General features: G+C 45.8%; 1 protein-coding gene across 2 annotated transcripts; it reads left to right on the forward strand.

Annotated features, from left to right (window-relative positions):
• Positions 1 to 62,999: 62,999 nt before the first annotated feature.
• PHYHIPL (phytanoyl-CoA 2-hydroxylase interacting protein like) lies at positions 63,000 to 211,414 on the forward strand. Of its 2 annotated transcripts, none has more exons than XM_048505817.1 (5): positions 63,000 to 63,080; positions 187,464 to 187,660; positions 203,586 to 203,760; positions 205,606 to 205,723; positions 209,816 to 211,414. In XM_048505817.1, exons 2-5 carry the CDS (start codon positions 187,496 to 187,498, stop codon positions 210,348 to 210,350), a joined length of 993 nt encoding a protein of 330 aa, XP_048361774.1. In that variant the 5' UTR covers positions 63,000 to 63,080; positions 187,464 to 187,495; the 3' UTR covers positions 210,351 to 211,414. The 2 variants fall into 2 exon arrangements, with proteins under 2 accessions (XP_048361774.1, XP_048361773.1); XM_048505816.1 differs by lacking the exon at positions 63,000 to 63,080 and adding an exon at positions 124,322 to 124,717.
• Positions 211,415 to 217,972: the final 6,558 nt, after the last annotated feature.

Below are 217,972 nucleotides of genomic sequence, written 5' to 3' on the forward strand. Positions count from 1 at the left end.
AGCTAGCAAGGTCAATAGGTGAATGGATCTGAATAGAAGTATCCTGGCCTTTGTTCCCTTTGAGTGCTATAGTCTATAGTTGTCCTGTGTTTGTGTGGAGCTGATCAGTCACTGTCTTGATTCCCACATTGAAACAAACAGCTGCAGGGTAAGTAGCACATGCATAAATGGTCTTTGTTACTGAACTCGGAATCTGTAACCCTGCTCTGCTCTTCTGGTCACATCCTGGCCTGGCTACTGCCCCTGCCAGTTGGGTATGGGTTGCCTTAGCCAAGGAGAATTGCCCGGCCAGTCTGGAGCAGATCCTGTCACCAGAAATTGGCATTTGCCAGAGGCCTGCTTCCCTTCCCTTCCTCCTCTGCTTCATGTCTGCCTTGCCCCACTTCATTTTTGCTTCATTTCTCTTGGCCTCTGCTCCATCATAGCCAGTCTTGCCCATGATTAGATCTTTGCCACATGACATGACAGGAGCCAGGTCTGGAACTCCCCAGATGGTCCGGGGGAACACACGAACCCTCATCTTTGAATCCAGAATAGCAAACTCCACCAAGGCAGGAAACAATGCCAGGCTACTACTGGGAATGTAAAATGGATGCATGTGATAAGGGTTGACTAGTCTGTACTCCAAGCACCTTTACTCACCTGCCAAGCTCAGGTGGTGACTGGAGGTCTCCAGGGATTACAGCTCCAGGCATCAGACAACAACTCACCTGGAGAAAATGACTGCTTTTGGAAGGCGGCATTGTTCACCTCTGAAGTCCCTCCCCTTCCCAAACACTTCAGGCTTCCCCTCCAGTCTGAAATTGGCAACTCTACTCAAGGCAAAACTTTGTATACCTCAACACTTCCCAACAAGCTTTTATACATCTCTCTGTTTTAATCCCTTGATCAAAGAACGGTACACTCCTTCTATCTGGGATGGTCCTCCTCTTCCCCGAGCACGCAGCTTCGGGAGGGACGCACATGGAGTGGTGAGAGAGGTAGGGGACACCCGCCTAGCCAACCAGATCAGCCAAATCAACCCTGGCAATCAATGGGGTGACAGATGCCGCAGCCAGATTGCCTTCACATCCCTCTGTTTTAATCACCCTTGGAACTGTTGTTTGGAAAGCGAAGCAGCTCCAAAGAATACTAACATTGGCGATTCCTAGTAGAAAGAATCTTCCACTCACTAGGCAAGGGATATTTCCTTCACCCAAATACAACCTGCAGATCAGACCAAGAGTTCATCGGTTCCAGCATCCTGTTTCCCACAGAGCCCAGCCCAGACAGTTGTTTTAAGTGCACAGTTCTAAGCAGTTCTACTCAGAAGTAAGTCCGATGTCATTCAGTGGGGCTTCCTGTCAAGAAAGTATCAGGATTGTAGCCATAATGCGTTTTTATCTCTTCCTCCAAGGAGTTCAGGGAAGCATACATTGTTTTATCATCACACCAACCCTGTGAGGAAGGGTTAAGCTGAGAAAGAGGGAGAGTGATTTGCCCAAATGGGGTTTCATGGTCTGTGGGGTTTCTACCTGGGTCTCTCGGGCCCTAGTCCAGTGCCCTAACCTCTGCACTACATATTTATTTATTTATTTATTTATTTATTTATTTATTTATTTATTTATTTATTTATTTATTTATTTATTTATTTATATTTTAGGCTTTTATACCGCCCCATCCCCGAAAGGCTCCGGGCCGTGTAGGGACATATGTGGTAATATTGGCTAGTCCTACGAAGATCCTGAGGGTCCCAGAACTGCTGTAAGGCCTTATCAAGCTTTCACCAACACCTTGGCCACTGGCCATGCCGGTAAGGGCTCTACTGGAAGCCATTGTAGCTGGCGGAGCACAGGCTGGATGTGATCCCATATGGTGCTGCCTGTGAGTGATTTGTGACATAGAAGGCAAACAGGCCTCCCAGGCAATTGATGTTCACCCTCAAATAAATATGTCCTTTAATTATTGCTGCCCCTGTAATGCAATAATATTCAGTCTAGACTAACAGGTTTTCTTGAACTACGGAAGCAAAAACAAAAAAACCCTCCCTTAAATTTATGACCTAGAAAATATGGTTGAATGCTCCACTAGTGTTCCTTTAAAGCTAGATGCCGGATATATCATTGTTTTTCCCGTGAACCCTGTTCACATAAACTATCCATTTGATTATTTTTATGTATCAAAACTAGGTTATGTTTTGTTCATATAAGGCTTGAATAACAGCATTTTCATGTGCTTTCCCCCACTTTTTACAAAAAATGCAAATCACATCTCCTGCTTTCCTTTCCACCCTTTCTGGTATGCAGCTTTATAAATGTTGCATAAGGTGTCAATATCTTTCTTTATTGGTGCTTTTAATGAGTTCAGCTAGGCAGCCCCATCACACAGAGAGTCAATTTATTTTATCATGCTGAATTTTCCGCCTCAGAAACTTCGTTCCCATTTGCGGTCTTGACATATCTGACCTATTAGGGTGGTTTGGGGGGCGGGCCCCTTTCCATGCCTCTGACATTCCATAATGCCTGCAGTTTCTCCTCCTCTATCTTAGAGGATCTGTTACCTGATTTGCACAAGAGCTTTCCCCACTGAGTAAAATCTATCTATTTTGGAAAGCTTTCCAGTAAGAAACAAACAATTCCACGGGTGGACAGTCCTTTCTTGCACATTAACCCCTTTTTAAGCATCTACTTTTATTTATTTACATTTCATATTCCTCCCCCGTTGGGATTCAAAGCGGTTTAGAATACCATTCTCTCCTAACAACCATCCAGTGAGGTGAACCAGGCTGAGATTTTGTGACAGGTCCAGAGTCACTAACAAACTTCCATGGTAGAAATGGAGATTTGAATCTGGGTCGCCCAGGGTCCTAGTCCTGATGATACCCTGAAATTTTGGTGCCGATATGTCTAAAAATGTGCCCCCTGCAGGCCAAAACGTGAAAAAACACCAAAAAAGCATCTGAAATTCTCGGACGTTCCCACAGATTCGGCGCAGTCCGAATCTGCAAGGTTCAGAATTCGGCCAATCCGAGCCCATTGATCTGAATCTGGTCTGAATCCGAATTGGAATGAATCTGGGTGGTATCAAACAACTCTATACTAGCACACTATTTAAAATGATACCCCTTATTTAACCTATAGGTTTTGCACCACACCACACTGGGATCTATCCCTTCATCAGTAGACTGACAGATTTAACAGGTACAGATTTCCTAGTGTAGTGCCTAGTGGTACATGTTCTACAGTTAACTGTTGCTAGCATATTATAGATTTGTGTGTGTATTTCTGCTACATATATAGCAAATCCTCTGGCTGTGCAGTAAAAGCAGAAAAGTTTTAAATCTGTGCAGTAAAAGTAGAAAAGCACTTTCTTCAGAGAATTATAGTTGGAGAGAAGGGAAGGTCTTTAAAGGTTCGAAGGTGGTTCTTTGATGAGATTATATAATGGCATAATCTTAGAGGTTCGTTTCACAAATGGGAGACTGCACCCAAGAAATCAGAAGGATATTGCAACTAGAAGTCATGAAGAGTTAGAAAAGATTCTTAAATGTAAGAATGTGCCACTGGTAGCCAAGATCGAGTTGATTCATGCTGTAGTGTTTCCTGTTATGGGTGTGAAAGGTGGACAATGAAAAAAGCTGGCAGGATCCTTTGAAATGTGGTGTTGGAAGAGAGTGTTGCAGATACTGTGGACCGCCCCCCACCCCTCCCAAAAAAGTGAGTTCTAGATCAAATTAAACCTGAACTATCCCGAGAAGCTAAAATGGCTAAACTGAGGCTGCCGTGCTTTGGTCACATAATGACAGGATGAAAGTCACTGGAAAAGACAACAGTGCTTGAAAAACTTAAATGCAGCAGGAAAAGAGGAAGACCCACATGAGATAGCCACCACCCTCCCTTTGTAAGGTGGTTAACCATAGGATGTTTTGGAGGACATCGATTCATAGGGTTACCATTCATTTCATTCATTTATTTGTTGGATTTATAACCTACTCTTCCTGCCAAGCCGGCTTGGAGAGACTTACAACATAATCATATAAATATAATACAATTTAAAACTTCATAAGCACAGTAAAACAGTAGAGAAATCATCATCAACAACAACAAAACCCACGTAGTACATAAACAACCACCAGGGTAGAACAACTGAAATAATAGGAGAGAAGGGCAGGGGAAGCAAATCCTGTACTTAATAAATAATCTTTGCATCCACAATGTATGGCAGTGCATTTGTGTTTAGGGTTGCCAACTCCATGTTGAGAATTTCGATAAGATTTAGGGGTGGAGTCTGGAGCCAATGGGGTATCAGCCCTCTAAATCCACCATTTTCTCCAGAGGAACTAATCTCTGCCATCTGGAGCATAGGTGTCAAACTTGCGGCCCTCCAGATGGTATGGACTACAGTTCCCATCATCCCCTGCCAGCATGCTACAGTTATGGACTACAGTTCCCATCATCCCCTGCCAGTCCATAACATCTGGAAGGCCGCAAGTTTTATACCTGTGATCTAGAGGGTGATAGATCACTGTGAATAAAAAACCTAAAAGTATTAAGTACCTGATGCTTTATATTTTTAACTATACGTTTTAGAAGTTAAATGATACTGTGCAAGATATATGTTTAAGAAGATATAGGAGCTGATATGTAATGAGGGTTGTTTGTATAAGAAATCAGTATTTGCTCGCACCAACAGCGTTGGCTAAATATTTCCTGATCCTTTTACAATAGTGCTGTAAAAAAAAAACCCACCTGACCCTGGTTGTCTGATAGGAGGAATATCTTGTCAGCCTGCCAAGATCTTGCCAGGCGTCATCTTGTTTTTGACACTTCAAGGAACATCTGGCCTGTGTGGTCACCCTTGTGCCTTCCCAAGAGACATTGTTCTCTCCCCTTAGCTTCTGCAGCTGGAGAAGTTGGCCTAGCATAAATGTAGAGCTAATTTAAACATTAAAATCTCCCCCATGGGAGGGAATACTTCACCTTTTTGAGATTGTACGTTGTACCTCTAAAACAGCGGTTCTCAACCTTCCTAATGCTGTGACTCTTTAATACAGTTCCTCATGTTGTGGTGACCCCCAACCATAAAATTATTCGTGTCTCGGTTCCTAAGACCATCGGAAATATGTGTTTTCCGATGGTCTTAGGCGACCCCTGTGAAAGGGTCGTTCGACCCCCCAAAGGGGTCGCGACCCACAGGTTGAGAACCGCTGCTCTAAAAGAATGGATTAAGAGGATGCCAGCTATCATGTGATAATGATGTAATGATGATTGACAGGTGTAACTTACGAAAGGCAAACGCCTCTGCTCAGTGCTCGCCCTTCCCTTGGAGCCAGATGCCTATTTGTTTCGACTTGAGCTCAAATAAATATCTATACCTCTCATCTCTTGAGCTTCTGATTAGTTTTTGAGTCTCTAGGGACTTGTTCCTGATTCGTATATTGCACTATCAAGAGCAGTGGGAATAACAGATCTCTAGGCTTCAACTGGATGCACTGCCAAACGTATAACGTGCACCACCGGTCACCCATGGTACTCATCTTAACCGCGACTCTTTCTTTTGAAGGAAGTGGTCTTATGGATCAATTCAAGATCCTTTCTTCAACACTGTTAAAATAGGCTCCAGAGCATTAAAGACGTCATGAAGTCCCTGCAAAATCAAAAGTGCATTCAAAACACAGACAGATAAACTGTATCTAGCATTGGACGTTACTTAGAAAATTCTGTCACTTGTAAAAGAAATTTTGCTACTTTTTCCAAGAGCATGGCTGTGTTATTTAACAAAAGCTTCACAACAGAGTTGTCAGAGTCTCTTTCAGATTTGTCTAAGACCTGCCCAGGAGAGAAATTCCTAATACCCACATATCTCGGACAGTCAAGTATAATGTGAGCAAGAATCTCCACTTGGTTTTTACAGTGTGGACAGACCCGATCCTGGAGAGGAATGGATAGGTAGCGACCCTTTGTAATGGCCGATGGAAAAGTATTGCATCTGGCCCTTGTCATAATCCATCTCTGTTGGGGTTCAGTTAATAGTTCAAGATATTTGGCTATGTGCCCCTGTTCTGGTACTATTCCGACAGAAAGGGGTGAGCACAATTTATTCGCTTGGCCCAACAAGATATGGTATTCCTGTTCTCGAAGTCTGCTTTTTAAGGTTTTCAGAATCACTCTGGGTGACAGCATACAGAGATCTTCAAGTATTAAGCCTAGAGAGTAGATTTTTAATTTAAGAAGTTGATACCATTCGGAGGCAAATAGGTCTGGGCGCACAATATATGTTAAACTGCGCTCATCAGAGTCCTAGTCCAGCAACCAAAGCAGAAGAGAATCAGGTAGATTTCCCAAATCAAACTGGAGAGTGGGACATGTGTTAACTTTAGTTCAATGACCCCGATGCGGTTCACGTAAGCATCAGGGTGCCCACCAACACCTTTTCTGGTGCCCGCCAAGTGTTTTTAGGAAATAGGTGGAGCCAAGCAGGACTTTTGCTTAGCATCTGATTGACTATTGCAGATTGGATTGGCTGTGCACATTTTTAAGAATGCCGTGTTGGCCGCAGCTGCCACCACAGCACTAGGACATGGACTAATGACTTGAAATGGGGACCTTTCAGGTTATTCGTCCCTTTTTCTTAAGACTGCACCGTATGTTTAATTCTCAAAACCTGTTTTCTGTTGCTGAGAAGGTAAAACAACAATGCTTTCAGGAGACAGCTGATGCACAAAGTCAATCCTGATGAGTTATATAATTTTGCAGTGATCTCCCGCAAGCAATGTCATGCCGTTATCTGCTAACTGTGGTGCTCCTCCCTTGTTTGGGCCTTCGGGGCATTTGTAATCAGCCAGATAATAGAGGCTGGAAAATAATCTATACATTTTTACAGATCCCCGAGCAATAATATTTCTCTCCCGTTGGTGTCTGTGAGGGAAAAAGACAGAGAGAATCTATATTTTAAAAACAAAGGGGCATTTGGAAAAAAAACCCTCTTTCATAGTTAGGATTTGTTGTCGTAAAAAGGGAAATCAGGTAGTTTCCTAGCCTGAGGAGATCCCGAATCTTTCACCCTTATTTACACAGCTAGTGATTTCCACAGTGGTATATCCACGGCCCTTTACGCAGTGGCTTGGGTTACTGAAGTGCATTCTGTATTTGTTCCAGTTCTCTGAAACGGAAAGAGGCTGCTATGGTGGTAGCAGAGCTGTACATCTCAAGGTGAAAAATCCTATTGGGGCAAGAGCCCCTGACCTTGACCAGTACCACCCCCTTCCCCATGTCCGGAACCAGAGTCGTGCTGGGTGATGGAGGGTGGAGGGACCTAGAGCACACCACTTTGTGGTGGCTTTGAATGGCCACTGCGAGCAGCCCCAGCCCCAGCCCATTTCCCCAGCTGAGGAGACCAGCGGGGACTTTTGGAAGAGCATGTGAGTGGGGTCAAGGCTTCACAAGAGACAGAGTTGCATTTCTCAGGAGTGGGGAAGAAAGGTGTTTCAGTGATGTTATTAAAGCAAAGGATTGTGGGAGGTGTAGTCCAGTTGCTCCCTTTTTGTCCAGGAAACGACACCCTCTGGACTACATCTCCCTTCACTTTAAGGAATGAGTCATTGGGAATACAGCTTGTCTTTTATATAGTAGGATATAATCGCTCAACTTGAGCAATGCTGTCCCCATATACCCAGTCTTGTTTTGCTTCACTGCCCTAAACATAACCATTTTAGATCTGACCTGGTTGCATTATTTCCTGCAGGATTTGCTATTCTTCCAGACAAAATAAAGATGATTAAGCTGTTGAATAATCCTGAGGTAGAAATATCTGAGGCTGTAGCTGCATTCTTAATAGATGTTGTGCATGTTTTGTAATAATGCTCTTTTAACTGTAACCTTTTCTAGTTTTAATTGTTTTGGTGGTTGTTGTTTTTTAATGCCTATTAAAGGACTGTGAAATCTGAAATCTAGTAGGATATAAATAATATGCGTGTGTGTGTGTGCGCACGCGCACATGTGTATAAAGTAAAACTCAATAACAGTCCTTAAAGGCACTAGCTGGTTTTCCCTGCCTATCTGGCAAGAGTTGCCAGGGAGCAGCAGTGGCGTAGGAGGTTAAGAGCAGGTGCACTCTAATCTGGAGGAACCGGGTTTGATTCCCAGCTCTGCCGATGTAGTAATGCACTGCTGACCCAGCAGCACCGTGGTAGAACGTTGGCACACCAGCGGACCTACGGCCTTCTGGTCGCACCGCACCCCCACTCCTCATCCCCCTATGAGTCACGGGTCATGAACTATCTGGCTCACAGTCACTAGGTGTCTCAGACAAAGGGACAATGGGCCCCTGCCCCCAGGTGAGGATTAGACCCAGACGCTGATGCTCCTCTCCGCACGTAGCAGCCAGGTGAGATCATGCATCACATGATGATCTCCAGGTCTCCCGGTCTCCCGCTCATCTCCCTACCCACCTCCTTTACACGCCCACAAGGAAACCCTAATAAAAGGTGCGAGAGACCAGCACAGGAGAGAGTGGTCAGGATCACGAAATCCCGCGCTTCCTGTTGCTGACGCTCTCCGCCAGATGAAACCTCCTCCGCGTCTCGCCTATTCCTTAGCGACGACCCTGCGGGGATGACTACAGCCGCCTGAGCTGTGGAGGCTTATCTGGGGAATTCAGATTAGTCTGTACACTCCCACACACGCCAGCTGGGCGACCTTGGGCTAGTCACAGCTTCTTGGAGCTCTCTCAGGTCCACCTACCTCACAGGGTGTTTGTTGTGAGTGGGGAAGGGCAAGGAGATTGTAAGCCCCTTTGAGTCTCCTGCAGGAGAGAAAGGGGGGATATAAATCCAAACTCTTCTTCTTCTTCTATTTTTTTTGTAGCAAAGAAAGAGACAAACCCCATCTCTTATTGGAGCATCAATACAAATCCATGCAAATATTGAAACTGCAAAAGACGAGTTTACCACGTAGCGACTGGAGCCTTTTTGTTCAAGAAATTTTATTCTGAAAGACCACCAACAAAGGAAGCAGCAAATGTGAATGGTGTAGGTACTGATTACTCTGAGAACTTGGATGAGAATGTCTAATTTCAAGGAAGCCATCAAAACAGGCAGCAGATGGTGAGAACTTCTAATAGCTCCAACATCGGTTGGATATGGTACAACAAATGTACGGTTCACAAACCTGCTATCCACTTACAGTCGTCTAGTTCCCAATGGAGCACCCACTCATTGAAGGAAATATTTAGATTGTTATTGGATAGTCTTGGCAATAGCCTCAAGTCCCATTTAAAAGGGCTTGTTTTCTTCCAGGGAACGAAAATACAAGCTCCTTTTTGTACGAAGACATCGAGGCATGATTTGCCAAAAATTCATCCAGTCCAAAGCCTAGAGCCCAAATGCTCCATCCCATAGAAACAAAAAGAAACTACTAGAGGGGCAAAAGCTGACCTTTGGAGAGGATCTAGCCTTCTGGACTTCCCCAGGAGGATAAGTCCAAGCTTGTGCAGCTTTCAAAAACAATGTTGTTGTTGTTTTTAATCCCTACTGACATTTGGTGACCACGCATGAGGACAGAAATCATAAAAGAATTAACACTACCCTCCCTGAACAAATTATGTGAAATTAAAGATTTAAGTGGTACTTACAAGCAAGCCCCCCCCCCCCCGGATAATGAGAATCAGTGTGGTGTTACTGATAGATGATCAGACTAGGATTGGAAAGATCAAATCCCCACTCAGGCATGAAATTTACTCAGATTAACCTTACGCTAGTCGCTTTCTCTGAGACTATCTTAACTCACAGAATTGAGAATAAAATGGAAGAGGGAAGAATCATCTGGGTTGCTCTGAACCAGTTCCTAGAACACACACACACACTAGACAAAGGGCCCCCAACTGTGACCCCCGTAGACATCATGCTGCCCAACACCTTTCCTGGAGTCCACTAAGTATTTCTGGAAACTGGGGGGTCAGATAGGGCTTTTGCCTAGAAAAGCTTCTGATTGGCCACTGGAGATCCAATGGACTATGCAGATTAAAGCATCCTGTAAAAGAGAACTTCTGCCTGAAATGTTGACACTATGCATAATGTCATTCCTTGATGTTTTATGCTTGGCTCCACCTCTTGCAGTAGCCATTTTGTGCTTGGCTCCACCTCCTGCGGTAGCCATTTTGTGCTTGGCTCCACCTCCTGCGGTAGCCATTTTGTGCTTGGCTCCACCTCCTGCGGTAGCCATTTTGTGCTTGGCTCCACCTCCTGCGGTAGCCATTTTGTGCTTGGCTCCACCTCCTGCGGTAGTCATTTTGTGCTTGGCTCCACCTCCAACAGTAGCTGTTTTGTTGTTGCACCCACCGCTCTGTGTGTTAAGTCCATAACCTTAAGCCAGTAAACAGACTGTGTTGTTGATCAGCAGCGTTTATAGATAAGCTCAGAGCACCAAAGCCTTGCTAAGCCAGTTCTGGCGAATCTGGTCTTTGCCATCCCCTTCATCCCCATTGCCAGTCCCCCCTCCTGTTTTCCCAAGAAGTTTGAAAGAAAGAGTTTGCAGAGCCAAGATGCCCCAAGGTTGACGACTGATAGTGACAGAGAGCCACCTGGCATCCTGCCCCCATAGAACAATGGAAACAACACTATATCCTCTGAAACCAGGGTGTTAGGGGAAGCCTAATTATCTACAGAGCCATGAAGTAAAGATCAAGGAAATAATGCTCCAGATGGCAGTGGTAACATAAAGCAGGCTGGTTACATATATCTTGTAGCAGCATTGATATATAGTTGCAAGCAGTTACACTGAGATAGGAATGTAGTCATCTAGATACCATCCCCCTGACACTGTGTCAAAAATCCAAAGATGCTTGCGGCCTCCAAAGTGTTAGAGACTCCTCTCCTAGACCTCTTCCACTAGCCCGTGGAAGTGCTGCAGCTGGGCAGTAGCCTTGTTGTTGGAATTTCATTTTACAACCTGCTTTTGCATCTGTTCAGTAGCTGAAATCAGTTCTCTTCCATGTTTATGGGTCTTCTGGTATGATCTACTGCAAAGAAATACTACAAATCCCATAATGCTCTGAGTTAATGTGCGTGGATGAAAAGAACCTTGATGATAACATGAACAGAAAGGAGCAACAAACAGTGCAAATTCTTTTTTTTTAAAGTGTTTATCATCACTGGCTGAATGTTTGATTTTTTTCAGTAAATGCCTGGCTGCTGAACAGTATGAAATGACATCAGGTCTGGGGTGGGAAGGAGATGCAGAATTGCATCTGTCTGTGGAAAGATTAATGTGAGTGAAATGCTGCCCATTGCACGGCACTGTAGTGTATAGCTTGGATATGGGGGAAACCAACCCACCAAGCAGGCTCAAGCTGCTCATGAACAAACTGCTCAAGGAAAAAATAATCGCCCTGCACATGACTGGTAAGCAAAACATGAGCTGAAATAGCAGTTATTTAGTCATTTTAATATTTCGTTTCTCTAGCAAAACACGTTTGTTTGGGGTTTGGGTTTTTTTTGCTAATGTCTTAGGGATCAGTAAAATTCCTATTCTTCCTTCTCCTAATCCAGGTTTCCCATTAGTTCCACCCCCGTTCTTTGAGATTATAATTTGGCCCCACCCCCAACCCATTAAAACTCCTCCTGGCTCTGCCTCTAAAATATCGGATTACTTCAAACTCCACCCCAAATCTGCCCAATTTCTCACTGCTTGGTTCTCCTTGCTCCACTATTTTATTTATATTGATTTATTTAAAACTAGCAGACCCAGCCACGCTTCGCTGTGGCTCAGCCGATCTTCGCAGTTCTTGATAAGGGGGTGGGGTGGCTGGCTCCCTCCTTCTGCCCCTCCATTGGCAGTGTTCTCCAGTGTTCCCCACTGTGCTTGGTGGCAGGACAGCACAATTGGCTGGCCATCCCCGTGTTTCGGCGGCTTCCGGCTGGCTTCATTGTTCAGGCCCTCCGCTCACGCCGTCCTCCTGCGCCGGTGCATGGGTTGTGTGCAACGGCTATGAGGTGATGCGCATGCACCCCGGATTGCAGCCCTGTCATTCGTGTTTACCTGGCTCAGGTGTGTTCCCTGAGCCTTTTTGGGGGGGGGAAACATGCTGGAACAGCTGAGCAGCATTTCCTGTAAATTTCAGGGCGTTTGCTCCAGCAGTTTGTGAGTTATATGTATACATATTGCTGTGGCAATTGCTGTGGCAATTGTCCTTCTCATCACAGTCCGCAACCCACACAGGTCCAATGATCCCCAGCATAGCCTTTTGGGAGCAGCATTGGCATAGTGGCTAAGAGCAGGTGCACTCTGATCTGGAGGAACCGGGTTTGATTCCCAGCTCTGCCGCTTGAGTTGTGGAGGCTTATCTGGGGAATTCAGATTAGCCTGTGCACTCCCACACACACCAGCTGTGTGACCTTGGGTTAGTCACAGCTTTTCGGAGCTCTCTCAGCCCCATCCACCTCACAGGGTGTTTGTTGTGAGGGGTGAAGGGCATGGAGGTTGTAAGCCCCTTTAAGTCTCCTACAGGAGAGAAAGGGGGATATAAATCCAAACTCCTCCTCCTCCTCCTCCTCCTCCTCCTCCTCCTCCTCCTCTTCTTCTTCTTCCCTTTTTAATTCACATTATTATATGGTGCTGTTTTGTTGTTTAGTATAAAGTAACCCTTTCCATTCCACAACGGAACTATCCAGAGTGCGAATCCCGCTGTCCATGAGGCTGGTTGACACGCACGGTCCTGGCTTGGGTAAGGCAGAACTGGGGCAAGGAGGCTATCCCAGTCAGGCAGCAGAGGCAGGGTGGTGAGGCGGTCAGATCGAGGCCAGCTCCCTGGGTTCGTAAAGGGCCACGTGCAAAAGAAGTGGAGCCAGTAGTGTTGGTTTGCCCCCACCCCACGGATTTTCTTAAAAGAAAAAGGCAAACTCCAGCTTGCTTTTAGTAAAAGAGAGCTGTGGAGAATATGGGTGAGGAAGTGGGTAAGTGGTGGTTGGATGTGAGGGAGGGCAGAGTGAGGTGTGTGAGGATGAGCTGGATGTGTGTGAGAGTATGTGTGTTATGTGGTAGTAGTGGGTGAGGCACAGAGAGTGAAAGTTACCTGCATATGTGTGTAGGGGGGCACCTGACATCTCACACGGCAACGTGTGTATGTGTTTCACTTCCACTTGTATTACCTACCAGTATTACCTATTTACTGTTTTCAGTGCTCATCTCTGACCATCTCTGCAAACATTCTAAGGGCATACCAAGCCCTCAGGCCACAGACAGGCTGCACGAACATTCTAAGGGTGACAGTTAAACAGAGCCAGCTTCATGGCCTGGTGCGCCAGGAAAAAGACGTTTTACCTGGCTCAGGTATGGACTTTTGGCGATTTGAAGGTCTGATTACCTGCCTGCAACAGGGAGGGACATCATGTGAAAATTTGGGGGTGATCCGTCCAGCCGTTTCGGTGTTAGGGCATTGCCAACAAACGAATGGGTAGCTTTTTATATATATAGATTGTGAGACCCTCCCTCTCTATTTAAAATGCCTGATCTACTTTACAACCATTTCAAAACACAGAACAATCCAATAAAGATTAACAAAGGTGAAAGCAATGTTGCTATCATTCTGAAAATCATCTATCACGTATCTTGAACACCATTCACATCCCCCTCCCCCCAAACCAGGAAAAGCCACTCTTTTTAAAAGAGACATTGGCCACATGTTTACTTTTTCCTCACTTGAGTCATTTCTATGTTCTCGTTCCATTGTTTGTTGAGCTCCTCTTCAACCATAGAGGTTGGCAAGGAACATATGTTCCTGTTACTAATGAAAGCAGGGATTATTAGAATTTTAAGATGCTTAAAAAGGGTGTGGGGAGACAAAGAAAAAAAGCCTTTGTCCTGAAAGATCCCTGGAGATATAATTTGGGTATTGACATAAAATTAGTAAAATAGAATGTGACTGCAAAGAGGCTACTCTGCATTTTCTAGAAAAAGGATAATGATGAACATACATCTTCATTAGCATATCAAGGTTTATGTTAGAAGTAATCATCTGGCACTAAAGAAAATAAATAGTACGCTTTTGAGGATAGCCTAGCAAATAAAATTAATGATTTTTTTTAAAAAAGAGCCATTTCAATGAATTGCAGAACTTCAGTATGTTAAGGATGTGATCAAGGCTGTATTTTATTTTTATGTAGAAATAGCAGACTCGTTTAAGAAAGGCAAAGACACCCCGGGCATGTGATTTTAATTAAGTCCCAGTATTCTGCCAAAAGGGCAAATATTTACGGTACATGAGTGTTGCTAATATTCAGGAATTCCCAGGAAAAAGTAATAAAAATGAAAACGAAAAGAAATAAAGAATCTTGTCCTCTTTCTTGCCTCTCAACCAAGAGTCCTCCCAACCAAAATCATTCATTAATTCCATCACTCAAATCGTACAAGGGATTTCAGCCTCCAGTTGGGACTTGGGGATCCTCCGGAAATATATCTTATTTCCAGACGACAGTGGTGAGTGATCAGTTCCTTTGGAGCAGGGGTAGGGGACCTGCGCCTCTCCAGATGTTCAGGAACTACAATTCCCATCAGCCCCTATCAGAATGGCCAATTGGCCATGCTGGCAGGGGCTGATGGGAATTGTAGTTCCTGAACATCTGGAGAGCCGCAGGTTCCCTACCCCTGCTTTGGAGGAATGGATGGTTTGGAGGGTGGACTCTATGGTATTTTACCCCACTGATGTCCCTGTCTTTTTCAGGCTCCACCCCCACACCTCTAGGAGTTTTCCAACTGGGAACTGACAACCCAACCCCGCTCCCACCAGCTGGGAGCCATAGAGGACCTAACAACCCTAAATCATATAAAATCCCTCCTCAAGTTCCTGCGTCGATTACACACACCCTTCACTACCCAGCACAAACTCCTTGTCCCTTTCTTTAGTCCGTCTGTCTTTATGGTGTCTCTGTCTTTCTGGCCATTTCCACATAGGTTGTATGGCCAGGGTTTGATGCTGTTGGGAATGGGGGGGGGGAGGGGGAGGTTTGCTCCTTTGCAACAGCATTGTGGTGCATCTGTGCGCTTCTGGGGGGGCGTGGCTTTTCTTCAATCTTTCTGAACCCTCCTTCTTTGCAAAGTTTTGGGAAAGAATGTAATAAAGCTTGGATAGCTGCCATGTGGGGTTGAAAGTTTGGGTTTTTCCTGGATCCACCATTTTCTTTGCACCTTTCGCTTCAGCGGCCACTTTTTCTTGCCATGAGGAGGTTTTTTGTTTTGTTACTAAAAGGGCTGTTGTATATAATTGTATCGTTATCATGATGCAACTGTCTCAAGTTCTCTGAATTTCCAGTTGTCATTGTTTTTTTTAAAAAAATGGGTCTACTCTAGACCCTTTTGTTTTGGAGCTACAAGACAAAGGTTATTAGAATAGAAGCAACCAGAGACCCTGCTTCTTTAAAAATGAAAGCTGGGGATTCAAACAACCTGATTCACAGATTGCTATTTGATTATGATACCATTGCTGAGTTAAAAATACCCTGAAAAATCCCTGTTGGCATGTTAGTTGTGGGGGGTGGGGGAGGTGGCTGCTGCAAGGGGACTTGGCAGGGACACGTGCCACATGGCAGCTACCCTCCTGCTGTGCTGTATTGGCAGCCACAACAGCACATAAAGGCAATGATTTCCCTCATCCCACTGCAGACTCTGACCTGAGGAACTGCTACATCCCAGGAACAAAGTTTAAGGAAGGGCAAGGTGGCTCTGTGAACTGCAGCGAGAAGCAATTATCACCCTCTCTTAAGAAAACTTAGTGCCCTTCAGGCGTATAGTGTTGCCAGATCAGAAGCCTCCTGTTCCAGTTTCTTGGAGCAGAAGGAGACAAATAAAAAATAAAAATGCTACCAGCCACTGTGCTGGTATGTAATGTTTGGCTACAAACTGGAAACCATAATAGGTATGACAGAGATCGTGGTATCAATCTGTCCATAAAATGCAAATGGCAGTGACTCTTGTAGCCTCAGTTCGTCTCTTGTGGCCATGCAGGAAAGGGAAGACAGGGGCTTAACCTTTCAACTTCCATTCTGTTTTGCTGTCCTGAAACTGGCCTCCCAGCTTTGTTAGTAGTGTTGAAATGTGGGTTCAAGATCTCAAAATGTATAATGAGCAAATTTGGTGAAAGCATCAATCTTTCATTAAGATACATCCTTGCAAGCAATGCTGGCTGTCTTCTTAGGCAGGCATGCAGGAAGGCAGGCAGGCAGGCGCACCTAAGGAAGTGTGCAGCATGGTTTTCTTTTCCCCAGATATTTTCTCCTCCTCCATCTCTGATTGGGTTACAGGGACATTTGGGAGTTGCAAACCACCCTATTCCACCTTCTATATACTACACATTATAGGACTTCACTAAGGTTTTAAAACCCACTCCCAAAGCATGATCATTATCTCTACACTTATGCCTCCCAGGGGTACCAGTAAACATACACTAGCTCACACAGCGCAGTCTAGATTACCTTTGTGGCCTTTTACATCTCTGTAGTACAGACTGAACTGATACTTCTCCCTCCCTTGCAGCTGCTGTAGCCAGGTAGGTGGGTTTTTCCGGCCTCTTGAGACATCTGCTCAGCCTGTTTTTCTGTTAGATTCCCATGCTTTTTTTTGCAAGCAACCTTTCCACATATAAGTTTTGCTAAACGAGCCTTATTTTCTGGTTTAGTCTTATGTCTCCTTAGCCTTGAGCCAACCATTTTTTCTAAACTAAAACCTCAGTATTCAGGTTAAATTGCCAAGTGTTGGCACTTTGCACAAATAAGTGGGTTTGGAGTTGCAATCTGCACTCAGTCTCAAAAAAGGTTCACCTACCGTACCATATAATTCTTTTGGCTGAAAAGTTGTTGTGAATCCTGTCCCATAAAAGAACTCAGATTGATATGTGGTACAGTCCCTGCTTCAATGTCTCGAGAGGTTCAATGAAAAGCTAAAAATGTGCAAACCCGGGCCACCTCCAAATTTTCTTCTTGGAATAATTTCCCAAAAAATGATGGATTGAGCAAAATATGTCTTTCGGAAGATAATACTACATCATTTAAAAAAAGCAAAACCCCAACAAAATGCATCAATGCCCTCTAATCTAACTTATAAATAATTTGAAGGTGAACAAATTATTTTCCTATCAATATTTTAGAACTGGGAAGAGCCAGCCATGCTGCAAATTCCCTTCAACTTGACCTCATTTCAAGCATCCAATTCCAAAGCCTTTATTGCATTATAAATTACAGAGTTAGTAGAGGGCATTTATCTACTAACTGAGACATTAAACATTTCAAGCATCCCTAAACTGTAATATGTTTGAATTATTCACTTTGACTTTCAAACGCTCTAAGGAGAGGGATGAAAGTAGAAAGAGTCCCCTGGTTGGTGGGGAAGAGAAGGGCTGTTCTTAATCCCCCCCCCCAATCCATTCTCTGCATGAGGTTCCGCTCAGGTAGCCCAGGCCATCACATTTTAACAAAAAAAATTTTGAAAATGGCACCTGAATACCTGAGAAATCTTGGCAACTTATGATCCATCAGGCAGCTTTATTCTGCATTGGCATCCAGCTACCCATCACTCTGCAATTACAAGCACATCTCTTTACTTCTGAGAAAGACATCGGGTCAATCCAGCCCCAGTCACCTGGCATCCACATGTATCCAGTAGAGCTTCTACACACAGAATTCCTGTGTATCTTCAGCTACCCAGTTATCTGGCTACTTGCTCTAAATCAACATACAGCCCCTTCCTCCCGCCTCCCTCCTTGCCCCATCTGCTGGCATTCCTTCTCTAGCTTTTCTATATTTTCCTTCCAGTACCAGAGCAGGCACCCCATTCGTCACCCAGGGCAGACACAAAGTGTCCTGGCCCCACGCCTGCAGTCTCAAAATGAATAATTCATGATTAGCATATGCATATGCTGTTCTTTATTGAAGCATTGTAGCAGGATATTGTAACTGTCCATAATAAAATAGATCTGAAAAGTTATGGTAGGCAGAGGCATGAATCACCACAAGGACAAGTGGTGTCACATGTCCCTGAGCACACGCCACCTACTCACGTGCATGTTAGCTGGTCCCAGTCTCGCCTCTCCTGCAGCAAGGTGCCTCACAAGCTTCAAGTGGTTAACCCTTCTGGGATCATGGTATACAAATTCAAATAAATAAATAAATAAATAAATAAAATAAAATAAATAATAATAATAATAATAATAATAATAATAATAATAATAATACACACACAATAATAATAATAATAATAATAATATTAATAATAACCTGGGCACCCTGGCTGGTTTCAGGCAGTAGACCTGGGCACCATCACCAACCTGGCACTCCCTCTCTGTGAGATCAGCAGATGGCTCCAATCAGCTTCCTCTGCTGCCCTGTATCTAGGAAAATGGATGGGGGGGCACTCAGGCTCCATTTCCATACAGGCTCCATTTCCCTAGGGTACCTGATGGCAGTATGTACTGATATGTTCCAGAAGAAGAAGAAGAAGAAGAAGAGGAGGAGGAGGAGGAGGAGGAGGAGGAGGAGGAGGAGGAGGAAGAGGAAGAGGAAGAGGAAGAGGAAGAGGAAGAGGAAGAAGAAGAAGAAGAAGAAGAAGAAGAAGAAGAAGAAGAAGAAGAAGAAGAAGAAGAAGAAGAAGAAGAAGAAGAAGAAGAAGAAGAAGAAGAAGAAGAAGAAGAAGAAGAAGAAGAAGAAGAAGAAGAAGAGTTGGATTTATATTCCCTCTCTGTAACGAGACCCAAAGGGACTTACAATCTCCTTCCTGCTCACAACAAACACCCATGAGGTGGGTGGGCTGAGAGAGTCTTCAAGAACTGTGTCTTACTGTGACAAGGTCACCTAGTTGGCATGTGTTGGCATGCACAAGCTAATCTGTTTCCAGATAAGCCTCCACAGCTCAAATGGCGAGCTGGGAATCAAACCCAGTTCTCCAACCACTGCACCACACTGGCTCTATTGAATGTTCTATTGATATTTTATTGCTATATTGTTATCAATTGCTGTTGTGTTGCTCTGAGTCTCATATGGGGAAGGGTGACCTATGTTGAATAAAATAAAATAACATGAAGATCCTGTCGGCCAGCTCAGCCTCCTATATGTAAGAATCAGCTTGTGATTCTGTGCTGCTTTTCTGTAATTGTGCTAATACTGTTTTATTAATTCATACAGCAATGGGAATTGTGAGCTGAAACATTATTCTTATGTCAGGGATGCCCTATCCCCAAGTCACTTTTGGCACTGAAATGTAATTCTGTGTTCCAAATCAACAACGCTTTGTAGTCCGGGTTGGGGACAACTTCACCGCATTCAACAACTGTCCTCGCTGATCACCCCAATTCCCCAGCCACCATTCATTGTCTAGAAACTGTCCCATACAGTTATTTATTTGTTTATTTAATTTAATTGAAGGAGGGTAAGAGGAAAGGCTTCCTCATTATCACATTTGGTGATAAACACAGAGTTTTTCTGGATTAGTTCTTGCATAATTTTTACTTAACGGTGCATTATTTATCATGTTTTAGTTTAACACAAAGCTAGCTGCATTTTGATGTTGAGCCATACAAAGGATATTTGGGCTGAAGAAATTAAAAGGGGAGGCCCCAAATGCTGACTTAACAGTCATTACTTATTTGCCTCAAACTACTTTGTGGTAGAAGCTGCCGCTTTTACCACTGGAGCACAATCCAACCCAAAGATACACACCCAGCCCATTGAAAACAACAGATTTGGACACTACTTTAGACATTGGGCTATTGCCCATGTATTGACTCAGTCAAGGAAGCCATGGCTCTCTCTCTGCATGACCTAAACAAGGCTCTGACTGTGAGGACATTCTGAGGGCACTTATTTGGTTGGTATTTGGCAAGTGCCAGTCACACAATCCAGTAATGAAGGAGTTAATTTTGTGCATGCTAATTAGTCAGTGAGGTCAGAAGTCAGTGTCCAGATAATTGACCCCTCTTGGTCAAGCAGACCTGGCAGGCCTGCATGTAGACAATGGGTATATAGTCTTTGTTGCCTCCTTGCACGTGCTCAGTGTGTGTAGTAGCCATTAGCCATGATAGTCAAGCTGAGGGCTAGTTGGATGAAGCAACTCAGCTAGAAATATATTTTCTGTTTTGCATCCAAGTTCCCAACCTATCTTGTAGTTAGTAAACTTTGTTTACAGTAAGCAACTGCCTCTGTCTCTGCTATTGCAAAGTTCAAGTAAGGAGTGTGATAGCCATATCACAATAAAAAAAATACATCACTTATTCATAGGGGTTGCCATGTCGAAGTGACTTAATGGCTTACACACACACACACACACACACACACACACACACACACACACACACACTTCTATCCCACTTCTGTCCAAAACTGGCTTACTGCAATGACTCAGCCAATAGAACTATCACAACAAATGTCATTTAAAAAGACTCTTGAGAAAGGTCCAAGTCCAGGTCGGATGGAAGTTCTGCTATTGCCTCTTCTCCCTCTGCCCTCATTTATGTCATTTGGTGCTTGAAACAGAGAAGCTTTCAGCAATAGCTGGATCCAGTCATGGGTGGGAGGCTAAATACTGTCTCTCTTCTCCATCTAGCCTCTAGGCTCATCACTTTTGTGCCCTGAACCTTTTCACAGCTGATCTTACTGGCTGTTATAGTCCAGGATTAGCAGTCAATCATACAAACACAAACTGCCCCCCGCATGTTTTCCACCAATTCAATCTCCTTTTTTCATTTGAGCCTCCAATGGAATCTCTCCTACTATTTTGGTAAACAAACTCTTTAGGACTGGATGTAATACTGATAGCTTAAACTCGTATAAACTCGTGATGCTCAGCAGGGTCCCTGCATTATCACTTTATAGCACGTCTCCATCAGTTCCAGACAGCCCCATAGAGCAGTCTTTGTGTTGCCAAGCTGTGGCTAGATGCAGACCCACCTTCACCTGCCAAACAAAGACTGATGGATTTCCAAATCAAACTGGAAACAAAGGGGTGAATTTGCACATTATACTCCACACACCTTGTGTCTGGGGGTCCCTACTCTCTTCAATCAGACCTTGAGTTGGTACTTCCTGCCCTGTATGGTGCCTAGTTCAAATTAGAACCATGGTATGGAAAGATGGAGAGATTCCACATACACATACCCATACACATCTATAGTGGTGCCAGGTTGCCCACTCAAGTGGGGCAAACTACCCTCCTCGGTCTGATGCTTTTGCTGCCCCTCCCTGTGGAATCAAAATGGGATCAACTATGGCCTCACTCTGTTCTTGGAAACAGAGATGGCCTCAGGGGGTCACACAACTGTGGTTTCTTGAAGTCTCATCCCCTCATTACTCACAAGAGCTGCTAGATTGTTTCCTCCCTCCCTCCCTCCTCCCTCCCTCCCTCCCACACACAAACACATACAACATTTTCTCCTGACCTGAAATAACCTTGGTGTTATTTGGTTCCATTGGGAAAGCTACATATAGTGCAGGATAGCAAAGGATTAATTCTATGAATGGGTGCTGCAGTGGAGAGTGAGTGAACCAGGGACAGAGGGTCATTCTTTAGATCCAAGCATCCCTTAAAATCTTTGAGATCTATATAGGGAACTTCTTCTGAAGTGACTTTTATTGACTTTTGAAATAAAGACAAGGGAATGAGCCCTGTACCCACCAAGGAATGTTAGAGTTTCAGCATAATACATTTTAATTATTAGCATAAAAGTGCAAGTCATGAAAGGTGATTCTAGGGAACACAGTTATAATCCCTGCTATGTTTTAGAATAAACCCATTTTGTTCTGAGTGCAGACATTAAATAATGACAGGGTGTCACCTCAAGATTAATGTAGACAATTAACTGCAAGGGTGGACACTTGAGAATGTAAATCTAAGGATAAATGCAGGTGAGAGTGTGGAGAGAGGGAGAGAACGTCCAAAGGTTTCACAAGCTGCGCCAAGAAAGAATGTAGAACTCTCTCTGGCAGGTTCTCGAACCTTCAGGAGGAAATTTGCCAACCAGGAATCATCATCCCTCCAGCCTCTTCATCAACAAAGCAGTTGACTGGCCTCCCTCAGAAAGATAATCAAGCATCCCCTGGTCCCTTTGTGTGGCATCTATTTTTAATATGCTGGTTCCTTCTCGCATTGTGCCCATATTAGCTACTCTCTAGAAGAGGCTACAGCGCCATTGGTGAGAGGCACCCTGTTTTGTGGCTTCCCACCTCTTTGAAGGAATGTCTACGAGGGAAGTGGTTCAGTTCACTGAGAGGCACCGAAGGCCAAACTACATGATACACCAGACAAGTGCCAGTGACAAGTGTGCAGCTGACTCCTGTCAGACAAACATTGGAGGAACTTGCCTTAAAATGCTCGCAAAGCACTGCCCCCCATTGCTGTGACTGAACATGTGACATTCTTGGGGAAATGGAGGTGGTGGTTAGAAACGGTTGTGAACAAACCTCCGGTTAAAGTGATTTAGTGTTTTCAGTTATTGTTCCGTGTGTTCTTATATTACAAAAAATCCAAAAAAAAAATTCAACCTGCCATTCTGATTAGGTAACATTTGCTCAGTTCCATAAATATTATGAGAAATGTGGTGAAAGTTTCCCCTGCTACAGTTTCACAGGAAACTGGGCGAGAAGGGAACCAGAAACTCCAGCCCTTCACAGTCGTCTTTGCAATGTCAAGCAAATAAGCAATTTTGGGGAAGTAGGTTCTGATGTAACCTCTTGACTTCAAAACTAGTCACACATCTATTGTACAAGTGGGATAGTTGGTGAGCAGACCTCAAAAGTACTCAGTACCAGGGGCGTGATTCTGCCAGAGGGACATGGGGAATACATGTCCCCAGGCGCACACCATCTAATCACACCGGGGTGCTGACCAGGCCGCGGCTTACCGGGTTGCAGGTGGTAGATCTCAGCACCGGCCTGGCTCTAAAGTGGTAGACCTGGGTGTTGGTGGTGGGGTGGGGGGGCAGAAAATTAAGATTTTGGCTCCAGGGCTCCATTTTCCCACACCTCTGACTAGTACTCTCACCAAACAGCAGATCTTTCCAAAACAGAGTTAAGTTTTATTTAGGGGAATTATAGGAATACAGGAATTGAAAAAGTCAGAATATGAAGCGTTTCTTACAGAACCAAACCACTGATCCATCCAGGTCAATATGGTCACTCTGACTGGCACCTGCTCTCCAGGACCTCAGGAGGAGGCCTTCAGTCAAATTCTCTCTGCCTGGTCCTTTTAAGTGGAAATTCCAGGAATCTCTGCATGCCAAAAGCCCCTCCTCAGTGAAATGGCTCTCAGCAGCCCAAGGATTTCTGGGGTAGGAACAACCATGCAGTGGCGAACTAGGGTAAACTGGAGCCCTGGCAAAACCTGAGTTGGATACTCCCCAAGTGCATGCCCGTGTAACGTGCACCCCCCCCCGCCCCTTGTGGTGGTACACCATGGCATATCTAGGCAAACTGGAGTTTGGGGCCTCTACTGGCAGCTGCCCCTTCCCCACTTTGTCCAAGCACATTTTACACCAGGTCGGTTCAAAGTCACCATCACGTTATAGAACAGTGATGGCGAACCTTTTAGAGAATGAGAGCCAGGGGCAGAGCAGGGGAAAAGTGTAGCTGGGGCACGTGTGTGCCTTGTGCCCTGTCACTTCATCCCAAGCATGGAACGCCCCCTGAATGCCCCCCCCCAAACACCCCGCCATGCCCCGAACACCCCTCTAAACTTCATCGGGCATCGCAGACCCAGTGCTTTGCACACCCTTTACCCCTTATGCCATGCTGCCGCTGGCACCCAAACTGAGATGATGGCACACAGCTCACAAAGAGGGCTTTTCCTGAGTGCTGTTCCCCTGTCACACGCCATAGGTTCGGCCACCACCGTTATAAAACATGCCCCAACTCACAAATTTGAACACAAATAACAGGCCATGCCACATAGCAGAAATTATTTTGGAAAACATTTTCAAAATGTTTCAAAAAATGTTTTATTACTGCTATGAAAAAACATTTATGGTGTTCCCTCAATTGGGGAAACAGTATCACTTTCAATGTTATTTAAACTGGGAACCCAGATTTTCCTTTAAGGTGGATTTAAAGGAGAATCCAATTCCTAGTTTAAACAAGTGATGCTGGAATCCAATCCCCAAAAAAGCATCACTTCTCTCAATGGTGTTTAAACTAGGAGCTCCAGATTCTCCTTTAAATCCACCTTTAAAGGGAGCAGAATTCCATCCCTTGTTTAAATAACATTGAAAGTGATGCTATTTTGGGGCTGATTCCCCAACCTGAAACAGCATCAATTTCAATCTTTAAACTGGGGACCTCGATTCCAGAAGTATACAAATGCAGAAATAAATCCCAAGGGGATTTAAAAGGAAAATCTGGGAAATTTGGGGATGCCTGTCATTGGGTGTATTTCAGTAGTAGCATTCAAATGTCAGTATTTTAGAGACTCTCCTGATGATATTCTCTTCAGGTTTCCAGTGAAGTTTGGTTCAGGGAGCTTAAAGTATTGACCTCAAAGGTGTATCCCCATCTCCTATTAGCTGCCCCATTGGAAACAATGGGGATGGGGCACCTCCTTGGGAGTCTATAACTTTGGACTTCCTAAGCCAAACCTCACCAAACCTGGTGATAGCATCAGGAGAGTCTCCCACATTCCCGGACATTTTGGTGCTGCTAGCCTAAAACTGCACCCTTGCAGGCCAAAAAATGGAAAAAAAAAAAAAAAAACCCACTCAAAATACCTAAAAAAAACGGCCAACCAACCCCGCATTTTTACCGGGCAACTGCCCAGTTTGCCCAATGGGCATTACTCTGAAACCATGACATATAGCAGGAGTTGAGGGGGGCTTAATGACAGGCAAAAGAGAGACCGGAGAGAGTGTGAAAAGTCCAAGCTCCGTGAAAAAGGAGTTTCCTTTGCCTGTTCTCCGTCTGTTGTGCCCGCAGTTCAAATTTAAGAATAATTGTAAGGGTGGGGCTAGTTTCTGCTCTTCTGCCTGGCCTTGGCGCATTCCTCAGTCCTGGGCTTCGCGTCCGGGTGGTTATGGCCTTTAACCTGCTGTGATTATCTTGTGTGTTTGAAGCTTCTGTTTCTGTTCTGTCGGGAAAACTGCTGGACGCTTATGGAGGTGCTGAAGGTTCCGTGAAAAGCTTACTGAAGTCTGGAAAGTCAAACCCATCCCCGTATTAAGTAATTCATTGAAGTTTAAGTGAAATAAACGTACTGAACTCAGTTCCTTTGTTTCGAAGTCCCTTTGAGGTTCCCTACATTATGCGGATTCTGACTCTTCGAACTGCAACGTAGAGAACGGGATAGACTGCAGGGACGCATAGGAGGTTCCGGGAAGAGAATTGACCCTCCCAAAAGCTGTGCTGGGGAGGTGGAGACGGGTGACTGCTGGTACCGCCCCACCGCCCACGTAGCAGGTTCTACTGGTTGGTCGCGATGCCCGGCCAAGCGGGACACTTTGGATTTTGAAACGCTTCACCCAATTTAGAGGCAGTTTTGGTGGCGCACCACGCGCATGCGACATTGAGGCATACATAAAAGGGTGTCCATGTGCCAGAGGCTAAGGGATATCCCTAGTAAGCCGCAGACGATTACTAATGCCCATCCCCCCCTCATGCTCAGCCGCAAGGATTTATGGATTTCATCACAGATCTCCTCGAAAGCCATGGTGGTACAGTACTTTGGGTAGTGGTGGACCTCTTTCCAAACAGGCGACTTTGTTCCTTGTTCCACCATTCCCCGGGCCTAAATTGGCCAAATTGTTTATTCAACATATCTATCGCTTGGTATTCATCGGCCGAGAGGGTGATTCTAATAGGCCCATATATCTAAGTTTTGGAAAGGTTCCTGAAGTTGTTGGGAACGGCTCCTCGGCTGTGGCTGCCCTGCACTACGTGCAAAGTGACGCCAGGACCGAACGGACCAACAGAACGCTTTGAGCAGTACCTACATTGCTACACCAACTATCATCAGGATAACTGACGGAGCTTTTCCCTTCGGTATGTTTACAACAACGCCGGGTTCACAGCAGCACCAATAAACCCATTTGAAGTGGTCTCTGGTCGCGTTTGCTTTCCCCTGGGCAATTCAGCTCCTCGATCATGCGCTTCCAACCCCCCCTGACTTTGGTGACTGAGGTTGAAGGTTGAAATCCGCTTTCTTCCTCGCCTCGCAAGTTTAGGAAGCCCAAAAAAGACAAAGCGGACAAACATAGAATGGATTTTCCTCTGGCAAGTGGGGCGGGTTTATTTGTCTACCAAAACCTTAGGGATGTGCATAACATTCTAAGCTAGGCAAGAAGTTCATAGGCTCATTTAGGATCACCCAGGTGATCAACGATGTGACTGTTCGGTTAGAATTGCCCAATTTCTCTCAGTAATATTCACCTGTATTTCATTCTCTAGCTTACCTGCTGGCTCCAGATTCAGATGCTTGGCACGACCCAATGGAGGTTCCCCCCCCCCCGCCGGTGATCGCTGATGGCTACAAACACTACCAAATCGACGCTATTCTGGATTCTCGCTACATACGCAAACGCTTGCAATATTTGGTGTCCTGTGGATATCCCTCGGGCTATAATCACGGGTGTATAAGTTGAGGGACATTGACGCCTTTGATCGCTAAGGCTTCCCTCATAAACCAGGGGAGAGGCTTTCGCAAGGAGGCGGAGTGTAAGGGTGCGGGGTTACTTCGCTCTTCTGCCTGGCCTTGGCGCATTCCCTCGCCCCTGGGCTTCGTGTCCGTCAGTGGTTATGGCCCTAACCTTGCTGTGATTTTCATCTTGTGTGTTTGTTTGTTTCTGTTCTGTCGTGGGAAAACTGCTGGGACGCTTTGGGGAGGTGGCTGAAGGTTCCGGTGAAAGCCATCACTGAAGTCTGGAAAGTCAGAACTGCATCCCGTATTGCAATTCATTGAAGTTTATGAAATAAACGACTGAACTCAAAGTTCCTTGTTTCAGTCCTTGAGGTTCTCCTACAATAATGATCCAGAAATCCAGAGGGCTGCATCTTTCCCCAGGCCCAGGGGCCAATGGAATAGTGGGGAACTTAGGCAAAGTTCCAAAAGATCCCAGGATAATTGTCAGCAGAAGGAGGTTCCTTTGTGACAAGGAAACATCCCAACGCTTCAAAGGAAGAAAAATAGAGTTGGCTGCCCCTGACCAAATGGAGGGATAAGGTTATCACCACACTTGTTGGCTGATAGAGCAGCAACACTTAAAGAAGCCACACATAAAAAATGCAAAAATACAGAAAGACATGGAAATACAGAAATTTAGGGTGAGTCCCATGCTCCAGAGATCAGCAAGGAGTCATGGGTCTGCAGGAAAAGAGATCTACCTAAACTGCTAGGAGTGGAACTCCTGACTGTTAGGGCTGTTTGGAAGGGAATATGCCACCTTGGAGGGGGGGTGGAGTTTCTCTTGGAGGTTTTAAAATAGAGGCTGGATGCACACTGTTAAGTGCTTTGACTGTGTATTCCTGCATGGTGGTTGGGTGTGTGTTTGTGTGTGTGTTTGTGTCTAAACTGATGGCTATGGTGGTCTCTATGATTCTTTGCATGAGGCAATCCTATGTCAGCATCAATATGTTATGCCACCAATCAGGACATTCTGTGACAGCAGGTGTATTTGCTTCTCGGGGACAGGGGTATCCTTTGTCCCCAGGTGCCACTGATCTGAGCTCATGTGGGGCCCCCACAAAATTGGACCCCCATGTGATCAGGGAAGTTTTGTTGTCTCTGGCACCTCAGCCTCCTGCCCATGACTCTTCATCGACATGGGTAGCTACAAGGAAGCCAGAAGACCCCCCCCCAAGCTCTCACCCTCCTGGCTCCCCCCCCCCTCGGAGCCCCATTCTACCCCAGGCTGCTGGCTCTGAGCCACACCTCGAGCTAGCAGTCGGTAGTCCCTTCTGCTCCTCCTTAGCAGTCCCTCTGCCCTCCCATTAGGGGCATGGCCCCACCCCAAGCTTATAAAAAAGCAAAGGCCCCAAAGCAAAGAGCCTCCAGTTGCTTCCAGAGGGGAGGGCAGGGCAGAGGGGAGGGGCAGAAGGGACTGCCATCTGCCAGCTTGAGCTGGCAGCCAGGAGGGGCAGGGCCTCAGGGTGGGGTGGCCCCAGGCATAAGGGGGGCAACCGAGAATGGATGTCTCTGGGCACCATTCGGCATGTCTCTGTGTGGCAGTAAGCCTATGAAGTTGTGGCTGGGGTGATGGAATAAGGAAATCTGGCCTTTTATTTTTAAAAGGAGGGTGACTGCTAGAGCTTCATCTTGGCCACAGTCCCACGCAAGTGTAAATATTAAATTTGCAGTTGTTTTTAAAAACATACTTAATTTTAATACATTTAAGACTTAAGCCTTTTATTTTCCTTGGCCCCTGACTGGACAACTTCTTGGTGATGCTTAACCTTTGAGGTCTTACTGTGGTAGTCAGCAGGTGCTACCACAAAATGGCTGCCATGAGGAAAACATCATAGTCACAAAATGGTGGGAGGTTGCTTAGCCAAAGCATCCCAAGAACTGAGGCAGCTGTTCCTAAATTGTAAATGTTTGTAGACACAAATTTGATAATGGCTTTTAGATTCAAGTACCTCTACATCAATGAAGTATAAGAAATCCATAGGACTAGTTCTTCCCTTTGGAAGGCCTCAAGACAAGAAGATAGTAGGACAGCAAGGCAGAAAGGCTTAGGCCCTTTCCGCATTGGTGGTCAATAAACATGGGTGTGGGACAGTGAAAAAACTTGTTTTGGGAGGAACTTCACACAGATCCCTCCCTTAAAACAAGCCAGTTCTGTGCTATTTCCTAAACTGGTTTTTTGAGAATCAATGCTACTAACAGGTCTTTTCTAAAAAATCCCAGGTTCCCAACCCCTCGCCAGCGACCGAGCCAGGCAGGAGGCGCACTGCCTCCTTTCTTTTTTAAAACATTTTTGTGGAGTACATCTGCGTAACTACACACAGGTACAAATGGTCATATTGTGAGACATCAGCATGACTGTGTGTGGGGTCTTACTTGTGCTGAGCTACACATTGGTGGGAAGTTGTCAGAGGGATGCTAGCTGGGTGATTAAAGCACATTCCTAATCCTATGTTTGAAATAACAAACCAGTGGTGCTTTTGAGATATATGTAACCAGCCTGCTATATGTAACCACTGCTACCGGGTGTGCTGCTCTTTCTTGATCTTTACTTTATGGCTTCAGACACTTTGTGGTGGGAAACTAGGCTTCCCCCCCTGGTATCCTCTGTACCATGAGAAAAGAATTGCATCCGCTATCTCATTGGGGCAGGTCAGGAGGCTCTCTCTCACTCATCTGCTGCTGACTTTGGGGTCAGCTCCCAGCTCCAAGGACGGTATTCGGGAATTCCCTGGACAACGGAGGGGGGGACCTTCTGTAAGGGATAGTGTCCAAAATGCCAGCTTCGCCAGAACTGGCTTTCACTCAAGCATGGTGCTTCCAGGGCCTCCTCAATCACTGCTGACTGATACTTCAGAGTCTGCTTATTGACCGAGGTTCCAAGTCCCAACAGAAATAAATGAAGAGAGAGAGATGCTGCCTCTGTGTGAAGGCGCAACAGCAACCCGGATTGTTTCTGTGGGCTCCAGTCGCTGCCTGCGTGTGAACGCTGTGATGCACGTGAACGTCAAAACAGGAAAACGGATTACTTTATCCCAACTGCAAATAAGTTATACATCATCAATCAATTAAACACCTTTAATGGCATATAAATAAAAAAGAAGAAAAAAACACATGACATCACAACCTTCCAGTTAACACATACAGGTTAGAATGACTTAAAATTACACCATTTAAAAATTTGGCCACAGCTTCCAGCACCCTATAGCAAATGTCTGTTTAGAAGAAATATAGCCTTCTGTTTATCCGCTAGCCTCTTCACACAAGAGGGGGGTTATATATTTTTCCCATTCAGAACATAGAAGGGGACAGTATGAGTTATACATTTGCTGGCAGAGGGTCCTTAGAGGGTGGCTACCGTCAGGGTTGGGCGACCCGCCAGTAAGTTTCCATTCCTAGTAAGTTTCTGTTTCCAGTCATGCCTGTTCCCACCACCGGGTGGGACCGCCTCAACAACCCCAACATATACCTTCCTGGAATCCGAGGGCAAGAACCCTCAGTTCCAGCACCCTGTAACCTTAGAGCAACACAGCCAATAAAGTTTGCCTTTGCTACAAAGTTTTAATTTTGTCTGAGCTGTCCACCTTACAGGCTACTCTGACGGTGCTCCATGCTCCCAGAAAACACCTCAAAAAAAAAATGAAAACTGTGGCCATTGGCCAGCCAATGGCCACCCTCTGAAACTACCATATATACAAATATATTTCCCTGTAGGAAATGCATCAAAATTTGCTATAACATGTAGAAATACAATGTGTCAATACTCACAATCCAACAATCTTGCAAAAGCAATCATACATGGCTCGAGACATAATACAAAATCTTGTGGTACAGCAATCCCTCAGTCCTTAATAAATAAGCAATTTCAACTCCAGGGAATTGTAGCGCCCAACTTGAGAGACGCCGATTCATCTCAACATTTCTTGGGTCAGCTTTCTCTGATCTTGAAGTTGCCCAGATTATTTCTGGAGACTTGTGTGCTGTTCTATGCTCCTGTTTCTCCTTCGGGCTCAACAGCTCTGCAGTGATTCTCTAGAGCTGCATAATTTCACTTTTCAACACTTCTCATGATTCCTATTAACCTTGGAAAGATCAATGGCGGGGGAAAGAAGAAGAGTTTAGATTTATCCCCTCCTTTTCATAAGAACATAAGAACATAAGAAATAGCCTGCTGGATCAGACCAGAGTCCATCTAGTCCAGCATTCTGCTACTCGCAGTGGCCCACCAGGTGCCTTTGGGAGCTCATATGCAGGATGTGAAAGCAATGGCCTTCTGCTGCTGCTGCTCCTGAGCACCTGGTCTGCTAAGGCATTTGCAATCTGAGATCAAGGAGGATCAAGATTGGTAGCCATAGATTGACTTCTCCTCCATAAATCTGCCCAAGCCCTTTTTAAAGCTATCCAGGTTAGTGGCCATCACCACCTCCTCCTGTGGCAGCATATTCCAAACACCAATCACACGTTGTGTGAAGAAGTATTTCCTTTTATTAGTCCTAATTCTTCCCCCCAGCATTTTCAATGAATGCCTCCGGTTCTAGTATTGTGAGAAAGAGAGAAAAATTTCTCTCTGTCAACATTTTCTACCCCATGCATAATTTTTCCAGCGATAAGGAGTTTCAAATCGGCTTACAACCTCCTTCCCTTCCTCTCCCTACAACAGACATCTTGTGAGGGCTGAGAGAGTTCTGAAGAACTGTGACTAGCCCAAGGTCACCCAGCAAGTTTCATGTGTATGAGTGAGGAATCAAGCCCACTTCTCCAGATTATAGTCTGTCACTCTTAACCACTTCACCATGCTGGCGTTTTGTCAGTATATTTTTCATCCAAGTCCAATAGCAGAGGAAGGAGAGTAGTTTCAGTCCACTAAGCTGCATGAATGAATGGGAGGATGAAGTCTCTTCTCCTTTCCCCATGTGGCTGCAATTTTAGCTTTCAAAACTGCTGGAAGAATCTGATCATTGATCTCCCAGTTGCTGGTCTCTGTTAACCCTAATACCACCTACCGTACAGAGTTGTAAGACTTTCCAACCACGGACACTGGTTGAGAAGAGCTCGGACGGGTTGACCAGACTCTCCAGCGTGGCTGCCTATTCCTTGGTTAAGGAGAGAAGAAAAACTAGTTCTGAGGCAACCGGCCCTTTCCGCACAGCAAATTCAAGGTGCGTTGCAGGTGGGATAGATGAACCAATCCTCACCACAGGCTGTTTGCATGGCTGGCCATCCTGTGGACAGCCAGCGCATCAGCCAGGGCACGCGCCTTCACACAGAGGCATGTCTTTCTTTTTAACTTACCTCCCACTGAGGTGCAGCTGCGCAGACAGACACGCATGAACCCCCAGAGCCTTGCTGATGCCTCATGTCCCCGGAAGAGCCTGCATAGCTCCACAGATGGGACCTGGGAGTTAATCAAAAAGAGGAAAGTGCAGCTGCATAACACGCCTCCTGCCTGACCGATTGCTTGGCTGCAGCTGCGAGGCAAAAGAATTGCAAAAATTGTGATTCTTGAAAAATCCAGGAAAATGGGGAAAATGCAGAGTGGCGTTAGCAGAGGTGGGATCCAGCAGGTTCTCACAGGTTCCTGAGAGTAGGTTACTAATTATGTGTGTGTACCGAGAGGGGGTTACTAATTGGTGATTTTGCCACATGATTTTTGCCTTAGTTATGCCCCTCCTCTCAGCAGTAGCGCGCAGAACTTGAAGCAGTCTAGCAGGCGGTGCACCGGCGTGTGTGGCAGCCTGCGCCTGCGTGCATTCGTTTCCCACCCAAGGACCGGCACAGCAGCTGCATCCTTGCCACAGCCCCGCCCAGGAATGCCCCACCCCCAGAATGCCTGCCCACGCCCCCGTCGTGCCCCGCCCAGCCCCATTGGCGCTACGCCACCGTTTGAATCCCACCACCATGGGAACCTGTTACTAAAATTTTTGGATCCCACCACTGGGCGTTAGAAGCAAAATCCATGTGAAGTCCCCACCCACCGCGACACAGATTTCATCCTATCCTTAACCCTTGTTTATTGGCCTGTGCGGAAGGGGCCTCAGAGACACGTTTGCGCTGTTGTGCACACCAGAGTGGCATGCTTGGAGGCACATTTACCATAAAAAGCTGTCTGCTGCTGTACTGTTGTTAATATTGTTGGCAAGTGACGTGTGATACCAAAGCACTGTATAAATGCTGTGCGTTATCGTTCCCTGCTCCAAAATTATTTTCCTCTTGGACTACACTAGCCTATGCCTGTGGGTCGACACAAGCTGTTCCTACTTACGAACAACCAAATTCAGTCATCTGCATTCTTCTCCTTTCCCTGCTGGAACTCTTAATTGTCGAACTTTTGAACTGCTGAAGCAAACGGAAGCCTGGGAGTTTTCTGGAAACAAAATCGGCGTTTGTGCCGCATAAGAGGAGTGGTCCAAGTTCACTGCGGTTGGCTAGGGAGGCAAAACCAACACAGTAACATTGCCTTTGTTGACTACAGAGGCAGCAGCAAACAAAAGAGACTTTGGCAACCGCTCCTGGTTCCCTCCTGTGTGCTGCCGGCATTTAAGTTCATGAAAATTTCAAAGGTCTATCCAGGCTTTCTTTAAAGTAGTTGTCCTCCTGAGATATGCAGCTATGGAAATTGCTTACTCCAGAGTGGTTCTACTGAAGCCTATGAAACTGCTTATATGGTTGCAACCATGTGCAAATCTTGGGCAATATTATGGATTTGAGGAAAGGGGCCATGTATCCAAAACATAGATCATGGAAACCCCAACCAACCTAGTTCGATGTGTAGAAAAAGCATTAGCAGAAGCTCCTGATAATGGTTTAAACCAGAGGTGACCAACCTTAGCCCCACAAATGTTCATGGACTATAATTCACATCAACCCCTGGTAGGGCCTGATGGAAACTGTAGTCCATTAACATCTAGTGGATGAAGGTTGGGCACCCCAGTGGACTCCTTCTTTTCCAGTTCAAAGAGCCAGGATCACCTCTAATCCTAGGCAGCAGCGTGGGAGCTATTGAGGTACAAGCATATGATAGAAAGACCCCTCAGAAAACTGGACAAAAAGGTGGTGTGGAAAGCATACAGTTTCCACAAACCTAGCATGTGCTGATTTAAACATGATTCCTATAATTTAATCAGAAACTCACGGTATTGTCAACTTCTGCTGCTAACCCGGTGCTAGCTGTTGAAAAACCTTAGCTTAGCCCTTTAAAATGTTAAAGCCCAATCCCAGGCCAATGCAACTGCAGACTCACCAAGCACAGCCTACCCCCTCTTGTACTTTGGGTTCGTTTGATAACCCCCCTGTTTTTGCAATCCTGGACAAGCAGCAGATACAGAAGATGTATTAAGCCAGTGATGGCGAACCTACGGCACGGGTGCCAGAGGTGGCACTCGGGGCCCTCTCTGTGGGCACGCACACACAGAGTTTGTCATGTGGGGGTGGAAAATCACCCCCCACACACACACACACACATCTAGGCTGGCCTGCGCCACTGAGCACGATGTGCAAGCACCGCCGTGAGTAGGGAGGATTTGGCTGGCAGGTCTGGTGCCTGTGCTCTGGGTGGCTGCTGCCCGGGGGGGTGGGGGTGGGCAGAGGAGGCAGTGATGCTAGAGAGGTACAGAGCAACGTGCGCGGGACTTGCTGGAGGCTACAGCAGGCTGAGCCCTTCTCGTGCGGGTGGGGCAGAGGAAGAGGGAGCCAACCGGTTTTTTCTAAACTAAAACCTCAGCATTCAGGTTAAATTGCTGGGTTGGCACTTTGCGATAAATAAGTGGGGTTTGGGTTGCAATTTGGGCACTCGGTCTCAAAAGGGTTCGCCATCACTGTATGAAGCCCTGGTAGTCCCCATCCATGACTGGTGGCCTTCATGCTGCTTAGTTTAAAGCAAGATTTTTTTCTCTCTTAAGAGCCGTCCATTGGATATCCTGCACCACACAGTTTGCTGTGTGCATTTTTTAAATCACGTGGATACTTCCCCGCCGTCATCAGTTTCTGGGGCTGTTTATCACTGGTACAGTAGCAGCTCACCTGATCCAAAACAGCTGTGCCAGAAGCAGGTTACAATAGCTGCATAAAGATGAAGCGATGTTGTTTCAAATAATTTCTGTGGTGTACCTCTCGGCGGGGAGAAGGGATCCTTTCTGAAGGCTCAGGACAAAGTTCTGCTGATCAGACAAAGCAGATTTGGCACAGGCTTTGAGACTCCCGTATGAATGCCTCTCTGGAAATTGTACAGAATATAATCATGGGGTATTCGTTACTTTTCATATGTTTGTTGCTGTTGGCACCTATGACTGTTTCAAAAGGTCTGGAATGTGGATTCAGATGTTAACTTTCACAGGAATTGCATTTTTGGTTCTCTGTTCTTTCTAATGTCCAAAGTTTACCTGTCGAAACCGTTCATCAGGTTTCAGGTTTTTGTGACCTCTGTCTTCTCTCTTTTCACTGAACACATCTCTGTTTTAAAAAGGGAAAGAAAACACCTCCACACTCTTACTTAAGGTAATTGGCATATTTAAAGCCAATGCACCTCTTTCCTCCCAAGGAAACGGACCGAAAGTTAAAAGCAAATATAATTGCAGTTCATTGAAATGTAAAAAAGAAGCCGGCACTCATAAGCCTATCAAGAACGCACTGGAAAAATTTCACTTTATAGAGCCTCTGACATGTTTGTGAGGTCAGGGATTTTCTCTCATTCTCACTCCACAGCACAAAAGAACTTACCCAGTTCTGCATAAGAAATTTACAATGTTTTCAGGTTGGAAATAAAATGTTTCCTCTGTGGAGTTCCCCATTGTTTTTTCCCACCTTGGTTCCCAAAAACATTTCCAAGCCAGCTTTTTCTCCATCGTTTTTGAAAACCCTTTGACAATGATTTTTTCTGCTGAAATGTTTCAGAGCCAGCTTCCCTCCCAGTGCGTTCATATTTAAAATGTTTTATCTTTCCCGCTGCCATTTCCACCCCTCTGTGCCATCACCCAGCTTCCTGCGGCACCATTTTTTTCTCATCCTTGACTTTACTCCTTTCTCCCTCTCCTCCGTATTTTTGTCAAAAAATTATGTTTTGGCTATTTGGTTGAATCAATGAAGAATTGATTAAATATAGCTACAGAGAATCAAAGCAATGAATCAATGAAGCATCGTTTCAATGAATAAGCACCCCTTCCCCATAGTGGCCATGAAACATGTAGAGAAGGTAAGTGCAGACAAACATTATGGTAAAGCAGAGGGGTATCAAAAATATTCTGGAAGTGTTGTAGGTATCATGTGCAGAATGGGTCCAAGAAAGCCCAAACTGACACAGCAACCACAGATCTGAGTGAAGGAGCTACTAATCATTCCTGTTCTAGAGTTGCCAACTCACCAACAGAAATTGAACACTGGGAACAGGTCAGTGGTGGGATCCAAAAATTTTAGTAACAGGTTCCCATGGTGGTGGGAACTGTGGCGTAGCGCCAATGGGGCTGGGCACGATGGGGGCGTGGTGGGGCATTCCGGGGGCAGGACATTCCTGGGTGGGGCTGTGGCAAGGACGCAGCTGCTGCGCCGGTCCTTGGGCGGGAAACGAATGCATTCAGGCGCAGGCTGCCACGCACGCCGGTGCACCTCCTGCTAGACTGCTTCAAGTTCTGCGCGCTACTGCTGAGGAGGAGGTGGGGCATAACTAAGGCAAAAATCACGTGGCAAAATCACCAATTAGTAACCCCCTCTCGGCACACACAAATAATTAGTAACCTACTCTCGGGAACCTGTGAGAACCTGCTGGATCCCACCTCTGGAACAGGTGTGCTGTCAAAGTATGATGTCACTTCCAGTACAAAAACAGAATTGACATTATCACATTGGTGGGGTGATGCTAAATCCTGTAAATCTGGAGCGAAGTACCAAACGGGGAAATTGCTGGAAGGTTTCCTGCTAAAAGGAAAGACCTGGCCCCTCTATCCTGGTTCGATTTCTTGGAGCTGCCTTGTTGGTTCATGCCGATAGAGTCTTCTGATTAATTTGACTTGACATTGCCAGACATTTCCGAGATTGCTATTACTTTTAAGATTCTGAACACAGACTCGTTTATGACAGGCCTTCACCATCTGGGATTTGCCAAGCTGAGTGCAGCCACCGTCTCAGTAAGAGGGCCCACTAGAAGTTCCACACACCTCCTTTATTTTTGTCTGCCAGTTTCAGGTAGTCGGCTCAAGATTAGACTCGGCCTTCCATATTTCGGAGGTCAATAAAATGAGCCTGTTGAGGGTAGAGTATAAATGACTGGGGAAGGCAGTGGCAAACCACCCCAGCAGAAGAGACGGAGGAGAGGGAGAAGGAGGAGTTTGGATTTATACCCCGCCTTTCTCTCCAGTAAGGAGACTCACGGCAATTTACAAACTCCTTTCCCTCCCTCTCCCCACAACAGACACCTTGTGAGGGAGGGAGGTCTGAAAGAATTACAAAGCACTGTGAGTAGCCAAAGGTCACCCAGCAGTTCACCAGCTCCCCTCATGCGGAGGAGTGGAAAATCAAACCTGGTTCTCCAGATTGGAGTCTGCCTAGTAAACCACATGGTGGGATGTCACCCCATTGGTCAGTAATGACCCTGTGCTTGCATAGGATACTCGCTTTACCTTTACATCTGCAAACTGGGGGCAGCACAGCCTGTCAGGGCACAATTCTTGATCTTGTTAGTTCTTCAGGCCTGCCTTATCATCTGCCTTATCTCCCTTGCTACTGAAATGGGTAAGAACCATATGGCATTTGTGTTCTCATTGGAACATTAACTTCCTTTCCTCCCTCCTGCTTAAAATGGAATTCCCCCCCCCCACACACACACTAAATTTCAAAGCGCCTGGGAATGGTGTCATTTTCAATGCGGCTTGATCTATTTCCTCATATTAAGGTCTTTCCTCTTTCTCAGAACTACATTTAATGATTCATGGCAATGCCAGCAGCCAATGCAAGCAAACGCGCCCAAATTCAAAACACATATCCAGAGGTGGGATCCAGCAGGTTCTCACCAGTTCCCGAGAGTGGGTTACTAATTCTTTATTGTTGATGCCCGGTTACAATTGGTCTGCTTTTTCTGTTAGAATTCATTGGTCCCCAAATCATCAAGTCCTGTTGTTTCCTATGTGGCTGGTTAGCGAAGGTAGAAAACGGGATAATTCTCCCTGTTGGGCTGTTTTAGAAACATGTTTTAGAAATATGGTCAAGTTCGCCATTGGGAAAGTCTCCCTTCTTTTGATTTCTAGAAACAAAGTGGTATTTGAAAGGTATTAGAGGTATTTGACAGGCAGTCAGTGGGAATAGTTGTTTCTGTTGGCAGTAAACGATAGGACTTGCTATAATGAGTTTAAATTATGGAAGAAGGATACCAGCTGGAAATTAGGAACTTTTTTTACAGTAAGAGTTTTTACAGTAACAGAGAAATTATTAATGCCCCGCCCCTGGAATGCCTGGCCATGCCCCCGTCATGCCCTGCCCAGCCCCATTGGCGCTACGCCACTGTTTGAATCCCATCACCATGGGAACCTGTTACTAAAATTTTTGGATCCCACCACTGTACATATCATACGATATGTACCCTGAAATGTAAGGACGTGAAATGTTGAGTTTGGTTGACTGTTCTCGCTGAACAGTGGAAGGTTTGGGTTTTGAGTCAGCCAAAAGAGCTCTCACTGAGATGTCTAGGTGTGGCTCACAAAACAAGATGAATGAGACAGTCTCATGGTGTAGAGTGGTCAGGATCCCATCAGGTTTCATCTGAGACTCTGGGATTTTTTCAACATGAATGATATTCACCGCACAAAACTGGAAAGGGGGGCTTCAGTTTGGGTTTAGAGAATTTTATCCTAGATTTGGAGGGCAAGAAAAAGCTACAGTGGGCAATTCTCTTGCCCCACTGAGATCAAAAGGAACCTTGCAAAAGGCCTCTTGGTCTCTAACGGCATCCCAACAACTCTCCTTTCCCACCCGTTGCACACGGAGACCCATTCCTGGACAAATATCGTGTTTTCCCCAAAATAAGACAGTGTCTTATATTATTTTTTGCTCCCAAAGATGTGCTATGTCTTATTTTCAGGGGATGTCTTATTTTTTCGCTCCACAGCTGCATGCTCTGGTCGACAGGCATGCTTCCAAACAAAAACTTTGCTACATCTTACTTTTGGGGGATTCTTTAAACTTAACACTTCAGCAAAACCTCTACTATGTCTTATTTTCAGGGGATGTCTTTTAGGAAGCAGGTGGAATGCGACTACGCGTGCTACGAAAACCCACCTTTATTACTGGAGATTTTTGTCTAGTGTCATTATGGGAAGGGGAATTTCATTTTCCAAAATTCATTTTTATATATGTAGCCATTGATTCCTCTTATTCTACCAGGCCTACAGTTGAGGGCAGCAATGGCATTCCATCATAGATGGCCTTCTTTTCTTCCCTCCTCTCCCCTCTCTTTCCTTCCCCTACTCCATTAATTAATTGCCCTTAATTAGCAAGGGACTGTTTTTATAATGTATGGCCACTTATTTTAATCAGTTAATCTGGTGTTGTAAGCCACCCTGAGCCCATCAAGGGGAAGGGTGGTCTAGAAATCAAATTATAAATAAATCAATAAATTATCTTTTAAAAAGACGGAAAGAAATGAGTTGCTGGATTTCATAGAGAAGTTGGATAAAGAGGAATTGGGAAAATTTGTCAACGATGCTAATTGTAAGGCTGAACACACTCACACAAAGGCTGATTCCGCATGGGCCAAAAACAGCAGTGTGAAACCGGTGTGAAAATGGTGTAAAAGGGTTTAAAATGGTGTAAAAGGGTTTATACTGTTTTCACACCGTTTTCACACTGCTGTTTTTGGCCCATGCGGAATCAGCCAAAGCCAACTTTGGAAAAAGGAATGAACTTTATTGAATTGTGTAGCCCTGAATACAGGGTGCTGGAACTGAGGGTTCTTGCCCTCAGTCCCAGTATATATGGAGTATTTGAACAGGCGGTTCGTGGCTATGATTGGTTCTTTTTCCCGCCGCCGAGAATCGGCAGGGGCTGATGAATTCTGGGAAATGTAGTCCTGACACTAATCTTTATTCCTATGTCCCTTTGTGTCTACTCGACTCCTGGACAGTGGATTTTATGCTGTCAACTCCTTGTGAGTAGAGACATTTTGTTTCTTTCTTTTGAAATCCTGTGACGCATCACACAATCATGGCGTTCTCTTGTGACTTCCAATCACTTTGGAAGGATTTGTGTAGGCCTGTGGTGGCGAACCTTTGGCACTCCAGATGTTTTGGACTACAATTCCCATCAGCCCCTGCCAGCATGGCCAGGTAATGGCGGGGCACTGAAATTAACGAATCCACCTTCTGAGTTATAGATTTCAGTAGTCAAACACTAACTAATGGTTTAGGGTTACCAGGTCCTTCTGACTACTGGTGGGAGTCTCATGGTCAGGGAAATGGGGCAGGAACTGACATCACACGTTGTGACATCACTTTCAGTCATTCTGCCCAGCGTGGTGTAGTGGTTAAGAGCAGTGGACTCTAACCTGGAGAAAAGGGTTTGATTCCCCTCTCCTCCACATGAGTGGCAGAGGCTTATCTGGTGGACTGGATTTGTTTCACCACTCCTACACAGGAAGCCTGCTGGGTGACCTTGGGCTTGTCACGGTTCACTCAGAACTCTCTCAGCTCCACCTACTACACAAGGGGACAAAGGGAAGGAGTTCATAAACCCCTTTTGAGTCTCTTTACAGGAGAGAAAAGGGCAATATAAATCCAAACTCTCTTCTCTTCTTCACACAACACTGGAGCTTTTTTTAAAACTTTTTAAAGCAGGTTGCAGAGGTTGCTGGTAAAAGATCTCCCTCCATAGCAGGATCTAATCACCCTGGCTGGCAATTAGGCCCAATTGTTTAATTTGTACTCATACTGACTGAGGCTATCATACAAGAAACAAAGAATATTCGAGCAATGGGAAGCGATATATCTCCACAATTTTGTCCTGCTGGAGAGCAGAGTGGGCAAGGTGAAAAAATATCACTTTTTTTTTCAAAACCACATAACTTTTGAAGGCCTAGTTCAGGGGTCTGCAACTGGTGGTTCTCCAGATGCTCATGGACTACAATTCCCATCAGCCCCTGATTGGCCATGCTGGCAGGGGCTGATGGGAACTGTAGTCCATGAACATCTGGAGAGCCACAGGTTGCAGACCCCTGGCCTAGTTTCTCATTTTGCATATTTGGCATTCAGGATCCACAGCTGTCCAACACCATCTGTCTATAAGAGCATCAGATAGCAAAGAGGGACTTGGTCCCACCTGCTTGGGTTCCCTTTATATTTAAACAGACTTAGTACCAATTATGCTAATAGCGCATGACTAATATATGCAAAAGAGTTACATCTCTGTAGTTCACGCCATGTTTCCCCGGCAGTTCAGAATGCTGAACAGATTGTCCCTCGTACCTGGAATTCAGCAAATATCTGTTCTAATTCTACACCTCGATGCCATTGTGTGGATTCCAGAATCCAACCTTTTGTGATGTTTTATTTCTTCAAACTCTAGGTCATGTCTGTTTTAATGCCACATGACATGGACAATACCAAGGTAAAATTGATCAGTAAACTTTGCCCCAAAACTGGAGAATCACTCCCCAAGCACTGACCACACTTCTGGTGCACCCTGGAAATTACATTGCTGTTTTTCCAACCAGCTGATCAGCCACAGTGGTGGGAGTCAACAGTTGGGGGTTATTCCAGAGTCTCAGAACTGATTGACAAACATTTCAGATTTATTTTATTACCTTTTCTTAGCAGTGTGTGAGTTTTCTCTTATACTTCATCACCAAAATCGTTCTGTGTGTTTGAATCTGTATTTGATTTGTTTAAAAACAGGAAAAGGGAGCACACAATCAGATGGAGGCTGATTTTGAAGGCTGCCCCTCAGTACGAAACAGTTGCTAGCTTAACCTTTTTTGCGTGTTCCACTTTTGTTACGAAGATATTGGTTTTCTTGTTCCATATGTGAAGAAACTGGTTAAACAACCTGATGGTATTCTGTAGCAACTTTTAACAGGGAAAATATTAGTCAATCTTACCCTTGTGTGGATTAGTAGCACTCTAATTATGGGGAAGAAGGTGCGGGGGGGTTATAACTAGACCCTCAAATTCTGACCCTCCTTACTTTTGCATACAGCTAGAAAGCCAGGTGCTAGTGTAACCTCTAACTGTGGGTTCTGTGGGGCGGAACTTGGAAGAAGTTGCAAAGAACTAAATGTAAAACAAAATGGTTTACAATAAAACTTTTAACATTAACATTTTACATTAACAATTTACAGACCTTTAGGTTGCATTTCAAGTCCTTATATTTACAGTCTACTGATAATGCCAAGTCCAATTCTTCTTTGCTGGTGGGTGGATTATGAAGACTTCAGAGGTTTGGTGAACGGGATCCATGATGATGAAGGTCCCCAAAAGAACTCCCATCAACTACATACGTAGGAAGCCCTGAAACAATACATTCTAATGTCGAAGGCTTTCACGGCCGGAATCACTTGGGTGCTGTGTGGTTTCCGGGCTGTATGGCCGTGTTCTAGCAGCATTCTCTCCTGACGTTTCGCCTTCATTTGTGGCTGGCATGATCCTCTGAAGATGCCAGCCACAGATGAAAGCGATCGAAAATGCTGCTATTCTGTATTGCTTCTGCTCAATCTAACGTACAATACAGCAAAAACAAACAACTCCCTTCCCACTAGTTCCCAACAACTTTGAAGTTCCCTTAAACAAGGTGTTAAGAGTCTATAAAGAATTAAATCAAGGTCCCAGCCTCTCCAACTTCACCAGTTTTTGCTGCCTTCTGCTGCTTTGAGTCTCCACCCCTTTCTGGGTCAACCCATTCTGAACATTCTGCCAACTTGTACAAACAGTAGCTAAGGGGGGTGTCAGAAAAAATGGGGGTGTCCCCCAACCTCAACTACCCGATAATTCAAGCTCCATCATGTTCTTACATCAACAGCCTCTGCTAAATGCCCCCCATATTATTATACATTACAAGCAGAGGTGGGATCCAGCAGGTTCTCACAGGTTCCCGAGAGTAGGTTACTAATTATTTGTGTGTGCTGAGGGGTTATAGTGAGGTGATTTTGCCCGCGTGATTTTTTGCCTTAGTTGCAGCCCCTCGCTTTCAGCATTGGCAGCATGAGCGGCAGTCTAGCAGGAGGTGCTCCTTGCGTGGCAGCCTGCGCCTACGTGCATTCGTTCCTGGGACGGCGCGGTGGCTGCGTCCTTGCCACAATGCCAGAATGCCTGCCCGGATGCATGGCCAGCCCTGAATGCCCCGCCCATCCCCATTGGTGCTACGCCACAGTTTGTATCCCACCACCATGGGAATCTGTTACCAAAATTTTTGGATCCCACCACTGATTACAAGGATATGTCATTTGCGTTGTCTTTTTCATTGGTCTTTCAGTACAACTGATCGGCAGCTATGAAGAACGGAATTAGATGGTGCACTGCTCTGATCCAGCAGGGCACCTCTTATGTATTGGATATATGTTTAAAAAACTGTTTCAAATAAGCAAGAGAGGCAGCGGCAGGCAGGCAAAATGGTAGATTGGATCCTCTCGGCTGGGGATGCTTCACAGCAGGGTAATTAAATCAAAACAGAAAGCCACAGAGAAACTCCACTGCAAAGCAGGCGGCCATGCTGTAAACAGTAAATGCGCAAAGGACCAATTGTGAGAGATGGCAAAATGTTGCTTTTACACAAAGAAGGTATTATTAAGTGTTTTCCTAAAATGTAAGACTATAATAAGTATTTTCATAGAGAAACATATTTTAGTGCACAAATATAGGCTTTATTTAGAAGTCACAAAGAATATAGCCTTCACAGAAAATACAAAGGTTGTTAAACACTGACTATAATTTAGCTTTATAAGGGTTTATGTAGAGTTCATATAAAGAGTTCACTTTAAAGATGTTGAGATCAGTTGACTCCGGCTTTTGAGGATCACAGATCAGAGGAACATAGTGACCTTGGCAGCAGATAGAAGTCTTAAAAGTTTGTTTTGGCTAGTGGGATAAAACACACCTGCTCTGGTCATATCCCACCTGAGCGATACTAATTGGAACAGAAGGAGGAGAGATTAATGGCGACTGTCATATCCTTCTTTGAAGTCCATTAGTAGAAAAGGGAGATAATAGCGATAGCGTGTGCGTGTCGTATATACTGGTCTAAATGAGCTGGCGGAAAAAAGGGTTTAAGAAGTTTAGTGGAAAGTTCATAATACATTTTTATGTTTAAAATGCTTCTATATTGTAACTAAGTATGGAACTTAAAATTTACATGTATTTTGAGCATAACATGAAAATCTTTGTATAACTCTTTGATATAGCCAAAGAAAATGTCTTTCTCTCGGTTCATAAGGCAGTTTGCTCCTTTAGGGCCTAGATGCTAACTGGCCCTTAGAAACTCTATTAATCGATTAAGCCTTTTAGACCGATAACTACCAGTTTAATCAATATTTTGACTTAAATGTAAAGAAACATTTTAAGATGCTGCTGAAGCCAGTTCAATAATGGTTATAGGAAGGTGGGACAGGATCCAAGTTCAGTAGGGATGAGCCTGGGTCCTTGTGTTAAGAGGCACCTGCTGATAAGCAACACGGATGAACTTCTGATGTCTAACAGAAAGAAAATATAGCATGAAGATACTAACACGGATAACACTAAGTGCAGAATTGACCATATAAAGAAATATTAATAGAAGGAGATGCCACAATTTTATATGACATAATATGTTAGATGGTGTAATAGGCTAAACCCTCTTATCTCCTACTGTGGAGATGAGGGGATTGGTGGTCCTAAAATGGAAATATAAGCTGCTGCACAGCCGAGAACTATTATTGATACTCTGAGGAACACCGTGCAAGACCGAGAACCAATAAAAGCTTTGTTACCTGCTTCACCAACTTTGTCCAGATTGTTTCTTACAGATGGTGCGTTGGCCGGGAAACCGTCATCGTGGACATCGGAGACCAGCGACGGAGAGAGGAAGACGCGTCCTGCTGAGTTCAGCAGTCCTCGGCGCTGGGGCTCGATGCCACGCACTGACCAGATCCCTCAAGGGATCACTTGGTGAACCAGGCAGGGTGGTGGACATACCACCAGGTAATGTTGTGCACACTCCAAGGTAAGAAATTAGTGAAGCTATGAACACTGAGAACCAATAAAAGCTTTGTTACCTGCTTCACCAACTTTGTCCAGATTGTTTCTTACACCAATGACTTAAAAGACCTGGCTACCCAAATAATCCATCTGTTATGTACATTTTTATTCCACCCTTCTTCCAAAGATCTAAGAGCATGATACCTGACTCTCCCTTTATTAAATAATCTTTGTACCAATGCTGTGGAGATGAAAGGAGGCGTGGTTCCATCCAGTCTTGGAAGCTAAGCAGAGTCATTACGTGAATAGGAGACCATCAAGGAAAGCTTTTCTGAGGAAATCGATGGCGAGCCACCTCCGCTTCCCACTTGCCTGGAAAGCCCCTTGCTGGAGTCACCAGCCTTGTGGTGACTTCACAGTGACTTCATAGTGTTTATATATGTAACAATGCTGTGAGGTCGGTTAGGCTGACAGAGTTGTATCCAACTCAGATTTGCCCAATAGGCTTCGTGGCCAAGCAAGGGGGATTTGAACTTGCGTTTCCTGGATCTCAGCCCAACTAAAATAATCCCAAACTCTCCATTACAGCAACAACAAACAGATTTTTGTCATGTACTCTATGCTCCACTGACTCAGGACCGTCCTGGATAAATGAGGACCATCAAGAATGTAACTAACAAGAGTGGTAAGTGTACACGTAAATCTCTCAGTTAACTCCAGTGGGGGAGAAGTGCTTAATGTTGCTGTACTCTGCCTCAGAAAAAGATGGTAGTACTGTCAGTTCAGATGTAGCTATTGAAAAAAAAGTCATGCTTTCGCATTAAAAAAAGAAGAAGAGTTTGGATTTATATCCCCCCTTTCTCTCCTGTAGGAGACTCAAAGGGGCTGACAATCTCCTCGCCCTTCCCCCCTCACAACAAACACCCTGTGAGGTAGGTGGGGCTGAGAGAGCCCCGAGAAGCTGTGATTAGCCCAAGGTCACCCAGCTGGCATGTGTGGGAGTGTACAAGCTAATCTGAATTCCCCAGACAAGCCTCCACAGCATTAGAATATAATCCCATAAAATATGATAATTATCGCTCAGTTTTATGCGCTGCCTTTGTCAAAAACATCCCTTTGTGCCTTATTGAACATGAGTTGGGTGCCAGTGTAGTACAATCTTGTATAATTGAACGGAATGCCAAAATGTATTTTTTTACTTTCAAACTTTGAAATGGATGGGGAATGGGGGTGGGGAAGCAGGCCTCAGTGAGCACTAGACTCAGGCAGAGCATTCTGCAACCAAGAGGGCCCGACATGTTGAGTCCTGTGGCGGAGAAATATACAACCCTACTAACATCTTTTTTTCTGAGACAGATTATAAAACGATTCCCTGAAAAACCAGGATTTTAAGGATTGTCGCAAGTGACCTGGGTGGCTCAGGCTAGCCATTAGATCATGGAATTAGATCTTGGAAACCTAGTATTTGGACAGGAGACCACCAAGGAAGTTCAGGATGGCTATGCTAAAGCCAGCCAATGGCAAGCCACTTCTGTCTATCTCTTATCTTGAAAACCCTGTTGGGTCACTCTCGCCCTTTCGCGGGGCAAAATACTAGATCCCCCCAGGAGCGTTCACACGAAGCGGCACTGCTAAATGCAGCTTAGCGCTTCAACCCTGGCTCCCCTCCCTCCACCCCAGCAGAAATCCGAGGCATACTCCAAAAACCCCTCCCTGGATGAGGTTTTTTTTTTTGAAAACAGCATTCCTGGCGGCGGTGCAAGCGACGCCGGGGCTGCTGTTTTCCCGTCTCCACTCATCTCGTGCGCCTTCGTTAAGCCCTGCTGGCTCTAAGACCTCCCTTGCTGTCCTCCAAGACCCTGGGCGGGTGAGGTGGAGGGGCGGGGAGGTGAGATGGGGGGGCGAGGTGAGAGTGGGAGGAGGCGAGGCCGCCTCTCCAGCGTGGCCTCCCGAGGGCTGCTGCAGCTCCCGTCGCGAGCGGCCCACCCTCCATCAGCGATTCCTGCCAGTGCAGGCGCTCTTCTGCTGATAGCGAGGAGCACAAGTCAACCGGGATTGAACAACACTTTCCAGCGCCTTCCAATGACTGCAGTCAACTCAAATGAGCTCGGGTTGGGATGAGGCAGTCTCACATTACTTAAGTCTCAATTTATATAGAATAGAATAGAATAGAATCTTTATTGGCCAAGTGTGATTGGACACACAAGGAATTTGTCTCCGGTGCATATGCTCTCAGTGTACATAAAAGAAAAATACATTTGTCAAGAATCATAAGGTACAACACTTAATGATTGTATAGGTCTAGTAAGCAATCAAAAACAATCAGTAGTACTAAAAACCCACCCTCCAAGCTCTTCATACAATATCTGGCTTTTTCATGGTGTCTGAACTTACTGTCCAGATCTTTCCCTGTAACTCTGCTGTGCTCTTGAAAAGGAATGAATTGAGATCTGTTGAATGCCTTATGTAACCCATTGAGGGGACTGCGTTGTTCCAGGCTTTGTCCAAATTTCTTGGACTGCCTTATTTAACGGCAAAGAATAAAAGCTAGTTGGAAATCCTAGGTGACTTTAAACGCCGAGGCTCAATTGGTATTCCGAGATGAGAGAAGCTGTATGAAGGCCGCTCTTGTCCAGGGGACTTTGTATAGACGTCTGGCTCTGTTCATGTCTTTGCGACAGGAGCGTGGTTTTAATATGCATGCCCTTGGCTCATTCGAATGGAATCTTTTCTTCACACAGCACCTTTTAATTCTTTATCAGACTTAATTTAGGGGCCAGAATTTCCCAAACTGCCCTTTTCACACAAGAGAGATTCGAGAAATTACCTTTCTGTCTGAAAGCTGGCATGCTTTATAAAGATTTGTGCTGTCCACCGAAGACAGAAGCTGAGGTTCCTTTCAAAAGAATTTGGATTCAGTCCTCTAATTTTTTTAACAAAGACATTTGCTGTTCTGTTCTCTCTCAAATCCATTAAAAGCTCCTCGTTTTAAACAACCTGACTTCATAACACTCTCTCCAGTTCCATTTACCTCTCTAGGGAGCATGAACATGTGGCATTCCCTTTGCCCCTTCACTCAGTGGCGTACCTAGGCAAACTGGAGCCCTGGGCAAAATCTGAGTTTGATGCCACCCTCCCCCACCATGACCAAACAAAATTTTTTTTCCACCAGATCGTTTCAAAGTCACCATCACATTATAGAACATGCCCCAACTCACAAATCTGAACACAGCAGAAATATTTTTTGAAAACATTTTCAAAATGCTTTCAAAATAGTAATAATAACCTTTATTAGGCATTGAGAGAATAAAAGAAATAAAGAAAACAAGCATTGGCAGGAAGGGGGTGGATTTAAAAGGAAAATCTGGGGAAATGCCTGCTGTCAGGGGGTGCCTGCTGTCAGGGGTGAAATTATTAAGATAGCATCACCAAAATTTCCAAGTATCTTCATGAGACCCTACTCATGGTACCACCCAGGTTTGGTGAAGTTTGGTTCAGGGGGTCCAAAGTTATGGACCCTCAAAGGTGTAGCCCCCATCTCCTATTAGCTCCCATTGGAAACAATGGGGGATGAGGCACTCCCTTTGGGAGTCCATAACTTTGGACTCCCTGAACCAAACCTCACCAAACCTGGGTGATATCATCTGGATAGTCTCCCGGAAAATCCCTGAAATTTTGGTGCTGCTAGCGGCTAGTCTAAAAACTGCGCCATCTGCAGGTCAAAAATCCCACAGACGAACCTGCAGTTTTTGCGCCCCCCACAAGGCGGCGCCCAGGGCAACTGCCCACTTTGCCCAATGGGAGGAACGCCTCTGCCTTCACCAATTTAGTTCCCAAATCATGAGGCACAAATGATTTGGCAAAAATGGAGGGTCATTGAAAAACTGTTCATCCACAGAAGTGACCCCAGAGAACATATGATTTACAAGGGATCACTGGGTTCCTGGCAAATCACTGTCCCCGTTTTCTTTTAACATGTTGGTACTGCACCCGTAGGTTACAAAGTTTGCTAGCTTTCAGGTCTGAACGTTAAATCTCTGAGTTCCCACGCTAGCTGTTTAGTCTAGAATTGCCACTATAAATTCACTCTTTTTTTTTCAGTCAGTCCAGATGCCGCTGCAGTAAATTTGGTACATCACAGTATATTTTTTTTTGCTGAGGGTGGGTGGGGGGTGGAGTTTATTCAGACCTTATTTGAAGCAGTTTTTTTTAAACATAAGGCTCACTTGCAGAATGGCCTGTGCAGAGACAGTTTAAGTGTTATTTAGGGTTCCCAGAGCTACGGTACCTTTAAAATCTTTTTTCCATCCAACTAACTCACTGGCTTCCTATTCTTTCCCAGTCAGTAGTCTCTTTCTTAAAACTTCTGGGCAAATCAGCTCTTCTTAGAGAAGGAACATTTTTTAAAAAATTCTTCTCACTTTGTAGCCAGTCAACTCACTAATCTTATTTGTTTTCATTTTTAATTATCGTTTGGAATCCTTTTTTCAAGGCAAGAGACATTCAGGGGCAGTTTGCCATTGCCTGCCTCCATGTGAGCTCGCTGAGAGAGTTCTGAGAGAATGGTGACTGATTCTAGGTTTCCCAGCCGGGTTCGTGTGGAGCAGAGGGGAATCCAACCCGGTTCCCCACATTAGAGTCCACAACTCTTAACCATTTCATTATGCTGACTCACAGAAACACTCTGTAGCTATACAGAATAATTTTCTACCTAGGAAGAGAGAACAATCAGTTTCTGGTTGGCCCAACTGGGTACCAAAGCAGCTGGGTACTGAAGCATCAAATGAAATGATATCGGGGATTTGGGAGAAATGGAAAGGAAAATGGATGCCAGGGATTCTGGACACGGCACCATTAGGGAGCATGGTCGGCAAGGAGGGACGCCAAGTAATAAGATCTCTACATAGACAAGGAATACAAAAAGTAGCACATTTGTATAATGAAAGAGGAGATTATATAACGTTTCCACATCTTATGGAGAAAGGAGGTACAGAGAACTGGTTAGTTCTAAGAGGAATTTGGGAAAAGATAAAAGCCTCCAGGATAGAAGGAGATTGTATAATGAAAAATTGTATAAAAACATATGATGAAAGAAAAGGAAAAATGTTAGGAGTTTTATATAAATATATGATAGTAGATTAGAATTTATGGTAAGAGCTGTAATGGAAAAATGGCAACAAGATGGAGTAAAAGACACAGATTCTATAAAACAAATAATAGGCAATATAAATAAGATAAAAATAGAGAAATATGCGGAATTGAAGAAGAAACTAATATTAAAATGGTATGTAGGAACACCCGCCAAAACAGTTGGCATATATGATAAAGGGACTCAGCCCGAAATGTTGGCATTGTGGGGATAAAAATGCAATTTATATCCATATGTGGTTAGAATGTCCAGAGGTAAAACACCTGTGGGAAAACGTTATAATGTATATGGAAAAATATGTGAAGGTAAAAATAAAGATAAATATAGATCTATTATTTATGGGCATACTGGATTATACGATAATAGAACAAAGAAAGAGAATGCTATTCAAACTTATGATCAGAGTGGCCCATACAGTAATAGCATTAGGGTGGAAGGACAAAAAAATCTGGACAATACAGAAATGGTTGGAATATATATGGGAACAAATACAATTAGAAATTTTTGACATAATGTCAAGAAACCAAATATGGCAAGAAAAACAAAAAGATATGAAGTGGATTTGGACTGAATTCAAAGACTGGTTAAATAAAATTGGAATCACAGAAGAAAAATGGAAAAGAAGAATAGAAAGAATGGACCTGCTGCTGCACATTTAAAGAAGAAAAGAAGACGGGGGGAGGGGGAAAGGTGGGGGTAAAAGGATATGGAGGATGAAATATAAAGATGTATAATATAAATCTGTAACAATCCAAAATATCAATTAAAAATTATTTTAAAAAATGAAGCATTAAATGAAAACCATCTCTTCTCTGCAGCCCTTGGTTGGACTCAGCAAATTTGACCACAGTATAAAAGACAAGCTCAGAAGTTCAAATCTTGTTGTTTTAAATGTTTTATAGAGTTGGTGACATTGACCAACATAGCACTGTTTTGTTTTTTACTGAGCTTCAAACAGGGATAGTTTATAGTCAGCCAGATTTTGTAGAGAATGACTCAGTTGGCAGATTTGGGAAAGCAGCTTCACCGAGCTGTCCACAGCGTGGTCAAAAAGGCCCCCGTAGGTGGCCTTGAGAGGTGGCAGCTCATACAGTCAAAAGGGTGGAGGTTCATGACCCTTGGCCGTTAATATAACTTTGGGCGGTGTTGCCCAGTGCTTGTCATGCCCTCTTTGCACCTTTGGGCATCTTGCTCTGAGGGAAGAAAATCTGTAGGTCAGTTTCAGTGACAGAAGACCAGGGGGTGTCCTCTAAAGTGCTCTGAGTAATGCAGCTGGAAGGAGCCCTTTTCATTCTGCAGTAGAATTACACAGTCCATGGCTGGGGAAGAGATGTTCCAACTCCTAAGAAAGGCAGGCAAAACAATAGGATTAGTGCCGCTACCATTTCCGTGGCTGGCACGGCAATGGCATTTGCTCATTTGCAGGAACTCGATCCTTCAAACTTTAGCACGGGACAGAAAGGGTTTTTTTCTTATGTAAAACATCTTCAGTGTTCAAGGAGAAGCCAAAAGAGCTTCAATAAGCCAAGCAAACTTTCTCAACAGGGATTTGCATGCCCTTAATTTAAAGTTACAAACTGTTTGAGTTGTCCACTGATTGAGCATTCACTTTGGGTTAAAACGAAACAAAAAAAAATCCAGACTGGTGGTGGGCAATTCCCTCCTCCTTTCCCTTCCCCAGTTCATAACATAGCTTTTGAAACGAATTCATTCACAAGGCATCCAGCCAATGGCCTACATAAATGTTTTTAAAAATAGTTAATTTGAGACATCTGATGGATGTCATCTTAATTAATATTAAATGAATTCCTTGCAAAGTAGAGCTCCTGAACCCTGACGACATCCAAAAGGAGCACAGTGGAGACCAGGAACCTCCTGAAATCCCCCCTTCCCCCACCCTAGAATCTTTCACATTTCTTGGTGGTGGCAGACAGTATGAGTGTCAAGTCACAACCAACTTACGCTTGCCCACTCCTCCTCCTCTTTCCTGCCATTGCAGAATGACGTTGCCTCACAGCTGATTGCTTCCTTTTCCTGTCCACTTTCCCTCAAGGTGCTTTCTTTCTCTGCTTCCTTCTGTGCTTGCTTCCAAATGATCACAGGTGCTGCACCTCTTCTAGATGCTACGGGGGGTGAGAAAGCATCCTGCAATTTATGTACACAATGTGGCTGTGGTACAAACTTTTCCCATGTTGGGCAAACAGCTGCAGGGGACTTAATTCCCTGAATCGAGGAGAAGCATGAAAGAAGCCAACTAGTGGGGAAGGCAATCAAAATTTAGTTTGCAAACCTGCTGTAGCTGTGTTTGTGCGTGTGTGCGTGTGTGCGTGCGTGCGTGTGTGCGTGCGTGCGTGTGTGTAAAGGCAATCTTGTATCTCATTCAGTGCATCAAGGAACTTTTCCAAATATTTTTGATGGGCAAATGTCTTTATTCTGATTCATCCTTTGCATTGCAAAGAGCCTAGAGACGCTACCAGGGTCTCCTGAGCAGGAAGAATCAGACTGTTAGAAGCCTCCTTTTTTGCAGCTTAGAACAGCTGTGATCTGACATCCGAGAGAGGGCAAGTGAAGAGTTCTTCAGGCTGGCTGAGGGGAGTGGCAAAACCTTCTTGAATTAGGGGAGTTGTCACCAAGGTTAATAAGAGCCTCTTTCTCCTCTTTATTCCTGCTCAGTCAGATGTGGGGGGCTGTAATCATGCAAATAGATGTCGGAAGGAAAGTGCTGTTCTGGCTGTAGATGTGTCTGCTTGCATGTCATTTCCTAAACTAAATGGGACTTGTGCAGGCAGATCTCAGCCTGGTAAAAAGAGCACAAGTTTTCTCCTACCTCCTCTTCCTAGTTAGTGCTAACTCTCCTTTCCAGTGTAATTCAGGGAAAGAACAGAATCATAGGCACACTGACAAACATATGAAGAGATGTCTGGATTACAGATCTTCTCCATTAGGAGCTGCATGTGAAACTAGGAACTATTGGAAGAAACTCTGTAGGCCTGCATGTGGGCCAGTGATTGTTCAAAGCCGACAAAACATGACTTTTCAAGGGCAGCGGGCTTTGATGTATGAGTTTGTTCTCCACCTGGTAATGTATTCCCTTGAAGCACTTGAGCTGCAGCTTCAGGAGCTGGCAACGTGAGTCTCACGTCATCAGTCTGCTTAGACAGTGGCACAGGCTAGGAGAGGGCTTGGCCCCTACCCTTTGATGTGGAAGACTGTGTATTGCTCGGCAGGAATCCCTTCCAAGCAAGAAGTGACTGGGTCACGACGGAGCAACATCAATGCCTGTTCTCTGGAGGAAAGAACTGCTTTGAGACAAACTCGCTAAAAGGGAGAGGAAACGGCAAAGACTGCAGGAAGCATAACGTTGGAGACGAAGTTCAGTCCTTTTTCTACTCAGAGCAGCCGAGCTTTATGCTCAAAAGTCACGTCCGATTGATTCCCCACCTGTATGCTGATTGTCCAACTGTATATATTTCCAGACCATCGAGTCACTTCTGACTCATGATGACCCCATGAATCCATGTCCTCCAAAACATCCTGTCATTAACCGCCTGGCTCAGGTCTTGCAAACGGAGGGCCGTGGCTTCCTTTATGGAGTCCATCCATCTCATGGTGGGTCTTCCTCTTTTCATGCTGCCTTCAACCTTTCCTGCTGCCTTCAACCTGCCTTCAACATTATTGGTTTTTCCAGGGACTCTTGTCTTCTCATTATGTGACTAAAGAAAGACAGCTTCAGTTTAGACATTTTAGCTTCTCAGGATAGTTCAGGTTTGATTTGATCCAGAACCCTGTTTAGTTTTGCTGTGTTTTGTGGTCCAGGGACCTGCAACACTCTCTTCCATCCCCACATTTCAAAGGAATCTACTTTTCTCCTGTCAGCTTTCTTCACTGTCTAACTTTCACACCCATACATAGGTTGTTTTCCCACTTACCATCTTCTGCACCCTACTGTCGCCAAGTAGCACGGGGTCCCCCGGCACTCCCCACTACAGGGGCGGCGACAACGCAGCCGCCCTGACGCTGCCGCTCTCGCGCCCCCTCAGCACATGTCATTCCTGGCGCTCCTCAAAATGGCACCTTTTGATGACCCCATGCAGAGCACGGGGTCATGGGGAAGCCCAGGAGCGCGCCAGAAATGACACGTGCTGAAAGTAGCGCACAGCAAAGGGAGGTCATGGTAAGTGGGGAAACGACCATAGTTGTAGGGACTATTATGGCATGAATCAACTTGATTTTGGTTACCAGGGACACATCCTTAAACTTAAGGACATTTTCTAGTTCTTCCATGGCTGTCATTCTTAGTCTTGATCTCCTGATTTCTTGGTTGCAGACTCCCACTTGGTTGATGATGGAGCCAAGAAATAGAAATTTTTCAACAATTTCAATTTTCTCACTGTCCACTCTAAGGCTGAGCGATGGATGCTCCAACAATCATTACTTTTGTCTTTCTGGGGTTCAGCTGTAGTCCTGCTTTGGCACGCTCTCCTATAACTTTCAACAGTGAGCATTTGGGTTGCATTAGCAGCAAGTGCATGACCATATTGTGACTGGTACCCACAATCCAGACAGAAAACCTGCTTACAACTTTAGATAGTATCTCTGTATAAGTACATCAGATGCATGTAACTTGCAAATTCTATCTCTGCAGACAGCAGTTACCCTGTGCAAACCAAACGTGAGTGTGAAATTTGCTCAGAATTTGTCCTTATTGCCAGTTTGATTCCCCACCTGTAGCAGCTAGCATGGAGACACAGTTGGGTCGGAGAACTTGGTCCATTTCAGTGTTCTTTCTATTAACATGAGGCAGGAATGCTAATGTGCTTGTCACTATAATTAACATCGGGGCGATTCTTGCTGTAGGGACTGACACCAAGATTTGGAATGAGTAGCTGAAACTCAGCTCAAGGTTAGAGCTATAAGCTTTTCCTAAGGAGCAAGGATCTCAAAGTGTGGATAAAATAAGAAATGGGGAACCTCATCAACCCCCACAGAGGTTATATCATAGAATCCAAGAATCATCAGCCACACTTGAGGATACCAGCAAAATTGGTGGCTGAATGATTGCTAACCCAGAAGAATCACAATGCACAGAAATGCTGTTTTAACTAAAAAAAGATCTGACCTGTTTATGGAGGATGTCTACTGTTGGCTGTTGGCCATGATATCTCAGTGGAATCTCCATGTGCAGATGCAACATATTGCGCCCCTGGGACAAACATCTGGATGAGCACCATCTTCGTGACCTGCCTTCATTTCCACAGGTTTCCCTTTTAGTATTGATGGAAACCAAAGGCTGTGCTACATGGGCTTGGGTCTGATCCAGAAAGGCAATTCACTGGTTTCTCAGGTTAATCTAGTTGTTGTGAAGGTCAGAAGAAGAAGAGGTGTTTATTGTTCCCTGCTTTTCTCTACCTTCAAGGAGTCTCAAAGCAGCTTTCAATCGCTTTCCCTTCCCTTCTCCATAACAGACATCTTATGAGGTAGGTGGGGCTGTGACAGGTCTGAGAGAATTGTGCCTGGCCCAAGGTCATCCAGCAGGCTTCATGTAGAGGAATGAGTAAACAAACTTGGTTCACCAGGTTGGAGTCTTGCTGCTTATGTGGAAGAGGAGGAATCAAACCCAGTTCTCCAGGTTAGAGTCCACTGTTCTGAACCACTACATCAATACAATCTTGATCCTCCTTGCAAATGCCTTAGCAGACCAGGTGCTCAGGAGCAGCAGCAGCAGAAGGCCATTGCTTTCACATCCTGCATGTGAGCTCCCAAAGGCACCTGGTGGGCCACTGCGAGTAGCAGAGTGCTGGACTAGATGGACTCTGGTCTGATCCAGCAGGCTCTTTCTTATGTTCTTATGCTGACTGTCAGATGGGAAAGCTTTCTGTACTCTTGGAAGGGAGACATAAACACGCCATCCTTCAGCCTGCTTTCTTTACTCCACAGAATACAATGAGAGCCACTAAAGCCCCTTCTGCACATGCAGAATAGTGCACTTTCAATGCACTTTGCAGCTGGATTTTGCTGTGCGAAATGGCAAAATCCACTTGCAAACAATTGTGAAAATGGATTGAAGGCGCATTATTCTGCATGTGTGGAAGGGGCCCCAGATCCCAGCCACACTTTCTGTGCATAGCTTCATTCTGGCCTGGCTTTGGGTTTTGGAAGGCCCTAAGCAAAATATCCCTTTTTGGTTCCCGACAGTACCACCTGACCACTATGGCCTTATCTTCCTCCACCCCATTGGCCTCTTCCTCTTTCAGGCAGGGGTAGAAAGCAACAGGTGGCTGTGGCCATTTGGTGCCATCACTGGTGCTCATTTGTCCGTCAGGTGAGCACTGACGACTGTTGAGACAATAGCAGCCTCTTCTACACGGGCAAGCAGAATGGGGGAATGGGCAGAAATGCTGGTTAATCTGGTGTCAAGACTGACCTATCTTGGTCTGATAATCTTGCTTCCCTGCCTCAAACAGGGACTCTGGAACAAGATTCTCTGTGATTGCCGCAACCAAGTGTAAAACTGAGTAGGGTTCCGAAATCTCATCAGCTACACATACCATATCGCAAAAGAAAGCTTTATTAAAGAAAGGAATTTAAGAAAAGGTTGCTTCAGTGGCAGTTTAGTGACATTATTTCAGTGGCAGTTCAAATACTCACCCGCCTCCCTAAGAAAATTATACTCTGTTTCACGTAGGACCCTTCGCATGTGCAGAATACTGCGCTTTCAATTTGCAAGTGGATGTTGCTATTCCGCACAGTAAAATCCAGCTGCAAAGTGCATTGAAAGTGGAATGAAAGTGCGTTATTCTGCATGAGCAGAAAGGGCCATAAAGATGTTAGTTCAGTCAGTTGAGGTGCAGTGGCTAAGAACGTTGTGTGCTTCCGCATTAGAATATAGTCCTAAATGAATATGAGAATTATCAATCATTTTTACGCACTGCCTTTGTCAAAACCATTATTTTGTGCATTATTGAACATGGTACTTTGATGCCAAAATATATTTTTACTTTTAATCTTTCAAATAGATGTGCGGAGCAGGACTAGGAAGGTACTAGGATTCAGGTGGAGCATTCTACAACAAAGAAGGTCTGGCATGCTTTGTTCAGTGGTGGAGGAATGTACAATCTGCTAACATCTTTATGTAAAACAGAGTATATTATAGCATAGATGTTGGCTTCTCATAACTAAAACCAAAGGTATTCCAGAGCATACAACAAAAGCCCATAGGCAATATGGATGACATAAGGGGAAGAAAACACTAAGTGCAAAAAGGAAGATATTCCATCCCATCATAGATTATACTTTATAGAAATATCAGGCCATAACCTCCTGGCCTTCCCCAACCAATCAGAGGGCTGTCTCCAAGGAACATTCTGGGCATGAGCAGATTGCCCTCTCCCCTACTAGAATCAGCATGGATGTGTAAGCTAATTATCAGGCTTGGGAGATGGCCTTGGCTAGTACCTATCTAGATTGGCTATCAGAAGGGTGTCTAAAACCTGCTCCAGAACAGAGAAAAAAAAAGTTGGTTATTGGAACTTCCCTCTGAAGATGGCTTCTCTCTTGACATTTGGATCCAACCCCCCTATCACCACCATATAGCACAGTGGTTCTCAACCTGGGGGTCGGTACCCCTTTGGGGGTCGAATGACCCTTTCACAGGGGTCGCGCTTAGGACTTTCTGCATCAGTGTTCTCCATCTGTAAAATGGATAAATGTTAGGGTTGGGGGTCACCACAACATGAGGAACTGAATTAAAGGGTTGCGGCATTAGGAATTAGGAAGGTTGAGAACCACTGATATAGCAGAACAGAATGGGCACCCGTAAACAGAGGTGGGATCCAGCAGGTTCTCACCAGTTCCCAAGAGTGGGTTACTAATTATTCGTGTGTGCCAAGAGGGGGTTACTAATTGGGTCTGCTTTTCCATTAGAAATTCCATTAGGTCCAAAAATCATAAAATTCTGTTGTTTCCTATATGGCTGGTTAGCGAAGGTAGAAAACGGGATAATTCTCTCTGTTGGGCTGTTTTTAAAACATGTTTTAGAAATATGGTAAAGTTCCTTGTTTAAGGAAAGTATCCTTCTTTTGATTTCTAGAAACAAAATTAAGTATTTGAAAGTATTAAGTATTTGACAGGCAGTCAATTAGAGGAGAAGTAGTTGTTTCTGTTGGCAGTAGACGATAGGACTTGCTATAATGAGTTTAAATTATGGACAGAAAGATACCAGCTGGAAATTAGGAACTTTTTTTTACACTAAGAGTTTTTTACAGTAACAGAGAAATTATTAATGCCTCGCCCCCGGAATGCCTGGCCACGCCCCTGTTGTGCCCCACCCATCCCCACTGGTGCTACGCCACTGTTTGAATCCCACCACCATGTGAACCTGTTACTAAAAATTTTGGATCCCACCACTGCCCGTAAATATTGCTTCTGTGCCATGGTAGGACAAGGTCTCCCGATACCCTTTGTCTTCAGCAACTGCCTGATTGTCCTAGTCATTCATTGTTTCAACATTGTGCATGCAGGGGACTTATCACTAAACGGCAGGAGAAGAGTCCCCAAAATTTATATTTTTGGGGGAAAAATCCTGTCCAACCGTGCTCAAAAACCCTTGTCCGTCTTTCATTCCTTGATAAATCGCTACCAAGGAGATGCTCACCAGAGGAATCCTTGCACAAATCAATGCAATATTTTTGAATCCAAGTGTGAAGGGCATTCGCTCGCCGGCAACGTGTATTTGCATGCACAGCGCTCAGAACTTAATTTAAACCCGAAATCCGACATCTGTTTCCCTTGCCAGAGTTCAGCCCTGGAGGAATATGGAAAACTGTAAGCATGCCTTTTGATGAAGTGCAAAATGCCTTTCACTTATCGCTGGAGTGACCACAGCAGTTTCCTACGTTTCCGAAAGAAAAGAGACCCAGCAGTTCTTATTTTGAACATTGTCGGAATTTGAATCTTCTGTTGCGAGAGACCTCATGTAGCACTTCCCGGAAGGGCGGCAAAAGATTATTGCGCTCAGGATGGGGAATATCCTGGCCAGACAGAACAGCTGGCAGGGTGGAGGTTTCACCCATGCCTCAGGCAGGCTGGTAGGAGACATTCAGGCAAGGTCGGTAAAATTAATCAAGCCCACCTGGCTGCTTGATAGTAATTAGATTTTACACACCAGAGGACTTGCATTTGCTGACAAAATTATATTGATAGACTGAGTGGGACGCCAACTTTGAGAGCACTTACAGCAATAAGAAGGCATGCAAAGGTCCCATCTTTGAATCAGTCGCCTACCCAAGGTTTAGACTCCTCATGTTAATGTAGCCTGACTGAGGAGAGCCGTGTCCTCGCCTTCTCCCAAGTGAGGCATTGCTAGCTCCTAAAATGGCTGCCAAGGTGTGATTTAGTCAAAATGGAGTCAGGGCAGGCAAGGCATGTTTAGGAAGCACGTCCTTGGCAACTCTATATCGTTTTAGTGGACTTCTGAGGTAATCCGGACATTGAAACAAAATGTGTCAGTTGCACAGACAACTGAAGCGTCCTTCCACTACTGGACAGGAAAAGTATAAGGATTTCTCACACAAGCCAGTGTTTATGCTCACACAGTTCAATGTGTGCAGTGGCACAGAGTCCGCTCAGTATGTGTGCCAAACAATGACAACACAGGCCTTTTAATCAGCATGACATTCATGGAGGAAAAAATAACTGGGAGAAGCCAAACGGGTCTCAGCCTAGGGAGATGCCCGACATGAGATCTAGGCACAGTGTACCGAAGAGATTAACTTAAAGCAGTGATGAACATGTGATTGTGTGTGTATGGCAGGGAGCCCTTCCCAGTACTCTCTAAGGCTGCTGCCTCCAGCTCCCCACTGGTCCCAGAGGCCTCAGAAGTGAGGGAGGAGGACTCACTGGCTGCCTCTCCCTCATGGCTTGGCAAGTTCCCCAGCTCTGCATGGACTACCGGCCAACAGCTTCCTCCTCGCCCCTCTTCCTCTCTGCCTCTTATAAATTAGCGTGGCTAAGAGCACGTGGATTCTAATCTGGAGAACCGGGTTTGATTCCCCACTCCTCCATCTGAGTGGCAGAGGCTTATCTGGTGAACCAGATGTGTTTCCGCACTCCTACATTCCTGCTGGGTGACCTTGGGCTAGTCACAGTTTATCAGAACTCTCTCAGCCCCACCTATCCCACAAGGTGTCTGTTGTGGGAAGAGGAAGGGAAAGGAGCTTGTAAGCCACCTTGAGTCTCCTTACAGGAGAAAAAGGTGGGGTATAAATCCAAACTCCTCCTCCTTCTCCTCTCCCAGGGTCTTATCCCTTCAACCAGAGCCTCTGGGTCAGGGCTGGGCCCTTCCTTCCTTGGCCCTGTTGTCCACAGTCTTGGCTGTGCACTCCTCTAGACCACTCTTGAGCCTGCCCTGCTGGTTCTGGCAGACTCTGAGGCCTGTAGCTGCATTCTCCCCAGCCCCCTCTTAATGAGTGCTTTTGGAGGTCGGGTGCTGGAGGGAAGCTGGCATTACCCAGTTTTTATGCTCCCCAGGGGTGAAGGCGTGGCTCTGCACATCCAACCTAGGGCTTTCCCCCACTAGTTCTGGGGCTTCGGAGGAGCACTGGAGTAGCTACGAGTGGCCCAGGGGCTGCCCAGCTGTTCCCAAGTGCCGTAGCTTAAGGTTAGGCTGACCAGAAGTCCCGCTTTTGGCGGGACAGTCCTGCCTCAAAACAATTTGTCTCGTGTCCCGCGGGTTTTTTCAAGTGTCCCGGTTTTTTGAAGGCTGCCGCACTGCCTTCTGGGGCGCAAGGCAGTGCGGCAGCCTCCCGCGCGCGGCCGCAGGAGCGCACGGCCTTCTGGGGCACTCCCGTTTTCCACCCTGTCACAGCCCCAGAAACGGGTGCACCCCAGAAGGCAGTGCGCTCTTGCGGCTGCGCACGCATGCGCGCGCGGCCACCCGCCTGCCCATCCCAGTTCACAAAGGTGACCATCTTGTCACCTTACTTAAGGTAGACTGATTTGCTGTGGCTTGGGCGGCCATTCCAGGGCTCTGGGGGAGAAGGTGGCACGGGGATATCCCGTGCATAGGGGCTCACCGCCATCTTGCATCAATTAGCTTCAGGCTTGGCTCTTAGTGTTAGTGTAGCTGCATTCAGTCACTTTATCCTTCACATCATCATGGTGTTCCTGTTTGTCCCCCTTTCGACTGTGCATGTGCAATTCATTCTTGTGGGAAAATAGGGACATTTTCTTGAACCTGTATCCTGGGCGTCACTGACATGGATTTTGTAGGGCAGTGTCTTTCAGTACAGTACAATACTGTACTGCGAGACTGCCTCTCCCCATATCGCCCCATTAGGCCCCTCCGTTCATCGGAGGAGGACCTCTTGGTAATCCCTGGCCTGAAGGCTATCAGGCTGGTGGAACAGGCTTTCAAGGGAGATCAGGGCCCTGTGGGACCTGCAGAGTTTCCGCCTGGCCTATAAGACAGACCTGTTCCGCCAGGCATTTGGCCAGCCTGGTTAAATACATCGCTGCCATTTCATCTGGCCTCCCGTGGGCATAAAGGTGGGGAGGGGGGAGGGATGGAACGCCATCTGACAACATATGGTTCCTGTTTTTATTATGGCTAATTAGTTGTTTTATGTTATGTTTTAAGCTGTTTTTATATTGTTGTTACTGTTTATTACTGTTGTCCACTGCCCTGAGCCCCTAGGGGGAGGGCGGTTTAGAAATCCAATAAATAATAACAATACAGTACAGCACAGTACAGTAGAGGGAAGAGTCTTTGGTACAGACACTAAACAATGTAAAATACTGCATAGTCAGTTAACTAGAGATGCCAGCTACTAGGTGGGACCTGGAGATCCCATGGAATTACAGGTCTGCTCCAGATTAAAGGTGGCCCTTTCCCCACTTACCGTTTGCTGCGCGCTACTCTCCCCAAATAGCGCGTGGTCCAGCGGCGCTCCCCATGATTCCGGGCGGTGACAACGCAGCCACCCCAACTCTGCACTCTCACATCCCCTCAGCGCGCGTCATTTCTGATGCTGAAGAAACAGCACCTTCTGACTGCCCCGCGTAGAGTGCAGAGCGCAGGGCAGTGGGGAACACGACCCCACAGGGGAAATCGCTCGCGCTGAGAGTAGCGTGCTGCAAACCGTAAGTGGGGAAAGGCCCGGTGTCAGGTACCCTGGAGAAAATGGATGCTTTTGAGGGAATACTTTATGACATCATACCCACTGAGGTCCCTCTCCTCCTCAGGCTCCACCCCTAAATCTGCCTGGATACGGCAACCCAATATCCCAATCCCCTGCTAGTGGGGGATCTGGCAACCTCCAGTTAACACAAACATGCACATCAGAAAGCACACTCACACATGATGATAAATATAATACAGATAACATTAATCATGACGATTCACAATCAACCCACCGATGCGCCTTGTGGCTGGAAGAAAGCTACCAACTTGATGGGCAATATCAGGATTAGGCAAAGGGAGTCCCCTGTTCAAGCATTGGGTCGTGTCATGGGCTGACGCGCATCACGACATTAATTAGGCAGACTTGGTTTAGTGGGTGATTCGCCTCTGCCTTCCCCAGTTACCTCCACTTTATCCCCAGCAAGCTGGGTACTCATGTTACCAACCTCAGAAGGATGGAAGGCTGAGTCAACCTTGAACCAGCTACTGGAAACTGACTTCTGTCAGGACCGAACTCAAGTCGCGAACAGAGCTTTGACCGCAGCACTGCAGATTACCACTCTGTGCCATGGGGCCCATAAGGATTATAGTCAGATACAAGGTATATAGGGGGTGGCTCTCCATATGTGCCACAGATGCAACCTGGAACCCTCTAGTAAGTGAACCCTTATGCTGCCCGTTCCTCATAAGGATGGGCATGCTGCTGTTCCTACAGAAGAGCTGGACTCAGATGACCTTTTGTTGTGGAATGATGATTCCTTCAGTTGTCCTCTGAGTGTCTCTCTCAGACAAGGGTCTGTCTTTGCCTGGCTTGTCATTGGTGGCTTCTCTTCATGAGAGCCAACCAGGGTGCTTTTCTCATTTGGCCCCTGTTTTTCCCCCCTCTCTTTCTCTCTAGGAGAGCCATTGAGGCACAGAGGATTTAGCAGTTCACAAGAGGCTGAAGTGTGGGAGATCTATCCACCTTCAGGAGCAGGAGGACCAGTTGCCCAGACAGCTACCAATCTGTAAGTTGTTGCACCCGGGAGGGAAAACGGGTGTGAGGATTTAAGGGGAAAGAGAAGGATTGAAAGGCTGTTAAGAAAAGACTTGTGGGGAAACTAAGGGAAGCCAGAACGGACAGAGCAGGTTGGGGCCAGCGGAATGCAGGAAGTAAGCAAAGCCTTTTGTATTTTGATTTTGGAAGCATATAATGCCGGGTTTGTTATGGGGTTTTAATCCCCACATAAGATTGTAGTTGTCTTGAGAGAGGATGTTCGGAGCTCTGGAGAAGTAAATATTCTTAGTTGAGAGTTGCAGGGGGAAAAAAACAGCGCACGAATTGACCTGAAACTCTGAGGAGGGTTATATTTCATGCAGGGGTCCTTTGGTGGTATGCCTCCAGTGGTTGCTTGCTTTCCCACTTCCTGGCCGTTTTACACTTTTCCAAGGCAGCGGGCGGAAAGACAAGTCAGTCAAGTAAACAGCGCTGAAGTTAATTGAAAGTAACAGTTGCGTTCACTTTGACCTTGGCCCCAGGTCAAAACCACACTCAATAATGGAAACCTTTCAGCTGGAATCACGTACCTTTGAAGCGGTAGTGCACAGCCAAAATGTGTTTTTTCCCTCATCAAAAATCAACAGGAGGGATATTTTTGCTGAATCTCAGTTCATCAGCTTCCACAGCTGCTCCCAGAGAGAGAGAGGGAGAGAACGAAAGAAAGAGCGCTGTTTCTATGGAATGAGGTTTTTTTGCTTGGTTTTCTCCCTTTTGCTTCAAAAACTGCACTGTATTATGAAGAAAGACGGGTTCAGTGCCCTCAAATTTGCTGTAATCGAAGACTGATTTTCCCTTGAGGTGGAAAGCGACTATCTCCCTTGGTTATACCATTTTCGACAGTGAAAAAGAGCTCACTTAATAGAATCTTCCTCTGTGAAAAATAAATTATTTTTTAAAAAACCTGGATACCAGAGAGAAAGGCATGAGCCCAGCCTTGTTCCTGACCTGCTACTTTTCCATATGCATGGAGTTTTTTTTTCTTGGTACATAGGACCAGTCAGTCATTTGAATCCCTACCTCCATACTGACGTACTGTAGCCCCGAGATGGATTCACCATCTCAATGGGAACTCAATATAACGGGGAACTCAATATAATGGGAACTGAAAGATAAATATGTGTTTCTCTGGCTGCAGCTACAGTAGAAATGGCAGTCTGTGCTCAGGAATGTGTTTTCATGCAGGGTCATGGAAGGAAGATGATGACGATACAAGCCCCATGTGGGTTGCCAATCTCCAGGTACGGCCTGAAAGTCTCCTGAATTTGGGTATAAATTCCCATGCAGAAAATTTCAGTTTCAGAGATGTGTTCTCTTGCATCACATTGCTGCTGAGCTTCCAAATCTCCAGAAATTTCCCACCCTGGAGTTGCACGAGAAAGGAGGTGGAGGCTCAGACTGGTGACATGTTGTCTTTCTTGGAATCATTTATTAGTGAATCTGAGGTCAGGTTTGAAGCAAGAATATTGCTGCACATAGCTCATGTTCAGCCATGATTAGGGTTGCCAGCTCTAGGTTGGAAAACACATGGAGATGTTTAGGGTGGAGCCTGGGGGGGCAGGGTTTGGTGAGGGGAGGGACTTTCATGGGGAATATTTCCATAGAGTCTACCTTCCAAAGTGGAGCCAGCATGATGTAGTGGTTAAGAGCAGGTGCACTCTGATCTGGGGAACCGGGTTTGATTTTCCGCTCTGCCACTTGAGCTGTGGAAGCTTATCTGGTTAACTAGATTAGCTTGTGCACTCCAACATATGCCAGCTGGGTGACCTTGGGCTAGTCATAGTTCTTCAGAATTCTCACAGCTTCACCTACCTCACAGAGGGTGTTTGTTGTGAGGGGGGAAGGGAAAGGCGTTTGTAAGCCCCTTTGAGTCTCCTTCCAGGAGAGAAAGGGGGATATAAATCCAACTCCTTCTCCTTCTCCTTCTCCTTCTCCTTCTCCTTCTCCTTCTCCTTCTCCTTCTCCTCCTCCTCCTCCTCCTCCTCCTCCTCCTCCTCCTCCTCCTCCTCCTCCTCCTCCTCCTGCTTCTTCTTCGTGGCTATTTTGACCAGATGAACAGATCTCTGTTGCAATCCCAGGAGATCTTCAGCCACCACCGGGAGATTGGGAACCATACTCCCTTAGTTCTACTGAATTGTTTTACTATAATGAAATATTTCCACAAGTTTTTTGTTCTTTTGCTACAGTAAAATCCTGGGTGGCCACTAGTATGTTACAACATTCACAAATATTTGCAATATTTACTTACATTATTACCTCAAGGACCTTTGTGTATTTGAAAACTTTCAGTCAGTGACATGAGTCAGCTTGCATATATTTAGATTACTTTGCACTTGGTTCCCCATCGGGTTTACCACATTATAATGTTACTCATTTGTGGATTGATAGCACAGTAGCTTGACTGAAGCCTGGACCGAATTTTGACAGCAGCATAATTGGCAATATATATGTCATTTGCTCAATAGAAAATAGTAAGTGTTGAGTCTGAAACCAGTTCATGTTCAAATAAATGGAGTCCAAATGGGTTTTAATTCAGGCACCCTGCTGGAATCAACTGGGTCTGCAGATCACAGCCATGGCTTTTTGGGGTTTCATATTTGACTCTTGTTAAAGCCCTACAAATGGAAACCAGCAGTCTGCCACAGATGAGCTACTTGCTAAATTAACCTTCTAAAATCTGGCCTGTCCACTGCAAAGAATGGGGTCACCAAGATGACTTCTTTGGTTGCTGAGAGCACAGATCTTTGCTGAACCAAAAGCTTTTCATTGTTGACCATGTGGGATGCTATAACCCAGGGATGGGCAGAAGCTGGATCATGGCCAATAATAATCCATCTCCAATAGTTTTTGACCCTGGAGCCATAGTGAGTCCTCATTGCCCAGTGGTCCTTGGCTCCCATTCAGCCCTCTGGACAAGCCTCATCATCTCCCCTCCTTGTGTTTTCCAACAAGGGCTGGTTTCCATTCTGTGGCAATGAGTCTTAACATCCTATGCTACAGCAGTTCATTCATAGGTAAGAATGGAAATACAAATGACTATCTGGTTGTTCTGGGCTTTCCGGGCTGTCTGGCCATGGTCTGGTAGATCTTGTTTCTACCAGACCACGGCCGCACAGCCCGGAAAGCCCAGAACAACCAGTCGAGTCCGGCCGTGAAAGCCTTCGACAATACAACAAATGACTATCATTTAAGACTTGCAAGAAAAGGAGTCATCACTTACTACTCCCCCTTGGTATTTCCAATCTGTACGATCATAGTGTGCACTGTTTATTTGTGGCCAGGTCTGTGTTGCATCTTTAGAGTCTGAAAATGGAATTCCTGGGGTGCCATGGCTTAGAACTTGCATTTTAACAGGCAGATCCCACTGTGATTGCCAGCTTCAGGTTGGGAAATGGCTGGAGATTTGTGGGTGGAACGAGGGAGGGCAGGGCTTGGGGAGAGGAGAGATCTCATTGGGTGTAAAGCCACAGAGTCCGTTCTTCAAAGCACCCTTCTTCTCCACCGAACTGATCTCTGTTTGTGGAGATCAGTTGTAATTCTGGGAGATTCCCAGGCCTCACCCAATGGTTGGCACTGTTAAATCCCCCAGTTTATGACCTTTGTGGTGCTGTGGGTAATTGTGGTTGGCTCTGAGGGAGATGTTTTGCAGCTCGATCCAGCAGATGGATTCCAAAACTCTGGCTAAACAGTAGATCCCTCCAACTGAAGAGTTCTTCTATCTTGAGGAAACTGGTTACCCCCTCGCCCAGGGTCCCAGTTTGGATCCTCCACTTTGGGGGCGCAAGGTTCAGGGCCTGCCGGGATCTAATTGCACAACCGAATTATTTAAAAAATGGGATACCAACAATATTAGTAAATGGCTTTTAGAGAAGGCTGCATCTCATGATCTCAAACTGATTTGAACTTCAAAGTTCTCAATGTGGTATATACAACTTAAGCAAAATAAATCTCTTTCTTGGTATTTAACAAACTTCACAAATTGTGCTTTAAGGAAAGCCTTTACAAGTATAAGATTTGTATTTCTACAGGGAAGATTTAATAAAGTATTTATGGAATTGAGGTTTTGCCCACAATGTTCTAACCAGTCAAAGATTTTACTCTTTACATGTTCTGTCCATTATTTGACAATATTTGTGTGAAATTGCTTCCATATGTGGCAAATCTCCAAGGTACTGATGAAAATTGTATTAAGTTCCACCTAGTAGATGCTTCAATTACTTTTTAAGTTGCTACTTTTGCCTTTTTATCTCTGGCTATAAGAAAGAAATTTGTCTCATAAACATTTTAAAGAGATTTTAGGATAACATATTTTGGATGGGATTTTACGGTCATGTTTGGGTACTGTTCATTGTTCGAGGTTTCATTTGTACATTGTTATTATTTGTTGGGTCATTGTGTTATTACTCCATCAGATTTCATGATACGTGGTATGTTGTTTGCTGTTGTATGGGGTATGTTGTTGTGGTCTTTGGCTACCACACTGAATCCATTCATACTCCTATTCAACTGCACAAATTCCTTGCTGTTCACAAGTTTGGAGATATCAACCACAGATGTAGTTTTCTTACAAAGGGTCATTTTATCCCTCCATTTTCCTATGAGAAGACCAACTTATTTATTTATTTACAAAAAACTATCTTATGCAGACTTACAAACACAAGTTTTTTTTTACAAAAGCAAAAACCTTAAAAATTTTGATTGACTGATTTTCCCCAGACCAGTCAGACTGGCCAAGACCCCAGGTTAAAATCTGCAGCTGTAACCCAGTGCCTCGTTCTTGAAGAGTGTCCCAGTGGTGTTGCTGGTTTTGTGCTAGTTTGAGAATTTGTTTTCCACAGATTCCATTAAAATTCATCTTCATTAATGCTTGGAACAATTGTTTTCTGACTGCAAATAGTTGCATTAATTATACTCATTGAATACATATCACTGGGGTAATGCGCAAGCCCCAAGTCATTAAACATTCAGTAAGGATGTATAAATCATGAAACGATTAGATTTATGTTACTGCAATGTAAATGTCCAATTGGTGAATTCAAAGAACAACACAGAAATATCTAGGGTCAGGAACTTCTCAGATGGCGGCAAACTACTGGTATTCTATGTGACTCTAAAATACACTACAGTTGTTCGCCCAGTAGCCCTCTATGGGGCAGAGTGCTGGCAAGCAACAAAACCCTCAACACAATGGAAATGAAAATGCTGAGATGGACACTTGGCCTGACACTTCTTGACCACGTAATAGAACCGAACAACTCAAAAATTCAAAATTGGCACACTGACCTGGATTTGTATGTAGACATCATTTACAATAATTCAAAGCAACATTTACTCAAAGTTATTTTTTCATTGTTATTGCACACATGTAAATCCACTTACACTAATGCTAACCTTATTCTAATATACTATAATGAGAAAATTAAAGTGCATAATATATATAAAGTGCCAGTGTCAATAAATCATATCAAAATACAATTTCATAATTTTGTTCAAGATATAATGACAAGGTCCATATGAGACTTCAAACTAATGAGTTCCAAAAATTTCTTGATATGTCCATATTCTGTATGGTTTCAAAATGGAACTACACAAATTTTCACCAACTGTATTGACAAACAATCATTCACAAGTCCATATGAGACCACACTGTTCAATTCCAACGGAAATTTTATATCTCCATTTTTTTGTAATTCCCAAATTGAACTTCACAACAGAGCTGATATCTCGAGTCCATTCATAGATGGTACATGGAAAAATGAGAATCCTGTATAGAATCGCACCACGCGTCTGAATGCGTTTTCGAAGGTGTCTTCCTCAGTATACCGATTCTCAATAGCTTGATTTCATCCTGGGTTTAACATTCTTCTATAGTGTCATTTTTCCCCTAGAGAGGTAAAAAAAATTGGGAAAAATATTGTATATAGAGACACTTGTGAAGATTAAAATAGCTTTAAATAAAGGTTTGCTGTTTACACAAATAATTGAGGAGAATAAAATAGATTAAAAATATGGTTTAATGTATAAAAGGATGATAAGAGCTGCACATGCAGTAATAGCATTGGGATGGAAAGATAAGAAGAAATGGACTATTTTGAAATGGCTTGAGTATATATGGGAACAAATACAACTGGACACTTTTGAAATAATGGCAAGAAATAATTTATGGCAAGAGAAACAGAGAGACATTTTGAAGATCTGACACAATTTATGGACTGGATGAAAGACATTGGAGTCAAAGAAGAAATATGGGAGAAGAGAGTGCAAAGAATGAACTTACTGCTGCTTACTTAAATAAATGGGAAAGAAAACTGAGGGGGGGAGGGGAAAAGGGGGGAAAGTATGGTTTGGAATATGTCAACAAGAATGAATATAATGTATAAATGTACTGAAACTTCAAACTATACAATAAAAAAATTTTAAAAAAGAGAAGAGAACCAACATCAGTAGCTCAAACAGCACTACATTTGGAGACAGCAGGACGACGACCACGTGGACAGCCAACCAAAAGATGGATGGACAACATCACCCAAGACATGTGTGCTGCCAACCTGAGCCCTGCAGATGCACAAAACAGAGACCTGTGGAAACGGCAGTCACAGTGCTAACCCCTCCACTGGGAAAATAGCCTGGAAAGAAGAAGGAACTTCTCAGATGGAAAAACATGAGGAAGCAGGTTAACTGAGGTCATTTCTGCACAGCCAATTACAGCGTTGTGCTGTCAGTGTTATTGGCAACACTCACCAATGGAGCGTTCACATGGGCAGGCGCTCCGTAGACAGGCAGCGCATTGGTTGAAGCCTGGCACTTCGCACTTCTGTGCTTTGCAAACAGCGTTCTTTTTTCCCAGGGTAGACGTCACGGGCATTTGTTGTGGGGGGCAGGCTCTGCGGCACCAATTCCTCGGGTGCGCTTTGAATGACGCCGACTGCGGAGCGTTGTTTTTGAAAAGACGCACTCGGTGAGCAACTTTCGAATAAGCCTTTGTGGGCCTGCTGGCATATTGCCGCATCGCTGCAGTGTCATTTCTGCAGCGATGGCCGTGCGAACTCCCTGCCTATAATACCGACCTTTTACGGGCTTTTTTGGCCCATGCGGAAATGGCCTAAGCTAGGTATGTATCTGTTTATCATACTTTTAGCTCACCTTTCTTCCATGGAGCTCAGAGATGCATACATAATTCTTCCTTTTTCCTCACAAGAACTTTGTGAAGTAGGCTAGGCTGAGAGAGGGAAGGAGAGAGAGAAAGAATCTGCCAGTGAACTTCGGACATCTATGCACTTGGGTTTGCCCCACAGTTAGTATACATTCCCTGTGGATCAGATTCTTAGTTGCACACACATTTTTTCCCCTTCCAAAACTCACTGAACTGCAGATCAGAAAAGCCCTGGTGTTTTTGAAACCTGGCGAAATGTGAATCCCACCCCTAGCCCGCACTCCTCGCAAAGAACGTGAAGGAAATTAGCATGCGTTTTGCTTTCCTTGGGTTTCCTCACTCTTCCTGGCTTTCCTTGCCCACACAGCAACGGTTCCTCCCCATGCAGAGAGAACAAGGAAGTGGGGAGTACGAGAAAGGGCAGATTGGCTTGGCTGTGTTTACTTGGCAGCAGAAGAAACCCACCGAAAAAGAAAACTGGGAAAAACCCACTGCAAAGCACACAGCCACAAGGTAAACACTGCATACATAAATGGCCTTTGTGACTGAGCAGGAACTTGGACTTTGAAGACCTGGTCCTGTACTCTGAACACTACACAGCAGGAGCAGCAGTGGCGCAGTGGCTAAGAGCAGGTGCACTCTGATCTGGAGGAACCGGGTTTGATTCCCAGCTCTGCCGCCTGAGCTGTGGAGGCTTATCTGGGGAATTCAGATTAGCCTGTGGACTCCCACACACACCAGCTGGGTGACCTAGGGCTAGTCACAGCTTTTTGGAGCTCTCTCAGCCCCACCCACCTCACAGGGTGTTTGTTGTGAGGGGGGAAGGGCAAGGAGATTGTAAGCCCCTTTGAGTCTCCCACAGGAGAGAAAGGGGGGATATAAATCCAAACTCTTCTTCTTCTTCTCCTTCTTTGTAAGGGCAGGGATATTTTTTGGATTTATATCCCCCCCCTTTCTCTCCTGCAGGAGACTCAAAGGGGCTGACAATCTCCTTGCCCTTCCCCCGTCACAACAAACACCCTGTGAGGTGGGTGGGGCTGAGAGAGCTCCGAAGAGCTGTGACAAGCCCAAGGTCACCCAGCTGGCGTGTGTGGGAGTGTGCAGGCTAATCTGAATTCCCCAGATAAGCCTCCACAGCTCAGGCGGCAGAGCTGGGAATCAAACCTTATTCCTCCAGATTAGATACATGAGCTCTTAACCTCCTACGCCACTCCTACGCCACAGTTGCAATGAATTGGGGATAATCTGAGATCCTGAGCACACTTTTTTTGTCAGAAAGTCCCATTAAAATGAATGTGATTTATTCCTGACTACTCCAAATTCAGATAGGGATACAAATGTCAGACTCCAGACCGCCCAGTCCTAGGGTCTGCAGTGCAAATCAATTTGTGAAAAAAAGTCCATCTGTGCACATATTAAATATACCATACTTGGGTAGAAGAGAGCAGGTGAACTCACTGCAGTTCAAATCATAATGGAGTCATCAGTCGTGAGCAGCAACGGGGATAATTTGAAAGAAAGAACGGCTTTTTTTCATGAGTTCTGAAATGTCTGCGATCTCATTTTCCCCGTGCATGCATGTTCACACACTGCTGCTTGGGAACTGTGATGGGGAGGGGGAGGCAGTGTGTTACCTAGGCAACCATGCATCACTCCCTTTCCTACTGTGGACATGGTGCATCGTCATGGGGCCTTATCTCAGGCTACCAGCTTGGGCCTTCTCACAGTAGCTGTGGAAGAAGAAGTAGCAGGAGCTCTTGGTGGCATTCGCTGTTAACGTTTACAAAATCCCAAGCCACTTCCAACAGCCAAAGCCTAAAGACCAGCTAAGGGAATGAAGTTATCAACTTCTGAGCATGCGCCAACTGTGATAGTTGGCTTTGGCCGCCTAGGCTGATGAATGTGAACTGGGCCCACAGAAGAGTATAAACACAAAGCATGTCTCATTTTAAATTACAAAATAGTTACAGGGCGAGAACAGGGAGGACCAGCTCATAAGAAAAACAACTGCCACAAACAGAATAAATCTGCATTACCAGCCCTTTATTTCTCAGCTTCCCGGCATCACTGATACAGAAGAATGGGCAGGGCTTGGAACCAGAGTTAACGAAAGGTTGTTCTCTGTTGTGAATTATTTTCCACAAGCGTGTAGAGAGATTTTCCCCCCTTTTCTTAAACTAAGGTTCTGAGGGAAAAGTCTTTGTACTATGAAATTTATTATCAATAGGCTCAGAACAAGTATTTAACTCCACAACATAATGATATCCTTCTAAACCCACTATCCTCTGGAGATAGAAAGGTGTAACTCTATTTAAGACTGCGAAAAGAAGCACCATTTTACAAAACTCCCAATTAACTCAGCGAATCCACTCTCATGGGATATCGTAATAGCTGCTAGCCCAGATGGTTGTAAAAGGAAGAGTAAACCACATGGCTTGAAGATAAGAGCGGCTGCTTCTAATATGGAGAACCAGGATTGTTTCCCTGCTCCTCCACATGAAGCCTGTTGGGTAACTTTGGGCCAGTCACAGTCCTCACAGAACTCTTTCAACCCATGTGGAGACAGGCAATGGCAAACCTTGTCTGAAAATCTCTTACTCTGACAATCCTACAAGGTCAACATAAGTCAGCTGTGATTTGACAGCTCTTCACTCACACACACACACACACACACACACACACACACACACACACACACACACACAATTTCATGGAGGGTCTCATCAGTGCCTGCTGGCCATGATGTTTCAGTGGAACCATGTTCAGAGGCAGAAGGAAAAAGATGGGTGCAAATTCACTTCCCTCCTCAGCATATTACCAAGAGAAGAGGAAGAGGAAGAGGAGTAGTAGTTTGGATTTATATCCCCCCTTTCTCTCCTGTAGGAGACTCAAAGGGGCTTACTATCTCCTTGCCCTTCCCCCCTCACAACAAACACCCTGTGAGGTAGGTGGGGCTGAGAGAGCTCCGAAAAGCTGTGACTAGCCCAAGGTCACCCAGTTGGCATGTGTGGGAGTGCATAGGCTAATCTGAATTCCCCAGATAAGCCTCCACAGCTCAGGCGGCAGAGCAGGGAATCAAACCCGGTTCCTCCAGCATAGAATGCACCTGCTCTTAACCACTACGCCACTGCTGCTCTCCAGGAGCAACCCATGGAGGAGTTGTTTCCATTCTCCTGCTGGCAAAGATTAGGGCGAAATGCTGCAGTTGCATTGATAGCTATTGCCTACGTCGCTTCTAGAAGAAAAAAATCGATCGAACGTCAGTTCCATCAAGAATGCATTATTTACACAGATATATTTATTTATTTGTATCGATCACTTCTTTGCCTTTCCATTTAAGCAACCAACAAAACCAGCATGTCGTAAAAAGAATAGCGCTCAATCAATACAAAGGAGGAGAATGCAACTAAGACTCTTTTGATGATTTGTCATAAGGAAAAAAATGACAGAAAAGGAAGGACTCTCTCCTTCATCAGGATATTGATGGCAGGGAATAGCAAAGAATACCTGTCACATACCTGTCCTTTTGCCCCTGCTTGCTGATGTTCTTTAAAGAACGCAGGTGTCACTGGGGGCATATGTTTCTGCCTACGTCTCTGTTATTATAAAGCCTATCGATCTACAGCGCTCATTACATCCGCCTCCGTACCGTATTTCCCAGGTCGTAATTGACTTTCTGAAACTTATATTTCCCTGGTGAAAGTACAAAATAACGTTGTGGTCTTTGATTAAGGAGACTGAGCCCATGAGTCTTAAAAGTGGGGGGGAAAACCCACAATGCTGAATCAGTTTTGAACTGGTTACATTTGGGTTTTCCCACTTGTGGGAAGCAGAAACCAAAGGTTGAGATTTTGTATGGGACATTTCTCACAAGTGTGGATTTTCTCTTTCCCCCCACTGAGTAACTGATGTTATTAATTCCCGACGCTTCTAGAAAAAGAGAGAAAAGGCTTCAAGGCTGGGATTCTCAGTCAGGCTTGAGCTTCGCCATTTTTTTTACAAACGCAGCCACACGGTGAACAATGTCACATTTGAAAAGTTGAACGTATGAAACTTCCTTACAGAACAATCTTTTTACTGGTCCAACTCAGTGCCAACCTCTCTGCCTGCCAGCAGCCCTCCAGGGTGTCAAAATAGAGGCCCTTTCCGCACAAACCTTTTAAAACATTTTGAGGCAGAAAATAAAACATTTCCTCCATGGAGTCCTGCATTGTTTTTACCCCAAAACGTTTTTATTTCCAGCCTCAAAATATTTAAAACGAATCCCTTTTTAAAACGATTCTCTGGCTGCAACGTTTTGAAAATGCCTTCAGAGGTTGTGCAGTCTTCTCTGCTTCCTTGAACTTCCCCTTTGGTGCCATTTTCTGAGCTCACTCTTGTGTCCCCTCCCCTATTGATTTTGTAGCATTTCTCTGTTTGATCTTCTATTTTTGGAGGGCTAATCTTCAAAGCATTGAGAATACAAGGATTATAGAATGCAGCATGAGGCTGGGAAGCATCAATTCAACATAGGACTTTTTAAAAAGGGAAAAACCATGTAATGGTGGCCAGGAATCATTTTGAAGGCATGAGAGCAGACATACATCGTTGTAAAAATGCAACAGGCAGCTATGTGATTACGTAGGCATGGGGCGACATCGCTTTTAGAATGCACAAAACGCGACAGTTGAGACGTGTGCACAGGGCGAAGTTCCAACATTGCTTTTACTGTTCGAGCTCCACAGTTTTGCACCAGCCAATCACAGCAGAGTGCCGCTGAGCGCACGGTCTTGATTTTTAAAGTGAAAACAGGGTTGCGGGGAACATCAGCGGTGGAAAACGAAACTGATTTTCACGCCGTTCCCGGCGCCATTTTGATGACGTGTGCATGTGTCGAAAACCAAAAAAAAGGTCCGCAACGGTGCGCCAGCCAATCAAAATAGAGACCCCGCCCTCTGCTGGCCGCAAACCCTTTGCTCTTGGGGAACGCTGCAATTCTGACCCCGCATTTTTTCGTGAATGGCAAAATGATGTGGGAAACAACTTCTCCGTGCTCAAAAGCTGCAGAGTTCAACAAACGCGGGGTAGAGCCCTTTGGCACCCCAAAAAAAAAGGTAATTGGGGAAAGGCCCAAAGTGTGATCCTTTTGAGTGGAGATCCCAAGACTTAAAACCCCAAGCGGCCATCGAAGATCCAGCGTGGTGTAATAGTTAGAACGCTGGATGGGGAGAACTATGTTCAAAACCCCACTCATCTGTGCAGTTCGTCATGTTTGGGGCCAGTCGCTTGTTTTTGAGCATTTCATGGTAGCACCTAAATTTCCAACATACTTCCTGTTTTCAGCTATTAGACTCCCAAGTTCTGGCCAGAAATGTTAGCTTTTTGCCGAGAGCCAAAGGGGCCTTGAACCATACCTTTTAACTTGCAGCTTACAGCCTGCGATCTTGGGTGAGGCAGCCCTTGTAGATCCAGGGTCAGCCCAGGATGTAGCCTGTTGTCATTTTTGAAGTTTATAGTATCTTTTTTGTTGCAACTTGCTATCTTGGTCTATTCATTTAAATGGTGTTTTTCTACGTGGCTCTGAGTCCCTGTTAGGGAGAAAAGTGGGCTAAAAATCTCTAAATAAATAAATAAATGAGCGAACAAATGAGTTGGGCCTAACCTGGTTCATAGGTCTGTTCTAAAAACAAAAAGTGCTTTCACGCATGCCAAATAACGCACTTTCAATCCACTTTCAATGCCCTTTGCAGCTGGATTGGACTGTGTGAAACAGCAAAATCCCCTTGCAAATGATTGTTAAAGTGCACTGAAAGTAGATTGAAAGTGCATTTATTCGGCATGTGTGAAAGCACCAAAATGAGAAAGTTGAGGATGTTGTAGGCCATACTTATTTATTTATTTATTTATTTATTTATTGTTTAAACTTCTATACCGCCCAATCCCCTACTGAGCTCCTTATTTGTTTGTTTACTTCATTTATGCCCTGACGTTCTGCCCAATGGGGACCCAAAGGGGCTTACACCTTCTTCCTCATTTCCATTTTAGCCACACGGTAACCCAGTGAGGTCGGTTAGGCTGCTTTCACACTCATTAGAAAATGTACTTTCCATGCACTTTCCATGCACTTTAGCAAGAGTTTGCAACTGGACTTTATAATGGATAACAGGAAGATCCAGTTGCAAATAGGCCCCTTCCACACATGCAGAATAATGCACTTTCAATCCACTTTCAGAATTGTTTGCAAGAGGATTTTGCTATTCCGCACAGTAAAATACAGCTGCAAAGTGCATTGAAAGTGGATTGAAAGTGCATTATTCTGCCTGTGTGGAAGGGGCCATAGTTGCTCAAATACACTGAAAGTGCATTATCCAACATGTACGAAAGCTGCCTTTGTGACTGTCACTCTGACAGTTCCCATGGCTGAGTGGAGATTCGAACCTGGGTTTGCCAGATCCTAGTGTGACAGTCTAACTACAGTAGCATGCTGGCTTCGTATACACTGCACCTTGTGGTAGATGTAGTGCAGTGGAGAGATAGTTGGGGCTTTGTATTAAGGCTGTTTCATTATCTTGAAAGGTGTCAAGAGTTTACTCTGGCAATTGGCCACTCGGCTCCGGCTGCCGCACCAGGAAAACTCCTCATTAGGGATGAGTGTGTTCGCTTGAATCTGAGATTCACAGCAGCCTGAACCACACGAATTCACTTAATTTAACACAGGTGCTTTTTCATGAGATCGAAGTGTAAGATGTCTCACAGTTTAACGTTTTGAAAAAAGCTCTTTGCTTGGAAGGAAAGACTACTCTGGATATTTGCTTTTTCCTTCACAACCGAAGTCACACCCTGGAACTGAAATAGCCTTACATAAACAACCAAACCAACCGAGTGTCCCTTTGCAGACCTGTTAAATATAATTAGCTCCTATGGGCTGAAATTTGCAAGGAGCTTTAAAAACTGACCATTTCATCCAAAGGTGGTAGCAGTGGAGAGGTTTGGCTGAAATTTGACCCTCCCGGTCATCTAGCCCCTGAATCGGGTTCTCCAACCTATTTGATCCCGTTGAGCAAAATGCTCGCATATGGACCATCAAAAGTTCCAGAAATAAAGTGTTATTGTTTGTTGATGATAGAAACAGGGCTTGTGCCCACTGGGTCTGCCTCTGTGGAACTCTGCCAAATACACTGAAGCAAACAAGAATCATTCCAAATAGGGTTACATATTGCCATACCCTAAATCAGTGGTGGCGAACCTATGGCATGGGTGCCAGAGGTGGCACTCAGAGCCCTCTTTGTGGGCACATGCAAACAGAGTGGGCCCCCCACATCTAGGCTGGCCTGGGCAGCTGGGCTCGATTATTAGCATTAAACCTAAGACCTAGTGTTGTGGACGCTATGAAGGTAACCCTGTTAAGCACTGTTAAACCCCACTGATTTTCATGCGAAGTACTAAAGCACGATCCTTTACCTGGGAGTAAGCTCAGTTGCTGGCAATGGGGCTTGCTTCTGAGTAAACCCTCCTAGGGTTGTGATTCACCCGTTGGAAGAGTTGCACGGTTGCTTCAAAGCAAAGCCACTGACTACCACCAAGCTTACTCGTGAGTAACGCACACCTCGGAGCCAACCGAGGTTTCTAAACTAAAACCTCAGTATTCAGGTTAAATTGCTGTGTTGGCACTTTGCAATAAATAAGTGGGTTTGGGGTTGCAATTTGGGCACTCAGTCTCAAAAAGGTTAGCTATCACTTCCCCAAATGCATTAGTTCATACCCATTCCAGTTATACTGGACATGTCCAGTTTTTCTTGCAAGTTTTGCAGCCTTATACTACACATGTCTGCAGACATGATTAGTACTTACGGATTTCTTAGCAAGCAGAGCTTACAAAAGCTTAATATACTCGTTAAATATGCAGACACCTTTTGAATTCTGGAGCAGAACGGTTGTTGCAACCACAAAATGACTACCAGAGAAGGTGGAATCAACCACAAAATGTCAGGGAGCAAGATGTGTAACTCATAGTAACTCTTCAGTGTGTAACCCAGAAGCTCTGTTTAACAGGACACCTATTGTGCATGTTGTGAGAGGGCAGTTGTTTGGACTGATGGCGCAAAAGGTGGAGGTGTATTTTTTGACCTGGATGTTTGTCTTCAGTGGCAAATAGCGAAAAAAAGGAAAGAAAATACAAATGGGTGAGTGACTGTTGTTTCTGTGCAGGCCTAGTCAGAGTTATTTCAACAATCAACAGGCTTAGACTGGAACAGCTGTCCATTGCATTTCCCTAAGTGACTGTCATATAACATAAACTGCATATTTTAATAAATAGGGCCAATCCAGTTAATCCTGTTAGCTACTTGCAGATCTCTGCTTTCTGAAAGGCTACTATTATAGGAAGGGAGCAGAGAGATCTTGTTTCAGGGGGTTTGTCCTTTTGGAGATGGCAATGATAGTATTCTATGGCCGTTTCCCCACTTTGGTCGTTTCCCCTTTGCTGCGCGCTACTCTCAGCACACGTCATTTCTGGCGTGCACCTGGGCTTCCCCACAACCCTGCGGTCATCAAAAGGCGCCATTTTGAAGAGCACCAGGAATGACGTGCGCGGAGGGGGCGCGAGACCGGCAGCTTCGGGGCAGCTGCGTTGTCACTGCCCCTGTAGTGGGGAGTGCTGTGGAACCCCGCGCTATTTGGGGAGAGTAGCGTGCAGCAGAAGGTAAGTGGGGAAAGGCCCTATGATGGGCCTTGATATGGCTTCCTACTGGTCACAATGCACCCAGTTCCTACCACCCATGCAGCTAGACATTTTGACGACTTCTTTTAAGGATGCTTTTAGGACAGCATAATTGAAAATGTATTATGTTTGTTTTTTAAAAATTATTTTGACCAACAATGTCTCCCTTTCATATAGTTTCAAAAAATGTGCAAGCTTATGGAAGATGAATGAATTTGGATGCATTGTCAATATACAAACAAGGGAGAGAAAAGTGGGGGGGGGTTGCAGCTTGCCAACAGCACATATATAAATGTACTTCCTGTCTGGATAGACTTCAGTCTCCAGAATGAAGGAAATCATCACCCTGTACAACCTTTCTAAAGATGCCGAAGCCTTAGGCTTAAGTACCTGAATGTCACAATGAATAAAGAGATCCCGGTTGCCAGCTGATGATGGAAAATAACACAGCCAGTGAAAGCAGAAATAAATGCTGGAAGGGAAGGCTCAGAGGGGGTCAGAAAGCTCAGGTTAAGTGGGCATGAAAACACAGGTTACCTCCCCGGAGTTTTGCTCATTTTAAACTTGTTTTCTCTTTCAAATGAGGATGGAGTTTGAAGAAGAAAGGCTGCGGCTGCTTCTCCGCAGCCAAGGAGAACTGTGCTAGGAATGAGTCTAAAGGAAAGATGCCTCCAATTCTGCTTCCTTTAGAATATGTTCTGTGCATTTCCCAGGCATCTGCTTGGTGTCGATCAAAGTGCTTGTTGAGATCAATACCGTTTTAAGCGGCTTGACCTGCATGCAATGAAAGTGCTGCCAATTCCTGTTTGTTGCAATTGCTGCCCGAAGAGGGAATGAAGCGGTCCGAGGGTGCAGAACGAGACACAGAAAACCCCATTGTGGAAGTAAAAATTGGGCCACGTCAGCTTTATTGGTGTGCTGGCAAAAGGAAGCAGAGGCGCAGCATAGGGCAGTGATGGCCAACCTTTTCAAGACCGAGTGCCCAAATTGCAACCCAAAACCCACTTATTTATCACAAAGTGCCAACACAGCAATTTAACCTGAATACTGAGGTTTTAGTTTAGAAAAAACGGTTGGCTCTGAGGCATGCGTTACTCAGGAGTAAGCTTGGTGGTAGTTGGTGGCTTTGCTTTGAAGCAAACATGCAACTCTTCCAACGGGTGACTCATGACCCTAGGAGGGTTTACTCAGAAGCAAGCCCCATTGCCAGCAACCGAGCTTACTCCCAGGTAAAGGACTGCACTTTAGTTCTTGGCATGAAAATCAGTGGGGTTTAACAGCGCTTAACAGGGTTACTTACACTGCTTCCCCAAAACTAGGTCTTAGGTTTAATGCTAATAATCGAGCCCAGCGGCCCAGGCCAGCCTAGATGGGGGGGGACTCTGTGCGTGCCCACAGAGAGGGCTCTGAGTGCCACTTCTGGCACCCGTGCCATAGGTTCGCCACCACTGGCATAGGGGATGGATCCGGCACTGGGCAGACCGCCTGCTGTTCCCCAGTAATAACTTTCCCCCAGCCCGATGCATGGGGCAAAACACCAAGGCCCAGAACTAGGGTTGGAGATTCGGACAGTCCAAATCCGAATTTTTACCGAATCTGCACTGATTCGGACGGATTTGGACGAGCAGGGTCCGAATCTGAGCTGTCCGAATCCTAACAGATCCGAATCCATGAGATTCGGATCACCAGCCGAATTGCATTTTTATTTTTTGGTGTTTTTTCACATTTCGGCCTGCAGGGGAGACATTTTTAAACATATCAGCACCAAATTTTCAGGGTATCATCAGGAGACTGTCCTGATGATACCCTCCAAGTTTGGTGCAGTTTGGTTTAGGGGGGCCAAAGTTATGGACCCCCAAAAGGGGTGTCCCTATCTCCCATTCTTTCCAATGGGAACTAAGGAGATGAGGGCTACCCTTTTGAGGGCCCATAACTTTGGCCCCCCTGAACCAAACTGCACCAAACTTGGAGGGTATCATCAGGACAGTCTCCTGATGATACACTGAAATATTGGTACTGATACATCTACAAATGCACCCCCTGCAGGCACCCCCAGAAATTTGCACAAGATTCTTTGTTCTGCAGTGACTTAGCTGCATTGCTGTCAATTGGGAATTTCTGATAGAGGGCTGTGGAGTGCACATTTTTCATGGTAAACCCACAAACTTTCAGGGTATCTTCAGGAGAGTCTCTGGATGACACCATCCAGGTTTGGGGAACTTTACTTCAGGGGGCAGTGGGAGATGGACCCTACCCTTTTTTGGGTCCCATAGAATTAAACCCCTGAAGCAAAATTCCCCAAACCTGGATGGTGTCATCTAGAGACTCTCCTGAAGATACCCTGAAAGTTTTGTGACCATACCTTCAGAAATGTGCACCTCACAGCCCTCTACCAGAAATTCCCCATTGACAGCAATACAGCTAAGTCACTGCAGAACAAAGAATCTTGGGCAAATTTCTGGGGGTGCCTGCAGGGGACGCATTTTGAGATGTATCGGCACCAAATTATCAGGGTATCATCAGGTGACTGTCCCGATGTTGCCCACCAAGTTTGGTGCAGTTTGGTTCAGGTATGGACCCTCAAAAGGGGTGCAACTATCCCCCATTGTTTCCAATGGGAACTGATAGGGGATGGGGGCTACACCTTTGAGAGTCCATAACTTTGGCTCCCCTGAACCAAACTGCACCAAACTTGGGGGGTATAATCAGGACAGTCTCCTGATGATACTCTGAAATGGTGTCACTAGCTTTAGAAATGCTGGTTTGTGTGTTTCACCGCTCACTCACTCCAGCAGGCTTCGTGGGCAGGAGTGGTTAAATATGAAATCCGGAATTTTTAAAGCTAGTGGAACCAAATTTCAGGGTATCATCAAGAGACTGTACTGATGTCCCCCCCAAGTTTGGTGCAGTTTGGTTCAGGTTGTCCAAAGTTATGGACTCTCAAAGGAGGGTCTCTATCCCCCATTGTTTCCAATGAGAGCTAAGGAGATGGTGGCTACCATTTTGAGGGTCTATAACTTTGGCCCCTGAACCAAACTGCACCAAGCTTGGGGGGTGTCATCAGGACAGTCTCCCGATGATACCCTGATATTTTGGTGCTGATATGTCTAAAAGTGCGCCCCTGCAGGCACCCGCCAAAATTTGCGCCAGATTCTTTTTTCTGCAGTGACTTCTGCATTGCTGTCAATGGGGAATTTCTGGTGGAGGGGGGCTGTGGGGTGCACATTTATCAAGGTACAGTCACAAAATGTTCAGGGTATCTTCAGGAGAGTCTTTGGATGACACCATCCAGGTTTGAGGAACTTTGCTTATGGGGGCAGTGGGAGATGGACCCTACCCATAACATTGAACCCCTTGAAGCAACGGTCACCAAACCTGGATGGTCTCATGAAGAGACTCTCCTGAAGACACCCTGAAAGTTTTGTGGGTTTACCATGAGAAATGTGCACTCCACAGCCCTCCCACAGAAATTTCCCATTGGCTGCAATGGAGCCAGCCAGCCACTACAGAGCACAGAATCTGGGGAAATTTCTTTGGGTGACTATGAGGGGTGCAGTTTTAGAGCTACTGTCACCAAAATTTCAGGGTATCATACAAGTACTGTCCCTATGATACTCCCCAAGTTTGGTGAAGTTTGGTTCAGGGGAGCCAAAGTTATGGACCTTCAAAAGTGTAGCCCCCATTTCCTGTTAGCTTCCATTGGAAACAATGGGGGATGGGGCACCCCTTTTGAGGGTCAGTAACTTTGCCCCCCCTGAACCAAACTGCACCAAACTTGGGGAGAATCATCAGGACAGTCTCCAGATGATATCCTGAAAGTTTAATGCTGCTAGCTTTAAAATTGCACTCCCTGCAGGCCAAAACGTGTAAAAACACCAAAAATTCAAAAAAATAATAAAACGGACCCCAATTTTTCGGATTTACCCGAATTTTCGGGCATATCCGAATCGGCTATGATTCGGATTCGGGCATACAAATCATTTTATGCCCCAAAATACCCAAATCCGAATTTTACCGAATTTTTTTAGTATTGACCAACCCTACCCAGAACAGCAAGACAGTGGGAGCCATCTGGGTGCTGGCCTTTGGATTAACTCCCCTTGCTGGCAGGGGCACAAGCCACCCATAGCCTCCACCTGGGCATGCAGTACACATGCTCACTATGACCCCCTAGGCCTCTTATGGAGGCCCCGACCAAATGAGGAGGGCCAGCACGCTCCTCCACCCCTGAACAGATCAGTGCCCATGCACAAACCACCAAATAGCTTCCTAAGCCAAGAACCAATCACAAAAAGCAGGTCTGATGCTGCGCAGCCAAAGGTCCATCTCCTGTTCCGACAGATGGATGCCGTCACTCCGATACAGTGGCAGAAGGGGAAACGAAATGTCTAGATAGGCGACGCACCTGCCCCCCGGAGACTGCACAAGGAGTGCCACTGTCTTGTTGGTCCTGCATCTGGCCAGGTCCACTTTCTCCGGGGCCAACACCCCACACCATACTCGACACTCCAATAGGTGTGACCAGAAAATAGTAGTCCCTGGCAACCAGCGCATCATTCAGAGAATTCGGAGATCAACACCACGTGACAAGCCAGCAACATGCTTGAGAACTGATATTTCTCATTTTTCAGTCCTTTCAGGCCATTGCAGGACTTTCTGGATTGTCAGCCACAGCATTGTCCATTGGGCTGCTAAGTATGCCTCATCTTCTGGTTGGGGGAGAGATCTCACCAGCCACGCAACCATGTTTTAGATGGACAGAGAGGGATGCGTTGGGAGGCCTTGCTGCCAATACTGGGTGGAGCAGTTGCAAGGGACAGACCACCTTATGCCATTGGTGCTCCCTGCCCCCACTGGGGCTTCTTTGCTCTTTTCCCTGGCATCTCCTGCCCGAGCTCCAAAAAGAAAAAGGGGGATCCCTGTTACCGCTGGACCTACTGCAGCGGGTCCCTTGCTGTCCTCCCTCTCGTGCTGTTTGAGGCTGCATTGCGATCCGCCAGGCGCAATCCACCAATTCCCAGTTGCTCACTTCTGCAAGTCCGCTGCTGCTATCTTGCTCAATCTAGGCCTCCTTCCATTGCCTAGAGGCACTAGGCTAAAAAGCCATTTTTCGCTCTCCACATGGCCTGATAAACAGCTGCCAGGTGACACGAGGGAGAGAGAAAAGAAGCCGTTGGCGCTTGGTGAAAAGAGGGGTGGGATGGCCCGGCCTGCCCATATAAGGCTGCGGCCCCATCCCTTCCAGGCATGTCACTCGCTCGCACTGGCAGCTGGACTGGGTGCCAGCACTGAGTCTGCCCCTCTCCCTGCCTCACCCCCGGGCAGCAACAGTGACCAAAGTAAATCTCAGCAGCTCTTTGCTATAAGCCACACCTCTGACCTGTACCTACATGCCTTCAGGTCACAACTGACTTATGGCACCCCCAGCAAGTGGCTTTCAAGGCAACTGAGAAGCAGTGGTTGTTTGCCATTGCTTTCCACTACAGAGCCTTTCTTGGTGGTCTCTCATCCATGTACCAGTCTTGCTTAGCTTCAGAGATCTGTCGGGACTGGGCTATACCGTGCCACTGTAACCTCAGCTTGTGGGATTTGTGGGGCAGAACTTGGAATGAGTTTACTTTCTTAACATATAACATCAACATTTAACATCACACTTGAAGGTCCTGTTCAGGTTGCATTTTCAAGTCCTTATATTTACAGTCTACTGATATTGCCAAGTCCAATTCTTCTTTGCAAGTGGGTTTGGCTCCTGAAGACTCCAAGGGCTTGATGAACAGGATTCAACATGATGAAGGTTTCCAGGAGAACTCTCACCCATTACAACCACACAAAAAACCCTGAAACAATAAACTCCAACATTTACAACATAGCAAAAATAAACAACTACCTTCCCAGTAGTTCCCAACAATATTGCAGTTACCTTAACAAGGTGTTAAGGGCTTATGCAACCAAGGTCCGAGTCTGGTAGCCTTGTCTCCTCCAGCTACATGAGCTCTGCAGCCTTCTCCTGCTTTGAGTCTCCACCCCTTACTGGGTCAACCCATTCTGAGCATGGGGGTTACACCACCTTCCCTCCCAGATACAACCTACCAGCCATATACTGTGGCTCACCATATTCTTTACCATCACCCCCTCCCCATTTTTGCAGGCTGCCATGGACTGTAGTGCCCTATATATTCTAAGTGTAATATTTCATACATTAAATATCACGGGGCACATCAGAGTAAACACCACCTAGAGTGGTCTGATAATCCATTCTGGGCAGTATCATGCTGTCCGTGTGTCCTACCTTCCATGTTGCAAGGTTAATAATAATATAAAAGGACGAAAAACTGAGTACAATAGAATACTGGCTGTTGAGGGTTTTCCAGGATGTGTGGCCACGGTCTAGTAGTTTTTGGTCCTAACGTTTTGTCCGCATCTTTGGCTGGCAGAGGTGTGTCACAGCAAGATGTGTTTCTCTCCATGGCACAGCAGAGAAACACATCTCACTGTGACATACCTCTGAAGATCCCAGCCATAGATGCAGACAAACTGTTAGGAGGAAAACCTACCAGACCATGGCCACACAGCCCAGAAAATCCACAATAGCCAGTTGATTCCAGTCACGAAAGCCTTCGACAATGGGGCTGGGCGGGGCACAATGGGGGTGTGGCCAGGCATTCCGGGGGCAGGGCATTCCTGAGTGGGGCTGTGGCAAGGACACAGCTGCTGCACTGGTCCTTGGGCAGGAAACGAATGCACACAGGCGCAGGCTGCCACGCATGCCGGTGCACCTCCTGCTAGACTGCTTCAAGTTCTGCGTGCTACTGCTGAAGAGGAGGGGCGTAACTAAGGCAAAAATCACATGGCAAAATCACCAATTAGTAACCCCCTCTTGGCACACACAAATAATTAGTAACCTACTCTCGGGAACCTGTGAGAACCTGCTGGATCCCACCTCTGCATTCACCTTAGGTACAAAGTTAGGAAGCAAATGAACAAAATCAGAGACATTTTGTGAAATGGTGGTAATATTGAGAATTTGGGTTTCCGGTGTTTTTTTTAACAGAGCTGCCATTTGTAGTTCGTAACCACTACTCATCATACGGATGCTCGTAGTAACAGCTTTCATTTGCAGGCCTTGATTCCTGACATTGCCAATAGCTTGTCCTTCCCCAGGGCACATTCCACAGCCAGCTTAAGTTTGGCTGAAGGAGCAAAAAGAATTCGTGACACCTGTTCTAGACTGTATGTGCATCTGTCCATTAAAAAATCGCTTCAGCCTCAAATTAGCATCCATGATATTTCACGTTGGCTTCGGTGCAACTGAGGACAAGCCCCATCATGTTCAAGTATGTGTGAAGATTCCATGTCATTTTATTTAAAGAAGAACTTTAAATAAAATGCTGAGAATTCTGGGGAGCAGAAGAGCAAGGCCAGAGCAAGGATTCCCAACAACCTATCCCAGTAGTGATGGGCAGATCCTATGGTAACTGTGGTGCCAGAGGTGGCACTTTTCGAGGAGCCCTCTCTGTGGGCCTGCACGCGACACAGGGGAGTTCGTCCGCGGGTGGGGGTGGAAAATCATCCCCCACACACACACACATCTAGGCTGGCCTGGGCCACTGAGCACGACGTGTATGCACCGCGGTGAGCAGGGAGGACTTGGCTGGGCTGGAGCCTGGTGCCTGTGCTCCGATTGGCTGCTGCCCGGGGAGGAGGGCACAGAGGAGGCAGAGATGCTAGAGAGGCACAGAGTGGTGCACACAGGACTTGCTGGAGGCTAGAGCAGGCTGGCCCCTGCTTGAGTGGGTGGGGCAGAGGAAGAGGGAGCCAACTGGTTTTTTCTAAACTAAAACCTCAGCATTCAGGTTAAATTGTCAGGTTGACACTTTGCAATAAATAAGTGAGGTTTGGGTTGCAATTTGGGCACTTGGTCTGAAAAAGGTTCGCCATCACTGACCTGTCCAAACAACAACAATAACCACCCCTGCCCCTTCAGTAGAGGCTGAATGTGTGTAAATGGGCAGTTGACGTTTTTCATGGCGTGGAGGTAAATAACAGCATCTAGTAAATAACCTTCCATGAAACTTTTCTTAAACCGGCGGAATTTTTCTTCTTCTTCAGGCTTTTGGCAATTGGATCGATGCCACACATGAGCTGAGGCAGGGGCCTTGCTTTGTGAGCACCCCAGAAGTCCCCCTCCCAGGGGGCGGTTACTCTAACCAAGTCCAGTTCAAAGTGTTTTGTTGCCCTACGCTAGGTATATTCATCTCCTCCTGGCCCCACACCATTGCCAGCTGGGCCCAAACTGAGCCTCTCTTGGCACCCACCAACAGGGCTGCAAGGTCCCCCCTGGCCACTGGTGAGAGTTTGGGGGGTAGGGTTGCTACTCCCAGTTGGGAAACTGCTAGAGATTTGGGGGTGGTTTGTGGGGAGGACAGGGGCACCAATGGGCTCCAATGCCATTGAGTCCACCTTCTAAAGCACCCATTTTCACCCAAGAACCTGATCCCTGTAGTGTGGAGATCAGCTGTAATTCCAAGGGATCCCTTGGTCACACCTGGAGGCTAGACTCCCTGGGCAGCAGGGGTGAATATTAGACAAGTGGGGCCAGCCATGTCCCGTGTTCTGCTAAAGTCTGGGAGGCATCAGGCCAGAGGTGGCATCCAGCAGGTTCTCACAGGTTCCCGAGAGTAGGTTACTAATTATTTGTGTGTGCCGAGAGGGGGTGACTAATGGGTGATTTTGCCACGCGATTTTTGCCTTAGTTACGCCCCTCCTCTCAGCAGCAGCGCGCAGAACTTGAAGCAGTCTAGCAGGAGGTGCACCGGCGTGCGTGGCAGCCTGCGCCTGCGTGCATTCGTTTCCTGCCCAAGGACCGGCGCAGCAGTTGCGTTCTTGTCACAGCCCCGCCCTGGAATGCCCAGCCACGCCCCCGTCATGCCCTGTCCAGCCCCATTGGCACTACGCCACAGTTTGAATCCCACCACCATGGGAACCTGTTACTAAATTTTTTGGATCCCACCACTGCATCAGGCCCTTCCTCAGTGAGCTTCCCCCAAGCCTGGCTGGAAAGGAATTTGCAGTTCCTTTGTTTCTTCAATCTGCTAGCGTATTACTGTTCATTTGAATTCACCTGATTGTTAGTATAAGGGTATCGGTTCATGCAAACATACCTGAGCGGAGCAGTGCTTAAAAAGCAGACATACAAATGAGGGCTGGAGTTCATTAAAAAGTGTGGGTAGACTGACTACAATAAGAGTTGGGCCAAAGTATTTCATGAGTTCCACAGTGTTCCATAACAGTTGGGCCAAAGTATACTCCTCCAAATTAGGACAGAGAGAGCTGGTCCTAAACTAATCAATAGAACATCAACAGGGAGAAATGTAAGGTTCTACACTTAACAAAAAATGAAATGCTCAGATACAGTGATGTAGGTATAGATTTTTATGGGGTAGGTTTGGGGGAGGGGCCACGACCACACCCACCGCTCGGGTAGTGTCCATGCCTCCCAAAGCCCCGCCCCCGGCCTCAGTGCTTATAAAAGCAGTTCTCCAAGGCCAGGGACAGTCGGCAACCAGCAGTCCCTTCTGCCCTCCCCTCTGGGCAGAGGCGTAGCTAGGGAAAATGGAGCCCGGTGCAAATCTGAGCTTTGTGCCCCCCCCCATAGGCGGCGGCTGTGATATTGGAATCCACCCCCAAACAGCATCACTTTCAATGGTGTTTAAAATAGGGAGGCCAGATTCTCCTTTTAAATTCACCTGAAAGGGAGAATCTGGGGTCCCCAGATAAAACAACATTGAAAGTGATGCTGTTTGGGGTGGATTCTCCCCCACCCTGAAACAGCATCACTTTCAATGTTTAAACTGGGGATCTCAGATTCTCCCTTTAAATCCATGCCAAAAGGGTGGGGGGATTTAAATGGAAAATCTGGGGACATTTGGGGGGTGCCTGCTGTCAGGGGTGCAATTGTTAAACTAGCAGCACCAAACTTTCAGGGTATCTTTACGAGACTCTCCTAATGATACCACCTAGGTTTGGGGAAATTTGGTTCAGGGGGTCCAAAGTTATGGACCATCAAAGGTGTAGCCCCAACTTCTATTAGCTTCCATTGGAAAAAATGGTGGATGGGGCGCTCCCTTTGAGAGTCCATAACTTTGGACCCCCTGAACCAAACGTCACTAAACCTGGGTTGTATCAGAAGGAGACTATTCTAATCATACCACCTAGGTTTGGTGAAGTTTGGTTCAGGGGGACCAAAGTTATGGACCCTCAATAGTGTAGCTCCATCTTCTATTAGTTCCCATTGGAAACAATGGGGGATGGGGGCACCCCCTTTGGGAGTCCATAACTTTGGACCCCCTGAACCAAACTTCACCAAACTCCTGAGTAACCAAACTCCTGAGTAAGCATGCATAGGAAAGCATGGGAGAAACTGGACATAACAGATGTTTATGTATCATATTGTATGAGCTGTGAACTCGGGCAGTTTGAATTGGCACGCTATCCCTATAAGCTGCTAAATAATCAAGATGTCTGAGCAGCAGAGAGACCTCCCGCCAGAGTTATGCTCTGCAGCCACCCTTGTGTAATTGCTAATATACAGAATTTAAGATGTACTTTGTAAATATCCCTCTACCCTTTGCATTTTGTAAACAAGTACGCTGTAAACGAACATATCAATATTAATGATTTTCCCCAGCGAAGAAGAATAATGAATCATTTATCTGGAGTTCATTTTGCACAGCACTCGTTTTTCTGTCTTGGTTTGCATGTTACGGAAGCCATTGCCTGGTCACTGCTCAAGAGGTTTATGGACTTCATTAGTGAACTGGTGGAAAGGGTTTGGCAAGAGGAGGTACCCAATTTTGAATGGGTATCCCATTTGCTGGCTGATTGGGAGTTGACCCTCTTGCCCTTCCCCACACTTTAGTCCGGCTTTTATACAGGGGTCTGATTACATAAGCAAGAACATTGTGTTTTATGTAAGTGTCTGTTCTGTTGTATTAGTGGTTACTATCGGCAGACCCTTATCAAACACCCGGGGCTAGAAATTTACTGTGGCTGCTGGAAATTGGCTGTTCGCTTATAATTTGTAATTAATATTAATGATTCAGGCTACAGCTTGGTCAGAGGTCATCCGCTATTGCCGAAAATAGAATTGGGTAATTGACATTTTTTTATCCAGAGGCGATATGTGTCTGTATTGCCCAGATGTGGTGGTGAGCTTATTGTCTGTTACATGGACATGGGCTTTTAATAAAGGGAAGACTGTGCTGATGCTTTGATGTTTTGCATCTGTTGCATTTAGTGTCCTTTAGCTATAGTCTGGCTCCCAGTTCACTCTAGGAAGGGCTGACATTTCAACCCAGCTGTATTATACTATTCTCCAATAGATCGCCCCTCACTGCAATTAAGGGCTGAGTGGCATAGGAACAGCAGTGGCGTAGGAGGTTAAGAGCTCATGTATCTAATTTGGAGGAACCGGGTTTGATTCCCAGCTCTGCCGCCTGAGCTGTGGAGGCTTATCTGGGGAATTCAGATTGGCCTGTACACTCCCACACACACCAGCTGGGTGACCTTGGGCTAGTCACAGCTTCTCGGAGCTCTCTCAGCCCCACCTACCTCACAGGGTGTTTGTTGTGAGGGGGGAAGGGCAAGGAGATTGTAAGCCCCTTTGAGTCTCCTGCAGGAGAGAAAGGGGGGATATAAATCGAAAACTCTTCTACATTTCTGACTCATGGCCATTTCTGTACTTATTAAGTCCACTTTGATCCCATCCTTCCTGCACAGAGCTTCTGGTCCTCCATTTTATCCTCATGATTTTTTCCTTGTCTACTCCACCCCACTTTCCCCTGGCCACACAGGAGCAGTTGGCCAAGCATTTCTGGGGGGGGGGGTCAATACAGCCCCTTTTTGTTGGTTGGTTGGTTTTAATTTAAGCACTTTCAATCTGTCCCAGGAGTGCTAGATCAAAGGAGCATCCTTTTTTTAAAAAAAAATCATAAAAGGCAGCAACAAACCCCCCAAACCTGGAAGCATTCTCCTCAGGGGGCAAGCAAAATGGCGGCTAAGCTCCAGGGACGTAGTGTGGGAACCAATAGCTTAATCAATGAACTGGCCATAAAACTCTGGCCTCAATAGCTAATTAGCAATGCACACAGTTAACCCCTTCATGTCTGAATTGTGACAGACACTTGCAAATACCAACAGAACCTTCTCATGTGTAAATGAGGAAACACAGGGAGACCTCCATTGAGAAACACCCAGCTGTGCCAAAAACTGTAAGCATACGAAGGGTCAGAGAAAGAGAGGAGAAAAACTGGACCAAATTCACCAGACCTGCTGGGTGAATTAAGCCAGTCTTTCTCTAGCCTTGACCTACCTCACAGAATGGCTGCTGTGAGGCTAAAACGGAGGAAGGCACAGTTATGTTGTAAGCTGATTAGAGTTCCCATTGAAACAAAAAGCAGGCAATAAAGAATATAACATTTAAGCAGAAATTGGTCTGGTTCTAGCTTGTCCCTGCCCCCTCCCCAATCCTCACCCATGCATGTAATCTTGTGAGTCATGAAATGAAAATTCCTAGGGTTTTTTTTTTTATGAATGACATTGTGTTCTTTCAAATACGAATGCTTAACGGGCTGAGGCTGTTAATGCCACAACTTTAAGAGTCGCAAATTAAATGTTCCTTTTGAATGTCACAGCATGTACGCTGCTTTTCAATATGGAGGCAACAGGTAAATGCAACTCCCCCCCCCCCCTTGACTAATTGAAGCAGGCTGTTAAATCTTTGCTTCCATTCCATTTTGATTGCCTTCGCTTGGAAATTGACATCTGGGACCAGAAAGAATTTGCATAATAAGGTACTGGAGGCAAAAGGGCGCCTACGTACAATTTTTTTGGTAAAGATGCTGCTGTAGTTTGCCTACTACCCAGCCCGAACGCATCTGCCAGTTTTGCGGGGTACGTCTTTTCCTCTCCAACATTCATTTGTAGCGTTTTGAGAGCCTTCATCCATTATTGCTGCTTACTGATAGCCATTTCTTTGCAGAAAAAGCGGGGAAAAAAATTATCAGCCTCATTTTAACGGACTATTCTATTAAGCAGGAAATTATATGAATCCAGGTGATACTCTGAAACTATTTAATAGAGATAAAAGTGTTCCCTTGGTAAAATAATGGCAAATCCATTAACGGTTGCGTAAGTTGCATTAAACTCATTGACTGTAAACCTCGATTGTGCTGTTAGCATTGAATAGTATTCAGTGGGGGGAATACCGCAAATTAAAAATCTGATTAATTTCAGTCTAAGGGCTAAACTGGGAAATGTGTGGTTAGATCGTACTACTTTTTCTTTTTAAAGGGAAGCCCTTTTTCCAATTAGGACCCCAGTTCTGGGCGAAGGGAGTTGAGCCTTCCCCCCACCCTTTTTCTTGAGGTAAATGTTTTACAACTCAGCTATTTCCCCCTGCAGGACATACACCAGCAAGAGGGGGGAGGGGATTTGCATTGAGGGTAAGGGTTAGCTCCTCCCCCCCCCACACACACAATGTGGTCCTGATCCAAATCGGAAGTTTCAGCATTATTTAATTTTTTTAAAAGAAAAAAGAACTCTTGGGCAATTTACACACATGGCTTTTCCTATACTTTGAGGGTGAGTTCCCAGTAGAACGTATTTGTTGTGCTCCCTGTGGGGCCTTTTATCTATCATGTATTCGTGCAATTGTTCCCGATTTATGCAACTCTTTCTGACTATGCCAATAAAGGCTTATGTATGTATGTATACTTTGAGGGTGCATTCCCATTGGGGTTTATTTTAGTTTGCACAAATGTTTTCCCCTCTTTGGCGCTGACCCCACTTTCAGCCCTGCGATTCCTCTTGTTTTGTGAATCCTCTGTCATTTTTTCCCCCTTCACAGGAAAGTGAAGGAGATCTCTATGTATAAAGATTTCATTGGGTTTTCTCACTTCTCCCTAAATTTCCCCTGCCCGCACCACAGTAGTTTCTGCCACTCCACCACCCACCTCTTGCCTCCTCCATTTTAGGATGGTAGTTTTGGAAGGTTCTCCGGCAGATTCCTTTTATTTAAAGTCACAGTGCTGTCTATCGGGGGTGTGGTGAACCCAGTGGAACTGAATGATTCTCAAAGGTTACGAAAGGCAGTGAGAGGGAGGGGGAGCAGCTGGCACCAAGAACCAGCCTCCATATACTGCGTGGAGATCTCAGCTGGACTCTATGTTCCATCGGCAGCAGAAGGGCTGTTGGCTTCAACGGGGGGGGCAGTGGATCAGGTCAATGGTGTATTGAGGGGGTGGGGGGCTTTTGCCCCTATTGCCAGGTTCCTGGGGGGGTGCCCTGGCCACCACATGCCCCCCCCCCGCAAAAACTCTTTTGGTACCTTTAAAAGCCTTATTTTAATTCAGGTCAAGCATGGCGAGGCCGACCCAGCAAGACACGGGAGGCATGGAAAAGGCCAGGGAGGGTGCGCTCCTTCCCTGCCCTAGTCTCCACCCAAAGTGTCTTGCAGGCCTCAGTGTCACCCCGACTGAGAAAAGTAAGCTGGATTTTAAAGGAACAGTTCTGGGAGGAATGCTTTTACACACTCTTGGCCTGTTAAATTGTCAAGGCTCATGGTCACCAGCAGCCATTCCACACATACCCATCTCCATGCCACAATCACACAACTTTGGAGAGTGCCAGCAAGGTAGGGTGAATGTGCACACCAGCAGCTTCCGAGATCTGAAGGGATTGGGCTAGCAACCATGAAATGGAAAGCTTGAGTATTTTACTCCTGCTGTCAGTGAACTATCAATAGACTAGATGTCTTTCCAAAAGCCAGCAGATACTCTCCCTCGGTCAGTGAACAGTCAATTAATCGCCCCCCCCCCCAATCCAAATAAGCTGGCAGGCAATTTCCCAGTGCATGGCAACAAAATGACAGATCAGATAGAGATACTTTGGGGGAGGGTAATCACAACGATGGGTCAAAAAGACTAAAAGAGAAAGGAGTGCATGATGGCTGGGAGTTTCTTAAAAGTGAGATTTTGAGAGCACAATTTCAAACAGTTCTAATGAGGAGGAAAAATGGGAGGTGTCTAAGATCGTTTCTCCACTTACCATCTGCTGCTCCCTACTCTCGCCAAGTAGTGTGGGGTCCCACGGCACTCCCCGCTACAGGGGCGGCGACAATGCAGCCGCCCCGATGCTGCCGCTCTTGCGCCCCCTCCGCGCGCGTCATTCCTGGCGCTCCTCAAAATGGCGCCTTCTGATGACCCTGCGTGGGGAAGCCCGGGAGCACGCCAGAAATGACGCGCATTGAGAGTAGCGCGCAGCAAAGGGTGGTCGATGGTAAGTGGGGAAACAACCTAAGGAAACCAGGATGACTAAGATTAAAAAAGGACATGTACAAAAAATTGAAAAGGAGGGAAATCAACACAGAGGAATTCGAACAAATAAGCAGGAAGTGTAGAGAGAAAGTCAGAAAAACTCAAGCTCACAATGAGCTGAGGCTTGCCAGAGAGGTTAAAAACAACAAAAAGGCTTTTTTTGGTTATATCCATAGCAAAAGGAAGAAAAATGATAGGATAGAGTCACTGCATGGAGGAGATGGCAAAATACTAACAGGGGATGGAGAAAAGACAGAACTATTCAACACCTTCCTTGTCTCAGTCTTTTCCCAAAAAGGAAACACTACACATCCAGGAAAAAAAGAAACAGAAGATACAGTAGGAGAAATGTAGCACAAAATAAATAAAGAGGTAATTCAGGAATACCTAGCTACTTTAAATGAATTCAAATCTCCAGGGCCTGATGAACTGCATCCCAGGGTATTAAAAGAACTGGCAGAAGTAATCTCAGAACCACTTGCTATAATCTTTGAGAACTCCTGGAGGAGAAGCCCCTGTGGCCTGGAGGAGGGCTAATGTTATCCCCATCTTCAAAAAGGGGAAAAAAGGAGGATCCTAATAATTACTGTCCAGTTAGCCTGACATCAATACCAGGGAAGATTCTGGAGCAGATCATTAGACAGACGGTCTGTCAGCACAAAAAGTCAGCATGAGTTTCTGAAAAACAAGTAATGCCAGACCAATCTTATCTCTTTTTTTGATAAAGTGACGAGCTTGGTAGGCCAAGGGAATGCTGTGGATGGAACATACCTGGATTTTAGTAAAGCTTTTGACAAGGTGCCCCATAATATTCTCGCAAGTAAGTTAGTGAAATGTGTACTAGACAATGCTACTATTAGATGGATTTCTAATTGGTTGTCTGATCGAACTCAAAGGGTGCTAATTAATGGCTCATCTTCATTGTGGAAAGAAGTGACTAGTGGGGTGCCACAGGGTTCTGTCCCGGGCACAATGCTATTCAATATTTTTTATCAACGACTTGGATAATGGAATAGAGGGCATGCTAATAAAATTTACAGATGACACCAAATTAGGAGGGGTAGCTAATACCCCAGAGGACAAAGTCAGAGTTCAAAATGACTTAGACAGATTAGACAGCTGGGCCAAAACAAACAAAATGACTTTCAACAGAGCTCCAAGCAGACCTTTATAAATTAGATGAGTGGGCTAAGAATTGGCAAATGCAGTTCAATGTAGCAAAATGTAAAATGATGCACATGGGGCAAAGAATCCAAACTTCACATACATGCTACAAGGGTCAGTGCTAACAGTCACAGACCAGGAAAGGGATTTGGGCGTCTTAGTTGATAGTTCCATGAGAATGTCAACTCAATGCATGGCAGCTGTGAAAAAGGCAAACTCTATGCTGGGGATAATTAGGAAAGGAATTGATAATAAAACTGCAAAGATTGTCATGCCCTTAAATAAAGCAATGGTGCGACCGCACCTGGAGTACTATGTTCAGTTCTGGTCGCCACATCTCAAAAAGGATATCGAAGAGATAGAAAAAGTGCAGAGAAGGGCAACGAGGATGATTGAGGGATTGGAGCACCTTCCTTATGAGGAGAGGCTGAGCGTTTGGGACTGTTTAGTTTGGAGAGGAGATGTCTGAGGGGGATATGATTGAAGTCTATAAAATTATGCATGGGGTAAAAAATGTTGACAGAGAGAAATTTTTCTCTCTTACAATACTAAAACCAGAGGGCATACATTGAAAATGCTGGGGAGAAGAATTAGGACTGATAAAAGGAAACATTTCTTCATGCAACGTGTGATTTGTGTTTGGAATATGCTGCCACAGGAGGTGGTGATGGCCACTAACCTGGATAGCTTTAAAAGGGGCTTGGACAGATTTATGGAGGAGAAGTCGATCTTTGGCTACCAATCTTGATCCATGTAATAGTCAAGCTGAGAGCTAGCTAATGAAGCTAGCCAGTTAGAAAGATATTTTTCTTTACTTTTGCCTCCAAGTTCCCCTACCTTATCTAGTAGCTAGTAAACATCATTTACAGTAGACAACTGTCTCATTATTATGCAAACTCTGCTTTATAAATCTCACGACAAAATTGCCTTCCAGCAGCAGCGGCATAGTGGTTAAGAGCAGGTGCACTCTAATCTGGAGAACCGGGTTTGATTCCCCGCTCTGCCACTTGAGCTGTGGAGGCTTATCTGGGGAACTAGATTAGCCTCTGCACTCCAAAAAGCCAGCTGGGTGACCTTGGGCAAGTCACAGCTCTTTGGAGCTCTCTTAGCCCCACCCACCTCACAGGGTGTTTGTTGTGGGGGGAAGGAAGGGAAAGGAGACTGTAAGCCCCTTTGAGTCTCATTACAGGAGAGAAAGGGGAGGGTATAAATCCAAACTCTTCTTCTTCCTCTTCAGCAGAGTCTTCCCTGGTGGTCTCCTTTCCAAGAACTGATCCTTCTTAGCTTATACCAATGCCACCTTCCCTCCCAATTATGTGAAATAGCAACTCTAAAGTACTAGCCAGGCTCCACACTGCTTAGCTTCTAAGAACTGGTGAGATTGGGCAAGTCTGGGCCATCGAGGCCAGGGCAAAATTAGTATACTAGTACAGCTATATCTAACGTTGGCTACAACAGAATTCTTTTTGTTCTTTGAACTGGCAAACCCAGTATCTGGGAATGTTTTCTACCTTCGCTTATTTAGGGTGATGTTAATTTTATCCTTCCTCCCCCTTCTTTCTTCAGCTCTGCAAACACGCACATGTCAGGGAAATTCTTATCATGCCATAGCAGCATCGGTACGATCAGCAGCAAGTTGTAATAAACATTTTGGACTTTTAGGACACAAAAAACCCGTCAAATATTTTATCTAATCTCATATGCAAGAAAAAAAAGTATATTGTTTCAGGTAAAAAATGAGAATGTCACAGCAGTGGAGTTTAATTACTTTTGCTTCAGATTTATGAAATTCCGGTTCATTTACCTTCAGTTTAAGAGATTGGGTGTGCATTTGAAAATGCTTAATGTCTGGCCAGAGAGGAATGGCTCTTTGAGAAGAGGAATGAGTAAGAATCTACAAAGAAATCCAAAGGCACAAGAATTAATGTTAACAGGGTGAGAAAATATAAAATCACAAAAATTTGGCTACAGATTTGGACTGATGTCTCATATGCAAGAAGGCAACAATCACTTGTGTAATTAGCATATTTTGCACACTGTTCAGGGACTTATTCCCACAGCAAGGGAATAAGTTATCATGGGAATAACTTTGCTTGTGTGGATGTAACAGAAACCCACAAGGGTGTGCAGTTTTAGATGTTCTTTGACCAGCATGAGAAAAACCACTAGGGAAGCAACAATCAAAGTGGTATAATAAGATGGAAAAATGCATCGAAATTACTGCCAGAGAGTAAAACATAGGTTTTGATTATATGATTGGATTTTTAAAAATGGGTGAATCAACATCAAATGATAATCAAATAAAATGAAATAGAATTGCAATGGACAGAGGTCTGCTTATTTCCAAAACCCAAATTAGGTAATGGCTATTACGTAAAAAGTGACGTTCTAAATTAATCATTTATTTGTAGCTGAACATATTCTGCAAAGACAAGTATCTGTGAATAATATTCAAGAGACTAAACAGGACTTGGCTTGCGTCCTAGATTACCAGGATAGAGTGTGAGTTGCGTATGTGTTTGTTTGTGTCGGCTTCTCCAGAGCTGAGGAGCAATTGGGCTGTCACTGTCTGCTGACACAGGATTCCGTTAAAATGACAGGGCTGCTACCTGCTGAAGAGCAATTTCAGCTCCATGAAGTATTTAGCTGCAGTCCAATACTGGTCAGTTTTCCATATTTGATCAGTCACATGACCAGAAGCCCAATCTTAGCATATGGAATGTTTTTAAACTTTGTTGTAACCCGCCCAGAGCATTTCAGAGATTGGGTGGGATAGAAGTCAGTCCCTCCGTCCCTCCGTTCGACCGACCGACCAACCGACCAATCAATCAATCAATATAAAGTTAGTATTAATTCCCACAGTTATGAGATCAGAATAAGGATGTATGATCGAATCCTGGTGTCTCAAGAAAAGGTAAAGGGAGGCTAGATTTGATAACCAGTACACCCAGGACTGACAGCCGTTTGTGTAGAGCTAGTTTAAATGAGAACTCAATCTGTTGCACTAAAAGCCACATTTGGAGGCCTGAAACTGTGTCAGGTTTAAGACGCTGTGTTTGTGCTTGCATGTATGTGAAGTGCCATCAAGTAGCAGCCAACTTAACAATAGCCCCATAGGCAGAGGTGGGATCCAGCAGGTTCTCACAGGTTCCCGAGAGTAGGTTACTAATTATTTGTGTGTGCCGAGAGGGGGTTACTAATTGGTGATTTTGCCACATGATTTTTGCCTTAGTTATGCCCTCCTCAGCAATAGCGCGCAGAACTTGAAGCAGTCTAGCAGGAGGTGCACCGGAGTGAGTGGCAGCCTGCGCCTGCATGCATTCGTTTCCCGCCCAAGGACCGGCGCAGCAGCTGCGTCCTTGCCGCAGCCCCGCCCAGGAATGCCCCGCCCCTGGAATGCCTGACCACGCCTCCGTCGTGCCCAGCCCCATTGGCGCTACGCACTGTTTGAATCCCACCACCATGGGAACCTGTTACTAAAATTTTTGGATCCCACCACTGCCCATAGGGTGCTCATGGCAACCGATGAATGGAGGTGGTTTGCCACTGCCTGTCTTCTTAGCAGCCCCCACTTTTCTTGGTGGTCTCCCATCCAAGTGCTAACCAGGTCAACCCTGTTTAGCTTCTGAGATTTGATGAGACTGAGCAAGCCTGAGCCATCTATAACACCACCGCACAGACTGTAATTTAGGTGTGGGTGGGTTTGGGGTGGGCTTTTTTAAATGGAGACTTCTCTTAATCTGAGGTCTTAAACTGTAGCTTACTTAGCTTGTACACAAATCCAGCTCTGCTAGAAGTACATTTAAAAACCATCTGTTCTGAAAATGTTGTTGTGTGGGAAACCACTGTTCTATTCTCCCTTGGCATTTATGGTCCACCCCATATTTTCTTAGCCAGCGTATGGCAGAATGCTGGAGAAAGTCACTTTGTCCAACCACACCCTACTCTGATTCTGCCCACTTGGTTCCATTTGGCTTGGATTCAGTTGCCCCCTTACCCAACTTACGGCAAGACAGAACTTCCTGCAAGTGACCTCCTTGCCCCTGGCTCAGATGTTTCCCACTTGGCCACCTGATTTTCTCCATGGTTCTATCCATCTTTCTGTTCCTCGGAAATTTCACAGTCACTTGTATAACCAAAGAGCTACTTTTCACTTTAAAACGTACTCATTTGTCTGCACTGTGTGTTTGCTAAACTTTTTTGTACCACTGCCCCCTTCGCTCCCAGGCCACATCCCTAGTGCCCCTCCCCCTCGACACTCACATATGAACACACACCGCTTTCTTGGTATTAGGTCTACTGCATATTGAAAACGACAGCGAGGAGAGTGCTGCTGCTTTTCCTAAGCATCTTGTCTTGCAAAGCAGTGGCGATGGGGCTCTTTGCCTTGGCTCCACCACCCACGACACAACAAAGAGACTGCTGTTGCTTTTCCTGGGAAAAAAGAATACACCCTGCCTTGCAAAGCAACTGGCCAGCAAGCCAACCCTGACTCTGCAGCTACCCTCGGTTTGGCCTCCCTCTCCCTCAGACACACGCACGCGCACGCACACACACACACACACAGGCCCACATGCACCTGCCCCCCATGGGCTACCCAGTGAAGAAGAAGAAGAAGAAGAAGAAGAAGAAGAAGAAGAAGAAGAAGAAGAAGAAGAAGAAGAAGAAGAAGAAGAAGAAGAAGAAGAAGAAGAAGAAGAAGAAGAAGAAGAAGAAGAAGAAGAAGAAGAAGAAGAAGAAGAAGAAGAAGAAGAAGAAGAAGAAGAAGAAGAAGAAGAAGAGGAAGAAGAAGAAGAAGAGGGGGAGGAGGAAGAGGAAGAGGAAGAGGAAGAGGAAGAGGAAGAGGAAGAGGAAGAATTTGGATTTATATCCCTCCCTTTCTCTCCTGCAGGAGACTCAAAGGGGCTGACAATCTCCTTGCCCTTCCCCCCCTCACCACAAACACCCTGTGAGGTAGGTGGGGCTGAGAGAGCTCCGAGAAGCTGTGACTAGCCCAAGGTCACCCAGCTGGCCTGTGTGGGAGTGCACAGGCTGATCTGAATTCCCCAGAGAAGCCTCCACAGCTCAGGCGGCAGAGCGGAGAATCAAACCCGGTTCCTCCAGATTAGATACACGAGCTCTTAACCTCCTACGCCACGGCTGCTGAGAGTGTGCTGCTTTTCCTTTTTAAAAAACCTTGACTTGCAAAGTAGCTGTGACTGGGCTCTTTGCCTCGGCTCCCCCGTCCCCAGGGCAACACAGCAAGGAGAGTGCTGCTACTTTTCCTTTACAAATCACCAGTCACCACATGGCAATGATCGAAGGACAAGATCTTTTCCCCACCAGCTGGCCCAGGAATCCCTGCCCCGCTACTGCCCCAAAATTATCTGCCCCTCCCCACTGCCACAAAATTTCTCACCACTGCCTTGACATTTCCACCAAGTACTGCCCGCTTTGGGAATCCCTAAATCTAAGCGGCTGTATGAAAAAGCCCAAAGATGGTCTATTAGTAGTCCCGAGATCACAGTTTAAGAACTACAGCCTCATAGGAAGAGTACGCATATCTTTTCTGCATGCCATAGCTATTTCCCGTTTCTATGATTGCTGAGAATTAATTCCCCCAGTTTTTCCCCCAGCATAACAAACATGTGCAGTGTGTTGACAGTAGAACTCTCGGTAGGCCTATTTCGAGCAGGACGTCATTCTTCCCAGGAGGTTTGTTATTAGTTAAATCGTCTTCTTCCAGTCTTTCCACATCATCTAATGCAAATTGCTTCATAACAAGCATATTTCCCACCTAAACCAACACTGTTTTCAACGAACCTCCTGACATATTGATCAGCACGATGCTTCAGAGTCGGTTTTTTATTTCTAATTTGAGCAAATGGATCTTGCCTAATTAGATGACTGACAGTTGCCAGTTGCGTCTTGCCAAAAGTCTGTCGTTCTCTTCAGAAATGCTTATTCAGATTCATCATCATCATCCACAGTTTTACTGTGTGTAGCACAGGGCAAAACAGAGCTAGTATTTGTAGTGTTATGGTTACCTTTGTTATGCCACATTACTATTATTTGACAGTCTTCTAAATGGCTGTGGGTGTGGTCACCTAGGACAAGTATGAGTCACCTTCAGGTAACCTGGTATGCTTTTATAAATTGGTTCTCCCCCAGCACACTTACCCTTCTACTTCAAGTAGGGCTTTCCCCACTACAGAAGGGAGCTAAGGTCGACTCGGTTCCCTTCAGTGGAGGGCGATTCCAGGCTGTCCCCACAGCAACTGAGTTGACCCCTGGAACGGAGCTAAGTGGGCTGTTTTGCTCCTCAATCGTGATTGGCGCTTGTGTTACGGTGGGAAACGGGAGCGTTCTTTTTTTTTTTTACAGTTTTTACAGTTTACAGTTACATGCGCTTTCTGCCCTCTCCACGACTCTCCCGTTCTGCGCATGCCACAAAAGCGGCTCGTGATTGGTTGAACGGATGAGGTGTCGTTTCGATGCTTCCCCACTTCGAAGCGGTATCGACCTTGTTCTGGCAGAAAAGAGTAGTTCATAACTGCAACAAGGATGTCGCAGTTCTGAGGGGGGGGCGACTGAGACAAAACAATGTTGAGCTCGGTGGCAGTGGGGATTCACTGAGGCGAACCTAGGTAGAAACCAGTTCAACTCTGTCAGTGGGGAAAGCCCCGTAGTTGAAGTGCCACAGGAATTCGCAGAGATGTGTGTGGACACCTGGGCTAGTAAAAATTTCCATGGTCTCGAAACCTGTGTGGCATTTTTTACTCTCGGTGTGAAAATGTGATTTCAATCCAAACAAAATAAGTTTTGCGGTTTTTTTAAAATGAAAATGACCAGGCCCTTGAAAAAGTGTTTTGAATAAGAAATCAATCAAGGAAATTTGTGAAGTGTTGACAAGACTAAAAGCAGTCCTCCCCACGCCACACCCAAAAAATGTAGTATAAGCAAGGCATTCAAGAATATGGGTGAAAGCCAATGTGGTGTGTTGAAGGAAAAGGGGGAGGAGGAGGAAGAGGAGGAGGAGGAGTTTGGATTTATACCCTGCCTTTCTGTCCTGGAAGGAAATGCAAGGTAGCTTACAAACTCTTCCCTTCCACTCTCCACACCTTTTGATGTCGGTGGGGCTGAGAGAGCCCAAGGTCACCCAGTAGGGTGTAGAAATGGAGAAACAAATCAGGTTCTCCAGATAAGAGTCCACCACTCAGGTGGAGGAGTGGGGAATCAAACCCATTACAGTCCACCTACTCTTAACCACTACACCATGCTAGGTCCATTAGTTAAGGCTGTTGGGATAGGATAGGACTGCAGAATCCTAGACTGAAATCTCCAGTTGACATAAACCCTACTAGCAACACCCTTAACCAGTGGTGGGATCCATATATTTTAATAACAGGTTCCAATGGTGGTGGGATTCAAACAGTGGCGCCGCCGCACACACGCGCCTCCAGTCCCTATTGGGCAGGGAGGTTGCTTTAGTAACCCCTTCTCGGCGCTCAGAAAAAATTAGTAACCACTTATAGAGAAGTGGTGAGAACTGGTTGGATCCCACCTCTGCCCTTAACCCTAAATTGAGTTGCATCTTTTAAAACCCATTTGGCCTGAATTCACATAGATGGGTGTCACTGTGCTTTGGAGGCACTGTGGGTAACCTAGCCCTCACTGCATTTTCTTTCAGCATAATTTACCTCGTCAGTTTATATTAGCATTAAAATGCAAAAGGGGAGAACAGTATGTGAATTCTTAAACGACAGGCAGGATAAAAATTCAACAGCTAGTTACCCACGGATTTTCAAACACTCGCCTAACATTGTATATTTTTAAATCCAAGTCAATTTATGATGGGAATTGTGGACACATGAAACAGATGATGGAGTCTAGCAAGAATGAGCTAGATTTTCATCCTTCTTGAAATTACTGATGTATTGAGAGAGAGAGAAGAAACTCCTATTAGTAGTGTGGACAGGGGCAATAGCAAAGAGGCATTCAGAATAAAGAAAAGAAAACAAACGGAATCTTTCTCTTCTTTCCATAAAAGAATCCAGTTATTATATTTAGCTTGCTTTCAATAACAGCTCTGCATGACCACTATATTTCCTTAGGGAAATTAGAACTTGGGTTGACTTCACCCAAAATGCAATTAAATGGATCAGATACTGGTCACTGAGCAGCAAAGTAATTATAAATGGTGGTCCCATCCATTCATCCAAGGACAATCATCCAACAGGATCCCATAAAGATCGTGTGACCCTACTTTGTCACGCGTTTTTATGAAGGTTGTAAAGTATGTAACATGCTAATTATACCAAGAATATTTCAGGGAAAAAAGTATTTCTCTTTGCCATGGCCCAACTGAAATGCTGCTGCTGTTTAAATCCATTTGTTTTTATGAGATCTGTAAATAGCCCTCAATAAAGTTACGATTATAGTCACAAGCCACGCATAAATGGAGAGATTTGCCCGTCATTTTCCCTGTGCAGCCACTTCCAATATGGTATGTTTGTTCAAATTACCCGGCCACTTTTCAAAACTCTCCCTTCCCTGCATAAAAAAGTAGCTCGCTGGCTTTGCTGGGTGGATATTGCACAGGAAGGCGAAAGTATCCTGCCAGCAGGTTTGAGTGATCTTGACCTGGAATATGCACAAAAAAACATTACAAAGGGAGCTGACATTTGTCTAAAATAGCTGAGCTAATAAAACAGGGATTACTTCTGTTTAACTTTCAAATTACACAAAACCACAGGACAGTGTTGGTTTTAGCACGACAAGCCAAAGCGCTGTTCATGTACATACTTTGTGTTCAGTCCAAATAGCTATTTCAGGGGTCCCCAATCTTGTTGAGCTTCTGGGCACCGTTGGAATTCTGACGCAGGATGGTAAGCACAGAGACAAAATGGCTGCTGCAGGAGGCGGAGCCAAACATAAAATGTCAAGAAGTGGTCTGTTGCTGAGCTCTAAAAGGAACTTTTCAATATTTCAGGCAAAATTTCTGCTTAACAGGGGCCATGCTTCAATGCTTCACAACTTTGTGCCCCATTCTATACTCCTCATATACTCAATGCTTCAAAGATTGCCCCCACAAATATAACCCAAAATATAAGAACAGACAAGGAAATGCTGCAAATAAACAGGCAAGAGGGAACTGAGTGAGCTCAGAAGATGGTGCTGAGGAAGAAGCTCCGTGAAGCAACTAAAGACGTTTTCCAAATGTTTCCGCGACATAATTGCTTTAAAAGGGGATTCATTTGAAACATTTTGAGGCTGGAAATAAAATGTTTGGGGGTAAAAAAACAACGCAAAACTCCATGGAGGAAATGTTTTATTTCCTGCCTCAAAACATTTTGAAAGGTTTCGGCGGAAAGGCCCATGGAGCTTGATGGAAGTCATCATCTTCAGCATCTGTCTTCATTTTTCAGGCATCTGACCTGGCCATCCCCTTTACATGAGCTGGCCAAAAGCCACAATTGGTTTCTCCCACTTTTTTTTCAAACAAATGGCAGGTGCCAGGAATGGTGTCAGTGGGCACCATGACACCCACAGGCACCCCACTGGAGGTGGCTGAGCTGTTTCTTCATACAACCCAGAACAGCTTTGACTTGATTGTTGTGAGATCTGAAAACACTGAAATATTTGAAGAGCAGACTTATCTACCTGACCTGCTCCAGGAGGCCTTCTGCATTTTACTAGAGGTAAGAAGAAGAAGAAGAAGAAGAAGAAGAAGAAGAAGAAGAAGAAGAAGAAGAAGAAGAAGAAGAAGAAGAAGAAGAAGAAGAAGAAGAAGAAGAAGAAGAAGAAGAAGAAGAAGAAGAAGAAGAAGAAGAAGAAGAGGAAGAAGAAGAAGAGGAAGAGGAGGAGGAGGAGGAGGAGGAGGAGGAGGAGGAGTAGTTTGGATTTATAGCCCCCCCTTTCTCTCCTGCGGGAGACTCAAAGGGGCTTACAATCTCCTTGCCCTTCCCCCCTCACAACAAACACCCTGTGAGGTAGGTGGGGCTGAGAGAGCTCTGAGAAGCTGTGACTAGCCCAAGGTCACCCAGCTGGCGTGTGTGGGAGTGTACAGGCTAATCTGAATTCCCCAGATAAACCTCCACAGCTCAGGTGGCAGAGCTGGGTATCAAACCCCGTTCCTCCAGATTAGTTACATGAGCTCTTAACCTCCTACACCACTGCTGCTCCTTTATATTTTATATTTTCAGAACTTTATATTTATATTTTCAGAACTTTATATTTATATTTTCAGAACTTATGCATGCTAGTGCATTCTTTAAATGTAAGGAGGCCAAATGTCCTAATTTATATAGGACAGTCGTCGTTTTTGAAGACTGTCTCTGGAATTTCCTAAAACACGTACATCTGTGGCATCCAGAAGTACTTTTTTTCTCTACTTCTGGACACTGCAGGGCACCACAGACTCTGTTGGCCATTTTAATAGTTTCACAAGTTATCTATGGTGTGTCCATGAAATGGAGACTTCTGGCTGATCGATGGCAATGATGCATGTGTCTGTGAAGAGCTCCAAACAAATGTACTGTTGAAGGCTTTCATAGCTGGAAGCAACTTGCTTTTTGTGGGTTTTCTGAGCTGGGTGCCTGTGATCTGGTAGTTCTTTGCTTCTAACATTTTGCCCACGTCTGAAGACGAAAATAAAACATGTCTAATCTGATTAACCATCGTAGCAAATGTGTGTGAGGTTGGGAGACAACTTCCCTCTACAGACTCTGCAATGAATGCTGTTCTTAGCAATCTTTCCATTACATAATTCTGCCCTGTATTTGTGGCATGTGATACCACAGTGTTAGTAATAACCCATCAAGGGACAAACTTTCTGTTTACGTGTTGGAACACTAGATTTCTTTGAATGTAGACAGGAATGTGTCTCAGATCATATTTACCCATATTAGATGGATACGCCATGTTCAAGTGTTTTATAGTTTTTTATGCCTGTGAACCTCTTTGGAATTCTGACATAAAATGGTTGGAAGAGCTAAAATGGCTGCCGTGGGAGGCAGAGCCAAACACACAATGATTGCTGCAACACAACAGCAGTCACTCGGTGAAGATCTTTGATCTGTGGTGGAAACTGTTGGCCAAAACATGTTAACAAACCTGCACAGCCAATGACAACTCCAGTAGTCCAATCGTCCAGAAACCTTGCTGGAAGAAATCTCAACCTGGCTTCGCCCAATGTTTCAAAAAACTTGGCAGGCACCAGAAAAATTCTTGATGGGCACCATGCCACCTGTGAGCATCAAATTGGGGACCCTGTTTTATGACCTCTTTTTTCAGAGGCATTGCTACTGGAATTTCAGAAGGTGACAGACAGGTGGGACGATAGGCTCTTATTTATATTTTCAGAACTTATGCATGCTCATACTCGATACATGTCGTGCATGGCTTCCACATAATTTAAAGGTTAAAGGAAAGAAAGTTTTTGGAGATGGCTTGAATAAGGGGAAATAAAATCCTGAAAGAGAAGGGACATATGCAGCTGGAGCCTAGCACGGCTGACCCATGTGCAGGTCTGCAGTTTGTGATCAGTCGAGGAAAGGGCAACTTACCGGCCAGCCATCAGATTTTCAGTTTGCTTATTGGTAATTTCTAAAATAGAAAGGTTGCTGTGACCCTTACAGGCCATTCTCTGCAGCAGTAGGTTGAGTTTTGACTTGGGGAATCACAAATTAAGTAATTTGCTCTAACCCAATTTCATCCCCATAATGAGAAAACATATATTTGCCCCAGTAGGGCAAGTAGCATATCTTGGGAGCCATATTCAGCCCATCCATAGGGCAGAGAACCCGGATGCAATGCCACAGCTGTGATGCCCCCTATTCCAAAGGGGGCTTTCCAGCGGCACAAGAAGGCAAAAAGCACAAAACACCCTCCTTGCTGTCAGAAAGTCCCCATTGGGCTTAATGGACTTACACCACCAAAAAGGTGGCATAAGTTCACAGCCCAGTGCTGGCATAGATGGGGCAATGGCCAGGTGGAAGCCAACCAGTGTCAGCTCCTCCTCCAGGAGTACCCCTGCTATGCTGGCAGTAATGGTGGGGCTGGAGGGACCTTGGCACAGCACTCTGTGTCACATTTAACCACCATAGATGGCCACAGCAGCCACCCACCAGGGGATCTGCCCCAGGGAGGGGAAATCCACTGGCATTTCCCCGTGCCACCTCCAGTGGCAGGCCCTTTCCGCACACGTGTGGAATCGAGCCTCCACCGGCATAATTTATGCTGGTGGAGGCTCGGGGACTGTTCACACACTAGCGTGCGAGCGGCCCCCACTTCCCCCCCCCCACAGCTAGAGAGGCGCCTCCGCACGCCCAGGGGTGCGGTTCGCACCACGCCGATGGGAAGACACCTCTTTGCAAAAACCTCGCTCGTTGAGTGAGGTTAAAAGAGGCAGCTTCACGCCACTCCTGGGTGGACAGGACAGCACTGCTGCGATGCAGCAGTGCCTCCTGTGCGAACAGCCCCCCAGGGATGGTGTTTTTCCCGTCCCTGAGCTGCTGTATATCGCCCGTGCGGAAAGGGCCGCAGATTTGCCCACTTGCTTTGGATGGGACTTTTTCTTGGGAAAGTGCTAGGGGGAGGGGGGCGCTTAACCCCCTCTTCTCTTGCATCATCATCCTGAGCTGAATTGGGTCCCTTGTGCCTGATCATTAACCTGTTAAAAGCCCAGGAATCTCCACACTTGGAACCCTCAGGGTCCTTCCTGTCTTGGCCCCAAATAGACAAACAAAAGAGGGCAGCGGGCAGACTTAACCCTAAAACAACAGAATTAAGCACCGAAGGATCAAGAATAAATTCACATATAGGGCCAACAAATTCAGTTATGAAAATTATGTAACTATTAAAATGTATAATGTATATGTATCAATATAGATAGGTATTAATGGGTGTGTGTATTGCCAGCTAAAAGCAACAACACAATTGGGCTTGTAATAGCCTACGTTGCAAATATATTCACACCAAATACAACACAAAACAATTCCAGTTTGCAACCCTGCCCAAAGGTTTCGGCCAAATGTCCTTCCTCAGGGGTCAAAAAATGCACAAATTTCAATTCCAGGCTAAAAATATTGCCTTTACAACTGTAGTAGATAGTTTTTGCAGGACTTGTCACGACTAACACCAAAACTTCCTCGTATACTATAGGCTTCGATTGAGAGATGGGACATTGGCCCCGTTGTATATCTTTTGCATAAGAGAAAAATAGGTGTTTTTAAAAATGCTGAAGAAAAACATAGCATAATATCATAGTCATAAAGATGCCAGGAAAATGTCTGCAATGCATACAGTACAATGTACAGTTCTGCTTGCTGGAGCAAATATTGCTGTTGTCCAGCAATATAATCTATTGGTGTAAGTATGGAGAAAGATTGACTGATTATGGATGGGGGAACTTACCTCTTCTCTGCCCCACTGCAGTATCAGGTGCATGCCTGAAGTGCTCTTGCTTTCCACAGGGAAAGCTGAGAGTAGGAGCAGTAGGCGCCGGCAGAGACGTAGCAAGGGGGAAAGGTGCCCGGTGCACTGGAATGTCCTCCGCCCCCTCCTGTCCTGGAATGTCCCCGTCTCGCCCTGGAATGCCCCTGGAATGCCTCCAGAATGCCCTTGCCTAAGGTGATCAGATTTTCACCTTTTTAAAGCGAGACACCATTGGGGGGATGCGTGCGCGCACATGCGCGCACGCAGCCGCAGCAGCACACTGCCTTCTGGGGCGCTCCCCTGTTTCCCACCCTGTGACAGGGCAGGAAACAGGAACACCCCAGAAGGCAGTGCGGCAGCGCGGGAGGCTGCCACACTGCCCAAACCCTGTTTCCCGCCCTGTCACAGGGGAGCGCTTCAGAAGGCAGTTCGGCAGCCTCCCGCACTGCCACACTGCCTTCTAGGGCACTCCCGTTTCTTGCCCTATGACAGGGCGGGAAAAGGGGAGCGCCCCAGAAGGCAGTGCGGCAGCCTTCCAAAAATCAGGACATTTTAAAAACCCCGCGGGACGCGGGACAAATTAGTCAAAAGCGGGACTGTCCCGCCAAAAGCAGGACGTCTGGTCACACTACCCTTGCCGCACCCCCACAGGAGCACACACCCAGTGCGTCACGCCCCCTCCCGCCCCCTTGGAGCTTCGCCTCTGGGCGCTGGCCAATCCCTTGTACATCAATAGCAAGGAAGTTTGCCGTTCGCTACTTCTGCTCCCCATGTGCAGCAACTTCCTTGTATGTTAGTACAAGGAAGTTTGGTGCACTGGGGTTCTGTTGCCGGTGTGCTGTGGGGACCTCCTGTGTAATTAGCCAGTGATTTTGCTGCTACAGGACTAATACTTACTGAACATGGCACCTAAGTCAAAGCTGTGAAACCCCCATGCCACTCCACGCCCCAGAAAGCCACCATGTCTGGAAATAGTCTCAGAGGTTACCCACATTAGTCTGCAGTCAAACAGCTAGATTCAAAGTCCAGTGACCCCTTTGAAACCGAAAAGATGTTCAGGGTGTGAACTTGTCCAGAAAGACTCTCAAGCCGTAAGGTGATTATTTACAGGCAAGCCCCTGTTAAAACCGAGGAGCTTTACCTGTGCAAAACTGTGGGCAGAGATGAAATTGGAAATGTCAATTAAGTGCCTAGGATTGTAATTAACACAAGCTATTAGCATCTGAAGTGCAAGTCTGCAGGGCATAGTAATGAACAAATTCCTCAGGGGTGCTCATGAGGAAAACTTATCCTGTCAGAAGGATGAGCTGCTCCCCTTTTTCACCCCAAACCAGAGGTGATTAGCTGCTTGGAACAGCCAAATTTATCTGTGAAATGTTGGGTGGAAGTTAACCCCACCCATCACACTTGCTGTGGCCAGACTAGGGCTGTATTAACCAGTGGTTAGGCCCTTGGACTTTCAGGTACTTCAGGCCCCCTCCATCACTTCAGTCTTTCACCCCACTGCAGCTAACAGCCTGGGCCTGGTATGGCAGGTACTGGACTACAGTATTTCATTTTGAGGGTCTCCTGAAGAATTTTACTTACAGTTTACAGCATTTAGTCACTCATATGCAGTCAAGGTCACAACTGTATTGCTCATGGAGGTGTAATAAGGGAGGAGGCAGCATGACGTCACAACCCTGACACTAGCGTGCTCTTTGCCCGCTGTTTCCCACTCTCCCCCCTCCCCACTGACTCAAAACAAACCTCAGTTGACCACAAAGTGTGCCGTGCAACTTGCTCTCAACCACCTCACACAGAGGCGTTCCTCCCATTGGGCAAAGTGGGCAGCTGCCCAGGGCGCCACCTTGTGGTGGGCGACAAAAATGCAGGTTCGTTTGTGGGGGATTTTGTATTTTCAATGTTTTTTCAGTTTTTGGCTTGCAGGGGGCGCAGATTTTAGGCTAGCAGCACCACAATTTCAGGGATTTTTTGGGAGACTCTCCTGATGATAGGACCCAGGTTTGGTGAGGTTTGGTTTAGGGAGTCCAAAGTTATGGACTCCCAAAGGGAGTGCCCCCATCCCCCATTGTTTCCAATGGGAGCTAATAGGAGACGGGGGCTACACCTTTGAGGGTCCATAACTTTGGACCCCCTGAACCAAACTTCACCAAACCTGGGTGGTATCATCATTAGCGTCTCATGAAGATACTCTGAAATTTTGGTGCTGCTATCTTAATAATTGCACCCCTGAACGACAGGCACCCCCTAAATTTCCCCAGATTCTCTTTTAAAATCCACTCCCTTCCTGCCAATGCTTGTTTTCTTTCTTTCTTTTATTCTCTCAATGCCTAATAAAGGTTTTTGTTGTTGTTTTTGTTGTTGTTGTTGTTATTAAATCCACCCCCTTCAACATGGATTTAAAGGGAGAATCTGAGGTCCCCAGTTTTAACATTGAAAGGGATGCTGTTTCAGGGTGGGGGAGAATCCATCTCAAAATAGCATCACTTTCAATGTTGTTTAAACTGGGGACCCCAGCTTCTCCCTTTAAGATGGATTTAAAAGGAGAATCTGGGCTCCCTAGTTTAAACACCATTTAAAATGATGCTGTTTGGGGGTGGATTCCAGCATCACTTGTTTAAACTAGGGAGCCCAGATTCTCCTTTTAAATCCACTTTAAAAGGAGAATCTGGGGTCCCCAGTTTAAATAACATTGAAAATGATGCTGTTTTCCTCAATTGGGTGGACTGGATACAACCCATAAAATGTTTTCATAGCAGTAATAAAACATTTTGTAAGCATTTTGAAAATGTTTTCTAAAAATTATTTCTGCTGTGGGCATGGCCCATTGCTGTGTTCAGATTTGTGAGTTGGGGGATGTTCTATAATGTGATGGTGACTTTGAAACAACCTGGTGGAAAAAATCATTGTTTGGTCACAGTGGGGGAGGGTGGCCACCCGCGGGGGGGGCATCAAACTCAGGTTGTGCCCAGCACTCCAGTTTGCCTAGGTACGCCTCTGACCTCACATGCTCACTCAGTCAACACCTCTCGAAAAGGCTGAAGCCCTAGGGTGCTGGTAACAGTGCCTCAGCAAAAATAACATTTACGGTGCCCCTAGTCCCTACAGGGTTCCTAGGCTTCAGCTTAGTTGGCCTTATGGATAATACAGCACTGGCCGTGGCTCTTATCCAAATGCCTCCCGACCCCCGCTGGTGCTTTTAAAATTAAAGTTACCAGACATTTAGGTTACCAACCTCAAGATGAGGCCTGGAGTTCTGAAAATACAGCTGACCATCAGGCTGCAGAGATCAGATCCCCTGGAGAAAAGGGCCACGTGAGAGGATGTTCTCAATGATATCACGTCCCTCCTGAGCTCCCAACTCTCCAAACCAGCCTCCAGGAATTTCCCAGGCCAGATTTGTCAACTCCGTTGGAGGATCCCATCAAGGGGCCTTTTGTCTAGTTACGCCCACCAAAAAGGAGTAGCTCTGGAATAGGGATGGAGATTGTTTGGGGGATTGGCATGGGGGATTGGTGGTTAATGTGGTTAGTTTCAGTTATGTATTTTGTGTGCTGTTATTGGAACAGCTGTATTGTGAGCCGCCCTCAAGCCCTTTGGGGGTGAGGCGGCCTATAAATATTACAACAACAACAACAACAACAACAACAACAACAACAACAACAACAACAACAACAATAATAATAATAATAATAATAATAATAATAATAATAATAATAATAATAATAATAATAATAATAATAATAATAATAATAATAATAATAATTTGGAAAATGCCTAACTTGACTCTGCTGGCTTGTCCACCTCCCCGGTTTTTATGTATTTATTCATTTTTTACAAAAATACAGCCCAATCGTGTGTGGTGCTGTGTATTACATGAAGAAACATCAAATAATTACAAAAAAACACACTCAAACTTAAGCAGGGGGAACAGTTGTTGTTGGGTGTTGGTAGACACTGCCATGGCACCCAAAACATCATGGCATGTCACCTTTGACATGCGTGTTCTTCATTACTGTTCTAGAGCACGGCATTGCTCAGCCCAGTTTACATGGCTGTGTTGATCCCATCTTCATACCCATGCCATGCTATACTTAGTGCACAGGTAAAAATGGAAATCATTTACAGTGCAGTTCCAAGCAGTGTTGTCTGTGTAAAGTGTTGCCAAGCTGACTTAATGGCAACCCCTTAAGGGGTTTTTAAGGCAAAGAACTAACAGAGGTGGTTTGCCGTTGCCTTCCTTTGCACAGCAACCCTGGACTCCCTTGGTGGTCTCCCATTCATAAGCATAAGCATAAGCATTTTATTGTCATTGTGCACGCACAACGAAATTTACAGCAGCATTCCTCGATGCACACAATTTCAGACTCATACATCATCCACACTTTCCCCTTCCTCCACCCATCCCTACACAGCCCCAAATACATCAATATGAAGCAGCGGAGTTTAGCATAGCCACAGCTCTAGAGTAGAAGCTATCTCTAAGCCTCTTTGTCCTAGTTCTGAGGGCCCTGTATCGTCTGCCAGATGGTAACAGTTTAAAAAGAGAGTGTGCTGGATGAGACGGGTCCCTCAGAATGTTTTGGGCTTTATTTAGGCTTCGGGAATTATAGATTTCTTCCAAGGAGGGAAGAGGGCAGCCGATAATCCTTTGTGCAGTAGTGATCACCCTTTGGAGCGCCTTCCTATTCGCCACTGTGCAACTGGAGAACCATACACAGATGCAGTAGGTTAGGACACTCTCTATAGCACAGCGGTAAAAGGACACCAGAAGTTTTCCATCTAGTTGTTGCTTCCTTAAAAGTCTCAGAAGACTCAGAAGCTCACTGGAGCTTCTGTGATCTGTAAAAGTGATGGCTTATTTCAATATTGGTTTATAGCATTTATACAGGTGACCACATTTACAGACAGTCCACCTGTGACAAAGGGGCTTTCCGCACTGACAGAGTTGTACTGGTTTCTATCTAGGTTCACCTCAGTGTATCCGCACTGCAACTGAGCTCAATGTTGTTTTGTCTCAGCCCCCCCCCCTCAGAACTGCGACATCCCTGTCGCAGTTATGAACTGCACCTTTCTGCTGGAACAAGGTCAATACCGCTTCGAAGCTTCGAAGTGCGGACGCATCGAAACGACACCTCATCCGTTCAACCAATCAGGAACCGCTTTTGTGGCATGCGCAGAACGGGAGAGTCGTGGCGGGCATGTAACTGTAAACTGTAAAAACTGTAAAAAAAAAAAAGACCGCTCCCGTTTCCCGTGGTAACACAAGCTCCAATCACGCTCGAGGAGCGAAACAGGCACCAAGATGATCCCGCCCACTTAGCTCGGTTCCAGGGGGCCAAGTAAGTTGCTGTGCGGACAGCCTGGAATCGCCCCCCACTGAAGGGAACTGAGTCGACCTTAGCTCCCTTCTGTAGTGCTGAAAGCCCCAAAGTCATAAGAGCAGCATTTTATATAAGTGGGCTTCTAAAAGTCTTGCATACGCAGCCTTATAGTCAGTAAAGATTTGAAACTGGTTATCAACTTGCTATTGACAAAAGCTCAAGGTTAGATCACAGCAGAAGCTTAACGGCCGAGGCTTTATGAGCAATCCAGGGCAGAGTTATTTCATGTGGCATACACTTCCTCTGAAATCATCTTTGCTGTGATTGTTACAGCTGGTTTTAATGGTTGTTGTGTTACCGTTGCCCTCAGTATTTTTGATCACTTCAGAGATCTGGCAAAATCATCCATTGGATTTAGGAGCACGTATCTCTGTTATTGCACCATAAATAAGTTTCTGATTAATGCCGGAATGTTAATATTTTTCAAAAAATATTAAACCAAAAATTTAAAAATTTAAATTAAACAAAAATTAAATTAAAATTAAACATTAAACAAAAATTAAAAAATTTAAATTAAACAAAAAGGCTTAATTTTTTAATAATTCAGACTTTGGGGTGTTTTGATATTTCTGATACTATGATCATTCAGTTTTCTAGACATATATGTATTTTGTATTTGAATTACTGGTAGTATGCTGTTTTGCCGGTGCGATCATTTGTTTATTGGACTAGTGAACTTAAATGTGCATTTCAAATATAATGAAAAATACAAATAATCTTAATATGTCGATAAGACTATTTTCTTTTCAAAGTTTAATGCCTCAGCATTGGAGATTCTCCTGCACCATGTGGGGCTGACCTTTCTTTGTCTCCCCATTGCAAATATTCCACAGTCTTCACTTCTCGCCAGGGATCCTGGGAACTGTAGTTTGCTGAGTGACTGACCCTGGAGCCTAGAGTGTTGGTGTGTTCCGTAAGTAAGACAGGAATCCAGTATATTTTCAGAGCACAAGTAAGTCAGAATCGAATGTCTCCCTCCCCCTGTATTTCTCCATCTCCCCACATGGCAAAGATAATAAAGGGGTAGCTATGCTTCAGTAGATAAAGTCCAGCTTGGATATCAGAGAGATTTTTGCACAATAACAGTAGTTTGAATGTGGGATATTGCCCTGTTCCTTCCAATTTCCTTTCTTCCCCCTCCTTCCTGTGAGTGTAATGAATCATTGCCAGCCCTGAAATTAAATTCTCTCCCAGTCCCAGTCCTTGCTACTCTTGTCTACATTTACTCTATTCCTGTTGCCTTATTCATCTATTAGTTTTCTTCACTTTCTCCATTGACTCAGTGTCTGTCCTCATTCAAGCTGTAGCTCATCTTTGTGTCCTCTCGGTGACTCATCCACCCGTGCATTTACTGCTCCGTTAGTTTTCACTCCCAATGATTCCCCCTCCCCAAATCCATTTTGTGAGTCGAATGTCTTGGAGGGGGGAGAGAGAGAGAGAGAGAGAGAGAGAGAGAGAAGGCCAAAATGGGAAAGGGTATCTTTAGCCCTGTGCTACCCAACATGGTGCTTATGGTGTCATGGCACCTAACAATAGGTTTTCTGGCATCTACTTGCTTCCTCACCAGACCACCTCTCCTCCAAAGCAAAGAACCAGTCCTGGCTTTCCTTTACTTCATTGGAATATGGGGTGATTCATAAGAGTTCAAGAGAGATTTATGTCTGCAGAGAATACCCTTTTAGAAACAGCGGCCTCCATTATGGGATGATGCTTGGCTTGGAATCTTCCAGAATTTTGTGGAATCTCCTGCCATTTTGTGTTTGGCTTCTGCCCTAATAGCAGACACTTTGCTGTTGTGCCCAGTCCTGGTTCTCACAATCCCAAAATTATTCATAGGCCAAGCAGGGTTAGGAACCCTTGCCTTTACCCCTTCTTAGGGCGATTCTGCACATAAAATAGGTTCAACCCAGTTTTCTGAGAAGGGTACCTCGGACCTAGGGTCAAAGCTTCATACTGGTTGTTCCCCACTGCAACTCAGCTTTGATCCCAGGCCCTCGGAGGGCTGAACTCATCCTGTGTCTCTTTGCCGGGGCTTCTGTTCCTCGGATTGGTTACTGTTTCTAATGCCATGTTCCGCCTATCCTCACACACGCTATAAAAAAAACTGCCACCAGGAAATCGGAGGGATCTAATGTGGCGTTTTTTGATTGGCCAGCTGTACGCATGCTCGAAACACTCAGCTGTGATTGGCTGAATGGGGGACTCCTGGCACCAGAGATTCCACACTTTACTGGAATCGAGCTGAGTTCGAGCGTGGTTCCCTGAAAAAGTAGTAGTTCCCAACTGGAGTTGGAAATTTGACCGTTACATGGGGCGAAGCTGGTACAAAACCACGTCGATCCCAGTGGTTGTGCTGAGCACTTAGGTCGAACGCAGCTCAAACTTAAGTCAATAACGCAAGTGCGGAATCGACCTTAGACAGTCTTACAGTGGTGACTCCAGAAGCAACCATGAGAAGGTGGATTCTGGAGCTTGGCCTTCTCTTCTTCTTGAAATTCCAGAAATGTTTGAGTGGATACTAACAGTGCAATCCTAAGCAGTATACTGCCTTCTTAGGGCACTGACTTTAGTGGACTTACAAGTATGTAACTCTGCTTAGAACTGCACTTAAAAGTCATTGGCCTCTCTGTGTTTCAAGTTCTCATATGCTGGAGTTTGCTGATGAGGATTTTGATCCAAATATACTTGAATAAATGTCTGAATAACTTGAGAAGGAAGATAAATAATCAACATCTTGTCACAACTTGAAACCCTATACAATTCAGTGAAAGCCCTCAGATAGTGTTACAAGGATACTATTGTCTTGTGCTAATTGATTGTCCATCTTGGCTTGTTTTATTACCCTGCTTGCTTAATGCCTTTTGATGACTAATAGCTATTAGCCATAGGACAGAAGGAGTGGGTTGGGGTGGTGGTTTTTATACCCTGATTTTCTTCACCTTTAAGGTATCTCAAAGCGGCTTACAATCATCTTTCCTTCCCCTTTCCACAACAGACACCTTGTGAGGTAGGTGGGGCTGAAAGAGTCCTGAGAGAATTGTGATGAGCCGAAGGTCTTCATGTGTAGGAACAGAGAAACAAACCTGGCTCCCCAGATTCGAGTCTGCTGCTCATATGGAGGAGTGGAGAATCGAACCTGGTTCTTAGGTATAGGGTAGCTGACTTTGCAGGTTCTCCAGATTTTTGAGAGAGCAGTCTCCTCATCACCTCCCCTGCCAGCAGCATTCTGGCAAGGGATGATGGGAACTGTAGTCCATAACATCTGGAGGGCCGCGAGTTTGACACCTGTGGATTAGAGCCTGCCACTCTTAACCGTTATGCCATGTTTGCTTTTAGAAAAGAAGAAAACAATTTAGTGTTGTGGCAATATAAGAATATAAGAAGAGCCTGGCTGGATCAGACCAGTGGTCCATCTAGTCTGGCATCCTCTTGCACACAGAAGCCAGTTACCTGGAAGGTCAGCAATATTGACATTGAGGCCGAGGTCTTTCCCCGGTGCTGCTACTTCCTGCACTCATATTTGGAGGTTTACTGCATCTGAATGTGGAAATTCCCTGTAGTCAGCACAGCTGGCCGCCATAGTTGGGCTGACCCTCTGTGAATCAGTGTAATCCCCTTTTAAAGCCATCTCTATAGTCCTTGAAGAGAAACAGATCTGAGTTTTGCAGCTGTCCAGCAAGAAACATCCTTTTTTTCTAAGAACAGATGCTGTTTCAAAGACTAGCCCTTTCTGCATAGACGTCTGCCTGCTCCCCTAACTACATAACAAGAAATAGCTATTACAGAAACCAACACAAGTTAGTTATTTAAGCTATTTCTTATCCTGTGGCTTACAAAAATACCAAAGCAGTGTAAACAAACAAGCACACCAACAAATGGTATGCTAAACATTCTGGGTGGGATTCATGGGATTCATCAAAATTACAGCTAAGGGTTAGAGGCTGCCTGGGTCTCTGATCATTGCTGGCCAGTAAGAAGGGAACAAAACCCCAGCCTGCATCTTTGGGTTACCATACAATGCCTGACAACTGGTAGGTTGTGGGGATGGCAGAGTCCTCAGAGAGGAATTGCCCCCAAAAATGCTGCTTACTGAAAGTTCTTGCCATAGAGCTCCTCGTGACTCCTAGAGCTACATGGAGCCACAATCATCAAGAACTCTATGGTCAGAGCTTCCAGTAAATAGCCAAGGCCTTGTTTTTCTTTTTAATTTTTTTCTCCAGGACAACCCCTGTTTTGACCCCAGTTTCTGCCCACATCAACTGAGCATTGGAGGGCAAGGACTACAATTGGCTGGAGATCTCCTGCCTTTAACAGGCAAATGAGAACCCTGCTAGAGGTTAAACAACTGGCGGCCTTCTTCCCACCACTCCCCACCCTTGTTCCCTACGTCCCTATTGCAAAAGTTCCTAACATTTCACAGCTCTTTAGAAAAGTTGCTCTTGAAATTCTCGTGACTTGAGTGAAATGCTGAGCACAAAACAGAATTTTCATTGTACCGCAGTTCCAGCAAAGGCTGAAGATAAGTACATCTGAAATGCAGGGCTTGTCATATGGGCCCCATTGTGAAGAAAGAAGCTGCCAATGCAAGACGCCAAATGTGTTTATTGAAGAGCGAATTGCTATTTTGTAAGAAATGGACTGAGACCGCCTCATTTGAGATGCTCACGCCGGACAGCTGGTAGCTCCTTGCCGGCACCTCTGAGTGCCGACCAGCAGTTAAATCGGCAACCTAGAGGTGGAAATCCCCCTGCCTTGTATAACCTTGCTAAGCCACATGGGCGTTGCAAAATTTTGTGGTCTTTAATCTGTATTTATTGGCATTTAATCTGTAGAGAAATTAAAATATTGTAAGCAGCTGGGTGTGAATATAAATGCCGCTGCTGACAGCAGGCTGTTCCTCCTCACCCCCATAAGAACATAAGAACTAGCCTGCTGGATCAGACCAGAGTCCATCTAGTCCAGCACTCTGTTACTAGCAGTGGCCCACCAGGTGCCTTTGGGAGCTCACGTGCAGGATGTGAAAGCAACGGCCTGCTGCTGCTGCTTCTCCTGAGCACCTGGTCTGCTAAGGCATTTGCAATCAGAGATCAAAGAGGATCAAGATTGGTAGCCATAGATCAACTTCTCCTCCATAAATCTGTCCAAGCCCTTTTTAAAGCTATCCAGCTATCCGAGCCCTTTTTAAAGCTATCCAGCAGTCCAAGCCCTTTTCAAAGCTATCCCCACCAACTATGTCTGTCCTCATTGTTATTCCTAAAATTCTAACACTACTTTTCTACCAAAAGCAAACAACCAGAGTTGGGAGTGGAAACTGTGTTTTCAATGAAAGAACCCGAATGTTGGCTCTGCCTCTCTTCATAACATCTCTTCTGACCTTCCCTGTGTAACATGTTTTAGTTACACCATTGACCAGTTCATAGAGCTTGCACAAGCCTTATTTTTTGAACTGCCAGTGGTCACCACCAGAGATCTTCTCTAGACCCAGCCAACTTGTTGGAAGGTGCCAAGAGCCACTCTGGGCCCAGCCATGGCACCAGATGCTGGGAGCTGCTCTGAGCCAGGAACAGCTCCTCAGCACTGCCCCCGCCATGGTGGGGCGAGATGGGAGTTTCCCAGGCCTCCCTGTGTTTTATTTATTTACATACTCCACTTATACCCTGCCTTTCTTCCCAGTGGGGACCTATAGAAGCTCACAGCACTCTTCTCTCCATATTATCTTCACATCAACTCTCTAAGGTAGGTTAGACTGACAGTATGTGACTGGCTCATGGTCACCCAACAAGCTTTCCATGGCACAGTGGGGATCCAAACTTGGGTTTCTCAGATCCACTGCATCACACTTGCTGTAGATAGGTGGATCTGGATCTATTTAGTGGATCCCTGTATTAGCCATCTCGAGGTCCACAGTTTGGATATTGGGTGATAAAAGAATTAAAATAGCACATTTCTTGGCATCATATTTCTCAGGGGTGGGTTCCATGTCTGATGTTTCCTTCCGCCAGCTTGCAGCACAGTTACCTACTCTGGTTCATCCTTTTCTGATGCTGCATCCACATGTACCAGGAGCCTCCCAACTACATGTCACTCCTCCCAATTGCCAGGCTGTCTGTAGGAAAACAATGTACATGTTTACGTATTGCCTCTTTCTCAATGAGACTCAAAGTGGGTCTCATCATATACACAATGTAATCAGACAACACAAGATGCCTAATAAGTAAAGCAATGGGACCAGGATCACAAAAATTAGGAAAACAATGCAAAAAAGGGGGGGGGAGGCCATTGGACCTGATATATAATAAAGAGAGAAGAAAATTGAACTGTAAAAGTAGAAGGCAATGCAATAAAAGCAAGATGAAACATACAATATTCATCAGAATAGACTATCATCCCATTCATCTTATAAAGGAGCCTCCTTCCGAACCACTCCTTTATACTTTAGTCCTGTTCCCTTTATAAAAATGCCTCTGGGAAAATTCTGTTCTGCCCAAACTGCAGAATGGCAGATGTCTGGGAGCCTTCCTGGGCCCCTTCCTTCCATGAGGAATGTGCGTAGAGATTTACTACATGCAGTCCGATTGCGGGATTGTTCAGGGTTCTAGCCATATTTGCTAAGTGTAAAGATGTGGCACTGGCAACAAAGGCAAGTTAATTCATGCCACTGTATTCCCTATAACTGTGCATGGGTGTGAAAGCTGGACGACAAAGAAAGACATTTCCTTTGAAATGCGAGTGTTATGTGGACTGCCAAAAATAAATGGGTTCTAGATCCAATCAAGCCTGAACTGTCCCGAGGTGCTAAAATGACTAAGCTGAGGCTCTCGTATTTTGGTTGCATAATGAGAAGACAGCAGTCACTGGAAAAGACAATAATGCTGGGAAAGGTGGAAAATAGCAGGAAAAGCGGAAGACCCAACATGAGATTGATTCGGTGCCAGATTTACCTATAGGGTTGGCAGGCTGAAGCTTAAGGCCTCAAAATCTTGGGGGTCTCCGCCCAAGAGGGTTTTTTTTAGTATTTTTGACACTGTCATAAACCTTTCTTATACATGCTGTCATAACACATAGTAGTCTCTACACAACCCTTCCGTAATTTTTTCTTGCACTCCATTTCAGAATAATGCTGTCTTGAGCCAATAACTCAACCCTAGCATTGATTTCTGTATTATTTTGTCCTTCCAGAACTTCACTGAAGTGGGCCCCATTTTGCGAAAACTCCCCTTCGTGTTTTCTTTTCTAATAAATGTTGAAAATTAATGTTGCTTTTTATTTTCAGTGTCTAATCTAAGCATAAACAAAAGATTTGAAAGAGGTGCTAGCAAGTACAAGAGAAAGAAACTGCCACTTTCCTCCAGCATTGGGAGGGGCCTCACAAGTGGAATAGTTTAGGGCAGCGGTTCTCAACCTGTGGGTCGTGACCCCTTTGGGGGTCGAACAACCCTTTCACAGGGGTCACCTAAGACTCTCTGCATCAGTGTTCTCCATCTGTAAAACAGATGAATGTAGGGTCGGGGGTCACCACAACATGAGGAACTGCGGCATTAGGAAAGTTGAGAACCACTGGTTTAGGGCCTCTCTTCATCTAAATCCAGCACTGAATGGATTGACTCTCTGATGAAGTCACGGCTCTTGGTCATCAAGACCTGGGCAAGGTTTTTTAAGGACAGGAAGCTTTGGAGGACACTGATTCATAAAGTTGCCTTGAGTTGGAAGCAATTTGATGGCTCTTAATTCAGGTCTGCTGAAACAGTGGAGGAAATGGTTGGCCCAAAGGGAAAGCACAGTGACAATGCCCTCTACGTTCACAGCATCCATAAGAGTGAAATGGGGAATTGCTCCTGGGTGGAAACAGCCATGCTCTAGCTAGCCAAGTTGGCAGGACATCAAGCTTGTGTGGTTTTCTCGGGAGATTACTGCTTTGTGAGTGCAGAAAACCTGCTTTCAGGTTAGCTGGGTTCTGCACTATGAGCCATGTGCTGTTAGCACTATTGAACATTTCAGAGAGGACACATGGCTCATGGACACTGACTGTACAGGGCATTTGTAAGGTTTCGTGGTCCATCTCTGGCTTCTTCAATAGCAGCATTGGGAATGACCATTAAGGTTTAGGGAATTATTGCCAATCAGAACGGGTAATAGACTCTCTCATTATAAGGCCACTTCCTCTATTCATATGCTTTGAAAAAAGGAAGATCCACATTTTTATCTGATCTTTATCCACCTTAATTTTAAGTCCCCTAATAGGCAATGAAAGTGTTTCAAGGGATGGCCCATGTTGCTGTGCGTAACTGTTGTTAGGTGTGTCATAAATAGCAATGGCCTTTCCTGGGTATAGGTGAATATTAAGAGAGATTGTAGAGCAAAGGTGTTCAACTCTGGCCCTCCAGATGTTCACAGACTACGATTCCCATCAGCCTCTGCCAGCTGGCAGGGGATGATGGGAATCATAGTTCATGAACATCTGGAGGGCCAGAGTTGGATACTCCTGGTTGTGAACCTGCATAAATGTGGTTGGACACTCCATGGTTGTGTAGACCTGCATAAATGTGGTTGGACACTCCATGGTTGTGTAGACCTGCATAAATGTGGTTGGACACTCCATGGTTGTGTAGACCTGCATAAATGTGGTTGGACACTCCATGGTTGTGTAGACCTGCATAAATGTGGTTGGACACTCCATGGTTGTGTAGACCTGCATAAATGTGGTTGGTCACTCCATGGTTGTGTAGACCTGCATAAATGTGGTTGGACACTCCATGGTTGTGTAGACCTGCATAAATGTGGTTGGACACTCCATGGTTGCATAGATCTGCATAAACGTGGTTGGACACTCCATGGTTGGGTAGACCTGCATAAATGTGGTTGGACACTCCATGGTTGCATAGATCTGCATAAACGTGGTTGGACACTCCATGGTTGGGTAGACCTGCATAAATGTGGTTGGACACTCCATGGTTGGGTAGACCTGCATAAATGTGGTTGGACACTCCATGGTTGTGTAGACCTGCATAAATGTGGTTGATCACTCCATGGTTGTGTAGATCTGCATAAATGAGGGAGGCATGAGCAATGCAAACAAGTTGAAATGAAAGATCTCAACAGGTGTCCATTGTGAAGGCAGGAATGAAAAGGAGTTTGTGAGCTGCCTTGAGTCTCCTTATAGGAGAGAAAGGTAGGGGTACAAATGCAAACTCTTCTTCTTCTCCAGGAATTATAATTGTTCTCCAGACTACAGAGATCCATTCCCTTGGGAGAAATGGCTGCTTCAGAGGGTGAATTGTAGGGTATTTTATCCCACTTAGGTCCCACCTCTTCCCAACCCATACCCTTCCAGGCTCCACCCACAAATCTCTAGAAATGTCTCAACCTGGAGTCAGTAACCCAACTGAAACTGACCGGTATTTGCGGAACTTTTCGTTCTTGTAACCAGCAATGGAGTCTGGATGTTCTGATGAAGTTGGGTTACAAACTCAAAGTTGTGAAATACCTGGAGATTCTTCGGGGTAGAGCCTGGAGGGGGGTGGGCTTTAGGAACGGAGGCCAGGACGCCAGCCTCCAAAGTCGCCATCCTCCCCAGGCCCAGCGGAACATATTGCAGTCATATGAAAATCCATTGCAATTCCCGGAGATCTCCAGGCAATTCCGGGAGATCTCCTTGGAGACTGGCAAACCTAGTCTTTCCTCCTCCCATCCCTGGAATCATGAGGTCTAGAAACTTTATTCCTCCGATAGTGACATTTTGTCTTTCAATCGCTTTTTTGAGAATGTATCTAGGAAGCATGGGGCTATATTCCTGCTGAGGGTGGTGATTCTAGGGGCAGAATGGGGCTGGAGAGGGTTGGGAAGGGGGGCGTCTGAGAATACAGTGTCGTCTGGGAAGTCGCCGGTCATCGATCTTTTCCACGCCGCAGCCTTGACTCCGCAGGAGCGGCGCGCGGCCCCTTTAAGAGCGAACGAGCTCCCCAAGGCGCGGAGCGGCTCGTCTCTCTCCCTCGTCTGCCCCCGCCCCCTGCCTCTATTGCGGGCACAGGCGGTCTCTCCCCCCTCCGCCGGCCTTCCAATCCGCGCCTGCTGCCTGCCTGCCAGCCAGCCAGCCTGGAAGCCAGTCCCGGGAAGGGCAGGGAAGGGAGCCGGTCCGCTGCAGCCAGCCTGGACAGCCGGCCCGAGGAGCAGCCCCAGCCGAGAGCAGCCGCCCCCACCCTGCCTCCCTCCCTCCCCGTCGTCCGTCTCGCGCCTTCCATCTCCCGCGCCTCCGTGCCCAGAAAGCCGTCGCCAAGTTGCGGGGAGGGCGAGCGCCAAGGCCCCCGCGCACAATGGAGGTACCTCGGCTGGACCACCACCGGAGCAGCCCCTCCAGCCCCTGCGAGGATGTCATTAAGAACCTCAGCCTGGAGGCCATTCAGCTCTGCGAGAGGGACGGTGAGTGGGGCGGCTGGCGGGGGTGGCGTTGTGCTCAGCCGGCTTGAGAAGGCTTTGCGCCTCTGGAGCCCCCCCTCCCTTGGATGCTCATACACAATTAATCCTCCCCGTCTCGGCATATGGCTCTTGGTTGCCCCTTCATGGCATCCTCCCTGCGCTGTATCCATGTACCCCCCCCTCCATCTTGCACACCCCAGCCTTGCTATTTCAGAACAAAAGGACAAAAGGGGGGGAGGGAGGCAGAGGGTCACACCTTACGGTGCCTCCTCCTCTCCCATTTGCGCGCTTTTGCCTGCTGAGATGACAGTCGAGGAGGGGCGGGCTCCCCCCTCCTTCCCCCAAAGCTCGAGTGGACGTGGATCTGCACAATGCACGAGCGATCCCGGGCTGGCTAGCGGCGGCGATCCCTTCTAGACGCGCCGTGATTTCGAACCCCCTTTTCAGACTCCGGGTGGTGGGGGCGGTGGCAAGAATTGCTGGGTGGAGAAATGGAAAGACGGCCGAGTGTCTCTTGGCCAGCTCTTTCTACCCCTCTCCTTTGGCTAATGCCAAAAACAAATACTTGTTGCCTGTTCGTGGTGTATAATTTTTGCAAGAAATCGAGCGCATCTAAAGTTAATCACCCGTCACTCAAAAGGGGGTGGGATGGGGGGTCAATACAAGTGGGGGAGGGGGAGACGCTGGCTGGGGGTGTAGGCGAGAAGAGAAGGCGGAAGGCGGGGTGTCGGGAGCGGTGGCGTGGTTCAGCACCACGGACAGCGGCAGCAACTCCATGCTGGGGTTGGGAAAAAAGATTGCTCTGCTATAATGCAGTCTGTAGGTCTGATGCCATCCGGGTTGTGGGCTAATATTAAACCCTTTGTTCTAGACATGGAACACACAGTTATCAATATTGATGCCCAGGGAAAATGGGAGAGGTTAGAGAGAGCTGGGATTGCTTCTTTCCAGCAAAGAGATGATAGTACATCTTTTTTTTTCCTTCGCTTGTTAACACTGATGGCGCTAAGCGGAGGAGCTAAAACTGCCTAATAAATGAAGTTCGGTTTTAGAGAGCAAAAGGGTTGTCTGAGCCGCAGAAAGCCGGCTGGTTTTGAAGGATCTCAGAAGCACTGATTCACATACTGATGCACCAATTCGCAATTATGGCAGTGTTTAATATCAATTCCGTACAATCGTGCCTGGCTTCAGTGAGAAAGCCCCACAGGACCTCATGGCCAGACAGGTAGACCTTAAAGAATGTACAGAGCACAATTCTATCATGTGCTTGTGCAGTCAACGGAGGTTGCGTTTGCAGCTCTAACAAGGTGACAGTGTAGTTTAATTGGTTGAAAGGGTGAAAATCAAAGTGTGTAGGTTTGGTTTGGTCGATTCTACAACAGGGTGTTCAGACTTCTTTGAATGCCTGTGGTCTGAACAGTACGCCTCTTCCTTATGTCCCTATTGTGGTGACTATTTGACCTCTCTCCACTGATAACACTGGAGCAATCCCATTAGTTCCAATAAGTGGGAATAATTATAGTAATGTCGGAAATGCAGACCAAGTAACTGCAACAAAATTGATACCCCAGTGTGACAGAAATTCTTTTCATAATGAGGTTGTAAAACAGGAGAGCTTTTGTTTCACAAGTCCCAAACATTCATTGATTATTAATTTTATTCTATCAGTATCCAGGATTCTGATTTTTTTTTAAAAAAAGAGCTTTTCACTATGGAGGTCAGAACCCCAATCTCCATGAAAACATTGGAGAATATGCACATTCATAGGAATTATTTGTACATTCAACATCATTAAAAACCTTTGCATGGGGGAGATGGCTTGATTATGGAATATGGTTATAGTGAAGAAATAAGACTTTCATTTTCAGACCATAGCCCATTCCCCTCACAATGTGACCACACGTCGTTGCTTTTCCCCATCTCTGAAACAATGCACTGCTACGCACAATTGCTTTTATATTTGCAACAATCATTTGCGGATGCAGTGTGGAAGGCACATTATGTAATTCTTTCTCTTTACCTGTCTCAAGCAATGCATAATGAAGCTTGCTATGTTAATTGTAGTGGGCTGCTAATTAATTCAGCATAGTATAATTAATTGCTCTGTGCAAATATAGCTACGATCTCATGTAGCCCAATAAAATTACATGTTCCGAAGTGGTTCCCTCCCCCCGCCCTAAAAATAGCTGGCTCAGGCTGCTATCAGTGTGGGGTTGGGATGACGACTTTTTGTCTTGTAGATTTCTTATGGCTGAGTGTTTTGAATTGCTGTGATTCTGATTCTGGTGTTTAAATTGTTCCTGGAAGCAAGGCTCATTAACTCCAGTGTATTTGGGGTGGGGAATTTGTAGAGGCTTTCTTTCACATATGAGCAGTAGGCTTTTAAGGATATACATATGTGCCGTGCACTTAAAATTACTAAGGCTGTAGAATAGCTTTTGAAACAATATTTCCAACAGGTGGTGGATAAGACTTCAGAATGCCAACATGGAAAGGGAGAAGGGGAAAAATATACTGTTTGCCAGCAAATACAATAGTTGCTTCTAAAATGAAAACTCCATATAAACCAGAAGGTGTTTCTTTTAGACCACTGTGAGGTATAATCTGTCAAACAGTGCTGCAACACAACATTCATTTAAGTGGTATGGGTGAGGGACTTCTGGGAAACCAAAATGAATGGCCTGGCAGCCATTCTAAGGGAGTCTGGAGTCTGATCAGCATAACCCTGGCTTTTTCTGACGTTGTGGGACATTTCTCTCTCACACACCCCTTCCCACAAAGGCGTTCTATAGCTACAGTCTTTTGCTCAGTCAAGTGATCATGAGCCGCGTTGAAATCAATTGAGTACACTATCACAGTTTATCATAATAATGCATTGCTTAGAAAACTTCACATGTCAAGAAAGTATGTGTTATATGGAATCCACTAAAACTATTTTAAAACATGGCAGACAACTGTGACAATGTTGCTTGAAAATAATGTGCCATAAAAATATGGAAAGTGATTCCTCTGTCAATCTGTATAATGGGTGGAATGCATTCAAATGCGGAGCCACACAGAAAGATGTATGTTAGACTCAATATTTCATAGATATAAAGTGTTATTCTCCAACTATAGATATTGCCTGCTTGAATACTTCAGCATTATTCTAGAACAGCCATTCTCAACCATGGTTTCGTGGTACCTCGGGGTGCCGTGAGCATGTCCCAGGGGTACCGTGGCAACACTACCGCCCCCCCCCCTCATTTTTGTGGTGTCTCCCACCTGTGCCAGCAAGGACATGGAGCTGGCCCATGGGGCAGGGCCTGCCACAAGGTCAGCAGCCACCACCACCCCCCCCCCAGTGCTTCCCTTCACCCTGAGGGGAAGGTGGGGGTGTGGCAAGCAGGGGCAATGGGAAGAGAAGGTGGAGGGTGGCGGCAGGGGTACCGTGAGATATGAAGAGTGAGGTCAAGGGTACCCTGGCCTCGAAAAGGTTGGGAAACACTGTTCTAGAATATGAGTTGAAAGCTGAACAGTTGAACATTCCAAAATTTGAACAGTTGTTTGCTTTATATATTGTTTACAGCAAATTTGAAGGCCAAAGCTTGAGCTGAAACTATTATAATGTAATGTAAACATAGCATGAATATATACTGCAGTGCAATGCAATGCAATGCAATGGAATATAACTATTGGGGATGATGAGAAATTGTGCACATCGGGACAACTTGGAAATTCTACCCTCAAAAATTCTCTCTTCTTCAGGATTCTCTAAGCTCTGCACAGCTTGAATACACTGGTTTTCCTCCCACCTTTTATTCTTTTAACTGACATCCAGCTGTTATCAACATTCTGTAATTTTCCTCAACATTCTGTCATTCTCTCAATATTTTATCTGTTCTGGAGCATTTTCAGACCTCATCAGGTCAGTCAGTGATTCTTTTTCCTTTTAGTTCCTTTACAAAGTTGTATTTTTAATGTACCTGGAAAGTCTTCCAAATAGACAGAAATCCCTGCCTTGCTGAGGAAGGCCCTGGAGTTTGTGGTTTTCAGTATCCTTGTAGGAAATGATCAGTTTACTATAAGATATAGTGATGTGTAATGTGTGTGTGTGTGTGTGTGTGTGTGTGTGTGTGTGTGTGTGTGTGTGTGTATTTCTTACCTGACTTTTCTCAACCCTATAAATTCTCTGAAAATACTGGGGAAATCTAGAATATTAAGAAACACAAAACTAAATTTATTCAAGCAGATAAACAAAGTATTATTCATTTATTTAAAGATTCATGTTCTAGTTTTCCTGGTATACAACAAATATTTATCAAATCACATAAGCATAAAATATTGATTGTTGAGGTAACTTGCTAGGCAACAGAAACATTTACAATGTGAACTAGAAAATAAGAAATGTTTTATAAAAGTGTTTTAAAACAATGCTTGCAAAATAATGCTTTACACCATAGGTGTCAAATTCGCAGCCCTCCAGATGTTATGGACTACAGTTCCCATAATCCCCTGCCAGCATGATGCTGGCATGGGGATTATGGGAGCTGTAGTCCATAACATCTGGAGGGCCGCGAATTTGACACCTGTGCTTTACACCAATGCCTAAAAGCAGGGCTCAAATAGACTTCCCTAGTCAAGCTGATCCAAAGATGTAGAAGAGCAACCAAAAAAAGCCCCTGCTGTGTTACGTGATCAAATATGCTCAGGTACCTGAATCAGACCTCAGGGAATGCAGTAATACTACAAGTTTAATCCAGTAGCGATGGAAGTTATCTGTGCCCATAGAGTTCCTCCCCCCACAAGGTGCCCTGAATTAGGCTGCCAAGCAGAGATATCAAGTTATAGCAGGGAGCTGAGTCTAGTCAGAGAGTCCATCAAGCAATTTCAGTGTCCTAGGTCTGGTCCAAAGATCAGAATACACAGAATCAACAGGTTAGAAGAAGCATTGCAGCAGTCACATTCTTCATTGCATCCAGGCCAGTATGCTCTTTGAACCTGCTTAATATAGGATCTGTGAAGATGTTGCTTCCCCCTGCTGCAGAAGTTGCTTTCTTTGAGCTAGAAGGCACGTGCTTCTCCAGTTAACTTGCAAAAGCTCCCTGCGTCACTGCCTCTGTTGACACCTGGGATCAGGTGAGCTGGATGCATGATTTTCTTCATCTGGAGCAAGGCTAGGTGCGCAGTCTGCTTCTGCAGGCATTTCTGGCTCTGGGTCCTGACCTCCCTGTTGTTCACCCTGTAGAGCCTACAGGGGCCCTGGCTGCTCCAAGCCCAACCCTTGTTGGTTCTCTACCTGATCTGGGCTAACTGGGCTCTGCCTATCCCCCAAGGACTCATTGCTCTCCAGGGGATGGTCACAACACAAGGGGTTACCCAGTATACCCAAGAATAAGTCATGCAAGAAAATGTGGTTTCCTATTGGATGTGACCAGTAGCCCATCTAGTCCAGCATCCTGTTTCACACAATGGCCAACCAGATATCCTGAAAGGCCATCATACAAGATCCTTCCATTGATTTTGCCTTTTAACACCCATATTCAGATGTTTACTTCCTCTGGACATGGAAACTACCTTTGGTCATTTTGGCTAATGACAACTAATGGACCCATCCTCCATGAAACTCTCCAGCAACCTATGCTTTGTCCACTGGCAGTGAATCCCACAACGTAATTCCTTACTGAGCAAAGATGTACTTTCTTTTGTTCATCCTATTGCCCACCGAGTTTGAGTATGATGGGAGTAGGAGGAAATGTCCTGTAGAATGGGATGTATGGTCACAGTTGGTTTCTTGCTGTTTCCAGATTCTTAGCAGGCCAGGTGCCATGGTTTTTTAGTGCATTCCAGTGGCAAAAATCCATTCAGTTTCAGAGTCACTTGGGCTCATTCCGCACATGCAGAATAATGCACTTTCAAACTGCTTTCAGTGCTCTTTGAAGCTGCGCGGAATGGCAAAATCGACTTGCAAACAATTGTGAAAGTGGTTTGAAAACGCATTATTTTGCATGAGCGGAAGGGGCCTAGGTTTCTTCGGGTTATTTCGCTGCTGTTTCAACATTTTGGATTTACTGAGTCATGTTGATGCACATGGCATTATGATTCCAATATTTCCATTCCAGTGCCTACCAGCGCCATCTTAAGCAGAGTGACACTATTCTAAGTTGATTGACTTTAGGATTGGCCTGTACACTTGTCGTCTTCAGATATCTGGATTCACCATACATGGTTATGTTCTTGCAATCTATAACTATGCAACTGGATGACGTTATAAATTTAAGAAGAGGTGGATTGCTGAACAAGTTTTGTGTGGGAAAGGATGTTGAAATGTTTGACACTGTAGCTTAAAGCGTAAGTCTCAAAAGGAAATGGAAGATCCAGATTGTAGGGCAACTCAGCGACGTCCTGAAGGCACCAATCTGTTCAGTGTTCTGTTCTTTGTTTCCTTCAGTCATAAATATCCTTACCGTCATCTTTTCTCTTAAATTGCTCTGGAAGATACATTCTCCAGTGTGATCAGAGGGAGAGTCTGTTCCTTCTGTAATTTTTCTCTTGCCAGCTATTTGTTAATATCTAGGAAGCCCTTGTGCTTTGCTTAGCTCCATTTGTGAGCGTTTTCTACCAAGTTCTCCCCCAACCCTGGAAGACATTGGCTGGTTGCACATTATGGTACTGAGATGCTTCACATTTTTGGTGCAGAGAAATCAGTTTCTGTAGAAGATGGAACTGAAATGCTTCTAGTAGGACAGCCAGTTGTATTTCATCATTATTTGACACTCCCCTGCCCCCCCCCAGTTTAGCTAGAGCAGTGATGGCGAACCTTTTTGAGACCGAGTGCCCAAATTGCAACCCAAACCCCACTTATTTATCGCAAAGTGCCAACTCGGTTTTAGTTTAGAAAAAACCGGTTGGCTCCCTCTTCCTCCGCCCCACCCACTCTAGCAGGGGCCAGCCTGCTGTAGCCTCCAGCAAGTCCCGCACGCACTGCTCTGTGCCTCTCTAGCATAAGAACATAAGAACATAAGAACATAAGAACATAAGAACATAAGAACTAGCCTGCTGGATCAGACCAGAGTCCATCTAGTCCAGCATTCTGCTACTCGCAGTGGCCCACCAGGTGCCTTTGGGAGCTCACATGCAGGATGTGAAAGCAATGGCCTTCTGCTGCTGCTGCTCCTGAGCACCTGGTCTGCTAAGGCATTTGCAGTCTCAGATCAAGGGGAGGATCAAGAGCCATAGATTGATCTCCTCCTCCATAAATCTGTCCAAGCCCTTTTTTAAAGCTATCCAGGTTAGTGTGGCCATCACCTCCTCCTGTGGCAGCAGCATATTCCCCACACCGATCACACGTTGCGTGAAGAAGCGTTTCCTTTTATTAGTCCTAATTCTTCCCCAGCATTTTCTGGCAATGAATGCCTCCCTGTTCTAGTATTGTGGGAGAAAGAGAGAAAAATTTCTCTCTGTCAACATTTTCTACCCCATGCATAATTTTATAGATATTCCCCAACTGTATCCCCTCAGACGTCTCCTCCAAACCAAAGAGTCCCAAACGCTGCAGCCCTCATAAGGAAGCTGTGCCCAACTCTTCTCAATCATCCTCGTTGCCCTTCTCTGCACTTTTTCTATCTCTTCGATATCCTTTTTGAGATGTGGCGACCAGAACTGAACACAGTACTCCAAGTGTACTCCAAGTGCAGAGGAGGCATCTCTGCCTCCTCTGCACCCCCCCCCCTCGGGCAGCAGCCACCTAAAGCACAGGCACCAGGCCCGCCAGCCGAGTCCACCCTGCTCACCACGGTGCACGCACAGAGGCCCTAGCCTAGATGTTTGTGTGGGGGGTGATTTTCTGCCCCCCGCATGACAAACTCTGTGTGCGCGTGCCTATAGAGAGGGCTCCGAGTGCCACCTCTGGCACCCGTGCCATAGGTTCGCCATCACTGAGCTAAAGCCAGCGTGATGTAGTGGTTAAGAGTGGCAGACTCTAATCAGGAGAACCAGGTTTGAGTCCCCCATAAAGCCTGCTGGCTGACTTTGGGCCTGTCACTGCTCTATCAGACCTCTCTCACCCCACATGGAGGCTGGGTATTACAAACCACCACTGTTAGTTTTTTGTCTTGAAAACCTTACAGGATCACCATAAATCAGTTGTGACTCGATGGCCCTTTTCACCACCACCATTTTCGCTTTAGCTTCATCCCATTTAGTTCCCCCAGACCCAAAACGGCTCTTACATTTAACTGAAAACCTGCTAAATGATTGGCATAGAGTGAACTTCTTTTGCAGGGACTGAGGAAACCGGCCGCCCTAAACTTTTGTCTCCTTGGTCCTTTCCTTTCTCGTTCACAGTATAATGTATTCCTTCTGCGTACGCTGTTTCCTGTTGTCCTTTGCTTCTATGATCCAGGTCTTTCTGATTGGCTCCCTTCCTAACGGCCACATATAACTTTTCAAAGCTCTCCTCTCACAACAATTGTTGTCCTTCCATTTGTTATTTCTGTTGCTTCTTGCGGAGTAGCACTTTTGAGTGGGGAGAGGCCTTGTAATGAAGCGTTCCTTTTTGAAGTGTTTCTTTTAAAATGGACAAACCAAACCAAGGGGCTCTGCTGCTTCTGAAGCAACACATTAAACACTAGATCACAGGGCTGTATTGAGAGGGCTGTTCTCTTTGATTCCCAGTCTCTATAGGGTGCTTTTAAAATTGGTTCAGTGGGTTAGTCATCATATGTCATCATATTTTATTAGCTTATTTTTTCCCCATTGTATTTCCTGGGTGTCACAAGCTGCTTCAGAAGTCATAGTTGGTCAGGAAACTTGATTTAAAAAGTAATAACGTTATATCTCAGCTTTAAAAGCAATCCAAGGCTCATTCCGCACGTGCAGAATAATGCCCTTTCAAACTGCTTTCAGTGCTCTTTGAAGCTGTGCGGAATGGCAAAATCCACTTGCAAACAGTTGTGAAAGTGGTTTGAAAACGCATTATTTTGCGTGTGCGGAAGGGGCCCAACTGTCATAAAGTGTTCATTAGCTGCTTGCATGCCGTATCCCAAGTGATGTGCCCATTCATTTCAATGGGATTCCTCTGAGTAAGGGAAACAAGCCATAAAGTCCCTCTTTTGTGCTTTCCTTGTAAAACTGCAATGAAATCTTTTCCAGTCCATTTCCAAATATCAGCTGTCCCTTTCCTAATGTGCCTGTTGTCTGTGTTCCTTCGTTCCGTTCTGTGGGGTTTGCCATTTTATTCCCCCGAATTAGGAACTGTTCAGCATTCAGAATCTCTGCAAGATATCTAATCATTTGCACATAATTACTCCTCCCTGTTTCATATCGCTGGGAAATTTCGCTATTGTGTTTGGTCTCATCTGGATCATTAATCAAGCTTGTCATTATGCATAGAGTAACACCCAGCATCTGTTCTGCTTTGTGGAACATCTGACCATGCTTGAATCCCTCCTATTGACTTCAGTCGCCATTTGACCATCTCCCAGACCCTGTTTAGTTCCACATGCCAGTGTTTCTATCAGGCACGGTTCCGAAGAGAGGAGAGCCAACCGCTTTAAGGAAAGGGCCTTTTCCTACCAAACTTTGGGGGCATATCAGAACCAACTGACTCACAATGTGGCTTTGCTTCTATGTGAGACCAACCTTCCTTGACTCTTTGATTTTAAAAGGTTTTAACAAAGGCCTAACTCATACCTACATTGCCTGATGCCCTGATGCAGGGTCACTCGTTTGGAGTTTTGTAAACCTTTTTTTCACCACTGTTGTTTATAAACGGCAAGTGGTGGTGTGTATTTGGCCCATTTATGGTGAGGGGCTAGGGCTCAGTGGTAGAGCACCTCCTTTGCATCCAGAAGGGTTCGATCCAGAGGTGGGATCCAGCAGGTTCTCACAGGTTCCGGAGAGTAGGTTACTACTATTTGTGTGTGTGCCGCAGAGGGGTTACCACTGGTGATTTTGCCACGTGATTTTTTTGTGCCCTTTAGCCACGCCTCCTCCTCCTCAGCAGTAGCGCCGCAGAACTCTGCTGGAAGCAGTGCCCAGCAGGAGGTGCGGCACCGTGTGCGCGTGCAGGCCTGTGTCTTGGCGCGGCATCTCGCTTTCTCTGCCCAAGGACCGGCGCAGCAGCTGCGTCCTTGCCACAGCCCTGCCCAGCAATGCCCTGCCCCTGGAATGCCCGGCCATGCCCCCGTCGTGCCCTTCCAGCCCCATTGGCGCTACGCCACTGTTTGAATCCCACCACCATGGGAACCTGTTACTAAAATTTTTGGATCCCACCACTGGTTCAATCCCTGGCTTCTCCAGGGAAGAATAAGTTTGGATTTATATTCTGCTTTTCTCAACTGTTAGGAGTCTCCAAGCAGCATACAAACTCTTTCTCTTCCCCTCCCCACAACGGACACCTTGTGGGGTAAGAGGAGCTGAGATAGTTCTGAGAGGGAACTGTGAGCAACCCAAGATCACCCAGCAGGTTTCATATATAAGGCCCCTTCCACGCACACATAATAATGCATTTTCAATCCAGTTTCACAATGGTTTGTAAGTGGATTTTGCTATTCCGCACAGCTACAAAGAGCATTGAAAGTGTATTGAAAGCATATTATTCTGCATGTGTGGAAGGGGCCTAAGAGTGGGGAATCAAACCCGGTTCTCCCGATTCTAGTCCATCACTCTTAACCACTACTACATCATGCTGGATCCACCATGTTCAGAGTCTTCTGAACCAGGCCCTAGGGACATGTGGGGGCGTGGCTATCTCCATGTGCCAATTTTGCGACATCTGGCTGATAAGCATTGGAACCAGGAAGTTGTACTAAATGGGCTGTTGTTATGAGTGGGCGTGGCGGTTCTTATGTTTTGTTGCTAACTTTCCTGAAGTTTGTCTGGTGATATATTCTCAAACGGGTAGCTACCCTTTGGGTCTCTGAAGAAATGAAAGTTTGTGGCACTGTTAATTTTAGGGAGATGGGTGCAAAGTTCTTCGCCTTAACAGTGCTGCAAACGTTCATGTTTTAAATGGCCTACTTAAATCTCTTCTTTGGATTTTCCTAGATACCAACATGGTGGCAGATCCCATGATCAAATGGCTGCATTTGTATGCCACGGTTCCCTAACTCTGCTTGCAAGGAAATTTGGCTTATGTTTTCAGTCCACCATCTCTCACAGCTGTTCCCTCTTCATCCTTTTGGTGGCCTAAATCTTCTGGCTCCAGAGCGAGCAACTTATGACTGCTAAGCATCTTCTATGCGCAGAGAGGTGTAGCAACATCATGTGGAGGACTAAACAATCATTCATTTGAAGCTCTGGACTCTGTTGTGGTCTATTCCCATGGTAGTTTCTGACTGTCCCGGTGAATAGCCTTGTCTTCCTATGTCTATTCTGTTCTCTCAGATAATCTTGCAGCTGCTGAGTTCTGTGTTCCTTCATTCATTTTTCTTTGCTTGTTCATATCTAGAGTGATTTTTCTTCTCCTTTACTTGTTCTTCATGGTTTCTCTGCCACCTTGCTTGCCTTCCAGACCCACATGGGGCACCCTGAGAATCACAGTTCATATAAATCATGGCCCATTATCTGTCTTTGTCATCTTTTGGTGGATCAGCTCAGGGCAGAAGGACCTAGAGCCCTATTTACAGATGAGCAGTAAGGATCACATGCCCAGGTGGAACCGTTGCTTTTAGCTTCCTCGCTTTTGTGCAGCAGTTCTTGTGGCCAAAGAGCCAATCCTCTTATTAACCATACTCAGTGGCATGAGGGGATGCGAGGGGAGGGCTAAAACCTTGGGTGCCACTTTCCAGGATCAAATGGGGGGGTGCATTGCAGGGCTACCCCACCTCCCTCGCAACTGCCTCCGACCAGTGGTGGGATCCAAAAATTTTAGTAACAGGTTCCCATGGTGGTGGGATTCAAACTGTGGCATGGCGCCAATGGGGCTGGGCGGGGCACGACGGAGGTGTGACCAAGCATTCCGGGGGCGGGGCATTTCTGGGTGGGGCTGTGGCAAGGACACAGCCGCTGTGCCGGTCCTTGGGCAGGAAACAAATGCACGCAGGCGTAGGCACGCCGGTGCACCTCCTGCTAGACTGCTTCAAGTTCTGCGCGCTACTGCTGAGAGGAGGGGCGTAACTAAGGCAAAAATCACATGGCAAAATCACCAATTAGTACTCCCTTCTTGGCACACACAAATAATTAGTAACCTACTCTCAGGAACCTGTGAGAACCTGCTGGATCCCACCTCTGCCTCTGACCCACAAACTTCCCGTGGAGTTTGGGGCAGGGGTAAAGTTGAATGCTGGCCAGTGGGGCTCGCCCCACCCCCAAACTCCACAAAGAACTTGGGAGCAGGGCTAAGCAGACTCACCCCACCCCACCCCCAATTCCACGTGGAGTTTGGGAGTGCAGCAGACCCAGTTGATGCTGGCCTCAACTCACTTGGTCCAGCTTTAAACTGCAGGTTTTGAACAAGGCTGAGGCCAGGATCAAACTGAGCAGCTAGGCTGACCAGCTTCGGCTTTATACGGTTGGCTCCAAGCTCCACAGGGAGTTCGGGGAGGAGGCACAGTTGTGGGGGGGGGCGGCACCCACGGTGAACTGTGGGGCTTGCCCCTGGTGCCGTTTTACACAGCTATGCCCCTGAGCAACTCTCCTGCTAAACATATGAATATCTCTCCCACTTCTACGTATTACTACTTCCAGCAGGGGCGTAACGAGGCAAACTGTAGCCCTGGGCAAAACCTGAGTTGGATGCCCCCCCCCCCCATGGGCGGCCACTACACCCCAACCAAATTTTTTTTGCACCAGGATATTGGTGCGTGCAGGGGGTGCATTTTTAGACATATCATCACCAAAATTTCAGTGTATCATCAGGAGACTCGTCCCTGCGCTACCCCCCTGCCTCAGGTGGAGGCTTGGTTGATACGCTTGAAATTTTTTTTTGGTGCCATCAGTCTAGATGTTCAGGCAGCCCAGATGTTCTCATCAGTTTCTACCAGCATGGCCAATTGGCCATGCTGGTAGGGGATGATGGGAATTGTAGTTCCTGAACATCTGGAGAGCCGCAGGTTCCCTACCTCTGCACTAGCCTAAAAACTGCGCCCCCTGCAGGCCAAAAAGGAAAACCACTAAAAATACCCAAAAACGAACCCAGCATTTTGATGTGTTCCCCATTACAGGATGCCCTCACTGCTGCCCACCTTGCCCAATGGCCATTACGCCAGTGACTTCCAGTCCTGCTGTGCAGCTGTGCTGGAAGATAGTCATGCATTCTGCTAGTTGATTCCAAAGGCTTAAGGGAATATCCACCTTTAGATGGGAGAAACAGATTTGGGAAACCAGTTCTCCCCTCTTGTTCCAGACCTTTGCTTTGCTTGAGGCTTCTGCCCTGCAAACATATTTTTTGGGGGCAGGGACTCAGTGGTCTGCAGGACAAAGTAGGGAAGACCCAGTCTGCAAGGTTTGTTCCACAAGTGGATCTCATTAGAGACAAACCACCAATTCCAGAAGAAAGCCAAAGAATGTAGGTGGTTAAGCATCACTTGGGGCCAGCCCTACCTGGCCTCACCTCTCCAGACAGCCATGATGCTCCATGGCTGGTCCTGGGCTAATACTTAGCTTGTCTATCTCATAAGGTTGTGAGGATAAAATAGGATAGCTCCACGTATATTGTTTGAAGCTCTTGCAAGAACGAGCAAGGCACAGAAGTGATAGCTGCCTCAAATCAATAAGGCAGAGCTGTCTTTAAGGAAAGTTTCTGTGAGCTCGGGTTGGAGGCAATGCAGAAAGCATCAACGGGGCCCAGGAATCATGTCTTTGGGACCAGTGCAGACTTGTAGCTTGGGCCCCCTAACACATATAATCCTTTCCCATCTGTGGTGGAAAGTGCCATCAAATCTTCTTTCTTTTCTTTGGACAAGTCTGCACATTCATTTTCCTCCTGATAACTAACACAGAACATTCTTATTACCTCTCAGTCTTACATTTTAAGAAGCTGCTATTATCATCGGGTTAGATCCCGCCTAAAATTTCCATGCATGCAGGGAGGGGGATAAGTTTTGCTAATTTCTTCCATTCCCTCGCAAACCTTGAATTCCTCCTAGCTACTCCTGGGATTACCTCATCCTCCAGGAACAGCATTTCATGATTATAGTGGGCAGAGTTGGCAAGGGAAATTGCACATCAATGGATAGAAGTCCTTCTGCCCATGGAAATTATAGGCAAAATTATAGGCGTAGGACCGTGGTGGTGAACCTTTTGCACTCCAGATGTTATGGACTACAATACCCATTAGCCCCCACCAGCATGGCCAATTGGCCATGTTGGCAGGGGCTGATAGGAATTGTAGTCCATAACATCTGGAGTGCAAAAGGTTCGCCACCACTGGCGTAGGAGGTTAAGAGCTTGTGTATCTAATCTGGAGGAACCGGGTTTGATTCCCAGCTCTGCCGCCTGAGCTGTGGAGGCTTATCTGGGGAATTCAGATTAGCCTGTACACTCCCACACACGCCAGCTGGGTGACCTTGGGCTAGTCACAGCTCTTCGGAGCTCTCTCAGCCCCACCTACCTCACAGGGTGTTTGTTGTGAGGGGGGAAGGGCAAGGAGATTGTAAGCCCCTTTGAGTCTCCTACAGGAGAGAAAGGGGGGATATAAATCCAAACTCCTCCTCCTCCTCCTCCTCCTCTTCCTCCTCCTCTTCCTCCTCCTCCTCCTCCTCCTCTTCTTCTTCTTCTTCTTCTTCTTCTTCTTCTTCTTCTTCTTCTTCTTCTTCTTCTTCTTCTTCTTCTTCTTCTTCTTCTTCTTCTTCTTCTTCTTCTTCTTCTTCTTCTTCTTCTATTAGTTTATTACATGTTCAGCCATCATTGTAGATACCCAGTGATAGGAAGGCTTTCACTTAAATTGAGTTTAGAGATTCTTCCAACATGGTAGGGCTGAGTCCCTTCTATGAAAAGGGGGCCCTGCCCTTGATGGCCGCCTGGTTTGGAGATGCATTGTTTATTGTTCAGGATTGGGACAGAGGATGTTGAATTCCACGCACATATAATGAGAAGAGTTAATGCTCATCATACACGGAGTACTTTCACATGTTCAGAGTGTTTCATGTATGTTTAATCCTTGCAAAGCAGGTAAGAGTTATGACACACATGGGGAGTTGACACTTTCCCAGAGGAGATCATTTTAGGCAATCTGTTGCTTTTTGTGGGAGAGAGAAGAGCTGATTTAGAGACTTCCCAACTCGTAGATCAAATTTATGTGGGATTCTTTTCGGCTCTCTTTTACTGTTAGAGTGGCATGTGAAACACAGGCTGTCCTAGATGTGCTTATGTCAGGGTTTCTGAATTGATCAGTGGCCACACAGGAAAGTCGATTTTACAGTTGCATTTACAAAGATCTGCGCATGTAGGATTTCAATTTAGCTACTTCACTCCCTCCCTTTGCAATCCATAATCTTCTGGAGCCCATACCGTGTGTAAAGCTGCATGTGATTTTCTCCCAATTACATCCTGTAACGATCATCCTGAACTCAATGTTTGTGATGGTTTCTCAGGGCAGAAACTGTTCTCACTCCTTCATGTTAGGAAATTATGTTGGTTAAGGTCCCACTGCCCTGACCCAGAGATCCCAGACTAGTTCCATCTCATCAGATCTCAGAAGCTAAGCAGGGTCGGCCCTGGTTAGTACTCGGCTAATTAGAACCAAAGAAGTCCAGAGTTGCTACGCAGAGACAGACAATGGCAAACTATCTCTGAATATGTCTTGCCGTGAGAGTCCTGTGAAGTCACCATAAGACAGCTGCAACCTGATGGCACTTTCTGCCAGTAATATCACACTGTTACTGACCCATAATACTATGTGAAAATTTTCCCTTTGTGACTTGTAACTGACAAAAGAGTTTTGAGTTCATGCCCACATGCACAGACACACAAACTTTGATCCTATGGATTTTGTCCCATTCTTTGTCTGACCTTGAAACTATTTCTTCTGACGCGTTACAGAGCCTTGTGAAGTTGGTAGTAAAGTCTATTTCCGGTGCAGTGTTCGCTGTCGAATCAGTAATCAATTTTCGTCTTATTGTTATCACAGAGTGTTCTTTTCTCTGTTCACGCTCAAATGCAGGCGCTATTTTGCATAGATGGGTTTGAAAACCATAATTGGGCTTTAAAAATCTGTTGAAGGCTTCGGTGAACTCTTGCCAATCTTACTCAAGATGATCAGGCGAAACGTATTTTGCCTGAATAGCCTAAAATGAGTTTTTATTTAACCACATTTCTGGGATTTTTTTTCCTGCCAAGCATGGGACTTAATCTGAATGCTTTCATGTAATTTTTGCTGTTTTTTTCCTAGATCCTGGTAAAGTCAGGAGTACAGCTGGATTTGCAGCCAACAGAAAAGGCTGAGAAAACTGGAGGCAGGCAGGGCAGAGGACCACTCAGGGTTCAGAATAAGTATCAGGGTGTAAGAAGCCCCACCCACCCCCCCAAAAGCAGATGGGAGGGGTCAGGGCTCAGTGGCTGAGCATCTGCTCTTTGTGCAAAAAGCCCCAAATTCAATCCTCAGCATCTCTGGTTAAAAAAAGATACAGGTAATATGAAAGCCTCCTTTCAGCTGGGAACCAGTTGATGAGCAGTTGACCTGGGCATAATTCGTATATCTTCTGCACGAATGAGATGGATCAGCTCTCCTGCCGTCTCCCTTCGGTTAGCCCAGTTCAGAATTGCTTAGCTTGAAATTACCTTTATGGCCTGTAGCTCCTTAATGCTCTTCAAGCACCACTGGTCCTTGGAAGGTTTCCCACCTCTCTGTCCCTTCTCTTCCCAAGCATCACCGTCAGTAGTTAGGACCCCGTGGTGATTAAAATGGGCTGTGCCACTTTAGACTGCAGAAAGGGGAGATACTATTTTTAACACTTCTTGTCAGAGGTGTTCCTTCCATTGGGCAAAGTGGGCAGCTGCCCAGGGTGCCACCTTGTGGTGGGTGACAAAATTGCAGGTTCGTTTGTGGGGGATTTTGTATTTTCAGTGTTTTTTCTGTTTTTGGCCTGCAGGGGGCGCATATTTTAGGCTAGCAGCACCACAATTTCAGGGATTTTTCGGGAGTCTCTCCTGATGATAGGACCCAGGTTTGGTGAGGTTTGGTTTAGGGAGTCCAAAGTTATGGACTCCCAAAGGGAGTGCCCCATCCCCCATTGTTTCCAATGGGAGCTAATAGGAGATGGGGGCTACACCTTTGAGCTGAACCAAACTTCACCAAACCTGGGTGGTATCATCAATAGGTTCTCATGAAGATACTCTGAAATTTTGGTGCTGCTATCTTAATAATTGCACCCCTGACAACAGGCACTCCCTAAATTTTCCCAGATTCTCTTTTTAAATCCACTGCCTTCCTGCCAATGCTTGTTTTCTTTCTTTCTTTTATTCTCTCAATGCCTAATAGAGGTAGTTGTTATTGTTGTTGTTGTTGTTGTTGTTGTTGTTGTTGTTGTTGTTGTTGTTGTTACTGTTATTGTTATTGTTGTTGTTGTTGTTGTTATTATTATTATTATTATTATTATTATTATTATTATTATTAGTAGTAGTAGTAGTAGTAGTAGTAGTAGTAGTAGTAGTAGTAGTAGTAGTTTTAACATTGAAAATGATGCTGTTTCAGGGTGGGGAAGAATCCACCCCAAAATAGCATCACTTTCAATGTTGTTTAAACTGGGGACCCCAGCTTCTCCCTTTAAGGTGGATTTAAAAGGAGAATCTGGCCTCCCTAGTTTAAACACCATTGAAAATGATGCTGTTTGGGATGGATTCCAGCATCACTTGTTTAAACTAGGGAGCCCAGATTCTCCTTTTAAATCCACCTTAAAGGGAGAAATTGGGGTCCCCAGTTTTAATAACATTGAAAGTGATGCTGTTTCCCCCAATTGGGTGGACTGGATACAACACCATAAAATGTTTTCATAGCAGTAATAAAACATTTTGAAAGTATTTTGAAAATGTTTTCAAAAAAAATTATTTCTGCTGTGTGGCATGGCCCATTGCTGTGTTCAGACTTGTGAGTTGGGGGATGTTCTATAATGTGATGGTGACTTTGAAACAATCTGATGCAGAAAAACATCATTGTTTGGTCACAGTGGGGGAGAGTGGCTGCCCATGGGGGTGGGCATCAAACTCAAGTTTTGCCCAGGGCTCCAGTTTGCCTAGGTACACCTCTGCTTCTTATAGGTTAAAAAATCTTGGCTGGCAAACAAAAAATCATCATGTGTGAATATAATAACTCTGTGCTGTGCTGTAGGTCTATTTCTGAAGAGTACTTTCTTTATGCAAGGAAGTGCTCAAAATGATTTTTCTAGCCTCAGTCCTGTCCATATCATTCTCTACATACGTGAACTAGGCCAGCATGCTCACTCTCTTCTCATCTTACCTTATGTTTTTTCTCATCCTTCTGCATACTCTGGCTGCAAAATGAGAGCCCCTTGGGACCCTGCGTATCCCAAGCTGTGAAGGGAAATTCAGCTATTCAGTACTGGGATATGAGATTAAAATTATGACTAGACAAATTCATGAAGTGTAGGTCTTTTGGCTACAGTGACTACAAAAGGACATGTACCCCTGATCTATGGATGCCAGCCTCCAAGTGGGACCTGAGGATCCCCCCAGAATTACCGCTCGTATCCAGACTACAGAGATCTGTTCCCCCCACTGATGTCTTTGGAAAGTGGACTGTGAGGCACTGTACCCCACTGATGTCACTCCATTCTCAAATCTCTAGGAGTTTCTCAATCTGGATCTGGCCACCTTACTCTCCCATCCCCACCAATGGCTTAGGGGTACCTGGAAACCCAACCCTGATCACAGGTGGTGAAGATGGAGTGGCTACTTCTCCCATGACTTTCTTGTATCTTCTTGAAGACTAGCTGGCCACTTATTGCTGGAGACAGAATAGTGGATGACTGGTCTGTAGTTGGATCCATTGATTAGGGCCATGGTGGCGAACCTATGGCACTCCAGCACCCCTGGTGCTGGCAGGGGCTGATGGGAATTGTAGTCCATCAACATCTGGAGTGCCATAGGTTCACCACCACTGCATTAGGGTGATTCTCCCATAATAAATGACATTAATCATCTGTTTAGAAATAGTATGTTCAATGTGTATGCTCCAAAAAACAAAAAACCCAAAGTTCTATAGCCAAGCAATCCAACTTCAGCACTTAGAAAAGTGGAATTTTACATGATAGCTCTTATTTTGCATTGGTGTATTGCTAGTTGTGGGGAGGGACTAAAAAACTCTTGATTCCCTCTAGGAATCTTCACCAGTTATCTCTGTGGTTTCAGAGATGTCCAAATGCATTACTCACAAATGTTCAATCATATTTTTGCAGCTCAGAGGGCTTAGGATAGGACTTTTAAAAAACTGAGGTCCTCATCAGGAAGTTGAATTCTGCACTTGACAGCACTTTACTCTGTGTTCCTGTTGTTGCCATTATTGGTCACTGGATGATGTAATCCTGAGCTACTCGGGCTCTTCTTCCACTAAGGTGGCAAAATCACCAGGAAGTCCGTGTAGATTTTGAATTGTCATTTTTCAGGAAGACTCATCCCAATCAGAGGAGAGGAACTAGAGATCCAGCTGGTTAATTAGACCTCAGTGTGAATGTACAAATAACGTTGCACTGCGCTTTTTATAGATGCCATTGTTATCTTTTCTAAATGCTCTTTTCAGTGCAATCATATTTGGGACTCTGTGGTCTGGCCAGCAAGACTTTGAATCCTCTGGGCTTTTTGCTTCATTCGATATGTTCGGGTGAACTCGTTTCACACACTGATCCTCCCTTGAGGCAGGCTTACAAATAAACCCACAAAGGTCATGAGCCCAGTAAACGTATGGCTAATTTGAGTGCCTACACATACTAGTTTCGTATCAAATAAACATATGATAAAAAAAGATTTTGTAGATTCTAAGTTTTATGTTTACTGTCTGGTCACCTGGACCCCAGAGATGACCAGATGTGTAGTTATTTACCTAGGGATCACTGTTTTGTGGGGCTGATCTGGAACAGAGGAGCAATGGATGACAGGAGTGCCATATAAATTATTCCTTCATGCACATGTCATCCTGCAGCCTACGTCATTCTTAGCCTGGCTGCAGCTGCTTCAGGAGTAATTAATATTTACTTCTGTGTTGCATTTGTATTTGTATGAAATAAAAGTACACATGATTTGTCAATAAATTGCCTGCATCAGGTGAATATAGGCGGAGGATCTGGTGAATCACATTTTTGTCCAGTGAACCGTATTATTGGCATACTTTTAATGGTATATTTGTAAAGGTTTGGATCATTCTTGTAAAGCTGTGGTCTCCATGTCTGCTTATCCTAGGTCCAGCCCTGGATTAACCATTTAGCATGTGCTTGGGGCACCAAGGGGAAAGGGGGCATCACAGAAAGTGAAAAAAGGGTACCACCACCACCACCACCACCACCACCACCACAAAAAAAATTAGTTCAGCTTCAGGTGAAGTAGGGACCCACAGTTAGGGACTTTGGCACATACATGTATATCTTACAAATAGAAATGCAGCCAAGGCCCTTAACTAAAATGCATAAAAATAGACATGTCTCTATCCTGTCTTAGTTTTGCCAACTAGGGAATGCAAATTCTGTCAGGAGCCAGTTTACTTGTATATACATACATATGTACATAATGCAGTGGTGGGATTCAAATAATTTAACAACTGGTTCCGGTGGTGGGATTCAAATCATTTTAACAATCGGTTGTTTACAAGCACCCTTTTAACAACCGGTTCTGCCGAAGTGGTGCGAACCGGCTGAATCCCATCCCTGTACATAAGCCTTTATTGGCATCAACAGTACAATCCAGTATAAGAATTAAAAGGAGTCACAGTTGTTTAACATTAAAAAGCAATACAAAACATAGGAGAAACAACATTATAAAAACTGTATATGTTATAATTTTACGGTACCTAAAACTGACACTTGTTCCTTACAAGGCAAATGTTTATAGCGCCCTGTAGGAAACTGGCTACTCTTTCACACAGATTTGCAGAAGGGCTATTTAATCAGTATGCGTATATAGGTAAGTATTTAATAAGTATCAGTATGGGTATATAGGTAAGTTTTAACATTTTTATTTGCATTGTTCCCATGTGGCAATTTAAAATATAAATTATTGAAAAATTGCATTTTTCTACTGCCCAGACTTACCGTAGCTACCAACAAATAAATTGCTCTTTGCTATGAAGTGTTGAATAAATGAAATTAAAAAATGGTTGTATTGTGAATATAAATTGTGAAATCTGGTCAGTAAACGGAATTATGAATCTTGCAAATGGAAGGGCCCGAGCACCAAGATCGGACTGTGCGTATGGCCTCAGTTGGACTTAATCCAGCCCTGCATATGTCTAATAAACACTAAGGTACTACCCTGCAGGGTCACCATAAGTTGGTTGCAATTTCACAGCACTTTACACACAACCATAGACGCGCGTGCTAAAAAGAATGCTTTGCCTCCAAGGGTAAATTGTAGCAGTGTTCGGTAAGGAATAAACATGAAAGAGGTTGACTATAAAATACAATAGAATGGTTACACTTAGGCCCTTTCCGCACAGGCGCTGAGTGGGGGTGTGTCAGCATAGTTCAGTGGTGGCGAACCTTGGGCACTCCAGATGTTATGGACTACAATTCCCATCAGCCCCTGCTAGCATGGCCAATTGGGACCATTCGCAAGGTCAGTCCCACTGGAAGCAGCGCCAATGGCGCAGCCTTCACACAGGCTGTGCCGTCCCCAAACAGCTCCTCACCTTCTGCTGTCCTCCGGAGCTCTGTGGAGGCCAGGGGACATGCCCCCATGGCCAGAGTGACAGCTGCAGTGACGAAGGCCAGGAGGCATGTCCCGTCGCCTCCACAGAGCGCTGGAAGACAGCAGATGGTAGGCGCGTCTTCGCACCGCTTGGGGTTGGCGAGGCCGGTACTGCTGCGATGCTGCAGTGCCGGCCGTGCAAATTCTTCCCCGGGGACACAGTTTTTAGCGTCCTTGGGGCGCTGTATTCCGCCCGAGCGGAAACAGCCTCACAGTTGCTGGGGTAGCTTTGTAGAAACAAACAGGGGGGAAACCCTATCTCTGTGGTTTAGAGACACAGCAGCGAGATAATGGTGGCCTTTTTCGCATCGTGCACTTGCCCCTTTTCGAAGGTGTTTTTGATCTCATTGTTTTCCATGAAATTTGTTTGCCTTCCCCTCCTCAGAATGTTTTTTTCCTGACAGCCATGATTTTTTCCCTCCACATGTGCTGTAGCGATTATTCACAGCGTCTCTTATTCAATGGCCCCCCCACAAAAAGAGGGGGGAAATGGAGAACAGAAGAAATGATAAAAAGAAGAGGAGAGGGGTGAAGCAGTTAAGTGAGGGACAGAAAAAATGGCCGACCAAGTGCCCAAGAAGAGGTTGGAAGACCCCACAGGAGGTACAGGTGATGGGTAGGCTTTTTGGTAGGGAAAAAAAGTTTCACTGTGCGGGAAGCTAGGCTGGAAACATTTCAGGGGAAAATATTACGGTAAATGTGCTTTAAGAGGCAATGGAGAAAAAGTTAACTGGAAAGGTTTCCAACTGGGGGAGGAGGGGAATGTAAGAGCACCACGAGAAAATGCAGCATTAGGAGGATGGAAATGTTTTAAACCAGTTAAGGAACAGGTCATTAATCCACATCCTCCACAGACCCTGAACTAATAATGTTTTTCTCCAGCTGCTAATACTAGTACTGGCCCTCAGGTTACAGTGGGAGACCAGAATTTCCCAGTTCCTCACAACTTGAGATTCTACACTCAGAGATCTTTGAGGAATGTTCTAAATGGTACGCTCTTGATCTTTTTTTCAGCCATATTAGTTCATTCAGTAAGAATTCAGGAATGACCAGAGAGAGCTCATTAAAAACATCAATAGAAAATGGTACTTGAAGTGAGCCATACTTAAAATGGAATGAAAGGAATAACATGTCCTCCTTGAACTCAGGGACAGATTTAAAGTGGAAGGTTCTTCCTGCTACCCAAATGTTGAGATGTTATTCTGAAAAGATCCTTTCATTCGTGTTTGAAAGCTTCTGTTTCCTAGAGGTCTTTTCATTTGGTTTTGAATGTTTCTTCGAATGTACTTCATTAGCTATGATGCTGGTGTGTGAGCCTTGTAGTATTTTATTAAAAAGATGCTGCATTGCATTGTATCTGGGGTATTTGCAGATTGTTTTAATTTGTTGCTTATACACTGAGGATCTTTGTAGTTTTCAAAAGAACATTGGAAGCCATGTTTTCTGAAGGAGAAAAAGTCTTCATCTGAAGAAATCCTGGGTGTGAAGTTTCTCTACAACCACGACAGAAGGTCCCTTTATCCCTGTGGCTGATCTCTTTCTCCGTAAGCATGAGAATGTGAACTTCACAATATAGGTGGTCCAAAAAGCTTCTAAAGCCGGTGCTGAATCATGTGAACCTAGGCAGACCCTAGGTGAGATTTTATAGCCCCCCCCCCCCCCGGCAATTTCATGGTGCTCTTAATCCAGTAGGCCAAAGTAATATTTGAAGTGCACCTTCCCAGTGTAATAAGAATGCCCCCTGAGAGTCAGCCGCATTGAATAGACCTGTTGGAGGCACCTTAGAGACCATTTCTGCACAAACCTTTTAAAACGTTTTTAAGCCAGGAAATAAAACATTTCCTTCATGGAGTTCCACATTGGGCACTTTCGCACATGCAGAATAATGCAGTTTCAATCCACTTTCACAATTGTTTGCAAGTGGATTTTGTTATTTCTCGAGGTAACATCCAGCTGCAAAGTGCATTGGAAATGTATTGAAAGTGCATTATTCTGCATGCGCGAAAGGGCCCTTCATTTTTACCCCCAAATGTTTTATTTCCAGCCTCAAAACCTTTTAAACGAATCCACTTTTAAAATGATTCTCTGGCTGAAATGTTTTGAAAATGTCTTCAGTTGCTGTGCGATTTATTAACTGTGTTTCCCCATGCTTCTCAGCTTCCTTGAACTTCTTCAGTGCCGTTTTCTGAGCTCACTCAGTTTCCCCTCATCTGTTTATTTGCAGTATTTCTCTGTTTAGTCTTTTATTTTGGGAGGGGGGGCAAAGCATCACACATAGGAGGAGACTAGAATGTAGAACAAGGCTGTGAAGCACGGGGGGGGGGGGATCACATAATGACAGCCAAGAATAGTTTCACAGGGTAAATGCAAACATCGTTGTAAAGGGCGGGGGGTGGGATTGAAAACATTTTAGAAGCATTTTAAGGGATTTGTGTGGAAAGGGCCAGAGACTAACAAGATGGCGGGGGTGGGAAGTTATAAGCTTTTGAGGGAGCTTTTCAAAGCACATACCCGCAAAATCTTGTTGGCCTCTGAGGTGCTACTGATTCAAATCTAGATGTCCTACTGCAGACCAACAAGGCGATTTCTGGAAACTATTGAACAGACCTGAGTGGGAATCTCAGTAGATCAGCAAATATATACAGTCAACCCAATACTGAAAGATATGAGGCCAGCCAAGCCTAAAAAACAAGGACTGTATATATAGGGATACAAGGCAATGAGGTATAAGCAGTTAGTTTGAGTGTAATTTGAACAGATACTTCATAAACCGTTCATAAAGATTGTTCGTGCGGAACCATATTATGGTTATTTAACTTTGGATAGAGAATTAATAAACACATATATAATGAGAGCATGTCATAAACATTGTCCATGAGACGAAACCTGCAATAGTCATATTGCGTTCCAGTCAGTAGAAAGAGTCAGTATCTCCAAAAATTCAATGAATCAAAGATATTAAGCTGAGTTGTGGTAGTTGATAGCAACAGCTCCAGCAAGTGATGAAGAAACTACGGCGACAGCAGCCACATTCGCAGAACGCGTTGCGCGCTAATCCACGTTTTCAACAGAAATTTCTTCAGTGCGTTCAGGTAATTCTATTAGAAATAGCTGCATAAATATAAACTGTCATTTTAGATGTTATTTGATGATGATCAGGTATACACATTGTCAACTGATTAGAATAAAACGCAACAGTTGACAATGTGTATACCTGATCATCTGTCCTTGCAAGCTCTCATATGTGGGGATGACCACCAGATTTTTGAAACAAAGATTGTATGAGCACATGAGTGCTTTGCGTACTAAGAAAGAAGAGGCACCATTAACTAAACACTTTTTAGAAAAACAGCATACTGAGAGAGATTTCAAATTTATGGTTTTATTTTTATATAGGGGCAATGTTGAAGATGTGAACACTGTCAAACGAGTATTACTTAGACAGGAGGCTTGGTGGATCCACTTGCTAAACAGTTGCCAAACTGGTTTGAATAAGGACCTAGATTTCCGCTGTTATTTATAATGTAACACATCTGATGTACATTGTTATGCAACTTGCTGATTTGCTGAGCGTTGAAGCTAGGGTCTGTTTCACTAAGCTAGGAATGCAGCAAATTCAAACTGCAGATGACAGTTACTGCAACTGTAACCGTTGGAAGTCTGCTGAGGCAGTTATACATTACTTTGTAACTAGATGATTCACTGAATGTAGAAGCTGTATGCTGCTTTACTTAGCTAAACACACAAATAAGAGAATTCAATCTGTAAGTAACTGTATCTTTTACTGTAACTGATCATCAGTATGTTTAAGTTGAACAAAATTATATCTGTTAAAATGTTAAATTATTGATGACAGTAAATTGTTTCTTTATTTCGCTGCTTTTATGAAAGTAACTGTTACCATATTGCTACAAAGATGTAACATATATAATGTCCAACACAATTTAAAATAACATCTAAAATGACAGTTTATATTTATGCAGCTATTTCTAATAGAATTACCTGAACGCACTGAAGAAATTTCTGTTGAAAGCGCGTGGATTAGCGCGCATAGCGTTCTGCGAATATGGCTGCTGTCGCCGTGGTTTCTTCATCACTTGCTGGAGCTGTTGCTGTCCAACTACCACAGCTCAGCTTAATATCTTTGATTCATTGAATTTTTGGAGATGCAGACTCTTTCTACTGACTGGAGCGCCCAATACTTGACTATTGCAGGGCCCCAAATAACCTCATAATTATGTTGTTTTACATGCTCTCATTATATATGTGTTTATTACCTTTCTATCCAGTTAAATAACCATAATATATCCTTATGAGGCTATCTTTATGAATGGTTTATGAAGTATCTGTTCAAATTACACTCAAACTAACTGCTTATACCTCATTGCCATATATATATCTATACAGTCCTTGATCTGTTGGAAACTTTAACTGACCTCATATCTTTCGGCAATGAAATCTCAATGAACCAGGTTACAATTGAAGAAGAAGAGGAGGAGTTTGGATTTATATCCCCCCCCCCTTTTTTTTCTCCTGCAGGAGACTCAACAGGGTTTACAATCTCCTTGCCCTTCCCCTCTCACAACAAACACCCTGTGAGGTAGGTGGGGCTGAGAGAGCTCTGAGTAGCTGTGACTAGCCCAAGGTCACCCAGCTGGCGTGTGTGGGAGTGTACAGGCTAATCTGAATTCCCCAGATAAACCTCCACAGCTCAGGCGGCAGAGTTGGGAATCAAACCCAGTTCCTCCAGATTAGATACACGAGCTGTTAACCTCCTACGCCTTCTGGTCCATAAAAAACCATACTTCCATGTAGCATGCTTCTTTTTAGTTTCCCTTGCCCTTATGCCTAAAAACAAACCTGTCCACCAAGCCATTCACTGCCCAGTAACCATACATGGTGGCTCATTTGGGGTTTAAGATGCCTGTTTGGGATCTACTGCAAAAACTTTGCGTTCAGATTCATGTGCTTCTCTATGCATGCTGGAGAATCCTGCCTTTGCAGAGTTCCAGGTTCCTGTGCTTGAAGGTTCTTTCGACAGTTTCTATCAACTGTCATTAGTCGGGGTGGAGTCAGTGGATGCAGGAGGGAGTGAGCAGGTATGATCTGTTAATAAATGTTTCTACGGAGAAAGAGATCAGCCGTAGACATAAAGGGAGCTTTTGTCGTGGTTGTAGAGAAACTTCACACCCAGGATTACTTCAGATGAAGACTTTTTCTCCTTCAGAGAACTGGTCCTTGTTGCTGTTGTCTGCCAGATGCTTGTACCCAGATGCTGGAATCAACTGGTTACTGTGTGGCCATGGTCTGGTAGTTTTTGCTCTTAATGTTTCACCTGCATCTATGCCTGGCATCTTCACGGTAAGATATGTTTCTTTGTGCCATGGAGAGAAACACAACTTTTGCTTAGGAACAAAAACTATCAGACCATGGCCACATAGCCACAACAGCTGATTGTACGCAAAACTTCTTAGTTATAGCCCAAGCTCTTACTGTTGAACTGTGTCTTTGGAGCCGACTGGTTCCACATTTTTGGGCACCTAACCCTAACCCCAGACCCACATATTTTAAAGAAATGCCTAACATTAGGAAGGCAAGGAAGAGAGAGAAAAAGAGGTCAAATAACCTCAATGGGATGTACTTCTCTTCCGTCAGTTCCTGTTACTGTGGCAAACCAGGGAAATGCACAGACTCACACAATGGCAACCCCCAGTTGTGTTAAGGAACAGAGCCAAGAAAATCTCTTTAGGAATTCAGATTCTCTCACTTTAATCCTTTGCACTTGTATGCGTTCAAATCAAGTAGCATGCTAGTGTGGGTGATTGTAAGATTCCCAGAGAGACTTCTAGAGAGCCAGCATGGCGTAGTGGTTCGAAGAACTGGGTTTGACTCTCTACTCCTCCACATGAAGCCTGCTGGGTGACCTTGGGACAGTCACAGTTCTCTCAGAACTCTGTCACTTCACGCAGAGGCAGGCAATGGCGAACCCCCTCCGAACATCTCTTGCCTTCAAAATCTTACATGGTTGCCACAAGTTAGTTGTGGCTTGTTGGCATTTTCCACCATCAGAGAAGCTTCTAGCTGTTTCTGGAGCCCAGACCACCATATCTCATGTTGGCTGTTTCTCTGTTCCTACGTGGGAACAGAATGAGGCAAAGGGACTCATAGGTTTCCTAGGTCCCCAGAAAAACCTGTGCACGGGGTGTAGATGCATTCTTTTGAGCCCATTTCTCTGATGGTGTACAAGACTGGAACCATGCTTAGGACTACACTACTTGTTTCTCTTCACCTTAGTGGACCTGTTTCTTTACCCTCGTCCTACACCTAAACTATTGCCACAGAGTACTACTGTTCCTTCCTTACGTGATGATGGCACGACACAGTATATGACTGGCTGCATCTTTATGTGACTTGGTAGTAGGTCATGTCCTGTTTGTCCTTTGAATATATGTTTAACATCACTTGATCTGCAATTTTCATTTTTGTTCACCTCAAATTGAAGTCATTTTTCATTGTGCAAATATCAACATATACCTTTCTCACTTCCACGTATCTAAAAAATTAGAGCGTGCCTCAGTCATTCTTCCTAAGCACACTTGGAAGGGTTCAGCCACAAACCAAAATATAGGGCAGTGATGGCGAACCTTTTTAAGACTGAGTGCCCAAATTACATCCCAAACGCCACTTATTTATTGCAAAGTGCCAACCCAGCAATTTAACCTGAATTCTGAGGTTTTGGTTTAGAAAAAAACAGTTGGCTCCCTCTTCCTCCGCCCCACCCGCTCGAGCAGGGGCCAGCCTGCTCTAGTCTCCAGCAAGTCCCTTGCGCACCGCTCTGTGCCTCTCTAGCATCTCTGTCTCCTCTGCGCGCCCCCCCCCCTCGGGCAGTAGCCACCCAGAGCACCCAGCCGAGTCCTTCCTGCTCACCGCGGATCACGCACATTGTGCTCAGTGACCAAGGCCACCTAGATGTGTGTGTGTGGGTGGGGTGATTTTCCGCCCCCCACATGACGAACTCTGTGTGCGCATGCCCACAGAGAGGGCTCTGAGTGCCACCTCTGGCACCCGTGCCATAGGTTCGCCACCACTGATATAGGGCATTTCCTCAAAGACATATGCAAACTGTATCTTGTGGCTGCCAACAGAACTGGCACAGACTGCTAGAGATCATAGTTCTTTGGTGGAAGCCATGGCAGTTAAACCAGTTTAAACCCAGTTTGTACCTGCCGCAAGCCCTTATTGGACGGTTTCTCTGATGGTAGTTGGTTCCAAATAAACAGGACAGAGTTTCCTGTAAAGTTATCCTCGGTATACTTCAATCAGTTTCCTTCTTTAGATTATTTCTTTGTAACTGACAAGGAAAAGGGAATTCGTGAAGGCAGAGATGCTTAAAGGCAGTAGAGGCTAGGGTGACTTTACTTTTTGTGCATCCTGTGCGAGGCGGAAGAAATCTTCTTTCAAGGAGAAGAACTCAGACCTCTAAATCTTTGGAGACAGGAGTCCTGGTGGTAAACTGAGGAGCTATGTGTTATTTATGGCACATGCTAGCTGCTTTTAAAAAAGAGTCAGAAAACATGATTTATGTGAAAGGGTTTGCCGGGCATGAAGAACTTGGAACCATCCAACAACAAATAGGCTGTGTGTTTCTTAGAGAATATCTGCACTGCAGGTTTTAGGATATTGTTCATTTCACATTGCTTGCAAAGCATTTGCCTTTCCTCTTCCTGCTCTGCTGCTGTATCTCAGATACTTTTCCTAGCTGCCAAAGGAGGGGAGAATGAGCTTGAGGGTGCAGAAAGATAACACAGACAACCACCTTGTATGGAATATAATTTGGCCACAGCCTGTTTATTGGTAGGCTGGCTAAAGGAAGCAGAGGTGCAGCATAGGGGATGGATCCGGCACTGGGCAGAACATCTGCTGTTCCCCCAGTAATAACCTTCCTCCAGCTCAATGCATGGGGTGAAAACCAACACCCGGAGCAGCAAGGTAGTGCAATTATTTAACATACTTTAAAAACTTGGCAAGTAATTCGTAATGAAATTACTGTTAAATAATTTCAGTTATTGACCTGTTTGGTTTTTCTTGATCTATGTTGCATTTCTGACAGTCCTATCTGCAGAGTTCTTCCCCAAAATGCTTCTTTAAACCTCTTCAAGATGTCTTACTTGTGCTGTGCAGAAATGACAAGTGCATATCTTTATTTTGGGCTGAGCATCAAACTCGAGGGTGCATCTTCACTACTGTCTTGGTTTTATACCACTTGCACACTCATGGCTTCCCCTGATTTATTGTGGTGACTGTGAAGTCAGTAGGTGCCATGTTGTCCAGAGGCACCCTTTTGGAGACTTCTGCTCTAACCTCATTCCTTCCCATAGAACTACAATTCCCAGGATTTGAAGTTGTGTTGTAAATGTATCATCAGTCTCTCACCTGGGCAGTTATTCAAGCTGTTTTCCCTGGGGTTCCTTAATGGTAGGGGTTCCTCAGTGATAAGATCAAAATAATGGCGGGCTAACTTCCCTGAAATAGAACTTTCTAACCCCTACTGATCTTCCTTGGGGGAATGAGCTAGTGTCTCATACTGGTTACAGCATTAGGCTAGGATCTGGGAGACCATGACTCAAACCACCTCCCCTTGGTCATGAAGTCTACCAGGTGACCTTGGACAACTCGCTGTCTCTCAGTTTAATCAACCTCTCTGAGTTGTTGTAAGGATAAATGGAGGCAGGAGAACTAGGTGTTCCCGCTCCTCGAGCTCTTAGGAAGAAGGTGAGATTAAAATGTATTGAACAGGTGGTGTGACAAGAACAGCAGTGCAAGAAACATGGAGAGATTCTTTGGAGTAGCCCAACCACAGCCAAGTGCTCGGCGAAAGGGAGTTGATATTTCGATAGTTGGCGGATTAGTCACCTAGCAGTTGAGAATGGGACAGAAGGGCTATGAAGGGTTAGTTTTAATAGGAGTGTGGATGACAGACTTGTACAGGTATCAGATCGTTGGTTAACTTCGCCAGTCATGGAAGCTGAATGTGAAAGGGTATTCTAATATTTTAGCAGGATTTGCAGGGTCTAGTTGGCGACTACAATGTGGCACAGTGCGGTGCTTATGTGTAGGAATGACTCTTCCTTGTTATCAGTTAAGATTCACCTCAGTTTGCATCTGACGACTCTCAAAAGCTTATACCCCCAAAGATGTTGTTGATGCTTAAGGTGCTGTTGAATCTAGCTGTTCATATGTTTCGATGTAACGAACTTCATTCTTGTTCCTTCAAGAAGTAGACCATCTGATTCCTGACCATTTGCCTCATCCTTTAGCTATCGGTCACAGGCTCTTGTGGGTGATACCCAGGTCCAGATTCTATCATCCATCTTTTTAAATGCCTTCTTGTGTAGCGGATCAGGCAGGGAGTTGTGATAGGAAATGTTCCGGGGCCTATATCTGGCCCCGACAAATCTGACATGGCAGAGTTCTGAAGCTTCTTCTCATTGCTCAAGGCACTGTGGCATATACGCCATGTTACGACTGATTGGTGCACTGCGTTATTAAAAGGTAAAGATTGCTGACCCATTACTGACCTGTGGCATGATGTCATATAACGTTTTCTAGACAGGCTATTTTTGGGGTGGTTTGCCATTGCCTTCCCCAGTCGCCTACGCTTTACCCCCAGCAAGCTGGATACTCATGTTACTGATTTCGGAAGGATGGAAGGATGAGTCAATCCTGAGCCAGATACTGAAACCAATTTACACTGGGATCAAACTCAGATTGGTCGATTCCCCACTGGAAATTAAATATAGTTTAAACCAAGTTTAAAAATAAACTGCACCTTTTCATCGGGGTTTCAACCTCCCCATTGTAGATTTATTCTGCAAAGATATGTAGGGCTAAGAAATGTAGCACTCCCCACAACAAATTGATCTCCATTTTTTGTCTCTCCTGATTGGCTGGCGTGCTGTGTTTGGGAGGGTCTCTTTTCCCCCCGCAAAAAAACATGATCACGTCATGACGTTAGAATGACAACACGTTTACAAGGCTAAACGTTTAAGCGTTTAGGTGAATAAACAAGCAAATGGCTAATTGTTTGAACGGCTGCTCAATCTGCTATGGAAACTGGCTCACATGTTCTCGTCTCCTCGTGCTTGCGCTCTCTGACCCCAAAGGCAAAAACAAAACCATGAAATATTGCGTGCGCACTGCTAAGCGCCCGGCGATCGCTGATTGGTCATTGGCATTTACGTCACACTCCACTGCGGGCAATTAAGTGAAGATTAGTCCCCCGTTCCTCCCCTCGAGCCTGGGAAGAACCATGGTAAAAGAAAAAGTTGTACTTCCAAGCAGGTACAGTGAAAACGCGGAATAAGGGGGGGAACGAGCGCCAGCAACAGGAAGAAACCCCCCTTTGTCGCTCTAGGCGTGGGGAGGCATGCCTGAAATCTTGTTTTTTCGCGTAAGTACCACACAATTAATTGTCAGTGGGGAATCGACCACTGTGAGCAGAGCTTTGAGTGCAGTACTGCAGCTTACCACTTCGGTGTTACTGGTGTCTAAACCTTACCCCCAAAACTTGTAGGGTATTCAAGGTTAAATGGTAGACGTGCATAGTAGAAGTCATTAGGCAAACAAACAGATGCAAAAAGGGAGAAATTTAGAAACCACCATTCCAGCAAGTGGCAAGATTAAGCCACAGTAAATTGACGTAAACTTTTTCTCCAGATAATCCGTCTGATTGCATTTTTCTCGAGCCGTCAAACGTTCTCCTCCTAATCAATTTTTGCCCGCAGCTCAAGTGTCTTATTCTCTCAGCTTTCTCGGTGTGCTTCTTTCGAAGCGCTATGAATTTCATGGCTGGAGAAACTAATGGGAAGCTGGAGACAATCGGTATTGGCATTTAAAAAACTCTGCGGGTCCATTAGTCACTCATGCCCTTTCAAGCAGAAATCCATCCAGAGAATGACCTTGTCCAACCGTGAGATACTACTATTATGCAAGAAGAATGATCTGGTTTGGCTTGGGGGGGGGGGGTGTTTGATTGTTATTGTATAGGGTGTTTTGATTGTTATTGTATGCCAGTCTCCTTGCCAATTAAACATTCCCTATGTGAAGATGGTCAAATCAGAATTTGAGCAGCCCTTCAATTATTCCAGATCCTAATGCTGGCCCTAATAAGAGTTAAAAGAGATGAGCAAAAAAACAACAACCCCATGATGCTATTGATGGGCTTTAGCATTTCAGATTGCCCATGTAGGACTGAATGTTTGAAACAGCATGCAGATGTGAGAAAGGGATAGACTGGCATCTTCTCTGTGGGCAAGAAATATTTAATGTATCAAAACATCTGGATATCCTGTCCCCCATTTTGAGGCCAACAAGATTTCCAAGATATAAGCATTCAAGAGTCAAAGCTCCCAAAGAGAAGAGAGTTTTGGATTTATATTCCACCTTTCTTTCCAGTAAGGAGTCTCAAAGTGATGCATGAACTCTTTTCCATTCTTTACCCCACAACAGATACCTTGTGAGGTAGGGGAGGCTGAGAGAGTTCTGAAGAGCTGTGACTAACCCAAGGTCACCCAACAGGCTTCATGTGTAGGAGCAGGGAAACAAATCCAGTTCACCAGATAAAAGTCTGCCACTCATTTGGAGGAGTGGGGAATAAAGCCTGGTTCTCCAGATTAAAGTCCATCGCTCTAAACCACCACACCACAGTGGCGCTTTGATGGTCAAAAGGGACCTCTGATTCTCACAACCTTATACCCCAAAAATCTCTAAGATGCTACTGGACTTAAATCTGTTGGTCACTAAGATGCTACTGGACTCAAATCTAGCTGTCACACTGCTGACCAACATGGCAAATCTCCTGAAGGAAATTCTATTCCCCTACTTGCAGTCTAGAATGGTACAGACCAGCTTCAGATTAATCATCGGTGGTGGATTCCTGTTATTTGCCTCAGGCCTAAGAATAAGATGTATCTAAAAATTCTAGTCCTTCAGCCATAGTAAAACCATGGATGTCTATTCTCTGTTAATTTGGAGAAATGGGTGCTATGAAACTGCCAGAAAATTCCTCATTACAAGTAAACATAATTATTTAAAAATGAGGTTTAGGTATGCCGTGCATGCCTAAATAGTTATTGCTCTTGTGTAAAGCTAGCATTTTATCTGGGCATATTCTGGGCTGATAAGCAAACACTTATGTGCTACATCATTATTGCTGGAAGCTTTTAATGCTCTTTGGGGTGTAATCCATAGGACTGATAGTGAGAAGATTTATAGGGTTATTTACATCCACCTTGAGCTAAATTAATTTTCTTTCCCTGTCTGAATTGCTAGCTCCTGAGTTATGTTTTTCTTTCTATCCGATAGGAATATGTTCTTGTAGCTTGAGAAATTGAAAGCTTCATTGTGACAGGCCGGGCTCTGTACCTATGTCCCTTGCTCTGTGCCCAGAAAGTTGCGCTATTAGCAATGATCACATCGACTGGAAAAATTAATTTCCAAGCCGTAGGGCAGCATGAATGATTTTGTCACAGCTGTGTCAGAAGCAGGCTCACTCTAATTGATACAGTCACACGTTTCCCCACACATGAACAGGACTGAGAGGGTCACATTGGCACTCCAGAATATTGTGTTGCTTATTTGACTTTCCCATAAGATACATCTTGTGAGACTGTTCTGGTGGAACAACACAAAGATATTACCTTCATCTTACCTCTTTGCTCAAAATTATAGTTGTTTGCCTCTGCCGATGCTACGTATTTTAAATCAATTTTCACATGTCTTCACCTCATAATCCCAGCAAACAAGGAACGATAGGAATTGTAGGCCAGTGACAGGGACTGTGACTTTCTGCTAAATTCTCCTTATTCCTCTCATGAAATTATTACTCCCAGGATTCATGTGAGGTGAACTTGGTTTAAAACCAGTTTATATTCAAGAGCCAGCAAGGCGTAGTGGTTAAGAGCATGTAGACTCTAACCCGGAGAACCAGGTTTGATTCCCCACTCCACATGAGCAGTGGAGTCTTATCTGCCAAACCACACCAACATTCCTGCTGGGTCACCTTGGGCTAGTCACAGATTTTCAGAACTCTCTCAGCCCCACCCACCTCACAAGGTGTCTGTGGTGGGGAGAGGAAGGGAAAGGAGTTTGCAAGCCCCTCTGAGTCTCCTTACAGGAGAGAAAGTCAAGGTATAAATCCAAACTCTTCTTCTCTATCATGGCTATTCCATCCTGTTTCTCTCACACATCAAATAATGACCCTTAGTCCTGAAGGAACATGCATGAATGATTTGTTGGGATGAGTTTCTTGATGAACTCAAGCTCTTCAAGGAAGCCAATATTACAAATTCCAGAAGGAGGGGCCATGAAAATTGTACTTTAGTAAAATGCAGACTGATAAAGAGGATCAGAAATAGTGCAGCAATAACCCCATCTGGATTTTACTGTAAGAGACTTGCAGAGTCTTTCTCCTCTCCTTCTTTTTAACCTCCCATCAGATCTATGAGGTAGGTTAGGCTGAAAAGTGTGACTGGTCCAAAGTCACCCAGCAAACTTCATAGTACAGAGGGGGTTAGAACCTGGGTTTCCTAGTTCCTAGTCCAACTCTCTAACCACTACACATCACTCTCTATCTCTTTACAGTGCAGAATGGGAATAAGCTTGGGAAGAGGAATGGAAGTCTAAAAGAATGGAAGTCCTAGAATGGCTACAGAGAGTGGCTGCTCTTGGAATTCCATTTCTCCTATGGTATTTTACAAAGACTAGGATAAAATTGTAGATCGTGGCATGTAAAGTCACTAAAGGCTATATTCTGGCTGAGGATTGAGAGAGGTGAATCCCACTGAATTTCCTCCTATCTCCAAACTCTGCCCTCACCTCTTAATGCCCCCAGCTATCCAGAACTTCCCAAACTAGTGCTGGTGACTCTTTAAGCACTGTGTAGAGAACAAATGAACATCTTGCACACTACTGGCATATATGTTGACACTGCGGGACAAATGTCATGCTTGTCATGCATCGTTGTCATAATACCCTCATGAATCAAGGACAGGGTCACATGGACACAGCCTTCCTCTGAATCAAACTCTTGGTCTAGCAAGGTTAATATGGTCTATTCCCTTGAATGGCCATGGCTCTCCAGGATCTCAGGTCAAGCTCCGTCATGTCATCTACCACCTGAACCTTTCAACTGGAGATGTCAGGCATTGAGCCAGCTATGGCAGAATAAATAAATATAACATAAAGCAGGAGGAGCAGAGCCTCTACCGGTATGTGACAGCAGAGAGACCACATCCTTGGCAGGAGAACTGGGACGTTAAAAGCACGCCCTTGTTTTTCATCTGGGATCTACTGGAGGATGTCCCTGCATGAGGTAAAACTTCACCAAAGGGAGGACAATTAATCCTTTCTAATGTGCTAATTTCTCATGTGATCCTGAAGTGATACTGACCAGAGTAGTATATGAGATAGGAATGGTGCATTGCTTTCCTGTTCCCAAGTCTTGACTAGGAGGCTCCTGTTCTCACAGCCTAAAATGGTGGCCTCTCGTGGCATATTGCTGATTCATGCGGAATTAATTATCCGCAATAACTCCCGAGTCCTTTTCGGGAGCGGCACTACCAAGACGACTGTCTCCTGCTTTCCAAAGCCGAAGCAAATTAAACACAGACACACAAGACATTTTGGGTTTTTAGCTTCGTTTCATTCTCCCCGGGATATTGTTGTTTGTCGCTGTCAGTCGCCAGGCAAAATGCTGAATGCTTGATGGAAATAGATTGTTTTCTCTTCCCCTTGTTGGCGGTAATGCAACTATAAAGAGAATAATAAAATATGTGGAACATGCTTTGTTTTGCCGAGGTTTTTCAGTTCAGCTGCAGACACGACCGCCCGTAACCGCTTTAAAATTGATTAGACAATTTAACTTGAAATTTAACTCTGACTATGGCAGAGGGAGATAAGCCAGTGAACAGGAGCATAAAACATTCATCTTCGGGTGTTGCTGCTGATCTCAGTCGAGCTGGCAGGTTGTGTTTATTCTTTTATTTTTTTAAGGGCCGAAACGTTGCACTCAAAGTTTGAACAATTGTTGGGCTTGGACTTCTCAGGAAAAGGGGAAAAGATCCCTTGTTTGCTTCTTTAATAAAGCGGTTTAGAAAAATAGGTCTTTCAGAAGTTTAAGGTGCCTGCTGTTGGCAGAGAGCACTCCCTCTTGGCATCGAAATCAGTGCTGGATGAGGGCTGACTACTGAATTTTTATATGCCTTGTGTATACTGGTTCTCAAGTGTGTTTACCTCAGATAACCAGTGTTCTCTGTGGTCAATGTGCAGAGAGTCGATGCTCATCTCCAACCGTTTATAGACGTCGTGGAATCATCACTGGTCACAGCTCATGGACACACGTTACAGAAATGTATGTTTGTTTCTCAACCCTTTGCTGTGTTTGTATCCCAAGAAATGCCAGCGGACATGTGGCAAAAATGGCTACCAGAGAAAGCACAAGCACAACCTTCAGTTTTACATGCCGCCTGAAATCATTTTGACGTGGGTGTCATAAAACATGACCGGTTGTGTGAGATAGTAAGTGCTGCGACTGTCAAACATGTCGTTTCCAGGGAAAGAGCTCTCTGTGGAAAAGCTGATATGGTGGTCATATAGAGACTTTTACTGTCTCAAAATTGCCATTTGAGATTGACCCTGATGAGTGACTTACCCATTATGGAATACAGAGTTTGGCCCTGGGGCCCTGCCCCGTGTAATAGTTAGATGTGAGTTGTGGGGGTTTCTCAGCTCCCACACGCACACTGTCCAATTTGGAGTGTGAGAGTGGTACACATGGAGATGGGGCTTCCACCATGCCCCCCCCCAAAAAACACATACACTGGGCCTTTCCCCACTCTTTTCCATCCCCCCTATGCAGCGCGCGGCATCCCAGGCGCGCGCCTGGGCGTCCCCACGACCCCGCGCTCTGCGCAGGGTCATCAAAAGGCGCCCTTAAGAAGAGCACCTGGGATGCCGCGTGCTGAGGGGGCATGACAGCAGCAGCGTCGGGGCGGCTGCGCTGTCACTGCCCCTCTCTTGGGGAGTGCCGGGGGACCCCGCACTACTCTCCTCAAGTAGTGCGGGGCTTAAGGTAAGTGGGGAAAGGCCCACTGTTTTGGCAACTTGAAATGATGCTGGGAGGCCACTACTGTGCCCATCAGGGAAGTCCATGTGTACAAATTCAACCTGTGCATTTTATATCATGTAAATTTTGCCTGTGGTTGAATTGTGCCCTAACAATCTTCTTGGTAGTGGTGATATTGGCGAATTGTCCTTCTCAAAAACAAGAACTATTCAAATGCTTGGGAGGTTGTGTCCTTACCTGTCCCACAGACTCCAGGTTGTTAAGAATTAAAGACTGAATATTCACAAAAGCTTTTAAGTCTTCAAGGTGTCGTGAGGCTGTTATTTTGGCTGCCGCAGGCGAGAGTTGCTGTCCCCCTGGTATCGATTGACTGCTACATTCAGGAAGTGCAAATCTCTGTTGGCTTGAGAACCAGACAAATGGGTGTAGCTCTTTAGTGGTTTAGGACGCTGGTCAGGGGAACCTTGAGAATTTCAACTATATTCCTTTCAGCTTCAGCCAGCTTGTGGAGGAAGGTGGGTGGCCAGACACAAACTTCTCCCTGGCTCACATGCCAACAAAAAAAAGACTAAAAAATATATGCTGTACTGCAATTAACCAAGATGGTTCTATTTCCTGCAGTGGGTAGAGTATTAAAGGTGTGTCACAAAATGATAGCAGTGGGAAGGAACAGCAGCTGAATGAAGGTCTCCAGCATCTAGGTATTTGGAAATAGGCTGCCTCAGTGTGCGGAAGTTTCCATTTTGGTCTGGAGAGAAGGAGGATCCTTGATCTCTTCCGCTCTTTTCTGCGATACTGGACCTTTGTTGCATGTCTGTTGGTTAGGAGGAGCTGAGAGCGTATGAACTGAATACAGAAAGATTCTCGCTTGTGAGCTGCATGCTAATGGCTTCATCGCTGCTACAAGAGGCATTTTCTGTGCTTGTGTATATTCAGCAGTATAATGCTAGGAGAGAATTCAAAATCCTGAGGACTAAAGCGTTCATTATTTTAGCACATGTGCTTTGGCTTGGTGAGGATGGTTATAAGGAGCAGCAGTGGCGTAGGAGGTTAAGAGCTCGTGTATCTAATCTGGAGGAACCGGGTTTGATTCCCAGCTCTGCCGCTTGAGTTGTGGAGGCTTATCTGGGGAATTCACATTAGCCTGTACACTCCCACACATGCCAGCTGAGTGACCTTGGGCTAGTCACAGCTTTTCGGAGCTGTCTCAGCCCCACCCACCTCACAGGGTGTTTGTTGTGAGGGGGGAAGGGCAAGGAGATTGTAAGCCCCTTTGAGTCTCCTACAGGAGAGAAAGGGGGGATATAAATCCAAACTCTTCTCTTCTTATTCTGCAGATATATTTTTGCTGTTGAAAGGGCTTATAAATGCACTAGGTTCAAAGGGTTAGTCTTTCTACAATTCTTGCTCTATAGAACTGCTAAAATAAAACCTGCATAAATATCAAAGGGTGTAAGCATTAAGACCTTGGGCCTTTTGGAATTTTGGAATTCATAGTTGCGAGGACTGCTTACTGTGTTGCTGAACATATTGTATTGAGAGTAGCTGAAATGTGCACATCTGTACAGGCCTAGGAGAGCTAGAGGGGAACAAAAGTAGCTTTATGGGGTGCATTTTGCCAGATGTGTATTTGGATGGCAATGCATTGAACAAAATATGTAGTGTATTGTTGAAGGCTTTCACGGCCGGATTCAACTGGTTGTGGTGGGTTTTCTGGGCTGTGTGGCCGTGGTCTGGTAGATCTTGTTCCTAACATTTTGCCTGCATCTGTGGCTGGCATTTTCAGAGGTGCATCACAGAGAAAAGTCTGTTTCTCACTGTGTCTAGTGAGAAGGAAAAGTTTAGTGGGGTATATTGTCCATGTCCCAGGGTGGGGAACCAATTAGTAAGTGTTTGGGTGGAACTTGCTACGCAAAGATGTGGTTGAGTGCATTGTATTGCGGGTGGGGTTATCAGTCCATTTGTTAAGTACCAGTAGCCAAGCTTTGCTAATGTTCAGAGTCTCTTCTTTCTTGTTGAAGTTGTCTTGGTGTTTGTGAATTTCAATGGCCTCCCTGTGCAGTCTGACATAGTAACCTTCCAAATTGTCCAGAATTTCAGTGTTCTCAAATAAAATGTTATGTCCAGTTTTGTTCAACACATGTTTTGCAACTGCAGATTTTTCAGGATGGTTAAGCCCACAGTGTCTTTTGTGCTCCTCAATGCGAGTCTGAATGCTGCATTTTGTGGTTCCTATGTAGACCTTTCCACAGCTGCAGGGTATCCAACAGATTCCTGAAGAAGTGAGGGGGTCTCTCTATGCAATATTTGTGAGGAACACTGAATTGTGAAATAGTCAGTTGCTTGGTGACTTTCAAAAGGATGCTAGAGAGAAGGGCCTTTGATGAAGAGCCTCATGAAATCTATTTGACAAATCAGTTCATTGTTGTAGCCTGCAAAAAGAATACTCAGTAAAGAACTGAGAGGAATCACGTTGAACAGGGAAGAATAAACTGTTATTATGCAGGCTCTTGTGAGATTTTGGAGGCATTCGTGTTAACAGATATGTCATCTAGTGAGGCATCGGGGGAAATGCCACATTTTAATATGTGATAGTGAGTGAATTAATTGTGTTTAAAAGGCTGGTAAAATCAGAACTTACAGGAAGGCATCTCATTTCTCCCTCTCCCACGATTTCCTCTTTTCCATCCATGGCAGCCCCCTCAGCCTCTCCCCTTTTACCGCTTCCTGCTGTCATTCCCATTCTATGGTCAACCTACCTTTTTCTGCTTCTGCCTTCAGTTTTCCTCCCTCAAGGGGCCTCTACCTAGAAAAACTATGGCCCAGGTGTGGTGGTGCCAGCTATAGGCCCATTTGCATGAAGCAGAACCCTCAAGAACTTGTGGGAGGGGCACTTCACTTTCCCCTGTATCCCCCTTTTCACACTATTTCCTTTTCTTTTCATCCTGGCAACCCCTTATATCCCCTCTCCTTTTCCTGACTTATTATCTCTTTCTCATTCACCAGCTAGCTGTTATCTGCCTCCCACGTTCAGCTATATTTATAATTTCTTGATTTCATTTTTATTCTGCTTTTCTCCACGGTGACGACCAAAGCAGCTTTGCATTATTCTCCTCTCCTCCATTTTGTCCTCACAACAACTCTGTGAAGTAGGTCGGGGTGGAAGTATGTGACTGGCCCAACATTACCTAGTGAAGTGCCATGACTGACTGGTAATTTGAACCTGAGTGGCTCAGACTCTACTCTGAATCTCTAACCCCTCCACCACACTGGCTTTTATAAGGTGGCTGCTTTTGAACAGTAGCAAGCAGTCAGACCTAGGTGAGTCATGCAAATAAGGTAGTATCAAGTCACCCAGTGGTTGCTACCATGCTGGGCCCCAGTGAGTCCTCCCTCAAAGACCAAAATAGGCCTAGAAGGACATTCCTCACTCTTCCTGCCTTTTACTCACAGAAACCAAGCCTGGAATGCTGTGGTTGCCTAGTAAAAGCTACTGAAGGGATCAGTGTCTTAAAGCTACAGGTTCTCCTTTTATCATTTTGGGGGGTTTAGCTCCCCCATGCATTTTTTAAAATATTTCAGATTTTTCTGCAAACTTGGTGTGCTTTTCATGTTTGTGGAAATAATTGTCTTGTCCATTGACAGCTCCATTCACTGGATTTATTTCCTGTCAGAGTTCATTATTATGATGATGTTCAAGTGGGGTCCCAACGAAATTCACAGGGCGAGTCCCAGCTTCCCACTACTAACATTGCTGAACTGGCATGAGTCCAGGCTCCACCACTCACCATGGAATCCAACCATAGCAGTGTCCAGGAGCTGCTCCAAGGACAGAATGGCTCCTGGCACTTGCTAACCCCCAAGCAGCTCCTAGAGTCTGTTGCCACAACCAGGTCCACAGCAGCTCCTGGAATGTGCTACTGCTGCAGCCAGACCTGGAGCAGCTCCCAGTATGCACTCCTGCTGTGTCTGGTCCTGGAGTAGCTCCCACTGTCTACTACTGTGGCCAGACCCAGAGTAGCTCCTAGTATCTGCCACTACTGTAGCTGGATTCCAGGGCTCCACAACTGCTGCGTGCACAGACAATATTTTTAAATTTAATTTTTAATGTTTTAATTTGGGGTTTGCAGGAAAGTCTGTTTAGTGTCTGTGCAGCCCTAATCTGTAGATATAGGCATCCACAAATGGGGGCCACTTGTTGCCATTATTATATAGATGATAGAAGGAAAGCTAAAAAAAAAATGCCAGTCAGTCTTCACGATGGGACAAGGCCTGACAAAGATCACATTTTAGTTAGTGAGGATCACATTTTCCTGTCCCCTATAATGTATAACAGTGGAAATACATGTTGTAATGTCATCATGTCATGAGTTTCCTTGCCAATGCCACCCAGTGAGTGACAACAAGTCGGGTGCCTGTATATAAGGGAACAAAGAATAAGATGATTTCGTATGATGCATTTTCTTTACTATGTGGTACAGGCTGAGAAAAAAACTGAGCACTGGGTTCCCATTTTTGATGATGGCTCTGTGTTTTTCATAATGTCTAGATCAATGGCTCTCAACCTTCCTAATGCCGCGAAACCGCTGGTCTAGATTCATCTGCAAAACTCTCACTAAGAAGTTAGTTGCGCTAAATAAAATTGGGTTAGGAGTCCATCTGAAGTGAAACATACATATGATTCTAAACAAAGAAGTTCCATTTATTTTATCCTCGAGGAGGAAAAGGTGGCAGGGACTTACACAGAGGCAGCATTTTCTTTTTCAGGTTGCATTAGAGTCGTCGTCTGCCAGTAGCATGTGGTTGGAGTTGCCCGAATGTCCTGCAGCATTGAGGGCTTTTCTAGAATTCATACTCGAGGGTTAACATGTTCTGTCCACAAAATGTGATTTCACAAATCTGCCTCTGCATGTGGTACCAGTAGATGGAGTTTGGTACCCACAGTGGTTACCATCAAGGAGGTAGTCGGAGTCTGAACCCTAAAATTAATGGGCAAAAGAATGTAGGGTCGTTGGCGTAGTGTCTGTGTGGGAAATAATTGGCACACAGATTATCCTTTCTGTGATACAGAATACAGAATGTGATACAGAATACAGGCACCCTTTATTTCTCCCTTTTCTGTTGCCTTCTATTTTGTGCTACCATAGGCAGAACAGCCACCTAAATCTTTGTTTATTGATAGCTTAGGTGTGGTACACACAACAATCCCCTGTGAGCATTAGCATCACTGTCCCAGTTTGTTCTGACTCCCTCTACTTGCCTTCTTCTGTCTCTTGCACCCTCAGCTTCTCCTGCCTTAAGGGCATGGCCCAATAACTGGATTCACCACCTCTGTTAAGGTCTGGTCCTCGGTTCTGCCCACACCTTTGACATCTGCTGAGAATACCACCCATCCATGTCCTGCTGTCAGTATGCCTGGCCAGCATCTGCCCAACCGGTCTGTTTCCCCCAGGTCTGCTCTTCCTCTTGCCTGATTGGTCTGACCCCTCCTCCAGGGGGGGCTCCCCTGCAGCCCATTTGGGTGATCCGTAACCTCCCCTGGCTAGCATATCCTTTGTCCGTGCAAATAAACTGTAGAATTGGTTCTGTCATACCAACAACAAAAAAGAGAGGCAGAAACAGTTCTGCCAAAACTGACATTCCGGCTACATCTATGCCAGATTTATTTCTGCATTTTCAATATACAACTCTTGCAAGGAGACCTTGGGAATCCCTTTAGCCTCTTTCAGCCCTAATTATTGACCTTATCTGGTGTTTTTTCTTTGTAAACCCTGAAAGATCCTTCTGTGGAGAGGGGAATTGCTGCAGATACATTTGTGTCAATGTGATTTTGTTCCTCACGCTGTTCTCTTTTTACTTTACCTTCACAATGCTTGATCTTATTTGCCCACTGTGCCTCTTTATTCTACTGATGGTGGCAACTTATGGTTTTTATCAGTGTGGTCTCCATATTATTTGTCTCTCACATCCCACCTTTCCCCCAAGGATGCTGTCTAACAGTACAGCATATCCCATCGTTTTTCCCCCCATAGCATCCCAGTGAGGCAAATTAGGCAGAAGGAGAGTTAATTGGCCCAAGCACACCCTGTAAGCTTTGGGGTCGAGTTGAAGTTCTGAATGTGAGTCTCCCAAGTCCTCTAACTGCTGTGCAACTTTGGCCTTCTCATGCAGTCACATACATTTAAAAATAGCATCCACAGCAGGTCACAACAGCCAATCGGTTTCAACAGCAACGTGAGCAACGGAAGCCAAGCAGAAGAGGGTGACATGAAGGTGAAGTAGAAGAAAACGGAGAGGAGAAGCAGCAGCATCCAGCGGAAGAGAAGGGCATGGAATGACATCAAGATATATTTTCGCTGGGAACTTTGGAAATCCATGCCGCTGCATCAGATGTGCCACTTTCAAAGCAAATAGTGAATTTCAATGACATTTGGCTTAGCCCCAGATCTAACCCAAGATGAAAAGATATTTGAACACCTTAACAAGTGGTCCCTCCTAACAATGTCAACGACTGATCCCTACAACCATATTGGCGTAAGATACTCTGGGACTTGTGGACTGGATTCGACTCCAGTGATAGATTCCAATCCAAAAGGCCTTCTCTGTCATAGGAAATAACCCCAGGGAATGGCATAGCCCAGACTCCATGCTGGTAGAGATAATGGTGCCATTTCATCTGCTGATGTGGTTTGGTCAGATTTAGCAAATCTGCTTCCACTACAGCTGCTGCTGCTTAGCTCAGCCAGTAAACTGAAGCAAAGTTCAGCCATACATCTATGAGGAGAATGCCTAGAATAGGGGTACTCACACTGTAGCCTGCAGAGAGCCACGTTTGCAATTCAATCAGCAGCAGCAAGCAGCAAGCAGCAAGCAGCAGCAGCAGCAGCAGCCGCAGAAGAAGAAGAAGAAGAAGAAGAAGAAGAGGAGGAGGAGGAGGAGGAGGAGGAGGAGGAGGAGGCTTTTATAGGCTCTTCTCTACCAGAAGGAATCTCAAAATGGCTTAAAACTGCCTTCCCTTCCCCTCACTACAGCTGGCACCTTGTGAAGTAGGTGGGGCTGAGAGTGTTCTGAGAGAACTGTGTTTAGTCCAAGATTACCCAGCAGGACTAAGGACTGAAGAAACAAACCTGGTTCACCAGATCAGAGTCCTCACTTCATGTGGAGAAGAAGGGAATCAAATACATTTCCCCAAATTAGCCTGCTGCTCTTAACCACTACACACCACTCTAGCCCATCAAGAGACATGTCTCACTGAGAGGCATATCTAGGGAAAATGTATCCCGGTGCAAAATCTGAGGCTTGCCCACTTTCCTGGAACATGGGGCAGATGTAGCATTGGACAACAGCATTGGACAACTCTCTTTCTCACAATACTAAAACCAGGGGGCATCCATTGAAAATGCTGGGGGGAAGAATCAGGACTAATAAAAGGAAACACTTCTTCACGCAACGTGTGATTGGTGTTTGGAATATGCTGCCACAGGAGGTGGTGATGGCCACTAACCTGGATAGCTTTAAAAAGGGCTTAGACAGATTTATGGAGAAGTCGATCTATGGCCGAATTCCCACTGAAAATTTAATCTAGATACAACCAAGTTTCAAAAGAATCGGCACCTTTTCATCCAGGTTCCAACATCCTCACTGCAGCATGTTTGTAGTGAAGACATCTAGCCCTGCCCTTTGGGGTGTGCCTGCTGTCAGGGGTGCAGTTGTTTAGCTAGCACAGAGGCCTGCAACCTGCGGCTCTCCAGATGTTCATGGACTACAATTCCCATCAACCCCAATTGGCCATGCTGGCAGGGGATGATGGGATTTGTAGTCCATGAACATCTGGAGAGCTGCAGGTTGCAGACCCCTGCTAGCAGCACCAAAATTTCAGAGTATCTTTATGAGATCCTCCTGATGATACCAACCAGGTTTGGTGAAGTTTGGTTCATGGGGGCCAAAGTTATGGACCCTCAAATGTGTAGCCCCCATCTCCTATTAGCTCCCATTGGAGTGTTTTTTTCAAAAAAGGTGCATATACAAGCAGGTCCAGGAAAATCCCATGATAAGGGAGCACCAGAAACAGGAATGATCTGTGTTCCACAGTTTGGCTGTGAGGAGATCTCGAGGGAACCTGGATATTTTGGGTGACTATCCCAGGATTAATTGCCAGTGAGGAAATCACCTATGGCTACCAATCTTGATCCTCCTTGATCTAAGATTGCAAATGCCTTAGCAGACCAGGTGCTCAGGAGCAACAGCAGAAGGCCATTGCTTTCACATCCTACATGTGAGCTCCCGAACGCATCTGGTGGGCCACTGCGAGTAGCAGAGTGCTGGACTAGATGGACTCTGGTCTGATCCAGGAGGCTCTTTCTTATGTACTTATGTTCTTAACAGTGTTTAGAAGATCCATGTGGCATATCAAAGAACCATGGTTTCAAGTCTCTTAGTGAGAAATCATTGGTCTCGATGCAATTGTGTTGATGGTCCTCACCACTTCTCAATTTTGCAACCTAACATGGTCACCAGAAGAACAGTAATATTGGTGGTAAAATCCCTTTGAAGAGCAATGAACACCATTTCGATCCACAAGTTGCCTGAAATCTGAGCCGTTTATCCATAAGAAAAGCATTGTAATAGCAGCTCCTCAGAGTCACTTTCATGAAAGCTGGTACAAACCCCAAACCATGCTCTGCTTGGCCTAGGTGGCTTTAAAAATGGGCTGAAAACAAGATACGTGGAAGAGGGGTATCTTTCCAGGACTGATAGCCCCCACAGCTGAAGCAGAAGTCACTGTCTAAGGCCATCATATCTCTCAGCACAAGACATTGATAATAAACAATGGGGGGGACGGTGGGTTCCCTGCCTGTAAGCATTCCAGATGCATCCAGTTGAAAACTGATTGATGGGCATATGATCTGATCAAGCCAGTCTTGTAATCTGATTTGATTTATATGTTCTAGATGAGAGCTCCCATTTCTCTGTGTTCTTATTTGTCCCTGCTTCAGAACTTCCCTGTGGAAGAACATCTGAATATCTGAAGGGAACAGCTAATCTGTTATTAGGACATTAACTGTGCAATCCAAGGGAGGGGTGGGGGCTGAAGCTGCATTGGAGGAAGGGGAAGGGTTGTACCAGTGTCTGTGCCACCAGCACTGTGTAAAGTGGCACATAACCAATGCTGAGGGACTTATTCTGGCGGCCAGCCACCGCAGCACCTAAACCCAGAAGCTGGGCCTTGTGGCAGCTGGCCCCTGCTGCAAATGCCACACCAGGATGGAGGGGCATTCCTGGAGGCCGAGTCAGCTGTAATTGGTTCCCAATGAACTTTTGGCTTGGGAACACCCCCTCCCAAAAGTCATTTTAAGCTATGGGCTTTCTTAGGGGAGAAAGGAGTTTCTTCTACAGCATCCATGTTGCTGATAGCCTCTTTGGAGACAGCATGGCCCCGCTGTCCCTGAACGCCGCTCTACCACCCCTCCTTCCCTTCACATTGGACCACCCAAGAGACAGAAGAACAATTATGGATTTTTTTCAAAGCTGTTATCAAAGATGAAGACACCCTGACATTCTATCTGGAGGCTGAAGGGACGCCGGATGATTTTGGTTTATAAAGCAGGGAGGTGAGGAGAAAATCATTAGTGAGTGAGTGCACACACGCTTTTTAAAAAAAAGTGGGGAAAAAAGCTGCTATTAAAATAATTGTGTGTGCCTTAAACTGTTTGTTGTGGAAGGAAGCCAGTAATAAAGAGTAGGAGTTTGCCAGCACAACATGAAATAACATTGTGTTCGTCAACTATGACTCCTTTGAGTCACTGCTCATATGGGTAATAACTTAATTATACAATTAGCCGTTTGCAAATCAGTCATAACATTGGGTGAGGAGGGAGAAGGAAAGGAAACAGTTGTTTACAGCTCTTGTGATGGCTGTGATGCACACTTGCCAGATCAAAACCTGTAGGCTTTTAGGGGCATTTAATGCCATCAGGCCAATGCTTATGCCAAATCTTTATTGTATTTGGTGAGGCAAGGTCTCAGTACTTGAGCCCACAGTGGATCTTGGGCCTAGAATTTAAGGATATTAATCAGGTATTCCTTTTGTGTGTTGCCTCCCAGTTCTAGACTGAGGAGGAAACTTCACGGAGACTAGCCTTATCAGACAGGAAGAAATCCAGGCAATTAAATTCAGTAAGTAAGTAAATAACAGCTCAATCCGAAGGGGGTTGGAATCCACTGTTGGGAGCTAGGGTTGGAGATTCGGACAGTCCAAATCCGGGGTTCGGACCGAACCTGCACTGATTCGGACAGATCTGGATGAGCAGGGTCTGAATCTGAGCCGTCCGAATCCCATCTGATCCAAATCCACGGGATTCAGATCAGCAGCCAAACCGCGTTTTTATTTTTTGGTGTTTTTTCACATTTCGGCCTGCAGATACATTTTTAGATGTATCAGCACCAAAATTTCAGGGTATCATCAAGAGACAGTTCTGATGATACCCCAGTTTGGTTCAGGGGGTCCAAAGTTATGGACCCTCAAAGGGGGTGCCCCTATCCCCCATTGTTTCCAATGGGAGCTAAGGAGATGGGGCTATCATTTTAAGTGTCCATAACTTTGGCCTCCATGAAACTGCACCAAACTTGGGGGGGCATCATCAGTCTCCTGATGATACCCTGAAATTTTGGTGTCACTAGCTTAACAATGGCACCCCTGACAGAAACCCCCCATATTTGCCCAAGATTCTTTGTTCTGCATTGAGTTTGCTGCATTGCTCTCAATGGGGAATTTCTGGGGGTGTCTGTGCAGTGTACATTTCTGAAGGCACAGTTACAAAACTTTCCAGGTATCCTCAGGAGAGTCTCTTGAAGATACCATCCAGGTTTGGGGACTTTGCTTCAGGGAGTTCAATGCTATGGGTCCCAAAAAGGGTACGGCCCATCTTCCACTGCCCCCTGAACCAAAGTCCCATTGTGGGGAAAACAGATTAGAAGATTTCAGTTTATGGATCAAGAATGAATATATTTAATTTCTTATTGATAAGACAAAACAAGAACTAGTGGACATTATTTATAGTATTTGGAGTTATTCACGCTGTAAAAATATATAGAATATCTTGTAATAAATTGTATTATTATTATATGATATTATTATTATTGTTATGTGATGTATGACTAAAATAGTAGTTTGGTCACGTTGGTTCTTTTCTTGGGTGTTGTTTGTGTACCACCCCAGTTTTCTTTTTACATTTAAGAGGAGGAGGAGGAGGAGGAGGAGGAGGAGGAGGAGGAGGAGAGTTGGTTTTATGTCCTCTCTTTTTCTCCTTTAGGAGACTCAAAGGGGCTTACAAACTCCTTTCCCTTCCCCCATCACAACAAAAACCCTGTGAGGTAGGTCGGGCTGAAAGAGCTCAGAAGAACTGTCACTAGCCCAAGGTCACCCAACTGACATGTGTTGGAGTGCACAGGCTAATCTGAATTCCCCAGATAAACCTCCACAGCTCAGATGGCAGATTGGGGAATCAAACCCGGTTCTCCAGATTAGAGTACCCCTGCTCTTAACCACTACACCACTGCTGCTCCTCTGCCAAACAATAAAACTCTTCTGGTACCTGAGGTAGACTGCTCTTACCATGTCTCTTTTTTCCACAAATATTATCAATTCTCAAAATCAGTTACAATAACACCAGCCCATACGTACTTGTGTTAGACATCTGTGGCATAGCAGATATCAGTGTCAAAAACATACAAACTGCAGAATATAGTATTCACAAATGTGCTAGACTGATACAAAAGGTGCCAACCAACCATGAGGTCTTGAATAGAAAACATGCAGGGTCAGGCACATCCGGTGAGATCGTTTTGTTCAGATATTTTTCAGAAGTTTTCTGCTTGGTGTTCATATAAGTTCTGAATTCAGCCCTAAGGTCAGAGCTAGTTCTGCAGGGTACTGGATCAAAAGAGAAAAGGTCAATGATGGAGCAGGGACTGAAAAGAAAACAGAGTCGTGATGCCTGCTTGTCAAGCCCAGCAGCATCCACATCTGGAATAGTGTATGTAATTTAGGAGGAGGGGAAGTTTAGGGTTGAGCTGAAGGGAGGAGGGGTAAGACGTTCAGAGAGTGTTTAAGAAGAAGAAGAGTTTGGATTTATCTCCCCCCTTTCTCTCCTGCAGGAGACTCAAAGGGGCTTACAATCTCCTTGCCCTTCCCCCCTCACAACAAACACCCTGTGAGGTAGGTGGGGCTGAGAGAGCTCCGAGAAGCCGTGACTAGCCCAAGGTCACCCAGCTGGCGTGTGTGGGAGTATACAGGCTAATCTGAATTCCCCAGATCAGCCTCCACAGCCTCCACAGAAAAACTGTTATGTCTTTTTACCTGAGTGTGGGAAAGAATGAACAAGAGGTTTTTACATTTCTGAATGGAGCAGGGAGAAAGAATAGAGAGAAATGGTTCTCTTTCGTAATATTAGAACATTGGAGTTACCCCCCCCCCAAAAAATTGAGCTGTTACTGACAGAACTTTCATATTACTTCTCGTTCAGTGGAGTCAGTTCACACATTCAGTGGCAAATCAGATCAGCAGCAGCGAGCCTTTATTTATTTATTTATTCATTCATTCATTCATTCATTCATTCATTCATTCATTCATTCATTCATTCATTCATTCATTCATTCATTCATTTATTTATTTATTTATTTATTTATTTATTTATTTATATTTTAGATTTCTAGGCCGCCTCTTCCCTGGAGGGCTCGAGGCGGCTCACAACATGGCTGTTGTCAACAGCAACTCAAACGACATAACTTAAACATATTGTACTGTTGTACTGTTGCCTATGCTTTATTGGCATAGGCAACAGTACAACAATAGTAAAACAAAACGATTAAAAACATATACAGTACAGGAAATAAATGTTAAGTGGAAGGAAATCTATTGGCATTTAGTAATTTCCAGAAGAAAGTCTGCCACTATCATATCGTTCAGTGATGTCAGCTCACACATTCAGTAGCAAATCAGATCAAGTGATCAAGTGATCGTCCACACAGGTGTGACTCAGAGTAAGGTCTGTCGGTCATAAGCAAAAAAACAAATACTGTGTTTATCTGAAAGGAAGACAACCTTGAATATAGTATGACCACCTTACAAAGGTGAAATGCAAAGCGTTCTTTTATCACTGTGCTACATGTAACTGGTTTGTGAATTTAAGATACCGGTAGTCTTTTTCTTCACAGCACAGGTGGGAAATAACCTGGTCTTCCTTTCAATCAGATACAGCATTTCTGACAATCAGGGATGTAACAGTTGTCTCTGTCATGTTTAGTGTCTGAGTTTCACAGGCTGGTCTGGCGATCACATGTTCTCCAATAGAACTGTGAAGATGAAACAAAAAGCAACAGTCTTTTGCTTTGTGAAGGACGGGAAATTGGCGAAGCAAGGACATGAATGATAATGTGAGGGAGAGGGACAGAGAAGACTGTGGATTGGATTGCCTGGCTGATCCCCCAGCTCTTGCGTCTTAGGCACAAGGTATATCCAGCAGCTCAGGTAAAGTTGCCAACCTCCAAGCAGTAAGCAACCAATCCACTTTACAACCAAGGCTGATGGACATGTTGCAAAACAGTGTTAGTTTCTCCCAATTTGTGTTGTAATACTTTGAATGGCTAGTTATATATAACCAAACTCCAGTAGGTTAGCCCTAATAAACTCTTCTGTGTACGAGCAAGCATCAGAACTGCACATATTTAAAGAGACATAGCCACGTTTTTTGGCTTATAAGCAACGCTGCTGTATTTAAGCTTATAAAATAAGCTGGTCAGCTGCTTTCTGTCAGAACATACTGTTGAAACAGCATCTGCTAATATATAACTTGCAATTTAAAGTATAATAATATAGATCTGGAAAAACTAACTTTGCTTTGTGGCAAGTGTATCAGCCTTGGGTGTAAAGTGGGTTGGTTGCTTAACATTAGTGCAGGCGCGTAGCTGCAATGGGGACATCTGGGGTGAGTTGTCCCGGGAGGCGCCATAGCAGTTATATGGGGAGGCGGAGCCGGGGGTGTTTCAGGGGCGGGGCATGTTGGGACATTTTGGGGCAGGGCATGTTGGGGGCGGGCAGTTCATGCCCCAGGCGCAGTTCCCCCTCCCTTTGTCACTGCATTAGTGCACCCACCCCAAACTACTTTTGGTATAGTGGACCTCCAGGAGATCTCCTGGGAGTACAACTGATATCCAAGTGACCAAGCTCAGTTTACCTGGAGAAAATGGCCACTTGGAAAGTGGTCTGTATGGCATAATACCCCATTGAAGCCCCTCCTCAGTCTCAACCTCCAAAATCTGGGGTATTTTCTAACTTGGAGCTGACAACCGTAGGTGAACCATATTGTGTAGCGGTGACATCTGGAGGGATCTGGGTTCAGTTTTAAAAAGGGAAGTTCCTGGCCTGCTCACAGTAGAGAATCCTGAATGCATGATACTACAGTGTAGACCAGGGGTCTTCAAACTATGGCCCTCCAGATGTTCAGGAACTACAATTCCCATCAGCCCTGCCTCTTGGCCATGCTGGCAGAGGCTGATAGGAATTGTAGTCAATGAACATCTGGAGGGCCATAGTTTGAAGACCTCTGGTGTAGACTAAACAATGACCGTGTTAATTTCGAAGGATAACTCTGCAACCTCTAAACTGCAGGATTAGACCAGCATTCACCTTTGCTGTACGATTTCCCCTGTCTTGGATTTCATAGCTCCCTTCCTGGGAATCCTGCCCCAGATGTAGAAATGGCTATTTCTGGAGCTCCAAGTGGTCTCCTGCTCAAGCCCAGACCGGGCCACGAGCTGCGTAGCTTCTGACAGAGAAATCAAGCTTAGAATGATCAAGCATTACTATATTCAGTCACTGTGTTGGCTGTTACTTATTCTTTCTACATTTATATCATTGACTGTTCATTCATGAACCATTCAAATCATCTTTTGTCATGGAGACTTCCTGTAATCTCCAGAATCTTTGTTCCAAGAGAATCCCCAGGTTTTGACACCTGGTTGCTAAATCTCTTTTGATTGCTGCCGCTTTTCAAGTCCCCATGCTTGATGTGTCGCCACTGCCAGCATTTTCTACTGGAGCACTGATCAGTGCTGAAGCAAGGCCCAGCAATTACGCAAGTTTCTGAGCAATCTACAGAGAAAGTAAGAAAGCTGACTGCGAGATTTGCATAATTCCATTTTGGTCCGCAGCTTTCTCCCTGAAGATCCTGTTCAGAGCTGGAAGATCAGAGCCGGAAGACGACCCGCTTGGTTTGGAGAAGATACGTTTGCCATCTTTGCTGGGAGTACTGTGCTATTAGCAGCTGCACAGGGGGCAGACATTTACCAGGTGCAGCTGCTCCCACCCGACCTTTCGGGTGGGAGCAGCAGTGGCGTAGGAGGTTAAGAGCTCGTGTATCTAATCTGGAGGAACCGGGTTTGATTCCCAGCTCTGCTGTCTGAGCTGTGGAGGCTTATCTGGGGAATTCACATTAGCCTGTACACTCCCACACACGCCAGCTGGGTGACCTTGGGCTAGTCACAGCTCTTCTGAGCTCTCTCAGCCCCATCCACCTCACAGGGTGTTTGTTGTGAGGGGGGAAGGGCAAGGAGATTGTCAGCCCCTTTGAGTCTCCTGCAGGAGAGAAAGGGGGGATATAAATCCAAACTCTTCTTCTTCTTCTTCTTCTTCTTCTTTCCATGTTGGGATCAAAAGCACTCTGTTGAATTTCTGCATGTCCAGCAGCATAGAGGTGACCAAATTGCATACCTTTTCTATCATGGGCCTACAGCTACGGCTGTCTGGTTGGAGGCTACATTAAGGAGGAATTTTTCTCTGTTATACTTGATTCCCCCACCCTTTTCTTTCTCCTTCACACATTCCCAGTGCCTTTCTGCAATGTGCTGTGGTGTCCTTTTCACCCTCTCAGCTGATCTCCCTCTTGTGTTGTCTGTTTGCATTTCCCTCCTTTCCGATGCAGCATGACAAACCTCTCATAATCCCAGACTGTTTAGCACTTGCTGGTGGCACCACTGCAGGGAAAGAACTGCTATCCAGGGGAATGCCTATTTTTTGTCCAAGTGCTGCTCCGTGTTGGTGGTGGCAGGATGGACAATTGAGCTGTCTTCATCCCCCTCTCTCATGAGAACAGAAACCTGCCAGGTAGCTCATAAGAAACTGCAGAGCCACGTAAGCATGCCTATGCTGGTCTCTGGTAATTGCTGCAGACGCTTTCATTGAAACGCAGATGCAATTTAAGATGACACATCTGTGCTGGTGTTTGCATATTTTGGCTCCTATGAGAAAAAAAAATGGCAGATTGCATTAACGAGAAATGGATGGTGCGACACTTTGCACACCGCTGGCCTGCTCCCGGGGATTTTGCTGCCCCGGAGAGAAGACCCCAAATAGGAGTCAGAAAACACATTTCAATCTGAAATCATAATGGGAACACGCTGCATGCAGAAATCAGAATGAAACAGGAGTCCAGATTGGGTAAGTATTTGGGCAAACTCTATGCTGGGGATCATTAGGAAAGGAATTGAGAATAAAACTGCAAAGATTGTCATGCCTTTATATAAAGCAGTGGTGCGACCGCACTTGGAGTACTGTGTTCAGTTCTGGTCGCCGCATCTCAAAAAGGATATTGAGGAGATAGAAAAAGTGCAGAGAAGGGCAACAAGGATGATTGAGGGACTGGAGCACCTTCCCTATGAGGAGAGGCTGCAGCGTTTGGGACTCTTTAGTTTGGAGAGGAGACGTCTGAGGGGGATATGATTGAAGTCTACAAAATTATGCATGGGGTAGAAAATGTTGACAGAGAGACATTTTTCTCTCTTTCTCACAATACTAGAACCAGGGGGCATTCATTGAACATGCTGGGGGGAAGAATTAGGACTAATAAAAGGAAACACTTCTTCACGCAATGTGTGATTGGTGTTTGGAATATGCTGCCACAGGAGGTGGTGATGGCCACTAACCTGGATAGCTTTAAAAGGGGCTTGGACAGATTTATGGAGGGGAAGTCAATCTCTGGCCACCAATCTGGATCCTCTTTGATCTGAGATTGCAAATGCCTTAACAGTCCAGGTGCTCGGGAGCAACAGCCGCAGAAGGCCATTGCTTTCACATCCTACATGTGAGCTCCCAAAGGCACCTGGTGGGCCACTGCGAGTTGCAGAGAGCTGATGGACTCTGGTCTGATCCAGCTGGCTTGTTCTTATGGGGTTTCAGAGGAGGACGGTTGTGTTTCAGAGTCCTGAAATCTGGATTTTCCTTTACTACTTTCCAACGTGTATAAAGGATTTTCTGCTGGAAAACCTCCGCAATTGGGTTTTAGACAAGGGCTGGCCATTTAACTTTCTGGGAAAGTTCCCAACTGGCCGGTCCCTTAAGGGCTGTGAGAAAAACAAGCACAGTCAAGCCCTGCAGCTCCACTAGTGCTGCAGGAGTCACTTGGCTCAAGATCTTCACAGGGGCAATCACAGCTGTTTGCTCACCAGCTGCCTTTTACTACTACCAGTGAAGCAGTGGTGAGCTGATGATGGGCCTTTCCCCACATACCTTAAGCCCCGCGCTACTCTCCTCAAGTAGCGCAGGGTCCTAGGGCACTCCCCACGACAGGGGCGGCAACAGCTCATCCGCCCCAACGCTGCCGCTGTCGTGCCCCCTCAGCGCGCGGCATCCCTGGCGCTCTTGCAAATGGTGCTTTTTGATGATCCCCGCGCAGAGCACGGGGTCGTGGGGACACCAGGGCGCGCGCCAGCGATGCTGCGCACTGAGAGCAGCGCACGGCATAGTGGGGATCGGGGTGAGTGGGGAAACGCCCGATGCCTGTAATTGATGCTGAGGCCCAGGATTAAGCCAGATTACTCGCAGCCCACCTTATTCCTGAGCCATTCAAACTTCCCAGCCTGCCCCATCAGGTTTTCATGAAACCAGACTTTGGCTGGAACGCTGCTTCCTGGTTCTTTATATCCAAATCAGGAGAAATTATGGTTTAGATGGCCTGTTGCTCACCGGCAGAGCACAAACACGGCATTCACAAAGCCTCTGATTCCTTCCTGGGATCTCTACTTAGAAAAATATTTGGGCTAAACTACAGATGGCACTCAGCTACACATTGTTGCCCCTTCTCTTTTGTTCTGTTCTGTTCTCTTTCAAAATTCAGCTATGGAAGCTGCTGTTTAAATATCCAACATGCTTCTCTCATATGGAGATTTTCCCATAAAAAACTAACCCCCTCAGCCGCTAGTCTCCTCACAGAAGGAAAAATATTCTGTCAAAAACATATGTTATGCATAAAAATAATGTGAGGGAACAGACTATGGATGTATGGATGTATATATGTAAGCTATTGAAATGCACTATTCGTTATTCCCCTCCAACTACACCTGAGCAAACTAAGATGGCGGATCACTTTGAACAGGCTGGAGAAGAGTTTGCTTGTGGGGGTTCCATCCTGAACACTAGTGTCAGCAAATACCAGCCTGTGGGGTTGGGGGGCCCAAGTCATCTGAGTTTTATTACCACCATCTGAGTTTTATTCTGTATTTTTTTCTGGTTTTATTAGAAGTTATATTGTTATTGATATTGTTATTTATTCATTCATTCATTCATTCAACTGATAGGCCGCCTCATCCCCGAAGGGCTCAAGGCGTCTCACAACCCGGCTGTTCTTCAAGACAGCAAATCAAACAACATAAAACTTAAACCTATAACCAATTAAAACTTTAAATATTGTTATCAATATTATATTCTGTTCTGCGCCGCCCTGAGCCTTTCGGGGGAGGGCAGCAAATAAATCTAAAGTATAAATAAAAAAATATTTATTTGCCACTTTTTCCAATCAGAACCCAGAGTTGCTTACAACATTGTTCTGCCCTGCTCCGTTTTATCCTCACAGTAATAACCCTGTGGGATGAGAGCGTGTGATGGACTCAAGGCCAACGGTGAGCTTTGATGGCAGACTGGGGGCTTGAACTGGAGTCTCTCAGATCAGTGTCTGACCACTGCATTGCCCTGGCTATCACCAACTGAACATCCCTTCCAGTTCTCAAGGTCAGATTCACACATGACAATGTTCTCATGCCCCCCTCAGGGCCAACACAAGAGATGTTTGATTGCAGTGGGAGTTCCATGCTCAGAAGATAATTCCCAGGAGAGGAAAGAACCAATCCTAGTTATCATTCTTCCTATCAGATTGTTATGACTGGCAGGGTCATTGTAATTTAAGCTGACCAGCCGTCCTGCTTTTGGTGGGACATTCACACCTTGAAAGAACTTGTCCCTCGTCCCGCCGGTTTTCCCCAATGTCCCGGGTTTTGGAAGGCTGCCGCACTGCCTTCTGGGGCACAAGGCAGTGCGGCAGCCTCCCGCGCAGCCGCAGGAGCACACTGCCTTCTGGGGTGCTGCCGTTTCCCACCCTGTGACAGGGCGGGAAACGGCAGCAGCTGGAAACGATGCACTCTAACAATAGCGAAATCCAGTTCACGCGAAGGTGACCATCTGGTCACCTTATTGTAATTGCATGATGCAATATAGTTTTGTTAGCCACCTTGAAGAAGAAGAAGAAGAAGAAGAAGAAGAAGAAGAAGAAGAAGAAGAAGAAGAAGAAGAAGAAGAAGAAGAAGAAGAAGAAGAAGAAGAAGAAGAGTTTGGATTTATATCCCCCCTTTCTCTCCTGCAGGAGACTCAAAGGGGCTGACAATCTCCTTGCCCTTCCCCCCTCACAACAAACACCCTGTGAGGTAGGTGGGGCTGAGAGAGCTCCGAGAAGCTGTGACTAGCCCAAGGTCATCCAGCTGGCGTGTGTGGGAGTGTACAGGCTAATCGGAATTCCCCAGATAAGCCTCCACAGCTCAGGTGGCAGAGCTGGGAATCAAACCCGGTGCCTCCAGATTAGATACACGAGCTCTTAACCTCCTACGCCACTGCTGCTCCAAGAACACTTTCCTGGGAATAAGCCCAATTGAATAAGCCCAATTGAGCTGACAGAAAGGTGAGGTATACATCAAACAGGGTGCAAAACTGGCCAGCGTTACTTCAAGCATATTTTAAGTCAATGGGGCAAGATTTAGAGAGTAGTCCTGTACAGGTCTATTTGGCATCCTGTTCAGGCCTATTCAATTGGGCTTATTCCCAGGAAAGTGTTCTTGGAGCCGCACAGTTAATCAAGTCTTTAATTCTCCCCACTGAGATCAATAAATAGATCCACTTGCATATCTGGTACAAAGAGCTTCATTTGTGGGGCAGGTATATATGTCCCGTTCTGATGGGCTGGCCTACTGGAAATGCCGTTACTGTTATTGCTGCTACTGTTATTTTTGTTCCTTATTTCCTTTCCTCCTCTAACCATTAAAAACCTCATGACATCCATGTTCAAAATGTGCAAGATTAATTTTACTGCTCATGTTTTCCCCGCCCCCCAAATCATCGAGTAGTGGCTAGGGGTTAGCTATTAAATTAGAAACGCAGTCATTTCTGGAATAGTAACAACTCTCTCTCTCTCTCTCTCTCTGACATTAATTACTTCATACATCTCTCAGGACAGGTTTTTTTTTTTTTTTTAAATCACATTGGCTCGGCTCTATTTTTTTTCCCTGTGATTTACTGTGATTTACTGTGAACCAGGCCGTGAAGTTTTAACTAATGTTGAAGAACGTTCAGTCATGTGGATAATCCCACTGCTTTTGCCTGTGCTGCTTATGCATATACAAATGCGGATGTGCGGTGTGTGAGGAGGCATGTTTTCTAGACCTTACACTGATGCTTCTTTTACGTAACTTTGAGCAGAGTTGCCTGGCAGCCAATACGGTACTGGTCAGACCATAGCACTGAGTGAATTGACTCAGGGGGCTGGATCCAGCCGGCTCTTCTGCCGGTGAAAAAGGAAAGAGGGGTCTTTTTGACCAATATTCTGGGGATCTTGGGTGCTGTGTGGTTTCCGGGCTGTATGGCCGTGTTCTAGCAGCATTCTCTCCTGACGTTTCGCCTGCCACAGATGCAGGCGAAACGTCAGGAGAGAATGCTGCTAGAACACGGCCATACAGCCCGGAAACCACACAGCAACCAAGTGATTCCGGCCGTGAAAGCCTTTGACAATTCTGGGGATCATTGGAACTGTGTTTACAAAAGTCATGTGGGGCGGGGGCACTGGCGTAGCGCCAATGGGGACATCTGGGGCGGTCCGCCCTGGGCAGGCTCCTGCCAGGTCACATGGGGGGCGGCAGCGGCGGCTGCTGGCTGCCGGTTGTGGCTGGGCTGCTGGGCATACCTGGCCTTGCTGGGGCAGACGTGCAACCCAAGCAGGCCTCCTTGTGGGCGTGCTGAGGCTGCCTGAGGGGCGGGGAGTTTGAGGGGGCGGGCCCACAGCTTGAACAGGCACCACATGTGACCTGGTGGCTAGCAAACTGCTTGAAGAGGAGCAACGGAAAGGCTGCCGTGAAGGGAGCCCTTTCCACTTCTATGAGCCACCAGCAGTCCCGGAGCGCCTGCCTGCTGGAGCCTGAAGACAAACAACAGGTCAGGTAAGCAGCAGGCACTGGCCAGACAGCCAGCCAGCCCGGCCTTCTCGATCCGAGTGGTGAAGCCCGGCCGGGCGGCGCGCGCCCACTGTTTGGGAGGGCAGGGGTGGCCTGGGGGAAGCTGACTCTCTTCTTCCCTCGGCTGCTCTGGGGGGGGGGTGTTTGGCCTCCCGCCAGCGGCAGGGCCTTCTACCAAGGATTTTTTCTCCGGTAAAAGAGCCTGCAAGAAAGTCTCCAGCTCTCTTACAGGAGGAAAATCCTGCAGAAGGCCCTGCCCGTGTCGCCACCAAAGCGAAACCAACAACCAGGTCTTGATCGGGGGGGGGGGGGGCAGCGATCCGCTGTTTGGGAGGGCAGGGGGTGGCCTGGGCGACTCTCTTCCTCTCGGCTGCTCTGGGGGTGTTTGGCGTGCTCCATGGCCAGCAGGGCCTTCTGCAGGGATTTTCCTCCTGTAAAAGAGCTGGAGACTTTCTTGCAGGCTCTTTTACAGGAGGAAAAGCCCTTGCAGAAACCTACCGACCTGAGTCATGAAACACAGAGCTGAAGTACAACCCAGCCAGGTATTGATCTGCAGAGTAGTGACCCATTGTTTGAGAGGGCAGGGGGGTGACCTGGGCGACTCTCTTCCACTCGGCTGCTCTGGGGGTGTTTGGCGCGCTCCATGGCCAGCAGGCCCTTCTGCAGGGATTTTCCTCCTGTAAAAGAGCCTGCAAGAAAGTCTCCAGCTCTTTTACAGGAGAAAAATCCCTGCAGAAGGCCCTGCCGCCCACCGAGCACGCCCCAAACACCCCCAGAGCAGCCAAGGGCAGCCCCAGCCAGGTCTTGATCTGGGGGGGAGGGGCGATCTGCTGCTTGGGAGGGCAGGGGGGTGGCCTGGGCGACTCTCTTCCTCCCCTCGGCTGCTCTGGGTAGTAATGGTGGAGGGCAGCTGCCAATACGGGGGGAGGGGGGGCGCAAAACTCCCGGGCTACATTTTCTCTAGCTACGCCCCTGGGCGGGGGCTGCAATGAGGAAGATGAAGCTAGATTAGGGTCAGCAGCGTAGCGCTGCACCGGTCAAGCATGGCGGGGGTGTTCCAGGAGCATTCCGGGGCATGGTGAGGGTGGGTTCGAGCGTGGCAGGGGTGAAGGCACACACTTGCTCCAGGCACAGTGTTCCCTATCTCTGGCCCCTGATGAGGGTTGCCAGGTTTGGCAACTGGTGGGTGTGTTGGGAACAGGAACATGATTAGGGGGCAGCATTGCCAGTGTGGTGACGTCACTTCCAGGAAAGACTTTTTGAGTTACCCACTACCATTTCCAGGTTTTACCTTAAAATCACATCATCACACTGGCACTGCTGTCAAGTTTTTAGACACACACACACACACACATACACAGAGCAGCTTGGACCATTTGTCTGCCGCCCTGACCAGCCGGCCCTTGGCAAGGTTGAGTTCAACAACAGGCTGGATGCCACCAAATCTTTCTTCTTGAGGTGCTCGTTGTCTGCTTGGTTGTTCACGTGAGAGTGTTTGGTGGACATTCATAGAAACAGCCATTCTTTCTTTAGGCTTGTCCATGGAAGCTCCTGCAATGTTTTCAGCTAATGAAATCATGCAAATCCTGAAAAGGAGACTAATTGACCAAGAACATCAGACTGTAGCTGGATAAACCAGAAAGTTCTATTCTCCCCGGTGTCTCGGAATCTCCCTTGATATTGGCTGTATGGCTAAGTTCCTATTTAATTAATGGAGCCCAGTTAGTTCTGGCCCATTACCTGCACTAGATGTAATGTACTACCATCAGCCATTCTTCAAGGGTGGCAGCTAAATATTCCATATCAAGAAAGAGTCTGTGCATGCAGCATGAATAGTGTAGAGTCAGTTGACCATATCCTGTTGCATTGTCCCAGTTACATGATTCTTAGAACTAAGTTATTTCCTATATTGGACAGTAAAAAAGGCTGTTTGGACCAACAACAAAATGTATATTTGCTGAATAATGATAACTGTGATGTAACTGAAATAATGGCCAAATTCTTACCATACACCATCAAGATGAGTGTATAAATGGTGGTCCGGTACATGCTGTCCTTGAGTATGTTTTATGAACATTTCTCTTTTTTGTATAATGTGCAAAGAAAGGTGGATTGATTGATTGATTGATTGATTGATTGATTGATTGAGTGAGTGAGTGAGTGAGTGAGTGAGTGAGTGAGTGAGTGAGTGAGTGAGTGAGTGAGTGAGTGAGTGAGTGAGTGAGTGAGTGAGTGAGTGAGTGAGTGAGTGTTAAAACTGTGGTCAACTCCACCTTCAGTCTCAAGCGGGACAGTTCATTTCATGAGCTCTGGAATCTTATTCTGTTGCATGTTTACAAGCTAGGCCTTAGGATCTGAAAAGCTCCAGATTTTGACAGGTGTCACCCATGGCTTATGTGATTCTGCTTTGGTCTGCTTCTGACCCTGCCAAGTTCTGACCTTTCCTAGTTTGGCTCCGCCCAGGCTTCCACCTCAACTTTTCAAATCTTAAATTTACAGCCCTAACCACATGTGTAGTGGATTACAGCTCATAGGAGCTAATCTACGGTGGATAGAATGCTTAGTGGGACAGCCCATTCATGAGGTATTAACCTGTTGAGTATATTTGAAAAATTCATGGATTTGGAATGCTGAACCAACTGCTGTAATAGCTTCCATATTACTCATGAATGTAGAGAGTCTGAATTCATAAACACCGAAGAAGACTTCACAAGTCGAAAACGCCTATCAGTGCGCCAGCGTTTTGATGCCTCCCGTTGGGTATCGTTTTGGATAATGAAGATTTCATATCCTTGTCGTTCATAAGAGTTCTTCTTTATTCAGGTTCTTTCTTCGTGATCTGAGTTCTCCATATATACTCTGTTGAGACAATTAAAGGAGACTTTAGACAATTTACACACACAAGATGTGCGAGATTTATGGACTAGATTTGTGGACATGAATGATTGCTCAGCAGACATTTATGAATGTAATCTTAAGAATGGAACGTTATCAATCATACGGAATATTGTGCTGTTCATTCTTGTATCATAGCCAATATATGTATTTACAAACTTATCTCCTGGTCCTGCCTTGAGTTTGAGGGTTGTTCTGCCTTGCTAGGCTTTCCCTCATTCCTAGTTAAAAAAAAAAAAAGCACAATTTTTGTAAGGTTAAAATTTGTATAGGAAAAAGTCTTCAGTCAGTTACACACAGCAAGGTCACCCGTTGGCTTTTGTTAAAAGTGGCACGTTTTCATCCATGCCCTCACAGGGAACAAATCGCAAGACAGCGGAATTGCAGAGATGGAAGAGCTCCCGGTGCCCCACAACATCAAAATCAGCAACATCACCTGCGACTCCTTCAAGATCTCGTGGGACATGGATTCCAAATCCAAGGAACGCATCACACACTACTTCATTGATCTAAATAAAAAAGAGAACAAGAATTCCAACAAATTTAAGCACAAGGTATGTGGGGGGGGGGGGTTCAGTACTGTCGGCAGGAGGAGTCACTTAATAGACCAGTGTGATACTAGTAAAATAAAAAAAATCCTACTCAGACCCATGCAGAGATGGGATCCAGCAGGTTCTCACAGGTTCCCGAGAGTAGGTTACTAATTGTTTGTGTGTGCCGAGAGGGGGTTACTAATTGGTGATTTTGCCACGTGATTTTTGCCTTAGTTACGCCCCTCCTCTCAGCAGTAGCGCGCAGAACTTGAAGCAGTCTAGCAGGAGGGGCACCGGTGTGTGTGGCAACCTGCACCTGCATGCATTCGTTTCCTGCCCAAGGACTGGTGCAGGGGCTGCGTCCTTGCCACAGCCCTGCCCAGGAATCCCCCACCCCCAGAATGCTCAGCCATGCCCCCGTCGTGCCCCACCCAGCCCCATTAGCACTACTCCATAGTTTGAATCCCACCACCATGGGAACCTGTTACTAAAATTTTTGGATCCCACCACTGGACCCATGTAGTATTGTAGCTTGGGATAAAGGGGTATAGATGTGTTGGCTACTGATTTGCTGTTTATTTGCTGTATTTGCTGTTAAATTAATGCTCTGGGGATACTGTTACCAGACAAAAAAACCTCTGCTGAGGCCAAGCTCAAAAGTATTCTAAGCTTGAGTTTCCTTACTGTGTAACTTTGTGCTGTCTTTAATCACTCTGTTTAGCTCAGGCCCAGACAGTTCACGACCACCTTGGCACCTGATCAATTCCCCCGCAACCCTAGAATTCCCTCGCAACCCTAAATCAAACTCTTATTCTCATTGTCTGTCAGGAACGGCATATCTGGGTTGAGGAACGGGGCAGGTCACATCTATTTACTATACACACTCACTGATTTATTTATTCCGGAAATGTGTATACCAGCTCTCTAGTGACTTATACAGGGTAACTCACAGCTCAAACAATAAAATGAAACATATCAAGCCATTATAACCATGGTGAGGAATATTGCGAAGGCTTTCATGCCTGGAATCGACTGGCTGTCGGGGGTTTTCTGGGCTGTGTGGCTATAATCTGGTAGTTTTTGTTCCTAACATTTTGCCTGCATCTATGACTGGCATCTTCAGAGGCATGTCATGGTTAAGATGTGTTTCTCTCAGTGGCAAAGTGCCACAAAACGTTAGGAGTGAAAAACTACCAGACCATGGCCACAACAGCCATGAAAACCAACATCAAAAACAAAACACTGAGCATCCTAAAATTGCATTCATAAAACAGACTCCACTGTGTCTGGAATCATGTCCTAAGACAGCTAAAAAAGTTGACATCCCTTAGTTAAAAGCCTGGATAAAAAGGAAAATATTGACTTGACAGAGGAAGCAAAGCAGACACCAGGCAAGTCTCAAGTATGAGGGCATTCCAAGAGGAAGGTGCCACCACTCAAAAGAATTTTCTGTGGCCCAGTGATGTAGCTATAGATTTTTTAATGGGGTGGGTTTGGGGGGCGGGGCCATGACCCCACCCGTCCCTGGGGGCATGGCCACACCTCCCCAAGCCCCGCCCCCACCCTCAGTGCTTATAAAAGCAGCTCTCCAAGGCCGGGGACAGCAGACTCCCCTGGCCTGCCTGCCCCGGCCCCCTCTACCGGCTGGGCTCCGAGCCAGCAGCCGGCAGTCCTTTTTGCCCTCCCCTCTGGGCAGAGACGAAGCTAGGGAAAGTGGAGCCTGGTGCAAAATCTGAGTTTTGCACCACCACCCCCTCATGGGCAGCCGCTGTGATGCTGGAATCCACCCCCAAACAGCATCACTTTCAATGGTGTTTAAACTAGGGAGCCCAGATTCTCCTTTTAAATCCACTTTAAAGGGAGAAGCTGGGGTCCCCAGTTAAAACAACATTGAAAGTGATGCTGTTTGGGGGTGGATTCTCCCCCACCCTGAAACAGCATCACTTTCAATGTTTAAACTGGGGACCTCATATTCTCCCTTTAAATCCATGCCGAAGGGGGTGGATTTAAAAGGAGAATCTGGGGAAATTTGGAGAGTGCCTGCTGTCAGGGGTGCAATTGTTAAGCTAGCAACACAAAACTTTCAGGGTATCTTTAGGAGACTCTCCTGATGATACCACCCAGGTTTGGTGAAGTTTGGTTCAGGGGATCGACAGTTATGGACCCTCAAATGTGTAGCCCCCATCTTCTATTAGCTCCCATTGGAAACAATGGGGATGGGGCACCCCCTTTGGGAGTCCATAACTTTGGACCCCCTGAACCAAACCTCACCAAACCTGGGTGGTATCATCAGGAGAGTCCCCCATAAAATCTCTGAAAGTTTGGTGCTGCTAGCCTAAAAGCTGTCCCCCCTACAAGCCAGAAACTGAAAAAAACACTAAAAATACAAAAAACCAAATGGGGCGGAGCTTCGGATATGTAATGGGGGGCTGAACCCAGGAACCTCCCCTTACCTACGTCCTTGACATAGGTCCCACCCATCTAACTAGAGATAGGATATAAAGAACAGAAGAGAAGAAAGTTCTTCAAGTACTTACCTTGTACATATAATCTCACATGCTGTGAGTGAAAATGCTATTTTGCTTGTTATTTTTATGTTTGAAATAACATTGATAGACTTTATCATGGGAATGAAATCTCCCTCCAAACACCGGGCCCCCGCAAACTTTGCCTGTTTTCCTGAAATCACAGGAAAGGCTGAGGGACTTTATTTGGTGTTGAGGGTTACAAATGAGAAAGGTTTAGTTCAGTCATATCCTCCAGGAGGGGTGGGCAAGGTGCCCAAAAGGACTACCTCCAAGTGGCCTACTGAGTTTGTAAATCGAAAGTAAGGGGAAAGAATTTGTCATGGACCTAATAGTGAGTCTGTATTCCTCAGCAAGAAGGTAGCTCTCTATTTTAAAAGGAAGTGGGCAACTTCTAGGGAGCATCCAGGCTATTTTAAGAAAAACAGGATTTTTCACAAATATTCAACATACATCTGGTTTACAGTGAGGTTTCTCCATATAAATCCACTCATAAGGAATCATACTGAAGGGGAAAACAGTTTCACGTGTGTGAACCCCCGTGAGAGGTGCTAATGCCCTTCAGATATTTTTGAAACGGTATTATTCTGTTCGTTTAAGAAGTTTGCCTTGCAGAGAATCTAGGCTGTTGCTGAGAGAAAACAAAATGGCTTCCCTGTTATTATCTAAAAACTGTCTCAGACTAGTTATTTGTGTGCGAATTGACAAGAATTTCAATTTTCTTATTGATGCTGTCGGAACGGTGGCGTGCTTTGCCCTCATCCAACAGCACTTTGCTCTTGTGGAGAGGCAGAGAATGTGAATTAAAAGAAATGCCATTACACAACAGATTTCAAGAATGCACAAGGTGAGATCCGTTCAGGAAATGAAAAGTGTGTTTAAGGTCTCGCAGCATAAACAGGGGCTTCAAAGCGGGTAAGACTGGGACAGAAAAATCTATGGTTGATGCAACAGGCATAAGTGGATGAGATCAATGGCTGTTTCAAAACAACGTAACTGGTTTGTTCCAACTAAGGATAAGGGAAAATGTGCTCTAAAAACCAACAGGGACCTGACCTCAGTGTCTATCTGAATGGGTCAATATGAGCTCACGTGGGAGTTCCACGAACATCTTGAAGTCCCACGATGTTCTGGGTGTAGGCAGTTGGTGTAAATTTTGTTCCTTTCAAAATAGTTTTACCCTGCTTTTCTGTAGCCTACAGTGTTTAAAGTCACATGATCAGTCATCCAAATAAAATGAGCCGCAAATGAGGGGGGAAATCAATTCGAAACACCCACTGTGAATAAACTAATTTATCACTCCAGTGCTTACAGGGCAATAAGCCTACAAACATTGTCCCAAAGTCTTTGGAAGCAGATTTACCTCATATGCCTTCCAAAGGAGGAAAATTCAGCCACAGACATAGCCTAGAACAGGGGTCGGGAACCTATGGCTCGCGAGCCGCATGCGGCTCTTCTGCCGCTGTTCTGCGGCTCCATGTAAGGCCGAGCCGCCAAGCTTCCCATCTTCACCCAGCCTTCACGCCAAGCAGCTTAGGGCTGGCGCGACTCCCGCAGCCCGCAGCCGGCCAGGCCGTGCCGCAGGCTTTGCCTCCTGCCCGCCTCGCTCATTGCGAGGCGGGCGCTTTCCCGGCGGCCGGCCAGTCTGAGCTGCTGGACCCATCTTCACCTGCCCTGCAAGCAGCAGGGCGGGCGCATCAGTTGCCCGCCGGCCGGCCAGGCCGAGCCGCCGGGCCCATCTTCACCCGCCCTGCAAGTAGCAGGGCGGGCGCATCACTCGCCCGCGGCCGGCCAGGCCGTGCCGCAGGCTTTGCCTCCTGCCCGCCTCGCTCATTGCGAGGCGGGCGCTCTCCCGGCGGCCCTGCAAGTAGCATCACTCGTCCGCAAGTAGCATCACTCGTCCGCGGCCGGCCAGGGCGGGCGCATCAGTTGCCCGGCGGCCGGCCAGGCCGAGCCGCCGGGCCCATCTTCAACCCATCCTGCAAGCAGCAGGGCGGGCGCATCAGTCACCCAGCGGCCGGCCAGGCCGAGACCATCTTCACCCGCCCTGCAAGTAGCAGGGCGGGCGCATCACTCGTCCGCGGCTGGCCAGGCCGTGCCGCGGGCTTTGCCTCCTGCCCGCCTCGCTCATTGCGAGAGGCTGCTTTTCCCGCGGCCGGCCAGGCCGAGCCGCCGGGCCCATCTACGCCTGCCCTGCAGGCGGGGTGTGTGTGTGTGTGAATGGCTTGAGGCGGGGGTGGCGCCTTGAAGCCGAGCAAAATTGGACGGGGGGAGCGGAGGGGGGGGGCGAGCGAGTGGGGGGGAGCGGGGGACGGTAAGCCAAATGGCTCTTTGAGGGGAAAAGGTTCCCGACCCCTGGCCTAGAAGGTCATATGACAGCCCTGTGGTTAACTTAGTACGCCCGCTTCTCCCGAAAAGCATCAGGAACAGGGTTGTAGATGAAGATCCCAACTAGCAATTGTAGCAGTTGCCGTAAAATCAGAGGTGGGATCCAGCAGGTTCTCGCAGGTTCCCGAGAGTAGGTTACTAATTATTTGTGTGTGCCGAGAGGGGGCTACTAATTGGTGATTTTGCCACGTGATTTTTGCCTTAGTTATGCCCCTCCTCTCAGCAGTAGCGCGCAGAACTTGAAACAGTCTAGCAGGAGGTGCACCGGCGTGCATGGCAGCCTGCGCCTGCGTGCATTCGTTTCCCGCCCAAGGACCGGCACAGCGGCTGCGTCCTTGCCAAAGCCCCGCCCAGGAAGGCCCGGCCCCGGAATGCCCGCCCAGCCCCCCTCGTGCCCCGCCCAGCCCCATTGGCGCTACGCCACAGTTTGAATCCCACCACCATGGGAACCTGTTACTAAAATTTTTGGATCCCACCACTGCGTAAAATTGGCTGAATGTGTACTTATGGCCACCCGGGGGCATTATCCTGCAGTTCCTTATCACCTTCTCTTTATTTTAGTGGTTGCACAAGACAACTCATATCAGGGCTGGTTACGCCCACGTTTACATCAGCATCAAGCCTTCTGTAAAGCGTATCAATCTGCACTTACCTTCTTCTGCGGAATCATTTTACGTAACCTCCAAGTAATATTATTTATTTATTTAAAACATTCCTTGCTCCCTTTTTCTCCCTTGCAGAGGTTCGCAATATAAATAAAATGTTGGGTTTGTTTGTTTTTTTTAAAAAAAAACCATAGCCCATAAAAAGTCACAATTCAAAAGCTTCAGTCAGGACTTCCAATGGTCAAAGCAGAATCAATCAAATGCAGTCCTAAATAAAACTGTCTTTGACTGTCTCCTGGAGATCGACAATGAGGGGGCCAGGGGCACCTCCATTCCAGAATTGTGAGGCCACCGTGGAAAAAGCGATCTCTCGGGCCTACACCAACCAGGCCTCTTTAATTGGTGGGATAATCTGAAGGGTATCCTCCTGTTATCTTATTCCCTGTGCAGGAACAAATGGGAGAAGATGTTCCTTCGAATATGTAGGGCTCCGAAGGACAAAATAGCACCTTGAATTTGACTCAAGAGCAGATCGGTAGCCAGCACAATTGCTCTAGTATCTAAGGTCGTTTCCCCACTTACCTGCTGCTGCGCGCTACTCTCCCCAAGTAGCGCGGGGTGCCCCGGCACTCCCCACTACAGGGGCAGCGAATATGCAGCCGCCCCAACGTTGCTGCTGTCGCACCCCCTCAGCATGCGTCATTCTTGGCGCTCCTTGAAACTGTGCCTTTTGATGACCCCGTGCAGAGCGCGGGGTCGTGGGGAAGCCCAGGAGCGCACCAGAAATGACGCGCGCTGGGAGTAGCGTGCATCAACTTTTGGTCAAGGTAAGTGGGGAAACGACCAAAGATATAGGCTTCAAGTAGCTGGCCTTGAACAGCAGTCTAGCTGCAGCATTCTGTACTTGCTGCCGTTTCTGAATACTCTTCATAGGTAGCCCCAAGCAGAGTGGATTACAGTTGTCCAGTTTAGGTGTAACTAAGGTATGGGTCTGTGTGACTAGATCTGACTGAAGCAGGAACAGATGGAGCTGATGCATCAGCCAGAGCTGAGCAGACATGCTCCAAGCCTCAGCAGCCACCTGCTTGACTGCTGTATCAAGCGGCACCCCCAAGCTATGAACCTGGCTTTTCAAGGTGAGTGTAACTCCATCCAAGACAAGGGGGAGCTGAAGTCCCTGATCTGCCTTTCTGCTAATCCAGAGAACCTCTGCCTTGTCAGGATTAAGTTTCAGATTGTTCACCATTACTGGCTCCAAACACTGGTTCAGAATTTCAGCAGCATTCTTGGAATTAGATGGAAAAGAAAGGTGGAGCTGTGTATCACCTGCATATAGGTGACATTGCAGTGTATACCTCCTGATGGCCTCTCCCAACGGTCTGTATAGATATTAAATAGCACGAGGGGTAAGATGGAACCTTGCGGTGCTCCACAGGTCAATGGCCATGGGGCAAATCAGGAACCCCCGAACATTCTCTTTTGAGACTGACTCCCCAGATAGGACTGGAACCACCGCAATATGGTGCCCCTTAGTCCTGGAGCTGAAAGGCAGCTCAGTAAGATACTATAGCTGATAGTCTCAAAGCCTGCTGAGAGATGAAATGGAACTAGCCAAAGTCGAGCTCCTTCTGTGTAGTTCTCAGTAGAGGTCATGGACCAAGGCAACCCAAGCAGTCTATGTTCCGAATCCTGGTCCGAATCCAGATTGAAATGGGTCCAGAAAATCACTCCTTTAAGAATGGCTGGAGCTGAGAAGCAACAACCCACCTTGCCCAAGAATGGAAGATTGGAAACTAGCCAGAAATCTTCTAACTCAAGGTTGTTTTCAAAAATGTCTACTCACTGCCTGCTAGAAAGTGAGTGATCCAACTCTCATTTCATAAAACCCTCCCCTTACCCACTCAGCCAGTTCCTGTCTAGCAGCTTTTAACAGCCAGGAAGGCCAAGGGTCAAGGACACAGGTGATAGTTCTCACATGTCATAGGTCTTGCCCACATCCTTGGGATCCACTAGCTGAAAAGTATCTAAATGAATCTGGCAAATGCATGCCACAGGAACATCACCTGGACATGCATCCACACCAGCATCTAGCTCAGAGCAGATCTGAGATTCCTTTGCCTGCAAAGGAGGTGGCAAATTGATCACAGCAGGACATCATATAGTCAATGTTCAAATCCTTTGGGCGATGATGTAAAAGTCCTGGAACCACACAAAGCAGCACAACCGGATGATTACGTTCAGGCACAGCGGGGGCGGAGAAATATTGCCTTTTCATTATCATCACTGCCACAGAACAGGCTCTGGCATGGGCTCCATGCCGTGTTCGATCATTCGCATTCAAGGTTTTCTGCCAGTGGGTACTCTAGCTGTTACCCCTCCCACTTCATTGCCATCAGCTCCCCAATGAATTGGGGAGATCGCTTGGCTCTGTCTGGCGGGAGAAGGCACAGAGGCAATGGTGTCAACAGCCCGGACCATCTCCCTATTGGAGAGGGCCGTTGGAGCTTCAACAGCAACCAAATTGGGAACATCCCCAGGCGCTGACATCATTATACAAAAATTATAATACATTTTGGGCACAGTCCATCTTCGTATAGGTGCACTCTGGAAGGAGGAGAGGAGACGAGAGGGAGATGGCTGCAGTGGCATACCATCAAGGGGGACATGTCCCCGGCGCACACCATTCTGTTATGTAGGGGGTGCCCAGCAGCTCCCCCTGTGCCAGGGCACCGCTCGCCATCCCCCCCACCTCTATTGGAAGCCGCGCCTGCTCGCAGCCTCTGATGGAGGTGGGGGACCGGACCAGCAGCAGCCGGCACCGGGCTGCGAGCGCCCAGCAGGGTCCCGGCCCGGCTGCTGCCGCCTCCACCTCTATTGGAAGCTGCAAGCAGGTGCAGCTTCCAAAAGAGGTGGGGGCAGCAGCAGACTCCCCCAGACCAGGAGCCTGCTGTGGGCAAGGCTTTGTTTGTGCCCGTCCACACCTCTGGTGGGGGGCGAGGGCAGTGCAAAAACAAGGCCTTTTCCCCAGGCACTGTTTTATGCCCTCTGGATGGCTGTAGGGCAGGGGTACCAAGACTAAACTTTTGGTAGTTCTTTCTCCCTTCCCCTCCCCCTCTCCTTTAGCAACCACCCACAAGCGTATGCCACCTATCCATGCTTCTGTCTGAATGTGGGTGGGATTGCAGGGGATGATAGCAAATAAAACATTTTTGACACATGCATGTACCATCAAGTTGCAACCTACTTATGGCAACCCCTTCAAGGGGCTTTCAAGGCAACTGAGAAGCAGAGACGGTTTTCCATTGTCTTCCTGCTCAGTGTCTTTTTTGATGGTCCCTGCTCAGCTTTTAATATCCGACAAGGTCAGGCTATACTGTATCATTCCACATCCCTTTAAAATAGGCTAGGCTCCTTGAAAAGACATCTCAATTTTCTTCCATCTATCACCTAGTTAGCAACAAGTCATTAATTATACTGAATGTAATTAGATCCTCATTATAATGTTCAGGAATCTAACCTTTTGGGGCCCTTAATCTGTAGGCTCAAGACTTCTGAGGGTTTTTTAGACAATAAAATTCTACCATGTGGTATATCCAGCTTTCCTCTAGTTCAAAAAACTAAAGTAAGTAACAGTTTCTCAGTAGCAAGTCACAAAGTGTTCCCAGGGGAACTACTACATTTTTTTTTACATTACAGTATTTAGTGAAATTCAAGACTAGATTTTTCATAGGTATGCTATTAAAAAAGAGGGGGTTGACTTATATTGACATACAAGTTAGAGTTATGTCTAATGGGAGGGGTTGGGCACGTGAAACATTTTTAAGAAGGTCATCTTACATTCATCGTTCTTTCAAGCAAATATGGCAAGATATTGTATATATATATTTACACACACAAGCACACACACACATACATACACACATACACATACATACATTCATTATATATCTACATATATCTATCTATCTATCTATCTATCTATCTATATATATATATATATATATATACACACACACACATTATATATATATATACACATACGTACATTATATATATATATATATATACACACACATACATACATATATACACACATACATACATACATTATATATATATACACACACACATACATTATATATATATATATAGAGAGAGAGAGATACACACACACACACACATACATTATATATATATATATACACACACACACACACACACACACATATACATATACATATATACATATGTGTGTGTGTGTATGTATATGTATATATATGTACGTACGTACGTACGTATGTATGTATGTATGTATACACACACACACACACATACAGGCAAGGTGAACATGAGGGAACTGTGTGTGTGTGTGTGTGTGTGTGTGTGTGTGTGTGTGTGTGTGTGTGTGTGTGTGTGTGTGTGTGTGTGTGTGTGTGTGTGTGTGTGTACAGGCAAGGTGAACATGAGGGAACTATATATGTGGACAGCTAAATCTGCAGATCAGGAGCACACTCATCCCAACAGATGTTGGGGGATTGCAGAAAAATCTGAAAGCTAAAACTGGAAAAAAACATCCCAAGGGGTTTCAAAAGCGTAGCCTGTGCATGTGTGTAGACGATGATTTTCAGCCTCCCCCACTGACCTGCCAGGAGCATGCCTAGTGATTCCATGCCACAGATTACATATGCGCCCATAGTAAAACTATTTCATTGACACCTCTGTGTTTTCAGCAAGACTGCCCAAATATTCATTTTCAGTGTGAATTTGTATACCCTCATATGTAAAGTTGGTTTCCACAGGGAAACTTACGGAACCAGAATACACTTGCTTCTTGATGTGCACGCGAGAATGTTTCCTTGTGTGCTTTGGAAGGTGTACAAAAGGATAGCGGGGGTCCCATGGAAAATGATTTAGGGGGCAAATTCTGTTCTCTAGTGTTGTGATAAGTTAGACCCTGTGACTGAACAAAAACATGCTGGGTTTTGCCAAGCGAAATTTGACAAATGAGGGTAGAAGGCCGTATCAACCAGCATTTTGTCTCTCTGGTTCTGGCTGTTCCTGGTGCCTCTGTAATCGGAGATCCAATTAATTTGTGTGGGCTGAGCTGACAGTCTGGATACCCTGTTGAGACAAAACAGAGACTCACTTTTATTTTCCTTCCCGATTCTTCAGTCCTCCTTGCACAGGGCCCCCTGGTGGTTCTACTCCTGGTCTCACAAATTGGCAGAAACTATTTGTTGCCACACCTGAAGCATCACCGCAGAGATCACACAAAATATTCTTTATATGTGAACCTCTCGTTCCCATGGGTCCCTGTGTCACTGCCACAAAATAGCCCAGTTCCTTTTCTTTTCTATTAAAGTTTGTCCTGAGCCATTTTGCAATCTTGTGTACACAGGCTCCTTTTAAACCTCACACATTACCGAGTGTACAGATTGGGTCTGGGATAGGGTTGCTAGCCCTGTCCCAACAAATCCCAGAAGCTGCTGGGGGTGGAACTGGGGGATAAGGGAGCATCACAGGTGCTGTGACCTCACAGCCTTCCCATGTTCTATGAATCCTCCCAATTTCCATGATGAAGATCATAGAGGTATGGTGAAATTCCTAGAGTGTTGTGTATGTTGTGAAATCATTTCTGGATCACCTGGAAGTGATGTAACAGCATCTGACGATTTCCCCGTCCCCTTCACTTTTCTACCATTGCTCAGTTGATTGAACTTAGGTGACTGAGGGCGGGGCTGGTGTTTGCTCGCCATGAGCAGGCAAATAGGAAGCCTAGCCTAATGTCCACGCCCACTGCTGGCATAACATAATCATGCATCAGAACGCACAAAATAACTGTGCCACTGCTAGCTGGTGCATGTGCACCTCAAGAGTATTTAGCGCCGCTTCCTTTTCCCCCTAAATCAAACTAGCCAAATAATTTCTGCATCTAGCGCATACTCTCTGCTTTCGTGTGGTGGATAGCTTTGCCGGGGGTGAGCAAACCCGGCATGACCTTGAGAGCACCGTTGCAGATACCGATCGACGCGGGGTGCAAAAATGATAAATTGCTTTTTTTTTGTTTTTTAATCTCTCCATTGCTGACTTGCCCCTGGGGATCCAGTCCAAAGCCACGGCCAAAGAGACAGATAAGATCAAAGATGAAAATGAGGAGCAGAACGTGATGTTGGGGTGGAAAACCATGTCTCTTGTGCCAAGAAGGGGACAGTGTCTGGTATTCCGCTGAAAATCAGACACTGCTTTTTTTGTTCCAGGAGTGCCATTTAGGGAGGGAAAAGGGGGCAAGTGGAAAGTGAGCGACAGAAGAAGTTTCCCCACCTCAGTGTTTCAAAACACATGTGATTTTTTTTCCCGCTCATCAGCATCTGGATCCAATGATTACTGTTATAAACAATGTATAACTTAGCGGCCTGTGTATTGGATATGCATGCTACAAAGACAAATTATTTCCCATCAAGGGTGTGATAGACCCCCTTTGAGCTTCGGCAGACAGACCTAGTTGGAAAATGGCTGTGGTATCCCTGAACCTGTGTGGCCCTCTCATGATATATTGTCGTTCTTGCGGCTGAGAACTTTAATAGCTTAGTGCCATAGAGAGGGGAAGGTTTAAGGCCTGGCTGTGCAACGAACTGTGAAGCCAATGCCCCTGTCCCACCCAAAGGTAGAGGAGCACAGGTTTCCTCCTTCCTCCTCAAACTGTCTGAGAAAATGGGTTTTTTTCTTTGTGGGAGAAGGGAGAAAATGAATCCTGCTGATGAATCCTGCTGGATCCAGTTGTCTACCACTGGGCTTTTGCAAAGTCACACCATATAGCAGTAGTAGAAGAAGAGGAGGAGGAGGAGTTTGGATTTATACCCCACCTTTCTCTCCTGTAAGGAGACTCAAGGTGGCTTACAAGCTCCTTTCCCTCCCTCTCCCCACAACAGACACCTTGTGAGGTAGGTGGGGCCGAGATAGTTCTGAGAGAACTGTGACTAGCCCAAGGTCACCCAGCATGAATGTAGGAGTGTGGAAACACATCTGATTCACCAGATAAGTCTCTGCCACTCAGTTGGAGCAATCAAACCCTGTTCTCCATATTAGAACCCACCTGCTCTTAACCTCTACACCATGCTGGCTTTCAGTTAACCTTTGTCGGCATCCCAGCATTTGAGACTTTCGTGCCAAGGCCGGCACTGGTGTTTGTTGATAGGAACAGGGCTGTAGGCACAGATCCCTATTCATATTATGTGCATGAGGGGAAGTGATGGGCAATTCCCCCCCCCCTCTTTACAGGTGAATGTGCCTGAGTTACAAATTCATTTCCTGATTGAGGTGTTGGGCTGCTGCCGAATATGAGAGGCTGCCATGCCGGATTAACATGCCGCAGCTTCATCAAAAAGCATTAGCTGAAGAAGAGAGATTATTAGGCAAAATACTTTGACTCCTTGGCTCATGCCTGCGAGTGTTGATTTTCATCAGCATTAATCAATTTACACTGAGCTAATGAATATAAAGATAACAGAAGAAGGTTTTAGATCAGGATAAATAAAGAAAATAAGCATGCAGATCACATTAAATTTCTATCAGATCTGTTATTATTGGAAGCACGTGGCTGTTGAGAGACCAGAATATTGTTTTTTTGTCATTTAAGATACGTGTACATGTTATAGTTTTTGTTTTGGATATAATTATCAATATCTATATATCTGTCTTTATGTACATTTAAAAACGGTTCTACTAAATATCTTCAGTTAAACCCTCGGTTGAAAAGAAACTTTTTAGCTTTGTGCCTAAAACTTGGTATTTTGTTGAGTTTCGGTTTGCTAGATGTGGACACAGAGCTACTCCTGTCCCTGTGGCTACTCATCACACTGTGCCCCCACTAGGGTTGGTCAATACTAAAAAAATTCGGTAAAATTCGGATTTGGGTATTTTGGGGCATAAAATGATTTGTATGCCCGAATCCGAATCATAGCCGATTCGGATATGCCCGAAAATTCGGGTAAATCCGAAAAAATTCGGGTCCGTTTTTTTATTACTTTTTTTGAATTTTGCTTTTTACATCAGGGGGTGCAATTTTAAAGCTAGCAGCATCTAAACTTTCAGGATACTGGAGATCGTCCTGATGATTTCTCCCTCAAGTTTGGTGCAGTTTGCTCAGGGGCAAAGTTGGCTGACCCTCAAAGGATGCCCCCATCCCCATTGTTTTTCCAAAATGGAAGCAATATGAAATGGGGGCTACACTTGAAGGGGTCCATAACTTTGGACCCCTGAACCAAACTTCACCAAACTTGGGGAGTATCATAGGGACAGTACTTGTATGATACCCTGAAATTCCCAAGTGACAGTAGCTCTAAACTGCACTCCCTCATAGTCACCAGAAAATTTCCCCAGATTCTGTGCTCTGTAGTGGTTGGTTGGCTCTGACAATGGGAAATTTCTAGAGGGGAAAGCTAGGAGGCACATTTCATGTAAACCCATTAAAACTTTTCAGGGTACCTTCAGAGAGTCTCTTCATGACACCACCACCCAGGTTTGCGACCGCTGCTTCAAGGGTTCAATGTTATGGGTAGGGTCCATCTCCCACTGCCCCCATAAGTGCCTAAACCTGGATGGTGTCATCCAAAGACTCTCCTGAAGATACCCCGAACATTTTGTGACTAAAAATTTCTGATAAATGTGCAATCCCACAGCCCTCCACCAGAAATTCCCATTGACAGCAATGCAGAAGTCACTGCAGAAAAGGAATCTTGGGCAAATTCTTTTGTGGGTACTCTGCAGGGCGACATTTTAGACATATCAGCATCAGGCTTGATTAGACATTGAGATTAAACGGATGACAATCTCCCAAGCTGCAGTTTCTGGTTTAGGGGGCCAAAGTTATGGGACCCCTCAAAATGGTGGCCACCATCTCCTCTTAGCCTCATTGGAAACAATGGGGGATAGAGGCCCCACCTTTGAGAGTCCATAACTTTGGCTCCCCTGAACCAAACTCTCACTAAACTTGGGGTACAATAGACAGTCTCCTGGTGATACTTCCTGAATGAAATAATTAGCTTTAAAATTCCGGTTTTCATGTTTCAATCACCCTGCACATGAAGCCTCGCTGGAGTGAGTGAGTGGTGAAACATCTAAACCAGCATTTTAGCTAGTGACTAGTCTTTCAGGTATCATCAGGAGACTGTCCTGATGATACCCCCAAAGTTTGGTGCAGTTTCTGGTTCAGGGAGCCAAAGTTATGGACTCTCAAAGGTGTAGCCCCTATCAGCTACCACTGGAAAACAATGGGGAATAGTTGCACCCCTTTGAGGGTCCATATCTGAACCAAACTGTACCAAACTTGGTGGGCAACATCGGACAGTCACCTGATGATACCTGATAATTTGGTGCCGATACATCCTAAAATGCATCCGTTGTAGGTATTCCCCAGAAGAGCCCAGATTTTCGAGTTCAGGTGACTTTAGTTGCATTGTTGTCAATTGGGGAGCCTCTTTGGTAGAGGAGCCGTGGAGGTGCACATTTCTGGAAGCAGTATGGTCATTAAATTCAGGTATTCAGGAGAGCTCCTAGATGACACCATCCAGGTTTGGGGAATTTTGCTTCAGGGTTTAATTCTATGACCCAAAAGGGTAGGGTCCACCTCCCACTGCCCCCCCTGAAGTAAAGTTCCCCAAACCTGGATGGTGTGTCATCCAGAGACTCTCCTGAAGATAATTCCCCTGAATGTTTTGTGGTTTACCATGAAAATGCACTCCACAGCCCTCTATCAGAACTATTGACAGCAATGCAGCTAAGTCACTGCAGAACAAAGAATCTTTGAAAATTCTTTGGTGCCTGCAGGGGTGCATTTCAGATGTGAGTCGGTAATAATATTTAGTAGGGTCGATCAGAGACTGTCCTGATGATAATTCTCCTGTTTGGTGCAGTTTGTTCAGGGGGCTGTGCCATGGGACCCCTCAAAGCGGGTAGCCCTCATCTCCTTAGAAGGTCTCATTGGAAAGAATGGGAGATAGGGACACCCCTTTGGGGATCCATAACTTTGGGACCCCTAAACCAAACTCTGCAATTAGTTCCTTGAGGGTATCATCAGGACAGTCTCCCTGATGATACCCCTGAAATTTTGGTGCTGATATGTTTAAATGCTCTCGCAGGCTTCTAGAAACGTGAAAACCCCAAAATAAAAAAACGCACTCGTTGGTGATCCGAATCCCATGGATTCGGATCTGTTAGGATTCGGACAGCTCAGATTCGGCCCCTCCTCGTCCGAATCCGTCCGAATCAGTGCAGATTCGGTAAAAATTCGGATTTAGACTGTCCGAATCTCCAACCCTAGCCCCCACAGGTGAGAGCACAGAGAGAGCTAGCATATGGGAGAAGGTGATACTTGGCGTTGCTTCTTCACACCCCTGACTTCCTTCTTTCCCTATTTGTCTGCCTTGTTAGGATGTGCCCACGAAGCTCGTTGCAAAAGCTGTCCCTCTGCCCATGACAGTCCGCGGCCACTGGTTCCTGAGCCCAAGGACCGAGTACACAGTAGCAGTACAGACCGCATCGAAACAAGTGGACGGGGATTACATGGTTTCGGAATGGAGTGAAATCATAGAGTTTTGTACAGCAGGTAAGGGCTCTAGGAAAGAAGCAACTGATAAATGTGTCTTGTGTTGAATTTTGCTGGCGCCAGAAACACAGTCATTTCTAGGCCATCTTTTTTTCAAGGGTAGGAAGGTTGCCTTTACCGCAGAATACAGCTGTGTGCCTTCCCACCTACCTGCCTTTCGCCAAGGAAAAGGCAAGCCAAGGTGAGATAGCTTGATGTAGTGCAGGGGTGTCCAACTGTGGCCTTCCAGATGTTCATGGACTACAATTCCCATCAGCCCATGGGATACAATTGGCCATGCTTGCAGGGAGTGATCGGAATCGTAGTCTAAATATCTGGAGGGCCAGAATTGGACAGCCCACTATAGAGGACACACAGCATCGAATTAAGTGAAGCCTGAAGATCCATCAACAGTTCTCCAGTAGATTTTAAAATACTACATAGCAATGTGGTATGGGGGCAGCTGATTTCAAGTCAGGGGCTGTGGAGAATTGTGGGGGGGGGGAATAACTCTTTCCCCCCTGCCCATGTCTTCTATTCTCCCCTCTTTCCAAGTGGTTGTTTTCGCTGTTGATCTAGACCAGTGATGGCAAACCTTTTTGAGACCGAGTGCCCAAATTGCAACCCAAAACCCACTTATTTATCGCAAAGTGCCAACACGGCAATTTAACCTGAATACTGATGTTTTAGTTTAGAAAAAACGTTTGGCTCCGAGGCGTGCGTTACTCGGGAGTAAGCTTGGTGGTAGTCGATGGGTTTGCTTTGAAGCAACCGTGCAACTATTCCAACGTGTGAATCACGACCCTAGGAGGGTTTACTCAGAAGCAAGCCCCATTGCCAGCAACCAAGCTTACTCCCAGGTAAAGGATTGCACTTTAGTTCTTCGCATGAAGATCAGTGGGGTTTAACAGCGTTTAACAGGGTTACCTACACTGCTTCCCCAAAAACTAGATCTTAGGTTTAATGCTAATAACTGAGCCCAGCGACCCAGGCCAGCCTAGATGTGCGGGGGGGGGCACTCTGTTTGTGCGTGCCCACAGAGAGGGCTCTGAGTGCCACCTCTGGCACCCGTGCCATAGGTTCACCACCACTGATCTAGACTGTACAGTTGCCCACACAATTCTCCCAGTAAAGCAAATGGGGTCTCCAGGGGCTGTTTCAGATGAGGAACACGGAATAGAGGAGGTTAAGTCCCTTCCCAGTCTGGTGCCTCCCTGGTCTGAACCAAGAGGGTTCCCACCACCTCTATTTACCGATTTAAAAATACAGTCCTGTGTGTTTCTGCTTTTTTGTTCTCTGATCCTTAATGGCCAATCTAGATCTGTGGCTGTCACATACATGAAACAATCATTCCCTGCTGACTGCTTCATAATCGAGTGTAGTCTTAAGAGAGGGATTTAGGTACAAAATAAGCTTCTTCGGAATAAGCCAAGCATGTCACTCTTTCTGCGGGCCACAGCATGTTATGTTTAACTTGGGTTCCCAGCTAGGACTTGCATCAGGATGGCAGCTGCAATGCCACCCTCCATGGAAACTCAATTTAGAAATGCCACAGGGCCCAATTCTGGCTGGGACCGCAGCCCAGGAGGGGGTGCCCTCCTGCCTTGAATTCGGCTACTGCAGTTGTCAAAACTCACAGCCGCCATATGGCTGCAGATCCCCGTAGCTATCTCACATAAAATGGCAAGTCTGATTTGAGCCTTTCTATGTGGCAACTAGAGGGATGCTGTTCTACATCAGAGGGCTTTCAGTGTGATGCCAGCACCAGATTCCTCCCCAGCCTCTGTCTTGCTCTGAGCTTCACCACGTGGACTTTGGAGATTGTGAAGTTTTGCTTCTTACTAGCAGCATGTTTTGCGTTCGCAGATTATTCAAAGGTCCACTTAACACAGCTTTTGGAAAAAGCAGAAGTGATTTCAGGACGCATGCTGAAGTTTTCCGTCTTTTATCGGAACCAACACAAAGAATACTTTGACTACGTCAGGTAAGGGCGTTGCGGCCTTTCTTGCCCCAGAGAGTAAAAGCAGAACGTGGTCTTCTCCGTGCAGTACGGCAAACAGGAAGAATCCCCACTTTTAACATTGGAGCAGCCTAGTGGCATTGCCTGCAGACACGCAGTCTTGCAGTAAAATTAATTATCAGCTAGGTATTTCTTTAGGTGAATTTGTAATCTATGTTGTTTTCAGTTGCTGGGGGTGGATTTAAAAAATAAAGATTAGGGACATAGAAAATGCATTTGTATCTGGTTTTCAGCAAAAATAAGATTATTGGTGTTCTAGTGGATTGCTGTAAGCTCCATGCAGTGGAGGCGTCCATGAAGGGATTGCATTCCAAACAGCTGGTTCCATCATAGAAGAACATCTGCTCTGAATGCCAAGAGCCCCAGGTGCAATCCTGAACATCTCCATTTAAAATATCAGGGAGTAGGTGATATGTAAGACCTCTGCCAGTCGGAGTAGACAATACTGAATCAGGCAAACCAATGGCCTGCGGCACTCCAGGGCTGTGTCATGAGCTTTGGGCATGCTTTCCTGCTGTGTCCAAATTGGGGGCATTGGTTAGATAATTCCAAGGGCTCAGTTTCTGCATTGAACAGCCAGGGCTCTGTGGACCTCTGTGTGTTCACAGAGACTACGAGGCTGAAGCTAGTCTCTTTTTCCATCCCAAACAGTAGCTACTACCCCAGAGGACAGAGTCAGAATTCAAAATTACAACAGAAATAAATGTAAGGTACTTAGGCACAGTGGCGTACCTAGGCAAACTGGAGCCTTGGGCAAAGCCTGAGTTTGATGCCCCCCCCCCCATGGGCGGCCACCCTCCCCCATCATGACCAAACAAAGATTTTTTCCACTAGGTTGTTTCAAAGTCACCATCACATTGTAGAACATGCCCCAACTCACAAATCTGAACACAACAGAAATATTTTTGAAAACATTTTCAAAATGCTTTCAAAATGTTTTATTACTGCTATGAAAACATTTTATGGTGTTGTATCCAGTCCCCCCACTGGGGGAAACAGCATCACTTTCAATGTTGTTTAAACAGGGGACCCCAAGTTCTCCCTTTAAGGTGGATATAAAAGGAGAATTTGGGCTCCCTAGTTTAGATACTGGGTGGGTGGTAGGTCACAGACACCCCATTACTGGGGAACCAAAGATTCTGCCACCTGGTTAGAAGGGTAGCTAAGTTTATGGATAGATATAGATATCCATCCTAATGTTTTTACATGGGTGGTTTCTAATCTAGAAAATGGCACACATGCACAAGTCCGCTGATGGATGTCAGTTTTCTTTGGTAGATTAAAGAAAGTTTGTTGATTTTGCTTTCCATATTTACTTTATGCACTATGGGCATTTCTAGCTGGGCTTTCTTCTAGTTAAGGAACCACGGCAACTCACAAGGACATCTGTGACAAGAAGCACAACAGCAATTTGATTTATGTCCATTAAAGCACAGCAATCGAAATCCCAAACCCTGTAGGGTAATGAGCCATAATCCTTTATAAACAGTTGTGCTTTTGTCGTGTGGACAAATACTTAATTAGCAGAGTTAATGCAAATAATGAGGCAGAGACCAGTTGCTTTACTGAAATGTATATAGTTTACTTGCTAACAGGGAAAAGGGTAACTTGGACGAAAAGCATTAAACATCTTTCTTACTAGCTAGCACCAACAGCCAGCTTGCTGCTTAGACTATTACATGGCTACTAAGCTACAGACAGACTGAACTGACCATGAGCAGAGTGCAACACAAAGAACATATATCTAAAGCCTACGTGCAGACCTGCATGTAGCCTACCCAACCAATAGGTATCAATTACCTGGACACTGACTTCTGACCTCACTAACTAATTAGCATGCAACAATTGACTCATTCATTACTGGATTGTGTTACTGGCACTTGCTGAATCCCATCAGCTTTGGACTGCCTTCCTGGAGTTTCAGAGGGCGAGTGCCTTCCTGCTACATCCCAGGAAGCCACTCTATAAGGGGAGGAAGAGCAGGCCCATTCGCTCTCACGATCCGGCTCTGGGAAAAAGTGCTCAAGGCCCGGCATTGCTGGCTTTAACCTGCCCAGGTGAGGAAGTGAAGGCTGCAGTTTACTGGAATCTGCCCACTTTAAAAGAGAAGGCATGTCTAGGCGCCTGATAACATTACCCGTTCTGCAGGAAACAATCACTTGTAATGAGTTCAACCAGCCACTGGGTGTCACTGTGCTGCCATTCGAGAATGGCCATCTGCCCCTTTGTGGTTTTTCTTCTGATAGCAGCCTTTACTCTTTTGGGTCTTGGCATTTAGCTAATCCCTTCTCCTCCTACTCCTTATTATTATTCTGAAATTTTAAGAGGTGGAAGTCTTGAGGGTTGTGAACCGGCGTTCAAAATGTGCTCTGCCACGTCACTGGAAAAGCCAAGCCCCCGTAGCTTTGGAAATGCCAAGAACTCTCATCGGCTGTTCAGCCCTCCCGACTCCCAGGGCCAATCCGCAGCCTTGCTTAAAGGCATTGCCCACTGATGACCCATCTTGGACAGCCTTGGGTTGGTAGAGCAAAACAGACGTCCCAGGTGGGGGCTTGGATCCCAAAACTCCATCCTCCTAGCAGAGGCTGATGAGGGCTCTTGCATCAGGGAGAGGTCCTTGTGTGTGAGGAAGAATCTCTTTGCAGGATCCAAGCCCGCCTGTTTTGTGGCCCCTCTGTTGCCAAGACTCATCACAAAGGCCGCTCAAAGTGTGAGTGGCCGAGGATCTTTTTTGTCACCAATAAAGGCCTTTCCCAACACATGTCACTAGAGCAGTGATTCCCAACCAGGGTTCCTTGGTACCCTGGGGTACCCTGAGCACATCCCAGGGGTACCATGAGAATGCTACCGCCTGCTCCCCCCCCACTGGAATCAAATGGATTTTGAAGGGGGGTGGGGGTTGGAAGCCTCATAGGCTCCCTTCAAACAACACTGAAAAACAGCATTGTTTTATTGCCTAAATTCGGTGTAGATTGGGGGGTAGATTTAAAGGGAGCTCTCCCTTTAAATCCCCCCAATCCATGCCGGATTTAGGCAAACAAACAACGCGGCTGTCAACGCTGCTTTCCCTCCCCTCCCCTCCCCCTGCTTGCCACTCCCCCCACCTACAGGCCAAAAATGGAAAAAAACTCTTAAAAATGCAAAAAAAAAATCAAATGAACCTCAAGGATACCCTGAGATACAAAGAGCGAGGTCAAGGGTACCGCGACGTCGAAAAGGTTGGGAAACACTGCACTAGAGGATAAGGCTCCTCTGCCAGGGCTTTGACCTGCCTAGGAGCACACGAGGGACCCTTTATTGTTTTTGCTGCAAAGAGTCATTCCATGCTTTACCCAACAGGTAACCCACCTGCCGCAGAGGTGTACTCAGCAGGGGGCTCAGTTCTCGGATGACTCTTGCTCAATGATGCACGGTGAATGTGCATAAGCATAAGCATTTATTGTCATTGTGCACGCCCAACGAAATTTACAGCAGCATTCCTCGATGCACACAATTTCAGACTCATACCCCATCCTGACTCTCCCCTTCCTCCACCCATCTCTACACAGCCCCAAACACATCAACACGAAGCCGCGGAGTTCAGCATAGCCTTAGCTCTAGAGTAGAAGCTGTCTCTAAGCCTCTTTGTCCTAGTTTTGATAGACCTGTATCGTCTGCTGGATGGTAACAGTTCAAAAAGAGAGTGTGCTGGATGAGACAGGCCTCTCAGAATATTTTGGGCTTTCTTTAGGCTTCGGGAATTATAGAGTTCTTCCAAGGAGGGGAGAGGGCAGCCGATAATCCTCTGTGCAGGCTTGGCCCCACACTGCCTCTCCATAAACCAGGAGAGGTTTTCTCCTGTGCTGAAGATGCAAACTCCGTCACAGCAATCGACAAGGCTAAAATTTGGTCCCTTGCATCTTTTTCCTCTCCCTCACCCACACACACTTCGGTTTTCTTGTTTTTTGTTGGTTATTTTCTACCCAGAAGAACAGGGGGTTTTTTTCTTTGGGGTTGGAATGCTGTCGGGCAATGCCCTTGTTGAAATTAACCGAACTGCTTCTCCTTCACTTCCAGAGAGCAGTATGGAAACGCACTGCAGCCTTCAGTCAAGGATAACAGTGGCAGCCACGGCTCTCCGATCAGCGGGAAGCTGGAAGGCATCTTCTTTAGCTGCAACACCGAATTCAACACCGGGAAGCCCCCGCAGGATTCGCCTTACGGAAGATACAGGTTTGAGATCGCGGCGGAAAAACTGTTCAACCCCAATACTAACTTGTACTTTGGGGACTTCTATTGCATGTACACGGCCTACCACTACGTCATCCTCGTCATCGCGCCCGCCGGCTCGCCGGGAGACGAATTCTGTAAGCAGCGCCTCCCTCAGCTGAACTTGCGGGATAACAAATTCCTGACCTGCACCGAAGAAGGCGGGGTCATGGTTTACCACCACGCACAGGATGTAATCTTGGAAGTGATTTACACCGACCCCGTGGATCTCTCACTTGGCACAGTCGCGGAAATTACTGGGCATCAGCTAATGAGCTTGTCGACCGCGGATGCCAAAAAAGATCCCAGCTGCAAGACCTGTAACATTAGTGTGGGGCGTTAATGTCAAAGCCCCGCCCCTTTCTCCCTTAGGACCCACCTCCATCGCTTAATTCCGACCGTCAGCCGTTCTCATCAGTCGCATGCATAACGCTGTTCTCTCCAAAAGCAAAATCCAATTCTTCAGCCGCCTCCTCTGGGCAGAACTGCACGCTACGGCCGACGCAGGGCAGTCCCCCCCCCCCGGAGGGTATCCTGTGTCAAACTGTCCCCTCTCCTCTGCGGCTTACCCGAGTTGTGATGCCTTCATGCAGAACGTTGGCCTCACCCCTTTCCAAACCGTTTGGCTAAGCGTGCTGGAAAAAGGGCTCGTGAGCACATCACAACCCAGTAAGTGCACTCCAACTGGGAGGCGAAGGGGTAACTGGACACAGGGATGCCATTTTCAGCAGTAGCCTTGCCAACTTTAGCATGCGGGTTTGCCCTTGGAACCGCCTCCCACCTTTCCACCCTTTCTGGTCCACCAGTGCTTTTCAACAGTTAGAACTCTCAGATCTTTCTTTATAGCAACCATTTATATACCTAGATGCTGCAATTGGTGTTTTAAATTTTTTCTTCCTTTATTTCTCTCTCTGTCTTTCTCTCTCCATATTGCCAAATGTAACAAAATCTATATGAAACAGCTTTTAGCAAATAAAACTACAAGCTTCTAAATGGTGTTTAAATATGTATTCATTTTAATCTACTGAACAACTTAAAACTGGGATCTCTCCAAACAGCATGAAAGGTTGTAACTGCAGCATGACTTAACTCTCGCAGCCTAGAAAAATGTCAGCACTTCCAATGTGTTGTTTGACAGTGTTATTTATGTTATTTATATTAGCTAACAGGAAACAACAACGACGAGAAACCCTGTGTTTCAACTTAATAGAAAAATATTTTATTTGTACCGTTGTATAAAATATTATACAATCATATAGAATATATAGATTACATTTTAATAGCAACTGTATACATATGTCATGATTTTCCCCCTTATCAAAGTTGTAGTTTGTAAACTTCAGAATTCTTGTGTATCTGTTCCTGTTGCTCTGACCTGACTTTTAATTAAAACGGATTTATGAAGGAGACGGTTCCCGAGTCATAAAAGTTATAAACGTCCAAGCCAATTACACGGAAACATCAAAGGTCATAGAAACAAACGTCCACACAGGACGGCCGGGGTGATGCGACTCCCCTCCAAAACTCTTTTGAAAGTTTGTTTTGTTTTCTTTCTTTTTTTTTTTAAGAAAATCATGCTTCAACATTACATACAGCAGAAATACAAACAGGGTTGGCAGACCATAGACCATAAAACAAATATTTATTACTATCTCCCAAGCTCTGAGGCACTGTCATTTCCTGCGGGAAGGCTCACTACACAGATAGAGGGGAATCGCCTCAGCCTGGTTGAGAAGACTTAACCCCGACTGCCTGCTGGCACTCTCCCAAGTGATTTCACTATGGTCATCTCCTGCTCCTGGCACCCAGCACACCTTTGCCTAGTTAGGTTGCACCCACATGCGCTGAGCTAGGAGGTGAAGGACCAACCCGGTGGTTTGCAAGTCATTTGTAAAAAAAATGACAAAACAAAAACACGAACTGGGATCCCGGAGCTTTTAAACCTGTGTTTTGCTAGCGAGCTTGCCGCCGTGCCGCCGGCTCATTATGCCCCACTTGGAAATCATCTATTGCAAGAATAATCTCTCTGCATTAAAAAGTGTATTCTTCTTGAACAGCAAGATGGGGAAAAATATCCATCTTTATAACCTTACACACATACATACACACGCGCACACACAAAGGAAAAGAGAAACCCAGCCTTCTTTCGGTTCATAGCCATAACACTTAGATTAAATAGTCTGCATACATTAAAATCTATCCAAAATATCATAATGCAATAAACTATTGTTCACTATTTTAATAATATAACTATCTTGGCAATCGTCACACAAGAAATATATTAAGGTCCTACAAAGTGCATGCTTTCAAACGAGCTTTGGTAGTCAGAAAAGCAAACTTTATAGCGTCGGGGCTAAGGAAAAAGTGCTACAGAAAATAAAAGGCAGCGTCTGCCATTCCCCATCTAATTTTTGGTTACTGTCCACCAAGTCCAGGCAAATGCTACTAGAAATAGAAAACCATTACATTGTCTTGCAATTTATAACTCATTCTTCTTCATCAAGTATTATTTCGATATATCGGATTAGCCTCTGTTTTCCCCTTCCCAACACATGCGCTTTATAACAAAATTATTTCAACTGCTTTGTTTCTGCTGTGATGTAATCTCAACCTGATTTCTTTGACCACTGTAGTCATGGCTCAACCAGTGAAGAATATTTCCCTCCCCGCCCCAAATCATCCAGCAGAATTTGCACACGCATGTGCAAAAAAGCAGAACTTTCCAACATAAAACCTCTATAGGAATTGCAACCAGGAAGGCTGGGTGCCTCCTCTGGTCGCTATGACAACTGACCAAGCGGATGATAGTCTTCCTTGATCCCACTAGGCCCGTGGTGGCGAACCTTTGGCACTCCAGACGTTATGGACTACAATTCCCATCAGCCCCTGTCAGCATGGCCAATTGGCCATGCTGGAAGGGGCTGATGGGAATTGTAGTCCATAACATCTGGAGTGCCAAAGGTTTGCCACCACTGCACTAGGCCCGTTGATCCATCAGAAAGGCACAGTACTCAAGACTGATGTTCCAGATACATTCTGCACAGTACTCTGCCCCTGAGGAGCAGCATTTAGCTGAGCTCAGGGGGTGGAAGGAAGATGCAGGAAGGTTCTGTTCCACTGATACGAAAATCAATAGTCTCTCTAATCGTCTTCAGTGCTGCGCAGAACTTCCCAGCCGCTGCACAGAACTGAACTGCCTGGGAGAGCGCCCCCTGCTGGATGGCCCCTTGTGTGTGCGGCACCAATATGGTGGCCGGGCAGCTTACAGGGAACCTTGGTCTGGATCCAACCCACAGCCTGCACTTGGACTTGAGTCCTGCTGAGGACTCGAGTCCTGTTTCACCACACGCAGCTCTTGCAAACAGTGGTCAGTGGTGGGCCCCAAATGCAACGTTTGATTCCAACACTAATTTTTCAAGCTTGCTATCCTTTCCACAGTCTTTGTACGTCAACGCCTGCTGCAGGCTCCCTCCTAATCAGTCATCATGAAGCCCCGTTACCCTTGTCTGCTGCTAAGAATTCTGCCGCCATGTAGGCATGAATCGAATGTACATCCATAATATGCCCTTCCCCACTGGGCAGCGTACCGTCAAAAAGATGAAGCGTGCTTGACAACCTGTACTTCAGGGAAAGCTGTTCTGCCGTTACCGAACTGGCGGAGGAACTCCTAATAAACTTCTGCAGAGCTCCAAGGTGGAACGTGCTTTGAAAAATCATCCGCTGTCGCGCAAGCGGGTCTAGCTTGCCCCACCTGTCGGGAAAGATGGCCCCTTTCGGCAACTCACTGGGCCAAATGGGGGGGCAGTCTCCCCTCCCCACTTTTCTTAATGAAAGAACGTGAATTCTGAGAAGCCCTTGGAGATTTTAATTGCATCTCGCCCCACAGACACAACAGGGTACAATGTGGCGAGAGACCCTCCCACCAAATCCACTGGCAGCAAACTCACGAGCCTCTTTCGGCCCTCCCGAGCGCATTTGCAGCTCACCCGTGACGCAGAACTGCAGCAGCAATCTCAACCCTGACCTATAAAACATCAAAACTGAGCTTACGTACATTCAGGTGTGTCTCTCTGCAGAACTGGGACCCCTGGCTTTTCAGGGTTCCCAGTCACTGAGGGCTGTATGTGAGCGAGCTCTTTTCCGATCTTCTGTGGAAAACAATTGTCATGATCCCAACCCCCTTTCCTTGCACTTCCAAATTCAGTGAGTTCTGAGGGGCTAAAAAGGACTATTGGTTCAGTGGAAAGAGAAAGATACTTGAGGAATTTGGTGGTAGGCCACAGGCGGCAGCACTAAGGGCTGCATGTTGTCCCCTCAGCTGTATGTAGACCACAATTTAGAAATTAAAGTGGCAGCACTTTGGGAGTTACTTGGGAACAAGTGAGATCTTCTTAGCAGTGTCTTAAGATCTCTGCTGATCAGCTTTGGTCCCAAAACATGCTTGAGCAGGAGCAGGATCAACAAACTAGGGGTGCCCTGAAAACTCACAAAGCAGCCCAGTCAAAGAGGCCAAACAAATGACAAAACTCTTCACCGTGTCAAACATGAATTGCATGGTCATTGGTGGCCTATCATTTCCCAACAGCTGTGATTTACTCGTTTCGTTTCCCACGTTCAACCTAATTCTGCCTTCTTGATTTTGTTGCTCATCTTCAATGGACCTTATCAAGGCAGAAGAGCCATCATGGCGCCGTCACAAAATTATGTGAGAGACAACAGCCCATAGAATTAGAAGAAGAGTTTGGATTTGTACCCCTTTCTCTCCTGTAAGGAGACTCAAAGGTAGGCTGACCAGACGTCCCGCTTTTGGCGGGACAGTCCCACCTTTAAACAATTTGTCCCGCGGGTTCTTCAAATTGTCCCGATTTTTGGGAGGCTGCCACACTGCCTTCTGGGGCACAAGGCAGTGCGGCAGCCTCCCGCGCATGGCCGCAGGAGCACGGCCTTCTGGGGCTTGCCGTTTGCCGCCCTGTCACAGAAGGCAGTGCGCTCCTGCGGCTGCGCGTGTGCGTGGCCACCTACCCCCCCCCCGTCCCGGTTCACAAAGGTGACCATCTGGTCACCTTACTCAAAGGGGCTAACAAACTCTTTTCTGTTCCTCTTCCCACCTTGTGAGGGCAGTGGGGCGGAGAGAGTGCTGAAGAACTGTGACTAGCCCAAGGTCACCCAGCAGGAATGTAGGAATGGGGAAACAAATCTGGCTCACCAGATAAGACTCCACCACTCACTTGGAGGTGTGGAGAATCAAACCCAGTTTTCCAGATTTGAGTCCACCTGCTCTTAACCACTACACCACGCTGATATAAACAGCAACAAGGGGGAACTAAACCACATGAATGAGTTTGCAATGAGAACCTCAAACAGCCTACTACAATGTTTTCTGCCACAAAACAAGCCCAAAATGAGGTACATGGTTTTGGCCCAACTCTTCAGGTAACCTTTCAAAAAACTGAGGGGCAGCAGAAAGAACTACCTGTTTGGAGGCAGCCATTTTCTTTTGCCCAAGATAACTCCCTGTCTGTGGTAAATACATCACTGGATTGGTCTGCCATAAACAGAGCCTAATGGTTTTCCAGGATTCAACCCACTCAACAGGATCAAAGTATGGTAGACATCAAGGTATGGGAGATATGAATGGACCAATTTATCTGCTATGAACAGGGGGCATCCAAGAAGACAGTGTCTCCACTAGGACACCTGACCTCTCCATACACTGATACAAACCCCTCTACTTAATCTCTACAATAAAACACCCTCAATCCCATCTGATCTAAACCATCAAAAAGAAAAAGGAACTTGGAAGACACAAGATTAAGCGTACCTCGAATAGATTTAACAATATTGTCATGGGTTATGTGGATAAGGTTTTTTTCCCCATTCCTTTAATTTATAGCCTCCGTTCAGATGGTTTGCTAATAGCTCATTAAAAATGGGACCTAAATATGGAGACACAATATGTGCGCCAGCTGTGAAAAAGATCTTAAGGCATGGGTCTGAAGATCCTGGGCCAGAGGCTGAAATCTGAGGCATATCTCGAAATCTGTTTAAAAAGTACTTGTACAAATCCAGACAGTCCTCCCATAACCGTTTCATCCAGCCATTCCAAACAGACAACATCAAAACAGGACTAAAGGAGGTCCCGTGGCTGGTGAGTAGGAGGGGTACTCACAGGCAAATAGAACATTGAACACTCCTCCTAGATTTCAAACAGGCAGTGACCAGATGTAACACCTGGATGCACAGGACTCCAGCAGGCAAGAGCAGTGGGCAGAGGCAGGCGCTAGCTGGCAGTCAGTCTGTGGGAAAACAGGCAAAGTATCTAATGCTGGGGAGGGCACTGGCCTCGTGCCAGAGGGGGGTGGAAAGTGTCACCAAGTCAAAGCCAATTTATGGCAACCACATGGAGTTTTCAAGGCAAGGGACAATAGTTTGCCATTGTCTTCCTCTGCACAGAAACTCTGGACATCCTCAATGGTCTCCCATCCAAATACTTACCAGAGATGCCCCTGCTTAGCTTCCCCCATCCAGAGGTGTATAGGGGGAAAATGGCGCTCGGAGACAACCCCTTCTCTGGGCGCCACCCGCACCCCCTGCGCTCGGCGGTGTGGCTTGGGGCAGAGACACCTGCCACCAAGTCCCGCCCCTGCCCTTCGTGCAGGCTGAGCCCCGCCCCCAGCCTCTGTTCAGGCTGGCAGGGCCGGGGAGACCAAAAGTCAGCCTGCATGGAGGGCAGGGGGCAGGGCTCGGTGGTGGTGGGCGGCCCAGGCAGGCGCCATTGTTGCCCGCCGCCGATCCTCCCCCCCCCCCACAGGCCGGCTCCTGAGTCAGTCTGCGGGAAGGTGGCGTGCGCTCCCACATCACCAAAAGGCATGCCTATAGGTTGTACACTTCTGCCCCCATTAGTTGAGATCAGGCTAGCCTGGGCCATCCAAGTCAAGGCTGGCTTTGCCCGCTGGACCCCTTTATCTGAAGAAAAGAAGGGGGACATCCTTCCTCTGCAGCCTCACCACTCTGGTGGGCCGGGGGGGGGGGGAAGCCTGCTGTCTGCACAGGAAACTCAGTAGCTCATTGCTTCCTTTTCCCTGAATCCTGTCCACAAAATGGAAGTGGGTGAAGGGAAGAAAGAACGAGGCACAGGACTAGGTAAGGAGAGGGGGGAGCTCCAAGATTGTTTTGCCCCTCCACAAAGGAGGTTTTCAACTACTTGGCTCCCTCCTCAGTTTACAGGATCATGTGCTGGCAAGCTGGCCCCAGCTCTGCAGGGCCACTAAGCTCAAGTTCTGGACCCCTGAAAATCTCCCCATATCCCTTCTGGCTTTTCCATAGGCATTGCTGAGATGACTTCAAAAGCCCACCTTTGTAACTTGTAAGAACTAGGAACTTGTTTTTTTGTTATAAAAAAAAGGAAAGCTGACATTCTCTAGACCAGTGGTGGCGAACCTTTGGCACTCCAGATGTTATGGACTACAATTCCCACCATGCTGGCAGGGCTCTAGACACTAAAGCCTGCACCAAGTAGGACAACTTTTGCTTTATCTATGCTAGTTTTGAATATAACCTCCACTGCTCCTACCACAACCAACAAATTGCATGAGTGTCTTTATGGAGATTCGCAGCTCAAGCCATGGTTTCCTCTGCCTCCAGCCCACAAAATCTCAGCCCCTCAAGTGTGTGAACCCCTCCCCAGCCTATCTGATGGTCACAGAAAGAGAGAGAAGAAATATGCCAACATGGAACCTAAACCTTGACGTTCGAGACTCTAACTTCCCTATTATGTCATTATGGTTTGCTGTCATTCCTGACCACCATAATAACAGCCCCTAGAGGGCCGGAACTAGAGGCACTTTCCAGCCTCAGTACATTCCATCGATACAAGGGACGGATCCTATTGGAACCCTCCTTCATCTTCCAAGATAATTCCTTATTCCACAAGAGGTAGTTTTGTCCCTTCTGCCAGGGCCCTTG

Source organism: Sphaerodactylus townsendi, linkage group LG08, assembly GCF_021028975.2.
Source record: "Sphaerodactylus townsendi isolate TG3544 linkage group LG08, MPM_Stown_v2.3, whole genome shotgun sequence".
In the NCBI taxonomy this organism is placed as follows: Eukaryota; Metazoa; Chordata; class Lepidosauria; order Squamata; family Sphaerodactylidae; genus Sphaerodactylus; species Sphaerodactylus townsendi.

What these genes read in the sequence shown, in the direction of transcription:
- PHYHIPL (XM_048505816.1), top strand. Translation starts at nt 124,612, where the DNA reads ATGGAGGTACCTCGGCTGGACCACCACCGGAGCAGCCCCTCCAGCCCC. An exon ending in CATAGAGTTTTGTACAGCAG is followed by an intron (nt 203,761 to 205,605) that starts GTAAGGGCTCTA and finishes TTGCGTTCGCAG; the next exon opens with ATTATTCAAAGGTCCACTTA. An exon ending in GAATACTTTGACTACGTCAG is followed by an intron (nt 205,724 to 209,815) that starts GTAAGGGCGTTG and finishes CTTCACTTCCAG; the next exon opens with AGAGCAGTATGGAAACGCAC.